Source organism: Trichosurus vulpecula, chromosome 3 (assembly GCF_011100635.1).
Source record: "Trichosurus vulpecula isolate mTriVul1 chromosome 3, mTriVul1.pri, whole genome shotgun sequence".
Lineage (NCBI taxonomy): Eukaryota > Metazoa > Chordata > Mammalia > Diprotodontia > Phalangeridae > Trichosurus > Trichosurus vulpecula.
Genome location: NC_050575.1, coordinates 355,068,829 through 355,357,186, shown reverse-complemented (window position 1 = coordinate 355,357,186; position 288,358 = coordinate 355,068,829). Strand labels below are relative to the sequence as shown.

General features: G+C 39.6%; 3 protein-coding genes and 1 pseudogene across 4 annotated transcripts; 1 reads left to right on the top strand and 3 right to left on the bottom strand.

The window, feature by feature from the left end:
* The first annotated feature begins 62,072 nt into the window (after positions 1-62,072).
* Positions 62,073-140,062, top strand: TMEM178A (transmembrane protein 178A). Its single transcript, XM_036751070.1, has 4 exons — positions 62,073-62,619; positions 125,099-125,212; positions 128,110-128,247; positions 139,037-140,062. Exons 1-4 carry the CDS (start codon positions 62,106-62,108, stop codon positions 139,276-139,278), a joined length of 1,008 nt encoding a protein of 335 aa, XP_036606965.1. The 5' UTR covers positions 62,073-62,105; the 3' UTR covers positions 139,279-140,062.
* A 22,028-nt stretch (positions 140,063-162,090) lies between these two features.
* On the bottom strand, positions 162,091-215,905 carry THUMPD2 (THUMP domain containing 2). Of its 2 annotated transcripts, XM_036752318.1 has the most exons (10): positions 215,688-215,905; positions 207,097-207,232; positions 196,843-197,240; positions 194,203-194,280; positions 192,018-192,070; positions 184,521-184,620; positions 182,475-182,546; positions 179,393-179,507; positions 165,313-165,421; positions 162,091-163,722 (listed from the first exon to the last, which is right to left on the bottom strand). In XM_036752318.1, exons 1-10 carry the CDS (start codon positions 215,835-215,837, stop codon positions 163,398-163,400), a joined length of 1,536 nt encoding a protein of 511 aa, XP_036608213.1. In that variant the 5' UTR covers positions 215,838-215,905; the 3' UTR covers positions 162,091-163,397. The 2 variants fall into 2 exon arrangements, with proteins under 2 accessions (XP_036608213.1, XP_036608214.1); XM_036752319.1 differs by lacking the exons at positions 207,097-207,232; positions 215,688-215,905 and adding an exon at positions 203,134-203,189.
* LOC118844429 (nuclear receptor-binding factor 2-like) lies at positions 186,009-186,936 on the bottom strand. The gene is given in 1 exon segment (XM_036752320.1): positions 186,009-186,936. A coding segment is annotated over 1 exon segment (846 nt). The 5' UTR covers positions 186,886-186,936; the 3' UTR covers positions 186,009-186,039.
* Positions 215,906-227,977: 12,072 nt separating the features above from the next.
* Positions 227,978-249,151, bottom strand: LOC118842595 (annotated as a pseudogene).
* Between the last annotated feature and the right edge of the window lie 39,207 nt (positions 249,152-288,358).

Sequence of the window (288,358 nt, the reverse complement as noted above, 5' to 3'; positions counted from 1 at the left end):
TCTAATCCCTGACCATAACTGGGACTCCCAATGCCAGCTAGCTTTTCTTACACATTTATGTAATTGATCAGTCACAAGGGGAATTGGAGAGTCACATGAATGGGTCAGCGCAAAGCCCTTCTGCCATTGGAAGAAACAATCCAAATGGAGCGATCATCTTTGTGTGGCAGCACATTTGGGTAAGGGAGGGAGAGAGAATAAAGTTAATAGTGCTGACCCAGATTCCAGAAGGGAAGTTACAATAGGGCTTCATCCACTGCCTCTCATATATCTGTGTGTGATAAAATCAAAGTGGGTGCCTCCAGGCACTTGCTTTCAGTTTCCAAGGGGGAAGAATATTTTATCTTTAGGATAGTAACAGAGGAGAAACCGTAATTTTCTGTTAACTCTCCCGCTAGTAAATCAATTGACAGGAAGAGGACTAACTTAGAAAAGTGAGTTAATAGTAGCAATTTGCATTATAGGTATAATAATGCTACCTCTGCTAAGTCACCACTCTTATGTAAAGAGTGGCTGTTCTTTAACCTACACAAGAATGGATAACGACAACAAGAGTAACAGTACCTAGCATTTACATAGGGTTTTCAGGTTTGCAAAGTGCATTATGTATGTTAACTCATTGGATCCTCTTTTGACCCTGATGATGTAGCAGGGGGAGGGATTAACAGGGTCCCCTCATCAATTGAGTCCCTAGCTCACTTAGTGAGACTGTGAAGGTAAGGGCGGTAAATAGACTATGAAGTGTTAAGATTACCCTATTCAGAATTAGAAAATCCTAACTGCATTTTAAAGGGTATGCCATTTTTAAATTTTGAGTGGATGATTTTGTATCCTACAAAGAGTTTCAAGCCTTTAGTTGCTCACACCAGGGGCTGCTAGTAAATGTTTAACAACCAGTTCTCTGGGGGGTGGGGGTGGTGGGGAATATACTCATGGACACCCTTTAAAGTTTATTCTGAATTATTAACATTTTCTCTATAGCTTTTTAAAGTCTAGACATAGATAATCAAGACAACAAATCAAGCCCTTATCTGTTATTTTACTGATTTCCAGAGTATAAATACCCACACTGAAAACTGAACAATATACAGCTTGGTTTTAGCACATGGCTGGCTCACACCCGTGGAGTGGCCTATTCCAGGATTGTAAAGGATTCAAAATTGGGAGTGGCCTATTCACAGCTTGAAAAGGAAAGGTAAGTATCTACCCTTCTCAAGTCAATGAGCATTTATTAAGTGCTTATTATAGACCAGGAACTGTGTTGAGCCTCAGGCATACAAATAGAACCAAAAAGAAAGATATCTGTGCCCGTGAGAAGTCTATTTTATATATAAAATATGTACAATATATAAAAGGAAAATAAAAAATGGGAGAGAGGAGGAGAAAGAGAGAAACCCTTGTGGGAGTGGGGTAAAGAAAGAAATCCAGTTTGTAGCCAGGCCCAGAGAAGAATGAAGGAGTAAATATAAAATGGAGGAGGGGAGGGGGGCTTCTTTAAAATGGAAGTTTCATGAGGAAACGATCAGGGGAAAAAGCTACTTGAATGGAATCATCTTCCAAAAGGAGAAGGTTACTGGAGCATGGTAGCCATGGCAGCTTCTAGGGTGGGAAGGGTGAAGAGACAGGAGGCCCAGAGAGAAATGAAGGAATGCTTCATTATGTACTTCATTTACTGACATCTTTGTTCCTTTTGGAAGTGTGATGAAGCTTGTCCATCAAGAGGTTTAGGATGTCAAAGATTTTTAGGCACAGGCAGGTTAATGACATGGGAATGTCTTCTTTGTTATGTTTTTCCTTTTTAATTTTTTTTGATTTATAAGATAAAACAAGCATTTCCATAACCTAAGATAATAAAAATGATTGCACAAGAAACTGCAAATCTATTATTTACAACTTTCTATTCCTTTTAAATATATGATAGTTATCCTGTAAATTTCTTTTTCCTCCTTTTACCCTTTTTCTTCATGCCACTCCCCGCCCCCCTCCATGGCTACCATTAGACACAAATAAGTGCGTGCGTGTGTGTGTGTGTGTGTGTGTGTGTGTGTGTGTGTGTGTGTGTGTAAATTCATTCTACACCTACTGCTATTTATCAGTTCTTTGGATGCAGATAGCATCTTTCTTTATAGATCCCTTACAGGTTATTTGGGTATTTATAATAGTCAAAATGACTTACTCATTCAAAGTTGTTCTTAAAACAATATTGCTGTTACTGTATACAATATTCTTTTGGTTCTGTTCATTTTGCTCTTCATTATTTCATGCCAGTCTTGCCATATTTTTCTAAGATCATCAAACTCATCATTTCTTATAGCACAGTAGTATTTCATCACAATCATACGCCAATGTTATATCTTTCCAATATCACCCTTAGAGCAGAATTGACTGAGACTAAGATTGGGTGTTGGATTAGATGACTTCTAAGGTAACTTTTAATTCTAAATATATGATTCTATCATCTTATGATGCAGATATATGGAAATGCAGGCCACGGGGCTTGAAGTTAGGAATGCTCTGGGTTCAATTGTGCCTCTGATACTAGTTATGCGACCATGGGGAAGTCACTTGTCCTTTCTGAGGCTCTGGTTACCTGTAGTATTTACCTCACAGGATCATCATAAGGAAAAAGTGAAATGTATATGTATACACACACACACACACACACACACACGCACATACACACACACACACATATATATAGTGCTTTGCAAACTTTAAAATACATTGTAACTATCCATTTTAATAATTATTCTCAATGATAACAACAATGAGCCTGAAGGGAGCCTGAAGACACATCTCTTCCCAAACCAACCCAGCCATTGTTGCTAAGTTTCATGCACTGGAAAAATATCTGATTACAGATTTTTTGAAGGCATTGAAAACTTTGAAACTGGACAGACATTGGTGGGGGGTGGGGCAAAGAAATGATTTCAGAGAGGAAGAGGACCAAATGACCAATACACCTTTGAACATTCTGCCTTTATGATTCTCTGCTTTTATAAATGGGATATAATAAACAAAATAAGAGTGTAACTGATATTAACACTGAGAATGAGAATAATAATGCAAACAATAGAAAAAAGAAACTTTAGGGGATAGTATAATGGGGATGTATGGAAGGTTTAAGGTTCTTCCTGTCCACAAGGATTTTCACAACATGCTGATGATATGATTTACAATGAGGAGCTGTCTCTGGCCAGTCATGGAGATTTCTCCCCTTAATCTTTAGCTCTTGGCAAAACTGCCCTTCTCTTACTTAATGACTTTTCTTCCTGGGTAGCTCCTCAGCATTATCTGTAGGGACATGCATGAGGTACTGCAACTATAATTGGAGAGAAGGTAGCAAAAAATAAAATAAAAAAAGATCTTTCAGAGGTATAAAAATCGTGGTTTGTCCAGCTATCACTACATGAGGAGGGAGAGGATGAGGGGGAAAGGAAGAAAAAGACAGAGAGAGGAGAGAGAAAAAATGAGAGGGGATGAGAGAAGAAGAGAGAAAAAGAAGTGAAAAATGTAAAAGGAAAAAGTGAAAAGGGAGGAGGGATAGTAGAGGGAGAGATGAGGAAGAGAGGAAAGAAGAGGAGAGAGGAAAAGAAAGAAAAGAAGAGAAAATAGAGGCAGAAGAAAGGTGAGAGAAAGAAAAAATATGGGGGAAGAAAAAAGTGAAGAGGGTGGGAGAGAGATAGTGGAAGGAGAGGGGGAAAGAGATGAGGCAAGGAGAAAGGAAAGAAGAGAAGAGAGGAAAGGAAAAGAAAGGAAAGAAGGGAAGACAGAAGGAGAAGAAAGGAGAGTGAGAGAGAGAGAGAGAGAGAGAGAGAGAGAGAGAGAGAGAGAGAGAGAGAGAAAGAGAGAGGGAAGGGGGGGGGGCGGTGTGCGTAGGTAATGAGTCAGAATGAAGAAAAAAGGAATGCAGAAAGATTATCCGTGCCTCACAAAGTCTTTGATTGTCCCCTTGGGCCTGATATAGTTTGAGAAATGGCCCTTCTCAGAGCAGTAACCCTTTGCAAAACTATTACAAGAAAGTAACACATAGATTTCCTAAATGTTCCGTGGCAGCAACACTGATGTTTATTTATCCAGAGAAATGGCTCTGAACCAATCCTAATCCTTTCACATGGCAAGGATGAGGAAGCAAAGGAGCACTTGCATTAGTGATGATAAAATGGTTGAGTCTGCCAGTCCATCCCAGGTCCGTCATGTCTCACATTGGAAATGCCTTTAAAGGAATCCAGTAAAACTCCCAGCAGACCATCTCCATAGATCCCCAGAAGCCCATAGAAGAATTTTATAGCAGGAAGGGAACATTTAGTTCAGTTCCTCATTTTCTGGAAAAGGAAATGTGCCTTTTTTTTTTAAATCTGGACCTGTGATTTTTATCAGCAAAGGGAACTCCTGATGTAGAAACATTTTTCTCTGGCACAGATTGGATTGCAATTTATAGCCTTAATGAGTTGTCTGAATCAGCAAGAGATTAAGTGACCTACCTATGTTTACCCAGCTAGTATGTATGGCTTTTTTTTGTTATTTTTTGGGGGGCAGGGCGATTGCGGTTAAGTGACTCGCCCAAGGTCACACAGCTAGTACATGTGTCAAGGATCTAAGGCCAGATTTGAACTTAGGTCATCCTGACTCACTGCACCACCTAGCTGCCCCACTAGTATGTATGTTAGAGAGGCAGAATTGGAACCAAGGTCTTCCTGACTTCATCTTGCTCTCAGGCCAGTACATCACATTGCATTCCGTTATACAGGAAGACCTTGACTGATCCTGACACAACTAACTGAATTGCTCAACTTTTTATTTTGTGTAATCTACTTTCAGCTTTTAAAAAAGGGCATGTTTAAGGGAAATAAGCCAGTTCCAAAGATTTAGCAAGAAACAAAAACAAAGCCAGAGACACATATCCTTCAACAATCCTAAAACTTAACAACATCCTCAGTATGCTCTGGAATCTGTAGAGATTTAGCCAAATTTCCCATATCTTCATACATCAACAATAAGAACTATGGTGCAAAATAAGGAGGTATTGTTATCCAGCAATGGAGTCCAATTGAATAAATATTAATTAAGTGCCTACTATGCACAAGGCACTCTGCTAAGCTCTGGGGAGCCAAAGAAAAAAAGAAAACAGTCCTTCCCTTCAAGGGTCTTACATTCTTGGAAAAGTTTTGACATATAAGACATTAACAGATTCCAAAGAAATTGGTGAGCATTGACAAAACAAACAAATGAACAAACAAACAAAAAAACAAAACATGATATGTTTAAGTTACCAAAACAAGAAAAAGATATCTTAATTCAACATCAGAAAAAGAAATGAAAAAGTAGGTTGGCAATAGAATGAATTGGCAATAGAATGAGTGGCAATAGAAAGAATTAATATTTTTTCTTAGCAGTAACAGGGAGCCACTGATGGTGTATTTTAAGAAGATGATTCTGGCAGCTATGTGGAAGATGGACCAGAGAGTAAATTGGAAACTAAGAGTACAATTAGGAAACTATTGCAGTAATTCAGATAAAAGGTGATTAAGGTCTGAAATAGGGTGATCTTCAAAGGCCTTCCAAATCATTATAAAACACTAAATAATATTTTGCATATATTATAGTACAAAAAGTGCATTAATAATAGGAATAAGGATGAGCTATGTGGTTTCATTGCTTCAGGGAACTCCTGGATAAGGGAACTCCTTTACCAATGCAGGTTTGTCACCTTCTCAGAAACTTACAGTCTTAGAGAGTTGCCTAGACCTGAGCATCCAGGTGATGTCACTGATACTCTTCAGGAACAAAGGATGAACAATGAATGAGCACTGAGAAACTAAATGATTTGCTTAAGGTCACACGGACTATATAGGTGTTAGTGGTAGTACTTGATTTCAGGTCTCCTGACTTTGAGGTCAGCACTCTGTTCTATGCCATGCTCTTCTAATAATAATACATTATTATTATTTTAAATGAATTTTTATTCTTATCTTTTGTTTTTTATATCACTGACATTTTACCTGCATCCCTCCTTCTTCCCCTCCCAAAGGACAATGCCATATAACAAAGAATTTTATTTTTAAAAATGAAGAAAAAATCAGCAAAATTGATCAATACATTGAGAAAATCTAATATGCAATGTCCCACGCCAGTGAACTCCCACCTCTGCAGAGGACTTTCTCACCTGGCTACTTTCCTGAACTTATTGATCTCCAGAAAATCATCATCCTGAAAGATGAAATCTATTCTAAAATTCTTGCCTCCTCAGATCATTTCCCAGTGTAGCTGTAAGACTTCACCATATACCCTTTCCCCTTTTTAGCTTCTTTTTATGTGTTGTCTCCTCTAATAGGTTGTGAGCTTCTTGAGGAGTGGGACTGGCTTTTTGCTTGTTTGTTTGTTTTTGTTTTTGCATCCTCAACATTTAACACAGTGCCTGGCACATAGTAGGTATTTAACAAATATTTATTGACTCAGTGTTTATTGACTGAGTAGGGTAGTAAATGTCTTCTTATAGCAATTCTTAGGGGCCAGCCTTGGTCTTTATAGTTTCACAACATTAATTTTCAATTGTTTCGTGGTGATTGTATCTTTCAATTTACAGCTAGACCTCAATTAGCAGGAATGAATCTGCCTGAAGTGGTCTTGTTATTTAAATTCACACAGCATATTTCCATTGAGCTGGAACCAATGATTATATTTTACATAATTATAATTTTGAATAGTACAAATTAGAATATACATGACCACTTCAAGAGATTCATTATTTGAACTAATTGGGACATTATAGTATTGTTTTAATCATTATATATAGCATTTTCTTCATTCCACTTTCTTCACTTCACATCAGTTCATTGAATCTTTCCATGCTTCTCTATAGTCATCATGTTCACTGTTTCTTACAGAACAGTAATATTACATTATGTTCATATACAATTTGTTTAGCCACTCCCTAATTGATGGATATATACTTTGTTTTCAGTTCTTTGCTACCACAAAAGTGCTGCTGTAAATATTTTTATGTACATGGAGACTTTTTTAAAAATCGATGACCTTGGAGTGTAATGTTTAGCAATGAAACCTCTGGGTCAAAGGACATGGACATTTTTGTTGCCTTCTTTGGATAATTCCAAGTTGCTTTCCAGGATAGTGGTGGCAATTCACAGCTGCACCAACAATGCATTAGTGTGTCTGTCTTTCCACACTCCACCAATATTGACTATTCCTACCTTTTTCATCTTTTCCAAAGAGAGAGGAGGGAAGGTAAGGGAAAAGAGTGGAGGAAAGGAGAGGGATGAAAAGGAGAGGTGCACAGAGAAAGAAAAAAATAGAGACAGGAGAGAAAATAGAGAATGAGGAAGATGGGGCAAAGATATATTACACAGGTGGAGTTGCTAGTGTTTGGCAATTGATTGGTTGTAGGTTGAAGGAAGGTAGTAGGAAGAGCAAAAAGTAACTCTAAAGTTTTGACCTTTAGCTACTGGAAGGATGGTGGTATTGGCAGCAGAAATAGAAAAGTTGAGAGAAGAGGAATATGGGAGAGTGGAGAATGGTGAAGTCATTTTTGGACATTTTGATTTGCTAGCAGGCATCTCATTGGCAACATTTGATGGAGGCTGTTGGAGGAATAGGACTGGAGTTCTAAGGATAGGGCAGGTATAGATATACAGTTTTGGGGACTGTCAGCATAGAAATGATCCTTAAAATTGTGGGAGCAGAGCAGATCACTAATGAAGACAATATAATAAGAGGAGAGAAAAGGTCTAGAGACAGAGTTTTAGAGGACTTTTGGGGACTAAAAAGAACAAAAAAAAGTGACAAAGAAGGAATGGTTAGAGAAGTCCATTACTATAGATAGAAAACATTTCATAAAAATGCAGTGTCAGGGAATTCTTGGCTTTCCTGAATTGACATAGTGTCTCAAAGCCAAGGATGGAGATATTATCAAGAAAGAGGAGGTACTTGACAATGTCAAATGCTTTGGAGAAGTCAAGGAAGACCGGAATTAAAAAGGTCATTGAATTTGCTGATAAGGAAATTATCATTGAGAGTAATTTCCATAGAGCAATGGGGACAAAAGCTAGATTGAAATTTAGTGGGCAGGGAGAAGAGACAGGATCACAGCTTGAGGCTGTTAACAAGGCCAAGGAAAAGGATTTTTAGGACAGGAGTGACCTGACTGTGTTTGTAGCTTGAAGAGAAAGAAGCCAATAGAACATGAAAAATTAAGGATATTTGAGAGAGACAAATGATGAAGCAAAGTCACTGTGGTAGATAAACTATCTTAAGCTCCCCTTACCCCTTTCCCATGCAAATTAGACTAGTTTTTCCTTAAAGGACATTGAGACTATCCTCATGTGTTGTTTGGCTCAGGGGATTAAATGTTGAGGCTATGGAAATAACTTCCTGGTCATATAAATACAGAGCAGCTGAAAGAAGCTCTAGGATCTGATGCTTGGTCAATGGATCACAATGGATAACTCAGGCAAGGAGTTTCACCCAGCTGAATCAACTCAAGGTATCTGCTGTGCCTATCCCTGTTGAATATTGTTCTTCTGCTATGACTAAAGGAACCTCTTTTTGTTAAGTTTTCATTGACTGACCTGCAAGGTAAGTGTCTCATTTTATTGCTATATTAAACCTAAGCTACCAGAGGTCTGGCCTCAATCAGGCCCAGTCAGAAAAGTCATGAAGGAGATTGAAGAGGATGGGATCAAGGAAATACATTAAGAGATTAGCCTTGACAAGGAAAGGGCCTGTCTTATCTTCTAAGATCAGAGGGAAGAAGGAGAGGATGAGTGAAGACATCATAGAAGATTAGAGGAATTATAGATAAATAGATAGATAGATAGGCAGACAGACAGACAGATAGGTAGATAGATAGAAAATCCAGGCACAGTACTAAGCTCTGAAGATACAAATACAAGCAAGCAAGGCAATTCCTGCCCTAAACAAGCTTACCTTCTAGTGGAAGAAAATCACATTAAGAGGAATTCGAAAATGGAAGATGGCAGAATATGGACCTGGCAGCATGGTGCAGAGATGGCTGGAAAGGGAAATGGGAAGCCTGGGTCCAAGCAAGATAAGGCAAATGCTCACAAATCAGAGCCCTAGGTGGCTTCAGGACCACAGTCCAAGGTTCTGACGGGGAGGAGGTGGAGATGATGGCTTGAATGGAGACAGTATAGCATGACTGGCCTTGATTTTGTTTATTGTAAGAGGTAAGATTACTTGTTGAGCATGGAGGAAGATAGCTGGTGGACCCAGGGGCAGATCTGATCACAGGCTGTGGTCAAGAGCCTTTTATGGAATGTAGCCATCAGGTTGGACTAGTCTTGGGGGAGCAGTGTGAATTGTAATAGCTTGGGTTTTAGTGAGGGGCCAGAAGAAAGCAAAGGGTTATTTGAGGCATAATTCACCACCTTTTCCCTATTCAATAAACTCCAGTGTCTATTACTTCTAGGATCAACATAAAATATTTTGGCTTTTAAAGCCCTTCATAACTTGACCCTTGTTTATTTTCCAGTATTCTTATACTTTATTTCCTTCTATGTACTCTGTGACTCAGTGGCACTGGCCTCCTCGCTGTTCCTTAAACAGGATTCTCCATTTCCCAACTCCTAGTGTTTTCACTGGCTGTCCCTCATGCCTGGAATACTTTGCCTCTGAGTCTCTACCTCCTGGCTTCCTTCACATCTCAGATAAAATCTCACCTTCTGTAAGAAGCCTTTCCCAGTCCTTCTTAATCTTATCACCTTCCCTCTGAGATGACTCTCAATCTATCTTTCATATATCTTGTTTGTACATAGTTATTTTCATGTGGTCCCACTAAACTGGAAGCTCTTTGAAAATGGATACTATTTTTTGCCTTTCTTTGTATTCCCAATACTTAGCACAGTGCCTGACATGTAGGAGGTGCTTAATAAATGCTACTTGATCAATTAAATAAGCAGACAACAGCCAGAGGAGAGTAACATGCCCAAGGTTCAGAATTATGGAAGGATAATATGGAAGCATTGGGACCCAAAGGATAAAATAGGGTATAGGGGTAGAGCGGAAGACTGGGCCGTGGGGAAGAGCCATTGAAAAAGGTGAGTGAATGTTCTGGAGGTCAATATATGGAAGTGACAAGGATAGGACAAGGAATGGTATAACCCAGAGATGATTGTATAATCAGTTGGCATGAACTTCAAAGAAGGAGAGGTTGTTGAGTTAAGGGGCTTCAGTTGGGGAGAAAATAAATACTCATTAATTGAATTTTTTAATTGGAATGGTCAGTAAGAAGAATACTCACTAAAACACTTGTCTGATTTTAAGGAATTAAAAATACCCTGGAGCCCAGAATTGTACATCTGGTCTATTGGTCATTGCCTAAGATGTTCTGATAAGAGAAGTTCAGCTCTGGAATAGAATAGCCTACAGACCAAAGCATTGAAAATAAGTCTAAGATTTTTTTTGATGTAATACTATTGTGAAAACCATACAATTTGGTGATTTGCATGTATAATGAACTTCACTTTCACATCCTTCCTTTCAGAGTACCCTTTGCAAGGCTAACTCACAATCTTTCATATACTTGGGCACTGATTTTTTCATTTTATAGATGGGAACAATGAAGCCAAAAGTGGCTAAATGGTTTGTGTGACACAACCAAGTGAACGATAATAGGTGGGGATAATAGGAACTACTATTCCTTACTTCCTGTAGCCCTCATTCTAGCAAGCCTACACATTGCCTTTCATGGCAGACAGAGATGCACCTAAAGAAAGAGGAAAATATGAATGTGGAGTTAATCATAGTGAATGAAGTGCTAGTTGTCCTACCATATTGGAGTGGGTGGGGGAGCAGCTACCAAATTAATCACTATCATCATAAATAATCTTATATATTTTAGAAAATATCTATGCAATAACCACTAATGTGTATTAGGAGGAAATCTGTAGACACAGGCAAAACACACACTTTTTTTTCTAACCACATGAACTAAAATGATGCCTATTTCATTTCTTTCTGTTCACTCAGGGATTAAATTGAGTTTAAATAGTGTGGAACAGCATGATGGTACCTCCTGTCAGCCATATACATGCCAGGTCTCCTGGGTCTGGGATGTGACACCCAATTTGTGAGGATGTCACCCTCCAGTTGGTTGCCTTGCTGTGTCCCTTTGCCCTTCATTCTTTCCTCTCTCCTTCATTTACCATCCCTATCTCTACCTGAGGCACAAGTGCCAACATTTCAGTCTTAGGATTCCTCCCTTTCTTGTGGACAAGGACACTTTGTTTGGACAGGTTGCTGGTAATGTCAGCCATTCAGAACACTCTGCTAGTGAGGCCAAAGTTATGGGTTTGATCCCTGGCCAGATTGCTTTGCTTTGCTTCTCCACGACTTATCTCCCTGAACCACAAATGAGAGCATAGATGGAGTGGCTTATAGTTATTACCACTGTTGGAGAAAGAGCTCAAAGGGTACCAATATCTTTGCAAGTAAATGAAAGTATTATTGTTTCATTCAGAATCTATAGTTTTGGTCACAAATTTATTTTTCACTCAGCAGTCATAACGGGCAGTTTGCTGGACAATATATCAATCATCAAATGGTCCATCTAATCTGGTCATCTTGAATCTATGAACAGACAAGGCTGTCCCAGCAGTTAAAATGACTGGATCCAATCAACTGCCTGCCATTCAGATATATTTTTTGGCAATCAACCTGTGAATGGTAGATCTGATTATAAATATACATAGGGCCTTTATCTGTCACTTTCTCTTTTTCTCCCCACTAGCCTTCTTTCTCTGGAAATAAAAGGGCAATTGACAGAGTGGGGAAAATACTCCCTCCTTACCTTGGACTAGTAAAACCAGACCTCTCCTAATATCTCCCTCCCATTCCCTCTAATGAACATTATTTACCTCTTGAAATAATTTTGCATCATTCTGTACATACTTTTTATTTACTTACCTTTATATATGTTGTATAGCTCCCAATAGAATATGAGCTTGAAGTTAGCGATTTATGTTCTTTTCATCTTTACATCCTCAGCACCTAGGACAGCATCTTATACATACCAGGTGCTTAATAAAGATTTGTCAAGTTTAATTGGAAATAAAAAGGGACATTATTCCTGCAAATACTATCAAATGGGACACATGTTTGTCTATGTGTATGTGTGTGTATATGCACAAATGTAGGCCTGCATTTTGTTTTGTGATATTACAAGACTAATCATCTGAGGATACATGCAGAGTCAGTTGTAAATAGTCTCTACTGGAAGGAAAATAGAATATATTGTCCTTACTATTCAAAGACCACACTATTGACAAACTGTCAGTGGGGCAAATACTTTGAATAATTTTCCTAGTAGCAGCTGAGACTTCAGCACAATGGCACATATTTCTGAAATGGCTGGCCAGTTAAGTAGTGGTATGTGACCAGGGAGTAGAATTTTTCCTCCTTGGAAAGCTACCTAGCCAGACACCTTTACCTCATTAGTAGTAACTGAGCTAAGCAATCCAGACAAACCAGAGAGGGAATAAGAATGTGGCTTATGGAGCACAAACACAATGTTACTCACGTGTTAGTGGACAACATCATCAGGGCATGATCTCTGGAAGTGTTTTTCCAGTAATGGATTTGCGAGGGTCCTGCTATATACTTTCATGTGGTTCCACATTTGATTCAGAACATATACTTTTATTGGTGTTGTTGTTGTTTGTTTTCTCTGAGAACCCGCATTTGTTCTTAAGTCTCTGATCTATGCTCAACTCTCAAGATTTTCCTGGGAAGTGTAATTGTGCAACTGACCTCTTTTATTATAGGCCTGGCACAAAGTGGGTAGCTTCAGCTCACAGCAATTCCATCCAACCAGTTGTAAAGGCAATCAGTAAATGAGAAGATCCCCCCCCCCCCATTTGAATAGTTTTCAGGTGGGGCTCCAGGTGGGGCCAAGGAAGGGAGGTCTTCGCTCCTAAGTAGGCCCCAAACCCCTAATTAATAGATGCTAAGCCAATGTGGGTATGAATCCCCCAGGGCTCTAAGGGAAATTGCTAAGACCAGAGCCAATGGTATGTGCCTAAGTTCTGGTCAATCAGATGACATTCTAGTCAATTCGATGACTGTCTAAGAACTGTATAAAAAGAGAGAACAGAGTTGTTTGTTTGTAGCTCTCAGTAATTGAAAGAGTGGCATGTGACTCTGGGCAAGCTGTTGTTAAGAGCTCCCTGGCTCATAAACCCAGATGTTGATGCTTCCTTGATAACTATGAATTGTGATTTGGTCTGTTTATATTGTGTATCTTTGTAATTTGTTTGTATTTGCTCTGGGGTTTGGCGTGCTGGTTTTCCCTCCTGAACTAGGTGAATGATATTTGTATGTTGGATTAAAGTAAGATTGTTAACCCCTTAACATTGCTTTCCTTAGTACAGCAGATAAAAAGAACCTGTGCTGGCAGCTCTTGTTGCTGGTCTTTTTGGGTCTTACACCCACAACAGCTGCTAGCCGGATTGTTGCTATACAAGTTCATCTCCATTGAGATTTAAGGAAAAATCCTCATTTCAATGGAGTATTAATGATCATAGTCCATTAAATGTTCCAAGTTCCTCTCAGTAAGTTGTCAGTGGCCCAATCAACATTTCTATAAGATACAGCTAAAGTCCCAAGGTCTCACCAACTCTATAATCTCATCAAGTAGATCCAGGGACTTTTTTGATCAGCCCTACTTTAAAAATGGTCAGCTAGGTGGCTCAGTGGATGGAATGCCAGTCTTGGAGTCAGAAAGACTTATTTTCCTGAGTTCAAATCTGGCCATAGACACTTACTAGCTGTGTGACTCTGGGCAAGTCACTTAACCTTGTTTGCCTCAGTTTTCTCATCTGTAAAATGAGCTGGGGAAGGAAATGGCAAACCACTCTAGTATCTTTGCCAAGAAAATCTCAAATGGGGTCATGAAGAATCAGACATGACCAAACAACACCAACTTTTCAAAGCACCATTTTTTTTTGTTTGGCCCAATTTCCTTTAGGTCAGGCAGGGAAGGGGAGGGATCCTCAGGATTGTGTTAATTTTCATTGTTGTTATGAGCTCAGATTTCTCTGTCATCATTTTTACCTACTTCACATTCTCAGCTCAAATAAGGTCAGGTTCCTTACATAGAATTCTGCAATTGGTGGTCTTCTTCCTCTTTAGAAAGGATTTTATTCAGAGGAATATTTGAAATAAACCCCAACTCTGGGGAAGCCTATAGATGTTATTGCAAAGATTTGCAAAAAAGAAAAGGGGGAAAAGTGATTAAGCTCCAGTCACTTCTGAATAGCACAAAGCTCCTGTAATATTTTCCTATTGTTTTACTTAACATTGAACTCCCCCAAATTAAATCATGGCAGACTGCAAATCTAATTCAAACTTTTATTAAATGTCAGAATATTGGATATTTGGATACATTTTACTTCTGGGCAGTTATCCAGTTTGGGGGCATATATTTAAGTGCTTCACTACTGTGATCATTGTACAGATTTACAATGGCAAATCAGATTACGCAGTGAGGAGAATTCAATTCCTGACAAATACCCTTGGGTGGGCACCTTTTGATCTGTAGTGTGCAGGCTTCAAATGCTACCCTTAGCTAGCAGATCTTCATCTGTCTTCCTAGCCTATTTCCTTTGCAATGCATGCTTTTTCACAGAGGTTTATCTGATAACCTGGGCCTGAGTTCCCCAAATGAAAACTTTAATTTTTTTCTTCTGTAAGCAAAATTCATGCCTACTATAAATGAGCACCACTTCCTGTCATATGAGTGGGGTAGGGGGATGGGGTGGAATGCTATCAGTCCTTGAAAGAGTTCATTAAGAAACACATCAGCATTTCCTGTTTAGTTTAGGAATGCCAAATGCAAAATATTTCCTTAGGTTCTTTTTTTTTTCCTCCCTAAAGGCTCTCCGGGATATACTTATTTTAGTGGGGAAAGAAAAGTACTCTCTCTTTCTTTCTGTCTCTGTCTCTCTCCCCAAAAGTAATCACTGGAGCTCACTTTGGGTAGCTTTTTCTTCCCTCTACCATACATACACGCTCCCATTTCAACATGAAATGAAAGTGAGCAAAGGCTGGAGGCAGGAGAATGGTGGTATATTTTAGAGGGCAAAGGGCAGTTGGAGCCACGGTTTAATGTGTACAGGCAAAGCCAAGCCAGTATAGCACACCTACCTGCTCGAGGAATACTGATGCCCCCATTTTTGTGTAAGTCTTATATCTGCAAGGCAATTTTAAGCCTTCCATGAACATCAATGTTGTCACAGCTGCACTAGGTACCAAAGGGAGATATAAAAGATATAGAAGACATTAGAGAGAGCAAGCATTTTTCATCCCCACCCACTTACTCTGCAAGCCAATGATGCTGGGCCTTTTTAATGTTCTTTGTCCAAGATGTTCATCTCGCAACTCTGGGCATTTATGTTGTCTCCCAGGATGGAATTCTCTCCCTCCTCATCTCTGGTACCTTTGGGTTGCTTCAAGTCCCGTCTAGAATCTCATCTACAAGAAACCTTTCCCGATCTCCTTTAGTGTTAGTGACTTCCTTCTGTGATTATCTCCAATGTATTCTGTATATGTGTACCATCTTTGTACTTGGTTGTTTGTATGTTTGTTTGTGTCTTTCCCATTAGACTATGAGTTCCTTGAGGGCAGGGACTGTGTTTTGCCTTTTCCCAGTGTACAGTGCCTGGGCATTTAATAAATAATGATGGCTGACATAACTTCTGCTTTCAATAGACCTTAAACTATAAACCGTGGGCATTCAGTGTCCAACATTTAGTTCAGTGCTTTGTATATAGTACATTTAATAAATGCTTTTCAAGTTGAACTGAAGTGAATCGACTTGAATTGTAGCCTAACTTTGATAGTAGGGAAGAGGCACCATAGCTAGAATATGTCTCCTTCTTATAAATTTGGCCACCAGAAACATTTAGGACATTTTGATTTGTTGAAAATCTCAGCATTATGGTTTGGTTTAGAATTTTGTCTCGTCCATTCTATTAAGCTTCCTTCTTTTCAGTAACCAACTTTTATTTTAAGCTCGATTATTAATCAGATTACCACATACCTGATAAAAAAGAAATGTGAAGACAACTGAAATAACAAGATAATAAAATTGTTGGCGTGGGTCTTTTGGGAGCTGTCATCTAGCAAAATGAAAGCAACCATGGGCCAATTTAATGAATTGCTTGGTAATCAGGTGAATTGACTGTATTTTAGTCCCTGTTAGGCAGCCATATTGAAATAGCTTGAAATCCAGCAGAACCATTTGACATGGCTTATTTTCTTTTAGTGATGTACATTTTCATTCTCCTTCTACCTAATGTCCTCTTGTTAAATAAAGCATGCCACCTCTCTAAATGTTCCTGCTGGTGAAAGATATACACTTATTTTTAAAAATACATTCTTAATTTCTGGTCCATAGGAATGAACTATGCCTCTGGGAAAGAAATGCATTGCATGCGTAGACTTTGTGAGGGAAAGCAAACAGAGGCATTCTGTTTTCTGTTAATTAATGGTATCTATGCCAAGTTTTTATAGGAAACCAATTTTGCTTTTGAGCACCAGGGAGATCTTTAAGCATAAGAAATGTTTCAATTTAGGGAAACTACAGCAGAGGAAAAATCTGACCATAATGGAGTTGAATTACAGTTGGGTTAGAAAATTGGATGCATTAGGAATAGTTTCATCAATGTACTGTAAATACAGCTGGGCTATTGCAAATATGTTAGCTATTCTGAAGGAAAACTCGGATGCTTTGGATTCATTCCAGCGCTTTCCCAAGAGTTGAAGTTCAGTTGCATAGGGTGGGAATGTGGGAGCTGGAATGTGTTGGAGATGTGAGAAGCCTACCAATGGAAGCATGTCTCAGGCTACACAAGGGCCTTCCTTGGCCACTGAAGGATGAGTACTTGCTGTCTCCAAAAATGAGACTAGAATGAGTTTAGTTATGATTCTGACCTTTCTTGGAGTAGCATTCTGGGCTCTTTTTTGTTCATTAAAAAGTTTTTTATGGATGTTCAGTCAACTGTGACATGACCTTTGTGGTATATTAAGATCAACCCTGAGCTGGTGTCAAAAATTCCATGGCATACAAGAATGTTGCTTGTTAGTGAGAAACATGAAAGTTTGACAAAGTGACTGTGAAATACTTCAAGACCTGACTCACCCCCTTAGAGCAAGCCAATTTGTCTATCCATGACTTAGGCAACTAGGTTCTATAGTGAGTTTTATTTCATATATGTGTGCTGCCCCTTATATCATTAAATCACAGAATCTCAAGGAAAAGGACTTCAGATGCTACCTAGCTCAGCATGGTCCTCTCTGTAAGAAGTGGTGGTCAAGTTTGGAACTGTGCCCAAAGGGTAATAACACTGTGCATATCCTTTGATCCAGCAATACCACTACTTGGTTTGTATCCCAAAGAGGTCATAAAAAGGGAAAAGGACCACATGAATAAAAATATTTATAGCAGCTGTTTTTGTAGTGGCAAAGAATTGGAAATTGAGAGGATGCCCAAGTTGTGCTGTATGAATGTAATGGAATACTATTGTTGCATAAAAAATGGTGAGCAGGCAGATTTCAGAAAAATCCAGAAAGGCTTACATGAACTGATGTGGAATGTAGTGAGCAGAACCAGGAAAACATTGTATACAGTAATGCATCAGTGCATTAGCATCAGTGATGCAATGATCTAAGATAATTCCAAAAGACTGATGATGGAAAATGCTATCCACATCCCAAGAAAGAATTATGGAGTCTAAATGTAGACTGAAGCATCCTATTTTCTCTCTCTTTTTTTCTTTCCTGTGATTTTCCGTTTTGTTCTGATTCTTCTTTTACAATATGACTAATGTGGATATATGTTCAATATGATTGTACATGTACAGCCTATATCAAATTGCATGCTGTCTTGGGGGGAGGGGAGGGGAGAGAGAGGGAAAATTTAGAACTCAAAGTCTTATAAAAGTGAATGTTGAAAACTAAAAATAAACTAATTAAAAAAGAAGTGGTTGCTGAGCCTCTGCTCGAAGACCTCTTGAGGTAGCAAAACTCCCTAATCTTGTAACTTCTACTCATTACTCTAGTTATGCCCTCTGGAGCCAAGCAAAATTAGTCTGATCCCTCTTCCATATTATAAATCTTTGAATACTTGAAGAAAGTGGTCCAGCTGCTCTTAATTCTTCTCTTCTCCAGGCTAAGCATTCCTAATTTTTTTAACCACTTACTGTATGGTGTGATCTCAAAGCCCTTTATCACACTGGACACCCTTCTCAGGACCTTCTCCATTTATCACTGTCCTTCCTAAAATGTGGTGTCCAGAACTAATCAATATGCTACAGACAAGTTCTGATAATGGGCAGAATACAGGGAAACCATTGCTTCCCTCATTCTGGACACCATGCGTCTCTTACTGCAGCCAAAGATCACACTTGGTTTTTGGCTGGCATGTTGAGCTAGCTCTCCAGGCTCCCCTATAATGGCACTGGGCTGGAACCAGCAGCCTTTCCAGCTGGGCAGGACTTTACAGAGCTTTTGCTTTTGACAGAAGTAGCTGTCAAGGACTCAGTGTCACTTCCATGACATAATCAGGCATCAGGGAAAGACTTTAATGGAGAACACTCCAAGTCTAACGCACCTTATTTATGCTGTACTTATGTGAAATAGAAAAAGATAGGAGTACAAACATTTATTAAGTACCTACTGTGTGGCAAGCACTGTTAGACCCCTTACAAATACTGTCATCCTTACAAAAACTCTTTTAAGAGGGATGCTATTGTTACACCCATTTTACATTTGAGGAAACTGAGGCAGACAGAAGTTAAGTGACCTGACCAGGATCATATAATTAATAAGGGTCTGAGGTGGGATTTAAAATGAAGTCTTCCAGATTCTAAGTCCTGTGCTATCTACTGCATTACCTAGCTGCCTATCACATAAGTGACATGTTCCACTATGCTGGAATATTCATTTGAAAGATAGGGATTGCCCCCTGAAAAGGACTACAGATTTTCGTAGTATCTTCCATCCCATATACACTATTGTCTCCTATAGGCTGTTGAGGGCTGATAGTCTGCCTCTCTGTGAATAATCCGTACCAATGACCACTGGTCACTGAGTTAGGTATGGATTCCTGGTCACTCACCATTGAGAAATGCTATAATTATTATAAAACTGCAGGATGAAATTGTCACTGAATGATAAGGACATGCTGCTGCGGATGTTGTCCACCCAAGCCAGCCTCTTACAATCTCCTCTGTCTTCCCTTCTTCTCAATGGAAGACTTTAAACTTTTTCTTTGACTCCTAGTCAGAGGTAGGGGGTTTAATCACTAGCTCCTAATTAGTCTCAGGCAGTTCTCATAATGTAGTTAATGCCTCCGCTTCATTCCTAGACTGTACTTTACATTTAATCAAGTTATTCACTGCATGTCCTAGAGGCTGTACATCGTTATCACAGGCAATAGGTAATGCCTCAAGCCAATGGTCTTCAATGAGATTTAAATCCTACCATGGAGCGCCCATCCTCTAGTGACTGAACTTTCATGGTAACTAAAAAATGCGGAGTATAACGACTGCTTCACAAGGTCACTCAACAGCAAACACTCAGAACATTGAACACATCATGGTATGATGGTCTTGGAAAAACTATTTTTCTGATCTATAGAAGAGAAGCGGCCAAGCGGTGGACTTGGAGTCAGGAAATTCTGAGTTTGAATCCAGCCTCAGACACTCACTAGATGTATGACCCTGAGCAAGTCACTTAATCTCTGTCTGCTTCAGCTTCCTCGTTTTTAAAACAGGGATCATAGTAACACCTACCTCACCTGGATATGTTGAGGATCAAATAAGATAGCATGTAAAGTACTTCGCAAACATTAAGCCACTATGTAAATGGCATATCTGTCATTGTTGATGCTGTTAGTATCAGTAGGCTTTTATCACATGACTTACCGCTCCATATGGCATGAAACAAAAATGAGTTTTCATCTTATACTCAACAAATTAAATATGAGGAAAGACGAAAACAATATTGGAGGGACTGAGGGAAGACAGATACTGTTGGTTGGACTGAGCTAGTCCAATGTTCTGGGAAAGCACTTTGAAATTAGGTGACAAAAGTCACAAAACTATTCCTGCTCTTTGACTCAGAGATCTATTGCTGGGCATACACCTTGAAGGAGGTCAAAGGCAGAAAGAAAGGTCCCGTAGATATCCAAGTTTTTACTGTAGCACCTTTGGTAGCAGCAAAAACACTGGAAATACAGTATCCATTGATTGGGAGAGAATTGCTGGACAAATTGTGCTATATGAGAGTTATAGAATGTTGTTATACCATAAAAATGACAAATGTGAGGAATCCTTTCTTTTAATTAAAATTTTTTATTTTTAGTTTACCACACTCAGTTGCACATGTTTTTGAGTTCCAGATTTTCTTCCCCTTCCTCCCCTCCCCTCTCCCCCCAAGATAGCATGGAATCCAATATATCTTCTACTTATACCTTCGTGTTAAACTTATTTACACAATAGTCAAGTTGTAAAGAAGAATTATGACTAATGGAATGAATCATGAGAAAGAAGAAACAGAACCAAAAAAAAGAGAAAAAAGAGAGCAAATAGTTTGCCTCAATCTGCATTCAGACTCCATAGTTCTTTCTCTGAATGTAGATAGCTCCTTCCATCATGAGTCCTTTGGAGTTGTCTTTGACTTGTATTTCTGAGAAAAGCCAAGTCTATCAAGGTTAGTCATCACAGAATCACTATCTCTGTGGCTGTGTATAATGTTCTCCTAGTTCTGCTCCCCTCACTCAGCTATCAATTCATATAAATCTTTCCAGGTTATTATGAAGTCTATATCTTCCCCATTTCTTATAGCGCAATAGTATTCCATTACATTCATATACCACAACTTGTTCAGCCATTCCCCAACTGATGGGCATCCCCCTGATTTCCAATTCTTTGCTACCACAAAAAGAGCTGCTATAAATATTTTTGTACATACAGGTCCTTTTCCCACTTGTGAGATCTCTTTCAGATACAGACCTAGAAGTGGTATTTCTGGGTCAAAGGGTATGCACATTTTTATAGCCCTTTGGGCATAGTTCCAAATTGCTCTCCAGAATGGCTGGATCAGTTCACAACTCCACCAACAATGTAACAGTGTTCCAATTTTCCCGTATCCTCTCCAGCATTTATGATTTTCCTGTTTTGTCATGTTAGCCAATCTGACAGGAGAGATGTGGTACCTAAGGGTTGTTTTGATTTGCATTTCTCTAATCAGTAGTGATTTAGAGCATTTTTTCATATGCCTATAGATATCTTTAATTTCTTCCTCTGAAAACTGCCTGCTCATATCCTTTGACAAATGTGAGGAATTCTGAGGAACAAGAGAAGACAAAAATGAACTGATGCAAAATGAAGAAGGAAGAAGAATATGCAAGGTGACTATAATAACGTTAATGACAAGATCATCAGAATGAAGCCAAACACTTCCTTCCTCCTTCTTTAGGAGATGTGGAGGGTTATGGGTACAGAAAGTTGCATATGCTGTTGGCTGCTTTTGTTTATCTGTTTTTCTTTGTTACAAAGGAAGCCTCATGGGATGTGAGTGGGGCAGATATCCAGAAATAATTCAATGTTGTGTCAAAAGACATCATTAAAACATTTTTAAAATTTAGTAGAAAACTATCTTCAATACTATCTCAACATGATAGAGCAAATAGGTCTAGCACTAGACCCAATAATTAAGCAGCCTTATTAAAAATGTTTTAAATCATGGACATGTGCCCATAAATGTAGCATTCTCTAGACCCCTCTCCCCCTGTCATAACTCCCTTGCAGCTATTCTCAGGTCATAGCATTTAAGGGGTAGTTATATATCTTAATCCACACATCATGAGTCCCCCTTTCTACTGAATGTCTCCTGACCAAGTCAGAATGAAACATGTGACACTGTAATGAGACAAAAGTCATTTACTTACAGGGTCATAGGATCATAGATTTTGTGTTAGAAGGGACCCTAGAGAATCACCTATTATAACTGTCTCATTTTACAGATGAAGAAACTGAGTCCCAGAGAAATTAAGCAACTTACTCAATGCTACACAATAAGTGGGAGAGTAAGGATTCAAACCCACTTCCTCTGACTCCAAATCTAGCAGTTATTCACTATCCTACACAGCCTACTTAAAATGATATGCAAGACAAACTTCAAGCTTAAATCAAACACAAATGCTCACAATCTACATTGTCCAAAATAACTTCCAAAACCTGTAGGAACTGAAGGTTGTGACTCCATTTATCTCTACTTCCCATGCTGTTTTTTTGACCATGCACAGTAGGCTATGGGCATACTAGAAATTTGTCTTTTGGATGAATGAATACTAAAGCCTGGAGGGTACAGTTTCCAGCCACATGCATGCCCCCTGCTGAGAAGTGCGAACCCCAGCCTGAGCTAGATGCCTCTGAAAGGAAATAATTCCCCACAGGCTCGACCTACACACCGTTCCTATTTTCTTCTCCATTTCTCTTTCTGGCATTTTCTTCCATAGCTCCCTTCTCATCCTCTAGCCTTCTGAAAGAGTTTTTCCCTAACATTTTTAAAGTTTCTTCCTGGGAATACTTGTCACCCAGCATCTTTGAACACTGAAAGACTTCAAACAAGCATCTGGGGAAAATAGTTTCTAAAGGTTTTATGCGTTAAGTATTTAAGTATTAAAAGTACACACAGTTATACTCATGCCCATTCTATATACTGACATCCTACAGATTTTTTCTATGACACTCGTAAGTGGCAGGGCTTATGTGGTTTTTTTCAGGCTGTTGCTATTATTTGATGTAGCTAGACCTGCAAACCCAATATAAAGGGCTTGGGATGAAAGGGGAGACAAAAGCAGGAGTACCCCAAGTTGGGATCATTTTATCTCTGTCTCTTGACATTGCTGGAGAAGAAAGTGTTTGCAATTCTGCAGGAGATAAGGAAGAACATCATGGTATTGGCACTTTGGGGTGAGGTAATTGTGTCAATGCCTGTATCCTGTTAAATGGACAATTGAATTTAATCAGGGCAATTTTCCTACTGAAGTTAATCTCTCTCCCCCACTAACAATTTCTTGCAGCTGCTTTCTGCAAGGTACAAAATGGCTGTACAGCCTTCTTAACCACTTCAAGTAGCTCATCGGGGACATTTTGTTGCTGTGTCTGTACTAGAAGCAAATGATTTGTTCTTGGGCTTTTCTGTTGCTTTCTGGTCCATTCAGAGTCTATAAAATGGAGACTTAAGTCATGTTCAAGCCCAGCCCTCTCCATAGTGTCTAATTTTCTTCCCAGTGGCCCTTCTGTTTCCCCAGGGCAGGCAGTGTGGCAGCTTTGGGAGGACTTAGCAAAGGTGAATGTTTTAGGAGTAGGGAGCTCTATGACTTTGGGAAGCTACCACAAGACCTTTGGTACCTTTACCTTGTTGCCAAAACATAGTTCTTTTTCAAGACCTCCAGAGTACAGACATTCAATAAATAATTAAATGATCATAAGTGACTTCATCTGCCATGAGATTTGGGGGCCAAATTTGCATAAATGAGAGAGGCAGTGGGATGTAGTGGATGGAAAGTAAGGAATACCTGGGTTCAAGTTCAGCTTCTGACACTTACTAGTTATGTGACCCTGGGCAAGTCATTTACTCAATCAATAAAGATTTATCAAGTGCCTTCTATGTTCCAGGCACTGTGCTAAGGCCAGGGATACAAAAAGAAACAAAAGACAGTCCTTGCCCTCAAGGAGCTTATAATCTAATTCAACTTTTCAGTGTTCTAGCCAGGGGTCAGCAAATTATGGCTCAAGTGCCAAATCTGGTCTACTGCCTGCTTCAGTACAGCCCATGAGCTCAGTTTTGGCCCTTCTGCTGTAGTCTGCTGACCCTTGCTAGGCAACTCTCTAAGACTCTCTCTATAAGTAGCAGAGAAGGTGCTAACCCTCACTGGTGGAAGGAGTTCCCTCACCTGGGAGTTCCCTATGCCAATGAAATCACAGGTCTGTCTCTATCCCTATGCTATTTTTATGAATATTATTCTAGAGTTTGTAAGGGCAGGTAAGTGGCTTAGTGGATAGAGCATTGGGCCTGGAGTCAGGAAGTCAGAAAGACCTGAGTTCAAAACTGGCCTTACATATTTACTAGCTGTTTGACCCTGGACAAGTCACTTAACCCTGCTTGCTTCAGTTTCCTCATCTGTAAAATGATCTGGAGAAGGAAATGGCAAACCTCTCCAGTATCTTTGCCAAGAAAACCCCAGACAGGGTCATGAAGAAGCAGACATGACTGAACAACAACAACCTTCTTCTAAGTGCTCAGAACTTTCTCTACCATGCCTAGCAGAGTTTCTCACCCCAGTAGAATATCCTAATATGAGAATGTTTCAGTCAATACTCTTAGGGAAAGGTGTCCTCCCTCTTGTGGCAGGGATTGGGATTTGGAGTTAAAAATATTTGGGTTCAAACCTGGAGTGTAACATTGACAAAATCACTCAGTCTCTCTCAATGAAGACCCTAGCCTGGATGACCATTGAGGCCCCAGAAAAACTATATGAGGTAATTCATGGTTGGTTTGGAAACCACAGATAGAATGCCTCTTCTGGTTTCAGCTTCAGCACCAAATAAAGATAGCAACTTCCAGCAGCTGAAGCTCAACCGGGCTTGTATCTGTCCCTCCATTCTCTCCTCTCTCTGTCTCTGTCTCTGTCTGTCTCTCTCTGTCTCTGTCTCTGTCTCTCCATTTACCATGAAATCTCTCTTCTGAGTGCACGCCCTTACTCTGCTGATCATCAAGTTTTGTCCAGAAAGTCTGATTCCCTTTTCTTGGGGCAGGATGAGTAGTCTTTCTAAGCACTAAATCTCTGCATATTATACCCACTCTAAGTTCCCCATCTCCATTTATAGCATATTTCTCTTCCCCCATGGAAGCATTCTTCAGTGAGATGCCCTTCTGCCACTGAAACAAGATTTCCTCCCCCTCCCCCATCTCAGCTTGTCCCTTTGCCTCCACACCCATTCTCCTGCAGACTCCCTCATTCCTGAGAGCCTACAGGAGTTATTTCCCTCCCTCCTTTTTAACCTTTCACTTGATAGAGTGCATCGCACCTTTTCCTCTATCTTCCCTTCTCTCCTTTTATGCACCGCCCCTTTCTGAAGTTTAATCTCACATACATTTTTCAAAATAAAACCTAACCCAAAACCACCACTTTACCTGTGTGTGTATGTGTGTGTGGGGGGAGCAGGTCTTGTAAGGTTTAGTCCACCATGTTTCAGGCCTGTTTCTCCACTGAATGATTTCTGTTTTCACCCTTGTCTCCTTGTGTACTTTTAGAAAGGACTCTTTTAATTATCTCTTTGTAGTTATTTTGTTTTAGTTTTCATCATTGGTAATCCCAGAGGTGTCTTTCTCTTTTTAGTTCTCCTCTTCCTTTTTGGGGAGGGGTGGGGTGTAATTCACTTTGTCACCTGGGCTTTTTCATCTTGATACTATCCTCACCCTGGTGCAGGCCCTCATCACCTCACTCCAACTACTGCAATAGTCTTTTAGCTGATCTCCCCGACTTAAGCCTCTCCCCATCACAGTCCACTCTCCATCTGGCTGGTCAAGCTAGTCTGCCTAAAGCATAGTTCTGACAATGACACTCCACCTGCCCTCCCCCACCCCATCCAGTAAAGTCCAGTGGCTCTCTGTCAATCCTCTGTTGGCATTCAAAGCCATTCATAGCCTGGCCCCTGTCTACCTTTCCAGGAAGCACACACATGCATATGTGTATATGTATAATTTACAATTCAATATAATAGATCTCTCTCTCTCTCTCTCTCTCTCTCCCTCTCTCTCTTTCTCTCTCTCTCTCTCTCTCTCTCTCTCTCTCTCTCTCTCTCTCTCTCTCTCTCTCTCTCTCTCTCTCCCTCTCTCTCTCTCTCTCTCTCTCTGTCTCTCTCTCTCTGCCAATATGTTTCAATACACAAAATGATTTTGGTATGATTTTGGGTGTAGGAAGGTTCTCTCACATAATATTTCTCTGGGTGTATGGGATGTTCATGGAGGACTAGCATCTCTGATGTGAGGGCTTGCTGAGCCATTTTCAGGGCTGCTCAGCCACTTGTCACCCAACTCTCATCTGTGTCTCTAGGAAGCTGTAGCATGGGCAGTAGCCACATCCAGGTAAAACCATCTTGATAAACAGGCTAGACCAGGTTGAGAGTAACCAATGGGTCTTAAACCTGTTGGTGAGTTAGGGGGATATCTACCCCAAGCATGTGAAGACGTCCCCTGGTGGAATGGGAGAATGAGAATAATTCATTCCAACAGCCATGAAGGCGGCTAGTAAGGTAAATGAAACAGTGCTGTGAAGCGCTTAGAGTTTGCTCAGACATCCAAGACACCAAAGGCATCCACTGCACTCTGAGCCATCTTTGACTTTTGCCTTGCCACTAGATTTTGATGACTCTGGAGGAGACAGTGAGGCTGATGACTTTGTGAAATTCTGCCTCACTTAAATCCAATTCACATGCAAGTCAAGATGTTGCCTGTGACATCACTGGCCCTCCTTGAAAAAAAAGGATGAAAAACAATAGTGACATCTTATTAGATTAAGTTCTCACTGAAGGAAACACTGGGAACATTTCTATCTGACTCATTTTACTCTTACCGAAAGGGTACTTAGCTCTATTGTCAGTACAGACTAACAGAACATTAAATATAACAAGACATTCAGTCCAACAAAAAATACAAGATAGATTCATATTCAAACCCCTTGATTATCAGGAAACTTTCCTTCCCTTTCCCAGAGGGCACCTAGCAATTTTTCTCTTTGGAGAAATTGTATTGTACCTTAGGAACTATGTAATCCACATAACTCACAGTACCAAGAAGGTATACATTCAGTTTTAGGGCACCTAGCTGGAAAAATGGATAGAGCTCTGGGCCTGGAGTCAGGAATACCCAAATTCAAATCCAGCCTCAGACATTTACTAGCTGTGTGATCTTGAGAAAGTCACTTAACCCTGTTTGCCTCAGTTTCTTCATGTGTAAAATAGGAGAAAAAAAATGGCAAATCACTCTGGTATCTTTGCCAAGAAAACCCCAAGTGAGGTCACAATGAGTTGGACATGACTGAAATGACTGAATAATACATTCAGCTGGTTAATTGGTATGCATGGCTTCCTATTGTATCAATCCTTCTAGTACTAGCAAGAACAAAATCTGTGGATCTGCTCCTTTCTACTGGGGTTCTTTCTCCATTTCAGTATCTTTGATGCCAGGTCCTCAGTTCAAGTGGTTTCCAAAAAGGGATCTCTATCTCCTTTTTTTCCTTCTCTGTCCATGATATAGACAAGAAAAAAAGATCCCCTCTTGTTTATGTGCCCACAGAGTCCTTTGTTAACAAGTTGGGAGGAGCTCATAGGCATGCCTACTACATATACACATATTCATGTCTTGTCCTCACAACTAAGTTGTAAGATCCTTGAAGCCATAGATACTACACTATACTTTATATTTGCCCCTCTCCCTCACATGTAGCATAATGCCTTGTTTGTTCAGGGTCACATGACTAGTGTCTGAGGCAGAACAAACATAACAGGTTCCTCAATCATAATTAGTGATTTATAATATAATAATTGGGCTGTTGACCTTGAACACAACTTGGGCAACAAAAGTCAGACCAATTTATCTGTTTGCAGAAATCAGTCTGTGAATAAAATAAAAATAATGCTTCAAGATTTCTGAGATCCATAACTTTGGGCAAGTGGGTATTTCCTCTGCTGACACAGCTCCCATGTCCTCTGTGACTTAGTAACTTCACTTGATGATAAAAAATAAATCTGCCTGTAGCTGGTCTTCTTGTGATGAGACTCCATAAGCTTAGGCAGCTCCTTGGAGAACAGACATAACAGTCCATCATTAGGTCTATGTCTGAAGCTCTGCCAGTTTACTAGGATTTTCTGGGGCTTGTGATCCACAGACATAGACTTCAATAACTCAGGGTTATGTCTTTGCCATGATGAAGCATTGGAGTGGGACTTCAGTGGAGAAAAGAGAAGAATCAAAGCCAAAGTTCAGAATAATTAGTTTCATTATAATCACCTTTCTGGCAATTCTCTTTAATTCAATAAGCATTTATTAAGCATCAACTACATAGAGAGCACTGAGGTACCTGAGATCCCAGGTGCTGGAGATGCTGAGGCAGGGGGAAGGAGGTGAGGAAAAGAGGAAGGGAAGAAGGGAGCAAGGGAGAGAGACAGGAAGGAAGGGAGAAAGGAAGGAAGGAAAGAAAGGAGGAAGGAAGGAAGGAAGGAAAGAAAAAAGGAAAGAAAGAAGGAAGGAAGAAAGGAGGAAGGAAGGAAGGGAGGAAGAAAAACAAGTATTTGTTATACTTACTATGTGCCAGGCTCTATGATGACAAAAATAATAGCAATAGCTAACACTTATACAATGTTTTAGGTTTGCAAAACCTTTACATAAGTTATCTCATTTGATCCTCACAACAGCCCTGTAAGGTAAGCACTATTTTCACCCCCATTTTACGGATAAGAAAATTGAACTTGAGAGGGGTTAAGTGACTTGTCCAGGATCGCACAGATAGTAAATATTTCAGGCAGGGTTTGAACTCAGGTCTTTCTGACCCCAAGATTCAGTGCACTGAGCCACCCAGCTGCCTCAACAATTTTAAAAATGAAACTATTCCTGCCCTCAGGGAATTTACATTCTACTGGGAGATGAGCATACAGTTGGATAAGTAAATGCAAAATACACACACAGTAAATCCAACCATGCAGATAGTCTAAAACTTGTGTGATGCTAGAAGCCTTTGCCTCCTTTTCTCTCCTTTTGCTACTGTTTACTGAAGAAGGAAAAAGGGGCCACACAGGACTGAAGGCCATTTTATATATTTTTGGGTTTGTTCTGCCAATTTTCATGGCCAGTGGATTCACCACCAGGTAGCTGGTCTACTGAGGAAGAGCCTCTTTGCACTTAGCTAGGCATGTCCTTGGAAAAGCAGACATCCTCAGTTGCTGGGAACCAGACTTGAAGCCTCTTCAGCTTGATAGAACCTGATGGAACCTGTGTTCCACTGGCATTGCCTTCAAGTACTCAAGATGACTTTCTAGGCACATTGGACTTGGGTAGGATAGTTGATTCCCTTATACTTGGACTAGGGCTAAATGTGCTTATGAGGCAGGTAGGTGGAGGAGGGAATAGAGTTCTAGACTTGGAGTCAGGAAGACCTGAGTTTGAAGCCTGCCTCAGACACTTACTAGTCACGTGACCCTGAACAAATCCTCTCTCTGCCTCAGTTTCCTTATCTGTAAAATGAGGATAATAACAGCATTTGCCTCATAGGGTCATTGTGAGGAACAAATGAAATACCATCTGTAAAATATTTGCAAACCTTAAAATGCTATATAATTGCTAGCTATTGTAGTTACAGAAGAGGTTGCCATCTCTGAAGAGAATGAAAATGGAGAAAGTAGCTGCATTAGACCAAATGTACATCACTCAAAGGGGAATGTTTGTCCTGGAGGTGATAAAATTCCAAGGACATTGATGGTCAATTGATGAGATATCTGAAGCTGGGAAAGTTACCAAAAGTGTGGAAGAAATCTTGGAGTTTATTAAAACCAAGAAAGGTTGACTAACAACCACTGACCTATTTGCCTACAGTTTTATATATAGAAAAATGTTATGAGAATAATCTATACACATTGAAGACATCCTTGGCGATGGTATTAAGGGACAGGGAGGCAGAAAATAAGCATTTATGAAGTACTTACTATGTGGAGGGGTGTATGGGGTGTTTAGGAGGACTAGCACCTCTGGTGTGAGGGCTCGCCAAGCCCTTTTCAGGGCTGCTCATCCACCTTTGGTGTCTACCACTCAACTCTCACCTGTGGCTCCTAGAAGCTGTAGCATGTGCAGCAGCCACACTCCACTAAACCATCTAGTCAGATGGTCTAGATCAAGTTGAGGGTGATGGACAGGCCTCAAACCCTTCGGTAAATTAGGGAGCTGTCTATCCCAAGCAAGTGAAGACTTCCTTTGGCAGAAGCAACAGATGAGAACAATCTGTTCCAACCGTCACATAGGTGGCTGAAGCAGGCACTGTGGAGTGCTTAGAAGATGCCAAGGTCATCCACTGCATTTGGGCCATCTCCAGTCATCTTGACTTTTGTCTTGCCACTGGACTTTGATGACTCTGGGAGAGAGAGTGAGGCCAATGACATTGTGTAGCTCTGATTCACTTAAATCCAATTCATGCACAAGTCAAGAGATCACCCCATGATGACACTGGTGCTTTTTGGAAATGAAGTGAAAACAACAGCTACGTGTGGAACACTGTGCTAAGTAGGCTTTCACAAGCAAAATTCCATTGCAGACCGCACTGTTACCATGCAACAATTAGCTGTAAACTGTAGAGTATAATGTCCAACTATACAATAACATTTATAAAAGTGTGTAGCCCGGTGCCTTCCACATAATAGATGCTATGTAAATGCTTTTTCTCTTCCCCTTTCTATCCCTTTGCTTATTATTTGTTTGTCATATATATATTTTTCATTTCATAAAGCAAAATGCCACCTTTAAAATTCCAGCAAAGCATCTCCCATGTCTCTGTCAAAATTATGCAAGATTGTTTGAAATATACATAAAAGAAAAACTTGTTTGACTCGTTCAGCCTCTGATCGTTAATACTGGGTGAGGCATAGAACAGTTAGTTAGAAGTTTGCCAAAGGTATTCATCACAGTCATGGAGGAGATCCAGATCCAAGCTGAAGAGTGCTTCCCTAAAGATGGTGACATCCTCTGTGTGCTCTCATTTGAGGACGACTGGGCTGGTTGTTTCAAGCCCTAAGACAGCAGAGTCTGCTGGATGACATGTATAATTACTCAAAAGAGCTTGGCCTAACCATCTAGAGAGGAAAAATCAAAGATGAAGAATCATACCTGTTGTCTAGACTAGGATATGCAGGTAGATGGGCAGCATGTAGAGCCTGTCCATCAATATATATTTTCCACAGATGCTTCAAATAGACAATGTGCCAGGCCTAGATTAATGCAGAAGGAGGGCAGGCTGGATTGCTTTTGAGAAATTTCAAAGTTCTTTTAATGACCCTAAGCTTTAAAAAGTCATTCAATTGCCAAGCATTTACTAAGCCCTTGATACCGCAGTATCTACGTGAGTATGCATATATGTATTGCCTATGGGGGTTTTGTGTGCCCACATTTGTCTGTCTAGATGTGGCACACTTGGAGGCATGAGTAAATATCTCTAGCCTCCTCTGCCCACTCTTCTCCAAGGGAAACTCAAATTCCTGCCAGGCAGGGGATAGGAGATTGATGCCACAAAGCTGGTTACTCTGCTTTCTTCAGAGAAGGGGTGCTGGGCTAGAATTATATCTATCAGGTCTCTAAATATTGTTAGACTAGAGGAAATAATTTTTAGGTTCAAGTTTCACTCCTGATTGCTTAACAGGGAAGGAGTGCCATAAGCTATCTGTCTAAGGCTTGACTCTCTCCCCACCAAATGCCATCTATACAAAGACTCCATATAGTGAATCTCAAATAAGTGCATTTATCCAAGTCAATAGTAAACAGAAATCTGAGAAGTTACATAGATGAGGATATACCAGATAACACATAGATGATGATATGCCAGAATGAGAATGAAGTCTCCTATTGGAAGCAAGACATCTCAGCTCAACCAAGAGAGAATTCCAGATCTTACCCAAGCAGAAATTCCCTGAAATCTCTAGTGGGGTAAGTTGGTGACAGGGACACGATTAAGGTGCGGACTTCTCTACGTGTTGGCTACTTCCTAGAGTTCTCTCTCTCCAGGGATCTCCTTAAAGAAAATCTGGAACCACATGTCCTCTCTCTTGAAGGCGTTAGCCAGAAGACAAAGATCCCTCCTCTCCCATGCTCTCAGCAACTCTACCTGGTCATGCAGACACGGAGTGCTGAGTAATCAGTCTCCCAACAAGAAGAGTTCATGGAAATGGCTTGAGCTCAGCTTATATTATGTACCAGCCTGTGTTAAACACTAGTGATACAAAGGAAAAAGCAGAAGTCCCTGCCCTAAAGGAACTTACATTTGATAAGACGTATGTTTTTGTGGTTGAGTTGTCTTCCATTTGTTTCACACTCTTTGTGACACCTTTTGGGGGTTTTCTTGGCAAAGATGCTGGAGTGGTTTGCCACTTCCTTCTCCAACTCATTTAACAGATGAGGAAACCGAGGCGAGCAAGATTGTGACTTGCCCAGGGTCACACAGCTAGTAAGTGTCTGAGGCCAAATTTGAACTCAGGTCTTCCTGACTCGAGGCCCAGCACTCTAGCCACTGTGCCACCTAGCATCTATAAGTATAGGCAGATTTTAGACATAAAAGGTTGTCATGAGGCAACTTTGAATGGGAAGATGCCAGCAACTTAGGATGGAGGATACGAAGATAGGGAGGCATGGTAGATAGGGTGCTGGACCTGGAGTCAGGAAGAGATCGGTTCAAATCCAGCCTCTGACACTTATTAGCTGTATGGTCCTGGGCAAGTCATTTAAACTCTGTCTACCTGGTGCCTCATCTGTAAAATGGGAATAACCAAAATAATAATAATAATATCTACCTCTCAGGGTTGTTGTGAGGATAAAATGCAATATATTTGTAGAATTCTTTGAAAACCTTAAAGCATTATATAAAAGTTAGGTATTATTATTGTTATGAAAGAGTCTTTATGGAAATTGTGAATTCCAATAGATAGAGGTGAGGAGGGATGGTCAGCGTAAAGACAGAGATGAGGTATCAGAGGCAAATGGAATCTTAGATACTGTAGAGTCCAACATCCTTTTTTTAACAGATGAGGAAACTGAGGCATATACTGAGTGGCTTGTCAGTATCTGAGACCACATTTGAATTCAGGAATATGAGACTTCCTGACTCCAGAACCAGCACTCTATACACTGAACCACCTAACTGCCCCAGTATAAGGAACCTAGGAAGTGCAAAGCATGCCAAACAGCAAACCTAACACACACACACACACACACACACACACACACACACACACACACACACACACGAAAGGCTCAGCTTGGAATCCTAGGCTTGGATTTGCTGTGGAAATGCAAGGCAAGGGCACCAGCTATTTCCATCATTCCCCTAGAACCCCTTACTTCTTTCCCTGTTTCTTTAGATGGCTCTTCAAAGCACAGGAAGTGAGGTTGAGGTGGGGCTATCCCACGGAACAAGGTCAGAATTGCCATGCTTGGCTTTGATCAACCACATGGAAGCTCTGAGGCCTAGTTTTGGCCATGTATGACTTAGGCTAAAAGGTTTGTAGTTTAAGATGATGAAGAATCTCTTTACTTATGGACTACTCAGTTGGAAGAGCTGATGACTTAGTAGCTGTATAAAAGGGAGTGACCTCCCCCCACTGCCTCTCTGTTCCTTTCTGATGGAGAATCATGTCAGAAATGCTTCAAGCTGTTTCTGGACAAGGGAGGAGCAGAAGGAGTTTACTCTCATGCTGGCTTCTGGGAGGCTGTGAGCACATGACAACTAAAACATTGGCTCTGCCTAGGAAAGCCTGAGTCTGGATTTTGGTCACTTCTTTGGTGTTTATTCTTTTCTCATCTTAGATGAGTTCCTGATCTTGTGAGTTTATGAAGTCTGGAGGTCCCAAGCCCAATTGGGTCCAAGTCCAATTGGACCTGAGCCTCCAAACCTGGACATACCCATTTTTTGATAGATAATACTCATTCACTTAAGGTCAAGAAAGAGCAAAAGCAAGAGCACACACCCAAACAGACAGAATTTGTGCTTTAGATGCTATGTGTTCGTGGCTGCATGGAGGCTGATTTGGGGGTTAAGGAAAGTCACCCTCCCCCTACCTTTTCTCGGGCAACAACCTGAAACAGTCTAAGTACAATTCAAGGTAAGAAAGGGAGAGAGAGGCTGAAGGAGCAGTTGCTTACTTCCACTGAACCGCCAGCTCTTCTAGCTCCAGGGCTGAATAGGAGGACTTTTGGTCATCTCATAGTATAAACCCCTTAGAGGCATCTGATGATGCAGTGGATAGAGCACTGGGCCTGGAGTCAGGAAGACCCGAATTCAATTCTTGCCTCAGACTCCAACTAGCTGTGTGACCCTGGGCAAGTCACTTAACAGCTCTGCCTCAGTTTCCTCAACTGAAAAAATGGAGATAATGACAGCGCTTATTTTATAGGGTTTTTGTGAAGATCAACTGAAATGATATTTGTAAAAAGCATTTAGCACCATGCTTGGCACATAGTAGGTACTGCATAAAAGCTTATTCCATTCTTTTCCCCTCCCCCTCTCCATCTTTAGCACTGAGTCACACAATTGGGAAGTGAGCCCAGAAGCTGTTGACTGGAACAAGGAATGGCAAGTCTGAGCATGCTCCATGGGATGTCCCCATAGGCCAACTCAATCTCTCTGTGCATACATTGATTAAAGTTTTGCCTATGATTGGAGTAAGCAGTGGTGGTACTTCAAAACCATAACTACCCTTTTTGTTTTATAGTCTCATTTAGTATTCCTCCTTCCCCTTTCCTCCACCTTCCCAGCCAGATCTCTGGGCTCTTCCAACATATTTTAGATCCTACCCAGAAATACCTTGGCTAGATTCTGGGGTCTCACTGTCAACATTCCAGCATCTTCTATTTTCAGGAGTAGGGATCTGGTAAGCAGCCACTGCCAGATATAACACAATAAATAGGCCTTTACAAAGCTGGTTAATATTACGGGGAATGATCCATTTCAACATCGTTCTTTTTGTAGAAAACGCTTCCAGGCTTCTTGGCAGGGAGGGCTGATGTGGAGAAAGATAAGTGGGAAAATAAGAATTATTTTTTTAAAGCATTGGAATACAACCCCTCTGAATTCAGGACTGAGAGAGCCACACATTTTACAGATGAAGGAACTGAGAAATCAAATCATTTGCTTTAGGCTGCCTGGAAAGTCACTACTGGAGTTAGGATTAAATGTCAGGGCTAAGAATGCTTCAAATTTCAGGGACCTCCCACAGCCATGGATGGCAATCCCTGAGAGAGAAACTTTGGTAATTTTTGGTCATAGTAAGACTAGAGCATCCATGTGACCACACAGTGGCCAGTATATGTTGTGTCATTCAAAGATAGGGGGAAATCTTCTTTCCTACCACCCTCTCCAGATATTCATACCATCTCTGTTGTAATGGAGATCACATACAAATTAAATATACTATATAAAGTAGGCAAATGGAAGCCATGCATCAAAGCTGTCTATATCTTTCTTCTGGGGTTTTTGCTTTTTTTCTCTCTCTCTATCTCTTTCTGTTTCTGTCTCTTTGTCTCATCTCTTTGTCTCTGTCTCTGTCTTTCCCTGTCTGTCTCTGTCTCTGTCTCTCCCTGTCTGTCTCTGTCTCTGTCTCTCTGTCTCTCTCTCTGTCTCTCTCTCTGTCTCTGTCTCTCTGTCTCTCTCTCTCTCTGTCTCTCTCTCTCTCTGTCTCTGTCTCTCTCTGTCTCTCTGTCTCTCTCTCTCTCTCTGTCTCTCTCTCTCTCTCTCTCTCTCTCTCTCTGTCTCTCTCTCTCTCTCTCTGTCTCTCTCTCTCTCTCTGTCTCTCTCTGTCTCTCTCTCTCTCTGTCTCTCTCTCTGTCTCTCTCTCTATCTCTGTCTCTCTGTCTCTCTCTCTCTCTGTCTCTGTCTCTCTGTCTCTCTGTCTCTCTCTCTTCTCCATCTCTCTATCTCTCTGTCTCTGTCTCTCTCTGTCTCTCTGTCTCTCTCTCTCTCTCTGTCTCTCTCTCTCTCTCTCTCTCTCTGTCTCTCTCTCTCTGTGTCTCTCTCTCTCTCTGTCTCTGTCTCTCTCTGTCTCTCTCTCTCTGTCTCTCTCTCTCTCTGTCTCTCTCTCTCTCTCTCTCTCTCTCTCTCTCTCTCTCTCTCTGTCTCTGTCTCTGTCTCTGTCTCTCTCTCTCTCTCTCTTTCTCTTTCTCTCTCACACACATCAGCCCCATAAATCTGACCCTGACAAAGTCTTGCCTTTTCATACTAATAGCCAGAGGTGAAATGGGTAATTTTTTTCTCTAGCTTTCATTTGCTTCCTCACTTGAATGACCCGTCACCGTCGTGTGGCACCCATCCATCAAAGGGGCCCAGGTGCAGCTCTATGGAGGTGTGCTGTGAATCCTGTCAAATTAGTTATCCCTTCCAAAAAGAACAGAATGGTTTTCCAAGCACCATGCACATCAGATGATTGCACTCAGCAGTGTCTGATAGATCCTGGCACAATGAGATCAGTAAAAGAATGCAACATATTTTCATGCATTCTTCTGATAGCTAGTTCAGAATAGCTGTGAAACACTGGTTAATGATTACAAAGAATCAATGTGATTTTTATGATATTTATTCAAGTTGCTCTACTAACATCCTATTCCAGTGCCTGATTATGATATGAAGGTGATCCTGGCTGGCTGTTCCCTAGGCCTAGAATATTCTCCCTCCTTATTTCTGCCTTGTGGTTTCCCAGGCTTCCTTCAAGATAAAACCCCATCTTCCATGAAATGTCTTTCCTGATCCTCCTTAATGCTAATGCCTTCCCCCTATTGATTATCCTCAATTTATCTTATGTGTAGCTTATTTGTACAGAGTTGGCTCTTTTTTTGCATGTTGTCTCCCTCATTAGACTGAGCTTTTTGAGCTTTTTTTTCTCTTGCCTTTCTTTGTATCTCCAGTACTTAACACAGTTCCAGCACACAATAGGTGCTTAATTAATGCTGACTGACTTGAAGGCTATGCCAACATTTTCTGAGACATTGTCCCAAGAAGGAAAGGATTTAAATCTAAGCCTGGTGATGGTCTGGGTTTCCATTGTCCAAGAACAGGCCTGGTTAAGTTCATACACAGAGGGCTGGCCATGATTTTCCTAAAACTCTGGTCTGACCATATCATCCCCATACTCAGTGAACTCCAATGGTTCCCTGTTGCCTCCAGAATCAAATACAAAATCCTCTATTTTGTATTCAAAATCCTTCATAACATAAACCACTCCAAATCTTTCCAGTCTTCTTATAACCTTATACCCCTTCCCCTCCTACACACTCTTTGAACTGGTGACACTGGCCTCCTTGCTGCCCTGCAAACAATAAATGTCTCAAGTGACGAAGCATCATCTCTTGGCTCTAAGTATTTTTTTCTGCCTGTTCCTTGTGCCTGGAATGCTCTCCATCCTTTCTACCTCCTGGCTTCCTCCAAGTCCTAGCTAAGATTACACTTTCTACAGGAAACCTTTCTCAAACCCTCTTCATTCTAATGCCTTCCCTTGGCGAACTATCTCCCATTTATTCTATAGATAGCTTGTTTGTACACATCTGTCTGCTTGCTGTCATCCCCATTCGATTGTGAGCAGCTCGAGGACAGGTCTTTTGGCTTTCTTTGTACCAACAACACTTAGCATAGGATCTGGCACTTAATGAATGTTTATTGACTTACTGATTAACTATGAAGTGATGAATATTTTCAGCTACAGAATCTCATCATGCCTGTTTATGAAGCTATGGAAGAATTATGATCTCTATCAGTGGCAGGAGTACCCAGATTGGAGAAATCATGAATCTTTTGAAGTGTTGAAATACTGCTCAAATCACAGATTTAATGAAACATTATGGGTTTTAAGCTGACTTTTATGTGATACTGTAAAGTTTGCTAAATACTTTCAATATATTATCTCATCTTCATAACAATACTGTGAGTTAAGCACTATCATTATATAATTTCCACATTATAAATAAGGAAACTGAGACTCAGAAATTTTAAGTGGTTTACTGAGGGAAACAGGTAGGTTAGTAAGAGTATGAAGTGAGATTTGAACCCATAATTCCAAGTCTAGCACTCCATCCATTATGCCACCTTGTACATGATGATGACCTTGCCTGCTAGGGTAGCCCTCAATGTTTTTCTTCATTAGACTACACAAGTCATAGAGATTAATCTCTGTTGTGAAGTAATGGAAAAAAATCTTAGATGGACAAGTTTTCTCTTGCTTATCATCAGGTTGCCTTATGGCCTCTAGCACCCATGCTTTGGTTATGGTCCCTTCAATCTTTCTTGAGCTCTTCCACACCAGGACTTCTTTCCCTACTGTCTAATTGGAAGAGGAATTCGACTTCTTGGTTGAGGGTTCTTAATTAGGGCCCATGGATAGATCTGCGAATTTGGATGGGAAAAAATACATCTTTGTTTTCGCTGACCTCTAACCAAAAATGATCATTTCTTTCAATTATGAAATTGACAATGAAAATGATTCTGAGACAAGGTCTATAGATTTTTCACGTTGTTTAAGTGGCCGTGGCACAAAAAAGGTTAAGACTCCTATTCTAGGCTATCACCACCATTCTTCCCTCTTTCATATCTGGTCACAACTGACTTTCATCCTTTGTGTCTTAGCTCTCGTGAGGGAACCACAGTTGGTTTTAGCCATCTTCTTGCTTGGAAACCTAGCTATTTTCCGTATTTCCCTGAAAACAGTTTAAATCTATGCAAATAGTCGATATAGAAGTGATCCCTCTTTGAATATGTCATAAAATTGTAGGGTTGGAAGGGACTTTTGAGAAGTTGTCTAGTCTATCATCAGGCAGGAAGTAAACTGCCTTAGACGGACAAACCCATCTGCCATATTTGGAAGATTTTTCATGAAGTGGAGATCCATTTTTGCCCTTTGGCAGCTTATTTCTGCTGTTTGCAAATCATCATTTACCCTTTGTTTGGTGCAAAGTGGAAGCAACTTGAGAAAGCTTTGCAGTTTCTCCTGCTGGGATTCAGTACGCCCTGCTTCTGCTTTTAAATTTCTCGTGCTAGAATACTTTCTTTGCATTCTTTCCCTCTTCTCATTCTTTCCTTTAGAATATAATGCCTGGGAGAGCATTATGTTTTATGTTCTATGTAGGATTCACACAGTAACAGGCTACTGTGGACACTGGACACTCATTAATGAATAGTAATAATACTTTGGAGAACCTTATGGAAATCTGTGAAAATGGCGGAGTGACAGGGCAAGTTTCAGGGCATAAGTGAAACACAGAAAAAAGCAGATCAGAGAATCATAAAATCTCAGAGCTGGAAGGAGATTTAGATGCCTTTAGGGGGCAGCTAGGTGATCCAGTGGCTAGAGGGCCGGTCCTGGAGTCAGGAAGACCTCAGTTCATATCCAGTTTGAGGTACTTACTCACTGAGTAACCCTAGGTGAGTTACTTCTGTTTGTCTCAGTTTCTTCATCTGTTAAATGGTGATAATAATAGTACCTACCTCCCAGGGTTATTGTGAGGATCAAATGAGATAATATTTGTAAAGTGCTTAGCACAGTGCCTGGCACATAGTAGGTGCTATATAAATGTTATCCATGGTGAGGATGATGATGATGATGATGATGATGATGTAGTCCAACCCGGGCATAAATAAAAAGCTCATTTCGAACATACCTGACAAGTGGTCATCCAGCTTTTGCTTGAAGATATGTAGTAACCTCTTCTTCCTCTGCCTTCTGGGGCAGTTGATTCCACTTTTGGACAGCTCTAATTATTAGGAAATTTTTGCCCCTTTGCAACCTCTACCCCCTTTGCCTTCTGGGGCCAAACAGAACAGATTGAACCTTCCTTTCATCTGACAACCCTTCAGCTTTTTGAAGAGTGGTATCATGGCTTCCCTTAAGTATTTTCTTCTTTAAACTGATCATTAATTTCCATATAGCACAATTTTAAGACTCTTCCCTTTCCTAGTTACTTTCCTTTGAACACTCTTTAACTTATTAGTGACTTTTCTAAGATGTGGAGCCTAGAACTCAATGCCATATTCCAGATGTGTTCTGACCAGGACAGAGTCCAGGATGATCATCTCCCTTGATGTGGGTTACTGAGGCTTAAGAGCACATAAGTTTGCTTTTGTTTCCATATCATTCTGATTATTGATATTGAGCTTGTAGCCCACAAAATCCTCCAGACGACATTCAAATGAATGGCTATATAGCCATATCTCCATGTCTTACAATTGTGAGGATGATTTTTTGTACCCAAGTAGAAAACTTTACATTTGTCCCTATTAAATTTTTTACTATTAGCTTCAACCCAGCATTCTAGCCCATCAGGATCTTTTTGGAATCCATCTCCATCCTCTGTGACAGCTATTCCTCCTGGCTTTGTGTCATATGCAATTGGCTAAGTATGCCATCTATCCCTTTGTGCAAGGTGCTGATAAAAATGTTAGTTGGTATCAGGTCAAGGGGACATTCCATTGTTAACCTTCTTCCAACATATCATCAAGCTCTTAATGATAGTTTTTGAGGCTTGGTTATCTAATCATTTTGGTATCTATCTCATTGTACTATTGTCTAGTCCACACCTTTATCTTTTCCACTAGAATAGCCGGAGAAACTTTGTCAAATGCTTTCCTAAATCAGGGTAAACTATATCTACAGTGTTCCCTTGATCCATCAGTTGAGTAATACTGTCAAGAAAGGAAATTGGGTTAGTCTGGCATGACTTCTTCTTAATGATGCCATGCTTTATCTTTGCAAATACTGATTCCTTCCATGTTCTAGAATTTTGCCAGGAATCAATCAAGTTCAATGGCATATAATTTCCAGACTTCATCCTTTTCCCATTACTGGAGATGAATAGGGATAATATCTGACCTCTATTCCTTTGGGACTTCTATTCTCCATAGTCTTTTGAATATCACTCATTTTGGCTCAACTATCACAGCTGCTCATGGTTTAGTGATTCACACTTATCAAATGTAGCTAGCTGCCCTCTTACAGCCTTTCTACTTATATTGGGCTCTGCTACTGACCGTTTATGGTCTATCTCTCTGAGGCCAAAGGCCATTCTCCTTGGCAGAGAAAACAGAAGCAAAATGAGAACCAAATAGCTCAGTCCTCTGTCTGCCATCTACCCTGAGTGTCTGGCCTATTCCTCTTTTTCCCAATATATCTTTAAAAATGTTCTTTGCATTGTCTTCAACTTTCCTAGCTAGCCTCAGCTCATCCTGAGCTTAGCATTCACTATATATATTCTTATGCATTCAGACTAAATTACTTGTCTTTGCTTCCATTTTCTGCATATCTTATTTTAAAAAAAAGATAATAGGATTTAGAGCTGGAAAGAACCCTAGAGGTCAACTAGTTCAACTTCATTATTTTATAGATAAAAAAATGAGGCTTAAGGAAATTAACTGACCTTTCCCAAGGTCACATAATAATAGCTAGCATTTATATAGTGCATTTGCAAACCTCTTTTCAAATATTATCTCATTTTATCTTCATAACGACCCTGTGCTATTGATGTCTCCATTTTACAGATGAGGAAACTGAGGCTGAAAAGTTACATCTCTAGTATCACACGGATAATAAATTTCTTAGGCTAGATCCAAATTCAGGTTTTCCTGACTCCAGGTCTGGTGCTCCAGCCACAACTTCACCTCATTGCCTGGGGAATAAATGGCCAAACTAAGATTTGAACCCAGATGTTCAGACTACAAATACAATGCTTTTGCCACTGTACCAAACTCTCTGTTCATTGAGGAATTCCTTGTTTCTCCACATTGGACTCTTTAGATAAATACCCCCTTTCAATAGGATCAGCACCTTGGCAGAGTGCTTGACACTTAGTAAATACTTCTAATAAAATGCTTGATGATTAATTAATTGATCATATCTTCTGCATCAGAATTAGCTCTTTTTTTGTCTTCAGAATTTTATTCTTGAAAGCCTTCTACTCTTTTTGCACTCTCCTTAATAATAATGGTGATGACGATGATAAGTGACATTTATATAGCCCTGTAGGATTCGTGAAGCACTTTACATATGTCATCTTATTTGATCCTCATCACAACCCTATAATGCAGGTGCTATAATTTTTACCCATTTTAAATATGAGGAAACTGAGTCTGACAAAAGTTAAGTGACTTGCCCTGGGTCACACAGCCAGTAAGTGTTTGAGACAGTGCCAGACCCAAAGTTCAGCACCACTTGGGTGCCTTAGTATCATTAGATTTGTAAGATCTTGGGAGGTTGTTTTTCATACTCTGGACACACGGTCCGGCAAGGAAGTAAACCTCTCTACTACTGTTTTGAGGTCGATAGACTATTTTCAGACATCAGGATCCTTTAGCAGGGGATCACCAATGACCATTCCTCATCCCTTCTGCATTTTGTTGGATGATCTCTCACCTGCTAAGACCTGTGGATCCCCATTATTGTTCCTTGGAGAATGTTAGTTCATCTTCTGGCTTTCCTCGTTCCCTTCAAATCCTAACTGAAATATGACACAAGAAGCCTTTCCTAGTCCCTTTTAATGCTAGTGCCTTCCTTCTGCAAAATGTCCAATTTATCTTGTGTGTATATGTGTGTGTGTGTGTGTGTGTGTGTGTATCTATGTAGCTTATACATAGCTGTCTATATCTCCTCCATTAGATGGTACCTCTTCGAAGGAAGATATACTTTTTTCCCCTCTCTTTGTATCCCCAGTGTTTAACACAGTGCCTATCAAATAGTCATTGCTGACTTGATTTGTTGGAGGACAGTAGCTGCTTCTTCCTCAAGGATCCATCCTTGAGGAAAAACCTCCTATTTTTTGATTAGCTTTAAGTATTCAGTATTCCTTCTTCCCTTTTTCCTCTATGTGACTGACATTCTTCCACCTTCCAACTTCCCAACACATGTTTTCCTTTCTGTCTCTTCAGATCTTTTTTCTTCTTAAATTCTTCTGCTTCCCCCTCTTAAGGAATGTTTCATTCTCTCAGATAATCTGGAAAATGGAGATGCAGTCTTCAAACCCTTTACTTTTTCTCCTGGGAGGGAGATCAGTTTACATTTAAGCAAAGATAACCATCCCTTGGCCAAAGCAGAAATATTAACATTGCATACTCTGTGTAAGTGACTGCAAAATTCTCTATGCTTTTTATATTCCCTGGCATATTTTCCAGTAGTCACAGAATTACTAAGAAATTGTCTGGTTATGCATGTTTATTCAGGATATTTAAATAGTACTATGGCTGAGGGTCATATTCTCAATGAAAAAATTACTTGCTTAAATCCAGGTCTATATGGCTTTAGCACATTCAAATTCACTATGAGATTAAGTCAATCCAATTCTCTGCTGCCTGCTGCACAGTCTGGATGGGGGAAGGGAAACACCTAGAAATACTCTTTCCACTATTCATTGGCCTATATTACTAAGTCACAGTAAATTGGACCGACTGAATCAGTTACATCCAATTTAACCAAGATTGCAGGGACATTTATAAATTCGTGGTAAGACTGAATATATCAAATATATCACATTAAAATGTACACATAGCATATTATATGACTGGAAGGCTCTGAATACTTCAATGTTGGCATCCTTTCTATAAATTAAATGAGGAGATTGGTGAAGGTGGGGAAAGGCAATGATGATAGTTATCTTTAAGTATCTGAAGGGCAGTCACATGGAAAAGGGATTAGACTTCAATACCGCCACCACTCTGGGGCAGCCCGTTATCACCTCACACCTGAATTATTTCAGTAGCCTGTTAACTGCACCAGCTTGTTGGCTGTCCTCCCTGTCTTAAGTCTCTCTCCACTCCAGTCCGCCTTCCTCTTTGCTGTCAAATTGATCTTCCAAGTGCAGGGCTGACCATGTCACATGCACACGCGCACACACACACACACACACACACACACACACACACACACTCTGTAAACTCCAGTGGGTCCTTATCACCTCTAAGATCCAATATAAAACCCTCTGTTTGGCTTTTAAAGCCTTTCATAACCTGATGACCACTTCCTACCTTTTCAGTCTTCTTACACCTTGCTCCCTACTATGTGCTCTGTGATACAGCAACATTGGTCTGCTTGCTGTTCCTCATACCCCAACAACTCTTTGAAATATATTGAAGTCTCTAATCAATATTTATTAAGCTTCTACTATGTGCTAGGCACTGTGCTAGGTGCTGGAGATAAAAATACAACGAACGGAGCATTCCCTATTGACAAAAATGCTTACATTCTAAGGGGGAAGATGAGAACATATATTCATTTATATGCAGAATGAATATAAAGAGAATAATTGCAAAATAAATGTGAAATGATAAAATACAAGATGGTTTTGGAGAGAGGGTATCAGCAATTTAAGTGATAAAGAAAGGCTATACATAAAAGGTGGCTCTTGAGATATGTCTTCAAGGAAGACAAGGGGCAATCTCCAGTTGTCCTGATCTGTATCTTGCCAGTGGACCCAGATGGTTCCAGAGGAGAGAGTGAGGCTGGTGCCTTTACACAGCCCTGCCTCATTTAAATCCAATTCACTCGTAAGTCATGACATCACCTTTCTGATGTCATGGTCCTTTTTGACAATGAAGAGAGTACAACAAAAACATGACCCTCTATCTCCTGATTCCAGGAATTTTCACCAGTGGTTCCCCTTGCCTGCAACTCTCTTCTTCATTTTTATTTTCTGGTTTCTTTCAAATCTCTGCTAAAATCCTACCTTCTGCAAGGAACCATTCTGGTCCTCCTTAATCTTAGAGCCTTTCCTCTATTGATTATCCCCAATTTATCCTGTTTATATTTTGTCTGTGCATAGTTGTTTGCAAGTTGCCTCCTCCATTAGACTGTGAACTCTTTGAGGGCAGGGATTGTCTTTTGCCTTTTTTTCTATCTTCAGCACTCAGCATAGTGAGACACACATGGGTACTTCACAATGGCTTGTTGACTTCACTTGTTCTTCTTGGTCCTGCAGGGCAGAATTAGGAGTAATGGGTGGAAGCTTTAAAGAGGATTCTTTTATGCTCAGGGAACTCTTTTCTATGTAGGAATAAGCCTGCTCCATACCTGGTATATATTTTTATATTGAGTACCATTTTTACTTTCCTAGAATGCTCTCCTTACTCACTCAGCTCCATTTCCTGGCTTCCTTGGCCTCCTTCCAATTTCATCTAAAGCCCTACCTTTTGCATGAAAGTTATTCCAGTCCTCTTTAATCTCAGTGCTTTTCCTCTGAGACTACTCCCAATTTATCCTGTACTTATCTTGTTTACACATGGTTGTTCCTTGACTCTAAGAATATACCCAATTCATCCTATATCTATCTTCTTTGTACATAGTTATTTGCATGCTGTATCTTCCCATTAGACTACACACCCTTGGATATCAGGACTGTTTATTTTTCCTTTTGTATCTCCAGCACTTACAGCAGTGCCTGGCACATAGTAGGTGCTTAAGAAATGCTTTTTGATTGAACAACTTTCTCCATTTAAATTTTTTTTGGAAGGGGAACCCTAGACTACAGCCCAAAGTGACATTACTACAATTAGCAATTTTTCTCAGGAAGCTGATATTGGGGTGATGAACTAATGAAAGCAAGAATTGGAGAGCCTACTTTTCCTACTGGAAAGTCAGGCTTCCTCCAGAGTTGAACCCTAGGTAAGAAAACATGAATTGGTATAGGTCATCAGCCCCTGCGCCCTCAGAGGTACCTAGCTAGACACAGTGCTAGACTTGTATTTCTGTAGAGAGACATTTTCATCAGCAGTGAGAGTGAGCTGCAATATTGTGTACTCAATCACGTCAGTGCCCAATGTCCTATATGAGGAAGTGCCAATTATATGGAAGATGAAGTAGGAAATAGCATATGGCTCTGACCAAATAACTATATCTGGAGGAAATCCATGCTGGAAGCAATATAATTTTAGAGGCACTGAGGGATTGATTTTCAAAATATCTTAAAGAGGGAATATTCCAAAAGAATTGAAGAGATAACAGACAGCATTGCCAAAAAGACACCATGTGGACATCAGTAACTTCTGACCTATAGGCTTACCTTTTTGCCTCTATAAAATGTTCCTGAGAATGGTCTTTGTATAAATTGAGGGTATTCCTTTAGAAAATGAGAGGGCAATAAGGCTGACTTCACAGGTGATTTTTCTCTAGCAGGCATCACCTTTACTATCAGTTAGTCAATAGACATTTATTAACCACCTACTATGTGCCAAACCCTATACTAAGTACTGGGGATACAAAAAAAATGTAGAAGGCAATCCTTGCTCTCAAGGAGCTCACAGTCTAATGGGCGAGACAATAGGCAAACAACTATGTATAAACAAGCTACTGGTGAGAAATTTTTGTCGTTCACTTGTTTCAGTTGTGTCCAACTGTTCGTAACCCCATTTGTGGTTTTCTTGACAAAGTGGTTTGCCATTTCCTTCTCCAGCTCATTTTACAGATGAAGAAATTGAGGCAAAAAGGGTTAAGTGACTTACCTAGGGTCACATAGCTATAAGTGTCTGAGGTCAGATTTGAACTCAGGAAAATGAGTCTTCCTGGCTCCAGACCTAGTGCTCCATCCACTGTGTCCGCTTGCTACCCTTTTCTGAGAAATACAAAGAAGAAAATATTCCCTTGAATCTTGTTTGTTAAGAAAAAGATACTTGGCTTGGTAGAATAACATTCTACTTAAATGATGTCTTCAACCAAGGTGCCTTCCATGTGTTGTGTTAAAATAATCACAATTTATGATTGAACTGACCGCAGACATAGTTTTGTTCATTGGTACACTGAATTGGGATAGGGACTGGACTTACTGTTTCATTGGTATAGACAACTCTGAAGGTGAGGTAGCTAGGTGGCGCCATAGTGCATAAAGCACCAGGCCTGGAGTCAGGAAAACTCCTCTTCCTGAGTTCCCCTGGGCAAGTCGCTTCACCTTGTTTACCTCAGTTTCCTCATCTGTAAAATAAGCTGGAGGAGGAAATGGCAAACCACTCCAGTATTTTTGCCAAGAAAACTCCTAATGGGGTTATAAAGAGTTGGACAAAACTGAAATGACTGAACAACAACATCGTAATGTGAAGAAAACCCTCTACCAATGTAGGTTGGCATCCTTTCTGCAATTTTCTGCCCAGGATACTGGGAAGTTATGTGAATTGCCCAGTTTCACGCAGCAGGTGTATGTCAGAGGCAGACTTGAATCCAAGTCTTCCTGGCTTTGAGGTCAGCCCTCTATTTTTTAATGCAACACTACCTCTTATACACTGAATATCAGCATGAAACAGTATAAAACAGGGAGCAATATGCCCACCCAAGCTGTTTCCTAGTGTTATAGCGGGTGTCCTGTATGGTGTCCAAATATAAGAGGGAGTCCTCATTTATGATGAGTTTCTCCATATGTCCCTGCTTGTGGATAACATTTTGCAGATTGCACCAAGCCCTGAAACACTATAAGCCCATTTCATTGAGAGTCATAATCATTTGAAAGAGACTAGCTTAGCCTCCTATCTACCAGAGAAGAACAAAATGGATTAAAAGCATTTATCACCTAAATTATGACACGTAGTTAGTTGTCCAAAGAATCTAACGAATTGATCCATCCCTCCATATTGAAAAGCTGCTGCAGATAGAGAGTAAGCTAGCTCTATAACTCAATCGGAAGAGTCTAGAGGTATCATGTTTCATTGGAAAGAACACTGGCTCTTAAGTGAGGGGATCTGGATTAAAATCCTACCTCTGACATTTATTACCTGTGCGACCATGGGCAAGTCACTTTACCTCGGTGGATCTCATTTGCCTGTTTCATTAAATGAGGAGATTGCATTGGATGGTCCCAGTTGGGGTGGGCCTCTGAGCTGTTTTGGATCATATTTGTGAAATTCTGCAACCATCCAAAGACTCCCATACTGGTCATTGATGGAAAAGTATCTTTTTAATATTGATATGTTGCCAGAGATGAATAACAAATGGTTAGTAACAAACAAGCGGTGAATAACAAACCACCACTACCACTATCTTAAAAGAATCAAAATTGTAGATGACCCAAAGGGCAATGAAAATATGCCTAGTGGGTATGTTAGCTACAGGGCATTACCAATGAAGAAATGACATGTGAAAAGTGATGTAAATGTCATCATCCAGGACACATGTGATTGGTAAAGGAGGTGGCTCAGTCATGTAGCATAAGCTTAGGATAGCCAATGGACAACTGGATGCTGTACTGGTAACCATGAGACACTAAAAGAAAGAGGAGAAGATCTCTAGTGCTTTGAGTACCTCCTCTGTGGTAAATTTACAGGAAGACATAGACAAGAATAACACAGGATGAGAAGGTGTGGAGGGGTGGGGTAAGGATGTGCAGGGGTGAAACCAGTACCACACTGATGAGATCATGACTGCATCAGAATACATGGATAGGACCCAAATCATGATTTATTTTCAGCTCTGGGCTCCTAAGCTGGTGTTCTAGTGCAAAGCTGAATGAGATCCCAGTCCTGTATAATACAGATCATCTGGGAAATGTGTGGAGATTAATTTGCCATCATCTGTTATAACATCACACATTGAAGGGGATCAATATGGCTGTGGGTTACTTTGAATGGTTTTCTTCACCATATGTGCATGAAGGTTCCCAAAAGGAAGTAGTTTCATCCAACATGTGAAAAAGACAAGGCATTTTGTGGAATGTTGATGAAATTGGAAGCAAAAAGAGACCAGCTATTTTTTGGGCCTGTGATATTTGAGTAAAGTCATGCTGCGAATCAGTATCACCAAGATGACTTAACACAGGAGTGGGCACTGTAGGTCACAGTAGTGAATTCTATATGTGACATCTATTTCTAGGTTTGTCCTAAATCAACTTTGCAGTGGTGGGGTGGGGAAGAGTCAGAAATGTGATGGCTTCAATAGAGGTACCGCAATTATTTATAAAAATGACAGATAATGGAAGAAATACTATTTTTTTTTAAAAAAAAACCTACCGCATTTGTGTAGAAAGTAGCATATTCTTTGGTAGTTTTAGGGCAAATGATATACTCTTCTTGAAAGTATATAGAAACATCCACCTGGTGGGCTTTGACAATCTATAAGGTTAAAATGTCTCAAAATTCAAGAATACTATCCTTGACCTAAATAATTGTTCTTTTTGGTCAGAGATGGCTGGGACTGCTGGGGAGTTCCCAGGAGATAGTAGGGCTAGGCAAAGTTAGACCATTAAGTGTGGTGGACCCATGGCTAACTTATACTGGCTCTTAGCCACCAGGTAGTTGAGAGCTAGGCTAACAGTGACTGGCTGTGTGGGAGATGTGAAGGATATCTAAAAGCAAGAAGAGTCTGATAGTGAGATAGGGATTCTGTATTAAAAGGTTCAAGCTAAGGTAGAGTGGGACAGAAACAAGAGCTGGACTGAGAATGAAGCAAAGAAGGAGCTTATCAAGAACTTTAGGTAGAACAGGTGAGCTCTAAGACGGGAAGTTTGGATGTGAATGGAGATGGGACAGGAATCAGCAGAAGTGGAGTTAGCAAATAAGTTAGAGGTGGATCCTGGGTATTCCAAAATCAATGTTGGAAGCCAGGAGCAAATAAAAACTGCAATTAGGTTCTCAGTCAGTCGAGTTATCACCTTACTCATGAGAACACCTTTTCTTTTCTTCTTTTTTGTTGTTGTGGGGGGTGGGGGGGAAGGCAGGGCAAGTAGGGGTTAAGTGACTTGCACAAGGTCACACAGCTAGTAAGTGTGTCAAGTGTCTGAGGCTGAATTTGAACTCAGGTCCTCCTGACTCCAGGGCCAGTGCTCTACACAGTGCACCACCTAGTTGCCCCAAGAGAACACCTTTTAAAGCATGAACATTAGTTAGTTGTCTGTAATCACTCTACCCAGTAGGGAGAAGGTAGTCTGTCCCTTAAAGAGGAAATTTCTGAATCAGAATGGGGGAGGGGAGAGGAGCAGAAGAACATTCTCCAAAGGGAAGGATTCAGTTTCCAAGAGGCTCACTTCATTTTGAAGGGAGGGCAATTAGGAATGTAGGAATGGAAGAATTACTTGAGGTCCTAATTGATTCTTCTGAATCAGAGTTAAGAGATGGGGCATGACAGAACATCCCTTGTGCTAATGGGTACAGCTTCTCAAAGACCTAGGTCATTCTGACACAAATGTGGGTATGAGGAGGGGTTATAAACAGGTGTTTGCCTGGTACCCTAATAGCGATGAGGTGGATGGAATAAAAATGTTTAGAACAATTAAGGTTTAGATATGTACAGAGTAGAGTACAGGGATGGGGAACATGTGGCCTTGAGGCCACATGTGGCCCTCTAGGTCCTCAAGTGCAGCCCTTTGACTGAATCCAAACTTCACAGCACAAATCCTCTTAATGAAAGGATTTGTTCTTTAAAATTTGAACTCAGTCAAAAGGCCGCACCGAAGGATCTAGAAGGCCATATGTGGTCTCAAGGCTGTAGGTTTCCCACCCCAGTGTTAGAATCATTGAAAACACTACTGCACGATTTTCCAAATGTGAGTTACCCTGCTTTCCTTTTCCTATTAAATTCTGGTCTCAGCCAACTGTCCACCTGCAGGGCTGGTAATACACGCACACACACACACACACACACACACACACACACACACACACTAATGAATTAATCAACAGACAGCCCATTCAACTCTGTGTCATGAGCAATATGCAATTTTCTTTTACTTACTTCTCCCTAAATGGATTACCGGATCAATCACTTTTAAGTGGCCATGGCTGTTATCAAAAACACTCTGTCCTGTTCTATGGCTTGATAAGCAATGCCATTTGCAAATAAAATCATTTAGAGATTCTCACCATCTGTAGTCAATCTCTCTTCTTCTTCTTTATGACATCCTCATGACAGTGGTAGATACCTTTGTTGTATCTACGTTTCTTTGTTTGTCACTCACATCAATACTTTGAGGGTCTGTGAATGTTGTCACTGGGAATTATTTCCTTCACCAATGCAAATCCCCCTACTCTATGACTTAGTAGATGTCAATATGACCCCCAAATCATCACTTTCTGGGCAACATGGTGATGAGGCCCTCCAGACTTAGCTATGTTCCTTCTTGGACAATAAACATAGAGTTCATCACCAGACCTGTCTTTGAAGGTTGTTTTAACCTGGTTTTTCAACTGACATAGCCTTTGATGACCAAGGGTCATCTCAATGCTGTGAGGAGACATTAAGGACAGTTTATGGTAGAGGACTCTATGTTTTATTCCTCAGTTAATACCAACTGTCAGATGATCATTGAAGAAAACTGTTGTGGAAGCTGTGTGTTTCAATGGATCTTGTATAATCTTACTATGCTTAACCAGTTAACAAAGATTTATTAAGCACCTACTATGTGCCAGGCACTTGTGTGAAGTGCTAGAAATTCAAACACACGCAGGCCGAAAGATAGTCCCTGAATGTATGATATTCCAGGGCAGAAGTGAGCTTCAGGATGAAGAGATTTCCCAGGAATGGTAGAGGAAGTTTTGGAGTGTAGTCTGGAGATGAATATTCATACAAAATACCTTATTAAAGAAAAGTCTTTGAGTGGTGTTTCTCTTGATAGCATATAAAAAACACAATTAAATTAATAAATTAATTAAATTAATAAAGCCACAAACAATGAGTTCTTACATTCTCTATAACTGTCTTTGAATCTTGTTACTATAAAGATATGGTTTATGGTAGAGAATGATCCCCAACAGCCTTGCTATTCCCTTCTTATATTTTCTTCTATGATACCTTTTAAGGAGATTAGCAAGTACAAATATAAGTTGGTAATCACTTATGCCTTCTTTATCACCTCTTTTTAGCATTAACACTCTTGTCATATCTTCCATTCTTTTGGAATCTTCTCCTTTAAAGTATGTTGGAAATTGATCCTTCAATACTTCTAAAATTGTGCTACTGCCAGCATGGACTTCCTCCCATATCTATTTGGACCTGTTCAACTTCTTTTTCTTTTGTCATTTTCTTGAGTGCCTTCCCACTTCCTCATATAACATTAAGTACTGACGCATCATTAAGAGCCCAGATGTGGTGGTTCTGTAGTTACCAATGAGGAAAATGGATTACAAGGGCAACTCTGAAAGTTCTGTTCCATTTCATATTTATTTGTTGTATTTATTTATCCTTCCAGTTTTATGTATAAATTCTCTTATGATTACATAGCTTAGTTGGGTCTCACAAAATGTTTTCTTCATACTCATCATCCGCTTCTTTGCTTTTATCTGTTTCGAGAGGTTATACTGATTGTAATTTTCAGTCCTTCTCCAAAATATTTTGTAAATGATAAAATATGCAAAACCAGTATTGCCCTTGGCTGCTATGTATCTTTGCTTGCAAAGCGTGGCAAGTATTTGCTGTCTGAGGCAGTTTCGGGACACTTTTAGCCTCCTGATTATGGAAATTTTTTATATCTGTTAAATGTCTTTAAGAAATGATGATAGAATCAATGCTTGTACTTTGTGAATCCTTTTGGGATTGGCAGGGGGAGGGAATTCCCAATTACTTTGGGAAAAAAATCAATTTCCTCCTTGTCAGAGTCAACATCTCATTTAAATAGGTCAAGTTGTAGCTATCATTATTGCTTGTGGTATCGGTTCTCTGTCCTTTCTTCTAATTTGGTACCAGTTTTGATGGGTAGCCACTCACTCTCACTTCATTAGGCAGCTGGTTCTGGAGTGATCCCATTACTTTTAAGCAGTACTTGTCAAGATAGTCAATTTCATTTTTTGAGGGCATAATATCACTTGGGTCCAGGTCCTTCCGAATCTCTTCTTGAAGAAGGTATTCGTGACATATAAGACTGAGGCTCCTGAAGAATCTAAAAGTCTTTGGCTTGTTTAATTTCTAAATCGTGAATTACATTTTCTAGCATATACATCATTCTCTTCTTCTGTGCCCATCTTTGGCTTGGTTTGGAGACTCTTTTCCAGTTCTAGACAGAATTTCTCTGTCTCAGTCCTTTGCAACAAATGTTGACACAAATTGCCTTTATCGACGTGAGATAGTATCCTTCCCAATGCTCTTTACAAGCACTCTAAGTAAGACGATCAAACATGAAATGATGCTTATTGCTCTTGGGAACATCGTGAAACCAATTCCATCAACTTTATTTAGCTTTTCAAGGGCATCTTCTAGGTAATCCTTCCATTTCACTGCAACTTCTTGATGTCTTATGATATCATCTATAGTAAGGCTATTGGTATGAATATATTTCATTTCTTCTGGAAGTGTATCAACGTGGTCACTGGGCAAAGATCTTACATCATTTAAATGAATGTTTGTAGATGTTCTTAAAGCAATGTGCTTGTTAGCATCCTCTGCCCCCTTTTTCTGCCTCCTTACAATCAGTGCTGTCAAAGAAAGGAGAGAATATAGAAGACAAAGCTGTTTTGTATTTTTTATCCATGTCGTTGGTTTTCGTGACCAATGGCCTACCAGCCAATCTGCTATTAGGTGTTGAATCATTTTACAGGTAGCTAGGTTGGCTCTTGAGCAGGACACATGGTTTGTTGCCAGGACTCAAATCATAATAACTTTAATAAAGCCAGGCAAAGCTTGTGCACTGCCTTCAAGAATCCTAGGTCACCTTCATGCCCTAATAAAACATTGAAATAGCATTCATATACATTAAGCAATTAATAAATGCTTTATCATTCATACTGCAAGTATTCAGTTCAACTCAACATTTATTGAGCATCTTTTCTATTCAAGGCACTATTCTAGGATAACTGGGCCAATAGGGACCCAGTCCTTCAGACATGAGCAGTATGCTGTGCTTGCTACCAACATATTTATGGAGGATGGTGGGATCACCAAACTCCCACTTGGACTGGCAACAGGTAGTATACACTGCATATGTGCCAAAGACTGAACTACAATTGGCCAGTTCCACATTACACTAGAATCTAGGGATACACAGACAAAACTGGAGGGTCACTGACCTCCAGTAACTTACCCTCTACTGGAGGGATTCAACATGTAAGTAGGTTAGTACATGAAAATTATGCACAATAATATAAAGTAATTTCAAAGGGGAGAGAGCGCTAGTGGGGAGGGGTAAGGTCTCAAGATAGGTCTCATGAGTTGTGATTTGAATGTAGCTAAAAGGTAAAGAGGGAATGCATTCCAGATGCTGGTGACAGCCTGTGCAAAGGAATATAATAGTATTTATATAGTGCTTTAAGGTTTGCAATGCATCTTGAAAATTTTTTCTTTTTGTCCTCACAATAATCTTTGGAGGTAAACTACATTATTATTCCCATTTTTAGATAAGAAAACCAAGGCAGGGAGAAGTCAAATGTCTTGTCCATGGCCATATCTAATAAGTTTCCAGGGCAGGATCTGAACTCAGGTCTTCCTGACTCTAGGTCCAGTATACAATACACAGCACTACCAAGAGGAAGATGGAATATCATATAAACAGAAGAGCTATTATGTCAGTTTGATGATAATGAAGACTGTGTGAAGGGGAGGATTATCAAATAAAACCAGAAGGTGGAAAGATGATGTATGTAATTCGGGAGACCTTGCTCAGTATTAGGGGAGATGAAGGGAATATACATATATATAGACAGAGGGCACACGGTGAGTTCAGTATGAAGGGATGATATCTAAAAAAATAAAATAAAATTAAGGGATGAGAGAGGAATGTATTGAGAGAGAGAGAAAGAGGGAGATAGAATGGGGTAAATTATGTCCCATAAAAGTGGCAAGAAAAAGCAGTTCGTTGGAAGGGAAGGGGGGAGGGGAGGGGGAATGAGTGAATCTTGCTCTCATAGGATTTGATTTAAGGAGGGAATAACATACATACTCAATTGGGTATCTTACCCCACATGAAAGTAGGGGAAAGTGATAAAGAGGGGGGGACTATAGAAAGGAGGGCAGATAGGGGGAAGAAGTAATCAAAAGCAAACACTTCTGAAAAGGGACAGGGTCAAGGGAGAAAACTGAATAAAAGGGGACAGGATAGTATGGAGGGAAATATAATTAGTCTTTCATAATATGAGTATTGTAGAAGTGTTTTACATAATGATACATATATGGCCTATGTTGAATTGCTTGCCTTCTTAGGGAGGGTGGGTGGGGAGGGAAGAGGTGAGAGAATTTGGAATTCAAAGTTTTAAAAGCAGATGCTCAAAAAAAGTTGTTTTTGCATGCAACTGGAAATAAGATGTACAGGCAATGGGGCGAAGATATCTATCTTGCCCTACAAGAAAGTAAGGGCAAAGAGGATGGGGTGGGGAGGAGTGGGGTGACAGAAGGGAGGGCTGACTGGGGAATGGGGCAATCAGAATGTATGCCATCTTGGAGTGGGGGGAGGGTAGAAATAGGGAGAAAATTTGTAACTCAAAATCTTGTGGAAATCAATGCTGAAAACTAAAAAATATTAAATGATAAATATGGAATTAAAAAAAAATAAAACCAGAAAGTTAGGTTGCAATAAAAGCTTTAGATGACAGGCTGAGTAGTTTGTATTTTATTCTAGAATTAATAAGAAGGCACTGCAGATCTTAGAGTCAGGAGGTGACATGGTTACTTCTCTTCTTTAGGAATATCAGCTTGGCAGATACATCAGAGGACACATCAGAGAGGGGAAAGACTGGATTCAGGGAGACCAAATAGGAGGTTATTGCAATAGTCCAGGTAAGAGGTGTTGAAGACTTAAACTAGGTTGGCTGTTATGCAAGTAGAGAGAAAGGTGTGAGTCATATTATGAAGATAATATTAAGAAAACTGGACAACTGATTAGGTAGGGGGGTTGAGGGAAAGGGAAGAGTCAAAGATTATTTCTGGGGTTGGGAATCTGGGTGAATGGAACACAATGTCAGCAATATTCCTATTCTATTCTTCAAAGAGTTTTTATTCTAGTTGGGAAGAAAAACAAATATATTATAAAACAGTGAATAATACACGATAATATATAATTGAGCACCAAGTTATGGTGCAAATTTTATCAGCTAGAGAAGTTGAGAGGACATCAAGATTTCTGTAGTAAGATAACTTTATGGAGGACCATATTTGGGTTGATTTTTGAAACGTGAGTAGGATTTGGATAGATGAAATAGAGAAGGATGGGACATGCAACCAAGGGAAACAGCTTGAGTTAACACACAGATGCAGAAATGAGTGTAATTTATCTCTGGCACAAAGAAGAGACTGTTTTGCCTAGATTTAAGGGACCATGTATATAGTAGCAGGAAATACGTTTGGTTAGGTTGGAAAAGGACATATGATGGACTTCGAAAAGTGGTTGAAAGGATATGAGGAGTTAATGAAGATTTTTGAGTAATTAAGTGACATAACAAAGGTGACAAACATTAGTCTGACAGAACTATTTAGGATGTATGGGGCCATAGCAGCGCAGATGACAAACAATGAGACAGAAACAGACCTTGGGGTTAATAAAGTCAGTTAGGAAATCATTGCTGTAATCTAAGAATTTAGAAGGGTGACAAAAATAAGAATGGAAAAGGAAATATGTATATGAGACATTTTGAAGAAAAAATCACCAGGATTTGTTGATTAAATAGATATGAGAGATGATGAATTTTCTTCTATAAATTGGGAATAATATCACCATCTACCTCCAGGGGTTGTGAGAATAAATGAGATATTGTATTTTAAAACACTTTACAGACTTAAAGTACTAAATACATATCCTTCGCTACCACCACCATCATCATCATCCCACTCACCAACTCATTCTTTTCATTCTATGGATCAAGATTGAAATAGTCCTGGAACCAAATCCTCCTCCTCCTCCTCCTCCTCCTCCTCCTCCTCCTTCTCCTCCTCCTCCTCCTCCTCCTTCTCCTCCTCCTCCTTCTTCTCTACCTCCTTCTTCTTTCTTTCTTCCTCCTTCTCTTCTCTCTCTCCTCCTCCTTCCTTCTTATTTCTTTCTTTCTTTCTTTCTTTCTTTCTTTCTTTCCTTCCTTCCTTCCTTTCTCTCTCTCTTCCTTCCTTTCTTTCTTTCTCTCTCTTTCTTTTTTCTTTCTTTCTTCCTTTCTTTCTTTCTTTCTTTCTTTCTTTCTTTCTTTCTTTCTTTTTTCCTTCCTTCTTTCCTTCCTTCCTTCCTTCCTTCCTTCCTTCCTTCCTTCCTTCCTTCCTTTCTTTCTTTCTTTCTTTTTCTTTCTTTCCTTTCTCTCTCTCTCTCTCTCTCTCTCTCTCTCTCTTTCTTTCTCTCTCTCTCTCTCTCTCTCTCTCTCTTTCTTTCTTCTTCATTTTCCTCTTTCTATGAATGGATGTCATATCTTAGTGATCTCAGGCAACAGTTTAGTCTATGATGATGCCCAGGTTTCAGTATGGTTTTATTGGTTGGAGTTCTACAGGGTATTTTGAGGTCATCTGTTGACTAAAAGATAGTGAGCTTTTGATGTATAATTCTAGCTACCATGTTATGTTTTACTAGTTATGTGGAAGGTGTTGAATTTTTACATCTTTAGTGATGTGTTGCACAGTTTCTGGAACATTATCACATAATATATAATAATCATAGAGTTGGAGGTCCTTAAGAATAACCCTTCTATAATTTCTAATGACAATGACCCAATTGTGAATTGCTATCATACACTCCTCCATTTTCATAAGCAAATCCACATGACTCTGTCACTCATTTTATACTTTTCTGTGAACATATTATTGATTAAGCTTATGGGTCTTTTGATTCTGGCCTTGGATCATAGCTATTTCATAGGCTCCATCTGGAGGTAAACTATTTAGTTACATTTGGCAAATACAATGGCCTGTACAAGTAATCAGTTTTTACCATTGTTTGGTGAAACAATGTATTTTTATTCTAAAAGCATTAACCTATTTTTAACCTATTTTTACGTACTATAGGAATCCCTATCAATCTTTTTCTTCCTTTTTGTCCCCATTTTAAAAAAAAACTAATATTACACAAAATTTTGAGATGATACTTCCCTAGTCTGTTACAGTCTATTTTACAATTCCCATTAAGCTTTGATTTCAGGCTGCCAGTTAGTCTCTTAACATATTCATTCACAGCTTTCTCTTTAATAGCTTTATACTTGATATCTTTATACCTGATATCGTGTTTAGAAAAGACTACATTATTTGTATGTGTTGCCTTTTTCTGTTGGTTCAATGTAAATTTGTTTCAGGAGCAAAGTCTTTGGCATTATTATTATTGTTGGTTTTGTTGTTGCTGTTGTTGTTGATTTTGCATATGTGATGGTCCAAAATTTCAAACCTTACTGATTAAGATAATACTCTTTCTTAGAGCCTGGGAAATTGAGATTGAGGTCTGGTTTATGGGAGCAGAATGTGAGTTTGGCTTTTATCATGTCAAGTTTGACCAGACAGTAAGACATTAATGTAGAAATTCCCCACCTAGCTCATTATCACTTGTATAGGCCCTGGGAGTTCCACTGATATTATCTAAAATATGTTCTACTGAAACTAGAATGGTAGGGGGAAGGTTAACAGAGGTTAAAACTCTTAAAGTATCTAAGAAATAAGGGCACAGTACTGTCAAGAGTGAGATAAGGGATGGTGATGCAATTTAATTTGGTGTATCATAGACTCAGCTTTCTGTCTGACAAGGTGCTGTGATAGCCTTCTGTCTTCTGACCAGCCTCCTAATCTGCCTCATTTTTTCCATGATGTGTCTCCCATATTTAGTAAATGTTTAGTTTGTAGCTGAGCATTGAAATGTGTTGTCTTTGTTATCCAAAAATTACGAAACAAATATCTTACTGACAATACAGCTCAACACTGCAGCCTCTATTTTCTCAATGTAGCAATCAATAGCAAATGGAAACTTGGTATATTTGATTAATGGGTGATGTGATTTCCTATTTGGAAATATCCAAATAGATTTATTTTTTAAAAAAAAATGCAAGAGCATTGTTCTTTTTCTGTGGCAAAACAATTTATATTGTGGCCCCATTGATGCCTTTAATAATACATTGGCAGAGCTAGTCCTTTAATTATAACCAGCACTAGCTGGTCCGTATTTATAATAGGTGATATTTTTGTGAAATATTGTCAAAGGTAATCCATCAGATTATATGTTGAGACTGGTTTAAAACATAGACATAAGTGAAATTCAAGAGTAACACTATTTTCTAAGAAGGGCATGATCAAAGTGTTCTGTCTAGGGAAATGAGGGAGACTATTATGTTCTTTTAAATGTAACAGAAATGTCTGAAAAATAGAATACTTCAACTTCATTCTGTTTCTGGTGAGGGGGGAATGGCTTTTGTCGGAAGACTACTCACATGGCCAGGTAATGTAGCTGAGTATTAATCCTAGGTAGCGCATAGTGTTTGAGAAGGGGTTAGGACTGGTTGAGAGGTTAGAGGCTCTCAGGACATGCAAGATCTTGAATAATTTCATCTTAAAAGACATAAAAGGGCATATGCCACCCTGAATGAATTTTAGATAGTGATTGTTTGCTCACAGCTAAAGGTAGGCATCAGTAAAAATTGAAGATTATGCTATGATATATTAATAAAAGAGAGCTCTCCAGTCTTATCATCTTTGTGTAAGGACAGACAAGACTCCCATGGCAAGCTTAGCATTTCTTGCTAGGAAGCTTACAGGTGAGAGGAGCAATCTAAAATTACAATTCTTTATCTTCCTTAATTAGACTTGAGCTCACTGTAGATCTGGCTAAAGCTGTGAGAAAATTTGAGTGATAATTCATGTTATCAGGTTCCCAGAAAATGGGTATGGGGTCTGAGGAGACTAACAGATTTGCCTAAGTGATCTATCAATGCACAGAGCAGCCCATGAGAGGTCTATACTCTTCAGATGGAAAAATATGATACTGCCTTTATATATGTCATTTCAGAATGCAATTTAATTCACATTAATTTTTATGTGGGGCATCAATTAATAAGTGCCATTAAACAATGCGCTAATGACATCTAGCATTTAATGAATGCCTCATAACCTTTTGATCATTGAATATTTCATAAACTAAGGACCTAAGAAATGCCATATTGGTATATCTAATATTATATTCACCCTTTGTCACCAGTGCAAGGGCACTAAGTTTCTCTTTCAAAGACTGCTCAGTTTAATCAACTAGCCCTTTAGAAATACTGGGCACGTACACTTTCCTTAACTCTGAAAAACCTTCGTTTGTGCTTCATTCATATAATAATAATAATAAACAGCTAGTATTTATGTGGCACTTAATCCTTACAGCAACCCTGAGAGGTAGAGACTCCATTTTAAAGATGAGGAAACTGAAGCTGAACAACTTGCCTAGATTTTACATAGCTAGTAAGTATCTAAGGCTGGATTTGAACTCAGATAGTCCTACCTTCAGGAGTCAGCTAAGTGGCTCAATAGATAGATCACTGAGACTGGAGTCAGGAAGGCCTGAGTTCAAATCCATCCTCAGATACCAGCTGTGTAACCCTGGGCAAGTCACTTAACTTCTGTTTGCCTTAATCTACTCAAGAAGGGAATGGCAAACCACTCCAATATCTTTGTCAAGAAAACCCCATGGGCAGTATCCATGGGGTCACGAAGAGTTGGACACTACTAAACAACAACAAATTCCTGATTTCAGGCCCAGTGCTCTATCTACTGTGCCATCTGGCTGCCTCCTAACAAAGTTAACATTAATAACTACATGAGAGAGGGATCCTGGCATAGTGGGTGGAAGGCAGGTTTTAGAAGTAGGAAAAACCAGGTTCAAGATTTGCTTTTGATACATACTGCATAACTTTAGGCAAGTCACTTAACTTCTCAGAGTCCCAGGCAACCCTCTAAGAGGGTAAGTTATAGACCAATTGTGAATGGTAATTTTGAAGGGAGTCTCCACACTGGGAGCTTCTCCAAATCTGTAGTATCACAAGTCTTGACCTCAGCATGCACCACCACCCACCTAAACCTGTGTGATCCAAGTGTAAAGACTTGAGCCTAGCTATGTTCATTGTGTATGGCGCTACTCTGACTGCCTCATGTAAAGTGTACATATGGAAACTCACTCTGAAGAAAATTATTGCTTTGATTTATTACTAGAAGCTTTCTTCATTCTCTGGTAATAATCACTTTGCAGAGCAGATGCCCGTTGCATGTGTTCACTGAGCCTATGGACTCATCTATAAATTCCTGTAGAAAGCTCACTCAAGCAAGAGAAGGAGGTGACTGACCAGTGTTGGAGGCGGTGGGAAGCCTGCCCCAAATTGTCTTGAATGAAGAACAAAGAGATGTCTCTGACCAAAGCCTTTGTAAAGTCTCCAGGGACACTCTTAAAGATCTTAGTGACTTTTCTTCCAGAAGAGCAGCTGAAACAGAATGAGGGAGGGTTTAGCGGGACAAGTGCTCTTTCTCTGAAGAGGGAAAGAGATATCATGACAGAGCAAGCACTCAAAATGCTCACTAGGCAACAGATCGAAGCCGGAGATACAAGAACCTGGCCACATGGCACATAGTGCACTGAAGCATTAAATATTTTGCAGACCCAGTTTGCTGGGGCTTTAATACTGGATGCATCCTGGAAGCCACTGGGGGCAGTGATCAAAATCGACTTGGACAAGTGGCAAGACTGAGTCTGATGTTGGTGGATTTGTTCTGAGGTAGTTTTCTGAGGTGAAGACTAGAGGTCACGAGGGAAAGATGGGAACTTTAATGACAGACTGAGGAAGGGGAGAAAGGAGACAAGGAGGCAGTAAACGGAGAGGTAACAAGGCAAGGGAGAGGGGAAAAGAATAGGAGAGGAGAAAGGGAGAGTGGAAGATAAGCATGAGGGATAGGACTTGGGGAGAAAAGATTTGAAGGAGAAAGAAAAGTGAAGAGATGAGGAATTAAAAGGGAGGGACGAAGAGGCAGACTAGCTGAAGGAGGGAGGTGGAGAAGAAATGGTAGAAATGGGAAAAGGGAAAGGGGGAGAAAGTGGGAGAGGAGAGGAGGGGAGATTGGATTTGGGGAAATGAGGAGGGGTGGGGAGTGAGGTTGGGAAGAGAGATAAGGAAGAGGGGGAGAGGGAGGGAGAGAGGAGCGAAGAGAAGGGAGGGAGACCGTGGGAGCGAGATTGGGGGCGGGTGGGGAACGAGGGAGAGAAGAAGAGGGAGGGAGAGAGAGAGAGAGAGAGGCGAGAGGGAAGCAAAGTGCATTGTGTCTAACTGCAGCGGCGGCGGCGGCGGCGGCGCCGGAGCCCAGCCCGTCGGTCGGCGCGGCGGCTGCAGCGGCTGCAGCCCCAGCCCCGGCCCGGACCCCGCCGCGGACGCTAGGGGAGGCAAGGCACGAGAGGCAGGCAGGCAGGCAGGCAGGCAGGCGAGGAGAGCGATGGAGCCGCGGGCGCTCATCACGGCGCTCAGCTTGTGCCTGAGCCTCTGCTCTCTGGGGCTGCTCGTCACGGCCATCTTCACCGACCACTGGTACGAGACGGACCCCCGGCGGCACAAGGAGAGCTGCGAGCGGAGCCGCGCGGGCGCCGACCCCCCGGACCAGAAGAACCGGCTCATGCCCTTGTCCCACCTGCCGCTGCGGGACTCGTCCCCGCACGGTCGCAAGCTGCTCCCGGGCTGGCGCAGCCCCGCGGCCCCTGAGGCGGCGGCGGCCGGAGGAGGAGGCGCAGGCGGCCCCGGCGGCCCCGGCGGCGGGGAGAGCGGCGGCGGCAGCCGCGGCGCCGGGCGGCCGGAGGACGAGTTGCTGCTGTTGGAGCACTGGCGGTCGCTGCTGGGGCTCGGCGTGCTGGAGTCCGAGTGCGGCCGCCCGCTCTTCGCTACCTACTCCGGCCTCTGGAGGAAGTGCTACTTCCTGGGCATCGATAGGGACATTGACAACCTGATCCTCAAAGGTGAGGGGGCAGCGTCCAGGGGGAGGGGGCTGCTCTAGGTGCCCTCTGCCTCCAGGGGCAGGAGGGAAGCCCAAGGCTCGAGGATGGCCCTTTGGACAGCTCCCCCGACAACGCGCACACTCGGCGTCGGACCTCCAGGTCTGGACAGGGGCAGAGCATGTGCAGGCGGGACGTGGCCCCAGCTCGCCTTGGCACGGCATTAAGTCATGATCATCTTCACCATCCCTTTCTCCCACTCTTTTCTCCTTGGAATTCTTTCCACTTGTCCTCCCCTTTCTCGCTTCTTTCCCTCCCCTTCTTTACTCTTCGGCTCCTTGTCTCTTTCTTCCCGTTTCCCCTCTTTTTTTCTTCCCTCATATCCCTCTCTCTGCTTTTGCCTCCCAAATCCTCTTTTTCTTCCCTGTTTTTGCTGCCTGTCCCTTCTTTTTCATCCTCCTCTTCCATATCTGTCTTTGTGTGCCTGTCTTGGTATGCGTGTGTACGCCTTGTCTGTCTACCTCTCTACTCCATTAGTGACCGTCAAAAAGCCCCTTCCAACTAGGCTTCTTCCACAACTTGTGCTTTGCTTCCGAATGCTTTTAGAGTATAGGTTTTCTCTTGGATGAAAAGTGGTGCAAACCCCGGAGGGGACAAACCGGCATTCTCTTGGTCTGCGTGCTGTATTGAGCTCCGACTGAACTGATGCACTCATTGCAGCCAGCAAGCTAATGGAGAGCTGTAATACAAAAGAAACAGAGGTTAGGGCTGCCAACGTAAAAGATGCAAGGAATTTGCAGCTTAGACCCAAAGTGCCTGTAATTCATTGGTTGCAGGCAAGCTATAGCAGCCCATATGGCAGATACTAACACCTACTTTTCTAAGGCTTTCTGATGAATCACCCGGCCAACTGCAGTGCCTAGGCACACCAGGGTGAGCTAAAGATAGAGTAGCAGCCATAACCCTTTCAAGGTAGAACTTTAGCACTTTAAATACTGACACATTCTCTCTGTTCAGAACATGCTTCTCTTTGATCATATGCCACCGATGTATTAAATTTTGTTTTTGTTTTTGTAGAGGCCACTCACTTAAATAGTAGCAGTAAGCTCGTTTAAAAATCTTCAAAACACCTACTTAGATGCCTGAAGCTGTCGGTGTACTTTAAAAGTTTCCACAGCAATCACATTCCTGTAAACATTTTGTTTTAGTAGGTGTGTATTCCCTGTATTTTTAGAATATCACATTTAATATTGAAACATTTTCCTGAGCTTTTGGAAATAAAAAAGCCCATTTCTTGTTGGTACACTATTAAGGGAGTAGAAACACTCAGAAATCGGTTCATTTTAATGTTCCAGCCCCCTTCTCTAACTTATAAACAACTGAACAGATTTATATCCAGTTATTGCTTGAAATGAAATTGGATAGAAAGGAGGAGTTAATAATGTGTTGGCCTTCAGAGTGATGCAAGTTGCCACATTTCTCATTTCTCAAACATGTCAACTTCCCCTTTCCCAGAGCTAACTCAGCTGGATACTGCCATCAGAATCTGGTGGTTCATGGAAAGACTCCAACTCTTTTCATGAAGGTCTGAGACAATAACCGCCTCTGGGAAGTATACCTTTTTTATCCTTCTCACTAGCATCCACATATGATTTCATCTAATGAAGAGGCTGCATAATTCATTCTGACCAGAGCATAGGACATGAAAAAAAATAGTTTGGAGTATTTGTCCACTCAGCTATAGAACATCATTGAGACAAAGCAGTTGCAAGAGCTAAGCAGTGTAGTCTTTCTCTAGAGATGACAGTGCTGCTTTTCCTTATACTTCCCACCCCCCTTCCATCCTGCTCCAGACTGTGTGTGTGTATGTGGGGGGGGGGCAAGTTATATCCTCACTAATATATGAATAATAATAGGGCAGTGTTCAGATTCGAATAGAACATCCCCAGGATCATTATGCCTCCCCTACTCCCCACCAACGGACTTTACAAAGTATTGTGTGTATTCAGATACAAAGCCAGTTGGAATTTATTGGCCATTTTCTCCTTTCCTATTGTCTTCTATTGACTTATTTGTATGTTATATTCACCCAGCAGAATGTAAACTTCTTCAGGGGGAGGGAGTTGTTTTCACCTTCACGTCTCTAGTCTTGCACATAGTAGGTACTGAATGGATCCTTGCAGAATTGAATTGGATTAGCACACTGGGATCATAGGGTTTTAGAAGGGAACTCAAAGCTTATCTAATCCAATTTACAGCAGGAATCCCATCTACTAACATCACCGACAGATGGTCATCCATCTTTCAGTGATGGAAAGCTCAATGGTCTTACAAAGCAGTACACTCATGCTAGCAAAAGCACCCAGAGTTTTCCAGACATGAATCCATTTGATATGACTGGATACATTTAGATTGTTTGTGAGTCAAAATTATGTAGGCTCTATTATATTGATGGTATCCAAATAATTCTGTATGCTGTGTGGGAAGTATAGAGATGAGAGTTGGCTCTGGCATCAACTTACTTTGAGTTTGGTCAAATCACTTAATCTTTCTGGGTCTCAGCTTCCTCATCTGTGAAGTGAGATAATTGCAGTAGATCAGATCTATAGTCCCTTGCTGGATTAACATTTGATGCCTTGTATAATTGTATTTTTGTGATGCTAGTTTCAATGGAAGCTGTTGTGGTAGAGGAGGAGGAGGCCAAGGTGTTAGTGGTACCCACTGAGTAACAAACCCTCTGCTGGGGGCTAGAGATAAAAAGTCCAAACTGAGAGTTCTGGGCCCCAAGGATGTTATGTTCTGCATGGGTAGGGATGTTTAGCCTGTATAAAGATAAATTAATTCAAGGCAGTTTGAGGAGGAAGAGATCATTAACAACTGGTAGGATCAGGAGAGCCTTCAAAAAAAGAGATAACAGCCTCAGAGGAAGATAATTCTGGGAGGCAGAGACAAGGATGACTATTCAAAGCATCAGAGACAGCATGAAAAAATGTGCAGAGATAAGAAAAAAAAACATTGAGTTCAAGTGATAACTACTAGTCCAGTTTGGCTGTAACACAGAGTATACAAAGGGGAATATATATGAATGGCATAAAGCTCTACAGTTGGTTTGGAATTTGATTATGGAGTGTGATAAATATATGTCCAAAGAATTTGTATTTTATTCTATAAGTAATAGGGAGTCATTAGTAGAATAATATTGTCAGACCTAAGCTTCATTAAAAAAGGAATGAATTTGAGTCCTCCTGACTCCAAATCCAGTCTCAGGTACTTACTAGCTATGTGACCCTATGTGACCTTAATTGTCTTCCCCCCTTCCCCCACCTAAAATAAAGGAATGGAAACTTTGGGGGCAAGAAAAGAATCTGGTATGATCTTCCCAGCTCAGTTCTGTCATAAATCAAATGAGTGACCTTGGATAAGTCAACTAAACTCTTTGGGCTTGAGTAGCCACATCTTCTAGAAAAGAGGGTTAAATGAGATAATGGATAAAATACATTTTAGCTTTAAAGTTCAAAGAATAATTTGGATTCGATGTATTTTGTTTAGGCTGAGGCCTTTTGCACTAATATAAGGTAAGGACTTTCACTTTTCATTTTTGCTGTTTGACATTAGCTTTCTTTCTTTCTTCCTCTCTCTTCCTTCCTTCCTTCCTTCCTTCCTTCCTTCCTTCCTTCCTTCCTTCCTTCCTTCCTTTCTTTCCTAAATTAATGATGGGAGAAAAATGTGGACCTGTCACTTCAATGGTGTGTGGAACTCACACCTGTAACTACTTCCTCTGCTCATATAGGTTAGCAACTCATTTGTAAAATACGGTGCTAGATTGTTTCCTAGGATGAGAGATTAAAAGCCTTGACTGTGGTTATATACACAGTATGTACCAGAAGCAAGACTTCCTAACTCCACTGCTGTTCTTCTATCTACTATTTCCCATTGACTTTAATCTTATATGCCTTAGTAAGTCATATTAAAAATAAAAAAGATTGCTATAATGGCTGAAGAACTAGTTTGGTTACCTGAACTCTTAGAATCTTTCCTTACCTTTACTTGTAACATTTCTTGCTAATTGGCAAGTGGCGTAAGATTCTGTTTCCATTTATGTGTGTTAAATGTGGGTGGTGGTAGGCATCTACTTCATAAAAATCACATATGGAAGGATCCCAAAGTACCCACCTCACCTGGGGAAATCTGGCACAGAATAATCCTAGAAAGTCTGTTCAGGAACTGAAATTCTCCTCAAATGATGAACTCTCAATGTGAATGCATCTTGGTAGTTTCTGGGAATCTGGACTCATCCTAAAGACGAGGATTAGCAGAGCATACCAGACTGGCCTTAGTGTGCATGTGGACTTCCAAGTAAATTATAAATATTAGTTCAAACATGTCAGATATCCTGTGTTTTGGAGTGGATTAGAATCAAGAATATGGCTGGAGTCTTGCAGGTGATGATCTTCAATCCATGACCTGGGGAATATTGGGATCAATGATGATTCTGTGTGATACAAGAACTCCTGGGTCTGTTCCAAAACAGGTATGCACAGAATGAGCTAGGCCTTCAACAGATTACTCTTTGGGAAGGATGAATCAAAGGGACATTATGTTGCACAATGTGTCTCAGGAAGCTAATGAAAAGAAAACAATGAACATGAACACTTTTGCAAACATATTCTTTGTAGTATACAGAAAGAAAGCAGTAACAAATTTCTCAAAATTCTAGAGAGTCTATGTTTTTTAAAAAAAGAAGAGGAATTTAGTAATTCCTGGGTCTCTTTCCAGAGGCTTATTGTATGCTGTCTTCTATGTTCTCTAAACATATATATATATATATCTTTATATATATACAAACACATATTAATTATACTATATATTTATATATTATATAATTATATACAAAACATTCTTAACCTACAATAGTAAATTATTGAAAGTACTGAACTTTTATTAACAGAAATAAAAAAGCAGCTAGGCAGTGTCGTGGTTGGAGTACTGAGCCTGGAGTCAGGTAGACCTGAGTTCAAATCCAGTCTCAAACACTTGCTAACTTTGTGACCCTGGGCAAGTCATCCAACTTCTATTTGCCTCAGTGTCCTCCACTGTAAAACAGGGATGATAATAGGTACCTGCCTCCCAGGGTTGTTGTGAAGATCAAATGAGGAAAATTTGTAAAGTGCTTAGCACAATGTTTGGCACATAGTAATTCATGATTGAAATTAAGGTAAACTGAGGCACAAAATTCCAAGCACATTCAATTTATTGGTAGGGCTAGCAGTCACCAATCAAATGGGTCTCTCAGCTCCCCAGCAAGCCAAAGACCCAGAAATAGGGCAGGCAAATCATTTTTTTTTACAGACAAAAGATGGAACATCCAAGAAAGACAGAAAAAAAGAAGGCAGCAGCATAGATGGGGAAAACAATATGATTTGTTACAAAGCTTGTAGCCTCATAGGAATAAGGAACAGTATGATTGGCTGGAAATTGCGAATGAGAGACTAGCAACAATCTCTCCTCCTTCCATCCTGTTGCTAAGAAATGTTCACTGAGTCCACCTACAAGGACAGTTTAGCAATAGTGGACCAGACTATCTTGGATAACAGGCCAGACTCCCTGGCATCCACCTGCATCCTTCAAGGATAACAAATTTCCTTGAGGCAAGAATAGAACAGTGATTAGCAAACTTCTAAACTTAACTCAGAGACAACGAATGATTTACAAGAAAGCGGAATTTCCAAACTTAACCCTGAGACAAATGAAAGATGACTTAGATGGTTACAAAAATGTCACCAGTGATACAGAATGAAATTCATAACAAAATAGAATCAATTACAAAAATGCAGACAATATCAATTTGGTTTTCTTAGTAGGCACTTAATAACTGTTTGTTTCCTTCCTTCCTAGACATACAGAATCTTAGCATTAGATAGGATTGGGGATTTTAGTTCAACTTACTACTCAGTGATGAAGAAATGCCTTCTCCAACATCTGCAGCAGATGGTACATATATTCTCTTCTTGTAACTCTAAATAATGAGGAAATCGCTGTTTTGATTTTGGACAACTCTTGATATCTGAAAGTTCTTTGTTATGTGGAGTTGATATGATATTCTAAACAAACCTCTGTTGTTATTTTTGTTTATTTTATTTGTTCATTTTTTGTTTTATTTGTTTTCATTCATTTTTGGTTTTGCCTCCCCATAATCCATAAGGCTTACCTGTCACATGTTACCTCTGCCCTGTATGCCCTTCCTTTTACTATCTAACACCCCTGTCTGTCCCTTTTACTGGGAATGTCTCTATCTGGAGACCTCAATGCTGGAAGTTTCTGTGACCTGTGCTGTGCTCAAGCAGACCTTACCAACTAGTTCTTAGCATCTCTCTGCTTTTGACATGCTCAATAGAAAACAAATTAGATGTGCCCAAGTGAGACCCTTACTGTCCCTATAAAAGCCATTGCAGCCCTGGTAGCTGGGTTGCCCCAGTTTATGGATAACTGTTGTAAGTGAAATTGTCTTGGGAACTATTGGAGTGTCATGTCAGCCTACATTACTGAGGTACCCTGGTATAGAGGATGAAGTACTAAGGTATCTTGCCCATAGAACTAGGAAGAATCACAAGAGGTTTTCATGACCTGGATGTGCCAAGTCTGGATGACAGCTTTCTATAGGACCATCCTTTATCCTCCCCCTGTCATGGCCTGAAGATCCCGACATCTCAGACCCATTGCCCTTCTTGGTCATATCTTTGCCTGCCTTTTCCATTCCTTTCCCTGCTTCCAGGGGCATCCCTGATTGTTTATCCTTACTCCTCTCCTTTCAAGGGAGCCTCACATCCATTCAGACATGCCTGCACTAAAGGCTTCTTGCTTTCATCAGGCAAATCTGCTTTTTGAGAAGATCTCTAGTTCCTAGAGTAGATGCAACAGTCTGGGACAGTCCGAATCCAATCCCTTATCATTTTTAATTTTGCCTTTGAAAGCAAAGCTTCTTAACCTGGGATAGGAGTCCATGGATAGATTAGATGGAAACAAAATAGCATCTTTATTTCAATATAATTGATTTCCTTTGTAATCTTATGCATTAAAAATTCTTTTGAGAAGGGTTTCAGAGCCTTCCCCAGATTGTCATCAAAGAGGTCCATGACACAATGCATGTGAGAACCCCTAATCTGGAGCAACATGGACTAAGTCTATTTTCTCTTCGTTGGGACATACTTTCAGATACTTGAAGATATCTCTCCCCATGGTCTCCCTCAGGCTGAAGGACCCCAGTTCCTTTCATGATTTTCCATATGACAGGGTTTCCAATTGGTTTTGTGCTCTCCTTCTAGTAGTGAGAATGTGGACAAACTGCACAGGATGAAAAGGCATGGATGGGTTGCAATATCTACTGATGAGATCATTGAAGTGACAAAGATGTATGGCTTCTAAAGCTCTCACCATCCAAGTGGCCCTTCTCTGGACACATTTTAGTTCATCAATGCCTCTCTTAAAACATCCTGCCCAAAACTGAACAAAAAGCAATGGGCTAGCCTAGAGAGCAACGGAACCAGTCTTTGTAGTAATTCAGTTCAAATTCTTCGGAAAAAAAAGCATTTTCTTTTTTACAGCAATAGCTGGTACATTTTGTTCAGTGTCCCAGGCACTATAGGTACTGACTAGACACTGGGTTTTTATTATCCAAAGCCAGGGTTTGTTTCTCCAATACATATTCCTAGTCTCCTTGCATGGATTGATGGTGAATTTGAGGGTGACTCATGATTTGAACCTGAATTGCTAGGACTTAGTGCAAAACTGGCAGCTCAAAGTCTCCAATCACCTTGCTTTGAGTCTGTTGTTGAGATTGCAATGCTCTTCATGGGGATCTTAATTAAAGTTTGTAAGATGGGATAGCAAGGAAGTTTGGGGAATACAAGTGAAATTCTTTCAGGGAGATTGTCATATGGCCAAAGTAAGTGTGGGGATGTCGGGGAAGGACAGTTGCTGATTAAGGCTTTCTCTCAGGAGTGGGGCTTTTAAAAATAAAGGTGAATGGTGAGGTTGATTTATGAAGTATAAAAATACTGGTTCTTGTTGAGGAGTGGGCAGTCCATAGTCCAATAACCTATTAATTTCAATCAAATTAATGTACAGACAGGTGGACAATTATAGATAAATTCATTTAAGAAAATAATATGTTGATAACGCTTCTTTCGGTCACTGGAGGTATTATGTTTGGCAAATCAACACTGATAGCATTTTAAAATATATTACTAAGAACAAAAGGTTAAAGACTTTTAAAAGGAAAAATCTGGAGAGGAAATTGAATCATTGAAATTATGATAAAATTACTTCTTTCTTAACTTTAATTTCTTACATTTAATTTAAAATAAAAAAGTATAGTCTAGCAACACTTACATACATATATGTAGATATATACATATATGTAGACATACATATATACATATACTATCTCTGTATATTATATATATATATGTGTGTGTGTGTGAGTAATATATATATGCTCACACACAAACACCCACATCCTATTTATACAAACCAAAATGTGATGCTATTTAGTATACCTGGTAAGCTAAAGGAAAATCAGTGTTCTGTTTTTTGTCCTGCTGATGTATATGTAATATCAGAAATGAAAGCTTGAAATACTGAATAGGTAATCTATAACTGTGTAAATTATTTGTGTTTGAATGTTTTACTCAAATACTTATAATGCTAGTGGTTTCACAACTATTTTGTTGTGATAAATCTCTAAATGATAGGATATATAAACCTTTAAAAGCTCTGTTGTTTTTATATAAGGGGGTGGAGGGGAGAGAGATTTGCAAGAGTTCACAAGCTTTTCTCTTCATTCTGCTAATGATTTATCTGTTTCCCCTGCTGTTTATTCCCTATGAAATTAATAGTCTGTGCAGGACAGCCAGACTTAGTCTTGACACATAAATAAATGTCAAAAATCATACAAGAGTCCTTGAAAGATGTAACAACAGAGGGAACTTTGTTCGATGACACATTGATTATTCTATGAAGTGAGGCATAAAATAGGGAGACAGATGTTCACCTAAGGTGTTCACCACTGTCATGGAAGTCCAGAATGGAGCCCAAATCAAAAAGGGATTCCCTATAGATGGTGAAATCCTTCAGATGCTTGTGTCTGCTGATGACATTGTGCTGCTGGCATCAAGCCCTGGAACATTGCAGAACCTCCTAAATTAGATCTATAATCACTCAAATGAATTTGGCTTGATTATCATCAAAGGAAAAATCAAGTGTACGAGAATGCTTGCTGTACAGACTTTAATATGCGATTGGATGGACAGACCTGAAAGCTTGTCTGGGGGTATATACATCTTGGATAAAGAGAGCAATTGGACAATGAGCTCGGCCCAGAATTGAACAGGAAGAGGAGAGCATGTGCCTTTGGGAAATGCTACAAGACTTTTAATGAGCTTTTTCCTGATGCAAAGGCTCTCATTTAATCAATATTTTACTGATTTTTTTAAAAAAGAAAACACATAATGTAAACAGGGAGTTGATTACATGGGGGACTCAGGCAAACCTCATCCTATGGACCTTTAGTTCATATCCAAAAGGATAATGTTTGTCTACTGGCCTAAAATCCCCAAGTAATCAACCCACTCCTACTTTTAAACATAGTTGTCACTTTCAATGATGCTCCCCTCCCCTAACTTGAATTCTCTGTTAGATCAAAGAAGTATAATAAGAAAAACAAACCAATGTATTGGTCATGTCTCACAACACTTACCTCATTCTGTGTCTGGTATAACCAACCAACTCTCTGTTGAGAGGGAAATATGCTTCATTGAAAGTTACAAAAGACTCATTTAAAAAATCATTCTTTCCATGATTTTGTGGAACTGTAGGCCAAGAAATACAACAATATCCAAAGAAATGAAGATGATGGTCATTCAAGGGCATTGAAGAAGCACAAGAAGGATGTGAGTAGGCTACCATAGAGTCTGTTTTTTTTTTAAATTCAATTTTATTTTCAGTTCTGAATTCCCTTTCTTTTCCCTTCCCTGTTCCCACCCATTAAGAAGGCCCCAAACCCAATATGTATAGACATGCAAAACAGATTTCTGAATTAGCCATTTCCCCCTAAAAAAACAAATAAAAGAAAATAAGCTTCAATCTGCACTCCAAATCTATCAGTCCTCTATTTGGAGGTAGGCAGTGTGTTTCATCATAAATCCTTTATAATTATGGTTGGTCATTGTGTTAATCAGAGTTATTAAGTCTTTTAACATTGATTATCTTTACAATTTTACTGTTATTATATAAATTGTTCTTTGGTTCTGCTCACTTCACTTTGCACCCATTCATATGAGTCTTCCTAGGTTTCAATGGAATTATCTTCATCATTTCTTGTAGCACACTAGTATTCTATCTCATTCATTTGCAATAACTTCAGTCAGTCATTCTCTAATGGATGAGAATCCCTCAATTCTTTGCCACCACAAAAGAGCTGTTATAAATATTTTCGTACAGATGAGTTCCTTTCTTCTTTCTTTGAACTTTTTTCCTCTTTCTTTGACAGCTTTCATACATCCTAAATGAAGAGGAGAAACAGGATAAAGAATGTCATTAGAGGAATGTATAGCCATAAAAAAAACAAAAAAAGGTGGGCTATACATGTAGCAAGAGCTAGAGATAAATAATAGATAGCCTCCTATGGTGTGTAGACAATGTGAAGATAATGTGAGGAAGGTCCCACCATGCTGTGTGGATATCTTATGGGGACAGATTTCTGAGTGGACATGGAAAAGAGTTGCTCAGAATTGGGGTACGTATAGGTTATATTGTGCATTGTTGGTAAGTCTATCCATAGCAAGGAGACCACAGATCCATTAGAGTATCCCAGTACTGATTTGGCAGATGTCATTGAATGCCAGAATCAGATCCAATATATCTTAGCTAGGTAAAAAGTTAGACTTAATCCTTGTAACCCAACCAGATGAACTGATTAAAGACCAAATAATAAAATCATGGATATACCTAATAGAGAATGTACTAGAAACTGAAAAAGAGGAGAACAGCACAAATTACATTTTAGGTTCAGTTATCAGTAAATTAAAACATAGTAGAGATAAATGTAAAGTCTAACACTAGGGCTCAAAAAAATCACCTTCACCAGGGCAAGATAGTAGAGGCATAACTAGATAACAAGTCATCTGAAAAAGATCTTGGGGGTTTTATGGACTGCAATTCAATACAATTCAGCACAGTAACATGAAAACCCTAAAAGCTACTGTGATCTTAGACTCCTTTAAGAAAAGTACAGTGGCCAGGGCTAGGAAGGTAGCAATTGTCTTCCTATCTTCTGCCATGATGAAGTTCCATCTGGATTATTGTGCTTGGTTCTGAGTGCCACATTTTAGGAAAGATACTGATAAGCCTGCCATGTCTAACTGAACTTACTACTTTTTCATCTGTCACCTCTGTCCCCTTTTTCCATTCACAGAGCTCCTACCTTGATTCAGGCCCTATTTCTTCTCAACAGAGCTATTGGAAGTAGTCTATTTTGGTCTTCCTACACATATAGGTTGGATGTAAGGGAAAATTGCCAAACAGACCTATTTAAGAGTGGAAAGGATTGCCTTGGCAAATAATGGACTCTCTCTCTTTGGAGGTCTTCAAATACAGACTAGATAATTACTTGTTAGGTGTGTTACTGAGGGGATTCTCACTCAAGTATGGCTTAAGACTAGGTGGTGTCCATAGTACATTACATCTCTAAGATTCTATGACTCAGTGAGACTCAGCTACACTAATTTCTCCATTTCTGACATTACATGAAGTATTGAAACTAAGCGTTTTTTCACTGAACATTTGATAATTTATATGACATAGATTCTTTTGACTAAAACATATCTTACCCAGGTGTGTAGTTTCATCTGAACTGCTTTTAGTTGAGGCTGAAAAGACACACAATTTTGAGTTTTAATAAATTTGTGAAGTTAAGAAAGTAAAGAATTTCTTATTTACTAAATTATCTTGAACATCAGTCAATTGATCACTATTTATTAAGCACCAACTGTGTGCCAGGCACTGTTCTGAGTGTTAGGCACACTGTGCATGAAATAAGCACAATTCAAATGTTTCTTCAGTTCTTATTTTCACAGAGGAATTGAAATTTCAAATTAGGCTTTAAACACACACAAAAAAATAGAAATTGCTTCAAGTGATTGTGTAATCGTAGTCACCAGAATCACTGACATTTCATTCTTTTTACTTTGTGGATAACATTTAGCTTTGAGGGAAAAAAGTGTTTCCTACGTCATAGATTGATTTGATTCATATAGTTTTTCTTAGCTACTGATTTTGGCTTTTTCGCAGCTCAAAATATCTTAAATCCATGAGATTTCACAGCTCAAAATATCTTAAATCCCATAAGACAGACTATAATTTCAGGTAGTCTTTATCATAGTAGGAGATAAACTTTGGAGGGGCAGAAACTTTTCAAATTACAGTCGACTCCTATTTAAAATAATGGATATATAGACAGGTGGCATAGAGTTGTGGATAGCAGGGCATTCTTTGAATAAAGAAGACTTGGGCTTGAGGCAGCTAAGTGGAGGGGTGGCTAGAATGCTGGACTTTGAGTCCAAAAGATCTGAGTTCAAATCTAGCTTCAACCAATTACTAGCTGTGTGACAATGCCATTTAATCCCTCTAAGGCTCAGTTTTTCATTCATAAAATAAGGATGAGGAAATCACCTATTTCATAGGGTTGTGAGCATCAGAGGAGATAACATGTACAAAGCACTTTGTAAACTTTAAGGCTCTTTAAATTCTAGCAATTATTATTATCATCGATGGTGAACTAACTGTGTGACTAATCTCTGAGTGTTCCAAGGAACTACCCAAGACTGTAGGAGTTAAATGAGTTAATAATTTTTAAGGACTTAGCACCGTCCCTGGCATATAGTAACCACTACGTAAATACCCTTATAATTACTGTTGCTATTATTTAAGTTGCTAACCTGTAACAGAGAGAGATGAATGGAATCAACCATACAGACAGAATAAAAAGGCAGATTTCCATTATCAAAAGTGAAATAGAAGCCTGGCAGTGAACTTGGCAAAGGAAGCAATGTGTATGTCAAGTCTGACTCATTTGGACCCAAACTTCTTTTCCCCTTCTCCATTATTCCAGTAATTCCGGGAATGTAACTGTGGCTGGGTAAACTAGGTTTCTTTTCCTGTTTCTCTCCCATTAGCTGAAGAAACCCACCACAACTATTCTCTAATGCTTTGCCCTCCTGGTTGTAATGATTCTTATAACAGAGGCATTTGTATTGAGAAATTGATTATCTTCCCCAAACTGGCAACTTGTGAGTCCAGCTCTCCTTTGTTTTCACCTGGCAAATTCCCATGCTTGAAAATGATTGTGATCATTAATCTGCTTTAATGCAGGATTTTAACTGAACTTCTTGGAGCATGAGAGGCTGAGGCTGTCTAAAGCTGACAGGCTTTGTTTCCTGCTGAGTATCAGGAATCTACTCACTGTGCTCCCTCTTCCTTGTAACCCAGCCAGATGAGCTGATTGCAGACCAAACAATAGTGTTATGAAAAAGAGGACAATAGTACAAACTGAATTTTAGGGTCGGTTATCAGGAATTACTCAGAACAGATTGGATTTATCTGTGTAAATGTATTGAGTATTTCCCGATATTACTGAGAGTTCTTTACATTTTGCCTGTAGAAACAACCAGTCAGTTCAAATTATTCCCTAGTGACCCAAAGGGACATTATTAATATCTTCTAAGTACAAAAAGAGTATGACCTGCCCTTCTGTCTTCCTCCTATGCCCCATATGAGAGGCAGCAGAAAGGTCAACCTTTGAGTCATGAAGACTTGGGTTCAAGTTCTATTTCTGATGCTTACTGACTTTTAAAAAATTTATTTAGCATTTACTTTTCCCCTATTTACATATAAACAACAATTCTCAGCATTTGTTTTTAAAACTTTGAGTTCCAAATTCTCTCCCCTCCTCCCAAGCCCCTCATTGAGAAGGCAAGCAATTCCATATAGGTTATATATGTGTAGTTGTCTCAGGCACCTTTTTAAGACTACAAGTTACAGAGGAAGTTCCCACACTGGGAGTTCCCCTCATCAAAAAAAATTATAGGTCTGTGCCACTCCTAAAGGAAAAAAGAGGGAGAGGGGAAGAAATTCTAGTAACATACTTGGGAAACTGCATATAAAATTTATGCTGTTGTTTTTATATCTAATATTAGGTGATTATATTATTTTTGTTGTTCAGTTATGTCCAACTTTTCATGACCTCATTTGGGGTTTTCTTGACAAAGATAGTGGAGCATGGTTTGCCATTTCCTTCTCCAGATCATTTTACAGATGATGAAACTGAGGCAAACAGGGTTAAGTGACTTGCCCAGGGTCACACAACTAGGAAGTGTCTAAGGCTAGATTTGAACTCACAAAGATGAATCTTCCTGATTCCAAGCCCAGGGCTCTATCCATTGCACCACCTAGTTGTCCATATGTGACTGTGGTACAAGGCAACAATGCAGCTACAAATTGGTTACGAAACTAAGAACACATATAGGGGCAAAAGTATCAGGAAAACCAGCCCTAGTTCTATTTTCTTCTATTCTTCTTTCTGTTCCCTTTTTCTTTAATTTTTAATTGGATGATTACCTTTTGTGGCCTTTCTTTATATCTCTAGTGCTTCGCACAGTGTGGGGCAACATAGTAAGTAGGTGTTTGATAAATGCTGACTGACCGATAGGCACAAAAGTACATACTCCAAGTATGAATTCATTTTAATTTAGTGATATTTCGGCCAGAAAATTTGTAGGTATGAGAAGCAGAACAAGAGACTGTTATTAGTAAATATAGATAATACCAACATGTATTTTCTGGGTTGAGTACAATTTCTGTAGGCCTTACAATCCCAGAAAATACTTGCTCTAAACTGTGACATGACTATGGTCTTTTGATGCCCATTACAACACTCACTGAATGTTCTCCTCATTGCTAAAACAAGAGAATCGATCAAATGTCATGTAGTTTTCAAAGTGTGAAAAAGCTTTCCCAGTGAAGTTGTGTCTTGCAGAAGACAAATGACAATAAAAACATAATTGTAAGTCCTGCGGTAATAGAGTGTGAGTGAAATTGGAAGGTGGTTTGTGTACCCGGGGCCCCTGGTACCTGAGAAAGGCTCATTTCGAGTGGTTTAGCCCTCTTTTACTCCTGCCATCAGTGTCTACTGACTGGTACTGCGTTGTGCCTACTCAAGTGCCTACACTCGACTTGACTGTCAGACAAAGGGAGAAGATTTGAAAGCAGATAAACTAACATATGTTGAAAAGCTAAAATGAAAAATTGAACTTAAGAGAGGGAAATAAAAGTGGTGAAGACTAAAGTGAAGCTTCTGGGAACACATTGGTTTTTCTCCTCTGGGGGGAAAAATTGGAAAAAAAATACAACCATGCAAACAAACAGGAAAAAATACCACCTTTTGACTATTTATCAGTAGCCATTATTGTGATGTTGTGAGTTTTGATAGTGTTCCTGACATTGTGGAAAAACAAATACAAAAAAATCCAGCAGAGATGTCAGCTCCAGGAGGGTTTAAGTCAAATATTTCTTTCTTCTTGCCTCTTAGGAGCTAACTCCCTTTCTGAAAGAAAACTCAAATGGTAAGGAGGAAGATAAAAAATGTTTTTTCAGAAAAAGTGAGTTTTTAGAAAAATGGGGTAGGGAATCATGATGTGAGACTGGGGAGATTTTCTAAATTATGATAAAATAGGAAATGGGGAGAGAAGAAAAAAACAAGGGTGGTGACAGATTGTCCAAAGAGAAGAGAGTGATAAGAGGGACGAGATTAGGGGCTATACATAATTTCCAGAGTGAGGACAGGGCGGTGGAATTTAATAGAATAAGCATAAGTGAGTCATTGGAACAAATTAACTATAGTAGTATGCTATATGTTCTCAACAGTAAGAAAAAATAGGGTAGTATGGGAAAAGATTGAAATTAAGTGATCTTGGATTATTTTTTGATTTTAGGGTAGAGGCTAATAGTAATAACAATGAAAGCCTAGATTATAGTCATGCTCTGACACTAGTTAATTGGTGGTCAGGATTTGATAGGAGTTAAAATCAGAAATGAGTCTAAATCTTGGATGTGCTACAACTACTTGTGTGACCTTAGGTAGGTCACTTGAATTTTCTAAATCTTGGTTTCATCATCTGGAAAATGAGGGGTATAGACCTCTCAAGGGCAACAAGGTAGCTCATAGAATGCCAGACCTAGAGTTAGGAAGATCTGAGTTCAAATCTGGCCTTAGACACTATGTGACCCTGAGCAAGTCACTTAACCCTGTTTGCCTCAGTTTCCTTATCTGTAAAATGAGCAGGAGAAAGAAATGGTGAATTACTCCAGTATCTTTGCCAAGAAAACACCAAAAGGGATCAGGAAGAGTTGGACATGACTGAAAATTACTAAGCAACAACAAAAGATCTCTCAAGTCTTTTCTAGTTCTGAACCTATGATTTCTATAATTTAGGAATAATTTAAAAATTGGTTTTGGGGAAGACCAAGTGTTTCCTACTTATGATCCCTTGATTTAAATTTTGGGAAATCAGTGGTGTGGCTTTGGTATTCTTCAGAAATGGTTTTATTCATGGAGCCTCCATTGCTTGGAAAAGAGAGTTCTCAAGTCATTTATTCAAAGAATGGTCAACTGTTGAAAACAGTTATCACATCTCCCTCCCTGTCCTCATATCCCCATCAAGTCTTCTCCTCATCTGCCTACACATACCCAGCTTCCCAAAATAATTTTCATGCAGCATAACCTTGGGGTTCTTCACCATACTAACTGCCTTCCTCTGAGCACTCCCCAGTTTTTTAATGTCCATCCTAAAATGTGGTGCCCAGTACTGAGCATAATCCTCCAATTGTTGGCTGATAAAGGCAGAGTAGAGTAGAACAATCACTTTCCTGGTTTTGGACACTGTTCTTCTCTTAAGGATGCCTAAGATGACACTTACATTTTTTGCCTTCTGTATAATACTGTAGACATGAAACCCTTCAGATCTTTTTTCAGACAAACTGCTGTTTGTCTCTCCCATCTTGTGCTTGTGAAGTCTTTTTTTAAAACCTAGTACAAAACTTTACATTTATTCCTATTATATTTCATCTTATCAGATCTGACTCAGTGGTCTAGACTCTCAAGATATATTTGGATCTTGATTACCATCCAAAATGTTAGCTATCACTCTTGGCATCGGGCCTTCTGGAAATTTGACCAGTATGCTAACTGTGTTATATGATTGCTTTGGCCTCACTCTCTAAAGGCCAGGCCTGCTAAGATTTTAACTACTCTTCCCCATTCTCTACTACCCTGAAGAGGTTGTCAGGGGGTGGGGGTGGGGGGTGAGTCTCCTCTACCATCAGCTCTAGTCCTGACCAGGTGATCTACCATTTTAGGGGCCCAATGACTAGTACACCAGTCCCATTTAGTCATTTAACATTGGATTAGCTTTTACCAAGGGATATTTGCTTCAAAGATGAAGCAAGAACAACCGTACAAACATTTCTGTCTCACCACTAAACACTGGGACATGACCACTAATCCCACCTCTATCCCAGTAGTGGGGGGTAGTGGTAGGGATCAGGCTCACAGCTTAGCTCAGTTCCTATATAGCACTAGTCCCGCTAGGTTCAGGTTTAAAGGTGACAATGTCAGCTTCTTCTGGGCTTGTATTCTCAGCCCATGCTCCTCAGGATGTCACTGCAAGGCTGGCTGCAACATCAGTCCTGGATTTCTGGACTTCCAGACTCCCGTGGCTTGTGTTGCCAGGACAGATCAGTGACTCCACTCCTTGCATCTAGAATGGAAAGAATGAACGAAGCGTCAAAGACCTAGGCCCATATCTTAGAGCCACATGGACAGAGGCAAAGGGGAAGGAGTAGGTCCTTACTCTTCTGTCTCACCCTTATACCTCACAAGCTGTGAATAAACCCTTTTAATCCTCACATATGAATGCAGCAAAAACCTCAGTGTCTGAGGATGCATTTGAACTGAGGTCTTCTTGATTCCAGGCCTGGCACTCTATCCACTGTGCCAACTACCTGCCCCCTACCATGCACAACATAATAGGTCAATGTAGAATATGCACACATGTTTGAGTCCTCCAGTTTCCTGGAAATAGGTCCCCAGTGTCTTCCATGTGTACAAAACCATCTTAGCAACACTGATAGAGTTTACACATATTCCTGACCCCCACTATATGTGCCTTTATTAATTCACCATACCATGAAAACTCAGGGTTGGAAGGAACTTCATTATTATGTGAGATAACCATATATTGTAAGAGGTATCAATCATACCTATCTTCACTCCTGGCTCTGTGTCAAAACAATGGAGGTGACTGAAAAATCAGGCAATTGGTCAGGATAGTAGACATGTGAAAGTTCTGGAATCATAGGACTTTAGACTTGGAAGGGACCTTGGACATCATTTAATTCACCATGGATAGATAGACAAATAGACAGATGATAATTAGGTAGATAAATAGGTAGATAGATGATGAGAAGGGAGGAAGGGAGGGAGAGAGGAAGGAAGGGAGGCATGGAGGAAGGAGGAAGGACATGTAATAAGTGCCTATATATATAATAACTATGTGCCATGTACTAGTCTAAGTGCTGGAGAAACAAATACAAGCAAGCAAGACAGTCTCTGCCCTCAATGAGCTCACAGTCTAATGGGGGAAGGCAACATATAAAGGGATGCTAGAAATCACACTCACAGTGTGAGTGCACTCTGGACATGACCCAGAGATGGCTCAGAAGTGAAGTGAATGCTTGGATTTAGGCAAGTTGAGATGAAAGTACACCTCTTAGAACCAGGGCAGTTCTAGAGTTGGAGTCCAAGTTCTCAGTGGGGAGGAGGTGGGATTTAAAGTTAGGGTGGAGGTGGCATGGTCTGAAGATGGCTGGAAAGTGAGATGAGGACTTGGATCTCGACATAAACCTGAATAAAAATCAATCTAGATGGTTGCTACCCTATCTACCACCATTCTTAGATTTGGGAAAAAGAAAAACAGGGGATCAGAAATTAGGCTACTATTCAGGATACTAGACTTGTAAAGATCTGTTGTCATAAGATCTGAGATTTGGAAGAGGTGTCAGCGGTCATTCAAAAAGTAGAAGCTGTACCTTAATAGGAAATCCACTGATGATATCACTAACAAGTTGTAATCCATCTTTTTCTTAAAGATCTCCAGCAGTCCATTCTACTTTTGAATGATTCTATTTGTTAGGAAGTTTTTCCTTACACTATCCTGGAATGTGTTGCTTTATAATAAATTCTTCGCTCTTAGTTCTATCTCTTGGGTCAAAAAGAACACATTTTCTTCTTCTTCCACATGGCACTCTTCATATATCTTGTAAGGAAATTCTCTTCTTTTCTTAATGAAGCATCTTCAGTTATGTTAACTAACATACTATGACATTGTCTCAAGTCCTCTCATCAACTTGATGTCTTTGCTTTAGATGTGTCTCAGTTTCTCAATGGCCATCCTAAAATGTAGGAAGTAGTCCTCATGTTGAACAAAACACTTCTGACTAGACAGAGCATTGACTTTTGCCTTGTCAATGGACTTCAATGACTCTGGAAGAGAGAGTGAGGCTGATGGCTTTGTGCAACTCTGCCTCACTTATATCCAATTCACACCCAAGTCAAGGTATCACTCCATGAAGTCATTGGTCTTCTTTGAAAATGAAGGATGAAAACAACAACCTCTATGAAGGTAGGCTAAGATGGCTTTTGTTTTTTTTTATGGCTACCATGCCATACTATGATCTTTTGATTTTGTGGACCACTAAAATCCCATATTTTTTCCATATAAACTTTTATCTAGCCCTGCCTACTCCATCTCATAATTTCGAAGCTGATTTTTTGAACCCAAGTGTAGGACTTTATATTTATTTCTATTCTATTTTTATTTAATTTCAGCTTGTTCAATTTGCTTTATTGCTCTAGCTTATTGAGAGCTTTTGGATTCTGATTCTGACACCCAACATGTTAAGCAATTCCTCTCAGCTTTGTGTCATCTGCCCATTTGATAAGCACCCTATCTCTGTTTTCATCCAAATCAATGATAAACAGGCTATTATCACAGGACCAAGGGTAGGTAAGGAACACAGTGGATAGAGCACTGGGCTTGAAATGGGGAAGACTAATCTTTATGAGTTCAAATCTAGCCTCAGACTATCTGTGTGACTCTAGCAAGTTACTTCATCATGTTTGCCTCAGTTTCTTCATTTGTAAAATGATCTGGAGAAGGAAATGGCAAACCACTCCAGTATCTTTGCCAAGAAAATCCCAAATGGGGTCACGAAGACTCAGATATGACTGACAATGACTGGTCAAGAACAAGGGCACATGCCTGGGCCACTTGCAGGGTCAGTCCTCTGATGAGCTCTGAATTCACCCAACTAGCCTACCTCTTTCCATATTGTCTACAGGGATATCATGAGAGACTCTGTCAAATGCTTCCCTGAAACCTAGATATACTTTATCTACAACATTTCCCTGATCTATCAGATTAATTAACCTGACAAAAAAGGAAATGAGATTAGTCTGGCATGACTTAAAGAATCCATGTTGGCATTCAATAGTCACCACTTTCTTTTCCAAATGTTCACAGATCACCCCATTAATAATATGTTCTACAATTTTGATGGGTACCAAAGTCAAGCTCAATAGCTTACTGTTTGAAACATACTTCCTCTTTCTTAATTTTTTTTTGAAAATCAGAATAATCTTTGTCAGTCTCCAGTCCTGCAGCACATCTTCCAGTCTCCCTAATTATTCAAAGATGATAGATTTATAGGTATAGCACTGGGAGAGACATTGGAAGCTGCCTAGTAAATTCCCCTCAATATGCAAATAAGGAATATGACACCCAGTGAGGTTGTGACTTGCCCAAGATTACCCAACACATAAGTGACAGAACAGAGATTTAAATTTAGGTCCAAAACCAAAACCCTTTCCACTGTACACCACCACCTCCATCACTGACAGTGGCTTGGTAATTATATGAAGAGTTTTTTTTTCAGTACCTGAAACCTTAATTCATCAGGATTTGATGACTTGAACCCCTTGAAAGAAGCTAATAGCTGCTGTCTTACCATCTCAGTATCCTGTCTAGGATTTCAATTCCCGGTTGATTGTTGTTGTTGTTGTTTTAAATCCCACTCATTCTGAAAATTGTTCTTGGTGAAGAAAACAGAAGCAAAAGAAGAGGTACACAGCTTGCCTTCTGTCCATTGTCTGTGTTCATTGGCCCATCTAACCAAGTGGCAGTGCTTTCTCTCTTTTGATCTTAATTTTGACTGATTTCATAAAGATTCAATGAGAATTTACTAGATATATACAAGGTCCTGTGCCAGGCACCCTCGGGGAGACAAAGAAGAATGATACAGATCATAGTCTCCTGGAGTTTACATTCCAAGAGAGATAAAACATCTACACATTTAGTTATAATACAAGCACAAAACAATCCTTTCTACTTCTCTAATTGACTCACTAGCCCCCTAACCACAAGAGGTTTTTCCAAACCTTTTCATCCCTCTTTACATATCCTATAGTTCCTCTTCCCTCTACCCTTGAAGCTGAGAAACTTCCTTATATTTTTTGAATAACACTTGATTTTTTTCCCAATTACATGTAAAAACAATTTTTAACATTTGTTTTTAAAAAGTTTGAGTTCCAAATTTTCTCCCTCCCTTCCTTCTCTCCCTGCTCCCTGAGATGGTAAGCAATTTAATATAGGTTATGCTAAATTTCCTTATATTTTACAGAAAAAACCTAAGGCCATTCATTGGGAGCTTTCTCTTCTCCCTTCCTCCTCACCTCACTTCTTTCTCCCAGGTGCTTTCTGCCATTCTCTCCACCTTCAACCCACATCATGAGGAAGCTCTTCTCTTTACCAAGATCACTTTGTATGTACAAGTAATCATATTCTCCTTCCCTCTGCACACACAAGTAATCTTTCTCCCATTTATCCTATTTTCTCCAGCAGATTACCCCCTCTATCATCCCCACCCTTTCACTTAACTTCAACCTGGCTGCTTCTGTACTGCCTACAAACACATTCATGTCTTCTCTAGTCTCAAAAGACTCTCGCTTATCCACTCATCCCCACCAGCAATAGTTGCATATCTCTCCTTCCTTTTGAGGCTAAACTCTTTGAGAATTTGATTAAATTCCATGGAGAAGTCTGCCTATATTTCCTTTCCTCTCATTCTTTAATTTTTTATAGTCTGAATTTTGATTTCACCATTCATCTGAAACAGCTCTTTCCAAAGTTACCAATGCTCTCTTAGTCTCCAAATCTAAGGGTCTTTTCTTAGTCCTCATCCTTCTTAACCTCTCTGGAGCTTTTGACACTGTGACCACCCTTTTCTCCTTGATATCTTCTTCCTTTTAGGCTTTCATGACAATGTTCTCTCTTGGTTCTTCTGCTGACAACTCCTCAGTCTCCTTTACTGGATCCTCATCCAGATCATGCCCAAGGTTCTGTCCTGGGTCTTCTTTTCTTTCTATATATAGTATTTCACTCATTTCATCAACTCCCTAGGATTCAATTATCATCTCATTACTGATCTAGATGTCCCACAGACATCTTAAAGGCAACATGTCCAAAACCAAACTCATTATCTCTTCCCCAAAACCTTCCCTTCTTTGTAACTTTTCAATAACTGTTGAGGCTACCACAATCCTCCCACTCATCTAGGATCACAACTAAAGTGTTATCCTCAATTCCTCACTCTTTCTCATATCCAGCCTCTTATATATGCTCCCTTTTCTTTTCAAACACTACCACTACCCTGATGTAGACTCTTATCACCTTATGCCTGATGGTTGGTCTCACTGACATAAGTCTCTCTACATTACAGTCGATCCTTTAAGTTTATCTTCCTGAAGTATGGATCTGACCATGGCACACAGGCATATGTGTGCATGTGTGCACACACACACACACACATACACACACATAATCCAGTAAACTTCAGTGATTCCCTATCACTTCCACAATCAAAATAGAATCCTCTCTTTGGCACTCAAAGCCCTTTAAACCCACCCTCCCTCTCACCTTTTTGGTCTTCTTATGCCTTTCCTCTTCCCCAACTCCACCACTCCATATACTCTATGAACCAGTGACACTGGCTTCCTAGTTGTTCCTCAAACAAGACATTCCATCTCCCAACCCTGGGCATTTTCATCAACTGAACTCATGCCTGGAATGTTGTTCTTCCTCTTCTCCCTCTTCTTGTTTCACTGGCATCCTTCAAGTACCAGCTAAAAACCCATCTTCTATAGAAAGCTTTTCTGATTCACTCTTCATTCTAAGACCTTCCCACTGTTGATTATCTCCAATTTATCCTGTCTATAGCTTGTACATACATAGTTGTTTGCATGTCATCCCCTCTGGTTAGACTATGAGTTCCTCGAAAGCTAGGATTGTCTTTTGTCTTTCTTTGTATACCTGATGCCCAGAGTAGGTACTTAATAAATGATAATTTATTGATAAATAAATTTTTATTGTCTTAGTGGCACACAAAGTAAGGGCCTCTTTTATCTTGTCCCAGTAACCCTCAAAATGTATCACTCTGTTGGAATCCTTGATTTCTCCAACAGGTAATAGGATTTTTACATTTTGTGTAATTTTATCATTTGGTATGTGTGCCTTTAGGGCTCAGTCAGTAGGTACAATTTTCATAAATTTAATTAATAAAACACTTGACAGCTATTCATAGTTACCGTACTCTGGATAGTTTTGTGAAATATTCATCAGAAGAGTGAATAAGCAAGCATTTAACTGGCAGTCATATAGTTTGTGTGACAGCCCCAGGAATAGGATAGAGGGTTCTCTGCAAGCTATTCTGGGGTGGGAAACTGGGGATGGATTCAATGACCCACCCTTTTCTCCTAGTCTTCAGTTTTAAAGAGATGCAATTATTTTTTCCCAAGTCTAATCCCTCTACCTATATTCTTCCATTCCTTTCTGACACTTAACTGAGTTTCATTAAACCAGTCCTATCCAATAAACATTTATTAAGCCCACAAGGAGAAGTGTCAGGAACTCTACTAAGGGCTGGGGATACAATCAATAAAAAGAAAGAACAGTTCCTACTCTCAATGAGCTTACTATCTAAAGGGAGAGACAACATACAAGGAACCTCAGTGTGAGGAGTGGGTGGGAAGGGACATCAAGGGAATACCTGGTATGGTGGCTTCTTGTTCTGTGGAGTTGAAACCAGTCAGGGCAGCAGATGCAAAGTAGAATGATCTGAGAGTCCAGGTTCTGCCCTCTATAAAGGAAGGCATTGGGAGGAGTTTGGTACTTCATTCTCCAGCCCTCCAGAGGGGAGAGAAGGCTGAGTGACAGGGAATCAATCAAGGCTTGAGTAAAATGAGATGAGCTTATCTTAGGAGGGGAACCTTGTTGTCTAGAGCTGAACCCAGCAGGGCAGCAGACACAAAGGCTAAGTGAAAGGCATTCTTCCCATACCTTCCCAGGTTCCATAGCCTTTTTGTCATTTGTCCTTTGGGATTTTTCTTTAGCAATTCTGCTCCCCACCTTTACCCCCACTATGCATTTGCATCATCTTTCTCTTCACCAGTTCCTTCTCCTTTGTCTATGAACATATTGGAATCTACCCTTTATGAAAACATAAAACAAAAAAGCAAAACAAAAACAGGTAATAAAACAACCAGATTTTTCCTTTACCAGAAAAAGTTATTTAAAAAGCCAAGTCAAGGGGTTCTTCCCTCCACTTTGTTGCCTCCTTGGGTGGCTCGTCTCTTTTAAAACTTTACTTACTGACTCTGGTTCCACAGTAACCACTCAGTCCTTAACACCTTGCAATGTGGCTTCCATTTCTACCACTCTTCTGAAGCTGCTATTGTGAAGATGATTATTGCAACTGATAGACTGCATTTATAAAAAAGGATGGTTGGATGATTATTTGGTCTGGGATTCTTGGGATCTCAGTAACTTGGTGAAGTCACCATAGATCCAGGGTATGGTCCTCAGCATACCTAGAAGTGATAAGTTTATTGTTCAGTTGTTTTTTTCAGTTGTGCCTGACTCCAAATGACCCAATTTGGGGTTTTCTGGGCAAAGATACTAGACTGATTTGCTATTTTCTTCTCCAGCTCTTTTTACAGATAAGGAAACTGAAGTAAATAAGGTTGAGTGACTTGCCCAAGGTCACATGGCTAGTAAGTTTCTGAGGCCATATTTGAACTTATGAAGTTCTTCATCTTCCTGACTTCAGGCCCAGCCCTTGATTCAGTGCCCCACCTAGCTGTCCCAATGAGGTTATAAGAAATTCATTTATTCATTCAACAAGTAGCTATTAAGTGCCTCTGACTATGTTCAGAGAACCCTATTGGGTGCTAGAGGAGATGCAAAGTTTATATGAGTCATTTTCCCTACAATTGTGGAGCACAGACTCCAGTAAGGACTTAATGAAGATTCATACTACATAAATGCACATGAAACACTGACGAACTAAAACGCTAATCTGTCCAAAGATCACAGGCCCTTGATGGGCTTCAGAGCTGGGAGGGACAATTCAGATTCTCTACATCCTCCTCCAAAACCCCTTCATTTTACAGATAATGGAAGTGAAGCCCAGAGTTCAGTGCCATGCCCAAGGTCACACAGGCGCCACGTGTCAAAGGCCACGTTATGAGTCAAGCCCACTGATGCTCATGCTGACTGATGAGAACGGCGGTTTTCTTAGTAGCAGTCTACTTCAAAGCACAAATTAATACCAGGCTGCCTAATAGGATAGAATGAGAATAGATGAGGTGTTATCTTACTCCTCCAAACCATGACAGCCTGGTGTAGCCATTTGTACTATAAGGATTTGCCTCTCAGATTAAATGGGTACTTGTGTTGACTGCTTAGGGTGCCCTCTCCCTATATTGACAAATATTGACAAATTCTTACCACTACGTACAAATTGCTGGTCCATTCCTGCTTTCAAATATTCCTTATCAGCAACCATATACCTCTGTTTTGTACTATCCCTAGGACAGACAATGAAACTTCCCCGATTGCAGCATCTTATATCATTGTTGTTCGGTTGTTCAGTCATGTCCAACTCTACGTGATCACTTCCTAGCTGTGTAACCCTGGGCAAGTCACTAACCTCTGTTTGCCTCAGTTTCCTCAATGGCATTCCTCATAATACCATTACCTAAAAACGTCATATACTAACTTGCCTTTCTGCCTTTTCTGTTGCTGTTTATTCCACTTGGAATTCCTTCCCTCCCATCTCCATCTTTTGAAATCATACCTACACATTAATGCCCAATTCAAATGTCACATCTTCTATAAATTCTTCTCTGATGCTTCCAATCAAAAGAAATTCCTACATTTTCTCTTTTCTTGGGCCTTTTAGTACTTTTCTTATCAATTTACCCCATTCTACCTAATAATTCAGTTTTTGATACATATTATCTCTCCTATAATACTTTAAGCTCCTTGAGGGCTGAGACTTTATCATGTATTTTTGAATATTTCTCAGGGCCTTGGCACATTGTCTTTGCATACAGTAAATACAAAAAAGTTTGTTGAATCAATGAACCTAATTCAGATGGAGATCGTTTGGGACCTGCTTATTTTCTATTTTACTGCATGTACCATTTACAATTGATTTTAAGATATTCAAAATTATGCATTTCAAGAGGGTTTTGTTGCAATATGCATACTGAACACTAGACAAGAAGGATCAATGTTTGGAACATTCTCATCTGCGTACCTTTCAGTGTCTGCAGTGTCTACATGAGTTCAATGAGCCTCAAGTTCAAGATGTACCACATATAGGTCAGTGTTTACCTTAGGACACTATTAATTCCACCCTTAGTAAATCATACTCTGTAAATACTTTCCCAAATCCAGTGCTCTTCGTATCTGTACAAACAATGGTATGATTTGGTATTCTTTAGGGTGAAAACCACACTGAGTTCTGTTCTCCTGGATGATAGCTATGTTGGTTATCACCATTGCAACCAAAGATGTTTAGTATAAAGAAGAGAGGACTTAAAAAACTTCGAAAAGGGATTAGACTGTCTCTTCTTGGTCTATGAGTATAGGGAAACTGCACGGAGGTAAATTTAGGTTCTATTTAAGAGGGGGAAAAGCTGCCTAACAACTGAAAAGTCTAATTGACTGCCTCAGGATATAGTGAGAGATACTCTGCAGCAGAGATCTTCAAAAATGACTGGATGACCATTTGTCAAAGATGTTTTAGAGATGATTTTTGTTCAGGTATGGGTTGTACTAGATGGCCGCAGAGGTCCCCTTTTAATTCTGAAATTCTGTGACTTTAAGTCCCAACTTTTCTGAGGGAGATTTATTCCCTATTTATAACTTTGTATAAGCGTATTGATGCTGGATTTTTTTTTTAAGTTCAAAACTCATAATTGTTCAGAAATCAATATTGACACTGGGTAATGATTAAGACCAAGAGGGAAAAATGCCAAGTTTGATGTTGCCTATATTGGAACTAGGTTGTTCTTGGAGTTATTGTGAAGAATGTAATCTCCTATGAACAAACTAGTCTTAGGTGATGAGAAGATATCTGCCAGAAAGGGATAGAACTGGAGGAACCCTCAGCGTCCTGGCTTTACTTCTTCTGATGGAATGTCTGTTCTCATAGTCGAACTGGAAGGTACTTTACAGGCTGTCTAGTTCAACTCCTTCACATTCTTTTGGGGTCTCTTTGTTTAGAGTAACAGGCCTCTTTAATGGATTACCACCACCTATGCTAGTGGGCAAAAAAAGACAAATTCTTTGGAACGAAGGGCCAGCACAATTTTATCGTGGATTCCTTAGAAGATTAAGCTAGGTTGCATATGCACATATTAGCCTATAATACTGTCTTCCAATTTAATGGGCAGGTTAGAAAATCTTTAAAATAGCAAATATTTGATATATGGGGAGCAGGGGGTGTCACAACTTCCTTAAAATGGTTAATCCTTAAATCCTTAAAATGCTGGGAGATATATTATACTTTTACCTGCTCTCTCCTTTCCACATCTCTCCCTTGATGTTTTCTTCTGACATTGAACTGCATGAAATAAATGATCAAATAAATATATTATTGGGGCAGCTAGGTGGTACAGTGAATAGAGAGCCAGCCCTGGAGTCAGGAAGACGTGAGTTCAAATCCTGCTTCAGACACTTACCAGCTTTGTGATCCTAGACAAGTCATTTAACCTTATTTGCCTCAGTTTCCTCATCTCTACAATGAACTGGAGAAGTAAATGGCAAACCACTTCAGTGTCTTTGCCAAGAAAACCTCAGATGGGTCACAAAAAGTTGGACACGACTAAAAATGATGGAACAACAGTAACACAAATTGAAGGGAAGGTATCAGTGTGCATTGGTGGATGGCTTGCTTTATCTGGGAAAGTTCTGTAACAATGAAATCACAGGTCCATATCAGACTGTCTATCATTTATATTTCTATACAGGGCATTTCTTATTCCATCCCTCAGCTCCATCACTTGGTTGTATTTACATAGTCTCACATTCTTTGTTCTAAATTTTTTCTCATGTTTTCATGCCTTGTTTCCGCATCAAAGTTATTAACTTGTTGAGGGCAAGAATTACATCTTACCTTTCTTTGTATCTTTTGAATCAAGCATAGTTCCAAGCATGAGGTAGGTGATCAAAGAATATTTGTTGCTTGACCAAATTCCATCCATATATTCCTTTTTATAATTTCTTTTCCCTAAAATAAAAAGGCTAGATTGCTTTTAGTCAATTGCAAAGTTATTTTAATGACCTCAAGTTTCTCCCTGAAACAAAATATTCATATTTTAATAAAATGTAGCAAATGAAATTGCATACTTTCTTCTAGAGGGAAAGCAGAACAGATAAGAAAGAATTAATTATTATGAGAAATCCAAGAATAGTCTCCATGGCAATAAAGAACCCGACTTGTCCCTGGGCAGTCTTATGGCTATTATCAAATGAGATATTGTTTTGAAGCATTTAGCACAGTGCCTGGCACATAGTAGGGGCTTATTAAATGCTTGTTATCTACTTCCCCCCCCCCCACACCCCCATCATATCAAGGAAGTGATGCCTTACAAAGTTCTTTGTAAACCTTCAAGCACAATGGAAATGTCAGTTATTTTTATAATTATAACTGCAAAAACCTGATAGTTGAGGAGGAAATCTGGTTTTCCCTGGCTCATCAGAACCAACTATCTAGGTAGACGAAAGCTTTTCTAACATTCTGAAATGTTAATTTATTTTAGGGAGTAATTTACAGTTGTTGGGGATAATATAAAGAATGCCAAGAGAACATCAGCTTAATTAACTCAGCAAAATGTAAATATGCAATAAAGTCAAATTTCCCTAGGAGTAGTAAAGGTTCAGAGCAGCCATAGTTAGAGGGCATTTTTTTCTATATTTAAGTAATGCATTGACTTGTTTTTCTCTGCTTTTTCAACTGTGGCATGTTTTCTTATTACTTATTCCCTTTTTAGTACACAAGTTTCCTGAGGTTATCAATGAAGAAGTAAATACTTTAGATATGGTTGGAGGAAATCTGTTCCGCAGGGACAATGATTGTTATGTAGGTTGATGGATTCTGTTCTGGGATTTGACAATCTTTTCTTTTTAGATGACTTAAGAGAACAATTGATGCTAGGTCACACATAACTTTATAGGAATAGGCAACAGAATTCAGAGAATCTTAAGCCTGACAGGAAGCTGTGATATGCTAGTGATTCTAGACTTCAGTTATCCAGACATAGCTACAGCTTTCTTTTTCTCTGCCCAAAGAAGAAAAGCTAATCATTTCTTGACTTTTCTTAACAATTTCATCCTTGAAAAGGTGGAAGAATCAACACAAGGGAATACTGTTTTGTCTATTTCTCACTGATAGGGAACTAATGAAAAGCATTTATTAAGCACTTACTGCCTGTGAAGCACTGGAATAAGAACTGAGATACAAATAGAAAAGTAAGATAGTCTCTGCTTCCCAAAGAACTCACATTCTAAAAGGAGAGACAATATTCAGAGAAGATTTTAGATCAAAGGTTTCATGATCTTTAGGGTGCAGTAGAAAAACCAATGGTAATAATATGTTATCTTTATGGGTAACTACATGGCACAACTGATAGAGGGCCAGGCCTGGAACCGGGAAGACTTGGGTTCAAATCCAATTTCAGACATTTACTAGTTGTGTGACCCTAGGCAAGTCACTTAACCTTATTTGACTCAGTTTCCTCATCTGTAAAACGAACTAGAAAAGGAAATGGCAAACCATTCCAGTATCTCTGCCAAGAAAAACACACATGGGGTCATGAAAAAGTGGACATGACTTAAATATGACTTAAGAATAACAACCAATGCATAACTAGAACATAATTTTCACTGATAAAGCCGCATCAGCTTCTGATGTTGAGCCATTTTGTTTCCTTGCTATTCCACAGCAGAGTGACAAGGACCTTCTTGTCTGGGTTCTAACTAGCTGTGGCTTCAGGACTCACAGATGCAGTTGCTAGGCCACATTGCCGTGGGGATTGCTTCTCAGGATGATGTCTGGGAGGACTTGTCTAGAAGCAGGACCAATGGTCTGGGGATGCCACCACTCCCAGGGTTCTTCAGCTTATTGGCCCACTGCTGATCAGCAGTTAGCACTGGGTGTGGTGAGGGAGGTGGGTCCATTTTCCATGGTGCTTCCCCACCCTAGTGATGGCCACAGGGCCCAAGGTTGGAAACAGAGCTGGTAGTTTGGAAGGCACTGGTATTCCCAGAACCCTTGGTTCAGGGTCTTGAGCTGTCTCCATCAGGGTCTAATGGAAGGTGGTGATCAGGGTGATGGTGGCATCACCTGGGACAAGTTGTCTCCTGTCTCTCTTTCAAAGTGCCTCACTGCTTCAGCTAGATTGTCCAGTCTGCCCCATAAGTGACAGCTGGTCAGTAGTTGGGGAGGATGTCTGGCTCTTATTTCCCCAAATTATGTCTGCAGAAGTTGGGCTAAAAGCAAATAAGGACTAGTGTTCTGGACAACATTGCCATTCCTTACCAGGGGTGGGCAACCTGCTACCTTGAGGTCACATGTGGTCTGCTAGGTCCTTAAGAGGGGTCCTTTGACTGAATCCAAACTTCACAGAACAAACCCCCTGAATAAAAGCATTTGTTCTGTAAAACTTGGACTCAGTCAAAAGGCCACGCCCAAGGACCAAGAAGACCACATGTGGCCTTGAGGCTGCAAGTTCCCCACCCCCTGCCTAGGCTCTTGGCTTCAGGGTCCAGAATCGTTTCCCTCCGTATCTCTGGGAGATGGTGGTTGAGGTGATGATGGCGGTTTGATTTTCTTGGCACAAGCTGCCTCTTGTTTCTTCCTCAGGGTGCTATGCTGCTACAGGGAGGGAATGGTTGCAGAGATAGAAATGATGAGAAATTTGAAGTGAGGTAGTCCTTATATCTTAGTTTGTTACAGAAGACAGAAAAGGCAGGCACGGTCTGACACGCACCTTAGATTTTTAGAGAGCAAATTTAACCAGTTCAGAGCAAATGTGTAGGTTTCATGTCCCTCTTCTCTTCTCTAAGCCAAGTAGCCAAGTTCTTTCAACTGATCCTCATCTGGTGCCATCTCAGGGTCATTTACCATTCTAGCCACCCTCCTCTGGGCAAACATCCAGTTTCTTAATATGCTTCCTAAAATAAGGAGCCCACAACTAACCACCACCAACAACAACCCACAACTGACACTGTGCCTCTATTAATGAAGGCTAGGATAAAATAACATTTTTCATTTTAGTTGTCATGTCATGCTGTTGTCCCATATATTATTAAGCTTCCACTGAGCTATTATCTAGCCTTGGCTTTCCTATCCTGTGCTTATGTAGTTGAATTTTAAACCTAAGGGTAGGACTTTATCGTTTTTCATGTTAAATTTACTCATTAAAAAAATCTATTGCCAGGGTGGTGCCAGCCAAAGAATTCATTATCTAGTGGCCAAGCTGCCACTCTCTGTACTGAACGGGGCTCATCTTGAGATAGCAGTCAATTTGTCACTGAGACTGTAATGGAAGACTTTTCCACGGTGGTAGAACCTACCTAAGCTTATGCTTTGAGGATGCAGGATCTAGCCCAGGGATGGGGAACCTGCTGCCTCAGGGCCACATGTGCCTTCTAGATCGTTGGGTATAGCCTTTTGATGAGTCTAAGTTTTATAGATCAAATCCTTTTATTAAGGAGATTTGTTTTGTGAAGTTTGGATTCAGTCAAAGCACTGCACGTGAGGACCTAGAGGGCCACAGTTTCCCCACCTCTGATCTAGCCTAAGACATTTACTAGCTACGTGGCTCTGAGCAAACTATTTAACCCCTGTTTGCTTGTGTTTCTTCATCTGTAAAATGGGGGTAATGATGGCACTTACCTCCCAGGATTATTGTGGGGATCAAATGAGATATTTCTTAAGTGCTTTGCAAACTTTAAAGTGCCATAGAAATGCTAGTTATCATCAGCAGCAGCATTAAGACACTGAAGTAAGACCCCTGTAGATAAAAGTATGAGATGACCCTTAGCCCTTTGAAGTTCCTGTGCTTCTGCAGGAATGGTGGAAGTGTGGCAGGGACGGAGACGGATGGAGCCAAGAGCCACACCACTTTTACATTTACAAACAATTCTTTAAACATAAGTATCCCAAATGTGAGATCCTTGTCCAACAACCTACATCCACAACTAGAATAACAGGGACCACATCCACCTCAACATTTTCATGATAAACTAAAACAGAAGACCAAGGAGTCAGAGGTAAATGGAAGGATAGATAATAGATTCTTCTCAGAGGGGCAAAAAATGCAGCTGATGAACATAGTTTCCTCACGTGTCAAAGACAGCAAAGAATATGTCATGAGATGGTCATCTGTAGTTACAGTGGACATGATGAGTCCAAGTCAAAACACCATCAGGAAGATAGTTGCTGCTTGAGGACCAAGATCTATTCCAGAAGATGAAATAGGAAGATTCGACAAAGAACTTGACCCGATCCTACGAACCAAGTTGATGCATATATTTAAAAATAATTATTTTTTCTTCAATTTCCTCAATTTCACATGTAAAAACAAATTTTAGCATTCATTTTTTAAAGTTTTGGGTTCCAAGTTCTATCCTTCCCTCTCTCCTATCCTCCCTCCCTGAGACTTTACCGACACACACTTTAATGCTGTATGTGCAATTACTTTGATGTGAAAGTGGGCACAAGTATTGGAAAATCCTATCTGGCATTAAAATGGCCAAAGGCTTGTAGTTTACCCGGAAGCCTCAGGTCTATATGTAATAGATTCTTTAGTAGAGAATCAGAAGGCACTGTATGTGGTGGGCACGGAGTAGCATCCCAAAAAAAATGAAATTGACAATATCAAGAGTAGTGAGTTGTTGCTGATAGGGGAGTTGGTCTGGAACCTTTGCAGCTAGATCATTGACTTGATGGAAGAAAGGACGAATCAGCCAGAATAAAGACTAGAGAGGACAATAAGATGTCGCTGACAATTATATTTAAATAAGTTATTGATTCTGAAAAGCGGGAAGTGGATAATTGTCAAGCAATTGACTCATTATCACTGTTTCTCAGAGAAGTTTAACTGATGTGAAGCAGTTTCCACAAGGAGGACAAAAGAGTCTAAGGCAGCAGTCCCCAGCAGGCAGAGAGACATAATAACCAAATGAGCACTGCAATTGAACATCCACTTGCAAAACATGGAAAAGGATGACGTAAGATTGTAAGCACCAGCACCTCGCAAAATAGTAAAAGCAGGGAAGGGGGGGGAAAGAAGTCTATGGAAAGCCTATAGAAATCTGAAAACAAATTTTCTCACCAGTAACAGAGGATTAATCTTAATGACCTAAGGTACCCTCCAGCTCTAAATTCAGTGGTGCTATGATCTACTTGGTGTTTACTGTCAAGATTTATCAATAAATATTCCCAGCTAGTTAAGTGTCGGAGGCCAGATTTGAACTCAGGAGGCTTCGAGAAGTGACGTGATAGCCCAAGGTCACACAGATAGCAAAGGGAAGATTCAAATTCCCGTCCTCTGATTCCCAATTCAGCATGCATTTGACTCTAGTAAGATGCCTTTCTCGGTTTGTTTCTCTCTGAAGGTTGGAAGGCAGGGACCATTTCATTTTCATCCTAGTTCTGTCTTTGTCTCTCTAAGCATGCATGGTAGGCATATGCAATACATATTATTGAGTTGGTGATGTGGTAGTGGTGGTGGCAGGGTGATGAGTTTATTTTCTTTCGCTAACTTAGAGTCATTCCTCCTGATGCTTCCAGCTCTGTAGCCCTGCCAACTCATCTACCAGTCTTTTGGTCAAGGACAAATCTTATTCTTCTGTGCCGTCTCCCTGAGCAAGATGAAGGCGAAATCCTCCAGAGTCACAGAATCCCCATCCTTCTTGTCTATGCAGTTGCCTTTGTCATCCCTACTGCAGGTCCTACCTCTTCTTCAGTCTAGGTCAGTTATCAGACCCACCCATCACCCAAGCTCTGGGGTAGATTCTTCATTCTCCTCTGTGACTCAAGGAGGGAGAGAGTATTCTGACACTCAATGTCACTTGCTTTCTCTCCTTTAAAAAAATCTTTCTAACAATGGTCTATGCATGGAGTAAAGGAATCTTGGATCAAAATCCAAGAAGGGGATAATCAATTTTTCTTTAACATGATTTTCTTCAACAGTATACACCTTCACAATACCACAATCAATTGACAAATGAAAAGAATACAAGATCCGCACTATTTAGTGTTTTCTTTGTTATTGTTGATTTGTTTGTTACAAAGATGTTTGACTCTTTAGAAGACTCTACGAGACTCTTCCAACCAGGTTCATTCCATGCATGTGTTCAAATCATACCAGATTGTTTCATAGACACAATCACAGAGACAACTGTCGATCTATCCTCTGATTATTAATATAAATCAGAGCACAAAATAGGGATACATGATCAGCAAAGATATTTGCCAGTTGAGATATGTCTTGGGCACCATCCAGATGACAGATATATCCCTAGAAATGGTGAGATCTTCAAGATGCTGCTGTTTGCAGATGACATTGTGTTGATTACATCTAACACTAGAATATTATAGAGCTTCCTCAGTGAGATCTATGGTTATTCAACAATCTACACATAAAAAAAAACACTGAAGTGGATGAAGGTGTCATATTGTGTGATTTATGACATATGGCGGGTGTACAGCCTCTTGACTTCACCTGTCAGTACATGCTATTTTAGAAGGACTTCTCATTTAGGTGCAGTTTGACTAGATGGTCTTTTAGGTACCTTCCAAATCTGAGGCTCAAAAAAAACCTATGTAAAAATGTGCTTAAAAATATTTAACCTCTACTTACCTCAGTTTCCTCATTTGTAAAATAGGGATAGCACCTACTTCCCAGGGTTATTCTGAGTATCAGATGAGATAATATTTGTAAAGCAAAACCTTAAACCTTAAAGCACTACATAAGTACTAACTCAGTGGTTGGTATTATTATTATTAATATATGTATTGTGGCCTCAAACACTAGCTGTGTGATGCTTGGCAGGTCACTTAACCCTGTTTGCCTCAGTTTCCTCATCTGTAAAATGAGCTGGAGAAGGCAATGGCAAACCACTCCAGTATCTTTGTCAAGAAAATCCCAAAAGGGGTCATGAAGACTTGGATGCAACTGAATAACAAGGACAAAAATTTTAATAGCTTAAAACTATACTAAGACTTTTGGGACATCCTGTACAGGGATCACCCAGGATGCAATAGTATGGAAAAGTTGTCATTTGCATAGCTGGAGGGTGATCCAATGACACAATTGATCCATCAAAGTACTAAAGTAAGTAAATTTCATCCTTTTCCATTTGGTATATTTTAGCCTGTTGAGATCCTGGTTTTGTTGTTCAAACGCTTAGTTTTCTCTGCCACCTGCTATAATGTGGAGAATAAAAAGAATACTCTTTTGGGATGACATATACTAAAGTTCAGATTTTGCCTAAATCCTGGATCTAGAGCTACAAGAGGCCTCAGAGGTTATCTAGTTCAGCCCTTTCACTTTGTGGATGAAGGGCCTGAGGCTCTGAGAATTGACTTCCCTAAGGTCACAAGGGTAATCCCTTGGTCCAAGCCTAGATAGGACCCATGTCCTCCTCCTGCCAGAACAAAACCATTGTGCTTTGGAATACTCCTTGCTCTATTCCTCTGGTTTCCAGTTTTGTCTTGCTTGTTTTCAATTTTCTGTCGCATACATACCTTGAAAAGACCTTGATGAGAAAAAAGTGCCTCCTATGTTTACATGGGAACTGCTCTAAAAAATGATAGATTTATTCTCTTTATGCATCAGGAGAACCACTTATATACATAATCCATGCCTACGCACAATGAAATCCACAACCTCCATTACTGGAACCTTTTGTCCTAGGTAAATAAAAAGGTGCTTTCTGAATTTAATGAGCAACTGTGTTAAATACCTAGCACTTTTATTTGTTCATTCACATTTAACTCACACGATGAATTCTGATTATTCATTTCAGCCTCTTCTTTTTGTTCGATGATATTTCTCATTGGCTTGCCACATACTGTAACCAGCACAATAGCTTATTTTGCTGAAAGCCTTATTCAAAGACTCTGAACAAGAAATGAATTTTTTTGACCCCTCATTTACTCCTTTATGCATATGAAAGGGCCTCCAGGAGGTAACCTTTTAAGTCACACACCCCAATGATCTGTTGATCAGCCTCCTGTGAAGGATGGAAGCAGATGCCTTTACTCAAATCCATTCACTCAAACAGTGATTACATCAAGGGACACCAAGACTGGAATCATTCCTGTCGGTATTTGGGTTCATGTTGCCATAGCCAGGGTACAATTTTCAAGGAGCTTATATTCTCACATCAAGGAAATGTCAGAATAACTTGGTTTAACAAAGTGAATTCTAGCCACTCACCACCCACCCCCAACCCCGACTCCCAACTTTGTCCTTAATACCAGCTCTTTGGTTGTTTGAAAAATAAGATTTTGTTCAAAGGATAAGCCCAAGAGAAGGAAAGGAAACCTGCCTATGAAATACTCAGTTACTTCATTGAACTAGAATGAAACAGATGAGTGGGGGAAAAAAGACAGGGCAAAGGAGAAAAAGAAGAAGATGTTATCAGATAATGAGGCTCATGAACTCTCAACTTAAGTCACTTGATTTGGAAACATGTTTCTTAGAAAAGAATTTCTTAATGAAAAGTTTTTAATCATCCAGGGGATTTTTTTTTTCCCTTGCTAGGAATAGAAATAGTAGGCAGGGCTCTTACTCCATATGGTGAGAAATAAAGCTCCCACACAGCCCAGAGGGATGTAGCCACTCATGGCTCCACCTTGAAGTTATATTGCGACTCTTTTCCAAAGGAGATCAGAGAAATTTGGGGAAGAAAAAAATGACAAATAGAAGTTAATCATGTACAACAGATGAGGAGTATGTTGGAACTGCTGGTGATCATCATTTACTTTTATCAGGAGAATGATGATCATAGCAATATTTCATTCATCTTCAGGGTTACCCATAAGTGAGTTTTCTGGATTACTGAAGCTTAAGTGTTTTAAGTGACCAAGTTTTTGACTCTTCAAATTTGGCCACTATACGTCGGCTGACTGCTAACCCTGAAAGATCCCTTGGCACTTTTAGCTCCCTTCTGCCATTGGGGGTTCTTTCTAGAATTGCCTTTTTGGAGAAAGGGTTCAGAACGGCCATCCTTCACTTCTCTCTCAGCTCTACTTCTGACTCTCTGGACTTTGTGCCATGTCCCAGTATGAGGCTTTCCCTTCTCTACCCCACCCCCACTTTTCAGCTCCCTCTTTATGTGTTGGTTTCCCCCATTTGAATGTAAGCTTCTTGAGGGCAGTGACTTTTTCTTTTTGCTTGTATTTGCATTCCCAGTGTTTAGCACGGCGTTTGGTGAGGTCGAAGTGTTTAATAAATTCTTATTGACTTTACTTTAAAAAATTAGTTTTAACCATAGTATATGGAAATATTTTTGAAATGCATTATCTACTTCCGGGTCTTCTTTTAATTTTTTTTGATGACTCAAGTTTACATCATTATGAATATTATGCCTTCTGTAGTATCTCCAGAGACTACTAATGTATGTACAGATTTTTGCTCCTACACTTAAGTGGCTCCAGACTTCTATTCCTTTTGAATTCTTATATTGTTGGTATTTTAAAAATACTTTTCCCCCAGCCCCCACTCTTCCCAGCCCCTTTCCTCCAACTCCCTTCACTATGAATGAGGTTGTCATATGTCACCTCTTACTGAGTTCATCGTGCTGGCCTACCTATAACTTCTCAACTCTTCTCTTATTTCTAGTCTGCTGTGTGTTGGTAAATGATAATTAAACCAGCTAAAACTGCAGTGAACAAGTGAACAAACTTCAAGGGCCAGAGGAGATCGCTTATGAGTAAATTATATTGACTTCACACATATACATATATACATATATATACTTGTACACATATATTATATATATATATAACTTAGTGAATTTTAAAATGTTTATTTACTTCTGGCTTTGGGGCTATGTTCCAGATCAGGGGTTCTGAATTTTTTTGTGTAACAGACCCCTTTGATAGTCCAGTGAAGTCTATAGAGTTCTTCTCAATGATATTTTTAAATATATAAAATAAAATACATAGTATTACAAAAAATCAATTATATAGAAATATAGTTATCAAATTATTAAAAAGGAAAAAGTTAGTAGACCACAGATTAAGAACCCCCTCTTCTAGATAGATGACGTTGCCACAAGTGGCTTCTCATATACCGCTATGGGGGGTTATATTTGGGGGAAACCAACACGTAAAAAGGAAGTTGAAAAGTGGGGGAGGGAAAGCCCCCATATTGGGGCATGGCACACAGTCCAGACAGCCAGAAGCAGAGCTGAAAGAGAAATGAAAGATGGATGTATTTCCTTAAAATGGCAGTTCCAGAAGGAACTCACCAATGGGAGAATGGAGCTAAAAGGGCCAGGAGATATGCGTAATTGACTGTTACATAGTGTTCTAAAATTTACAAAGCCCTTTACATGCATTATCTCATGTGAGTTAACAACAACCCAGTAAGACAGGTAGGATGGGTATTATTAATTCCACTTTACGGATGAGGAAATTGAGATCCATAGAAGTTAAATTATTTGTCAGAGTTCACATAGCTAGTTAATGTGAGACGAGGGATTTGATCTCAGACATTCCTGACTCCACACCCAGCACCCTATCTCGTAAGCTGATGGCGTCAATCAAACTCATATAGAAACAGGGCCACTAAACCGTACATAAGGATCCCTGATGGCCATCCATATATTGACTTAGAAAACCACATATTACCATTACCTATGTTCTATCATATTTTTATTCATTTTGTTAAATATTTCCTAATTACATTTTAATCTGAGTCAGGCCACCCTCGAGAGTGTTGGGGCCTCAGAGTACATGTGTTTGATGTCTCTACCCTAAGTCATGCTACTTCTATGTAAGATGTGGCAGCATTGGCATTTTTTGATGCAGTACTAACATCTTTTTTTTTTTTTCTGAAGCAGCTAGGTAGAGTATTGAGCTTGGAGTCAAGAAGACCCAAGTTCAAATCCTGCCTTTAGTGCTAGCTGTGTGTCCTGGGACAAGTCACTTAATTTCCCTCAGCTTTAATTTCCTCATCTGTAAAATTGGGATGATAATAATGATACTTACCTCACCAGGGCTGTTGTATTAAATGAGATAAAATGTAGAAAGTGCTTCACAAGCTTTAGAGTGATATCTAAATACCAGCTATTATGATGCTATTATTTTCAGAGTGTGCTAAAGATAGTGATCAGTCCTCCTTTTAAAAAACAGGACAGGGACAGCTAGGTGGTGCAGTGAATAGAGCACCGGCCCTGGAATCAGGAGGATCTGAGTTCAAAACCAGCCTCAGACACTTGACACTTACTAGCTGTGTGACCTTGGGAAAGTCATGTAACTCCAATTGCCTTGCCTTCCCCCCTCCAAAAACATGGAATGAAGAGATTTCATAAAAGACTATATAGAGGATTCAGAGATTTAGATCTTTTACTAAGAGGTGTATATATGTGTGTTTGTGAATCATATGTATTGTATATGTGTTATAGTATTCATATTATATAGGTTAGTAATATTATATATATTATATAGAAGTTGGCCAGAAGAGAAGAGCAAAATCTCATTTGCGAGGCATCCCACATAGTCGTCCTATTCAGAGTCTTTGCTTTATGAGATATTCTTCACAAAAATAGCTTCTCACCCCCACCCCCATAAGATGAATAAAGTATAGTGGGGAGGTCAGTGACTGAAGTCTGAGCTTTGATCACAATTCTATTGATCCTCATGGCTTCCTTCAATTGATTAAGAAAAGGTAAATGGGATACACATTCTCTCTGTATTTACAAGGAAATAATATCCCTTCATTAGCTACCAAAATAAATCTAGTCTATTTCAGCACAAATTGGGACACTGACTATTGATCTCCACTAATTTATGTTTGGGAAATCAGCAAACATGGCAATTTTTTTAGAAATCTTTCTTTCCTTATAGCTCCACCTTACTTTCTCAGTGGAGCTGAAAATTGTCTTTCATGAAATGGAGGCAATGTTAAAAATAATTCCTGTGTTTTTCTTACCTGTAATGTACTCCTTCCTCCCTTCTATAGCTTAGAATCCTGCATAAAGCCTTTATCCATTTCCCCAGCTACTAGTGTCCCTTTGCTACTACCTCAAGCCTATTTTGTATAGTTTTGTCTATATGTGAACATATTTATTTGCCCTAATAGAATGTGAACTCCAGGACTAGGTACATTGTAAATGCTTATTGATTGGCTATTTTTTCTAAAATTTCAAAAATAAATGATTTGGTTCAATATCATTCATTTTCAAATATAGGCCAAACCAGGGGTAAGGTGGCCTTGAGGCCCTCAAGGCCACAAGTTCCCCACCCTTGGACCAAACTCTATCTATTATTGAAATAATATCAGAGTTGGAACTCCAGGACCTGAAAGGGTGGCAGAAGCAACAAAAAAGAACCGTTGGTAAATTCACAGACACAGGGGAAAAAAGAAGAGGAAGGAGAGGTGGGGTTAGGGGAGAACCAACTACAAATGCTACATTTGAGCCAATTTTCTCCCGAAGGTGGCTAGAGGTCTGATTATAGGTTGTAGTCAGGTTTTGTACAAGGATTTTTTTAGAAGTGCTAATTATTGTATTTTAATGAATAAGGAAATTTAAAATAAATATCATTCGTTAAAATAACTGCCCAAGTCTCACAATGGACCTCACTTTGCTCAATTTTCTTGGCATACTGGGAAGAAAAAAAGACTAACAAGAAAAATGTAACCAGGATTGGAATATCCATTTGAATGATGGGATGTGCCAGGCCATGTGCCTTTTAAATGTACTAGAGGATCATGAACAGAAGTAGCCAATGGTTATAATGAAGATTTTCTCTACTAATGAAGAATTTCCTTTTAAAGGAAAATATTTTTTAAAAAGCCTCTGATTTCACAACTATGGGGAGTATATGGGTTTATGCCAAAGTTGGTTAGGAATGAGAGATTGCAGAGTCTCGTTGCAGACATTGCATGAGACTGAAGCCCTTGGCTGTAGCAAAAGTGGAGTTGGGTACAGTTCTGCTGCTTCAGCCTGCTCCTTGCCTCTTTCAATGGAGCCGGGTGGTTGTGTGTGGATGTGCAAGGGTCTAATATAAAGGCAGCTCATTTTCCCACCAGTCCATTCAGGAGTGTTTGTTACTCCTCAACTCTGATGACTGTCCTAAGTGAATGAAGGACTGTGAACTAGCTGAGGATGAGTGTTTTTTAAGTCATGGAGATTCATGGTGAGCTTTTTCTTAGACATGACTTTGGATTGGTGGTTTTTGAATTCATTTAGGCTGATCATGTAATCAGCTGGGGTATTTTAATTGTCTTAATGATTGAAGTAGATGCAATTCAGCACCGACAGTTTCTTAGCAGTTGGCCTTTCTGACTTCAAAAAAATGAAACAAATAAGGATTTGAACCAATCTCAGAACTCATCTGTATAATTTCTTTCTATATTTGCTTCCAGTTCATTGCATCATGTGAAATGAAAAATTTTGCTTTGGTATATTTCATTTTCCTGTTTGAGTAAATGACGATGCCTATATTTGCTTTTTGGATTCATTTCAAAAGCTATTTAGGTTCACCAGAGAAATAAAAGTGGTTACAGCCGTTTAACAGAACCACATGGGCTTACTTCATGTTGTAATCTACTAGATTTTAAGCTACTTGAAGGCAAGAACTGTGGCTTATTTATCTTTGTTCCTTCCTCAGTATCTGGAACAAAAGTAGTGGCTAATATTTATACATAGCACTTTAAGGTTTTCAAAGGGCATATATATATGTTACCTCATTTTATCCCAAAACAGCCCTGTGAGGGAGATGCTATTAGTAATCAATCAATAAACATTTATTAACTGCCTGCCACGTCCCAGGCATTGCGCTAAGCACTGGGGATACAAAAAGAGGCAAAATACAGTCTCTGCCCTCAAAGAGCTTACAGTCTAATGGAGGAGACAACATGCAAACAAATATATAAAAAGCAAACTGTATACAGGGCAAGCAAGAAACAGTTAAAAGAGGGAAAGTGATGAAATTAAGAGAGGCTGGGGAAAGCTTCCTGCAGAATGTGGGAAGCCAGAGAGGCCAGTAGTTGGGTGGAGGGGAAGGCATGGCAGGCAGCTAGAGAAAATGCACAGAGCAGAAAGATGGGAGTGTCTTGTTTGTGGAACAGCCAGGAGACCAGTGTCATTGGATCAGACAAGTACATATTGGGGAGTAAGGTGTAAGAAGAATGGACATGTAAGAGTAGGGTAGGTAATAAAAGGCTTTGAATGCCAAGCAGAGTATTTTATATTTGATCCTGGAGGCAATAGGGAACCACTTGAAGTTTATTAAGTGGGGTGGGGGTGACATGGTTAGATCTGTGTTTTAGTAAAATCACTTTAGTAGCTGAATGGAAGATGCATCAGAGTAGGGAGGGACTTGAGGCAAGCAGACCAATCAGCAGTCTAGATAGTAGTAGCAAGCTCTTTTTTGGACATTTTTGAGTTTAAGATGCTTGAAAGCCAATTGGAGAGGTGGGATTGGAGGTTTAGATTTGAGAATCATCTGCATAGAGATGGTAATTAAATCCATGGGAGGTGATGGGATCACCAAGTGAAGCTGGTATTTGTCTTTTGTTTTTGAAGAGAACGGATGACATCATGCAGTGATGTCTTGACTTCTGTATGAATTGGATTTAAGTGAGGCAGAGTTGCACAAAGTAGTCAGTCTCACTCTCATCCAGAGTCATTGAAGTCCAGCAGCAAGACAAAAGTCAGGATGACTGGTGATCTCCCAGAATGCAGTGGATGACCTTGGCATCTTCCATGACTGACCAAGCTCTAAGTGCTCCATAGTTTTGGCTTCAGCTGCCTTCATGGCTATTGGAACAAATTGTTCTCATTCATCCATTCCACTGGAGAAGTCTTCACATGTTTGGGGTAGACAAACCACCACACTCTCCCAAGTCATTGATGGATCTGAAGCCTGTTGGTTACCCCTTAACTTTGTTTAGCCCATCTGTAGAGATGATTTTATTTACCAGGGTGTGGTTGCTATGCATGCTACAGCTTCTTGGCATCATAGGTGAGAGTTGGGTGACTGGTTGGACATCAAAGGTGAATGAGCAGCCCTGAAAAGGACTCTGCAAGTTCTCACACTAGAAGTGCTAGTCCTCCTTTAACACTCCATATACCACCCATGATCAGTGAAGTAGTATAGAGGGAGAAGAGAAAAGGTCCCAGGACAAAAGCCTAAGAGACATCTACAGTTAGAGAGCCTGATTTGGAGACAGATCCAGCAAAGGAGACAGAGAAGAAAGGGTCAGATCAGTAGGAGGAAACCAGGAGAGAGCCATGTCCTAAAAACCTAGAGAGAAGAGATTACAACAGAGGAGAGAGTGATCAGTTGTTCCAAAGGCTGCAGAGAGGTCAAGGAGACTGAGGATTGAGAAAAGCCCACTGGATTTAGCAACAAAGAGATCAGTAGTAACTTTGGAGAGAACAATTTTGGTGGAATGATAAAGCTCGAAGCTGGATTGTAAGAAGTTAGGAGAAAGAGAGGAGAGAAAGTAAAGGCATCTATTGCAGATGACCTTTTTGAGGAGTTTAGCCACAAAGGACAGAAGAAATATAGGGCAATAGTTAGCAGGGATGGAAGAATCAAAGGAAGGTTTTTCAGGATGGGGGGCATGAGCATGTGCGTAGGCAATAGGGAAGGAGAGATTGAAAATAAATGAGAGTGGAGATGACAGAGGGGGCATTCTGTTGGAGGACCCGGGATAGAATGGAGTTAACTTTGGTAAGAAGTAGTTAAGTGACCCGAGTCACACAGCTCTAAGTGTCTGAGACAGTATTTGAATTTAAGTCTTTCTGACTCCAAGTCCAACAGATTTATTCATCCTGCCATTTTGCTGCCTATTGCCTACAATGAATTGCAAATAGTAGGCAGGTAATAAACAATAAATGAAAAACTAGTCTTTTATTTTGAGGGGAAGGGCCATGATGGTCAATATTTGTTCCTCCTTCTTAAAGAATCATAAAAGGGGAGGAGGGGAGTGGAATTAGGTCAAATTTCTTCCAATATGGTAGGTTATAATTGATTTATAACTTTTAACTTATAGTTGTAACTTATAGCCTTACAGAGTTGCCTGAGGCGAAATTCTTTTATAGAAATTATCTCTCTGTGCATTTGTCAGTTTGCTCACACACAGACTGAGGCTGGAGGTCCTACGCTGAGATGTTGAACATGCCCAAATTACCTTTAGATTGTCTGGTGAGCCTACTCCCTGCAGTGTGTAAATGCAGTTGTAAAATGGCTAGACAGAGTTACATGTGTTAATTAAATTGGTTTTTCAATGGAAGCATTTATATACCAAATAAAATAGCATAGCAACAATTAAAAGAAGGTGAAATCTTCGGGTAACAAGTTTGGCCTCTTAAACCTCCAAGTACTTGCTCTTCATCTGTTACCAGGCTCTGCTTATGGGAGTAGCTTTGGGACTCTACAGCCGGGAACAATTAGTGTGTGCATGAGTCAGGCGTTTTTTATCCCTCTGTGCTGAAAGATAATCATTTGTTAGTTGATGTGAAATTTTTCACTTTTATCATGTGTCATTATATTTATTATGTGTTATTATATGTTTATTATATAGTTATTTATACATTTATTATAAGTGGCCATATATTTGTTATTATAAGTGCCCAAAAAGCAGATCAGAATCTAGGTCCTTCCTTGTTGGGAAAATAAAGGACTTGTGAAATTTAAACATGTGGAAGTATGTTTAATTTAAATTTAAATGCGTGGAAATTCAAAGATTTTGTTAAAAAAAAAACCAGTGTAGGTCTTGCTTTAAATTATTTTTCTGTAGCCCAAAGCCCTTGAATTTGCCTTATCTCTAATTCTGTTTTAATTTATTTGCTATCAAACTCTAGCCTCCATGAGGCCTTTTAGGCCATCCCTGGGAGGTTTCCCTTATTAAGGTTAGTTTAGCTCCATAGGGGAACTTGTGGTCCTCATAGGACCTGGGGCTAAGCTTCTTCATAAAGTATAGTTTAGGGTCAGCAGATTAACCTTTCCTTTCAAGATAAAATATTCCATCACTTTTGTCTGTACACTTTGGATACCACTTTTTTTTTTTGAGAGAGAGAAAGAGAGAGAGAGTAAGAGAGAGAGTATTACTTCAGAGAAACTGAGATTCCAGTTTCTCTTTTCAAACATTGGAGAGTATACTGGCATGCATTGCTTATTGTAATTGTAATTGGTTATACAAAAATTCTATGTTAGGCAAAAAAGAACAGAATGGGGGTGGGAGGTGGGGGAGTTAATCTCAAAGAAAAAAATGTCACAAATATAAGCAACTTTCTTGGATGATCAAAATTCATACTCTAAAAGTTTAAAAGAAAATTTCCCAAGACTTGAGAATAGTAAATTATTAACCATAGCACCGAAGTTGAATGAAACAAGGAGGTAAGGGAAGTCGGGTAAAGGAGCTGGAACTATCAGTACCTTCTTGGAGGAAGTCACGGAGACTTGGAGGACCCAGGCCTACTAAGGTGAAAGGAAGTGTCTGACTTTTTTTTTGAGATGGGGAAGGAAGGGTTCCTTTAACTTGGAAGGCAAGCAAGCTCCCCACGTAGTTGCAGAGGGCTACCGGAGCAAGTGTAGTCAAGAGATTTTTGGAACCCCTGGAGTCGGGGAACTTGGGGAACAGTATTGAAAGGAAAAGAAGGACGAGGAGACCTTGGGTGTTTGACTATTAAGATTCAACTTTGGGTTCAGAGAATGAGAGAAACCTCTATACTAATGAACTTCTCACTGTTTCTAATCTAGCTAAAATCATTATTTTTTGGAAAGTGCCCTTCTAATGTATGTGTTGAGCCATCAGCCAAAGTACAAGATCTCAAACTCCCTAATTTTATTTTAATTTTTATTTCTTTCATGTGTGTGTGTGGGGGCAGAGGGAATATCTAACCACTTAACAATTTACCACTCTGTGGAAGTCAATCAAATTCTTGCCTGGTTTTTTTTTTTGGGTGCTTTCCATCTGAAATATTCCAAAAGTCCAGTGATTTCCTGCCTTAAGCCCTTCATATGTCCCTTCTGACACATGACCTATTATCTTTCCAAGAATGGAATGAATTGGTTTGGTTTGGTTCAGTTCAAGGTCAGTATGACATTTTGTCTTTCTTCCAAGATTACTTCGAGATCTCTCTCTCTCTCTCTCCCTCTCTCTCTCTCTCTCTCTCCCTCCTTCCCTCTCTCTCTCTCTCTCTCTCTCTCTCTCTCTCTCTCTCTCTCTCTCTCTCTCTCTCATATACTAGAAGCCAGATGGTTTTATCTGGCTGTCCTGGCCAACAGCCCACCTCTTGGCAGTCTTCTGAGTTCATGGTTTCTCCTTTGATTACACTTAATATATACATTCTTTGTGTTGAATTCACATTGCATAATTATTTCAAATCCTGAGAAATTACTTCTTTAATTTGCTTTTATAATTCTCTGGTCCATGCGCCAACTTTGTTCAGCACTGAGGATACTTACTTATAGATCTATTAACTAGCTGCAGGAGAGTAGATATTGTAAACTAGCATCTCCAGATGTTAATAACTTATTTAAATACTTGTACTCAATTACCTGAATTTTTCTGTACATAATCAAGATGAAATTTGGGGGGGCAGATTTGCATTACTCTTATTAGTGATTTGGAGAACTCTTTCATATGGTTGTTCATAGTTAACACTTCTTTTGAGAACTTTGTTTTTATATCTTTTGACTAATTATCTATTGGAGAATGACTTTTGTTCATATATATGCATATATATGTGGTAGATATATAGCCACATATATGTGTATATATGTTTATTTATATAGCTTGAATACCAAACCCTTGTCAGAGAAATTTGATACAAATAATTTTTCCCATTCAACCGTTGCCCTTTGTTGGTGCATTAATTTTGTTTGTGTAGAAGATTTGTAGCTTCTTGTAATGAAAGGGTCTTTTTTGGGGAGGGGCAGTGTATTAGTTTGTATTTTGTCTTTTGTAATTGCCTCTATGCCTCATTTGGTAAAAATATATCTCCTACTCACAGCTATGAGAGGTATAGAATCTGTTTCTCTTCTAATTTTTAAAAATAGTATGATCTTTAATATTAAAGTCTTGCATAATTTTAGAATGTATTGTGGTATATGGCTTAAGGTGTTGCTCTAAGCCAGGAGTGGGGAACCTGCAGACTCAAGGTCACATGTGCTCTTCTAGGTCCTCAAGTGCGGCCCTTTGACTGAATCCAAACTTCACAGAACAAATTCCCTTAATAAAAGGATTTGTTCTGTAGAACTTGGACCCAGTTAAAAGGCCAGACCCAAGGATCTAGAAGACCACATGTGGCCTCAAGGCCACAGGTTCCCCACCCCTGCTCTAAGCCTAGTATCTGCCAGACTGTGTTAAAGTTTGCCAGGCAGTTTTTTGAAATCCAATGAGTTCTTTCCTAAGTAATTTACATTTTTCTGGTTTGTAGAACACTGGTTAATTGGATTTCATTGTTTCTGATTCTCCCTTGTGTGGCCTAGATGATTTCTAAGGCTCCTTAGCCTTGAGATTCTATGACTGGACCATCTTGGAGAGTTCTCTAGTTGCCAGTTTTTGTGTAGCTCTAGCCACTAAAATCTCAAGTGTGTTGGCTTCTACAAGTGGTCAGTTTTGGCGACACAATTTGGATATTCAGCATCTAGACACAAACGAGCATTACATGTGAAAACAGAAGAAAGCTCCTCATAAACACCTTCAGGATCTGTGGTACCATTTTTTAATCCCAGGAGTCAGTTCTAAGAGCTGCTCAGGTATTCTTCATTGTTTTATATTCTTCTGCCCTTGGAAACAAACCGAGAAGCAGAATGTAAGCCTTCTGGTAAACAAATAATAATCCATAAAAGGATGCTGCCAGAAGGCTTTTCAGAATTCTCTTAAATTAGGTTTTTCTTTTAATTATCTAGTTACCCTTTAGAAGTCTGGAGCAGTCCCATTTCTTTATCAGGATGTCCCTTGTCAGTTACAACTAGGCCTAGCCTCATGGTTCTAGGGTGTTAAATACAAGGCAGCTAGAATTCTCACCTCCTCCCTTTCCTCCCCCATCCCCACCACAGTTTCCAAGGAGAATGATTAAGAATGTTAATGCATGCAGCTTTGGCTTGTCATTGGTGGCTGAGCTGGAGAAAAATAATTGAATGTTTTCAGATAGAATGACTTCATATTTTTTATTTATTTTATTCTGAACTTAAGAAATAAAACAAGCATTTCCATAACATAGAATAGAAAAAAAAAGATGATTGATAGGATTCCATGTGCACCAAGGTTAGAGTGTGTATGCTGTAATCCCATGGGATGACTTGGATGGTGCCACATGGATAGGTACATGAAATGCCTAGTTTATAAATACTGCAGAAGATCAATCATGTTAATAGATGGGATCCTTTCCACTGATGCATGAGCAACCCCTCTATACCTTGGCAAACAAATTCACCAGTTACTGAAATTAAACAATATTGGTCACCTGGTGGACACCCTGCTGGTGAAAAGCTTTTCTAAATTTCACTAGGTCTCCGATGGCAGAGAGGATTTGTCCCTGGATCTATCCTCAAAGCTTTCAGCTAGGGAAAACCTGTCAGAAGTTGCATTCCACTGGCATGGCCCTAGATGCCTCAATGAGACTTTAGAGTAAGACTACCGTAGAGATTCCATTAAGTCAATCCAACCAATTAATTGAGTACCTACTGTGTGAAAGGTCATTAGGTCAAACGTGGGATGGATATTAATATTGTTAAGCAAAAAATGCAGCTGGTCTAATTACCGTATCCCCAAAGTGTTGATTAGTGGATTGGTTTTAACTTGCAAGGAGGTTTGCAGAACAGTGCCACTCATTTTAATTCTTAGCCTTATATTGTTTAATATCATTGTCAGATCAGCGCTTTCCTCATTGAGTCACTCTACCAATATAAGTGAGAATACTTATTATTATTGGGGCAGCTGGGTGGCACAATGGATAGAGTGCTGGAATCAGGAAGATCTGAGTTCATATCTGTCTCCAGGCACTTAGTAGCTGTGTGACCCGAGTCAAGTCACTTAACCCTGTTTGCCTCAGTTTCCTCATCTGTAAAATGAGAAGGAAATGGCAAACTACTCTTGTATCTTTGCCAAGAAAACCCCAAATGGGGTCATAAAGAGTTGGACAATTGAACACAACAACAGCAAAATTTATCTAGTACTTACTATGTGCCAGGTACTGTGCTAAGTGCGTTGCAGATATATCATTTGATCTTCCCAACAATCCTGGGAGGTATTATTATTCCTATTTGTACAGATGAAGAAACTGAGGCAAACAGAGGTTAAGTGACTTGCCCAGGGTTACACAGTGTCTGAGGATGGATTTGAACTCAGGTAGTAGTATTTTTGCATTTCTTGTTATCTTAGAACCATCTTGACTTCCTTAAAAATCTACTTACCTAGTCACAGTCATATTTCTTGTCTTAGAAATGCCTGCAATCTTGAGTGGGAGTAGAGTGGGGAGGAGAGCAGGAGTATGAGCATAAAGCTGACTTCTAACGGACCAGAGGCAGATATATGCAGCACTGATTCCTTCCTGGGGCTTCACCAGCAGCTTTAGAAACACAGACTTCCCAAAACACAGACTTCCTTCTACAGTAAGACGCTAGCCACTGAGAAACAGGTCACCCCCAACTTTGAGGCATCCTGCAATCAGACTGTGAGTCCGATAATGATGATGTAATGGATAGAATGCCAAACCTGGAGTCAGGAAGGCTTGGGATCAAAATCTGCCTCATTCAGGTATTAGCTGTACGACCATTGACAAGTGACTCAAATTCTGTTTTCACATCAATAAAACGAGACTGATAGACTAGAGGGCCTCTGAAATACCTTTCAGTTTTAAATATAAGATTCTAAATTGGTCCATCATATAACTCCTTGGCTTCCATCCTGCTTATGTCTTCTCAAACACCTTTTTCATTTATCTGTCTATCACCTATCTATCCATCATTTATTCTTTCATTTATTTATTAATTTATTTTGTAACACATTGCTATAACCCAACATATGCATTCGGAAAAATCGTCATACTATACAAAATCACTCAAGTAAAAACCAAGGTCTTGTGGGGAAAATGAGATTAGGGGCACAATACTCAAAAATTTCCTTGGTGACATAAAGCAAGTAACCTATTAAAAGTGGTAGCATAGTTTTATATCTGTTAAACGTTTAAGAAATACATAAATGCTACAGTAAATAGTAGGGGCATCCTCAGCCTTGGACTGCTGTTCAGCCTGTGACCTAGTTCCCACAGGCCCCTGGGGCTACAAAAGGGAGGCCTCTGTGAGTCACGAACCTGGGTATGGATTGAGGACCCTGGCCATGGCAGAAGATGGCGGAATGTGGGTGGAGTGTGTGGGTTTGGACCAGCCCTCCTTCACCCACTGCACCAAAAGATAGACGACAAGTATAACAATTTGCCTTGAAAACGACCTGAAGTTTGCTTGTGGAAACGGGTGTCATAAGGGTTACAGCTTGTGAGTTTGTATCCCAAGACACAAAGACAAAAAGAAAACAGTCCCTGATTTCAGAGAGCTTGAATTCTATTGGGCGAGACAACATATATACATGTATCAGGCTATAATAAGCAAGGATATAGATACCTCTACAAATAGATAGAAAGTAATTGGGAAGAGTGTGAAAGAAGAGGAAATTCTGAAAGAATGGAAAAACCCCCAAACTTCTACCGTCATCTCTGCTACTTGGCTGACTGCTTTTCCACCTTCATCTTCTTAAATAACCCTTTAGTTACAGGACTGGAGAAACTGGTGGCTTTAACCCCTTAGGATGGGCAGGGGTGGTTAAGGGAAATTAAATTTGAACCAATTCATGTTCCTACTGATGAAAGCTTACTCAGAAAAGAAGGTTAAGAGAAAAGTGAATCTTTAAAAAAAATCCAAAAAACAGATTTTAGGTCCTTTGTCTTATCTCCATAGCCTTATTAAATACGAGTAGATGAACTACGTAGCCTTTGAGACCTAAAGACTGCTTTAAAATAAAGTCAGGTTTACATCTGTCTGAGAAATGCTTCTAGTGAAGGATGTGGGACAAGACAACCAACAATGGCAAGTAGGGGAAGAAAAAAAGAAATTAGAGCCTAAGCCTCTTTCCCTTGCCTTTATTTTTGTAAATTAGCAATACTGAGCCTTCCTTTCCTTATCTCCATATACAGTAGTTAGCCAATTCAGTGTGATCAAGACTTCATTTCCATAAAGAAATAAACCTCTGAAGCAGTTGTTTCAATTAAGAGGAATGTAGCAAAAGGCCTAGGAGGGACAACCAATAAAGTGTTTTTAAAGAATGCTAGCAACCCAGCCAACTCAGTTAGAAACATGTAGCCTATTTTCCCAATACGGCACATTTCCACGAATGATTAAGAATTCACCAAAACAATATTTATAAGACATTTATACAGCAAGGAATGCTCAGTGAAACATTGTTCTCTTACTTTTTGACAGCTAGTTTAGTTTCTCTTATAGTAATTGCTTGCGATTGTGTCTGGGGTTAGGAAGCAAGGCAAGGTGATTTGATTTGTTGGATACTATTATTCGATGCAATAAAATGGTGAGGCTTTCCCTCCCCCCAAACAAAAGGCAGTGACACTTGGTCATTTATTTTGTGTTAATAATAATTAATAATGGCAAACACATAGTGCTTTTAAATTTGTTCTTTATGTGTATCATCTCATTGGATCAAGGGTTCTTCAACTGGAATCTGTGACTTATTAAAATTAATTTTTAAAAAACCATTTTCACATAATTGGTTTCCATTCTAATGCCTTGCCTCTTATTTTATGCATTTAAAAACATTGTTCTGAGGAGGGGTCCATGGGCTTCACCATACTGTTAAAGGAGCGCATGAAAAAGAAATTAAAAGATCCTACATTATATCCTCACAACCCTGAGAGGTAGGTGTGCTATTATTATTCGCATTTGACAGACGAGGAAACCGAAGCAGAGGATAAGTGACTTGCTAGTAACTGTCTGAGGCAGAATTCAAACAGGTCTTCCTTACTCCAAAATCTAGCACAGTATTCACTACTCAATGTTTTTCTGTGAGATGAAGGTGAAATTTAAAGAGGCCCAACCCATAGAGATGAGTCTGCATGATGTGAAGAGCTTCAGCATGTCAGAAACTTACATAGATCTAGTCATACATGTATTCCTATATACACGAATACATAGGTTTATGTAGGTACATGTAATGCAGCCACGGAGAACGTTCTAAATAGTCTCCTATATTTTGGAAAAGAGATGACCATATGTCAAGGATATTATAGGTCTGTAGGTAGGTAATAAGAACTTATTAAACAATTATTATGTGCCTCCCATGGGGTTAAATGGTAAGGGTACAAATACAACCAAAAAGAAAGACAGCCCCGGCCCCCAAGGAGCTTACCAAAAGGGAGCTGAAAAGGGAAGTGGAGAATGTGATGGTGAAGTACTGAGTCTGAAGCACAGTTTGAAGGGGAATGCTGGGTGGCTGGTACTTCCCCCAAAGGAGGCCCCCGGAAGGAACTCATTTCTTTTCCCACCAGGCTGTGCTCTGGATTTCTCCATCATTCCCCAGGAACCTCTGAATCATAGAAGATGGAACTCACCTCATCAGTTCCAGCTGCCCCTGGGACCCCTCCCTTTTATTGGATATTGGGGAGCTCCTCCCAGCCCCTCCATTTAAGGAGGGCACCCAGGAAAACCATCTTTTTATTTCCCATCCAGCTGTACTTCCCTGGACTTTTTCCTCATGCTCCCTTCCTGGGAACTTCTTCTACCCCCTCTTTTCAGTTTCATTTTGTGTATTGTCTCCCCCATTAGAATATAAGCTTCTTGAGGGCAGGAATCATCATCTTTTTGCTTTTCTTTGTGTTCCCCAGTGTTTAGCCATGTCTCTGATGACACATAATAGGAGCTTAATAAATGTTTATTGACTGACAGTGGGAAAAGAGGGCATGAGTGGAGAGGCATCCCAGCTTGAGAAGGTCCCAGGAGCTAAGGGAAGTTTCAGGGTGAGAAAGCAGCTAAGGCATGGTGGTGAGTTAAGGGGATGCTTTCATTGAGTAAAAGCCTAAAAGTGATGTTTCATCAAATGGCTCCATTGGGCCTTCACAAATGTAAACACAATTTCATTTCATTCACTAGTATTTACATGAAAGGAAAACTATTTCTTACTAGAAGAAGGGGGAAGCTTAGTTTTCCAAGGTCCTTTAGCAGCCGTTTTGGGATTCTACCCTCCTATCCAGCATGATTTTAAACCCAGATGTGTAGGAATAACGATCACCTGCTTGACAGCCACTGCCAGGCACCTCTTCTCTAGAGCTGGAGTTCAGCTTGGCTGCTCTAGCTTGGATCTGATGACAGCTTTCATTATCACTTACTCGTCCTAATCTGATACATGTTGAGTATATGCTCAGGCACAGCAGGAACCCAAATACAATAGCTGCCTCAATCAGACCTTTCCCCTATATTCATTCTGCTCATTTTTTCCAGACTTACTTTCTGACTCTCATAGGCATGCTCACTCACCACAAGTCAAGGGGTGTTTACTGAGCTCATGCTATATACCCACATGATGCTAGATGACATGGGGATAGAAAAGATATTGAAGGTTTCCTGTGTTTTATAACTACTAGAAAGAAAAGAAGAGAGAAAGGAAGGAAGAAAAAAAGGAAGGAAAGAAGGAAGGAAGAAAGGAAGGAAGAAAAGGTAGAAAGAAAGAAGAGAGAAGGAGATGGAAGAAAGGAAGGAAGAAAGAAATAAAAAGGAAGAAAGGAAGGGAGGGAGAAAGAAAAAAGAAAGGAAGAAAAGGTAGAAAGAGAAAGAAGAAAGAGATGGAAGGAAGGAAGGAAGGAAGAGAGAAAGAAAGGAAGAGAGAAAGAGAGAAAGAAAGAAAAAAAGGAAGGAAGAAAGGAAAAAAGAAAAAAGGAAGGAAAGATGAGAGAAATAAGGAAGGAAGAAAGAAAAGCATATAATTAAGTTTTGAATTATATGACATAAAGGTCAACACTAATTCAAAGATGGGAACAATTGATTTGGCCTGAACGTTTAAAGTAGGTTTCTTGGAAGATTAGGTCGTGAGTTTGGTTTTGAAGGATGAATAGGTTCTGGATTGTGAGAAACAAGTGGGGAGGATATTCCAAGTAGAGAAAACAATGTGGTGAATATCAAGGAGGCTGGAATGAGTTTGACATTTATGATAGAGTCAGGTGATCTGCCTGACTAGAGTGTGGCTTAGTTCATTTAAGTAATACAAGGACAGATGACAGGCTGAAGAGTCCGGATTCAATAGGTAGGCAACAGAGAACCATTGTAGTTCATGAATAGGAGGGTATAACATTGAATAATAGGCTAGAATCATAAAACTTAGAGTAGGAAGGAATAAGAAGAGATAATCTGGTGTATACTGTTGCCTCAAGTAAGGTAAAACATCACCTGCATTTTGTAGATAAGGAAGTTCCTAAAGGTTAAGATCATCCAGAAAATTGGTATTTTAAGAAGGTTATTATGGTAGTATTACGAAGGATGGCTTGAAAGTGGAATATAATATCTATATGGATACCTAATCACTTAATCTCTCTGGGCCTCAGTTTCCTCAGCTGTAAAATGAGTGATTTGGATCTGATGGTCTCCAAGGTCCCTTCTAGTTCAAAATCTGTGATCTTGTGACCCCTTGGGATGCTATTTTCAGTAGTTCAGATGTGAGGGCATGAGAGTCTGAACTAAACTGATCGGGGGTAGCAGAGGAAGGGACAGATTTGAGAGAAAAGGCATGTCTAGAGATACTGATATGTCCATTTGTCCCTCTCTATTTGCAACAGAAAATCATTAATACTAAATTTCATATTAACTGCCTCTAGCTCTTAATCATCCTAGCAATGTCAGAATTCCAGTAATGTCCTTGCATTAAGATAGTGTCAATTAGGTTGAGCTGAGCGACACATTAAGTCCAAACCCCAGAACCTTTTCTTGCAAACAAAGCCAGCTTGAGTCAGGCAGCACCCCCTGATGTCCTTACTCCCTCCTTTGGGATTCATGGCATGAAGGGCAAAACAGCCAGAATGAAGTGGTTTTCCTTGCTCAGATTGCTGGGGGGGCTGGCATCTCATGACCAGGCCTTGTTACCTCATACTCCTCTTCCTCCTCTCCTCCTAAAAATATAAAAACTTTCTTCATGAGTCTCCAGATAGGGATATCCATTTTGCTCTGCACTCATGAGACATCCCCCAGGCTGGCAGGTTTGCTACCTTGTTATCTCAATTAAACCTGCTTTATTTCTCAACTCAGGACTTTGATTTATTTCAGAACTTGACATTTGTTTTGTGTGAATTCTTCTTGTTCATTTTAGAGTGGACACAACATGGTACTATACACCTTGTGAGCACATGACCAGTGCTTTCCATGCTTTAACTCAGGGGCCTGTGGTACATCTCAGCCCTTGAAACAACCAACATATCATCATCACGTATGTTCTTTACCATCCCTCCTAAGTCCTACTACGCCTCACGGTATCTTAGACAGTCTTGTGTCATCTCATAACTGGCTCCACCTGGCCCTTTAAGAGTCTAATTAATCACTAAATATAGTCCATAAGTTGCTCTTTGCAACCCCTGCAAGTATCTTCTCCCCCTCTCCCCCACCCCACTGTGTGATGCCATCTGGTGCTGTAAACTCAGCCTCTGTGTTCCCTTTCAAAGAGCCAGATTCAGTGCATTCTAAATCAAGAATGTTGTGTAATTTCATAGCTTCTGGGACTAAGAAAAGATTTGAATCTAATGCCTCCTTGTGGATTGTTTCAGCATAACTATAGCCTGATATGCCATTTCTTCCCTCAACTGACCTCTTAGTTTTTCTCTATTTCAAAAATTCTTCCCCTCCCCCCAAAGTAAAGGGATCTAAGTAAGCCCCTACCAACAACTGGTTCTTTCCCTGTCTATATTTTTGTCTCATGTGCTTTTCTCAGTCCTATTGATATACTGTAGGAAACCCAAACTTAATATGCTTTCCTCTCTCATTCTGGTTGAATTTATGTTATGGTACTAAAGCAACTGTTCAGGAATAAGGGAATAAAAGGGCCAGAGATGGTGCTCTGACTCTAGCATTTCTTTTGCCTCCCCTCATATCTCACTAACTAATTCAGTCTTGAGACACTAATCTTCTGTGGGAGCAGAACACATTGGTGCCTGGAGGCATTTCAGCACAAAGCCTCCCCATGGGCAGCCAGATCTCCATTGGATCTCAGGTCCCTGCAATCCTTGGGCATCTTGGGGTAAGGGAATGAATATTGCCAGATGAAGTGCGTGGCACCCTTCTGTGTGTCTTTTCCTAAATATATGACTCTTCTTTCCTATTTTCAGTATTCTTGGCTGTTGGCACTTAGATCATCAGCCCGATAAGAAAGGGAAGGCAATTTGTGATCTGCCTATTGCCTACCTCATCACTGGCATGCATCATTCTCCCCTGTGGATTTCAGGAAGTATTTACAGGAAAGCTCATTACCTGCCTGACCATCCTCTGCTCTTTTCCTTGTCTATCATGGTGATACCATTCTGTAGAAGGGAGGGGTGGGGGAGGGGAAGGAGAGAGGAACAGAGGACAGTTAGGATTACATGACAGTGATCATAATTTCCTAGGTAGAGAAAATTATCCCTCAATTTAGCTGTTGCAGTTATGTTTATTATCTCTACTTCAGAATTCAACAATCATTTATTAAGTGGCAACTCTGCAGAGAGCTCCCAAGGCACCATATAACTTGTATGTGTCTTACCCAGACAAGGCTATCTGAGGTTCATCATACTCTGTATAACTATATCTGGTCAAAACCATATCTTACCACATCCTACAACACTGATGCATTTACTTTTACAAGTCAACTGAAGGACAAACTTAGTTCAAAGCAAAAATATTCAGTGAAATAATGTGGTAAGAAAGCAACAATTAAATATCTCTCCCATGAATTTGGGCTTCTCCCTTATGAATACCTACACTATTGGTGGGAAGAATAGACACCCCTACTGAATATATATGGCCATGGCATAGGTATAGAGGGTAACATGTAGGGAAAATGTGTGGCCAGGGTGCATGCATCAAAGGGCACACAGGAGAGAATACTTATGGTCAAGGCACATATGTTGGAGGGGCAACTCTGGAGTCTAACCCTGCACTGTTGTTCTTGTATCTGACTCTTCATGACCCCATTGGGGGTTTTCTTGGCAAAGATACTGGAGTGGTTTGATATTTCCTTCTCCAGCTCATTTTACAGATGAGGAAACTGAGGCAAGCAGGGTTAAGGGACTTGTTCAGTGGCAGCTAGTAAGTGTCTGAGTCCAGATTTGAACTCGGGAAGGTAAATCTTCTTGACCTCTGGTCTGGCACTCTACTTAATGTGCCTCCTAGATGCCCCCAATACTGCCTATCCACCAGTAGTTGTCAGTATATTGCATTCTTCCCAGTAGGTTTGTTCTTTGCTGATCTTGCCTGGTGTACAATCTCTGCATAGTGCTCGGTATCTGCTTAGCATGTGGCTGTGATAGGTAGTCTTTAGATAGGATGCTACTCCCTTTTACTCTTGTGTGACTGCTTAATATTATTCCATTGGTCCCAGGGTTCTGCCAGGCACAGCTGTACTCGTTTTGAGTTTAGGGTTAGAAATTTTTTCCTGATTCCTGCTTAATTTCTAGTTGCTAAAGTATACCCAATGAATATCAGTTTAGAAGCTGCCCTTGCAACAAGCTTAAAAGACTGAGTTTTTGCTACTCAGTTTAGAAAACCCATTTCTTGTTATTTCACACAAATGAATGGGAGGAAGAAAATACACCAAACAAAAATAAGATTGGGGGATAAAGTCCTTTTCTTATTCTTACCTTTAATGTGTATATGTGGTAGCCATAACAAGCTACATTACATTTACAAGGCATTGTGCTTAGCTTTGGGGATACAAAGATAGAATGAACTTATCCTTCCTGTCAAGGACTACACATTCTATAAGGGTATTTTAAATATATATGTGTGTGTGTGTGTGTGTGTGTGTGCGTGTGCGCATGTGTGCGTGCGTGCGCACACGCGCGCACATGCGTGTGTGTGTGTGTGTGTACATATATATATATACACACAGATTTTGACAAAGTAGCATGAGTAGGAAGAGAACACTAACAACTAAGGGTAGAAGTAAAGGATTCACAGAGGACATTGTACTTTAGATGAGTTGCGAAGGAAGAGAAGGCTTCTGAGAGGAAGAGACAAGAAGGGAGTATGTATTCCAGGCATGGACTGTCCCAAATCCTATTAACATTGATCAGTCGGGTCCAGGAGTCCCCTTAGGGCTCTAAGAATACTACTGAGGAGTTGCAGGAGTGGGTTTTTAATGCTATAGCTCATGAGCCCCCCAAAGAAGGGCTACCTGCCACAATTATCAGTTGATATAATTTAGCCAGCTAGACTCAAATGACTTTTAGAAAGGGGAATTTACAAAGGTAATATGGTAAGAGTAGTTGGTATAAAATATGCCCCGAATTCCCTGCCCTGCCTCCCACCAAAACAAAAAAGTTTGTGACACGGTCTTCCATAGGTACATATAAAATCCAGGGGAAATTGTGCTCAAGCTTAAAGAGCACATGTCACAAAAGGGTAACTTACAGTTCTTGGGAATCCTTTTGCTGGAGCCCTCAAGATGATCTCCATAGATATGGCATGACTTTTCTGATGGATTCTTTGTGGAAGTTCAAAATATTCCTCCCATCAAGGCAGTTGTAGGGGAGGAGATCTGAGGTTTTTCTTTCTCGGGAGTTTAGCTAGAATGTGCTTTCCTCGCCACTTGCTTGAATCTCTGAAGCCTAACATTTTCTTGATATTCTGCAGACCCATCGGATGTGACCAATTTTCCTCAGTCAATCTGAATACATCCCTTGTGTATTCAGTTTATCAATGCCAGTTGATCAGGGACTTTTTGCACTGTTAGTCTGAAGCCTATGATTGATTTATTCCATAGAGAAATATTCTCACCTAGTTAAGCTATCAGGGCTTTAGATCTTGACATTTTTGATGGTTGAGGATAACTTGATATGCTCAATTAATCCTTGCCCTTACACTTATATATGTACTTGGTATCACTGCTATTAGAAAATAAGCTCCTTGCCAGCAGGGATTGGTTCATTCATTGTATTTATAATCCTAACACTTAACACAGTGTCTGGCACATGATAAATGCTTAATAAATTCTTGTGAATTGATTGATCCTAGAGGCAATAAAGAGACATTTAAAATTTTTGAACAGGAGAGTAACATGGTTCAGTCAGCTGTGCAGTGTGGCCAAATTCAAAATCAGAAACATTTATTGTTATAAATGTTGCAGGGAAAATGCCCTTAAGTAAAGGCACAGACTTGATCCTCTCATTGTCTCTCCTACTCTCTCTTCTTTCCTCCTCTTTCAAATGGTTATATGCAACATCTGCACTAAACTTCTATGCCCCGTTAATGTCAAATGAACAATCTCTTTGTACAAAGGCACAGTACAGCAACGTCAGCGATCAAATCTTTGGGCACATTTAAAGTAGCCTCAGGACATTTGCCTGGGAAGTCCTCACACTGATGAAATCACAGGCCCTTGGAGAAGATATCTGTCTTCTTTCTATACCAGCAGTAATGAAAGGATTGAAAGAGGCAGGATGATGTGAAAAGAACATCTGTTGCTAGGGATGGTGGCACACACCTGTAATCCCAGCTACCAGAGAGGCTGAGACGAGCAGATAGCTTGAGCTCAGGAATTCTGAGCTGCAGGAGGCTAAAGCCAACTAGGTGTCCAGACTAAGACTGCCACTAATATGGAAAGTCCTGGGAAGGGGGTAAATGAGGGAAGAAGGGACTGTTTTACGAGAGGCAAATTGGTCCAGGTTGGAAATGGAATAGGGCAAAGCTCCTCTGGCAATCAAAAATGGGATTGGGTCCATGAGTAGTCACTGCATTTCCAGGCTGGGCAAGATAGGGAGTGAAAGAAATTAAGAAAGAAAAAAAGAATGGAGGGAGGGAGAGAAAGGAAGGAAGAAGGAGAGAGAGAAAGGAAGGAAGGGAGAAAGAGAGAGAAAAAGAAAGAAGAAAGGGAGAAAGAAAGGAGGGAGGAAAGTAAAGAATGAAGAAAGAAAGAAAGAAAGGAAGGAAGGAAGAAAGGAAGGAAGGAAGAAAGGAAGGAAGGAAGGAAGGAAGAAAGGAAGGAAGAAAGGAAGGAAGAAAGGAAGGAAGAAAGAAAGAAAAAGGAAGAAAGGAGGAGAGAAGGAAGGAATGAAGGAAGGAAAGAAGCAAGGAAAGAAAGGAGGTAAGGAAGGAAGGAGGGAGGGAAGGAAAAGAAAGGAAGGAAAGAAGGAAAGAAGAAAAAGTAAGAAAGAAAGAGAAAGAAAGAAAAGAGAAAGGAAAGAAGGAAGAAAGAAAAGAGAAAGAAAGGAAGGAAGGAAGGAAGGAAGAAAAAGAAAGAAAACTCTTTGACTTCCATGCCTTTGCCTAGGCTGTTCCCCATGCCTGGAATGCTTTAATCATCTTTACCTCTTGAAACTTCAAATTGACTTCAAGGTTCAGCTCAGGCTGCCTACTTTTCTGATTTTCCCAATTATTACCACCTCCCCCCAGCCCTATTACTTTGTCCATATTGTGTATTTACAAGTTGTCCTCCTCTACCTCAGTAGAACCTAAGTATCTGAGGGCAGGGCTGTTTCATTTCTGTCTCTGTGTCCCCAGTGCCTAGTACAGTGCCTGGTATTTAGTAGGTACTTAATAATGGCTTGCTGAGTTGAACTGAAATAAAACAGTATGTGGACTCAAGAGCCTAGGCTTCTTGGCCCAGCCATAAACCCAGTGGATATATCTCCAATACAATCTCTTTTTAGAAATTATTATGGTCCTTTGAAGAAAATGGTCATATAAACTTCATTTAAAAATTCTGTAAAGTACAACCAAACTTGGGATAAAAATGATTAAAGGAGTTAGAGTACAGAATGTCACAACTCAGTGTGGAATGTATATCCCTCTAGAAAACCTTTAGGAAAACCAGGATCCAAGTCCATTGTTTCATACAGACCCCTCTCAAGTAGGCTTGGACAGAAGTTGTTCTCAATTTTCTTCATTAAGTTAATTTATGATTTAGCTGTGTCGAAATAACTTATCTGTTTGGGGTCTCAGTTTCCTTCTTCATGAAATGGGGCCAGTCTACCTCTTAAAATTATGAGAATTTAATGAAATTAGAAATTGAAAATATGTTATCTAAAAACAGGATATTATTCCAAGGTAGAGGCAAATTTACTTATACTTATTTCACATTGGCATTGGATTCTTCATTGCTAGCCCTAGCTAGCCAATTCTCAATTATACTCATGTAGATTGCTTGAGACAAATTTTAAATTTCAGGTTGACTTTATGTAGCCATGTAGTATTCTCCTGGCCCATTTCCTTCTGACCGAACATCCTTCAGATATTGATGGAAACCCATTTTAATATTCACGTACAGAAACATGGAGGAGGGAGGGAAGTAGAGGGGTATTTAAAGAAAATTATTTGCTACTTCGAATTATCTGAGCAAAGGGATCTCTCCATTAACGAGGATAATCAACAGATGACTAATGAATCTTTTTTTCCCTTCTTCAGCAATTTTTGTGAATCTATCATTCCTTCTCACACTACTTCTTTAGTAAATTGGCTATTAAAACAAACTTTATATTTTCTTATTTTCTTCAAGGTATTGCCCAGAGATGCACAGCTATCAAGTATCACTTTTCTCAGCCAATCCGTTTGCGAAACATTCCCTTTAATTTAACCAAGACAATCCAGCAAGATGAATGGCACCTGCTTCGTAAGTATCTACCCCAAGGAAGGTGTCCAAGAGGAAACAGAGACTTCCTGTGTGACACTTTGTTCTTACCAGAGTCCATGCTGGCTTCCACCTAGAAACAACACCAGAGTAGGTGTTGGCATTAGGAGATGGTGTAGTGTGTGTCTGCCCTTGGGACCCAATCACACCTAGTAAGAAGCTGATGAAACTAATTCAGTGTAAAGAGGATTTGACTTGTTTACCAGTTGAGGCTGTGCATATGTGTGTATACATATATATGTGTGTATATGTGTGTGTGCATGTGTATGTGTCTGTGTGTATATATATATGTATATGGAGAGACAGAGATAGAGACAGAGAGTGAGAGAGAGACACACACAGAGAGAGATGAAAGGGAGTGAGAGAGAGAGAGGGGAGAGAGAGAGTGAGACAGAGGAGGGAGGGGAAAGAGAGAGAGTGAGAGAGGAGAAAGAGAGACACAGAGAGAGAGGGAGGAAAGAGAGTGAGAAAGATGGGAGGTGAGAGAGGGGGGGCAGTGAGAGAAATAGAGGGAGGTGTGAGAGAGAGGGGGAGAGAGAGGACAGGAGAGGAGAGGGAGAGCGAGAGCGACAGAGAGACAGAGAGAGACAGAGAGAAAGAGAGCAACATGCTTGCCCCCAAGTGCAAGGCAATGTTTAATTTCATTGCTGGAGTTTTGTTTCTTTGTTTTGTTTTTATAAACCAAGTTTGAGGCATTGAGTGAGAAGAAATAATCACCCAAATCTAAACCAGTAGTTACTCATGCTTTTTATTTTGGTTATACAATTTTTCTTCCATCTCCGCTCTCTCTCCCAGGTCTTTGTACATCTGCTCAAATGTCCCTGTGAATGTATGTCAGTAATTTTCTGGGGAGGAGCGGTAGGTACCTGGGTGTCTCTAAGGCAGCAATTATCTTTTTCCTCATCAGGAAAACAGATTAGAACACCAGAAATAATCCCATCACACTTAGGAAGCTGAATGAGGTAGAAAATCCTCCATGATGACAGCTATCAGGTAGCAGTAGTAGATTAGATGACTTTTTAAGAAAATATTTAAAGCAAACACAAGACTTATACAGTTTACTAATGAGCATAACTACAGGGACAAGTCTTGTTTGTTGTTGTTGTTAGTCAGTAAACATTTATTAAGTTCTGACTGTGTGCCAGGCACTGTGCTAAACCCTGAAGATACAAAGAAAGGAAAAGCCATTATACAAAAACAAATCATATGGAAATCTTGAATCAGAACAGTGCTAAGGAATAGCTTTGTGTTTTTTTTCCATGCCACTCCAGTGGGTGGAACCAAAACTTAAATCAGAATATTGAATTGTCTTACACTTACACATATTATATCTAAAATCTTTAATCATTAGCAATTTGAAGTCATCAGAATAGGAATAAAATGTAGTCTATTTCTTAGTAGTAAGACTTCCTGAAAATTCCTCATGATGGCTGACTTTTAATCATGTTTTCTCAGCAAATCAAAGTGAATACTTATCTAAGTTGTTTTTATTCTCGTCTTAATTCTTTAGGAACAGATTAATGAGTTGCCTTGATAATTTTACCATGGAATCATGCAGACACCAAGCATGATCCTAAGAGAGGTAGACTGAGACAGATTCCTTATGAGGAAATTACCTACGAATTCTGAGATCTTCCCCTTTAGCCCAAAGTGACATTCTTGGAGTTTTACTGTTGTTGGTCAGTCCTTTAGTCGTGTCTGACCCTGTAGCAGGGTTTTCTTTGCAAGGACACTGGAGCAGTTTGCTATTTCTTTCTCCAGCTCATTTTACAAGTGAGGAAACCAAGGCAAACAGGGTTAAGTGACTTGCCCAGGGTCACATAGCTAGTGTCTGAATTCGTATTTGAACTCAGGTCTTCCTGACTCCAGGTCCAGAGCTCCATTGAACCACTTAGCTGCCTACATTTTTGGAGTATTTTCCTGTAACTGTGTAGATTGAAAATTTTTGTTCCTATTGAAAAAAAGGTTTTAGGAAAGCCCTTTCCTTGAAGATGAGTCTCTCTCGGATGCCATCTGGGATAGCGCTGACAAACTTTAAAGCATAAATCACTGCTTTTGTATTAGTAGCCCTGATGCGAGAGACAGCATGGCCTAGTAAGCAGATAGAAGAGTCAGCCTCTGAGACAGGAAGAACTGGGTTCAAGACCCTCCTCTGATTCCTATTGGCTTTGTGGCTTTGGGTAACTCAGTTAATCTTTTGGTGTAGAAAATTACTAACATGCATTCACTGTCTATATTCACTGTTCTGACAGACTCTAAGGTTATAAGGTGAAAAATACTTGCCAGTCTACATTACTAAATTTTAATCACTGAGAGTTCCTGCACCAATTAAACCACAAGTTCAGATTGAAGCATGTTTCAGGTTAACCTACTCTTCCTACAAGCCCAGCTTTCCATGAGACTCTTCTCCTGTCTTTACCTATGCATCTGGGGCCATCTCCAGTTATCCTGATCTATATCTTGCCTGCACCCAGGAGAGAGTGAGGCGGATGACTTTGAACAGCCCTGCCTCACTTTAATTCAAATCACTTGCAAGTCAAGACATCACCTTCCTGATGTCGTTGGTTCTCTTTGAGGAAGAAGGATGAACAACAACAGCAAAATGGTGTGCGTAGTCAAGAGAGCTCGTGGGCATACCTCCACCATGTACTCCCCTCTGGACATCTGTCCATTCCCCTTCTTCTGGTCTTTGGAAGTACTCAGAACCCAGGCTTTCCAACCTTCCCTTGCCCCAGGGCCTACAAATCCTAAAGTCATCCCCTAGGGAGTCAATGATATAGTCCCCTTCAATATCCATATTAAGCTCTTTCTTATTTCATTCCTGTATTCCCGTAGTCCACAGTTGCATTAACAACTCTTTTCTTCTCTTCTGGCACCAGACTTACGAAGAATCACAGCAGGCTTCCTGGGAATGGCTGCAGCCGTGCTCCTCTGTGGCTGCATTGTGGCCACTGTCAGTTTCTTTTGGGAGGAAAGTCTTACCCAGCATGTTGCAGGACTGCTCTTCCTTATGACAGGTATGGTGAAAATATCCTCTCTCCCCTACCCATGAAAGGTGGACCACAGATTTCTCTTGACTCCTCCAGCAGCCACTGTCTAAGCAACAACCTTTGTTTTGCAGTTTCCCAATTATAGGCATTGGATTAAAATATAGTAAGAGATGTCTGTTGTCAAGCATAGAAAACCAAAAGGCCAGAAAATAAACTCTATTCTTTTCCTTTGTGGCTAGAGTGCTTAGTTTGACTAGATGGTTAGAAGATGCTACTAATCATGCTATAAATGTAAGGTGTTTGGATTGTTCTGGTCCATTCCCATAGATGATACCCCAGCCCTATCCTGTACTCTTATAAATATGTGCCTTTGGTCATAAAAGGACACTAAGGCAGAGACTTATAGCTACAGCTGCACAGGTCACCCTCATTAATGGAAAATCCATTCAAAATCCATGTCCTACTGAGTGTCAGTTATTACCGCCATCATCCTTTATATAGAATGCATTTTTGGGTTAAAATAATTAATAATATGTTACTTTTGTCTAACACTTTTCAGTAACTAAGTGCTTTCACATAATTTATTTCACCTGATCCTTACCATAGTTCTACGCCTTAGGTAAGGAAGTTTTCATCCTTAAAAGAGAGAACAAAGACTTGACAAGATTAAATGACTTACTTGGCAATTAGCCAAGTCTGAACTTGAACCCAAGACTTTAAGCTCTACACATTGTACCTTTACTGTCTTTTATTACAGGACCTAGTTATTCTTGTGCTTGAATACAGAGAATATTGTTGAGATATAGAATTAACCCTCAATTACCTGCATTTGTGTATAGAGGTATTAGAATGAATACTATCAAATGATAGTCTCCTTGGGCATTTTTCCCCCCACTGATACAGCAGTATATGAGTTTTGAGATTAGATCGGATTGTCATAAAGGCAGAGAGCATGGAGTTAATTGCTGTGGAGTCCAGGGTTCCTCTGAGAGAATTTTCACGTCTTTCTGGATCCCTCTGGATTTTAGATGACCTCTTTTTGGTTCCTTGTCTTATATGACAGGGAAGAGAAACCATCTTCTTTGGCTAATCTAAGGAAGGCAGTTTGGCATGAAAGGAGAAGTGTTTGGCTAGCTCGGCTACTTCTCCACTCCCAACTCCTCCCCACTTGTGTAGGTCATATGAAAAAAAAATTATTGTCGTATGAGCCAGCTCCTGCCATTGCTAGGTGACCAAAATGGTCTGTTCTGACATTAGTGAAGGATATGTGCTTTCCTTTACAGTGTTTCATGTGATGGTTGATGCCTTAGTGAAGCACTTTTAGTGAATAGACCAATTAATAGTTCCATAAAATATATCTAACATCAGAACTTAATTACATTTGCCACAGACATGTAATCATTTAGAATAAGCTTGTTTCAACTTCCCTAGAGTTCCAGTATTTCAGCTACTCCTACTGTAGAGTGTGTGTGTACGTGTGTGTGAGTGTGTGTGTGTGTGTGTGTGTGTGTGCATATTTTCCTCCAAACAAAGCCAAGGAATGGAATTTCTCACGTGGTTCGTAGTGTGCTACAGAACTCCTAGGTCATTTAATAACAAGTCTTTAGTTGTTAAGGAGTAACCCAGAGGCTTTCTTAGCTAAAAGCTGCTTGGTCACCCTTGGCTGCCCCAGGCCAGGAGCTAATCCGCAGCTGAGCTGTTCCCAGTCTCCAGGGCTGATGGTAGTCATGGCTAACTCAGAGGTGGCTCTTCCGTCATTGGACTGGTGCTGCACCCAAAATAGTATTTAGTAAACCTTCATAGCCATCTTCTCTGCTCCTGTCTGTTCCCTCCCCCTGGAATGGTACTACAGCAGGCTGGCACTCTGTAGCACCAGGGGGTTCACATGAAAAGTGTCACCCAACACAGAAATAGCTTGAACCAACCTCACAAGGAAAGGAGGAAAAAAGCTGTTAGCAGGGATAGTTTCAGTGAGTAGCCTCCATGCCCACAATGGGCAGCACTGGGGGTGAAGGGATGATATCTACCATCTCATCAAAGACTCCCCCCAGACCCTTGGGTCTTCAACCTTATATGCCATTTGAAACAAAGAGCCAGTATGATACCAGTGGGAGATTATCTTTTATCTATAGGACCAGTAAAATGAAGACATTTTCTGAATTATCAGATAAAGGGGTTGGAATGCAGAGCAGGGAAGTAGGAATGAAGAATAAGGAAGTAAGAAAGTTAACCCTAATAGTATCATTCCAGCATGAGCTGAAAATAGGGGGATGGGCTGTTCCGGCTTTATTTTGTTTTTTTGTTCCCCAGATCAGTGCTGAAATATGTTGATAACAAAGGAAGAAGCATAAGGAAGCTAACTAGTGTTCTAGCTTCCAGGGTTTGGGCTAGGGGGAAGAGGGTTCGGCTTATGGAATCTGTCAAGCAGGCTACTTCCCAGGATATTCACTTCAAATCCAATGTTTGAGAGGAACTGGCAACTTCAGTAACCCAGATCCAAAGGGGTTCTGTGCCCCTGGGGTTCTTACTTGTAAAGAAAAAAGATAGCATCAATTTCTTCATCTGTAAAATGGAGATAATAGTAGTACCTACTTCCCTAGGTGGTTGTGAGAGGTAAGTGAGATAGCCTATGTGAATGCTTTGCAAACCTTTAAGCACTATATACATGCTAACTATTATTATATCCAATTTTCTTATTATGTAGGATTATATATTTAGATCTAGAAAGGATCATTTAACCCATCTTACCAAGCCCTCTTGTTTTAAAGATGAGAAAACTAATTTCCAAGGAAGATGTGACTTGGAAAAAAGTCGCAGAAGCCATCTCAGGGGCAAGACTTTGAACCCTGGATTTCTGACTAATTTCCCCATTTCATGGACCATTCTCCCTATATTAACTCAAAAGAGAGGGGAGGGAGGGAGAGAGAGAGAGAGAGAGAGAGAGAGAGAGAGAGAGAGAGAGAGAGAGAGAGAGACAGAGAGAGACAGAGAGAGAGACAGAGAGAGACAGAGAGACAGATAGACAGACAGAGACAGAGAGAGAGAATCTGAAATCTTGCTGGATGAAGCCCCTAAATGTGATTGTCAGGAACTGAACAAATTATGGCACTAGCAGTCACCACCCAATAGAGTACATTTAAAATAAATCTTTTAATGTGGCTAATGAATGGATATTCTAAGACCTTTGGCAGCAGTAAAATCGGCCAAAGCACCATAGAAACCAGGAGTCCTGAGTGTCTCAGGAGAAAGTAGGGCAGACAGATTCAGTTTGAAATAAAAGTTATTTGGAAACAGCAAAACTCAGAAACCAGATGTTTAGTTGAGTGTTAGGATGGGCCAGGTCAGTATCCTTCCCTTTCTAGTATGCTCTTCCTCTGCCTTTAATTCTACTTTTTAACATTGGGACTAGAAACAAAAGAAGAGGCCCAGGAACTCACTTTTTTGGGGGAGGGTGTAACTTTCATTTTGATGATTCTCTTCCTCCTCTCATCAGAATTTAGACTTTGCCCCTGGGTCCCTGGGCTCCGATTGGTGAGTTTTCATCTTATTTTCCCTGGAACCTGGCCACTTCGGTTTTCCAGTCCTTTTCAAATTTGTTGTTCATTTCCAAATTAAGCCACCTGCACTCTAGCCATCTTCCTCATCCCGCTCCCATTGGAGCTCAGTCTGCTCACCCCCCCAACCCCCCATGGACCCGGGGCTCTGAGAGTTGAGTTTTCATTTTATTATACCTGAATCCAGGCCACCACACTCCAGGCATTTTTGAGCCATGATGCAGTATGTAAACAAACCGCACCCCTCCTTCTGGTACCCCTTTGTATGTTATCACCCCCCACTAACTTATGTAAACATCTTGAAGGCAGGGAATGTCCAGCTTGCTTGTATTTCTATTCTAAGCACTTAGCACAGTGCCTGACACACATCAAAATGTTCGTTCCTTCCTTCCTTCATTTCAATACATAGTTTGGCAAACCAACAGAGGTATAGGTTATTGTTCTTTCAAATGTTGAGTTGTCCTCTTCTTTGTCCACCTCCATTACCCCAGGTGAGATTTTCCACTGCCCAGCTGCCCTTCTCAGAATCTGGTCCCTAAGGCCCACTTTCAAAACCTGACTTACTGAGATAATTCCACTCCTGGGAGAAAATAATATACACGTTCAACACATTCGGTGTACGTATTTGGTGTTGACTGTACACATTTAGTAATGGAAAATATGAGTGAAATGGGGGGGGCGGTAAGGAGATCGATTTGACTTAAGCAGAAAAGTTAAGTAAAAGAATGTCACCAGCAGCTTAAATCAGCCTGACACCCACAAATCATGAATGCTAAACTTAGCTGCTTTTAGATAGAGGGTCTCGATTTTCATTCCGTATCTGTTTATTAGTAGAGTCTTCAGTGGAAGAATGTCAGTGTTATGTCAGTATGCTATGTTAAAATGGAAAGGTTTTTTTAAGTGTGTCACATTTTTATTCTTCTGTCTTATTCTTTACAGACAGCTCCTAATTACTCAGATGCGGAGCAGGTAGTCTGCAGAGTGTCTGTGCACGCTTGGGAACATTCCCCAGGCTCTCCTCTCCCTTCCTTACTCCAGCTGCCCATTTCTCTCCCAGTGAGGAATCCCACTGACCAGATTTAGATCCCTTTCCCCTCATAGCAGGACGTCTGAGCTTCCATGGCCACTTTGGAGGGGTACTTGAGAAAACTCAGCTGACTACTGTGACCCTGGCCAATGGGCAGAGGGATCAAGAGAGGAGAAACAGAGGGAAACTAATCAGTACCTAATAGAATTCCTCTCTTCCATACATCTGTAGGTAGCAGAATCTATAACATTTAGAAATATCACCTGTAACATCTTGCTAGGAAATTATTATGGCAGCAAGTCATTAGCATAAAAAACATGCCCTAGCCTAATTCATTCATTAATGCCCTCATGCATACATTAAACAAGCACTTATTTAGCACCTAGTATGCTCTGATAGGTACCAGAGGTACAAAGGAAATTTCATCCCTGCCCTCAAGAAACTTACTGGGGAAAACAACACATACACCTTTAAGTTATTACAAAATATACACAATTTTTTTTGGCGGGGGGGGGGGAAGAGAATAGGCAAGCAGTTTAAATCTTCCCTTCCTTCCTTCCTTCCTTCCTTCCTTCCTTCCTTCCTTCCTTCCTTCCTTCCTTCCTTCCTTTCTTCCTTCCTTCCTTGCCAGACCCTTTATAAAGTGCCTTACAAATATCATCTCATTTAATGCTCTCAACAACCCTAGGAGACAGGTGCTATTATTAGCCTCATTTTGCAGCTGAGGAAACTGAGGCAGGCATTAGGTACGTGATTTGCCCAGGGTCACAGCGCTAGGAAGTGTCTGGGGCTGCATTTGAACTCGGGTTTTTCTGACTCATGACCCAACATTGTATTCACTGTGCCACCTAGAGGCCGCAAGGGCACTAGCAATTAGCAGCATCAGAAAAGATCTCTGGTAGGAGGTGCTGCTGGAGTTCAGGTTGGAAGGGCTTTACAGATTCCATGAAGTGGGAGGGGGGAGGGCAGGGCAGCTCAGAGGCAGAGATGGAACATAGTGCACCAGGAATAGCAAATAAGTTAGTTTGACTGTAACCTGGGTGAGGGGGCGACAAGAAATTAATCTGAAAAAGAGACTGGGGATTGACTATGAAGGGTTTTAAATGTCAACAATAAGAGTTTGCATTTGATTCTAGAGTTTCACTGAATTTTCTTGAACAGAAGAGTGACCTGGTCACTGTCCTTGCAGTACTACATGTCAGCTGTGGCAAGGACCCAGTCAAGGCGAGGAGAGGTGGTATGCAAGGAGACTAATTAGAAGGCTATAGCAAAAGTCCAGGTGAGAGGTGACAAGATCCTAAATTAGGCTGGGGGCAGTTCCAGTGGAGGGGGAAAGGATATGAGCGGTTGTTGTTGTGTTTGTCCTTCGTTCTCGAAGAGGACCATGACATCAGAGAAATGATGACATGATTTGCAGTTGACTTCGATTTGAGTGAGGGAGGGCTGTGCAAGATTGGAGTTTGGGATACCTCTAAGATAGCCAGATGAAGCCATCCAATAGGCAGCTGGTTATGTGGGACAAATGCTCAGGACAGAGATGAGCTCTAGATATATGTAGAGTTGGGAGTCATGTATAAAAATGATAATTGAACTGATGGGACCTATTGAGATCACTCCAAAAGAGTTCAGGGAGAGAAGAAAAGGGGGCCCTGTGCAGACCCTCGGGATACTCCCATCAATCAATCAACAAGCTTTTATTAAGCATCTGCTGTCTGCCAGCCACTGTGCTGGGTGCAAGAAATAGAGACAAAAAGGGAAGAAATGTCTATTCTAGAGAAAATTTATCATATAGATGATAATCCAGCCAAAGAACAGTCAGGTAGGAGAATAGCCAGAAGGGAGCAGACCCAGGGAGGAAAGGGTATCCAGAGGAGGGAGGTAGTCAATTGTGTCCAGAGCTGCAGAGAGGTCAAGAAGGATGAAGTCTGAGAAGAGACCATCAGATGTAGCAATTAAGAGATCATTAGTAACCTTGGAGAGAGCAGTTTCAGTTGAGTGATGGGGTCCTATGGCACATTAGAACAGGGAAAACAATGAGAGGAAAGGAAACAGAGACCATAAACACAGATGGCTGGCTCTTTCCAAGAGTTTGGCTGTGAAAGGGAAGGGAGGAGAGATAGAGGATGATAGCTTGAGGGATGCTATGATCAAATGAAGGGTATTTTTTTTAAGGACAGGGAAGATCTAGGTATGTTTATAGGCAGCAGGAAAGGAGCTTGTGGATAGGGAAAAGCTGAAGATGAGCAACAAAGGGGTGGGGGGAAGTGATTAAGGGGACAAATTGGTGAATAACACGGAATAAACGGCACAAGTAGAGAGATTCATCTTGCCAAGGAGAAGGGCCATCTCCTTGTCAGAGACTGGAGCAAAGGAGGAAAGATTAGGTGGAGGAATTGTATGGGGACACAGGTAAGAACAGGCAGTCCTTCCTTTTTGCCATAAGGCATTTCTAGGAATGGATCATACTTTCCATAGACAAAGTGTTATTACTGAGGGTTGTGTTTCTGACCTATGACTTGGTATCAAATAAATGATGCAGTGATTCTGTGAAATCATAGCTGTAACCCATAGTATGTCATAAAAACAAAGAAACAACACAGACTTTTATAGTAGTTAAAATAATAAAATAAATTTAGGTTTTATAAAATAGTCAGAAATTTACTGTAAACACTGATTATACCAGGGCCCCGGAGAGTGTTACAAAGTGTTCATAAAAGTACAGTGGAAAAATGTAAATGCTACCGTATCATAAATTAGACCTATCTGAAATTAATATAACAGCTACATTAAATATTGAACATTTCATAGAATCATTAAATTTAGGAGTTCAAAGAGACCCTGGTGGCCATCTAGTCTAACACACACCAGAAACAGGATTTTCTTTGCAATGTACCTAGCCACCTAGAGATGTAGGAAAAAAAAAGAGTGTAGGGACCTAGAGTTAGGAAGATGAGAGTTCAAATCTGGCCTCAGTTTCCTCTTATATGACCCTGGGCAATTCCCTTAACCTCTGTCGGCCTCAATTTCTTCTTCTCTAAATTGGGGATAATAATAACACCTACTTCAGGGTTGTTGTGCGGATAAAATGAGATAATACTTGTAATGTGTTTTACAAACCTTAAATCACCATATAAATGCTAACTCTTTTTTTTCCTCCTCCTCCTTCTGACTTCATAATGAGGAAGGATTTGAGCTGGGTCACAAAGTAGGAGTAGAATTTGTATTGTCAGAAAGAAAGGGATGCAGGGGAAGGGCTTTGTAGGTGGCCACTGTTGACCTCCACTTGATGGCAAGCCAAATCAACTAGCATTTATTAAGTGCATGTTGTGTTCCAGACACTGTGCTAAGCTTTAAAAATACAAATCCAAGCCAAAGGAACGGTTGTCCTCGCCCTTGAAGAACTTACATTTTAATGGGAGAGATAAGGAGGGAAAAAGCCTCTGGAGGCATGGTGGAGAAAGTAGACATGAAATAGATAAATGACATGAATGAACTCTAAAACAATTTGTTGTTGTTCAGTCATGTGTGACTTTTTGTGATCCCATCTGGCCTTGTCTTGGCAAAGATATAGGACTGGTTTGTCATTGCCTTCTCCAGTGGTTAAGGCAAACAGATGTTAAGTAACTTGCCCAAGGTCACACAACTAGTGTCTGGAGACTAGATTTGGTCAGATCTTCCTGACACCAACGCCCAGCACTCTATTCACCGAGCCACCTAGGGTACCTCCAAAACAATTTGCACAAAGTATTATTATGATTTCCAAGTGAAAAATGCATGTAAATAATTTTGCAAATCTTAAAGCATTATTTTAATGCTAGTTATTATCATTTTTAAAGAAATGAAGCCACAATATCCCATTGTCTCTGAGATATGATATAGCATTTCCTGAATTATCCTGAAATTAATTATCCTGAAAAAATACATGCTAAATTTTGGGAAAATGTCCTTTCCCAAGCAAGCCTCAGTTTCCAGAAGATGCTTAAAGCACTAAGCTTAATATAAGCTTTCAAAATATTATATTTTTGTGATTCTGAAATGTTTTTGTTTATTCTTCTGTGTATAACTGATGACAAAGAACAGCTCTTTTCCTTGAACAGGTCATAGCTTTATTATATCCTGCTTGTTAATACCCTGGAGATCAATTTTTCAAACTACTTTATTGTTCCATTACCAGCATTCATTAAAAGGCCCTTGTAAACATACAGTGTTTTGTTTGGGTTTAGCTTAAATGGTCATATAGGAATAAGAATGCTTTTCACAGTGTTTAAAGGAAAATTCCTTTTTGAAGATATTTCCTTAAGAAAAATATTTTAATCCTGATCTTTCCCCTCCCTGAGTTGCTCAAAGTAACATGTTTATTTTTGTAGTCTAGGATAAGAAGGAGTGAACTAATGCTTTGGTAACTCTCTTCCTCTGCCTTCCACCCCCAAAAAGGAAAGAAAATATCAAAGGATCTCAGCACTTCTTTTCAACATTTTAGATCTTATATTTTTGTACATGTGCTTTAAGGGAAAAGGTGCCCCAGGAATGTGTGATAACTTAGTTTGATGGGGAATATGAGTCAGCATTTAACAGATCACCTTTAATGATTTAAAAAAAAAATCCCTTAAAATTTCTACCTCCTCTGGGTTCTTCTGAAATTACACTAATCCTTGAAGTTCTCAAATGATGAGTCTCCTCCTTAACCTTACAACTTCTACTCCCAGTTTCCAAGTCTTTCTCATTATCTCTTTTAGTAGTGGTATATCCCTAAGGAGCCCAAAGGAACTCTCAAACTGAAGGCACCTTTATCACACACGTGCATTAAACAAAACAACAATAAACCAACAAAATGAAATCGTGGAAAGGCCTGGCTTTCTTGGAGTCCTATAGTCAGTGGAAAAACAAGGAATGGAATCTGGAAATTCTGATGTGCAGCCTAATGGGCCATGTTGGGTTTTCATGACCTCTTTCCTCCCTCCCCAAACTTTCTTTTTTAGTTAAGCACCTGGGCCTCATTGTCATCCTGTGCCAATCAAAAGTGAGAATCCTCAGAAGGTCATTGCTATGTAATGGAAACATTCACATCACTGGGGCATAGTTACAGTTGCTAAAAATCCTCAGCTCTCAGCTGGTGGTTTAGCCTCTGAGCATTGAGGCTCACCATTTTATCCCAGACCTGATTTTTAATGGCCAGGCTGTTGGAGATCATTACAAATGTATGTGTTGGTAGAAAATGGATGCTAAAAGCCAATGGGTTTAATTTGGATTGTGGCCACTCTGATCATGTCTCTTAATTTGTTGGCATTCTGAATGAGTTCGAAAATATAATCTCTTATTGCAGTCATCTTTCAACCCCTCCAAGTCCCTGGGAAGAATGAATGGATTAAAATAATTATTAAATGATGCAAATACCTATGGAAATTCTTTGGAAACATGAGCTAGAGGAAACAGTATGTTATCTAGATAAGTAAGAATCATTAAGGGTGCCTGTAATATAGTTTGAATGCTGCTTAAGAACAATTAGCATGTGTATGTCACTTTAAGGTTTGTAAAGCCCTTTACATATAGTGTTTCATTTGATCCTTTAACAATCCTGGGAGACTGGTACTAATGCTATCTCAGTGAAGTGACTGAAGCTGAGAAAGGTTAAGTGGTTTGCTCAGGGTCATATAACTAATAAATATGTAAGGCAGGATTTGAAGTCATGTCTTCCTGACTCACTATGCCTCCTAGGAAAGATATCGTGTCTCTTCCCCTAAAGTGACAATTGTTATGCTGTTATCATAGTATCCTAAAACTATTGAGCTCGAAGTGACCTTAGATTTCATCTAATTATTATTAATAATAATAAATAATCATAATAATCACTGGCATTTATATATCACTTTAGAGTTTGCCAAGTGTTTTATATACGTTATCTCATTTAAGTCACAACAATTCTGTGAGGAAGTAAGTACCACATGTATTATTTGCATCTCCATTTTGTAGATGAGGAACCTGAGGCAAAGTGAGTTGAAGTACCCAACATCACACAGCTAGTAAGTGTCCGAGACAGGACTGGGACCCCAAGTCTTCTGGACTCCAAATCTAGCTCTCTTTGATTATCTTTAGAGATGAGACCCTAACAGTTGTGACTTGCCCCAAACCACATGAGTCATGGTTAACATGAATGGAACCAAATCCAGGTTGACATTAACCTACCAGCAGATGAGACTTTAACTGATCTCTGTGTCCTGTTTGTGTTTTTTTTTAGGGATATTTTGCACTATTTCTCTGTGCACTTATGCTGCCAGTATCTCCTATGATTTGAACCGGCTCCCGAAATTAATTTATAGCCTTCCTGATGACGTGGACCATGGCTATAGCTGGTCTATGTTTTGTGCTTGGTGCAGCTTAGGCTTTATTGTGGCAGCCGGAGGTCTTTGCACTGCCTACCCATTTGTTAGCCGGACCAAGATTGCACACCTAAAGTCTGCCAGGGACTCCACAGTCTGACTGTTTCCATTCAAATTCAGTGCTCACCAGCCTGTTTTTGGCTCGGAGGACTTCTGAAGAGAGTTGAGTTGAAGCTCAAGTATGGAATCCAAGCACAAGTGGATCCTTTACATTCCAGCATGTCTTCTGCCAGCCAAGAGGGAGGCAAGAGGGATGCTACTGGCCTGCCTGGGTGACTGGCATCAAAGAGAAAGCCCACAGCCATTCTAAGGACATGAATACTGTGGAATCAAGTGCTTTAAAGAATTACGTATGCAGTTTTCTGTAACGTTTGGATGTGTCTCATGGGGACAGCACCTGTGGAACATTCCTTGGGCCAATAAAGGGGGGAAAACCTCTTGCGGGGAGAAAAAGTGGATGATTTGCATTTGTTTAAGAAAGTTTGTACATAGCCATTGCCCAAGGGAGTGATTTCTATTTGCAAAATGATTCTTAGCAAAGCAAACCTACTTTGTTGTCATTTACTGTATGCCTGCTAAGTTTTAATGCAGCATCTCCTGAACTCAAAGCTGACTGTCCTGATGGTGTCTTGTGTCATCACCAAATATCTATGTATTCTTTGTGAATATTCTTTGTCTAGGGAAGATTCTTGCTCAGTTGGCTTTTATTGAAGTCCCTTCTATGTCTTTTTACTGGACCCAAAACGATGTATGAAAAACAAAATCGACGATGTAAGAGATAGTAAGTGACTCTATGCAGTATTGTTTGAAGTCATGTCTTGCTGTGCAATTTCAGTCTCTTTATGTTAATTGGATTTCAGTATTAAATGACTCCCCCCTTGTTAGTCTGTGTGTATTTTTCTATAGATAGCCTTCTATATATAGTGTGATACAGCATCCCAACTGTAAAATGGATACAAATGTCGATGCATCAGCAAAACCTTCACAAGCTTCATTTTAATGAAGTCATTTTAATGGGCATAGCTATTATTGTTTAATTAAAACAGAATCATCTACGTACTTCACAGAAAGCCGTGCCAATTACTGACAAAAGTCATATTTCCCATTTACCCTTTAAAAATTACATATATATCTTACCTTACAAATAAACAACAAACCACCAAACCCATTGCTACCCAAACAGTCCAGAAGCCCAGGATCTCTAGGCAGGTCCTCTAACCCTAATTCCACCTCCAGTGTTCTTTCCACTATGGTAGCTGACATGTACTAGATATCTTCTCTCTCTCTCTCTCTCAAAAAAAAAAAAGGTCTCAGGGCAAGTGACTCTTGAAATTTAGAGCATAATAATAATAATAATTAATATTTATATCATGTTTTAAAATTTTCCAATATGATTTATACATAATAATAATAGGTAGGTACTACAGATAAGGACTGATAAGGAAAGTAAGGCTGAGTGAGGTTAAGAGACTGTCCCATGATCACTCAGCTATTAAGTGTTTGAGGCTGGATTTGAATTCGAATCTCCCTGACTCTTTGAAGTCCAGCACCCTGTGCTTATGTATAATCCTCTTTTGGGGTAGGCACTAGCATAGAGACCGGATCTGTGATTTAGTTATTTTAGGGAACTTTGGGGTGAGTAAACTCCTCTTATCACTGAAGAACACTCTTCCTGCAACTCACAGTCTTAGGAGAGTTGTCCAGAGCCCTGAAATTATAGATGATTCGTCCAGCATCAAATAGCCAGTGTGTGTCAGAGGCAGGATTCGAATTCAGAGCTCCCTCAATCCAAGGTCAGTTCTCTATTCTGCTTCCTTGCAGCTTGGTGATACCGGGGGTTGAGCACTGGATCTGGAGTCAGGAAGACCAGAGTTCAAATCTTGCCTCAGATATATCTCCTAGCCGTATGATCTCGGGCGAGTCGCTTAAGCTTTGGCTGCCTGTGTTTTCTCATCTGTAAAATAGGGGTGATAATAGTACCTACCTCCTGGGATTGTTGTGAGGATCAAGTGAAATAATGTTTGTAAAGTACTTTGCAAACCTTAAAGTGCTATATAATTGCCATACATTTGTATAGTGCTCACTATAGGCCAGGCATTGCGTTCGGTACTTTACAATGATTATTTTCTTCGGTCCTCACAGTTGAGGAAGCTGAAGCAAGCAGGGTTAAGTGACTTGCCCAGGGCTGAGCAGCTAGTCTGAAGATGGGTTTGAATTCAAGTCTTCTTAGCTCCAGGCCCAAATGCTCCACTACTGTGCTACCTTGCAGCCAAGGCTTTTGTTAGCGGTACAACAGGGCATAGAGCGTTGATGAATTTGGTGCAGTGATCCTGGAGAGTCTGTTGAAAAGGAAGCCCTAGGACCCTGCCTCATCTCTGCTGTTTGCAGCACACCCACCACTCAAAGATAGTTTGGAGATGGTAGTGACGGAAAAAAGACCAACCTCAAATAAAGAGGACTATACAACAATGAGGGCCTTTAATTGAGGCAAGGGGATTGCAATTTGGGACACCATATAGCACATAAATACTGGAGTGCCCCGGAAGGGGCGGAGGGAGTGGGGTTTAAATATGCTTCAACGGGGAGCAAGTCTCATGGGAGGTATAACTTCTCAAAGCTGTTATATAAGTAGCTTTTCATAAGAACTAAAAGTCCATAGAGAAGGCTGGGGATGATGGGGTGCTTGGGTGCTGGTGCTTGGACCCCAGTTCCAAAATCACATTTCTCCCTAGCTTCAAAACACTATCCCTGACAGTTTTCTCCCCAGCCCAAGGACATGGGCCCCAGTAAGGCAAATTATCTTTCCCCGTCACAAGAACAAGCTGACCTCTGAAGAAATTCTCTTGTAAAGACAGCACTATCTTGTAACCATGGAATTATCATGTATTGATGCCCCAAATGATTATAGTCAATCCAGAGGGCAAGCTATGGACATCAACTCTCAAAGCTATCTTGCTACAGACCAAAAATACACCCCTGAGAAACCCCTTCCCCTGGTTTCCAGTAGTGAATGACGCCTGTGACCAAGGTTGTAAGTCATCATCTAGTTAGCACATCTGCCAGATAATCCACTACTTTCCCTATATAAGCTTTAGCATCATTCCCGTTAAGTGGCAAGTTCCTTAAGGAGCTCTGCCTACCACATTGGTGTAATAACAAACCTTTGCCACTTGGACTTAAAGAATGCTTGAATCCATGAATTCATTTCAGACAACCCTCTCCTGTACTTCAGTCCTTGAGGGGTCCCTGAACCTCTTAAACCGCAATAGGGAGAGTCTGGGAGTGGTGACATCTGGTCTGAAGGGCAGGCTCCAGGTTGGAAATGGGGAATTTCTAGAGATATCACAGGACCGGCTCCAACTGGTTCAAACCTATTCCAACCCTGGGGTCAGCTGGGTCACGGTCAGGTAGCCCTTTTTCTTGACTGCATTCAGCAAGAGAGAGAACAGAAGGTACAAAGGCTCATACACCAAGAAAGATACAAATAAAAGCCAAGGTCATCCACTCAGAACTGAAGTGACTGCCGACAAGGCCCAAGACATAATAGCCTTCCCAGCCAAAGTGAGTTGTGAAATAAATGGCCATCCGCTCAAGGTCACCTGCTTTCTATCTGCTGTCATAGAAACATGATCCAGATGCATGCCAAAACCAGACAGCTGGTCAAGAGGACACAAGAGGACTTGCATCCCTCTTAGGAAGATTTATGTTATTGGTTTCATTATGAATAGGGATTAAAAGGATTGCACAGTACCATAGAGAACATTTTTTAGGGAAAACTTTTTGGCAAGAATTATCTCTCACTATCCCCTTCAGCGTTGTATTTTTCCCCTGAATTGCACAAGGTTCTTGTTTTTCTTTTTCTTTCCATTTTCAGTGTCAAAACTGACAACTGATTGCAGTTGTCAATCTCATTTTCCACTCAGCTCCCAAGAATACTCCATAGGAAGTACTACTGCCTTCTATTTCTTTACCATTTATAAGTAAATGCAAGCTTAGAGGGATGTAGAATACCTAAGACACTGGATCCTGGAGGGAGGCCCCACGGGGCTAATCAAGGCACAGTAAAAGAAGCTGGATGGGATGCAGTTAAAGACTCCTAAACAGGATTCTCTGAGTCATCCTCAACTACTCAGTTTCCTTCACTTTTTGTGGTTGTTGTTGATTAGTTTCAGTAATGCCCTACTCTTTGTGACTCAGTTGGGGTTTTCTTGGCAGAAATATTGGAATGGTTTGCCATTTCCTTCTTCAGCTTATTTTACAGATGAGGCAAACAGGGTTAAGTGACTTGCCCAGGGTCACACAGCTAGTAGGTATCTGAGACTAGATTTGAACTCAGGATTCTAGGCTTGCCTTGCTGCCCCCTGTAAGGGGATAGAAGTGGGGTTAGACTTGTTCTATTTCATCCCAGAGGACAGAAGTAGGAACAATTGTTGGAATGTACAATTCAGGCTTGATAACAGGAGGAACTTAACAACTAGAACTAAAAAAGAAGTGAGAAGTCTTAGGAAGCTGTAGGTCCCCCTGCTTACTAGAAGTTTTCAAGCAGAGCCCGTTGGATTATCACACTGGAAATGCTATAGAGCAGGAGGTCTTAACCTGGGGGCTGTGAACTTGTTTTTAAAATATTTTGATTACTATATTTCAACAGAACTGATTTATTTTATGCATTTAAAACATAATAGATTTTATTCATTTAAACATAATGCATTTATTTTATGCATTCAAAAATATATTCTGAGAGGGGGAAAATAGGCTTCTCCAGATACTGCCTGAAGGGTCCATAACAAAAAAGGTTAAGACTTTCTTCTGTAGAGGGATTCCTATGGCAGTCATGCTATCTAACTTCGGAGGTGCCTTCCAACCCTGAGATACTACAGTCCTTCCCTATTGTTTGCATTGCCTACAAAACATAAGGAAGCCGCTAGGGAATGTAAGGAAACATCTGGAGACCTTCTAAGCTCCACTGGACAATGGAACTGCCCAGAATAGACAGCACTGGTTTCCTTGAAACACACAGGAAGGTACATACCATTATGTGATGAGGTTAAATAGAAAGAGGGTGTTAGTGCTGTTGGCTGACCCCATCAAGATAATTAGAAGGACCATTAACTCAAATTAACCCAGAAATAACTGGTGATGCCCTGTGAACTAAAGACTATGCAAAATTTATTTTCCATCCTAAACAGCGCTAGCCTCCATATGGTTCTGCATCACAATTTGCAGCCTTACCTTTTACGTGTTTTTTAAGGCCTCTGATGAGGACTAGGAAAGCAATGGTTTGGAAATCTCTTTCTTGCAGGCACCTGTTTCAGCTAACAGAAAGCCTGCAAGGTCTATCTGCATACGTGTTTCTCCAGGGGCCCTATTTTCAGAAAGGAAGCGGCCTGTTATTTCCTTCCTTGCTGCATCCACAAAGGGTTCAGCTCAAGACAACTACTTGATCCTGCTATATGCTGTGAATATAGATGTTTGACCCTGTATCTAATGCTGTGACCTGAATTTCAGAGACTTCTCAAGCATGACTTCAAAGTATACCTGTACATTAACTGTACATTTTACTTATAAGGATCTGTCAAGAATGAAAAGTGAAAAAGAAAGTTAACTGTATAGGCAGTAGAAAAAAGAGATCTATTCTTGGTTATACTTTGTCTTCCTTAACAATCAAGCAAACAACAAGCATTTATTAACTATGTACTATGGGCCAGATTCTGTACTAAATGCTGGAATGCTGGAGATGAGAGAAAGAAAGAAAGAAGGAAAGAAAGAAAGAAAGGGAGGGAGGGAGGGAGGGAGGAAGGAAGGAACAAAGAAAGAAAGAAAGAAAGGAAGAAAGAAAGAAAGAAAGGAAGGAAGAAACAAAGAAAGAAAAAAAGAAGGAAGGAAGGAGGGAAGGAAGGAAGGAAGGAAGGAAGAAAAAAGAAAGGAAGGAAGGGAGAAAAAGAGAGAGAGAAAAAGAAGGAAGAAGAAACAAAGAAAGTATCCCTGACCCCCAGAGGACTTATATTTTATCGAGGCAACCAAGGCCTACGTATACCATATATATATAAAATACATAAAAAAGAGAGATTAGGAAGAAGGGAGGGCACTAAGAGCTGGGTGCCTTATCATGCTGCCTTTCATTTTATGTCTCTGAGAATCACAGATCTGGCACTGGAAGTCCAATCCTATTTTGTGGAAACCTTCAGATAATTCTACATTGTAACTTGAAGCTATCTATACCTTTTAGAAGCTCTTCAGCATCATCATAATAGATGCCATTTTAAGGTCTGCAAAGATTTTACATACAATAGCTCAAGTGATTCTCCCAATAACCCCGTGCTGTTATTAGTCCCCATTTTGAGGAGGAAGAAAAAGTTCAGAGCAGGCAGCCTTAATTGATTTTTAGAAAGAGTATTTACTAAGGTGATAGGATAACACAGAACAATTGGTACAAGCATTCTGCCTATACTCTCCCTCAAGCACAAACAGTCCATACAGGAATAGGGGCTGAAGCTTTGTGGCCATAAATATGTGGCCAAACAATAATTCACAGCTCCTGGAAGTCCTTTGCTAGAGTCTCAACATGTGCCTCTTAGGAAATTTACAGACCACCGAATGGAAGATCTGTTCACATCAAGCTCTTTGACACTAGACATGGACACTAGATATAGATCATGACCCCATGATCTGCATGGTCATCGACTTCCCCTATGGACTGTCAAGGCAGAGGAGATGAACTGACTGGCCAACCCATCTTCGAGTCCATGCTTTAAGATCATACAGTGAATAGTGCCTGGACCTGAGAGCCAGTTTGCCTCATTTCCCAGCCAATAATTTTAGGCCATGCTTGTGACCTAGGAGAGTTTTCCTTAATGTGCAAATGTTTAATAACATGACACCTCAGAATAACAGCAGCAGCAGCAGCAACATAGGATTTGGAGCCCTCAGAGGCCATCCAGTCCATCTCCCTCATTTTACAAATGAAGCAGCTAAGGCTTAGGCGAGAGAAGTGACTCACCCACAGTCTCACTGGAAGTATGCCACAGAGCTGGGCTTGTAAAATCATCATACAGTTCCCAACCCAAAGGTTCTTAGCTATTGAAAGATCATAGGATAGGGTCCTTAGGCATGAATAGTGAAGTTCATACAATAGAGAACCTCCATTGTGTCAGAGAATTCAATATCTTTATTAACCCTGACAAAAAGTTCCCCTATTAGCTGAATGACTGTGTATCAGACCTTGGGAAAGGTCTTTATGATAGACTACGGTCACAGTCGGATCTCTGGCACAGAACATGTTATTCTTAAAGGGCAAAACCAATTCTTTTCTACCTTTGTCACCTTAGGATGGTGTGAAGCCTAGTCAGATGATACCTGGTAGACAGTACTTGGGACACAAAAGGGAGGGTGGGGATGATGTGGACAGGAGGGTTGCTATAGAAAAAATAGCACTGATTTCACTGTTTTATTATTCTTTAGTGTGTTTAGTAGAATTTAAACTCATTTCCTGCTCTTTAATAAATATAAAATCTCATCTCATTGGTTAAGTTGGTAGAGCTCAGGATGTTAGTTAAACCAAAGACTTTAGTAATGTTAGAGTCTCTGGTCCTTTTGGGGTTATTAGTGACGATCCACGCTTCAAACCAAAGCCCTGGGTCAGCCAAGGTCCTAACTGTCATGGTAAAACACCAATAGGAAAAAACTGTAAACAGAAGTTGTAAAAAATGTGGAATCATTAACTTGAAATCAGAAAGGATTTCAGAGGTCATCTAGCCCAGCCAGCCTGTGAGTAGCCCTTTACAATCACCTCAACAAGTTATTCTCTAAAACTTCTGCTTGAACACCTCCAGGTAACATGTAGTGGAAAGATTACTTGATTTGGGGTTAGAGGCCCTGAATTCAAATCCTGACTCTGATACTGAGTGCCACCAATGTGACCTTAAGAAAGACAGTTAGTTTTCTAATGTATAAAATGATGAGGGTTGTATTAGGACAAAGGTTCTAGTAGCTAGGTGGTGCTGAGCTCAGAGCCAGGAGTCAGGAAGACTCATCTTCGTGAGTTCAAATCTGGACTCAGACACCTACGAAAGACCATTGAAGACTTTTGAGCAGTCATGACATGTGACCTGAGCTACGCATGAGGAAGATCATTCTAAAAAAATGGAGAGAGATTAGAGACTAGAACACCTAGAATACAGTTGCTGCAATATGAGAGTTGGGATTGGTGATGTGGGGCTGTACTAGGGTGGTAAAAGTGGTACTAGAGAGAAAGGGTGGATGCCAGAGAGGCTTACACTGATCAGATTTGGTAACTGACCCAGGATAAGAGGTGTTGGCATGACCAGATTTCAAGGACACCTCAAAAATTACAGTAGTCCAAGGGTGTGACAGTTATTTTTAATGGTCTTTTTTGGTATTCCAAAGAAGATTCCTTATTCAGGAATAAGTCCATTGGACTAAGATGGATAGAGACAGAGACTAGACCTATGATTTTGTTGATATAGGCAACTCCTGGATGAGGAATCTCCTTCTACCGAAGCGGTTTGGTATCCTCTTTGTAACTCTGAGGCTTATAGAGTTGCCTAGAATAATAAAGGATTCAATGACTTGCCCAGGGTGTCATAGTCTATATGGCTCAGAGGCAGGACTCAGACCCAGATTTTCTGGGCTCTGAGGCCAGTTCTCTAACCACTGTGCCAGGCACCTTCTCACTAAGAAGACACAAACATTGTTATTCAAGAGGATGTCTTTCTTCCTTTGTTTTGTGTTGGGCATCACAGAAAAGCACTCCAGATTACTTTTCTTTATTCTTTTTTTTTTTGAAAAAAAGTTTTTTTTTACCTTGAACTTAATCATCCATAAGCATAAACATACCAATATTCAAAGAAAAAAGGAGGATTGCACATGAAACTACAAACTTCTCTTAAGTATTGTTAAAAAAAGTAATAATCACATTGTCTTGTTTGTGCCTCCTTTTGAATTTCTTTTTGTTTTCTGTGTATTTTCTTTTGGTTTCTTCTTTTATCTCTCTCACTTCCCACTAACTCGCCCTTTCTTCCCCTACTCGCCCCCCAAAAATAGAAGACCTCCTTTGTAACAAATAAGTTTAGACAAGCGGGGGAAAAAATCAACACTTTGTCTGAAAATGTATGTCTCATTCTGTGCCTCTAGTGACTAGAGTCTGGTCCATTACCTCTCCATTCAGAGCCAGGAGGCATGCTTCATCCTGGTGACTTTTCTTAATTTGCAGTAACAATTGTTGTAAAAGGAGGTCAGATTAGAGTTCAGGATCAGGAACTCAGAAACTTTCGAACTGCAGTCTTGATGGACATGCAGTGACTCTGAAAGGAGCTTATCTATTCTGAAGGGCACCCTGTGGTGTGGGGCTGGGGAGCTCTCCAGACTCCCTGGAATCTTAAAAAACAAGGGCATGTTTCAAGCACTCTAAACACCTGTGCAGCCTTTTACTCGCTTCATTCAAAGTGAATTTAAAGCAAGGCATTTTTCAAAATGCACAACAAATAAGGTACAAACAGTAAAATAAAGCCATCTGATGTTGGATCAATAAAAGGATACTTTCCAAGTCTTTGGAAAAATCATAATGATAATCTTGGGGATTAGGGAATCCCTTTCTCTGACAAAGTTTTATTTGTTTAGAGTAGCAGTTCCCAAAATTTTTGGTCTCAGGATGCTTAAAAAATTATTGAGGACCCTCTCCCTGCCAAAAAAAAATTGTTAATGTGGGCTATATCCTGTGGTGTACTGTTAAATATTTAACAACCTATACAACTGATTTGTACAATATTTCTCTCTCCCTCTCTCTCTCTCTCTCTCTCTCCCCCCCTCCTTCCCCCTCTCGTGTTTGTGTGTGTGTGTGTGTGTGTGTGTGTGTGTGTGTGTGTGTCTATCCCTGCTTCCTTCTTTGTCTCCCTCTTTGTCTCTCTGTCTCCTTCTCTGTCTCTTTCCCTTTCCCCCATTCCCTTACCCTGCATCCTTGTCTGTGTCTACCTGATGAGATCAGCCTTTCTTTAAAGACCTTTGGTGAAGGAGACGCTTCTCCCTCTTGAAACTGCCTACTTCCAATTCTAAATATTAGGAAGTCCTCTACGCAAGCGTCAGGATCCCTATGCCAGGACAACCCCTCTCTTTCTTCTCCTCTCTTTTTACTATTAGGAGACACCTGGTTTTCCAGAGCTAAGGCCCAGCAAGCAAGCTATGCCCTGAGCTTGGCATAACAACATTCCTTTGGGGCTCACCCTCTGGATGAGCTCAGCTACAGCACAATCCCAGAACTGTTTCACACCAGCATCAGGTGGTCTGTGAGCTTGGACAAGCACCTGGAGTACCTGTGTTCTGGTCATGAAGGCCTGCTATGAATCTAACTTGTCTCATCGTTGCTGTTACCCCTCATTGTCAGGGCTACAGCTCACTTGGTGTAAGTAGTGAGATTTGTCCACCTTAAAGTGGGTCTCCTAGTGGGGGGTGGGCCAGCACATATATATGTCTAGTTTCCCTCCTCCAATGGAATAAAGAAAGCTTTTTGCTTATAATCACTGTTAGCTCTTCGGTTTTATTTTATTTCATTTTTAGAATTTTTTTTTATTTTTCATTTTTAGAATGATAACCTATGTGAGCTCTCCAGTGTTTTAGAGTTAACAGAAGTTACAGACCTGCTGTGGTTCTTTGGTCATTTGGTCAGGATTGACACAAGTTTCACCTCTCGCTTCAAGTTCAGACTCCTGGAGCTAAAAAGATAAAGTCAAATCCCCCTTCCAGGTGATAGACCTTCAACTACTTGAAGACAGTTATCATATTCCTCCTAAGTCTTCTCTTCTCCAGACTGTGTGCGCAGTTCCTCTAACAGATACTTATGGCGAGAATTTAAGGTTCTTCACCGCCCTGGTTGCCTTTCAGAGGTTCTTAACCTGGGGCACATGAACACTTACAAAAATATTTTGATAACTGTATTTCTATTGTGATGTTTAAAAAGGTCATAAGACATAGCTTCTGGGTAATAATCGTTTTATTAATAATGCTAGTATGTTACCAATAAAATGGGTCAGTAACATCCATGAATGCTAAAGACAAATCATGGTAGTGGGCTCACAGTTTATGTGCCCTTGGAAGAGCAGATGTTCCTGAGGGTGGCAATCAACTCTGATGTAATTAATGAGAGATGGACTTACTCCACTGTGTATCTTGAGGTATGTGACACTGAGCACCCAAATCTTGGCCAAAGAGATTTATCAATTTCCACATCACCTGTCTGACAAAGGGAAGAGTCCACATTTTCCCAGACCTGTCTGAGTAGAGACAGTGAGCGGGAATCCACCCATTCGCCTAAACTTAGAATTTCTTTACTGTCTTTGATTAGATCTTAGCTTTCCTAGCAGGGTAACACTTTGAGCAAGATTTCCTACACTGATCAATTCCTGGATGAGGTAGTAGAAAAAGGGAAAAAATCTTGGTCCTAATTGAATAAGTAGCTATTCAACACAATAGAGAAATAATAATTTCTCTCACTATATGACTGGGGTTTTTTTTTTGGTAATCCTATGAATTTTATTTTATACACTTAAGAACATTATTCTCAGGAGTTCACAGGCTTCACCAGACTGCCAAAGGAGTCAAGGACACAAAAATAATTAAGAACCCCTCTTCTGGATTCTCTTCTAAGTACCAATGTGCATATTTCCATTTTGAAAATGAGAAACAAAGGCTCAGGGCTGCCGGGTGATTTGCCTAAGGTCGCCCAGCGTCAGAGCCGGCACTTAAACTCAGGTCTTCGTGACTTTGAGTCCAGTGGATTTTTTCCTTTCTGATATAACACCACACATTCTTGGGCAGTTGATAAAGCCTGGTTATTATTTTCATTTTTAAAATGAGGACATTGAGGTCATTTGGCATTTACCTGAGATTACAAAAGGAGCCATTATCAGGGAATGTGATCCAAGCGGTCCAATTCCTCAGCTAGGGTATGTGGACTTTGTAGACCAAGGCTGTCCCCTTGACCCCCTCATGCTCTTGCAAGCACATTTATGGAATATCAATCACCTTTTTATATGCTACCCGTAAGCTTCCAGTAAATTACTATTGTGCCAACAGGTGACTCCAATAAAAAAGGCTAAAGAATTGAAATTATCCAACTGTGAAAGGTAATTGAGGGCAGATAACAATGTGGTTAATGTGATATGGATGCAACGGACTGGCTAGATTTTAAATAAAGAACATTCCAGACAGAGTCAGGACATAAAGAGGGGCAAAGCGCAGAGAAACTAGGACCCTTCTGAAGAAAAATAGGCTAGGAGAGAGGGAAGCACAGGACAAGTGGGGGTTAACCTGGGGAGCTAGGTCAGCCATATGGCCTGGAAGTGAACAATTAATACCCTCTGTCAGTTCCTCTTTTCCTATTTCCTGCTAAAGAAAACCAAAATCACTGCTGGGGGGAGGCCAAAGCTTTCATCTTACAGAGAGCACATTTTTTTGGTTATTTTTTGAAAAATCCTGAATATAACTAATAACAATCATCCCCAGTGTGGGTCTGTGGAACGCCTACAGAACCAAAGAAGGTGTCAAAGAAAATGTCAAGCTCGTACCCAGTAACGATTGAGCAGCTGGTTCTGTGCTGGATAATTACATGCCTGAAGACTTGTACACAACATAACAAAGAAAGAACGAAAAGTGAAATCTTTAGAAGTGTGTTCATCAGGCTCACCATGGAACGACATGTGAGCATTCTGAGCAGTTCTGACTCTAGAGGATGTCAGCTGTGTAGGACAGCAAAAAGCGGTTGGGTCTCGAAGTCCCTGCCCTGAGGCTCAACGCGGTACCCTGGTCATCACTTAACTTCTACAAGCCTCAGCTTGCTTATCTTTAAAGTGGGAGTACTAACATTTATACAGTTATCCATTCCATTTTGTGGGGGTTAAGGTTGCAGTGCCTCTGCAATCTGGAAAATCCATGTAAAATGTTTTGGCCCTCCCAAAAGAAGGTGTGCCAGAGAAGAAGTCTGAATTTTTTCTTTTTCTTTTATGGAGTGTTTACAGTTCCTTATTGTAAATTTTGGTTTGATATTATATAATACTGTACATATATTTTATGCATTTCTGAGTTTCTAAACTTTTTCTGTGTCATCTGTTGACTTTCACGTGCCCCAAAACTCCCCCCAAATTCCCATTTAATTTCTTTTGCCGACCCGCGATACATCGAAACTGAAATGTCAGATGTGGAAGGGATAACTGTACTACCAACTACAGAGGATTGTTGTGAGAAAACCTCAAAGGTGCTATGTAAAGATGCACTGTTATTATTAGAAGGTAGTAATGAGGAATAATTAAGAGACTGGTGATGGGACAGGATGAAAGCAAGCACAGTCCTATAGATAAACATATCAAATGGAGTAAAGAGCATGGTTCCATTGTGAAAAACTGAACCCTTATTTTCTTGGATCAGAGCTGCTGCTGTATAGTTTCTTTATTTTCTAAAGTTAAGCTATGATCAGAAGAGGATGTAGGCCATATCTGTAGCCAGATAGAGGTATAACTACTAGGCATCCCCAATACAGTACTGGGGAATTTGGGGGGGAAGGAACAAGAATTTATTAAACACCTAATATATGCCTGGAACTTCTTTTTTTACAAACATTATCTTATTCAATCCCCACAATAACCCTGTGAGGCAGAAGCAATTATTATCTCCATCTTACAGCTGAGGAAACTGAGGCATAGAGAGATTAAGTGACTTGCCCAGGGTCACACAGTTAATGAGTGTCTGAGATGAGATTTGAACTCAGGGCTACCTGACTCCAGGCCCAGCACTCTAACGACAATGTCACCAGCTGCCTCTGTGCCTAGTCCTAGAGATAGGTCAGGGGCAAGAAGGGACCTGCTTAAACAGGATGAGACAGGGTTATTGAAGATCATGACATCTTTTTATATTTGACAGACTTGAGTTTCTGTGTCTTAATCGGCTTCATTTTACTATCCCCTTGATTCTCTAGGGATGTTATCTAATACTTAGTCTATCTCTGTTGAATTCGGGGAAGGAGGCATTTTTATCCATGCCTGGCCAAAGGGCCTGGTCACTTGTTGTTTGGGCCTAGACAAGTCATTAGCTTTTCTCATATTCAGTTTCCTCATTTATAAACCACCATTATATAATGGCTGTGAGGCTCAAATGAGATATTTGTAATATATTTGCAAGCCTTAAAGTGTGATGTCAATGCTAACTATTATATTATTATTATTATAGATTACCTGGTGCTGATCCAGGGCTCAGAGGAAGAGAAGAGGGCCAGTCCCATGCATTCTACCTCATTCAATACGACTAGGAAAGTTTATTAACTTATTACTTGGATAAGAGGCTCAGGAGTGTTTTTACTTTTTGATTTAATGTATATATATTTTTAAATTTTTATCATCATCTCTTCCTCCCCCATCACAAGAGTGGAGAGAGAGACAACTTGAATATGGGGGGCAGGAGAGGGAAGAATTTGCCCCAATTTCCTATACTTTGGGTTGTTGTTGTTTGTCTTTCCTTCTTGAAGAGGACCATGACATCAGGGAGACAAGCCATGATATGCAAGTGACTTGGATTTAAGTGAGGGAGGGCTGTGCAAAGTCACCAGCCTCGCTTCCTCCTCCAGAGCCATCTGGGTCCAGTGTCAAGATATAGATCAGGACGACTGGAGATGCCCTTGGATGCAGTGGGAAACCTTGGCCTCTTCAAGCTAAGGTCTTTAACAGGTCTCAGACTGAGGCCATACCCATTCAGTGATCAAGGCTAGCTAAGAAATGAGGCAGAGAATGGCTATACTTTGGGAAAACTCTACTGACTGAGGGAGCTTAAAGAAAAACAAACAAATAACACTCTTAAGCAATAATAATTTGGGATTGTGAGTTTGGACCCATGATTTTATTGGTGTGAGGGACTCTCTGGTATGGAAAATCTTTCCACTGTCACAAATTGGCCAACTATCTGATTGATCTTCTTAGATATTTGTAGGGAGAAGAAACATGGTTTCCCCAAAGTCACATGCCAGTATTCATCACAAGCAGCCCTTGAATTCTGGTCTTCTTAACTCCAAGGCTGGTCCTCTGATCACCGTACTATAATAACCCTTCAAAAATAATAAGAACTGACAATAATATAGCAAATTTTTAATTTGTTGATTTTTACAACAATTTAATGAGACATTCTAGGTATTACTATCCCCATTTTATGCATAAGGAAACTGAAGCTCGGAGATGTTCAAGTGACTCCTCATGGTCTTACCCCTAATGAGTGTGGGAGGTAAGATTTAAACCCAGTTTCCTGACTTTATCCACTTTGTCTGTTTGAAATGCTCAGATGGCAAAAATAGATTCCAGAATTTCTGAATTTCCTAAGGGTAATGAATTTCTGGAATCTTAATTTAAAAAATTCTTCACATAACAAAGTAACAAGAAGTACTTTGAAAGTTCAAACTGTTTGTTTTTTTTTTTTGAACATTGGCCACTCATCAGTTGTTCTAACTGCTGGTTTCCATGGACTACACTTGACTCCTCTTCTCAATCCTTCTCTTTTGCCCCACCCCGTCCTGATTTTCAGAGTTCAGAGTGTGCCTTTCCTGTATCATTTGCCTTATATAACAGCATGGGTAGTTTTCCGATACCAGCAAAGGACCTGAGATCTGTCTTTGGGCTTCTTGTCTTTCCTTGCCTGTTTCTCCCAAATACTTCCTTCTACTAGGTTATCATAATAATAACACAGGTTCAGATTGTCCTGAGTGCATTAAGAACTGCTCTATCACAGGTGGAAAGGACAAATTAAACTACAATATATAGAAAATTATGGCCATGGTACACTGAGTTTAGTTTTGTCTAGCTTGGGAGATAGGAGTTTTTAATTTCCCCAGTCTGGATATATTTGTCTAGTGTCCTTCAACTAATTTATCATCACCTTATGGGGTTTTAGAGTTGCATTCAAGCTTAGAGAAAACCTAGTCTAATTACCTAATTTTGCAGCTGAGAAAACCAAGGAGAAATGACTTGCCTATGGTCACAAAGGTAGTAAGTGGCAGAGGCAGGATTCAAATTCAGGTCTCTCGAATTGGATGAAAAACAGGGTAAATTATGTATCCTAATGCAAGCAGGCAAATTTGAGTTTGCAGGCATCACTGAGACTTGGTAGAATTAGACCCATACTGGAATATGGCTCTGGAAGAGTATGTATATATACGTATATATACATAGATATATGCATATATATCTATGTGTGTGTGTGTGTGTGTATATATATATGTATATATATATATATATGTATATTTATGCCTCATTCAAAAGGAACAAGATAACTAAAAGCTGGGAAAGAGTAGCACTGTATAGCAAGATAATATTTTCCTAGGAAGAATCTAAGAACTCAAAGGAGGAAAGCATAATGGAGAGAATATAGGTGAAGATAAAGGAAGGCAGAAAAAGAATCAGTATTGTCATCTGAGTTTACTATAGACCACCTGAAAAGAAAGAGGATATAGATAATGAATTTGGGAAATAGTTCATAAATCTAACTCTGAGGTGACATGTAGTATTAATAAGGAGTTTTAATAGAGTAGACACTTGCTAGATCTCTTTCATCTCAAAGCAAGTTAGCTAACAATTTCTTAACTTTGAATAAAGGATTATTTTATCCTTCAAAATATGGAAGAACTGTGGAAGGAAATGCTATTTTTTTCTAACAGCGAAGATCTTGTTGCTGGGATGGAAGTGATGGGAACCTTGAGGGTAAGGGTCCATTTCATCTTAGAATCTGTAATAGATACTAGGAAAGTTGAGCATTGTTTGACATGAACCCTAGATTGGGGAGAGCAGATTTCAGAGAGTTCAGAGAAAGGATAACTTGGATTTCTTGGCCTAAAATTCTATATGGAAAGTCAGCCAAGGAGGGATTAGAAGCATTTTGAAGGTGAGGAGGAAGAAGAAAAATAGGAATTTTTGGAAGAGTAACTGATGTGGATGCAGAGGAAATTCACAAATCAACTTAGCTTTTTAAAAAACATATATACTGTATACAGAACAAGGAAGCAAGAGCAGGTGTAATAGGACTAGATTTCTCTTCCCACCCCACCCCTTCACCTGGTTGGCCATGGACTCCTTTGACAAAGCTTTCTGATTTCCAAAGTCTCATCCAAATGGAGTTCAAGAGGGACCCTCTAATTTGATGGATGTCTGAAGACCATGTTGGTCACTATACCCTCTCCTGCTGACCACCTTATGGAGATGAAGGGGCACATGTCTACATAAGCTAAGTGCCACTGCATCCTTGTTGAATACCTTTGGTCTATTAGGGCAAAATAAACCTCCTTTTGTTAACTGTTCAATGATTTTTGAGTGGCTCATTTCACCCCTAAATAAAACCTGAATTAAACAGAGTACTAGCATCAGGCCCAACCTTAACACCTTAATAGCAGATAATGGAGGAATTGCTCGAAATGAGGCAAGGTTAGCAAGGAGGGCAGCTAAGGATAACAAGATTTTTTTAAAAGCCATATTAGAAAAAAAAAACCAGGAGAATGATGAATCATAGATTTAAAGCTGGAGGAGACCTTGGAGCAATCAATCAGTAAGTCAATACTTCAACAAACATTAAGTCCTACTATGTGCCAGGCACTATGCTAGGCACTTGGGCTACAAAATAAAAAAAAAAAGAACAGTCCCTGCCCTTAAGGAGTTTGCATTCCACCAGGAGAGACACACGTATACAAAGATATACAGAATAAATACAAAGCAAATACAAGAGAGCTTTGGGAAAGAGGGCACTAACAAATGAGGGCAGGAGGAGGGTCGAGAAAATTTAATATAGAAAATAAAGCTTAAGCTGAGTCTTGAAGGAAGCAAAGGATTCTATATGTCAGAGAGGAGGAGGGAGGGCATTTTGGGACATTGAGCAAGGATCATGCTTATGGAATAGCAAGAAGGTCACTTTGGCTGGACAGTAGAATGCGGGAAGTACAGTAACTACATAATAAAGCTAAGAAGGTAGGTTGGGGCCAGTTTATAAAAGACTTTAAAACCTAAGTGGAGGAGTTTATAACTTATCCTTGAGACAGAGGTATTTGCAGGAGTTTATTGGGTAAGAGGGTGAATTTGTAATAAAAATGGCCAGCCAGTCATGTAGCAAGAGGGAAAGTAAGATAGTCCAAGTCTTGCACTGGTAACATATGAAATAGAAAAAAAAAAGTCCCAGAGGAAGGAATCTAGCACATTGGGTGAACAAGGACAAGAATTAATCAGGAGGATGCATGGATAGATTGTCCCACTAATGGTAAGAAATATCCATATCGATGAGACCATATCCACTGAAATGTGGTAGCAGATAGCCTTGTGCATACAAGATACATACAGTGTGAATGGGAAGTAACTTTAGAGGGAAGGCACTACCAATGGGAGGGACTGGGACAGGGGTCCTTCAGAAGGTGAGATTTGAGCTGAGTCAAGCCAGGGAAGCTGGGAGTTGGAGATGAAGAGAGAGAGAGAGGGAGAGAGATTGAGAGAGAAAGAGATTGAGCATTCCAGGCATGGGGGACAGAGTCAAGAGATAGCTGTACATAACAAAGTGCATTATGAGGTCTGAGGGGAAGGTCATTACTGACCAGGGTGATTAGAAAGGTAGTATAGGTGGCATTTGAGCTGGGCTTTAAAGGGTGGATAGGAATCCAAAAGGGAAAAGAAGGAAGTCCTTACGGGAACAGGGAACAATGTAAGAACATGGAGGCAAGAAAGCATAGGGTGTATTCAGAAGACAGACAGACTAGCTCTGCTTGGCTGGAACATGGAGGGAGTGGAAAGGGATGAATAATGAGATAAGGCTGGAGAGGCAGAGCAGGGGCAGATTGTGGAGGGTCTCAAGTGCCAGGCAACGATGCTTTTGAGATTCTTCTGAAGCTTCCTGAGAAGCTCTTGAGGACCACTTATGAGGTAGTAGCTCTTGAATCCCACCTAATCTAAAATGCAAAGTCTTTTGTCCCACGATGACCTACTGCACGCTAGAATGAATATGTGATCAAGGCCTTGCCTTTGTCTAAATTGCCATAACAGAGGCAGCTAGGTGGCGCAGTGAGTAGAGTGCCGGCTCTGGAGTCAGGAGGACCCGAGTTTAAATCCGGCCTCAGACACTGACACATGTACTAGCTGTGTGACATCGGTTAAGTCACTCAACCCGATTGCCCTGCCAAAAACACACATGCAAAAACAAAACAAATTGCCATAATATTTTCAGATTCCTGATGTCTTTTCTCTTTTAATATTTTGGGATCATTGTTTGTGTAGGTGATCATTTATTATCTGCCAGTCTTGTTACACAAATTTATTCAGTCTTTTTTCACTCCAACCCTCTGTTATCCCTGACCTGTACAATGCTTCCATGGCTCTGCTGTCCAACAGAGAGGTTTTGTATGTTGTTCTTTGCTAGCCAGGGGACACTGAATTTTTGTTGTGGAGCAATACTCCCATGCATACCTCACTGTGGGCATACCCGTGGAGTGAAACGTTTTTGCCCTGATTCTTACAGGCACCAGAAGCTTTTATGCTTTTGTCCAGGCTTCTCTCCCCCGTCTATGCACCTAAAAATTCTGTGTCTCCTACTAACTGACTTTTATGCAGGGCTTCACAAGGGTTTGATGATTCCAAAAGATTCTAGGGTTTTAAACATTCTCATTAATTAATTAAAAAAAAAACCACTGATTAATTTCCTACTATATTCAATAGACTGTCATATGCTGAAGGATATACAAGGCTTGCCTTTAAGCTTGTATTACTTTGATCTCCCTATGGCCCCTGGGAGGGAAGTAGTGCATTATCTCCCCCATTTTGCAGATGAAGAAATAGGACTTAAATCCAGATCTCCTGATTCTTGAGTCCATTTCTTTTCTGCTTCTACTCCTGGTCTGGGGGGAGGGAGGGCTCCCAGTTGATTTCACCAGGAAGACAAGGCCTTCCCTGTTGGACAGGTTCTACTGAATACACACACACACACACACACACACACACACACACACACACACACCCACCTATATCTATATCTATACATCTATATCTCTGTTCTATAGCTCTCACCCACAGAGCTGTTAGGTTTGCTTTTGACTTATTGTTACTGTATTTTCAGACCCAGAACCTTTTGGTTCCTGCTGGAGGAGCCAAAGAAGCACCTTCAATTTATTTGTTAACCTTCACAATTTATCACCCTATTGTCAAATATTGCATCTTCACAAGGGTTCAGCTCAATTATTACTAAGACGTTACAGTTTGGGCCCACGTGATAGCAGAAAATTAATCACAGTATGGGATAGAACTATTGTCAACTGCCCACCCCAACCCCCACCCCAAATCACCTACAATAAGTTATTTATTTTAAAAGTACATGTTTATGTAAGGCTGATTAAAAAAAAATAAATGGACCTTCCAGTTATTTTAAATGAATGTAAAATATTGTTTCTTTATGTCAGGCTTGTGTACTACATAAAAACGTATGCTGTACCTATTTAAGTGTGAGTATACGTGAGAAAACCAGTCAAAACCACAAAGGCAAAGGTAAGAAATCTGAAAATATATGTGTACTTTTCATTTCGAAGTCCATGCTGCGTGTATAATTCTGAAAGGTGAAAATGGGACACCAGCTTATAATTCTGAAATACTACAAAAAATCTAAAAAAATTCTTCATCGTATGATTCAATAATATTTAAGATACAAGATGTCCCATTTCTGCGAAGTTTCAAAAGCACTTCTCATTCATTGCATGGACAAATGTTAGCAGAAACTAAAAATGGGGCATTAGATGACAGAAGTCTATTAAGATCCCTGGGACTGCTATGTTGGCTCTTGTAATTTACACTGATGCTAGCCAAGTCAGTGAAAAACACATTTTTCTACCTGCTGTTTGCTGCAACTTGGTTACACCCACACAGATGTCCACCCACACAAAATCGTTCCCCTAAAAATCAGGCCTAGGAACAAGTAAATTGGAAAGAAAAGGATAGGACATATTGTCCAAAGTCTTTGGTTTGGGGTGGGTTTTTTTCTAAGTGACTAAAATTTGCAATTACAAAATGGGATAGAGTAAAAAATATAAATGACATGGGATGCCAGATCAGAGCAGGTATATATACCAGGGACGTTGTGAGGAGAGTGCTTTGTAAATTGTAAAGGTTTAATGCAGCCAGGATTTTACTGGTGCGGGTATGCCCTCTGCTGATCACAGCCCATTTTTCCCTTAGTAGATGGTCAGACCATGACTGAAGAACTTATCAATCTTGCAGCCCACCTGGAGACTCAATTAAGCTGTCAGGCAGGCCTACAGACTGTCAGTGGGTTGTTATAACTTTGAGAGGACCTGCTAGAATTTTTGCTTTGTTTGGATAACATTTAAGAAGAAAGGGCCATTTTTTATGCCATGATGAGGCATCGGAGTAGAATTTTGTTGAAGTAAATTATATGTATGTGTACGTATATATGTGTGTACATATGTATATTAATGTATGTATACGTATAGACACACACATATATATTGTTGTTCATCCTTTGTTTTCAAAGAGGAGCAATGACATTACAGTGATGTCTTGACTTGCGTATGAGGTAGATTTAAGTGAGGTAGTTGAGTAAAGTTGTCAGCCTCACCCTCTCTTCCAGAGTAATCAAAGCCCAGTGACAAGACAAAAGTCAGGATGACCCAAGATGGATGCAGTGAATGACCTTGGCATCTTCGATGTCTGACCAAGCTCTAAGCCCTCCACAGCACCTGCTTCAGCCGCCTTCATGGCCACTGGAACAAATTGTTCTCATCTGCCCATTCTGCCGGGGGAAGTCTTCACATGCTTGGCCAAGATAGACGTTCCCCTAACTCACTGACGGCTGGAGGCCCGTTGGTTACTGGCTAACCCACCTGCTGAGATGGTTTTTACTGAAGTGTGGCTGCTTTGCATGTCACAGCTTCTCGAAGCCACAGGCAAGAGTTGGATGAAAAGTGGACGTTGAAGGTGGATGAGGAGGCCTGAAAAGCACTCTGGCAAGCCTTCATGCTAGTCCTTTCTGAATGCCCCATACAGCCGGGTGGTGCGGTGCATAGAGAACTGAGTTTGGAGTCAGGAAGATCAGTGTGCAAATCCAGCCTAGTTGTGTGACCCTGGGAAAGTCAACTAATCTGTTTGCCTCAGTTTCCTCATCTCTAAAGTGGGGATGGTGTAAGGATCAAACGAGATGACTGTAAAGCACTTAGAATAGTGCCTAGCGCGTAGTAGGTGCTTATAAAAGGTTACCTATTATACATATAATATATACACACACATATATGTATGTATACATATATGCACATAGATACATATATGTATTTACTTCTGGCAGCTAGGTGGCAGAGTGCAGGGCCTGGAGTTAGGAAGACTCATCTTCCTGAGTTCAAATCCAGCCTCAGACACGTATGAACTGTGTGATCCTGGGCAAGTCACTTAACCCTGTTTGCCTCAGTTTCCTCATCTGTAAAATAAGCCGAAGAAGGAAATGGCAAATCATCTCAGCCAAGATAACCTCCAACAGGGTCACAGAGTTAGACACGATTGAAAATGACTAAACAACGTTTACTTACACACACACACACACACACACACACACACACACACGAACTATTATTCTTTAACCTTAACTTCCTACATACAGGTAAGCAAGTATGATTACTCGTGTCAAACCTTAAAATGCTATTGCTGTTACTTGCACCACAACAGGGAAGGAAGAATTTATCATTCTGCTACATATATTCATGAATCAGGGAAGATTATTATCACTAAAAGTAAAATTTCCTCATTTCTCATAATTCCAGATCTCCCCTGAAATGATGGGAAAGTGAGGAAATGGAGGTCTTTACATAAAAGTGACAATAGCACAACACTTTAAAAATAAGTTGTATTTTTTATTATCATAAATATGTTGGTACTGCTGACATTTGCACGATCAATTCACTGACATTATCCTTAATATGGGTGACACAATATACTGAAAATGAAAATAATTCTCATTCTTACAAAGAAGAAAAGCACAGGATGTATAAAACTCTAGATTCATATCAAAACAGCTTCACAGAATATTCTTCCATTTAAGAAAATAAGAATCTATTTATAAAATGAGCTATAATATAAAGCATCCATTCTGTGCTATATCATACTTGCTTGCAATATACTTAATTTGAACTACTAAAAATATCAAAAATCTTTATTTTTTTTGATGAAATGCCTGCCTAGTAAACAGTGTTTAGGGGAGCCGTACCTCATATTTTGAGAGAGCACCAGTGCCAGTTCTTTAAATTCTATCATTTATAATACCATTTTCAAGATGTTTTAGTTAATACAAAACACTCAATCTCTTTAATAAGCAAAGCACTATGAAAGCAGACATTTTAAAGAGAGGATCTATGAATGAATGAAATGAATGAGAAAGCATTTATCAAACATTTACTATGTGACACTCAGTGTGTTAATCATGGGTGAATCATATGCAAAAGTGAGATTGTCCTTGCTCTCAAAGAGCTCCCACTCTAGTTGGGGAGGTGACAATGCCTAAAAGAAAGGTGCAGTGAGGATGGGAAGGTCTGGAAATCCTAAGAGGCATCAACAGGGCAGATGGCCAGGCCCAGCTGGTCCTTAAGTTCCATTAACAGGTCAGATACAGTGGGGGTGGTGTCAGGAGGGTATAGATGCAAACAAGAGGGAAGATGGGATGGGAGGGGAGAGAATAAGGCCTATTAAGCACCTACTATGTGCCAGGCACCTGTGGTAAGTGCTTTACAAATATAACCATAGGAGGTACTGGTAGAGCAGATTGTAAGGCCTGGTTAGTGGTCCTCTAATTCATCAGAAAGAACAGAATTGTGACTCCCATCTCAATGAAGTCATGTGAGCATTAATGTACTCTCAATAGATTCTGGGTGACTCTAACCGGGGAGGGGCTCAGGGAAAGCAAAGAGTAAAGATGCCCCAGTGGTCATGTTTTCCTGGCTGACTGGCCATTTGGCTAAGTTCATGGAAGCTGTGGCAGAGGCAAGGAGTGAAGAGAAGAGGAGAAGGTTAGTTTCAGTGGTGGCAGGTCTTTCCACTGCTCATTTATGGAATAATTTTAATGGAATTTACTTACGTGGACTGTGGTATAAAGATCACTGGTCTTCTACCAATGTACACCTAAAACTAAACTGCTAAACTTATAACCTGAAACAAATTAAGAAGGCTGTTATAGTCCAGAAGCATGAATTTTCTTATATTTTGATATGAATGCCTCGGTTCTTCCAAGGCTAACTTTGTGGCATTCCATCTGTACCAAGGTGCCAAAAAGTGGCCTTTTGTCCAAACAGTCTTGTCTATGGTCTTGGAACAAAGATGAAACATTCTCTTCAATTCCATGTTTTTCTTCAGCATTCACATACTTTACAATTTTGAATTCATTTGTGTTGTCCTTACTAGAATTCCATATGATGTTACTTTCCTTTAAATCTTGTAGGTTCCTGTGGAGGTCTTCACTAAGCAATAATACAGTAGTCCCTCCAACACAAAGTACTCTGTAATAAGAAGATATAATTGGTATGAACAGTTCATTCTTATTTGGATACATAAAACCCAGATTACTATATTTAAAGGATTATATAGTACTTTCAAGTTAAAATTTAATTTTATCAACTTAAATCCTAGGATGTAGCTAATTAGTTAGGATCTTCTGTACCAAATTCACCAGTATGAAATTCATTTTAATTATCTATTTCTACTCTATAGAAAAGACAAGCCAAATAATTAACTTCTATTCCAATTAATGCATGTGCAAAGTACAAGGTAATTCATGTGATTTTAAAATACTATGCAGGAATAAAACTGAAAGATTATGGATGAAGGGGATAGGATAGTACCATTAACAACTCTTTCTACAATCTGGCTTCCAACTGAATCACTCAATTGAAATTGCTCTCTCCAAAGTTACCAGTGATCTCTTAATTGTGAAATCTAATGGCCTTGTCTCAGTTCTCCTGCTCACTGACCTCTCTTCAGCCTCAGACACTGTTGGTGCTGGCGATACCCTCCTCACTCTCCCTCACCCTACATATCCAATCAGTTGGCAAATCTTTGTTTCTACCTCGAATATCTTTTTGCTTCTGACTCCTTTTCTCTGCTCACACAGAGAAAGCTAATTTGAGCCCTTTTCACTTCGCCTAGATTACTGCAATAGCCTCCTGATTGGTTTTCCTGACTCAATTTTCTCACCACTCCACAATGTGGCCAAAGTGATTTTCCTTCAGAGCAGAGCTTACCCCTGTGCCTCTGGAGGCTCCCCATTCCCTGGAGCATCAAGTATAAAGTGCGCTGGCTAGCTGTTAGTTCTTTTGCTGCATAGCCCTTTACAACCTGGCCCCACTGGACATGACCCTGGCCTTCTCTCTAATTCTCCCAGCTCCTGTCTTGGGGTCTTTGTGCTGGCTGCCCCCATGCCTGGAATGTGCTCCCCTACAACTCCACTTCAGAGAATCCCTTCAAAGATAACTCTGGAGAACTATCTTCTACGTGAAACCATTCCTGATTCCCTCTTCTCTGCCCTTGGGCTTCTAGTGTACCCTCTAATCTACCTCATATTTAACTACTTTGTATTTTTTTTAATATTTATTCAGTACATACATAACTTGTTATCTTCCCCATTAGAACGTAAGATCCTTGTTTCATTCATTGTATTTATATTCTGGCACAGTGCCCAGCACATTTCTTGTTTAGTTGTTCAGTCATGTCTGACTCTACATGAATCCACATACATTACTATCCATAGAGTTTTCTTTTCCTCCAGTGGATGAAGGCAAACAGAGGTTAAGTGACTTGTTCAGGGTCACACAGCTACTAAGTGTCTAAGGCTGAATTTGAACTCAGATCTTCCTGACTCCAGGTTCAGTGCTCTATCCACTGAGCCATCTAGCTTTAATTAGGTCATATTTAACTTTGAAATTCTAGAAAATGGCTATGGCAGACTCAAACTCAACCCATGACAAATAAGGAGACTGTAGAATGAGATATCATTTTGCTTAATCTTGTTAAATGATACATATTAAAATGACCATAAAGTCTAAACAGTGTCTGCAAACATAACACAAATAGTGAAAATATATTATACTTGCCTTTCCATTTCATGAAGAATGCTTTTTATGTCTTTTCCTAATTTAAATTTTTTTCCAAATGGGACATCAGAAATAATAACATCAACACTTTCAGAAAGTAATGGCAATTCTGTGAAGCAGAAATCAAAAGAATTAATTTATAAGACATTGCTGCTTATTTAGATTCAGACAAAAATGAAATTCAAAGGTACATTTTTTTTTCTCCTGAACCCTATACAATGAAAATTGGTGTTCATGACTTTGTGGAAGGGAACGATTCTTAAATGACTCCAGAATCATCAAAGAAAGATGATTTTTGTATATGATTTTCTATGAAATCTGTATAGTTTCTGGTAGAAATGATATGAATCTTGGGCGGAGAGGGGGAAGTAATTATGTCATGTTGGAATATACAAGACAGGGGAGAGGAAAGGCATACTCTGGCATGTATCTCTCACCTTTCATAGGTCTAGAATATTGCATTTACTGCCTGGAAGTAATATAACATAATATAAAAACAAAAGGCACCAACAAAATAAGACAACAAAATTTAAAAATATAATGTCAGAAGTGCCAAAGTTTAGAATGAATTAAGACTGAGGGATAAAGTTGAGGGCACTAAAGAGTTTTTTTTTTTGTTTTGTTTGCTTTTTAATCTATATTAGGGAAGAACAGAGAATCAAAGAAAGGACAGGATTGTTGCTTGGGGAAGATAAAATGATGAAAATGGATGAATGAGCAAGAAGATGATGATCAATTGTAATTTTGCTTTTGTTTTCTCTGCCAAGGAGAATGCACAATGGCCTAGAAAGGACAGAACAAATATGATTAATGGGAAGGTGATATCTGAGACAAGTAAGAGACACCCTTGCTGCACAGGATAAATTCAATGACCAAATCCAGTTAAAGAAGTAGTATATAAAATTATGATTGTTGAGCTGTTGCCAGTGATCTCTGAAAGACTGTAAAAAACAGAAATACCATAGGACTGGAAAAAAACAAATATTTCAATTTTCTGAGAAAGGATGTATTCAAAATGTGGGCCAGTAACCGTGATTTTGATTACTGGCAAAATTCTATAGCATATCACTAAAGGGGTGGTTAGTGTTTGCCTTTTTATCCCCAAAGTCTAGCATAGCACTTGACATACATAGCATTTAATAATTGCTTTCTGACTGATTGATCAGCAAAATGTGTGAAGGGTTTTCAGGTGGAAGAGGGATTACATTGGTTCTATTTGATTCTAGAGAGCAGATCTAAGAGTCAATGGGTAGAAGTTTCAGAGGGGCAGATTTCAGCTTAATATAAGAACAAAAAAACCTTTCTAACAACTAGAATAATTTAAAAATGCATGAGGATGTGCCCTTCAAAGGAAGGCTGGATAGTCACATTTGTGAGTTCTACAGTGGGGATTCTTGGTCAAATTCAGGTTGGACTACATGGCCTCTGAAGCTCTTTCCAACTCAGATTTTGTGATTTTGGTTCAGCAAGGCAAAAGGTTCCACAGAGAAAGAATTTTAAGACATGCCATATTAGCTTCTAAAGTATGAACACTAGGTTTCTATTGTATTACTCTTTCCCATACCATAATGTCCTACTTTGATCAGATGAGTATAACTTCTTTCTAAACACAATCTTGGTGACTCTTCGATCTCATTCTATTAAACTCAACAAAACTGAATAAGAAAGGAGAATTTAAACCTGTTTTTATTTCCTACTTAAAATTCTAGATGGCCAAGTCAGAAATCTGAGTAAAAGGAAAAATAACAGGTTCAGTGATTGGTGCTCAGGTAAGTCCATCAAAGTTTATCTTAGTAGAACTGAATGAGGTTGTTACTTTATTCAACAACTGTTTAAGTCTCTGAGCACCTGAAACCATAGAGTTCAGAGCATAAAGAAATCTCTCAAAACAAAATTGCTTCGACTATGAGGTCATAAATCACCTGTACTGAATAATACAAAGTTTGCTCGTAACTAAGGAGATATAATCTTTAAACAGAAACACAGAGCCCAATATATAAACTAGCAGATAAGTAAGAAGCATAAGCTGAGTGCATTAAACTGCTGAGACGCAACAGGATCTATAAACTGTGAAATGTCAAACAACTAAGTAAAAAATGTCCTCTCTTTTCCATGACTGCAGGATGATTCAGAGACAGGAAAAACATTTACATTTCAGAACCATGACACATGGGGTGTGGGGGAAAGTACTTCATTCTTCTCCCTCTCTTGAAGGAAAAATGAGGAGCCTAAAAGCTTCATATTAAGGCTTCTGATGAATGTCCTGATTCATCTTTATTCATTCAACATTCAAAATTCAACAAACATATATGAAGCACCATCATGTGCACCACGTGATGAAGAATGGAGGGAAAGCACTTATGAGTCTTCAAAAGCTTGCTATCTAATTGGGAAAATAAGGCACATACAAATTTAACACAAACAGAACCTAAACCGAAGAGAGTTACAACGTGCTCCTAGAGTTCAGATGAAGAAAAAAAGAACTGGATGGGGGAGGGAGATCAGGGGAGGTTTCATTGGCAGTAACAGAATGACAGAATCTCAGAACTGAAGGCATATCAGAGGTCATTTTTGGAAGATCTCTAGGAAGGAAGGCGGGGAGGCAATTACCTAATTATCTCCTAAGACTTTTCCTTAGATAAAAGTCTTGGGACATTTCTTTTCCCTTATAATGAGCTTGAATTCTGCCTTACTGAAACTTCCAGTCACTGACATGCAATGGCTTTCTAACTGATTTCTCTGCCTCAAGTCTCTCACCAACCCAGTCCATCTTACTCAGCAAACCGGCAAATGAAAAAATGGGTCATTAGTATGTTTTATTATAAATTCTCTGAAATAGTGCTTGGTCTCTCAGCTGATCAGCGCTTAAGTCTTTCAAAGTTGTTTGTTTTTATAATATTGTTGTTATTGTATGAACTGTTCTCCTGGTGCTGTTTACTCTGCCTCAGTTGATACAACTCTTAAAAGGTTTCTCTAAAACTACCCCTTCATCATTTCTTATAGTACATACAGTATGCCATTAATTTCATACACCATAACTTGTTTAGCTATTTCCCATTTGATGAGTATGCTTCAGTTTCCAATTCTTTGCTACAGCAAAAAACCAAACAACTGTATGTTGTATATATTTATATATGAGGTTGTTACCTTCCCCATTAGAATGCAAGCTCCTTCAGAGTAACGATTGTTTCATTCTCTAGATCACCAGCACCTAACACATTGCTAGGCACACACTGGGCACTTAACAAATGTTTGTTTGTTGAATGAATCACTGATTATTCCTAGTTTGTCTTCTGGCGGCAAGTAGAGGTAAGAAAAGTAGAACAGAGATAAACTAAAGGTTATAACATAGGAGGCTGAGTGAACTGTGGTGTAGCAGACAGAAATAATAAAATCAGTAGGAAGAGCAGGTTTAGCAGGAAAGATAATGAGTTCATCTGAGAATCCTCGATTTTGATGTGCAGGAGGAATGGCCACACGAGTGGAGTGAACTGCCAGAAATGCAGGTCTGGAATGTCTAAGAGGTCAGGGTTAAGGATTGAGTTTTGGAAGCCATCTGCTGAGAAGCAGTAATTTATGTAGTGGGAATAAACTGGCAAATTAGCGAGTATAATGAGAGAAGAGATAAGACAGCCAAGGACAGACCCTTGGGGAACAAACCCATTAATTAACCCAGCTCCATGAGCTGGTAAAGAAAAAAGAGGAAGAAGTTGTCAGTAACAACTCATCTAGGCCACAGAGGATGACAGGTAAAATCTCAAAAGGCAAAGATGGGTTTGGGGGGAAGGGAAGAAGGAGAGAATGGAACAAGGCAGTTAAGGTGTGAGGAACAGAAAAAAATGAAGGTCTGTTATTTGGAATTAATAATAGCATTTATATAGCACTTTAAGATTTACAAATCTCTTTAATCCTCATTTGATTTTCACAACAATCTTATGAGGTAGATGGTATTATTATCCTTATTTTAGAGATAAGGAAACTGAGGCTTCGGGAGTCTAAGTGATTTGTCCAGGGTCATGCAGTTGGTTTTTGAGGCAAGACTGGAACTCAGTTCTGCCTAGATCCAAGTCCAGTGCTGTATTCACTGTGCCACCTAGCCGCTTTTCTGGAGTATGGCTGGGGGACAACAGACATTTGGTATCTGAAACCAACACCAATAATACTCAGTCAGTCTTTAAAAGATGACACCTGCTTTTTCCCCCAATATGTTTGCAAACTAATTTTTGCAAATGTTTTTGCAATGCTTGCAAAATTAATTTTTTTCATTATCACTGAAATATCCTATAGTTGTAGAAGGAAGAGGAATCGTTTGAGTTTTTAAAATAAATTTAATACCTAATAATTAATAAATAATACCTAATAAATAATAAATTTAATACCTAAACCTTAGGTATCCCCAGTAAAATTAGGTTAGTGTTACCTATATCTCTAGTTAATGAGTAAGCTGAAGTAGATTGCAATATAGATCACGTGAGGGGAAGTATTGTGAGATAAAAGCTGGAAAAGCAGCCTAAGGTGATGTTGCAGAGAAATTTACTAAGGAATTTGCAATCTTAGGATTTTTAGAGCTGGAAGAAGGACATTAGGGATAAATTTGAACAAGCAGTTTCAGGTCTCTGGACCAAAGGTCCCTCCATCTGTAAAATCTACCTCTAATGCCCTTTCTAGCTCTAAAAATCCCCAGTACACAAATTCCTTAGTAAAGCTCTCTATAATTCAGCCTTACTCCACTTTTTGAAGGGAACAGCTAGGGCTCAAACCTACATCATTTTACATGGCTGCCTCCATCCAGGGCTTCTTCCACATCGCAGTAAGCCTCAGGTATTTGGGTTTTATCCCTTTCCAAAAGACTTTCCCTTGACAGAGGAGGTTATACTCGAAGCCAATCCAAGCCACCAAGAGCCCTGGTCTTTCCTATTTACTTATTTAACTCAAAATACAGGTAGCCCTAATCACTCTACTTTCACTGAGGGTCACCTAAGGTTTAGAATCTATAATCATTTAAATCTTGAATCTGTTAAACATCAAGAAATATAGCAGTAAAAAGCCTTCCTCTCCTTTTCATAATAAAAGGATAATTCAGTGATAGAAAAACATTGTAAATTTTGAAAACTTGTTGCATCTTGGGGAAAAAAAAGCCAATCTAATTTTTCAATAACTAATTCAATAATAATCCAGGTGTCAATTTCAAATGCCAAATTTTAGATACATATATTAGATGTGGATTTAAACTTTCTTCAGTTCATCTCATATTTTCTTAAAAAAAAGTAGTACATCAAATCATCTGTGATACTACATAAACTTGAAGGCAGATCTAGCTCTTTCAATCACTCAATTAGGATTTATCAAGGAGGTTGAAAGTGGAGTTTGTGGAGAACATAACTGACTCTTATTTTGTCCTGTATTTGTAATTTTTCTTTTTCTTTCTGGGTGATGCCACTTTGACACAAATGTCTCCTTCAACACCTCCCAAGAATATAACAACAACAACAAAAAAAAAAACCTCAGAGGATCTCAATAGTTCAAGGAAGTCATTCCTTTTCTTTATCCTCTCTAATAAGGCCCTACATGTAGCAGGCCCTTAACAAATGCTTATTGACTAAGAAGGTACAATTTTCTTTGGTCTGCTGTAAATGGCTGTGCTAACAAGGCAACATTTTTTCCTCAGTAACAATTTAAGTTTCCTCTTAAAGTTTTAATATGTACCTTCTCATGTCTACATGCCCAGTCTGATCCTACCAACTGCTTTGTAAGAAATAGGTCTCTTTTGCTACTCTCTATTTGGGTGTGTAGCTCAGGAGGAGAGAATACAGACACACCTCTATCACCTACTGATGATGTATGGGCATCTCACGTAGTTTACCCATCTGTCTAAAGTCAATGTTGGCTTATTTGGGCAGTAGAAGGCAAGGACTCTGAACATTCTTGTGACAAGCACTCGCTCTGTGCCAAGGATTCAAAGACAAAGGTGAAACATTCATTTTTGCTGTAGTTGACTTGTTTGAGAATTGTTTTCGTAGCTTTCATTTTTTTCCTTATGTTGTGGGAGGAGCTCTCATGGGATTATCTTTAGTACCTTCCCAGAGTAGCCAAAATGTTTGGGTTTTTTTGGTACTTTCCAAGAAACTAAACGGTCTTCTCAGAGGCACAGGATGGACTTAGCTAGAATTTAAAGTTTGAGTTTTATGTAATCAAACACTGACAAGTCTCTCTATTCTAGGCAGCAATGCTTGTGATTTAGAACAGGAAAAGATCAATTAATATGCATTTTGGAGATAATAATGATAGGGATATATTGTTTTGCACAAAAAAACAGATAATGCCAATGAAAGACATTTTGCTGAATTAAATCACTAGCTCATATTGAGTTTTCTGATACGGACAATTTGGTTCAGGCTTTAGAATAAGAAACATCACAGACTACTTATAAGGTTCCTCTTACACATGGAAATATAGGCATATTGTATTTATATGCATATATAGCCAACATACACATATATATGTATGTACACACACTATATTTATATGTATATGTGTGCATATATACAGGGTGTTCCTAAAGTCTGGACACATAGGCAAAAATGCATATTTTCAAGAAATGAAATGAATGAAATTTTCAACAACATTTTATTTAATTGGAATATTAACAAATAACATCTTCAATATGATTTCCATCATTTGTGATGCAAAGGTTGATGCACTTTGCAAGATTCATGTGAGCTTGATGCAATAACTCCACATTGTCATCAATTTTAGCACATTCATTCTTTATGCATTCAATCAAGTGTGTTACATCTGTGATTTTCATTGAGTACACCTTCTCCTTTAGCATACCCCAGAAAAAGAAGTCAAGGGGGCTAAGGTCTGTTAATATTCCAAATATTTCAAAATATGCATTTTTGCCCATGTGTCCAGACTTTAGGGACACCCTGTACATATACATACACATATATCTCTGTATATATACACATTTCCATATGTGGGAGTGCTATGGTGTCTGGCCTATAGTAGACACTTAACACATGTTGATTTGATTTACCCATCTTTTTATAATTTTCCATAGTGAGCCTGCCCAACTAACTGTGAAGGCAGTCTGTTGGTTCTTTTTTATATTTTCTGGCTATTTATTTTGAAACAGTCTAACGGTTTATTCCTTCTAATTTAAACTACTCTATGGCTTTCCAATGCTATTTGAGTCAGGTGATTATATCTGGTTTATTCTTTCTAATTGCTGGATTTTCTTTTCTTCAGGATAACAATATATTTATATACACAGGGTGTCCCAAAAGTTTTAGTGCAGTTTTAAGTGTATGCAAACATGTATGTATACAATGCATGTGTCCCAAAACCTTAGTGCAGTTTTAAGTAGATTGTGTTAAGTCTTTGGGACACCCTGAATATATGTATAAATGTATGATTAGTCTGGGAAAAAAATGCAAGGGTTTGAAAGAGAAGACCTGGTATTATTAACTGTCTCAAATGGCAATGGAAAGCCACAGAGTAGATTTAAGCAGAATAGGTGATAAAAGATAAACAGGCTGATTAAGTGTCCAGAAAATATAAAAAAGAACCAGCAGACAACCTTCACAGGCAACTAGGCAGAACTTCTATGGAAGAATGTAAAAAGATAAATAGGTCAAATCAACAAGCATTAATTGTATCCTATGTGCCATGAATTGTGCTAAGCACTGGGGATACCAAGAAAAGCAAAAGACAGTCTCTGCTCTAAAGGAGCTTACAGTCTAATGGGGGTAGATAACATACAAACTACCATGTACAAACAAGGTCTATACAGGATAACCTGTAGATAATCTCAGGGGAAGGGCACCAGCATTAAGGGGGTCAGGGAAAGGCTTCTTACAGAACGTGGGATTTTAGCTGAGACTTGAAGGAAGCCAGAGACGCCAGAAGGTGGAGATGTGGAAGAGCATTCTGGGCATGGGGACAGTCAGAGAAAATGCACAGGTGAGAAAGTTGCAGGGACACAATCTGTGCAAGCAGACAAAACAGAGAAGATCTATTTTATGTTGATGAGAACAGGAATCCATCCAAACAGTGAAGTGATTAAATAAATCTTGAATGTATTTCTGTGCTAATATACTGCAATTCTCATTCTGGTACACATTGTGCCACTAGGAACTTCTTTGTTTTGTAGATTCAGAGAAGGCAGAACTGAAGTCAATGAACAGAAATCACAGAGAGGTCCCATGTCACCAACTCTGCTGGAGAGCTCCATCTGGAGGATGGGAGCTCTTAAAATAATAACAAAAACCCAATAGTCTGAGGTGTTCATAAGTGGAAAGTATTATTTTGTGGATCAAAGAACTATTTGAGGGTGGAGCCAAGATGGCAGCTGGAAAGCAGGGACTTGCCTAAAGCTCTCCCCCAGAACCCTCCAAACACCTATAAAAATGGCTCTGAACAAATTCTAGAACTGCAGAACCCATGGAATAGCAGAGGGAAGCAGGGCTTCAGCCCAGGACAGCCTGGATGGTCTCTGGGTAAGGTCTATCGCACTGTGCTGGGAGCAGAGTGGAGCAGAGCCCAGCAAGGACCTTGCCCGGGTCAACCAGACCCAGGAGCCAGGTGGAACAGGCCACAGTGCCCTGAATCAGTGAGCTGTGGCAGTTACCAGACTTCTCAACCCACAAACACCAAAGACAACAGAGAAGGTTAGTGGGAAAAACTGCAGGGATGGAGTGAAAGGAGTTCGCGGTTAGGCCACCACCCTGGGGGCAGCAGAGGTGGTGCAGCTCTGAGGCTGCTTCCAGAACTACAGTTGCAGTTGCTTCTGGCCCCAGGCCCACCTGGTGGGAGGAATTAAGTGGAAGATCAGAGCAGGAGTGCAGAGCCTGGTTAGATCTGAGTCAGGGTCTGAGTTGACAGTTCTTTGGGGAGGAGGAGCGCTGATGTGGCAGAGCTTGCTGTGTAGAAACAGCTCTGAAAAGAACAGCACAGCACCCCAAGCTTGGGACAAAGTACTCTCTACTCTACAAACTGTCATACCCCGACCAAAAGCTCAAGGGTCAAGCAGTTGGCTGGGAATATGGCCAGGCAGTGAAAATGGACTCAGATTCAGATTCAGACTTTGGAATCTTTCTTTGGTGACAAAGAAGATCAAAGCATACAGCCATAAGAAGTCAACAAAGTCAAAGAGCCTACATCAAAAGCCTCCAAGAAAAAAATGAACTGGTCTCAGGCCATAGAAGAGCTCAAAAAGGAGTTGGAAAAGCAAGTTAGAGAAGTAGAAGAAAAATTGGGAAGAGAAATGAGAAGGATGCGAGAAAACCATGAAAAGGGGTGGAGCCAAGATGGTGGCTAGAAAGCAGGGACTTGCGTGAGCTCCCCACCACGTCCCTCCAAAAACCTATAAAAACGGCTCTGAACAAATTCTGGAACTGCAGAACCCACAAAATAGCAGAGGGAAGCAGGGATCCAGCCTAGGACAGCCTGGATGGTCGCTGGATAAGGTCTATCGAGCATGGAGTGGAGGGGAACGGAGCTCAGCGTGGGAGGTAGCAGGACCAGGCAGATCAGGAGCCGGGCAGAACAGGCCCTAGCACCCTGAATCAGTGAGCTGTGGCAGCTACCAGACTTCTCAACCCACAAACACCAAAGACAACAGAGAAGGTTAGTGGGAAAAGCTGTGGGGGACAGAGTTCGCGGTTCGGCCACTGCCCCAGGGGCAGCAGGGGAGGTGCAGCTACAGAACCACAGCTGCAGTTAGTTCTGGCCCCAGGACCACGTGGTGGGAGGAATTAAGTGGCAGATCAGAGCAGGAGTGAAGAGCCTGCTGAAGATTTGTGTCAGGTCCGGGTTGGTGGTTCTTGAGGAAGGAGAAGTGCTGGGGTGGCAGAGCTGGCTATATAGAAATAGCTCTGAAATCAAGGCGCATCCCCTCAAGCTTGGAACAAAGTACTCTTTACTCTACAAGCAGTCATACCCCAACGAAAAACTCAAAGGTCAAGTAAGTTGGCTGGGAACATGGCCAGGCAGCGAAAACGCACTCAGATTCAGTCTCATACTTTGGAATCTTTCTTTGGTGACAAAGAAGACCAAAACATACAGCCAGAAGAAGTCAACAAAGTCAAAGAGCCTACAACAAAAGCCTCCAAGAAAAACATGAACTGGTCTCAGGCCATGGAAGAGCTGAAAAAGGAGTTGGAAAAGCAAGTTAGAGAAGTAGAGGAAAAATTGGTAAGAGAAATGAGAAGGATGTGAGAAAACCATGAAAAACAAGTCAATGACTTGCTAAAGGAGACCCAAAAAAATACTGAAAAATATACTGAAGAAAACAACACTTTAAAAAATAGACTAACTCAAATGGCAAAAGAGCTCCAAAAAGCCAATGAGGAGAAGAATGCCTTGAAAGGCAGAATTAGCCAAATGGAAAAGGAGGTCCAAAAAACCACTGAAGAAAATACTACTTTAAAAATTAGACTGCAGCAAGTGGAAGCTAGTGACTTTATGAGAAATCAAGATATCAAACAGAACTAAAGGAATGAAAAAATGGAAGACAATGTGAAATATCTCATTGTAAAAACCACTGACCTGGAAAATGGATCCAAGAGAGATAATTTTAAAATTATTGGACTACCTGAAAGCCATGATCCAAAAAAAGAGCCTAGATGTCATCTTTCAAGAAATTATCAAGGAGAACTTCCCTGATATTCTAGAGCCAGAGGGTAAAACAGAAATGCAAAGAATCCACCAATTGCCTCCTGAAAAAGATCCCAAAAAGAAAACTCCTAAGAATATTGTCGTCAAATTCCAGAGCTCCCAAATCAAGGAGAAAATACTGCAAGCAGCCAGAAAGAAACAATTGAGTATTGTGGAAACACAATCAGGATAACACAAGATCTAGCAGCTTCTACATTAAGGGATCGAAGGGCTTGGAATATGATATTCCAGAGGTCAATGGAGCTAGGATTAAAACAAGAATCACCTACCCAGCAAAACTGAGTATAATGCTCCAAGGCAAAATATGGATTTTCAATAAAATAGAAGACTTTCAAGCTTTCTCAGTGAAAAGACCAGAGCTGAATAGAAAATTTGACTTTCAAACACAAGAATCAAGAGAAGCTTGAAAAGGTAAACAAGAAAGAGAAATCATAAGGGACTTACTAAAGTTGAACTGTTTTGTTTACATTCCTACGTGGAAAGATGACATGTATAATTCATGAGACCTCAGTATCTGGGTAGCTGAAGAGAATATACATATATACATCTATATCTATATCTATATCTATATCTATATCTATATCTATATCTATATCTATATCTATCTATCTATCTATCTATCTATCTATATATACAGAGAGAGAGAGAGAGAGAGAGAGAGAGAGAGAGAGACAGAGGGCACAGGGTGAGCTGAATATGAAGGGATGATATCTAAAAAAATATAATCAAATTAAGGGATGACAGAGGAATATATTGAGAGAGGGAGAAAGGGAGAGATAGAATGGGGTAAATTATCTCACATAAAAGTGGCAAGAAAAAGCAGTTCACTGGAAGGGAAGAGGGGCCAGGTGAGGGGGAATGAGTGTATCTTTGATGTCATCGGATTTGACCTGAGGAGGGAATAACATACACACTCAATTGGGTATCTTACCCCACGGGAAAGGAGGAAGGGGATAAAAAAGGGGGGATGATAGAAGGGAGGGCAGATGGGGGAGGAGGTAATCAAAAGCAAACACTTTCAAATAGAGACAGGGTCAAAGGAGAAAATGGAATAAAGCGGGGTAGGATAGGAAGGAGCAAAATATAGTTAGTCTTTCACAACAGGAGTATTGTGGAAGGATTTTGCATAATGATACACATGCACCCTATGTTGAATTGCTTGCCTTCTTAGGGAGGATGGGTGGGGAGGGAAGAGGGGAGAGAATTTGGAACTCTAAGTTTTAAAAGCAGATGTTCAAAAAAAAGTTTTTGTATGCAACTAGGAAATAAGATATATAGGCAAGGGGGCATAGAAATCTATCTTGCCCTACAAGAAAGTAAGGGAAAAGGGGATGGGAGGGGAGTGGGGTGACAGAAGGGAGGGATGACTGGGGAATGAGGCAATCAGAATACATGCCATTTTGGAGTTGGGGGGAGGGTAGAAATGGGGAGAAAATTTGTAATTCAAACTCTTGTGGAAATCAATGCTGAAAACAAAAAATATTAAATAAATAAATAATAATTAAGAAAAAGAATTTGACTGAGTCTCTTCATAAAGGAACAACAAACAAAAAAGAACTGAGGCTCCTCAAGTCGGAGAATGTATCCAAAGCATGAATTTTGTCTAAAAGATCCCTGAGAAGCGGTTGTTTAGCTTTTTTGCTTGAAGACCTCCAATTTTGGAAAATTCACTAATCCTGGAGGAATCTCATTTCATTTTTGACAGCTCTTAAAATAATAATAAGAAGAATGATAGCAATAACAATCAGTATTTATATAGAACTTTGAGATTTGTAAACTATTTTAATAATATTATTTCATTTTATCCTCACAACAACCACAGGAAGTAGATGCTATTATCTTTGACAGAAGAAGGAACTGAGACTGAGTTTAAGTGATTTGCCCTCAGTCATACAGCTAGTAAGTGTGTGAGGCAGGATTTGAAATCAGTTCTCCGATTCCAGGTCCAGCATAGTACCTACTGCACCATCTAGTTGTCTCTAATTTCTGTGACATTTTCCCTTATATTGAATCAAAATCTACTTTCCTGTAATTTCCATTTACTGGTCCCAGTTCACTTTATTGGGGTTTAATAGAATAAGTTTAATGACTTTTCTACACGAAAACCCTTCAACTATTTGAAGACAGCTATCATGTCCTTTTTAAATCTTTTCTTCCCTTTTAATAAATGATTCTCAAATTAACATCCCTAGTTTCCTACACTAATCTCTGTATTGCTTATTTCTGAGTCCCCTCAGCACCCTAAGCATCTGCCTCTCCATGGGGTCTAGCTCATCAATTTCTCCTTTAACAATGTGGTGCCCAGAACTAGACATAATACTTGCAATGTAGTCTGACCGGGGCAAATTACCCTAGGACTATCAAATTAACATTTGTTTGGCTGTAACATCACAATGACTCATACTGAGCTTACAGATCACTAAAAGCCCTATTTTTTTTCCACATAAATTCAACCAAACTATTCTCTTCCTATCTTGTACTGGTATAGCTGATTTAAAAGATTTAAGCACAGAACTTTGCAGTTATACCTATTAAATTTCATCGTTGCTTTCCAACCTTTCACGATGTTTATGGATCATGACTTCATCATCTAGTGTATTAGCTATCCCTCTTTGCTTTGTGTCATCTACAAAATTAAAAAGCACGCATATGATCTGTAGCTTTATCCAAGGCACTCAAAAGAGAAGGGCGAGGTAGTGAAATCTCCATTATTGGAACTGTTAGAGCTGAGGCTTATAGAAAATCAGTCAGGGACATTGCTGAGGAGAGGTCTGACACTGGGTTGTGAGGCTGGAACAGGTAACCTCTACAGGCCCTTTCACCACTAAAATTCTATGAAACCTCATTTTAAGTTCTGCTACTGTCAAGTACTTTTTTATTTATATGCCTGAATATGCAACTGGTTTGGTAATTTCTTTTTACCATAGAACCACTGTGAGAGGAGAAAAAAGATTAAATACACAAAATATCCTAAAGTTATTGAAAAACATTCAATGAATTTTTGGTCTTTTTTTTTCCTTCTATATCCATTCTAAGTGCTATGTAATTATAAAAAAATTTTCAAATCCATTAAATGCATTTTAAAACAGGGTTAGACATATCTATGGGACCTCAGAATGCTCTTCTGAATAAGTATGTAGGAAAAACTGCTGATTATTCAAATGATACTTCCCAAAAACAATCATCTGAAGAATATTATAATCTCTTTTCTTTTAATAACTACAATCAATACTGAGGTGAATTAAATGTAAATTCCACTAATAAACTCCTTTTGATTCCTTAAGAAACATGCTTTTCTAATTATATATAGAAAATCAATTTTGCTTTACAATGTCCTGACACTAAACTTGTACTAAGCCATATTCTAATTTTGATTACATTTGTATTTTGAATAGCTTACCTGTTACGGAGAACTTAAGTAATTCTATTCTGTCCACGAGACCAGCAGATTTCAGATTGTCATAAGCACCCAGTAACTGTGAGTCACTTACATCAGCACCCAGATAATAGGCGTTCTGTGAAGGAAAACAGATTTTTGAAGAATAAGTAAAATTATGAAATATTTTGCTTATCTAAGCAAGTCTATGTCCATTTTCTTAAACAATGAAAGAGGAAAACACATGTTTAGCCAAATTTGGCATGATTAAAAAAACCTAATGTTAATGTAAAGAAAAAAATTTCATTTTGATCTGTTAATGCTGCTGTGTTAACAATATATTATAAAAATCTTCATTGGTCAAGTAGGATATCTAGAAAAAGAAGCCATAGTCACAAAGGGCATCATGGCATCACCTTCAAGAACAGATCATGCCACAATAATCTCCTTTCCTTTCTTAATAGGGTTATTAGAATGGTAGATAGAGGTGTTGAATATGAAGCAGAGAGAGACCTAAACCAGATTAAAGTTATTATGTGGTTTTATAAGACAACATGCAGCTGCAGGGATCTTTATGCAGGGTTTAGTGGCCCTGATTATATTTGAATTTGATACCACCTCTGTAGATAATAGTCCACCTAGACTTAGCAAATTATCAGACAAAATCTTTCATTATGTTCTTGTGACAGATAACAATAGATTTGGCATAAGACTGGTATAATTAAGTAGATTCAGAACTAGTTGAATGGCCAGACCCAAAGAACAGTCATAAATAGTTCAGTTTCAACAAAGGAGGTTTTTAATAGACTGCTCTAGTGACAGGGGCTTGGCTGGAGGGTAAATGGCATTTTTATCAATTATTTGGGTAAAGACAAAGAGAGAATGCTCATTAAATTTGCACATGAAACATGGCTGGGACAGATATATACCAAACTGCATGACAGAGTCAGGGTTCAAAAGTATGACAGGTTAGAATATTAGGCTGAATCAAAAAGTAGCAGTTTGTCTGAAAAAGACTGGAAGGTTTTGGTGGAGAGGCCATATCGTGTTGTGAGGAAAATGCTCTGAAGTCAGAGGGGTCCTGGGTTCCCATTTTCACTCTGCTACTTACTACCTGGGTGACTTTGGCTAAGTCATTTTCCCTCTCTTGGGCTTCAGGTTTCTCATCAGGCAAAAAAAGAGGCTGGACTAAATCAGGGATTCCTCATCTGGGGTCTGTGAACTAGGTTTTAAAAAAAATCTGTTTCAATATAATTGGTCTCCTTTGTAATCCTATGTGTTTAACTATTTTAAAACATTTTTCTGAGGAGTGGTCCATAGGTTTCACCAGACTGTTGCCAAGGGGGTCTGTGACATAAAAGAGGTTAAGAACCCCTGGTAGATGGACCTTCTTTCCTTTTCAGCTCAAACTCTGAAATCCTATGGTTCTCAGGATGAGCCAGCAGTGTGATGTGGTAGCTAAAAAGCAAATATGATGTTAATCTGTGTTAAGAGAGTCACTCTGCCAAAGGCAAGGTGGGTTCGTAGACTGGCTGTGTTCTCATCTGGGCAGACCTCATCTGTGGTACTGTGTTCAGTTCTGGTCACCACATTTTAGGAAGGATAGGAGGTCAAGGAGGGTGAAAAGCTTTGAGATAATGTTACTGGTTGAAGCAATCAATGTTTAGCCTAGAAAAGACAACTCGATTCATCTTCCACTAAACTGCCAGTGATATTCTTAAAGCACAGGTATGACCCTATCACTTGCCTGCTCAGTAAACTCCAATGGCTCCTTATTCCCTTTAATACCAAATTTGAATTCCACTATTGGATACTTAAATCCCTTCATGACCTGGTTCCAACTTACTTTTCCAGTCTTGTGACATCACTCCCTTTCTCACAATCATTATTCTAGCCAAACTAGTATTCTTCCTGTGCCGTACACAACAACCTATCTCTTGCTTGCAGTCTTTGCACTAATTGTCCCATGCCTAGAATACACACTCTTCTCCTCTCTACCTCAGAATATTCAGTTTATTTCACAACTCAATTCTGATGCCATCTCCTCTGAGGCACTACTACGCCTCCTCTTTAGAGTGCCTTGCAGTTATTTTGGGGCATGTTACTTCCCCTTCTGGCCATGTAAAAATGCCGACTGACTGATCAACATGATAGTTGTCTTTGAGTCCTGTCATGTGGAAGGAAAAGCACATTAATGCTACCATTGTATCTTATCCTATAACACTATAAACTCCTTGAGGTAAGGAACATATGTACCCCACTCCCTAGAAGAGCAGTACTTTTCACACGAGTGCTTAACAAAGGTTTGCTGAGATGAACTTGTGAAACATTTTTAGATTTTTCTAAAATGGTAAAAGAACCAGATAATCCAATCATTTATTGGTTTTGGAATGCATTATATTTGTGCCTTGCTTCCATAAGAACTCATTACCTCCTATTGCACTTAATAGGTCCAATGAAAGGTACAAGAGAAGTAAAATACAGTACCTTCCTGATATACTTATAACCGAATTACAGATAAGCTATACATGTGCAAAGCAACCAAAGAAGAATTATAAAGTAACATACACGTAAGCTTATAATAATATGGCACGTAATTATTTTCCTACAGTAAATTTATCTATTAGTTTATTTACAGATAATATTCACTTTAGTTTGCATTCTACTGCAGGGAAGGGGAGGTATCTTAGGAATGACAAGTATGCTATAGCCAAGAGTCATGGATTTGGAGTAGAGCTGGGTTCAATTCCTGCACTCTTATATACACATACGCAAGCCAGGGAACCTCTTTGGTGTAAAGCTTTCTCATCTGTACAGTGAAGGTGTTGGACTAAATGACCTCTAAAAACCTTACTCTAAAGTCCTATAATTAAAAAAAAGAAGAGTAATTTACCTATAAATAAATGAGGACTAACTGCATAGAATCATATATGTGTATAATATCCTTGGTGTAATGGACAGAGAGCAGGCCTCAGAGTTAGTCAGGCCTGGGTTTGAGAACTGCCTCTGACGTACATGCTGTGTGACCCTGAGCCAGTCATTTAACTTCTCAGTAGCCCAAGTGGCTCTAGCTCTAGTCAAAACCCTGCTTAGCTTTAGAACTTACAGGCCATTCCTTGGCAGCTTCCAACAGGATTGTTCCAAGTCCACACATTGGATCCAAAACAACTGCACCTACCTACAGAAAGAAAAAGTGATTTGTGACTGTCTTAACTCACGTTTGTGCCTCTTGTGGCAGGACGCAGATAAACAGAAAGTAACTTTGGGCACAAGCACTAGCAATGAGAGGCATCAGAAAAGGTTTCAACTGGGTAAGGGGTACTTTAAGCTTTGAAGGGAGTCAGGCATTTCAATAGTAGAAGTATGTGTGTGTGTGTGTGTGGGGGGGGCGTTCCAGGCATAGGGAACAGCCTACGCAAAAGCACTGAGTGGGGAGATGGAATGCATATAGAATAGCCAGTGGGCCAGTTTGACTACAATGCAGCTCATGTATGCTTTTCTGGGTGTGTGCAGTAAAGTGAAATAAGTCCATAAACAGGCTAGAGGAGGCAGCAAGGCAGAGCAACGGATAGAGCACTGGGCCTAGAGTCTGGAAGACCTGAGTTCAAATATGGCCTCAAATACTTCCTAGCTGTGTGACCCCGGGCAAGTCACTTAAGTTCTGCCTGCCTCTTTCCTCATCTGTATGATGGGGATAATAACAGCACCTACCTTCCAAGGTTGTAGTGAGGATCAAATAAAATAATAATTATAAAGCACATGGCACAGTGCCTGGTACGTAGAAGGTACTATGTAAATGCTAGCTGGTATTGATTTTGGCGGCTGTGTAGAAGATGGGTAGGAGAGGGTAGAGGATAAAGGCAGACAGTCTAACTAGGCGGCTGTCACTCACAGTAGTCTAGGGAAGAGATGATGAGAGTCTGAACCAGAGAGAAGCCTCTGCACTGGCAGTCAGTGCTCCGTCACCCAGCCTCCTCACTGGCAGCAGTTAGTGCTCCGTCAGCCAGCCTCTGCACTGGCAGTCAGTGCTCCGTCACCCAGCCTCCTCAGCTTCCTCTGGGAGTACTGACTCCGCCTTCTGCAGGAGGTTTTCCAGCGTCCTCCTGCTGACCGGCCTCTGCCGGGCTCCCCTCCGAGACCACCTCCCACTCACACTGTGTTCATTTGCAAGCACAGAGCTGTTTGCACATTGTCTCCGCCATTAGTGTAGGAGCCCTCTGAAGCAGGGGCATAGTCTCTGCCCTTGTTTGTCTGATACAGAGCACGGAATATGATGTGACTGACTGACTTAGCAGCTACCCGGAGATGGGGAGGGAGAAAGATAAGGGTAGAAGGTTTCATGCACTAGCTAGGAGGTGCAGTGACAGAGTGTTGGACCTGGAGTCAGGAAGACCCGAGTTCAGATCCCTCCTCAGACACTTACTGCCTGTGTGACGCTGGGCAAGTCCCTTCACAGCTGCCTGCCTTAAGTTTCCTCAAATGTAAATGGGGAGAATAATAGTACCCACATAGCAGGGTTGCTGTGAGGACTAACGAGCTAATGTTTGTAAAGCACTTAGCGCAGTGTACAGCACACAGTAGGTACTAGATAAACGCTATTACATTTGAGGAAACTAAGGCAGACAGAGGTTAAGTGAGTTAATCAAGGAAGTATAAAAGGATTACCATGTGGCAATGAAGGCCCAGTTGAGATTAGGAAATAAATTTGTAGCGGACCCAGTCAGCATCATAGAATGATTTCTTCTGAGGGTGTTCAGTTGCATAAGGAATAGAGAAGAGAGATGGAGGAAGGGATGGGATAGGGAGGGAAATGATCTAGAATTGGTTAGTGTAAAGGAGGGTATTTCTTTTTATATCAGGAAAGTAAAAGAACAAAATAGAGTATATAATTTCAGATACTAAATATTCATGTTTTTCAGAAATACTAGATGACATGAGAAAGTCTGAAATTATCTTTACTCTTGTCTGTAACAGAAATGAATATTTTAAGTGTTTCCTAAAATCTACAACCTAAATAGCTTTTAGTGAGGGGACAGAAATGAGGACCAGTGTGGTGAATTTTATTTACCCATTAATTATCCCCATTATCTTATGCCCATCTTTGAAATTTAAAATTTTCAAATCAAGAGTAATTCCCATATACAACAATTACATTTTTCCTTACACTGATTTCAGCAAGAGATGCCATTGTCCAAGCTATGGTAGAACGAAGTCCTGCCACTTTGATGTAAGCTCTGCTTGCCAAAGGAAGCCTACAAAAAATTTTGGTCATAGTGGGTCAACCAGACTGGATGCCAAATTAATACACATTAATGAAAATGTGAAGTAAGGAAAAATGACGTGTTCTCATATATTCACCAACATGCAATAAAATATTTAGGACAGTACATTGTTTTTAACTTCATAATATAAACACATTTGTTACCTGGCAGAGTCAGTCTTGAGGTATTCTAGATAAGTAAGTTTTCTAGGCAATTGAAATTAATTAGGTAGGCAGTATGGAAGAGTGGAAAGAATACTGAACTGGAGTCAGTAGACCTGGTTTCTTGTTCCAGAACAACCACTTAAAAGCCACAGAACCCTGGGCATTCACTTGCCTTTTCGGCAGATAAGTTTCCAAGGTTGTTTTGAGAATCACAGAATCTTAAAGTCTGTAGGGCCATCTGAAACCACCTACTCCAGCACCCACACATATGAACAGAAATCCCCTGTTCATATAACATAAAGGTGCTTTATAAAGACTTTGCTTGAAAACTTCCAACAAGGCTCAGAGAAGCATAGACTGAGAGCTGAAAGGAACCCTGGAGATTTTCTAATCTAAGTCTTTCATTTTTTTTCTTCAATAAAACACAATTATTTTATTGATTTCTTGCAATCAAATACTGCCAACTAGCATTACTTCCATTCATGCACCATTCAAAACAAAGGGATAATTCCTTGGGTGCTTTTTTAAATGATGCATAACATTTTAATACAGCAAACAGAAAGTTAAAACTTATGATGCACCCTGATTAATTATGTAAACTGATAATTTAAAAAAAAAGCAGAACTAATAATTTGGTTCCTTTCTTCATAAAGTGGAAATTTAAACATTTCTCCTGATAATCTTGAGGTTATCATCATGTTAGGAGTAGTGAAAAATGTGGCACATATGGGATCATTTAGGAAGGCATGTAACTGACACACCTCATTAGAATTAATAAATTGTGCATAACAAAATGCATGCAGTCAATGCATGATAGAAAGCATCTTTCCAATACAAGGCCACCCTTGGGCTCCTGTATTAATTCGATTCTGCATTATCCTTTATGGCATTATAGATTAATTATTACAGATAGCATAACCCTGAAGTTAAGAGAAGGAAATAACTGCTGCTTGAAGAAAGTGATTCCGGGTCGCCATTTGGTTTGAGTTGGTAGAGAGACCCTCAAGAAGTGAGCGACTGCCATCTCCAGCTTCCTGAGCCCCGGCCAATCCCGAGGCTGTGCTGGGTGCTTCACAGTGATCGTTCTCCATGGCGTGGCCAGGGCTCTTCTCCTACCCTGGTCCGGCCGGTGATCCTCCACCTGGACCAGACCGTCTCTAGCCTCATGGTTTTCCCTTTTTGCTGTTTTCACTGTATGATTTCCTTTACCTTACCACCACCGTTTTAGCCCCTTGTGACCTTCCATTTAACTGTTCATAAGTCCTTTCAGAATATCTTCAGGGAGCTCCAGAAGTGGGAGCTCTGGGGATGGAAAGTCCAATGGAGGCAGATTGGGGATGGGAATGTCCTTGGCTTTCCCTGTGTTGGCTGCAAATTCCTGCCAGGGAGAAGAGGCTGAAGCAGTCTCTGCAGGGGGAGGCAGGCTCCATAATTCAGATTTTTCTACAAAGTCAGTATCTACATCCAATTCCTTTTCGAGTGGAGTCTTCTGGAGCCTGGCCTTTTCAGCTCAGAGTTGCTTGTTTTCTCTCCTCAACCTTTCCTTGTCGGCCATGAGAAACTCCACATGTCGCTTCAGATCAGCGATCTTGGTTGCCTGCTCTTCTATTGTTGTTTTGTCATCTTTTGGGACTTTGCTGCCAGGACACGGTTCTGTTGGGTCTTTCCTCTTCTGAAGGAGGAAAAGAAGAGTGTCTGGGTCCCTGTCGAGGACCCCTGGAACTGTGGCGGGACTGAACTGCTGAGACCTGGGTACACTCGGGCCCTCAGACCCATCCTCCACCAGCGGCCTGCTCGACATCAGAAGATTAGGGGCTCCATCAGGAGTCTGCGGGGCTTTCCACTTTTCCTCCCTCTTTGCCCTTTTCCACCTCTCCTGAATAAGCAAGAGCTGTTTCATGTGGCTATCCCTTTGTAATTCCAGTGATAACTGAGCCTGCTCAGACTGTGTCAGCTTCATGGCTTCAGAAAGATATGCAGCCGCCTTTTGGTGACACAAAATGGCCTCTTCGTATTTTCCTGCAGCTAATGACCGGTCTGCTTTCCTGCTCTGCTGATGAGCCAGGTTGAGGAGCCCGTCCATCACTTCCATAGACGCCGGGGCGGGAGGCGGTGGCGGCGGCGCCCCGGCTCATGGAGGGCCGGGGGAGGGCAGCGCTCGGACTGGCTCGGGAGCCAGGTCGGCGCCGCTGCCTGATCAACACAGCTGCCACCGCCGCTTCCTCCTCCCCTAAGTCTTTCATTTTTAAGAAGAAACCTGAGTCTAAAAAGGTTAAGAGACTTGCCTAAGGGCATACAGTGTCTCAAGAGCTAGGATTTGAATCCACGCCTCTGACTCCAAATACAGAACTCTTCCTATTATACCACAGCAAGGGAGACCCTTGTAAGACTGTGCCCTGTACATCTAATAGCACTAATCATCAGAAAATCTTTCCTTCTATCAAGCCTGATTTTGCCTCTGAAAATTCAATTCACAATTCCTACTTCAGCCCCTGAGGACCAAGCAGAACATGTCTAAACCCTCTTCCATGGGATAGCCCCATAAATACTTGAAGTCAGTTACGGTGTCTTCCACTAAGTCTATTCTCTAGGCTAACATCCTATGATTACTATCTGGGTTCAGCCATTGGACCAATTTCAAATCTTCCCAACTGTACCATCATCTCTCTCACATCTGTCCACTTTTCCCTCTAGGATGCAGTTCCCCTGGTCTTCTCTTAGGGTTCCTCTGATGCTCTCCCTCCTCACCTCTGTGCCTCTTAGACTCCCTCGTTTCCATCACAGCCTGGTTCAAGTGCTGCCTTCTAAATGAAGACTTTCCCAATCTCCCAAGCTTTGCCTTCACTTCAACAATGACCTTTTAGTTATTTTGGATGAATGTCTCAATGTTCATGTTGTTCCACTGATAGAATGTAAGCTTTCTGAGGGCAGTGGTAGTTTCATTTCTGTCTCTGTATCTTGAGGGTCTAGCACAGTGCCTGGCACATAGCAGCTATTTAATAATGCTTTTCTCTTGATTGACTTATTCTTGACAAAGCCATTCTGGCTCTCTTTAGTCACCATTTCCTCTTCTAGATTTTCACTAACTAATCCTTTAATAATGAATTCTGGAGTATTGTCAGGTATAAAATGCTTAATCACAGAGTTATTATTATTATCATAATTTTAAAATAAAGTCTGAGGCAGAATCTAAATTCAGGCTTTCCTGATTCCAAGTCCAGCACTCTATTCACTGTGCCACCAAGCTGCAAAACACTCATAGAGAGTGACACAGCAATAACGTCACTAGACGTAACACTGACTGTGATATACTACCTTATAAAGTCCTGCACAAATCTAAGACACTATTATTATTTTTTCTTTCAATAAACTCTATTTTTAAAATGTAAAAGTTTTTTTGGAGGAAATCCTTCTAGAATTATATATCTTCCTGTCTTCCTATGCAGGACCTACTGCACTTAATTTGACATTTTCTGGATAACTTGGTATAATAATTGTGAACATATGACACTGTCCCATCCCACAGATGAACTGGGACATCTGTATGAATAAGCACTGAATTCTAGGATTTGCTTTGAAACTTGTTTCCTTGAAAACATGCTAGGTGCATCAACTTGTTTATATTTTTATCATAAAGACAAATGAAGGCTATGGAGCTGTGTGGCTTTAAGGTGTAACATGGATTTCTGCAAAATAAATTCATGAACCTAGGGACATGAAGTAATCCAAATGAAGTTCTCATTGCCCAGAAAATTCATCGTTTTCCCCTCTCCTTCTCATTGTTATCAGTATCTGCTGGTTTACCAGATTTAAAACCTGACCTATTCTTTTTGCATCGCCAAGATGAAAGACCAACAGTATCTGCTTGTCAGTTGTAATTCATTCTTCTGTCACTTACGGTAAGTTTGCTGATTTGATGTAAAGAAATAATCCTCACCATTCCAGCAATTTGTTTAAGACTGTTTTCAGTGTCCATTAGTTCTTCATTAGAAGAAAAAAATAATTCTGTAAATACAGACACTGGGACACAACTTGCTCCAAGCTTTTCTTAATGTTAGGATTCAAAAAAGGGAAGAAATTAGATTACATAAACTGTAGACCAATGATTTGATATTTACCCATGGCAAAGTTGTAGAATAAATTAGTAAATGACTGGCCTGGGAACTTTTATAAAAGGAAATGATCACCCCTGGGAGTAGCATTTTTTAACAAGTTATGCCATCTCTTTCCTCTTTTAAATGGGTTGTTACAAGATTGATACTGATAATATCCTTTATTGATTTAAATACAGGTTACAATTGAACATGGGCTCCACTCCCCCAAATGAGATATTTTAGAGGAAAATATATATAGCAATAAATGATAATCATACAAAATTAGCAAATAAAAATCACATATTTACTATGAAAATATAAAATTGATGAAGGGAACAGGAGCTCCATGCATGACTTGAAACTTTCCAAACTGGGCCCAAGGCAGGGAGGAGGGTGTCCTGGCATCTCAGTTGGCAGGAAGCAGGTATTGCTGGCAAATGCAGAGACCCTCATTGAGGTGAGAAATATTTTTTAAAAAGACTTGCTGCTATTGTTCAATTGTGTCCAACTCTTTGTCACTCCCTTTTTTGGGGGGGATTTCCTGGCAAAGATACTGGGGTGCTTTGCCACTTCCTTGTCCAGTAGATTAGGCAAACAGAGATTAAGTGATTTGCCCAGTTTCACATACCTAGTAAGTGCCTGAGGCTGAATTTGAATTCAGATCTTCCTGATTCCAGGCCCAGTGCTCTATCCACTGAGCTACCTAACTGCCTCTAAGGCAGAGATTAAGTGACTTGCCCAGGGTCATGCAGCTAGTGTCTGAGACCACATTTGAACCCTGGTCTTCTTGACTGTATGTCCAGTGCTCTATCCACTGGGCCATTTAGCTACCTCTTTTAAAATATTAATAGGGACTAAATGAAATTGCAAATTTCTTGAAGGCAAGAACTCGGTAACTAAAAAAAAACTTACGTGCCTAGCATCTGCATGAACTGCAGGCAGTAACTGATAAATAAATATTTGCTGAATTGAACTAAATTAATTCTACACACAATCTCTCTCTTTTAGCACAACAAACTATGGACAGGGAAGACAAAAACACAACTGGAGCATAACTATAAATTGTTCTCAGGTTATCTATAAATTTGATTTGGGAGAAAACGTGAGGCTTATATTAAGACCAATGAAGCAATATACCTACACCGAATTAAAAATATCTGGGAACTCTGCATGACTATTTGCTGTAGATACTACAGACAGACTTCATCCGCCAGGAAGGAGACTGAACTAGGTCACTAGTCTCAAACTTTACTCTGACCTGAGGTCTACTACGTGGCCCAGTTTTTCTGATCTGATGAAGACATATTTGAATGAACAAACCCTTGTGAAGAGAAACGATGATTTAGAGAGCCAAAGTAAAAATAGACGAGCTCTATAAACTGAAGCCAAACATGAAATGCAAGCTGGGGAACGTTGCATTTCATGCAATTGTTGAAAAGAACCTCAGAAACAGAAGAGACCTTAGAAGGCATTAAGTCCAACACAACAAAACCCCTCTATAATATACTCAGCAAGACATAATTTGGCTTGATCCTGTTTGGTTAGAAGGAACTCAGTACCCGTTTGATTCTTAAAAGGTTCTAATTTTGGGAAATTCTTCTAAAGACTAGGTCTCCTGTGAACTTCTATCTCAGGGGTGGGGAACCTGCTGCCTCGAGGCCACATGTGGCCCTCTAGGTCCTCAAGGGTAGCCCTTTGAATCCAAACTTCACAGAACAAATCCTCTTCATAAAAGGATTTCTTCTGTAACACTTGGACTCAGTCAGAAGGCCACACTCAGGGACCTAGAAGGCCACATGTGGCCTCGAAGCCGTGGGTTCCCTACCCCTGTTCTATCCATTGATCTTATTTCTCCTCCAGTGCCATAGAAAATAAATCTAATACTTACTCCCACATGACAGCCTTTAGACATACTGAAGACAGCCATAACTTTCTTCCAAGTTTTCTCCCCAGTTAATTTAATCAATCGCATATGACATGGTTTAGGAATCTCCTCATTATTATGGTCACATTTCTTTGGAAAAAAACACCCTCTGTTAACATCCTAAAAAGTGATGCCTCAAACAGAATCCAATACTCCTCATGACAATCTGGCAAGTACACTTAGGTGACCACCTTTCTGGTTCCAAACATTATTTCTATTAATATAGCTGAAGATTACAGTGACTTTTTTTTGGCAGTTAAGGCACACAGCTAAGTGTAGGAAGAAGCAAAATTTAAAAATGCATCTTTGATGTTATAAGATTGTTCTGTATGGTGCCTATGAAACCAAATTTTTTACTAAATCATTTCTGTAACAATATGGTATATTCTGTATAACACTTTAATCCACAAGTTGAATCAATGAGTCACAGTGGGAAGCAAGGCAAAAATATTCTTCTATACTAGTTCCACTTCCCCTGGATGAATTCTACAGTTGTCCAACAACAGAATGGTTGTGCCCTCTTGAAGAAAGCCTTAGTTTCTGCAGCTGCAGAGATGGGGCACCACTACTTACATCCACTCCTGACTTTACTCTAGTGGTGTCACATATAGTACAGTACGAATAACTTGAAGAATTCTCCAGATAATTGTAGCAGGAATTATTATTATCCTCATTTACACTTATAGTAACATGACAGTGTTCTACTGTATGATGAGAGAAACATTATATTTCGATTTTCTAAAGGTCTGGAAAAATTTTCTCCAGACTTTTCCAAAGAATTACAATGCATCAAATTTGGCAATGGGCATTAAGGGCCCCAAGAATTGCACTGTATGTTCAATTTTAATAAATGCTTGCTATTTCTCTCAGTTTAGGTATATATAGATTTCTTATGTAGCCTGAGTCTATAATTTTCTAAATTAATGAATAATTTAAAATACTTTAGATTCTAGTTATACTTTATCAATGTCATCAATGTAATTCATAGCTTTCTATTATCCAAATTTTTATACTCTAAAATAACGGATAAAATAAAAACTACATGTTACCAGAGTATTTTAAAGACATATACAAAATATGAAATAGCAAGCTGTAAGTTCCATCTAATCAGTCTTCTTTGCTACAAACAAAACACATAGAGTTGTTGACTTTAAAAATGTTAGTCAACTTACAAAAATCCTGAAGCACAAAAGTACAAGCATTTACCTGAAAACAGGAATCCCCACCACGGAGTAAACATCATTTAGATGTATAAATATCTGAAAGAGCAAACACAGAAATTAGACTGAGAAACAAAACTCCACTATTAGGGCTTCTGGGTGGCAACTTGAATGCTTTAGTTTTGTGCCCAAGAGACCTACATTTTAAGAGGAAGGTCTCAGGTCTTCACGGGTATACAGTATAACGAAACATCTTGTTCACAATTTTTTTCTTAAGCAAAAGTTTCAGTTACATTATACATTCATTTTATAGGGAAAAAATGTATGCTGTTAGAAATTTATATATCAGTGTAGGTAGGAGCAATTCATTATAACAAACATTTAAAAGGCACCTACTGAATGCTAGCTACCTGGGACCTAAAGAAAAATATGGCATAGATGTAGTTCTTAAGGAGTTTTCTATTGGAGTAGGGGGATACACACAGAAAGCTCTCTCCTTCCCTTGTAGTGTAGTTAAGTGCAAAGTGGAGGTCTAGGCAAATGCTATGAGGAATCAGTGAAGGGAGACATCACAGTAAACCGGATCAGCAAAGGCTTCATAGACAAGACAGCAATTATGTTGGGCCTTAATGGGAATGCCAAATGAAACTGAGAAAAGTCAAGTCCATTCTAGATGAGGGGTGGAGGAGAGAAACAGCATGAGCAAAAACATAGACACAGAAGAAGATAAGGTGAGAAAAAGGAAAGGAGCTCCATTTCATTTAGGTGGAACAGGGTATGTGAAGGTGAACTGCATGAGATAAAGCTGGGAAGGCAGGCTGGAATTCAGATTACGCAGAAAGAGTCTTAAATGCCAGGATCAGCAACTTCAACCTCTTTGGTAGGCAGTGCAGAACCACTGAAGGTAACTTAGTAAAGGAATGATATGATCAGGTTATGTGAGTTATATACTGTGGTACTGGAAAAATCAGTTATTGCTAAGGAGACCCCTGAGAAACCCCAGTTTGCATAATAAAGAATGGACTCAGACCTTTCGGCATTTAGCGAATGTCCCTGGGGCTCCATGACTCCACCAAGGAATGTCAATAAGACTATCCCACTTATAGATAACCTGTCAGAATCCTTGATCTGTCCCTGTGCCACTCCCCACCCTGTGACCCGGCCTGTAAGTTCCAAGAGATAATTAACCTCTGTACCCTGTATTTTCTATTTAAGCTGCTCCTCCACCCCAACTCGGGGCCATTTTGATTTGGGTAAAACACCCCGAATGGTCACTGGCTAATAAATTCTCCATTTAAAACTTATACTCTGTGGTGTGTCTCACTCGCTTTTGGTACAACAATACATAGTGTGAAGTTATATGCACACCCAAGTCTCAATAAATGTTTAGTGAATGAATGTGGGGTGCTTGGGGGCTCAGGAGTGATATACCTTGAGGGGATCTCTGCATAACTCAGACAGACAGTCCTAAATAAGAGGTCCTGCAAGTCTATGGGCTAAAGTGGCTTCTCAGTGCCTGACATAGGCTCTGTGTAAATCCCCAGGCCATTATGAGGTTTCTCCATACCTCCTGGATAATCAACAATCTATTTGAATCTCAATGGGTACAACATTCTTTTCAATCCGTCAGCTTCCCTTTATCCTTACCCTGTTCTTGGCATACTCTGTTTAGGGTCCATTTCTGGGCTGAAGTGGATAATTTGCTCATCTCTCTAGTCCTTACATTCTTTCCTTCCAAATGTCACCAAACAGGATCACCTACACCCTGGCTTGGTCCAAAGAATAAGTTTTAAGTTGGGTGAGACATCACTCCATTTTAAGCCGGATGCATCAAATAAATAACCCTTTGGATTAATGCAACATAATGAAACACAAAAATTTGCCATTTTATTTGATGATGTCACAACAACGCTAAAAGGTTTTTCTTATAGCTAGCATTTCTTAATGTCTATTGGGGGTGATGAGTGCTCCAAATGTACTCTATTGCTATAGTACCAGTCCCCAACTGTGAATCAAGTCCATATCTTGTTGAGAAAATTTTACAATGAAAACCACCAAGATTAACAACATTCTCTGTGCTAATGAAAAAAAACAACTTTTTGCTTCTGTATAGTTGTGCTTTTAAAAAAAAAATCCTAAAATACAGAAAATAAAATTATGAAACTACCCACCAGTGTCAGTTTAAAAATAAAATTTAAAATGTAGCAAAAATTTTTTTAAATGTTAATTACCTCTATACTGGGGTTTCTCAAATCTGCCTTCCAGCCAAGCTGTTTTATAAGAGCAATTCCAATTATTCTTCCCACCTCCTAGAAAAGTAGTAGTTAAGAAAAGATTAAACTTTTAAGAATGAAGATATTAGCTTAAAGATATATAATGAGATGTGTAAGAATGTGTAAGAAAGGTTGGAATATGTGATGAAAATATATCCTACCAAAACATTTCCTATCCGAAATAAGAGTTGCATAAAAACACACACACACACAGACACACACAAACACACGTGTAACTGCTATATCTAACAAACCATAATCAAAACTAATTTTGTTCACCTAACAAATTAATCATTTGATAAATTCATCAGCAGCTTTTACAATTCCTTCAAGAAATGATTTTAAAAGGGGTACTTCCTTTGCACCAGCACAGAAATGCAAATCCTTACAAATCTGTTTATTTTGATGCAAGAGCCTTGTCTTTTGGCTGGGTAGAAAGCCATGCCCACAAGGCAGCACAGTTCACACAAAGAAAACTTTTTCACAGATCAGAAATCTTAAGGTTTTGAGCTTTAAAGGACCTGGAAGTCATCTAGTCTATCTCCTTCATTTGATATATTAGGAAACTGAGGCCCTAACAGTACCATAAGGGGCCAAGACTGCACAGGGAGTAACAGAAGCTGAATTCTAATCCAGGTCCCCTGACTGCAAATCTCATCCTCCTTCCATTACAGAACATTGAAGAGGAACTGTGAATTTACTTAGTGAAGAAATGACGGTGGTAGCATGCAGCAGGGATGGAATGAGAACTGTAGTAGTTAGAGAACATGAGTTCCAATCCTAGCGTGGCCATTTACTACTTGGATAACCGGGGGAGATCATTTAAGCTCTTGGGGTCGCAACGAGAGAGTTGAACCAGGTAGGTGATCTCCAAGGCTTGTTCCAGTGCTAAATCTATGGTCTTTTCCTTACTGGCAATTTGCTTCTGAATACATTAAAGACCAAATCGTAGTATGGCAGATCAGATTAATTCTGGATGTCTAAAAAATTGATGGGAATTGCCACACGCCTGGTTCAGCTCCAATAATTGGTTCTACCATGAATGTGGTTAAAGGATTGGCTTGGTGGTACCACTGATCCAATCTGGCAGTCATAACCATATCACATTCTCTGGTTGCCTACTAGGCCCCAAACTCTGCCCTCTTTCCCACTGACTCTTGTAAGGACCCAAGGTATGCAGAGGTGACCCTACTTGGTCTCTTCTCAGTAGTCCTAGTGTTAGGCGGCAAATATGAACATCTGGCATGTCATTTAGCTTTAAGTCTTAGATAGCACGGCATCACTGACCAGGTGGTTTCAGGCCTCTCACAACACAACACCAGTGTACACACTGCACTCTAATTAGAATACCTGGCAAAAATGTCAAAAAGGCCTTCAAAAGATCACAATTAATAGGAGGAAACGAGTTCATTAAAAAGATCATACAAGGTGCTTTCCCCATCATCAGTGTAATAAGAGCCAGCATGCATATAGTGTTTTAAGTTTGCAAAGCATTTTTCATGTTACACCTCATTTTATCCTCACAACAACCCTGCTATCCCATTTTACAGATGAGGAAACTGAGGTTGAGAGAGGTTAAGTAACTTGCCTAGGGTCAGATAGCAAAGAAGCATCTGAGGCAGGATTTGAATTCAGATTATCCTGACTCTAAGTCCATTGCTCTATCCACTGTGCCATCCAGCTGGTAACTTATTTTGTAAATAATTTATGTGTTGTGTAAATAATACGTACAACTTTCCAGCAGAAAATTGCTAGTAGTAATTAAGACTGCATGTTTTATTGTAAAGAAGGTAATTAGAATGGAGGTTTGGGGGGAGCATACCAAAGGAGAAGAATTGATAGAAAAGCTGTATGGTCCAGAGGGTACTACTGGGGGGAAAATCTGAGTATCTCAGGATGTAGAAAAGTCGCCTAGACTGTGAGGTGCTTGTGCTATTAAGAGTTGTTAAATACAATCTGAAATGGTGCCTGTCTGTCAGAGATCTTGGTCCTGTCTCTGAGGATATAGAAGGTGTAACACCTACTTAGCTATTTCCTCCCTAGCCTTGCAAAAAGATGGGAGGCAATGACTTGGAAGACTTAATCCTTTCAGCTCTGGAACTGAGGTCCTTGGGCACTGGGAGGCTGCTACGCTGACTGCTGAGTGCTTTGAGTGGCTCATTCCATCAGGTCAGGGCAGCTCCAGCCACGCTTCCATCTCCTCATTGAAACTACATGAAGTTAAACTATTCATTAATTCACTAAACTATATGAAGCTGAGCTTCTAAAAATCAAGATTCTCAAATACTAAGAAGGATATCCTTGAATTAAAGGTAGGTAACCCAGGCTTTGAAAAAAAATAGTTTACTTAACATTTTATAACTTTCTCTCCCCTTAAACAAGGGGGAGAAAAGCAAAGTAATTTAATGCAAATAATTAAATATATGTATATAAATATATATGCATATACATATAAATTTTGTTTTTATTCATACACATGTATGTACATACACATAGAGGTATATATTTAACCTTATCTTAAAATCTAATTTAGCTTTTTCCTCAAAAAGGAAACTTCCTGGAGAGAAGGGGAGAGGAAGGGAGGAAAGGAAGACCTACCTCTGTGGTAAATGCTTTTGCAATTGTTCCACTACAGCGGCAAGAAACTCTGAAAGTGAATTTTCCCTGGTAATGTTCAATTTCTTTCTTCCCATGATTTTCAGACTGTTCTTGAAAGTTTTCGTTTTCAGGTGTCAGATCTTTACGCTCCTCTATCTTGTCATTTTTTTGCTTTTCCAGCTGACATTCTGTATCCCCTGGTATTGCTAGTGTTTGTTCTATCTTTAACTTCTTGGTAATGATGTTTTCATTTTCTCCTGTTTTCCTTTTGGAGGGTATGGACACTTCAGGTAGAGGTTTTTCTTCCAATTCAAGAAGACTTCTCCAAATTGAAATAGCACGTACCCAACACATGGGATCCCCAGTTACAAGTCTTTGAAGTTCATTACATATTTTTCCTAAATAAATACAAATATCTTATTTTAACTCATATTCACACTTTAAAGATAGCACATAACATTGGCAAACATGGTACAAATCAATTTCTTAAAGCCAGATATACTACTGTAGTATCTTATTTTTCTCTAGGATTCATGCTTCACCATTAGGACATAGTACGGGATCAAGATCAGCAGATACTATGATCTGAAAAATCTAAAGTGCTGTTATCTTTTGGGATGTGTAACTCAGGTTAAATGACCAGATTCTCTGAAATTAGTTCACTCATGAATTAGGTTCTGTATGACATAAAAAGCATTGACATTTTTTGAAAGTTCAAATATTTAGATTCTACAGCACAAGCTGATTACATTAAACTATTTTAAGAATAATAAATGAGCTCAGGAACTCTACGGCTATACTAGGGATCTTTCACTTCAAACAATCCAATGGAGTGAAGGCTTTCATAAAAATACAGAGAAAAATCTAGAGAACATGTGTGAAGCTTTAAAATATTGACAGTACCACAACACACCAGGAGAATAATTTATTCTTGTTAAAATTTTTTATTTTCAGTTCCAAATTCTCTCCCTCTCTTCACTTCCTCTCACCCATTGAGAAGGCAAGAAATACAATACCAATTGTACACATGAAGGCATGCAAAACGTATTTCTGAATTTTTTAAAAGAAAAATAAAGGAAAAAAATATGCTTCAATCTGTACTCAGAACCCATCAGTTCTCTATTTGGAAGTGGATGGCATTTTCTATCAGGAGTCCTTTGGAATTTTGGTGGATCGTTGTATCGATTAGAGTTACTAAGTCTTTCACAGTTGATTGCTGGTACGATATTGCTATTACTACATAGAATGTTCTGCTGGTTTAGCTCACTTGACTTTGTATCAGTTCATGTAAGCCTTCCTCAGTTTTATGAAACCATATCCTTCATCATTTCTACATACAGCACAATGGTATTTCATCACATTTATACACCCAAATTTGTTTGTTTAGCCATTCTCCAACTGATGGGTATCCCCTTAGCTTCTGATTCTTTGCCACCACAAAAAGAACTGCTATAAATATTTTTGTACACATGGGTCTTTTTCCTTTTTTTTTTTAAATCTCCTTGGGGTATAGACTTAATATCAATACTGATGAGTCAAAGTATATACAATTTTATAGACTTTGGGGCATAGTTCTCAATTTTTCTCCAGAATGGTTGGACTAGTTCACAACTCCAACAAGAATGCATTTGTGCCTTTTTCCCCACATGCCCTCCAGTAGGTTATTTTCTTTTTTCTGTCATCTTAGCCAATCTGATGGGTATGAGATAGTACTAGAGGTCCCCTACTAGTATAGTTTTACTACTTCCTCTTGTAACTCATTTAACTTTCCCTTCAGGTATTTTGATGGTATGCTATTTATTCCATATATGTTCAATACTGAAATTAATTCATTGTCCCATCTACCTTTTAGCAAAACGTTGTTTCCCTGATTATCTTCAATTAGGTGTTTTTTCTTTTGCTTTACCTGAGATCATGATTGTTACCCCTGCCTTTTTTTTTTAACTTTAGTTTAAACATATTAGATTCTGTACCAGCACCTTATTTTGAATGTCCTTTTTTGAGTGTGTCTCTTATAAATGACATGTTGGAGTCTAGCTTCCAATCCATTCTGCTTCCTTTTCCATTTCAGGGGTGAGCTCATGCCATTTATATACATAGTTATGATTTCTGTTTATTTCCTTCCATTCTATTGTCTTTCATTTATCTACCTTTTTCACCCTGATCCTCCCTCAAAAGTCTGTTTTACTTCTGACCAATCCCTCACAATCTACCCTCCCTCTTATTACTAGCCCCTTTCTCTTCCCTTTTCCCTCCTACTTCCCTGTTAAGTAAGATGAATTTTTGTACCCAACTGTGTGTAATATATATTCTTCCCTCTTTGAACCAGTTCCAATGAGACTAAGGTTCAAGTGCTGCACATTTCTCCTCCATTGTAAAAATTCTTCCTTACACATTTCTTTTATGTTAGGTAATTTCCCCTATTCTTCCTCTCCCTTCCTCCTACTTCCAGTGCACTCCTCTTTCTCAATCTCCCACTTTTCCTATCTCAACATAATAGGCTTACTTATACTGATGTCCTCTAAGCAGATACCTTAAAACTTCCCTAATGATGATAAAGTTCCCAGAAATTACACGTATCATCTCCTCGTACAGAAATATAAAGAGTTTAATCTTATTAAGTCCTTTATGATTTCTCACTCATGTTTACCTTTTTATGCTTCTTGAGTGTTGTGTTTGAATCTCAAATTTTCTATTCAGCTCTGGACTTTTCCTCAAGAATGCGAGAAAGTCCTTTTCTTCATTAAATATCCATTTTGCCCTCCTGTAGGATTATAATCAGTTTTTCTGGGTAGGTTATTCTTGCTTGTGATCCTAGCTCCTTTGTCTTCCAGACTAAGCCCTCTGCTCCTTTAATGTGGAAGATGCTAAAGCTTTTGTTAAATTGATTGTGACTCCATGACATTTGAATTATTTCTTTCTGGCTGCTTGAAGTATTCTTCCTTTACCTGGGAACACTGGAATTTGGCTATAATATTCCTGGGAGTTTTCATTTTGGGATCTCTTTCAGGAAGTGATTAATAGGTTCTTTCTATTTCTCTTTTACCCTCTGGATCTAAGATATCAGAGCAGTTTTCCTTGATAATTTCTTGAAATATAATGTCTAGGCTCTCTTTTTTTCTATGATTTTCAGGTAGTCCAATAATTCTTAAGTTATCTCTCTGTGATCTACTTTCCATATCAGTTATTTTTCCTATGAGATATTGCACATTTTCTTCTATTTTTTTCAGGCTTTTGACTTTGTTTTATTGGTTTTTGATATCTCATGGAGTCATTAGTTTCCACTTGACCAATTCTAATTTTTAAACAGTTACTTTCTGCAGTGAGCTTTTACACCTTTTTAAAAAATTATTTGGCCAATTCTTATTTTTAAGGACTTATTTTCTTCAGCATTTTTTTTTTACTAATTTCACAAACTTTTAAATAGCTTTTGCCAAGCTAGTTTCATGATTTCAATTCAAACTCAATTCTATTTTCTTAATTTTCTCATATTGCTCTCATTTCTTTCCCCAATTTTTCTTCTACCATGCTTATTTGCTTTAAAAAAAAATTTGTTTTTTTTTTCCTCTTTAAATTTTTTTTTCTTTTATACTAGGTGGTGCACTGGATAGAATGCCAGATGAGGAGTTCAAATCTGGCCTCAGATACTTGCTTGCCTCAATTTTCTCATCTGTAAAATGAGCTGAAAAAGAAAATGGTAAGCCACTCACTCCAGTGTCTTTGCCAAGAAAACCCAAAATGGGGTCACAAAGAATTAGATACAATTAAAATGAATGAATAACAAAAATTGTTTTCTTCAGCTCTTCTAGGAATTCTTGTTGGGCTTGTGTTCAATTTGCATTTTTCTTTGAGGCTTTGTTTGCAGATGTTTTCAAGTCATTGTCTCATCTGAGTCTGTCACCACAGTAGATTTTTATGGTCAGAGTCTTTTTTTGTTGTTTCCTCATTTTTCCAGCCTATTTCTAGACTTTGGACTTTATGTTAGAGTTGGGCTCTCCTTACATCTGGGTTAGGGGAGATGTGTGGCCTGATCTCCTGACTTTTATGTCCTGTTGCTCTTACAGTTAAATCTTGGGAGTTTTAAGTTTTTGCTGCTTTCAAGGCGGTATGAATTTGGGTAGAGTTCCGGTCACTGCTCTCTTGGTTTGCATTCTGGTCTTTACCCAGGTAGACTAAAGACTCACAACTCATGTCACTTCTGCCATGCCACATTCCTGGCCAGACCCCACCCCATTATCTAAGACCTCTTTCTTCCTGTCTTCCTAAGTTCTCCTGGACTGGAAAAATGATTCATTGTGACTTTTGTTGGTTTTCCCACTCAGAATTTGGTTTGCTAGGCTTTTAAAAGTTGTTTAGAGGAATGTGAATAGCTGAGCAAAAATACTCACTTTACTCCACCACGTTGGCTTTACTCTCCAAGATAACTTATTCTTAATGTTAAAAAAGAACTCCCACTCTCACCCAGAGTGGTCCTAAGTTTCCCAGAGAAGGTATTTATCTGTCTTTACAAAGAGATGCTGATGAGTTCTGCACAGGTAAAGAGATATATGCAGCAGGATTCAATTTTATAAATACTGGAAATTTTTCCCATTATTAAAATTAACATCCAGATTGAATAATAAAACTATCCCAGCACCTTTATATTGGAGTTTTATTTTCCTGGATGGTGGTGGGGAAGAGGTTCTAGACAAGTGAAGGTTAATGTTTCAAGGGTTCAAACTTTTTATTTTAACCCTTTTTGTTAGCTCACATTTCCCTACTTTTGAAAACAGATTTCTTTAACTTGGAGGTGACTATACATATGAATGTTAATTGCTATCAGAACCCTGGACAACTAGTGCTTTTTCTTAACACAACCTCTGGGGTTTAATTTTTTTTCCTTTCAATTAACAAGCACTTATTTTTCTTTCCCTCCAATCTCCTCCTCTCCCACATGCCCCTAAAAAAAACCAAATCAAAAAACAGAACAAAACAAAAACCTTTTACCAAACATGCATATTAAAGCACAGCAAATTCCTGCACTTGTGATGCTTGGAGTTGCCATGAGAATTCCTTATACTAAGCCTTGTCCCTGATCCTCTTGCCTGATTCAAGGCTCAGGCCTTGAAGAATCAAACGTAAAGAATGTTAATAGAGTGAGAAGTAAGAAGATCTGGAACTGAACCACTGGCTAGAGTGACCCTGGGGAAGTCATAACCTCTCTGGGTTTACCTCCTCATCTATTGAAATGGGATAATAATATACTCTCTATACCTCACAAGGGGTTATGAAGAGCCAATGAGATCAAGTATAAAGTGATTTTGTAAATTTTAAAGTGATATAAGTATAGGCTATTATTATGGATTAATAGGCTAGAAAATCTAACCATCTAGAATCATGTTTCTATGGGAAAATATGCCAGGAATTCCAAACAACTGCTTTACAAACAAACTTTGCAAATGGAACTATTCATAAACTACTGTTAAAGTTAACAATCCTGAGGGAAGGCAAATAACTCTGCAGGGAGGATACCATGTTCCTTCAAGGGTCAGTAAATGTTAATTATTCTTTAGCTGGTTAAATTCAATTCTTTCTTTTAATGCTGATCATCAAGCCCTGGTATTATCAGTACCTGGTCCCTGGGTATATTTGGGAACAGGTTTGGAGAAGAGTTTGAGTGGATGGAGTGGAAGAGAAGGACTAGAGAGAAAAAAAGAGAATATGGATCAGTTCATGACCAAAAAGAGAGAAAGAGGGTATATAATGTGTGAAACATAGAAGTCTGGGCACCCCTAGAGGAGGGCACTTGAATGGGAATTTGTGGTAGTGTGGGAAAAGTGAGTTTTGGGACTAACAGAGCCTGGGCGCAGACCTCATAGAGCTCTGGGTTCTGTTGTCCTTCCTTGCAGGGGTATTAGCATCTGGGGAAGCAGAGGAGACAGCTCCGGCAGATGTAGCTAACTCACTGCCTGGAAGTAATCTTCAGACTCGAAGTCTGGATGTGAGAGGGTACAAGTATCACTCTTTGCCAGCTGGTGGGCTATCTGGATATGAAACATAATTTCAGTTTTCTTGATGACTTGGGGTAACCATTATGATCAATGGAGGGAAGTACAGTACAATGGAAAGAATGTGGAATTGGAAGCAAAGGACCTGTGTTCAAATCCCAGAATTACCACTTTATACCTTATGACCTTGGATTAGGTTGCAGCTTCCTCATCTGTAAAATGAGGGAGGTTAGACTACATGACCTCTAAGGTCCATTCCAGGTCTAAATCTAGGATCCTATTGTTTGGGGCTGAAAATACTTACGCTGAGGTTCCCTGAAACTTGATTGTACATCTTTCACAGCTTTATTTCTTGTCATCTGAATCATTCTCAACATAGTCAAGTAAACTTATTAGCTTTGTGAATGAGTAAGTCACTTACTTTCTGGGTCTCAGGTACCTTACCTGCAAAACAGGGAAGATAATAATGCATGTATTACTTCTCTCACAGGGTTGTTAAGAGGATCAAGTGAGATAAAGTATGTGAAATGATTGGTAATTAGAGAATGGAGTTAATACAATGTTAAGCACAATTAATTACTGAGTTAAAAGAGTCTTGGAAGTAATTTTCTCATACCTTGAATTAAAAAAGCCTGTATTTTTAAGAATATTTATTAATGTCCTTTTACTTTCTAAAAATATGATATTCAAATTTTTTTCTTATTTCAGCAGTATTAACCACTTCAGCCTCCTACTTGGCTTCACCCCACTTTTAGCTTTCTTCTTTTAACTTTATGGAGGGTTTTGAGGGAGAAACCATATAATTTTAAGTACTTTGAGGAGACTTCGTTTAAATTGTATTTTGTAAGTACTAGCTTAAGTGAGACTTTATTGTGGTTATCCATTTACCTTTAGATCACTATGGCTTTAATTACTTGAGAGCATCAGCCTTCTGTGTGTTGTTCATCCATTGTTTTCAAAGAGGACCAATGACATCATGGATGATGCCTTGACTTGCTGCGAACTGGACTTAATGAGGCAGGCACAAGTCAATCTCTTTCTTCCACAGTCATCAAAGTCCAGTGACAAGACAAAAGTCAGGATGACTGTCGATGGCCTGGGCTCAGCGGATGGTTTCTTCAATATCTGACCAAGCTCTAAGTGTTCCACAGTCATGCTTCAGCTGCCAGACTTCTGGATACCAGATAACGGAAGTTTACTGTCCTGCATTTTACTCAGTTATTTCATTCACCAATTAAAATTTGCTCAGCTGATTTTAATGGGACTGTTCTAGAAACTATGTTAATAGGATTTAGAGCAGGAAGGACCCTTAGGGGATCATCTAATCCATTCACCTCATTTTACAGATGAAGGAACTAAGACTCAGAGAGCTAAGTGAGGTCATAGAGGTGAGAAAGTCAGAATTTGAATAAAGTCTTCTGACTCCAAATCCAATGTTCTTTTCATTTCACCCCAGGCCAGCAGTTTTAGGGTATAAAATACAATACACTTCTAAATAAAGTCAGGTGACCATATATACTTTTAAAGCAGTGGTTCTCAAAATGTGATCCAGGAAGCCTTGGTGATTCCCAAGATCCTTTCAGGGACTCAGTAAGATCAAAACTATTTTTATAATAACACAAAGACATCATAATTTCTAACACAGGAAATATTGATAGACAAAACCTACATGAATAAAAAGCTCTTTGGGGGTACCCCCAAATTTTAAGAGTATAAAGGGGTCCTGTGACCAAAAAGTTTGAGAACCACTGCCTTAGAGAATATCAGATTTTAATACAAATGATCACAATTTCATAATACGGAATGAGACACGGGTCAATCTTCGAGGGCAGATAGGCAATACAGTGCAAAAGGAAGATGCAAACTAACAATAATTAGGTTAAAACTTATAGATACTAAATTCATGATTAATATACCCGCAGAAATAAACTCATGGATCTTAAAAATATAGGGAAAAACATATTTGACATTTTGTCTGTTAATAAACTATCTCCAGAAATGCATTTTGTAGTAGGTATTTAAAAATGGACTATCTTTTAATACTTCAAAGATCTATGATTTTGTTGGTATGCATTTCTCTGAAGAAGAGTATAACAGCTCCACACAGCAGATGACTTTCAAGACTTGCTATGGCCAAAAACCACATTGCACTGCTTCCAAACTGGTGATAATTCTCTCTAAAATGAGATACGTCATGAAGAATAGAATATGTAGGGGAAAAAGTCTTTGGGAATGACAGATGTTTTTAAGCAATTCATCACCCTCTTGCCTAGACTATCTCAACAGCCTCCTAACTCATCTCCTAGCACAAGACTCTCCCCTCTTCCAATCCATCACCCACATAACTGCCACAGTAATATTCATAAAGCACAGGTCTGATCGTGTCACTCCACTCAGTGCTTGGCATATGCCAGACACTTAATAAACGTTTATTGACTGACTGACTTTCAATGAACTCCAGTGGCTTCCTATTTCCCCTAGAATCAAATGCAAATTCTCTGTTTGACATTTAAAGACCTTCACAATCTGATTCCAATCTGACTTTCAGGATTGTTATATACTACCCTTCAGTCATATACGCAATATTATGCTGATAAACTAGCTATGAGAAAGGAAATTAAATTAGGCTGGTATGACTTTTACTCCTTTTCATGTCTTCTCTGGTCCAACCAAACTAGCCTTTCTTGCTATTCTTCACTACATTTCCATTGCTGGTGCCTGTAGCACTAGATGGATCCACATGCCTGCAATGCTCTCCCTCCTCATCCCTCCTCTTAGACTCCCTAGTTTGTTCCCCTCAAACTCGGCTCACATGCCACTTCCTATGTTATGCCTTTCCTCATCTCCCTGAGTCGCTAATGCTTCTCCCACCCAATTACGCTGTATTTGTTTTTTGTATAGTTCATATATACTTATATAATCAACATTTATTATATGAGAGTGACTGTCCTAAATGTTGTATGTATACATGCTGCCTCCCTTAATGAAATGTAATATTCTTGAGGGTGGAGACAGTTTCATTTTGGCCTTTGTATTCTTAGTACCTAGTACACTGCCTGGCACACAGTAGGCACTTAATAAATGCCTATTGATTGATCAAAAAGCTTTCAGCTAAAGGAAGGATCAGAATTTTATCAGCTTTGTTCTAGAGAGAAGCACCAGGAACCATGTGTAGAACTTGAAGAGAAGAATGCAGTCTTTAGGCAAGTTATGTGAAAGAAAAAAGTTACCAACAATTAAAGCTGCTGCAAAGTAGAAATGGCTGCCTTGGGAGGGAATAGGTTCTTTCTTTTGAATAGAGGTCTTGAAGCAAAGGAGAGTGACTCTTTGTTGACTTATGTAGCAGAGAGAATTCTTTACTGAGGCATGGATTGGACTAGATGGACTCCAAGGCTCCTGTGAACTCATATTCAGTGATTTCACAATTCTGAAAACACCTGACCCCAAACTTAGGTCACCTGTGAGACCACTACTCCAAATGAAGCCTCCTCTATACTAGTGCCACACTAGCTCTTAGGCAGAGGTCTATTGGCACCCATCTCTTGTGCCCTTTCTTCCATCCTTAATATACTTGCTGCTCAACCTGTACAGGCCAAATCAGTTAGAAAACTTTCGGCAACTAGATGGACCCCTCTGCTCCATGACTTATGGATGAGGTCTAGTATTTACAAAAGAACAGTGAGGAAAGCACTCCTGTCTGTATTCTGTGGAGTGAAAATGGATAGTGGAGCCTGTGCCTGACCCAGAGGTTTCTGACCACCTGCTTCTGTAAAAATAAATTTGGTCATAAATCTCAGTGACAAAAATGACTGGGTTATCTGGGCAAGGCCTCCTAGGATTACAGGGATAGCTCCCCACCTTCTCCTTCCACCCCCTAATCCTCCCAATAATGTCTGAAGAGGTCTCAGAGTCATAGAATCTAAAAGCTGGGACTTCAGAGGGCACTGAGGTGAACTCACACCTGCCCAAGAATTCCCTCAACAATACATCCACACAAGACCTTTCGGGAAGGGGGATCCACTCCTGGGGTTCCGAACTCTCAATCCCCAGGGGCCTGGGTAGGGTAAAAGGGAGGATGAGTGTACAGGTATAGACCTGCTATAACAAACAGCTTCACAGGGTCACTATGGGAAAAAGAGCTTCGCAAACAACAAAAGTTAGCATTCACAAATCAGAGGAGTTATACATCTGAAGTGGGGGCTCGTTTTAAGACAAAAATCCTCAAGCACAGTAGATATTAGAAGATAAAAGTCTAAATGTTTCATACCTTTACTTCCAGAAGAAATGATAAGTGGAGGTTGCCTTTTAACTAGCAAGAATAGTCTTTCTGCAGATTTTAGTTGTTTCAGCATTGTTAAACCAGAATTGGTAGAGAAAAAAACCTTCCCTGAAATATACTCAACCTAATGAGAGAGAAAAATACAGATGCTATTACTCTGGGGCTTGGAATTTTGCATTTTTCTTAAGTATGTACAAATATAGAATTTATAGGAAAAATTACTGACAGATAAATAATATATTTTAAGACATAAAAATAATATGTAATTCACCTTTATATAGTGTTTTAAGTTTTGTAAAGCACTTTCCTCACAATAATCCTGCCAAATAAGCTGGTTGATTGTTGTCCTTCTTTCTTGAAGAGAACCAAAGTGACATTGCTATACTTGAGTCAAGATTCAATGTGTCTGACTGTGGCTGATCAGACCAATGCGAGTTTGGAATGCTCTTCCACAGGTCCGGCACAAACAGTCCGTGTGAACATTGGGGGTGGATACTCCAAACTTGTGCATCCTGCATTTCTTTTGAGCTGTTTCAATTCTACCTTGCTCATAGAGAACAGCACCTTCTTTGATGAGGGGACGCCATGCTGAGTTGTCCTGTGCCAGTGTTTCCCGTGTCACACAATCAATTCCAAAGTTCTTGAGAGAGACCCTGAGAATGTCCTTGTATCGCTTCTTCTGACCACAGTGTGAATGCTTGCCTGGTGTGAGTTCTCCATAAAATAGTCTTCTTGGCAAGTGTACGTTTTATATTCAAACAACATGGCCAGCCCATCAGAGCTGTGCTTTCTGAAGCAGAGCTTAGATCCTTGGCAGTTTAGTTCGAGTAAGGACCTCAGTGTCTCGTACCTTATCCTGCCAGGTGATCTTCAGAATCTTCCTAAGACAATTCAAATGGAAGAGATTCAGTTTCCTGGCATGGCACTAGTAGACTGTCCTGGTTTCACAGGCATACAACAATGAAGTCAGCACTATACCTCTATAGACCTTCAGTTTGGTAATCAGTCTAATACCTCTTCTCTCCCTCACTTTCCTTTGGAGCCTCCCACTGAGCTAGCTCTGGCAATGCATGCGTCAAGCTCATTATCAATGTGTATATCCCTGGAAAGTATACACTACCAAGGTAAGTGAACTTATCCACAGCATTCAAAACGTCTCCATTTGCTGTAACTGATGGTTCCATGTATGGACGGTGTGGTGGTGGCTGATGGAGCACCTGTGTTTTCTTGGTGCTAATTGTTAGGCCAAAATTAGCACAAGTAGCAGAGAAGTGATTCATACTTTGTTGCATCTCAACTTCAGAGGCTGCACTGAATGCACAATAATCCACAAACAACATCATGCACTAACACTCCCTCCACTTTAGTCTTGGCTTGTAGCCTTTTCAAGTTGAAGAATTTACCATCAGTGCGTTAGCTGACCTTGATGCCTGTTGCAACAATTTGGCTAGCAGCTGCTGTGGGGGTGTAAAACCAACAACAACCAGCACACAGAAAGCTGTAAGACCAGGTTCTTTTGATCTGCTTTACTAAGGAAAGCAATGTTAAGGGGTTAACAATCTTACTTTAATCCAGCATACAAATATCATTCACTTAGTTCAGGGGGAAAAGCCAGCACGCTGAACTTCTGAGCAAATACAAATTACAAACATACATTTCTAAACAGACCAAATACAATTCATAGTTACCAACATCTGAGTTCAGCTGGGAGCTTGACAACCCACGTGACCTAAAATTATCACAAAAATGCAACTTAAACCCATGTGGTCTAAAAGCCCCTGATGTCACAAACATGTCACTCAAACCCCGTAAACTAGGCCTTCCCTTGAGGCAAGGAGGTCACCAAAGACTCCTAATTTAATCAAGGAAACAAAGGCCAAACACTTCAGGGGAATTTGGTTGAGTAAGTGCTAAGAGCCCATCTTGATTCCCAATACAACGTTGTGTTCATCCTCACTGAAAGCACTGGATAACATGGCTAAAAACATCATGCTAAAAAGCATGGGAGCTAGCACACAGCCTTATTTCATTCCACTGGTGACTAGGAAAGCATGACAGCATTATCCATTATCCAAACCCTGGGCAAGCACGCTGTCATGAAATTGAGGTACAATGCTGATGAACTTCTCTGGACAACCATATTTTGACATAATTTTCCATAAGCCCTCACGACTAAAAGTATCAAAGGCCTTGGTCAGATTTATAAACGTTGCGTACAGACCTCTGTTCTGCTCCTGGCATTTCTCCTGGAGTTGTTGGGCAGCAAACACCGTATGGACTGTTCCTCAGCCCTTTCTGAAGCCATGCTGGCTCTCAGGTAGATGACCATCTTCAAGGTGAAGGATGGGCTTATTAAGGAGGACTCTGGCAAGAATCTTGCCAGTAATGACTAACAGAGAGAGCCCCCTGTAATTGTCACAGGATAACCTATTTCCTTTACCTTTCTAGAGATGGACAATGGAGGCATCCTTGAACTCCTGGGGGATGACCTCCTCTTGCCACAAAACTTGGAAAACTTCAGTCAGTTTTTGTATGAGCAGTGGACCCCCTACTTTGTAAATCTCAGCTGGAATAGAATCAGCACCAGGGACTTTGCCTGGAGCCTAATGGCATTCAAAACCTCTTCTTCAGTTGGAGCTTCAGCTAGGGAGGGACTCACTTCAACCTGAGGTAAGCAGTCAATGGCCTCAGCATTGATTGATGATGGTCTGTTGAGAGCACTATGGAAGTGTTCAGCCCATCTCTCCAGGATCTTCTGCCAAACAAGTAGTACCAATATCATTATCCCCATTTCAAACATAAGGAAACGGAGGCTTTGAAAGTTTAAGAGGCATATAGTGATGTGGACAGCATTCACATAGTGCTTTGAAGTTTGCAAAGCGATTTACAAATCTCTCTTCTTATCCTCACAACCTTTGCAGGCACTGTTATCGTGGTTCAGTCGTTTTTTCTGTCATGGGCGACTCCTCCTGATCCCATTTGAGGTTTTCTTGGCAAAGATACTAGGGTGGTTTGCCATTTCTTTCTCCAGTTCCATTTTACAAATGAGAAAACTGCCAAATTACACAGCTTGCTCAAGGTCACAAAGTCAATATGAGTCAGAGGCAGGGCCTACACTGTAAGGCAAGTCCTCTATTGCTTTCAAAGTTTCATAAATTAAAAGATACAATTGGTCTTAAGAGGTTTGATATGGAAATGTTTTATATGATTGCACATATATAACCTATATCAAATTGCTTATCATCTTGGGTGGGGGTAAAGGAGGATGGGAGAAAATTTGGAACTCAAAATTTAAAAAAAAAATGAATGTTAAAAATTGTCTTTACGTGTAATTGAAAAAAATAAAATGCTATTAAAAATAACCGTTTTCCTAACTGTTAGATGACCTGGGTGCTAAGAAACAGGACTGATGTATTTATTTCAGTACAACTCAGTGCTGAAAATTCAAAACCACTTTTTTTCCCCCTGTCGTGGCTCTATGTTGAAATTAGTCAACTTAAAAAAGAAAAAAAGAATATAATCCACTAGGACTCAGGAGTGAGTAAATGAGTAAATGAGTAAACTGACTCCAAGTCCTGCTCTATGCACTATGGTGCCACTTAGTGGCCTCAAAATACGTACCCCACCCCCATACTTGTAGTCAGAAAGAGCAAATTACAAATCTGCCTTCTCCACTGAACTCTCTCTGTGACTTTGGGCACTTAAGTTCGGGGAGCATTAGTTTCCTCTTCTGTAAAGTAAGTGTTTTAACATCCATAGCCCAGTGAGGGATCATGTGAGAAAAGAGACATGAAATATTTTACAAACTATGAAGTGCTATGGAAGTCAGTTATTACTCATTAACAGCTTTCAACCTCATGACATATATTGTCAATTTAAAAATATTCGGAGGGGCCATATTAAATATTTTACTAGAAATGAGCTGATTAAAGATTTACTGGTTCTATAAAACACCTACTTTGTTAGTTAATATATTTAATTACACAAAATTCTGAAACATTTTTATTTATTCTAAAAGAAACTCATATCACCAAAACAGCATTTATATAGTACTTTAAGGTTTGTACTTTACGTGATATTTCTTTTGATCCTCATGTTATTAATATCTCCATTTTACAGATGAAGAAACTGAGGCAGGCAGCAATTAAGTGACTTGCCCAGGATCACACGGCTAGTGTCTAAAGTTTCAAACTCAAGAGTTTCTGACTCCAAGGCAAGAACATTTACAAATATTTTCTCATTCGATCTTCACTACCACCCTGCGAGGCAGATGCTATTATTATCCCCATTTATATTATAGCTGAGGAAGCTAAGGCAGACAAAGAATAAGTGACATGCCCAGGGCCATATACCTAGTAAGTGCTTTAGGTGGGACTTGAACTCAGATCATCCTGACAATAGGCCCAGCAGCTTCCTCAAAGCGTTTCTCAGATGGAAGAAGAGCAATGTCACTCCAGAAGTCCTTAAAGCCCCTCAAAGGGTTTGTTTAGAAGAAATAGATAAAGGTTCCAAAATGAAAAGAACAATATGAGAATAGACTTAGAAATGTTGAATACATTCTAAAAAAAAACAAACCCCAAATGCCACAAAATGACTTCCTTCAGTCAATGTCAAGTCTAAGGTCTGACCCTGTCCTCTTCTGAGGCAGAAAGAGCTAAAGCAAGTACTGGGAGGAATGCACCGATGGCAACAGAAACCAGCTGCTCAGCTTAAAGCTTCCTGACTGATCATTTATTTTTAGTCACAAGACTCAAGTAAAAGGTACCAGTTCAGTGTATTTTCATTGTAATATTTGCTGCTTGAAAATTTATTTATATAGATAGAATTTGTTTTCCTCCATTTGGGAATACAGCCAATACCCAACAAAGCCCAAGCCAAGCTGCTTTTATGTCTAGCACTTCCAAAGCTGATACAACAATGCTGTTATCCAAGTGCTGACACTCTGAGGCAGCTGGCATTTTTGCTTTTATCCTGAATCACAGATTCAAGTCCGACACAGAAAATCCAATGGAGATCCAAGTCAAAAAGTACAATTTGGGGTACCAGGTACCAAATCCACGCAGGACTTGTGGCTTCATAGGTGTGATGAACTCTGGTGTCAAAAGTGCTTCCATTAATGCAGAAATGAAGCATGTTTTTCACTGAATGTCTTAGAGAGATGACTGGGGTGCCAAATTACACAGCTTGCTCAAGGTCACAAAGTCAATATGAGTCAGAGGCAGGGCCTACACTGTAAGGCAAGTCCTCTATTGCTTTCAAAGTTTCATAAATTAAAAGATACAATTGGTCTTAAGAGGTTTAATATGGAAATGTTTTATATGATTGCACATATATAACCTATATCAAATTGCTTATCATCTTAGGTGGGGGAAAAGGAGGATGGGAGAAAATTTGGAACTCAAAATTTAAAAAAAAATGAATGTTAAAAATTGTCTTTACATGTAATTGAAAAAAATAAAATGCTATTAAAAATAACCTTTTTCCTAACTGTTAGATGACCTGGGTGCTAAGAAACAGGATTGATGTATTTATTTCAGTACAACTCAGTGCTGAAAATTCAAAACCACTTTTTTTTTCCCCCTGTCGTGGCTTTATGTTGAAATTAGTCAACTTAAAAAAGAAAAAAAGAATATAATCCACTAGGACTCAGGAGTGAGTAATCTTTGGCTTCAAGGCCACATGCAGCCTTTTAGGTCCATGAGTGCGGCCTTTTGACTGAGTACAAGTTTTGCAGAACAGATCCTTTTGTTAAGGGGACTTGTTTGTTCTGTGAAGTTTGGATTCAAAGGGCCACACTTGAGGATCTAGAAGGCCACATGTGGGCTTGAAGCCACAGGTTCCCCACCCTTGCACCAGGTTTTACGGAAATTAATCACATAGAAAACTAAATAATCAGCCTGATTCAACTGTCCCAATGACAAATCCCTGGTTTTCAAGTATTTTCCAGAGCTTACCTTGATGCCTTCCATATCATCAATGCTCAATAAATACTAAATAAATGAATGAATGAGAGAAAACAATTTGTTTATTTCTTATAATAATCCTTTATGTACTCCTAGGCTAAGTCAATCCATAACATTTTGTTTTCTGGGTTAAATAATTCCAACTGCTTTGACATCTTTATTCTTTAATCATTTTTGTTACATTTCTTTGAGCCCTCTAAAATTTTCCCACATACATGCTTCTTAAAATTCAGTAGCCAAACAACGTACTAGTATAAACTATGTACCAGTCTAATGAGGCTTTCATCAGTGCCACCGAATAATGGCTATCTTTCTAGCAGCACAAGTTTATATTCCAGAAACACAAATAACTTTCTCTCATGATGTCCTTACCAACCCTACTCATGGACTTCAGAACTATCTTCAATTTTATGGCTCCTCAAAAGAGGAGTTTTTTAAGGGTTAGGTAGCTACATACATATGTGCCTAGTTTTAAAGTAATAGCAACACATAGTTCATATAGTGAGGTTACGTTTCACAATGATGTGTGGAACTTTTGATATTTGCTGACTTGTTTTTTTCTCCTCAAAGAGATGTGGTTGGACATAAGCTATTTTTACATAACCAGACAACCTCTGACAAGTTTTAATTAGTCTGTCTATCCCTCCATTATCCATCCTTTACACCACTGTCAGGTTAGTTTTCCAAATAGTTCTAATATGTCATTTTTACTCAAAAAATTATCAGTGGCTCCCTACTGCCTAGTAGATAAAACATAAATTACTGATTCTGGCACTCAAAGCACCTTCCTCCCTTCCAATTTAACCTTCCAGTCATATCACATGCTATTCTTCTCCACGTACTCTATATTTAGTAAGCCCAGACTGGACTTTACCCTCTTTTGTCTGTGCCTGTGCTCATGTTGTCCCTCATGCCTGAAATCTGCCATCTCATCCCCACCCCCAAATCTAATTTATTAAGTTTTGAGGCCCAATTCAGATACCATCTGTTTCATGAATCTATCCCTGCCTTCTCTGACCCGCCTGGCAAAAGGGGGATCTCAGATTTCTTGTGGTCCCTGGGGACTTTCCACTACACTATGATTATCTGTGTAGCCTTCCTCTAGGACTGGACTGAAAACTCCACAAACAAGGGATTGAGGTGATAAAGGCTTTGTACCCCCAGGGCCTTACACTATATATGTGAGTAAGGTTTGCTGGATTAATGAATAAAGAATTCAATGGGCAAGCAGCTGCTTCTGTCCATCTGCCATGAAGCCACCACAGTGATTTTCTTAAAAAGCAAGTCTGACCATTGATCAAATCACTCCATTACTCAATGAACTCCAGTGACTCCCGACTGCTTCTATGATCAAATACAACATGCTTTGTTTGGCCTTCAAAGACCTTAACAATGCAGCTGTCTCCCACCTCTCCAGGATGCTTACACCTTACTCCCAATAAGAACTCTTCCATTCGGTAACACTGACCACCTTTCTTTTCCAGGAACAAGACACTCTATCTCTTGGCTCCAGGACTTTTCTCTGGCTGGAATCCCATGCTCCACTCCCATTGCTGACCTCCCTGGCTTCCTTTAAGTCCCAACTAAAATTCTACATTATACAGAAAACCTTCCATAGCCCTCTTAATTCTATTGCCCTTCCCTCTGTTAACTATTTCCTATTTATCCTGCTTGCATAGCAGATATTTATTTTCTTTTCTTTTCCCCCATTAGACTGTAAGCTTCTTGAGGGCAAGGGCTGTCTTTTGTCTCTCTTTAAATCCTTGGCGTTTTGCAGAATGCCTGGCACATAGTAGGCGCTTGATAAATGTTGACCGATTGGATTATAAGCCGTGGTCCCGCTAGAAAACTGGAGGGTTGCCTTGGTGCAATATCAAGTCCTCTGAATTTTGAGTCATAAGACCTGGATTGAAGTCCTATGTGACTTTAGGCAAGTCACTGAACCTCGCTGGGCTGGAGTTTTCTTATCTATAAAAGGAGGGAGTTGGCTTCCCATGCCTAAATCTACTAAGTGGAGTGTTAGATGTGGAGTCAGGAGGATCACAGTTCCAATCCATCCTGACACCTGTAAACTGGGACGCTGCGGCAATCTCTCAACCTTCCTTTCTCCATCTGTTGAATGGGGATAATAACAGCGCCTACCTCCCAAGGTTGTTGTAAGAATTAAATGAGCTAAAAGTGCTTTGCAAACCTTGAAGAGCTATAAAAATGCAAGGCGTTATTAATATTATTATGATGTCCAAGGCCACTGGAGTTTCTTTAATAGGCAGGCAAGGGCTTGTTTTAATTCTTTGCCTTCTATTAGACTGTAAGCTCCTGTGCTTGCTTCTCCATCCTCAGCACTTAGCATAGCGCTAGGCACATGGCAGGTGCTTCATGAACGCTCCTCCCTCCCTCCATCTCAACGAGCCGAGATGCGTCACGAGTCCAATCGGCTCTGGGTCCTCCACTGTGAACCAGGAGGAAGCCGGCCTGGCGCTCAGACCAGGCGAGACGGGGAGTTCCGGCTCACGCGCCGAGGCCCCGCCCCCAGCGCAGAGCGCCTACTCAGAGGCCGGAGGGGGCGGGGCCTCGCCGGGATCCGGACCCCTGGTCCCAGGGAAGGAGGGAACTCACCTCCGTTGCTGCCAGGCGGGCTCGAACCTCTCGCGTGAGGAAGGGCTCCAGGCCGCGGCCGACAGTACAGAAGTACCGAGCCCCAGCCCGAAGCGGCGATGGGGGTTCTCCCGGGGATGGCGACCTCTCCTCGGGCGCCAGGTCCGACATGACTCCGCGCGGAGACGCGGCCCGGGGCGCCGGGCGGAGGGAGGGAGAGAAAGAGGAGGCCCGCTCGACTCCGGTGCTCCCGGGTCACGTGGCGCTCTGAGCGCGCGCCGGAAGAAAGGAGGGAGGGATAAATGAGGGAGGGGGGAGGAGGGGAAGGGGAATGGAAGACCGCTAGGAGAGAAGGGAGAGCGCGGAGGTGCTCTAGGAGCTAGAGTTGAGAGAAAGAAGGCTAAGGGAATCTCCGTAGTAGTATTTTCAATCTATAGTAAAATTAAATGAACACCAAGTATGCAAATCGGTATCCTGGGCTCCAGGGATGCAAAGGTCCTTACCCTCAGGCAGATTACGTTCCACCGTGGGGCGGGGATGGGGAGAGATACAGACGGACACACGCATAATATAAAATAAGGCTTGAAAATGCGAAAGAAGAATCCAGACCACGAACTCCAGAAAAATCTGAGGAGGGGGACACTTCCAGCTGGGCAAAACAAGGGTAGATGGCACCTGAGCTGAGCCTGGAAGGAAGAGAAGGATGCTGGGCGCAGACACGCAAATACATTCATTTCCCGTTATGCGCTAGTGCCCATGAATGTCAAGTGTTGGGGAAAACCAGTGGTTCAGTTTGGCTGGAAGGCAGCGTGATTACAGGAATTACAGGAAGTAATTGGAAAGGACAAGTATAATGGGACGTGATTGTGAGTTCAATTTTAGATAGGTTGAATTTGAGGTGTGAACAGGGAGTTTTCCTTGACCCGAATTCCTTGCCTAGAATTCAGGACGTAAACTAGAGAACGTAGAGGTCAATTAGTCTACCTCTCTTCTACCTCCAGTTTTATAGATGGAGAAACTGAGGCCCATAGATGTTAAGTGACACCCAGAGATGTACAGGTAGTAAGTTACATGTTGCCTACAAATCCAACGGTGTGTGTGTGTGTGTCCACACATTATATTTACAGTACGTATATTGTATAGAAATGGAAACAAGTTATGTAGGTGTATATGCACACATACAAATGCAAGGCATTATTAATATTGTGCCCAAGGCCACTTGAGTTTCTTCAATAGGAGGACAAGGGTTTGTTTTAATTCTTCAGTTCTGCAATGTTCCCCTCTGTGTGTTGCCTTCTATTAGAATGTAAGCTCCTCCTCCCACATTTGCCGTGTGTCTATATATATTTGGAAGTTATCTGTGTAGAAATGGGAATAAATGAAAAATCACTGTGACATTATAGAAAAACAGAACAGGATGGTACAGGACAGATGCCTTGGAAGAAACCTATCCTTACTGAGGGACTGATAGAAGATGGACCAGCAAAGGAAACTGAGAAGGAGTAGATGTCTCCTCAGTACCTGTGTTGTCTCTCCTGGAAGGTGGAGCAATAAATTCCTCCCAAAGCTTCCCTCTAGAGAGGACTCAGATTTTTCCAGTTAACTTCATTTTCCATCAGTTGCCCTGCTTGGTTTTGACTCTACTAGCACCATGTCTCTCCCACTCCCCACCCTTCTGCCCAGCTCTCTTGTGTATTACCTTCCCCTTTAGATTGTAAGATTCTGGAAGGCAGGGACTATCTTTTCCTTATTTGTGTTCTCGATGCTTTACACTGTGCCTTGCACACTAAATAAATATTTACCGACTATGAGAGGATGATGTCAGAGTATACAGGAGGAGGAGGTGGTCAACAATGTTGGAAGCTACAGAAAAGCTATGGGAGATGGAGACTTCATAGGATTTAGCAATGAATGACATCACTGGCAACTTTAGAGAAAGCAAAATTAGCTAGACTGATGTGTTCAGAGTATAGTTTCCAAGGGACGAAGAGTAAGTAGATGAGAAAATGGAGGCCACAAGTGTAGATAACTAAGGTTTTAGCCATGAAAAGGAGAAGTGTAGGACATTAGAGGGCAGGGTTAAGGGAAGGTTTGTTAAGAATGGGAGAAGTCTATCTACCATATAAGATTGTGGGGATCAAATGAGATAATATTTGTAAAGTGCTTAGCGTAGTGCTTGACACATAGTATTCTGTAAATTGTTACTATATATTATTATTTCTGTGCTTATTTGTAGGCAGGAGGAAAAAAGCCAGTGGAAAGGGAGAAATTCAAGATGAAAGAGGGAGAGAGGATGATTGATGGATCAAGGTTCCAAAGGAGAATGGAAGGGAAAGGACAAAGGAGACAGAGAAGAATTAGCCTTGGCAAAGAAAAAGGCTATTGATTCTCTGAGACGACAGCAAAGAAAGAAAAGATCGAAGAAGACGTGTAGAGGTTTTGAGGTGTATAGTAAGAGATGAGGGAGCCTGCAATGTGTGGCCTGGATTTTCTTGGTAAAGTAGGATGTGAGATCAGCTGCTGAGAGAGAGAGGAGGCTTAGAACAAAGCTAGGACCAGCTTTCCCTACTTTGACATGGAAAACCAGTGTTAGCTTTTAAGAGTTAAGTAATTTTTGCAACTTTATTGTTATTTTAAACTTGTGTTTTTTCATGTTGTGTTAGCAGTAAAAGTTCTTCTAAAGCCTAAAGAAAGCCTCTTTGTTGATTTCAGGGAGCAAAAAAGGAAGTATTAAAAACTGTTCCATTACTCATAGAAGTGGGAAGAATAATGATAGCTCATATTCATGTCAGAGGTACGAGGACAGACCAGTGCCTGGTTTTAGCAGCTGTCAGGACCTAGGCATGTGGCTGTCACCCAGCATCATCCATTATGTATACCACTCAATACCAAAGGGTATGATGGGCTATTTGCCAAGCTGTCTGTGCCTTTTTCAGACCCCTGGAATAGCTGGCTGCCATTCAGCCAGCCCTGAGCTCTCCTCTTTTATAAGCACTGTCAACAAACTTCCATTAGTCTAGGTTTTGGTTCTGCATCGTCTAATCGAACACCAGGGCTTGAGCCTTCAGCCTGCTTAGAAAAACTCCCTTTCGTCTGGTCCATAATACATGTCATGGAAGGTCATTTAAAAGATTTTGTTGTTCCAGATAGGTGATTTCATCAGCATAGGGAACTTTTAGTGAGGAAACGCTGTTTACCAAGACAGGTAGTCAACTGTTTGCAGCTTAAAGGTATTAGAGAATTTCTCGGAATCTTGAAAATTTAAATAACTTGCCCAGGGTCTCTCACACTGTCCTAATATATCAGAAGCAGGATTTGAAACCACATTTTCCTGGCTCTAGGGTTAGCTCTCTATTCACTTTGCCACATTGCTTCCCAAGACATTTTGTAACATAATTGAATCAGATTAGCAGTAAATCAATGAAAAGGATGTGTTTCCCAAGCCTGCGACAAATCCCTAGTTGTAGGAAGGGCAAAATCCTAGAAGTTAGACGTCTTGTTCTAGGCCTGAGGGGTTAAAGGTAAACAAACAAGCCAGGCTTTTTCACTTACAAACCTACTGTAGACCCTATCTTCATCCCCAATTTGGGAATTCAGCTTCATGGTCATACCTGGAGAGACTCAGAGTCTCTACTTCTCTCCTGATTTAGCATGTTTTATACATGCAGGACAGCATCTGGCATTAGCTTTGTTTCCAGACAGCCAGATTTCCAATCTCTGATCTCCAGCTCTCCTTTCCGTCTAAGAGGTGAGTATATCTAATTAAGTTTCTGTCCCTTTGACAGAAACTTGACAGTCTAAGGAGGTTTCCTCCACCAGAAGATACAAACTGTATGGCTCCCACAGTCCTGTCATTGGAAAAGCATGAGTTCCTGCTACTATTTAATAGCATGGGGCTGCTCTTTTCTCTTCTCTTCCCTCAGTTCAAGATCAGACCCTTTTGAAATTTCTTGCTTTCTACATCCTGCATATGGTGGCCACAGGTACCTTCTCATCTATAATCCAACCCTAGAGCTCTGTATGAATCAGTGAAAGGGCCACAATGGCACTGCTTTATGATTTACAAATAATAATAACTACCATTTATATAGTACTTTAAAGCGTGCAAAGTGAACCTCACAACCACCCTGGGAGCTGGGTGCTATTTATTATCCCCATTTTCTGGTTGAAGAAACTGAAGCAGACTAAGGTTGTGATTTGCCCAGAGTCACACTATCTGGGCATAAGGCAGGATGATGAATTCTGGTCTTGCTGACTCCAAGGCCAGCTCTGTATATACTGTGCCACCTCATTGCCCAAGCATACAGATCACTTTATATATGGTATATTTTTCCATTTGATCTTCATGACACTCTGTGAGATAATTATCTCCATTTTACAGATGAGGAAATTGTAGAGGTCAAGTGACTTGTCACATTGTTGTAAAGGTGGCTTCATCAGGTAGGAACCTCAGTGTGGGGAAACATGACCAACTAGCAGGATGCAGCAAACTAAACTAAGAAAATAGGAAAGAAAAGTGGGAAATGGGAACAGTGAATCCCAATGGCAACCGGGGCTCAAAACCCTGGATGTACAAGACCCATACATATTCAGTGTCCTTGGTTGTGAAAACTTAAAGACTTAGTGTCTTTTTTATTTTTTAAAATTACTTGCTGAGGAATTAATTAACTTCATTAATTAATTAAAGTCAGCATTGACTGTTCACAGGGGCCTTGAGGCCAGGAGTAGGTGACCTGAACCTTCAGGTGGCTATTTAGTCAAGAGCCCCTCCAAAGTAAGGTGCCAGATACTGCTTCTTAAACATTTTCATCAGTTTCTACTATGAATTCTACTCTCAATTAATCACCAAAATTATTAACTGCTTTCTGTCTCCCAGGCCCTCTGCTAGGCACTGGGGATACAGGTTCAAAGAATATACTAATAGCCACTCTTAATGAGCTTATATCTTAATGAAAGAGACAAGTATGTATAAAAATACATACAGCACAAACATAAAATTAAAACAATTAGAAAGTACTTAAATAGTCAGTATTCAGGTCTTCTGAGTGTTTTTAGCTCTGGTAAAGTTAGCTTTATTGTCTGTCCTCCCTCTCCCAAGTACTTCCACTGTAAGCTATGGCTGCCTCTTCTATACCTAGTATTCTGTTTCTGTGTGTGCATATCTCAGCTGGCACAGTGGAGACAGAGATGGATAGATTTGGAGTTAGGAAATCCTGAGACACCAGTTGTGCCCCTGGGAAAGTCACTTAATCTCTATCTACCTCAGTTCCCTCATCTGTAAAATTGGGGATAATTACAGCATCTATCTCCCAGGTTGATCCAGGTGAGGATCAAATGTGATAATATTTGTAAAGTGTTTTGAAAACTTCAGAGTGCCATATGAAGAGCTATTATTATTAATAACAGTTGTTATTTTCCTGCTATTGAATCTTAGCCCTATTCATCTCCCTTTTGTTTATGTGCATTATCTGCCTGTTGGTAGTATCTGTGTGATTTCATATCAGAAGTGGCCAAAGCTAAGTTCCTAATGCAGAGTAGTTACCTGATTGAGCACATTCTCATTTTGATGAATAATGATTTGTATAATTCTTTAAACTTAAATTTCTACAGTATGAGCACTATATATTTTATGTCTTTGCACTTAGTATATTTACACTCCTGTTTTAAGAGAAAGACCTGTACAAGTGAGAGTTGTTGGATACAACATATACCAAGATTCAATATCACCAGAGCTTAGAAGCCTCTTGGAATATGTGTAAAAGAAGCACATGTTCTCAGAGGAGTCTTGCTAATATGAGTCCCAGTCTTCTCTTCATTTCACTTACACCACACTGCTTCCAGAATAACGGAGTACTGCAGGGAGCCTACACAAATGATGCGGCATTGTTATAGACTGCTGGGCAACCAGAAAAGCAGACAAACAAATCCATCGTTCGAACACAGCAGAACAAAGGAATTATACAGACTGTGAAATTAAGAATCAGAATTGCTCATTGCTCTTGGCCGCCTCTACAAAAACATTACGGCAGACAAGTGGCTCTGTTCAACCAATTTGTACCTGTAGCAATCACAAGACCAACTTTGAATACAAATTCAGTTCAATGAATGCTTATTGAGTGTTTCCTGTGTGAGGCACTATAATGAGAGATCATTGTTAAAACATTCCTTTTCTCAGTGCTTATCCTTCATGAATTTTCTGTAGCTTTTGACACTGTTGACCACTTTTTCTTCCTGGATGCCGTCTCCTTTCTTAGCTTCCGTGATACTACTGTTCTCTCTTTTCCTCCTATATGATTGACCACTCCTCTCGGTCACTCTGGATCATCATCCATGTGTTACTCCTGAATCTTGGATATCCCCCAAAGCTCACTCCTAGACCCTCTTCTTTCCTACATATTTTCTCCTAGTGAGTTCATCAGCTCCCATGGATTCAATTATCATCACTGTGGAAAGGATTTCCAAATACATGTATGTGTGTGATACATGTATAAGTGTATATTAAATATGTATGCATTTATGTATATATTTATATATACACATGTGTATATATACATACACGTTTATTGTGTGTGTGTCTATATTTCCAAATTTCTCTCTGAGCTCTAGCCCCACATTACCAACTGCCTATTAGTAATCTCTGTCTGGATGTGCCTCAGTCATTCACAAGCTCAACCTGTCCAAAATGAACTTGTTATCTTCTCTCCTAAGCACTATCCTCCTCCAGATTTCCCTGTTTCTATGGAGGACACCACCATGCTTTCAAACAGCCAGATCTGTTCCTTCAGATTCATTCTTGATTCTTCAGTTTTCCTTCCCCTTCTTCCTAACTGACAACAGTTGCCAAATCTTGTCAAGTCTGATTCCACATTTTTCGGTCTGCTTCTTCTCCCTCCGGGTACATCGCTGCCACCCTAGTTCAGGGTCTCATCTTCTTTAATTTATTGTGATAACCTCATAATTTTGTCTTCCTACTCCCTACTCCTTTCAATCCATCCTCCCCAGTTATGAAAATCATCTTCCTAGAGTACAAGTTTGACCCAATTTTAAAGTGAATTACATTCATAAGATTTCTACTATTAACTGATGGTTAGGCATGTGTTTGTACTCAACCCCTGCTCAAGAATTTTTAGTACCAATGTGGAAATATAGTTTGCATGACTGCATGTGTATAACCTATATCAAATTGCTTGCCTTCTCAAGGAGGGGGGAGGGATAGAGAGAAAGAATTTGGAATTCAAAATTTAGAAAATGAATATTAAACATTTTTTCCATGTAACTGTGAAAAAAATAAAATATTAAACCATACCAGAAAAAAAGAATTTTAAGTACCTTCCTGTTTCCTCTAGTTTAAAATACATGCTTATCAGCTTGGTATTTAAACTCTCTACCATCTGACTTCTGCCTCCTTTCCTAGACTTATTTCATATTACCCTCTTCATAAACACTTCATTTTGGTCAGTAGCTTCCTTTTTGTTCCCTGAACTCAGAATTCCAACTATGACATGTCTTCATGCCTTTGCATAGGCTGTCTCCTATGTTTGCACTTCAAACCCACCTCTATCTCTTTAGAGTCCTTAACTTAATTCATGGATCAGGAAGCCTTTCTCCATTCTCCTAGTTGTTATGTACTTAAAAATCCTCTTGCATTTTCTTATCTGTGTTCAATCCTCTCAGTGGAATATAAGTTCCATGAGGGTAGGGGCATTTTTTTTTTGTTTTCTCTTTTATGTCTAGGACCTAGCATTGTCCCTTTCATGTAGAATGTGGTTAATATATGTTTTTTTCTCCTCCTCCTCCTTCTTCTTTGACATAGTTCCCAAGCTTAAGGGCTTTTTAGTCTTGTAGGGTGAATAAGAAAAATATACAAATAATTGTAATATGGGGCAGAACAACATAAATTCCGTGAGTCCCTGATTTAGCACAGAGAAAATGAAGCTGGTTCCCACAGGGGCTTGGGCATTTACTCTACTCTGTTCAGTACTTGACCATTGTGGTTCGGGGACTGTGTTCATTCATGAGGAAGTGTGACCTTTAACTCAGAAGGATAGGTTCCTTATTCTCACATTCTTCAGCTCAATAACAAACCTCCATCCAGGTGTACAGAGGACAATACTAATTACAGTAAAAGTCATCTCTAGGTTTCCCTAAGGAAGAAAGTAAGAGATATTGTGTACAATATGAATGAGGCATGCAACAGGACATCTGTTCCTATGGTATACAAGTAGGCATAGAAGATGTGCCCTTAATTTATCACTAAAGTTAACATCAGCTGGGAGTCTGATAGTTGTCTCATCAAGACACAAAACAGTTTGAAAGACTACTTCTTAGCCATTTTGCATTTTACTTCAGCACTGGCTGATTAGACAGTTAAGTTTGATCTTTATTCCATTGGTCTCTCCTCCTTTTGCACTAGGGGTCATGATCCCTGAATTTCTTTCCCTAGCTGATTTTCTGCATGTTTGTATGTCCTTGGTGTATCTTTCCACTTTTAGATGCTTCCCCTACTATCAGCCACTTCTGCTGCCACCACCACAGATTTCTAGATTTTAGAAACTCACAAGGTCACCACCAGTCCTAGACACATCAACCATGGGATATTTGTTTGGTTAAGATCAGGAAAGAACAAACACAAATAAACTGAAGCAACCATGTGTTTCTACAGCCTGCAGGAAGATTAGGTAAGAGATAGGGATGCTACCTCCCCTCCCTACTGAGCTCTTGGGACCAGGCCAAAATAGTCCAAAAACTATACAAGAGGAAAGCAAGAGAGACGTATATCTACTGAATTCTGGATCAGAAGCCAATTAGGGAATTCTCCATCATCATGGATTAAATGTTCCAAAGCACAAAGGACCAAGGCCAAGGCAGCAGGTTCCCCACCCCTGGAATGTGCTCAACCCAAGTTTCCAAGTGGTTACCAGGAATGGCAGCTGAGCTTGTTCCGGTGTAGATAAGGGTACCCACTATATTGAAAAAGTACTTTAGCAACTCAGGAAGAAGAGGACTCATGCTTCCTTGTGCATATCAAGAAAAGTTTGATGAATGAGGTAACATATGATATGATTTTTGGAAGGTAGACAGGATTTCAACAGGTGGAAATGATATGGGAATGTAAAAGAAAGCATTCCCTGAAACAGTAATAAATGAGTATGATTGCCACCTACCACTTGAGACAGGAAAACTTCAGAGCCAAGTGAGTAGACCTGAATAGCTCTGCAGATTAAAGATTTAGGGGCACTGTTTTGCTGAAAGAGTTTATGTTCCCTCAAAGCCCAGACACAGAAGAAGACTGGAGTATGTGCAGACTCCAGGCTTAGGGTCTTTGCTTTCACTAAAAGAACTTAACACAACTTCATTGGTCCAAGACTGTTAGCCAGCAGAAAAGTGGCTTCATCCATTAGGAAAGCAGAGAGTCCCAGAAGAGTGGTCCTATCTAAAAGATGAAGCATCCAACAGACTATTCCTTAAGGAAATCAGGGACATGAAGGCCTGATGTCCAGTGTTGTAGGGTTTCTCTATTTGTGGGCCTCCTTATTTTGTGCCCACTCTTCTCTAAAGACACTGTATGCATTGGTGGGATAGTGTAAACCAGGTTTATGGGTGAGCTGTTATGATTACTCTCACTTTTGTCTTCTTTTTTAGTACATTTTTCAGGATTGATTTAATATTGCACTGCCAAAAATGATGAAGTGCATAGTTTCAAATAAATCTTGGAAGACTTATATGAACTGATGCAAAGTAAAATGAGAAGAATCAGAAGAACAGTTTATACAGTAATGACAACAAACAACAAAAGACTTAAGAACTTTGATCAATGCAATGACTAATGATTCCAAAGGATGGATGAAGCATTTCTTGACAGATACTAAATGAGATACATTTTTGGATATGGCCACTCTGGATATTCACTTTGCCTGACCATATATATTTGTTACAATGGGTTTTTTTTTTCAGTTGAGTGGAGATGAGAAAAAATAAATGCTTGTTACTTGAAAACAAGTAAAAATTATATAAAAAGAGTTAATGGCTTAATTTTGGCTGATTTATTTGAATGGGAAGCATTCTGGTGGCAGCTCAGGAGCTACATTTGTGAGTGGTGTATAACTGCTCCATATCAGGGTTACTCTAGAACCTGGACAGTGAGTTGTAGCAAGACATATAAACTCTGGGGGAATCCCATCCTTATGTGGTGGGCACAGGTAAGGTGAACAAGCCAGCTCTAGTCAGAGAGAGAGGTGGTGGTGATGTGGTCTGGATGAGGGGTGGGGAACCTGCAGCCTCAAGGCCACATGTGGCCTTCTAGGTCCTTGGGTGCAGCCTTTTGACTGAGTCCAAGTTCTACAGAACAAATCCTTTTATTAAGGGGATTCGTTCTGTGAAGTTTGGATTCAAAGGACTACACTTGAGGACCTAGAGGGACACATGTGGCCTTGAGGCTACAGGTTCCCCACCCCTACTCTAGACCCATGCTATACTTATTTGTAGTGCCTTTTCTCCATAATGTGCTACTTAATTTTAAAACATTGGGCTATTCAGTATGTTTTATCTGCTTAAATATTAGTGTTCATCAGACTCTCTCTGTAGCGGATAAAATCTTATGAATTCCTCAACTGGAAGAGAACATGGAAGTAATTTTCTATAATTTATTTGCAATTTTCTTCTCTTTCTTGAATGCTTTACATTGCTTTAAATAATAAAGCAATTTTCAGGTTATAGTTATACTCATTTTTAGAATATTCTACCTCCATGAGATTATTTTTAAATATTCTATTTCTTTTGCATTTACAGTTATGATTATATGAGCATTCACTTAGAGGCTCTTGTACTTAAAATTTCTGAAATTGGCCTAGGATATTATATTGGTATTTTCTAATTTTCCTTTAGTCTTTTTGCTTTTTCAGTAGATTCTTATTTACAATATTTCTCCCTTCAATAAAAAAATTCTAATGGGCCATGCATTATTTGTAGGTACTCAGAATCATTTTGAAATGTAATACGATTATAGATTCTCCAATACTAAGTAAATGGAAAGATACTAACACATTAAAAAATCAATCAATGCACAGATTTTTTTTCTACAAAAGCAGATATATATATATATGTGTGTGTATATGTATATATATATATATATGTATACATATATATATATATATATATATATATATATATATATATATGTCCTGTGAATACACTCAGTGGAATTGTGTCTTGAAAGTTTATTGTATTTTTTTTTTTTACTTGACGACATAATCCTAGAAAGATGAGACCAGACCATTGGACAAAATAAATTTGCTTTAGTGGTTTTTTTTTTCACTTCCTTAACAAATTACTTTGAAGAGTGATAATTCTTTGCTAGTCATAATAATGCTACCAGGAAAACTCCCTGCAAACCACCCCTCCCTTTTTTTCTTTTTCATAAAGCAGATTTGGGTACTATTTATCAATCCAATGTGAAAGGAGTCATAGGGGTAAAGTGGAAAGGGCTCTGTCCCTGTGGCCACAGAATCTAAGTTCAAATCCTTCCCTAGGTACTGACTTTGGTCAAGTCCCTTAAACTCTCTGAACCTCAGTTATTGATTGTAATAACAATAGCATTTATATAGTGCTTTAAGGTTTACAAAGTACTTTACAAATATTATCTAATTTATCCTCCCAGCAACTCCGGGAGGTAGGTGCTTTTATTAACCTAATTTTGTAGATGGGCAAATGGAGGCATACCGAGTAGTTATATGACTTGCCCAGTTACTTACCCAGTAAGTATCTGAGGCCAAATCTGAATGATGAATGAATGAAAGAATGAATTTACTATATGCAAAGCACTATGCTAAGTGCTGGGGATACAAAGAAAAGGTAGACAGTCCTTGCTCTTATCTCACATTCTAACATGGGAGACAATATGGAATGTTTCAGCTGCGAGTTGCTTAGTGTAGTGCATAGAACAAAGTAGGTATTTAATGTTTATGGACTGATTGGTTGAAGTCAGATGGAAAAGTCCCATAGTCCTTAGGGTGGAACAGCAAGGCAGATGTTAATGCCTCTTCTTTAATGATAAAATTATATCAGTTTCTGATGTTGAACCACTTGACAATGCCAAGGACTTACATGGCAAGAATTTTCTGGTCATTCATTCAATAGCTGTGGTTGTAGCACCTTTGGGAGCACTTGCCAGGTTGTACCTCCATAGGTATTACAGAATCATGGCTGAAGGCACTGAGCTGGAAGCAGTGTTACTCTCAGGGTTCCTAGGTTTGGATCCTGGGCCATTTCCATCGAGGTCTGAGGGAAGATGGTGGTCAAGGTGGTGCTACTGGTTATACTTCCCTGGGACATGCTGCCTCTTTTTTCTCCCTCGACGTGTCAGCTAGGCTGGCTTCCCTACCCTCTGTGTAGCAGTGGGTTAACATTTGGTGGGCCTGGCTGGGCCCTTCGTAGCAGTTGCTGCTCTGGATGACGGATCTGATTACTAGGATGGAAGCAGGAGTGGTAGATCCGGTAGTGCTGGCACTACCAGGACTCCAGGGCTTATCTGCCTGTTGGTGGCAGTTGGTCAGCAGTTGTCGCTCATGTTGATGAAAAAGGCTGACCCCTTTTCCATAATCATTTCTCCTGTCAGCACAAGAGATTTGGACTTAGGTTTACTTGAAAATGGGAAGGTTGGACTAGGGGGCCTCTGGGTCCTTTCCTTATCTAAATCTATAATCTTCAAGGGTGTGCTGGAGCCAGTAGATTGTTAAATTTTCAGTATGATCATTTACTCCTTGGAAATTGGCAAATGCTACAAATCAGGACTTGATTTATTGTCTTGTGGATTGTATGGAGTTTAAAAAGTGCTGGAGAAGATAATAATGATGCAATAAGCTCAAAAGTATGTCATGCATATAATTTTTTTTGGGGGGGGGATCTGGTTGTCAAACACCAACACAACACTATTAGTGATCCTATTATTATGATACTGTTTATTCATATTCAACCAGTTTTCAAAAACTGTGAAATTTGATCCCCAAAAAAAGTTTATAAACTTACCAAGGGCATGGGCAAAAAATTGTTACTCTCTTAGTATCAGACCGGCCAGCTTTCCCATCTCAAATTATGTAATGCTGATGCAATGGGAAGATCTTTCCTATTCATTAATAGGCCTATGTGACCTGCTTTGAGCCCCTGAGTCACATGAGCCTGTGGTGGGAGGAGCTTACCAATGGGGTGGAGCAGGAAATGAGTGGGTGATGAGGTAGAGCAGTCAGAGCTGGGAGACAGAGAGCCGGCAGAGCGGTTGTGTGAGTGAGAGAGGGAGTCATTTTGCTTGAGGGAGCTTGTTTGTGGGGCGGCCTGACAGAGGGAAGACTTGGGGATGTTGGTGCCCCTTGCATTGGTAATGTGTATAGACCTCTTTATTACTATGGTGGATTTGGCTTTCTGGTGTTTGAATAAACGTCTTGGTTTCATCTTCAATGAAGAGAATCTTATATCTTGTGATTCAAACCTGGGAATACACTGGCATATTCATAGCAGCTGGTGTGGGTATCGCATTGGCAATATAAATTATGAAACAGTGTGCTCTTAGCTCAAAACGAAGATACTCTACATTTTCCAGCTTTTATTTGCCAATTACCAAATTTCTCTGACTATTGCAAAAGAGTGGACTTTTTTGAATTATCAACTATAAAATCAAAACATATATCTCACTTGCAAGAATATTATATAAACCCAATTTCTAATAGTAGGTGGAAATATTTATTGCCATGAGGATTAGAGTCCTCAGTCTTGGAGTACTACAGTAAGGGCTAACAAATGGAGCTCTTTCTCTGGCATGTGACTTTGGGGCTTGGATTATGGGCAGCTCAGGCTACAGGAGCCCCATAGGGGATTTTCAGGGGGAAATATACAGTGATGTGCTGGTAAATGTTTAACAACTCACTCTCAAAACACACATGTGCACATACGCACACGACACATGTTCAAGTTTAATCTGCACTATTAACATTTTCTCCATCACTTTTCCTAAGTCTAGACAATTAACAAAACAACAAATCAAACTCTGATTTGTAGCATTTGCAGATTTCCAAGGTGTAAATGTTCACACTGAAAATTTAACAATCAGCCCTCAGGAGCCAGTACAAGCTGGTTCCAGCAAATAAACTGAAACATATCAAATAAGGCAATATTTAACCAGTATCCTGTAATTTAACATTAGTTTCTAATTGGAAGTATCTTTGGGATCACTATGTTGCAAATACGTAAAACAGATCTGTTTTAAATTTAGTTCAGCAATTCCCATAGTTCCTGGAACATAGTAGGTGCTTAATAAGTGTTTAATGACTGAATAGCCTATTTGTCTCATCTAAACTTTTCATTTGCCCTAAATGCACAGTGCTCTGCATAGTGGGTGATTTTATGTATACCCACACACACGTATGTGTGTGTGTGTGTGTGTGTGTGTGTGTATATATATATACACACACACACATTATAAATGTATATATAATGGATATGCTTGACATTGTTCAGAATTTATTATGATATTAGGTCCAGTTTTAGATTTTAAAACATTTTTTGAGAGTATGACAAAGAGCAAACAACATTGTTTTTCAATGGAAAATAGATCTTAGGAGGAAAAAATTAAATAATTTGAAGTTATTTAACCTACAGATGAGAGGGTTAAGAAATGGCTCCCTCTAAGTAAATTGAACTCAATCAAATACATATTTATTAAGTGCCTATCATGCACAAGGCAATATGTTTGGGGCCAGAGATCTTTTTGGTTCTTTAGATTTGTCCTATGAGTTCATTGGTAATAGGTTTCTTCCAATGAGGAAACTCCCTCTGCAGGTACAGATCGGCACCTTCAATGACTGAGATGTTACATGAGTTTCCTTCCCTAGTCAGACCAAAAATAGTTTTTAGAGGCCCATCTTGAACCCATGTCTTTCTGATTGTAAGCCAGACTCTTTATCCCTTTTGCAGGATGTCCTCTAGAGACTGAAGATACAAAAATCAAAAAGAAAAAAAAATCTATATATCTATAATTTATATCTTCATCTATGTCTATGTTTATATCTATCTCTATGTCTATCTATATATCCTTTCTCTCAAAGGAGGAGCAAAAACCATAAACAGATTAGTAAATAAATTACAATTTGAGTAGTAGACAATCACTAACATTATTAGAGGGATCGAGAAAGGATTTCCCATGAACATTTCCTACCTTCTTGGCTAGTTTTGACTATTAAGGAAGAACAGTCAGTTAGATAAACTACTAAGGGAAGAATCCCTACCCCTAGATATCTTAAAAAATAGTTTCATCTTTGATTTCTGGTCCAAGTAGTCAGATAAAAACCGAGAATTATTTGATATACCACCTTCTAAATAGGCTTTTTGTCACTTTTTTTTCTAAATGAATATTAACTTTTTGCCAGCATGTTTCCTACAAAGTGTAAATGAGTTTGACTTTCAATAGCCAAAGTTAATTTGGAAAAGGATGACTCTTTATTATAGGCAATTGAGGTGGATGGCTTCAGGCAGAGGTCACTGCATGTCTGAAACCAAGAGACCTTTGGTCAATCTGTCTTTCTGTAAATCAACTCTTCAGCAGAATTTCCTGTTGGTTACAGGTACCTGTCTGTATATTGAACAGGTTATGCTATGAAATTAGTATACAATATTCTAATTTCTTTATGCTTTGTTGTTGCTTACAGACAACTTGAGGTATCCTGCATAATTTGCAATGACCACAATTTCTTCATGAAGGGAGGGGAGAATATAGGTTGGCTCAAAGCCTGGATGGCATATTCCTGGAAACATAAAATAAAAGCAGAAATTTGGTAGAAAAAATTGAGATGGAAGGTGTTACTTTGGTGTGGCCCCTTTTGGAGTTTTGTCCTTAACTTTTCAATTTCCCTTTCATTTGCTTACGAGACCTAAGAATCTTGGGAGAAGTGGAAAAATACACAAGGTCTGAAACCCACATAGCTCAGAAAGATTCTTTGGTAGAATGTCCCTTGTTGTTCATCCTTCATTTTGAAGGGGACCAATGACATCATGAGGGTGATATCTTTACTTGCAAGTGAATTGGATTTAGGTGAGGCAGGGCTATGTAAAGTCATCAGCCTCACTGTCTCCTCCAGAGTCATCTGAGTCCAATGGCAAAATGTCAGGATGACTAGAGATGACCCTGGATGCAGTGGGAGACCTTCGTCTTCCTAAACTAAGGTCTTTCCTAGGTCTCAGTTTGTCTGAGGCAACACTCATTCAGTGTTTTAAGGTCAGGTTAAGAGTTGAGGCAAAAGATGGCCTTGTTTGCCTACTCAAAAGAATCAATCTGGGAGGGGAAGACTCTCAGGGTTTCTAAATGAGACTTGCATGTGCATGATTAAGATGCTGAAATGAAAGAGAGTTACAAGGAATTTCTAACCCTAAAAGTGATAGGTGCTTGGAATAATGCATTACGATTCAGCTGCAAACATAATAGATTCAAAGACAGATGGATTGTAGGTGGACTCTAGTTGTCTAACTGTTCTGTGTTCTAAAAGAACTTGATTCCTGGAAGGTGAAAACATCTGAAGAGAAAAGCCACTTAGGGGAGCTGACTAGTTGTTTTCTTTCTTTGTAAGGAGAAATAAATAAGGAAGGAATTTTCTCCCCTGATCTTGTGTTGTGGATGTGAAAAATCTGCCTTTTACACTAAAAAAGTTTCAAGTTTAAGCCTCTGGGAAAGTTTTCTACTCTTTTTTTTTGGAGGGGGGAAATTGGAGTTAAGTGACTTGCCCAAGGTCACACAGCTAGTACGTGTGTCAAGTGTCTGAGGTCAAATTTGAACTCGGGTCCTCCTGACTCCAGGGCTGACGTTCTACTCATTGCACCACCTAGCTGCTCCAAAGTTTTCTACTCTTAAAGGGAAAAGGTTACTTGAAGCTAGAAGTTTGAAGCCTAAACTCTACATCCATGTTGCTGTTGTTGTTTGTCCTTTGTGCTCGAAGAGCACCAAAATGACATCTCTATGTTGGGGTCAGTGTACAGTGTGTTGGGCTGTGGCTGCAGATCGCACCAATGTGAATTTGGAACGCTCTACCACAGGTCAGGCACAAAGGATCTGTACGACCAGTTGGGAGGGAGACATCTCTAAATTTGTGCATCTCATGTTTGTTTCGAGCTATTGCATTTTGGCTTTTACCTATGTATACAGAAGGACTATGTCTAGCAGCAGCCATGATACCAGTGGGGAATGTCTAATCACTTACAGCTGGTTAGGAGACTGTTAGGCCAGGGAGAAACTTGCCTTCCAGTAACAGGACCTGTAGTGTCAAAAGGGTGAGCTAATTATCTGTGCAACACTAATACACACATACCTTTTATGTGTGCTCCTCCATGTTTTCACTTTTGTTATGTACTGGGTATTAAGCTATTAAAGCTTAAAACTGCCCTAAAACTTTTGGAACATTGTATATTTCACATGTGTAGGCTTTCTAGGTAGCTGCTCAATCCACACATTTTTGCAACATATGTCTTCTCTTCTTACTGATAGTGTATTTATTTTGGGAGAGTGGGCGTTTACTGCTACTTTTCTTACCATTATTTCTTTATGTAACAGTTATTCTCTGGTCCTGCCTGAGGTCCAGGTGTGTTCCCCCAGGCTCCTCCACTACCCTATGAGGGTTGGGGGGCAGGGTGATATCTTGTCTCTGCTATTGGCTGAAGCCCCCACTGATTGTGTTCTCCCAATTTTAGGGGGCCAAGTATCCTAATTCTATTTAATAGTCAAATGATCTTTTACAGAGGAATATTTAGTTTAGAGTTATAGAAGTAACAAACCTACAAACATTTCCTTCAATACCTCAGGGGCATTAACCCATATACCACTTTAGTCTCTGGGGAGGGAACAGGTTTAGGTTACCTCAAACTCAGTTCCTACATAGCATTATTCCCAAATTTAAGTCCAATATGATTATATTAATAAAACATCTTTCCATCACCATGTGTTAGTAGTTTTGTCTTCATAGATAATATTTTATTGGTGAAATTTTCTTCATTTTTAATATATTTTATGTTATTTATATGATTAATATGGTTAATTTTGATAATAATTTCCCCCATATAGAAACATGCTTATATTCTTGATGTGAAACCAACCTAGCCATTATCAATCATTTTTTGGATATATTGCTGTAATTTGTAAAACTGAAAAAATGTTTTATTTATGCTCTTTCTTATGTTACTGTAACTTCCCAGAGCCTCCCTCCCCACCCCTACTAGAACCCTCTCTTGCAACAAAAAATTAATCTAAGAAGAACAAATCTACACACTTACCACGTCTGACAACACATACATCATTTCCCTCTTGTTGGCTACTCTTTCTCCACCAGGAGGAAAAAAACATGCTTCCCCATCAGTTCATTGAAGTAATAATTGGTCACCCCATTGATTACCACATTAAGTAACAGCACTTTCAGTCTGTGGAATGCTGATTTGGGGTGGAGCAGGGGGCGGGGTGGGGGGCAGTGCATAACAATTTAGAAAATGTACTGGAAAGGATTGCTGTAAAACCCAAGATTCATAAAGTGAAAGTGCTCACCTGAACTGGGGATGCCAATATAATTCAGCCTGACTATGGTGTGGCAGCTTATGAATTTGTTTGAAGCTTTGTCTTGTTTTTTTCCCCCCTCTGGAGGGGGGAAGGCGTGGCACTTGGGGTTAAGTGACTTGCCCAAGGTCATACAGCTAGTAAATGTGTCAAGTGACTGAGGCCAGTTTTGAACTCAGGTCCTCTTGATTCCAGGGCCAGTGCTCTACTCACTTCAGCACCTGGCTGCCCCGTTTGAAGCTTTGGCAGTGGAATATTGGGTCAGGTGATATTTAATACATTCATCCTAGAAGAGCCATCATGCTAATATCAATTCAGACTCTCAGATCTGATCAGTGACATTTCAGCTCTGCCTCTTAATATGTGACCTTAGTCAAGTCATCCTTTCTGGACTCAGTTTCTTCATTTGTAAAATGAAGAGATCCTTTCTAGGTCTAAATCTGTGAAAATTTGGAAGTCTAGGAAACACCCAGTAGCTTGGAGAAAACACCTGCAGATTTGGCATTGATTCTCATCCTGCATAATGTCTGGTTTGTGGCTTTTCCCTATATCAATGACAAATAAATATTCAAGCCTAGGAGCTATGAATGGGGATAATAATTTAATCCCTTTTAGATACTGTGTATGCTTCTGTAACAACTTGGCCTCTTCCTACTCTGGTCTAATAAAAAAGAAACTTAAATCTTTGCTTTGACAGGGAATTAAAAAAAAAGAAATCTTGCTTCAAGGAGTGCTTTCATAACATCCCATGTGTTTTGCTATGCTATTCTTTATTATCATCCTCTCAAATATAACTTTTTAGTGTTTCCATGATTTGATCTTTGAGTCATTCATTTTTTGCCCAAACTTCATTTTTTCATTTTGAACTTAGCAAAAAAAAAGAGAGCATTTTCATGTATATAGCAGAACACAACAAAAGGATTGTATATGAAACCAATGATCTCAATTTCGTACTGCTTTTTCAAAAAAAAAGTCTATAACATCATTTTCAAAGCTGTCTTGCTTGATTGTGCTTCTTTCTAAATTTTTTTTCTGTTCTTGTGCACTAAAACAAAATGTCTTAGTGGCCTACTTTTTTTTTCCGGCAATTGTGTTGCTAACTCTCTCCCTTCCTCCACTCCCCTTCACCAAAAAATGCCTAGAGAAAAAAAAAAAACACCACGTTGTAACAACTAAGCACAGTCAAGAAAAGCAAATACACACAGAAGCTATGTCCATAAATGTATGCCCCTTTGAGTACCTTGAATCCATCACTTCTCGTTAGGAGATGACATGCTTTGTCATTGATCCACTGAAGACATAGTCGGTCATTGCATTGATCAGAGTTAAGTCTTTCCAAGTTGTTTTCTTCATAGTGGTGTATTTGTATATTGGTTCTCTTGGTTCTATTTGATTTACATTGCAGTTCATATTACCCAGGATTCTTTGCATTCATCTCTTTTGTCATTTCTTACAATGCAAGCAAAATTTATTCAGTTATTCTCCAATCAATGGAGAACCTAGCTCTTTTTTTTCCCTTTTAATCCACCCTTTAGGATCAGAAAGTTTATTATCATCCCTCTTCTTAATCTCCCCTATCCCACCTCCACCCCCCCCCATCCCCACTTATTTCCCTCTTGAGTTTGAGGTATGTCTACATCTAACTGTTTATGTTGAGTAGATGTGTTTATTTCAGATAAGAGTGAAACTCATCCGACACCTGCTGCCTCTATTCCTTTGTCCAAACGTGGATACTCTTCTCTTGGACTCCAATTTATAACAAAGAGAAAATACCATCCCCACTCTCACCCCTGCTTTCTTCCTCATTTGTAGAGTATCCCTTTTGCTTTCCTTTCTTTCTCCCTCTTCAGACTCTCAGAACAGAATCAATTCACCCCTAGGTCATCTGTTTTTCTTATTTAATTCCCTCGATATTTTTTTGAAAACATTAAAACATTAAGGTTCTGAAGGGACACTTGTTTCTCTCCCCCCTCCCCCTTTGGAATATTAGCAAGACATCATTATAAAGCCTCTTTGAGTTGTTCAAATAAATTTCCTTTTATATTTTTCTGGATTCTTGTGTTCACATATAGAAGTTCCTATTCAACTCTGGTCTTTTCATCAGAGATACTTGAAAGTCCTCCATTCCATTAAGGGGATAATTTTTATTCCATATAGTATCATACTCAATTTTGCAGAGTCGGTTAGTCTCGATTGTAAGCCTATATATTTTGCTTTTAGGAATATTGTATCCCAAGTTCTTCTCTAATTTAGAGTAGAATCTGCTAGGTTTTGTGTGATTCTGATTGTATATTCTTAGCATCAAAACTACTTATTTTTAGATGCTTTGCAATATTAATTTTCTTTGATCTGGGTGCTCTGTCTTTTTGGCTATGACACTTCTGGGACTTTTCCTTTTGAGATTTCTTCCAGGAGATAATCAGTGGATTCTTTCTATCTTAACTTTGTCTTGTGGGTCTAATAGATTTATGGAGTTTTTTTTATGATTTTTTGAAATACAGTGGCCAGACTATTTTTTTTAATATTGTTCCAGAGAGTCCAGTGATTAAAAATTACCTGTTAGGCAAAGGAGAGATAATTTACCTAAAATTCTGCTCAGAGAGTCCATTTGTTTTATTGACAATTTTCCACTCTCTTCTCTATGTTGTTAATTCTTGTGCTTATCTTCTTGAATTCTTCCTTAAGTAAACTTGCTTCTAATCTTGTAAATGACAGATTTACTTTATGTTTTTTATTTTGCTTTTAAGCCATTCAGGAGGCTCTTGCAGTATGTCTACTATCTCTTTGAGAAACGTAGGTCTTATTATATCAGTCTTTTTCTTTCCTTTTAGAGATTTATCTTTACTTACCTTTACCTAGAGTACTTGTCTAGTGTATTGGAACTTTATTTTTGTCTACTAATTTCTTTGTGTTTCTTTTAGGTTTCCTGTGAAATTCCTCCCATGAAGGTTTCTTTATTTTTTATTTTTTTTCATTGATGGTCTTATTTGGTGCAATTTCTACTCTTTTGAGTTGGAGCAGATTTGTAGGACCATAGACTATTCACTAAGCCATCTTTTCAGAATTGTAAAACAAATAAACCAAATTACACTACAATGTAAATTCCTTGAGCTCAGATACTGTTTGCATCTACAATGTCTTGCACTATGCCTGGCACATAATTTATGCTTAATAAAGGCTTATTGAATGGATGGATGGATGGGTGGATGGATGGATGAATAAGACCAGAGTAGAAGAAATCTAAGTGCTTAAAGATGGAACTTGCTTTTCTTTTCCTTTTTTGGGGGATTATAATAGACACTTGATTTTTAAAAAAAATTGGTAGTTCTTGAAGCTGAATAACAATAATTCATTTATTATCAACAGCTGAAAAGTTTCTTAGGGAAGATCTAGTAAAGAAAGAAAATGATTATTTTTAATTTATTTTTTCTTGAGGGGGTAGGCGATGTAATAGGGGTTAAGTGACTTGCCCAAGGTCATATAGCTAGTAAGTGTCAAGTATCTTAGGCCAGATTTGAGCTCAGATCCTTTTGACTCCAGGGCTGGTGCTCTATTCAATGTGCCACTTAGCAGCCCAAAGAAAATGATTATTAATCTCACAGGTTTTTCTTTACCAAAAAAGAGATTATTTTATATAGAATTTTAAAAATTTATTTTATTGAGAATGTAGATCAAGGGGAAGAAAAGCAAATAATGTAAATGAAGGAAAAAGATTTCATTCTGTGACAAAAAAATACATGAAGAAGGACGCAGTGTGAACCAAACTACTGCTCCAGTAAAGAAGAACATGTTCTCTTACAGGTAATCAGTGATAAGAGACTTTTTGTTCAGGACCAAAAAAAAGTGCAGATATAAAACAAAATAGGTTCAGGGTCTTCTAGAGAAGCAGTTGGGTCTCCAAGCAATATTTTTATAGCTAGGAAATTTTCATTTAGCTGTTTGAGCTGAGGAAAATGTTTTGCTTCTACCGTTGTCTTTTCTATTTTTCTCTCTGAGTTCCTGGGAGGGCCTTCTCATTTGAAGTTTCATGGCACAAAATGAAAAAAAAATATTTTTCCTATTCTTCAGTGCATAACAGAGGAAAATTATCTAAAACTCTCCCACCTCCAGTCTGTTGCCAAGAATCTCCTGATTTCACTTTTGCAACATTTCTTAAGTATTTCCCTTTTTCTCCTATGACACTGCCACTGCTCTGGTGCAGGCCCACATTGCCTCATGCCTGGATTATTGCAGTAGTCTACTGGTGTGTTTAATGTCTGCTCACTCCAATCTATCTTCCATTCTGTCACCAAAGTGATTTTCCTAAAGTGCAGATCCAACTATGTCACCCTGTACTCAATAAACTCCAGTAGTTTCCTGTTGTCTCCAGGATCAAATAAAAAAATCTTCTATTTGACATTCAAAGCCTTTCCAGTCTTCTCAAAACTTACTCCCAAGGTCTCTCTGAAGAACTTTGGAATCAATTGTGAGACTTGGGAGACACTGGCACAGGACCACCCAGCATGGCATGCCCATAGTAAAGAAGGTGCTGTGCTCTATGAGTGAAGCAGAATTGCAGTAGCTCAAAAGAAACATGAGATGAGCAAATTTAGAGATAGCTCTACCCCAAATGTTAATGTGGACTATTTGTGCCCAACCTGTGGTAGAGCCTATTGAACTGAACAGCCACAGTCTGCGCCTGGTACCTTGATCCCAACATTGTGATGTCATTTTGGTCCTGTTCAAGAAGGAAGTACAACAATCAATCAATAACTTACTCCCTAACCTTTTGATCCAGTGATACTGGCCTCTTGGCAGACCCCGATCTCACTCTGGATATTTTTCTCTGGCTGTCCCCCATACTTGGCACCCTCGCCCTCCTGGGTTTGACTACTGATACTGACCCCCCTGGCTTCCTTTAAGTGTCAACAAAAATTCTACCTTATTCAGGAAGCCTTCCGCAATTCCTCTTAATTGCTTCCCTTTCTCATTTCCTTTTTATCCTGTATATGGCTTGTTTGCATAAATTTGTCTACTTATTGTCTCCTCTATTAGATTGTAAACTCCTTGAAGGCAGGGCCTGTCTTTTGCTTCTTTTTGTATCCCCAGAATTTGCCACGTCATTTGACAAATAATAGACACTTAATGTATATCTATCTACTGACTGACTGACTAAAACTTTGGGCTGGATTCATTAAAAGAAACAAACATTTGCTAGGACAAAAACTGGAGTTCTCATGAGTTCTTATTTTAAAACAACTCTGAAGTCATAGGATTTTGAAATGGAGGTGACCTTAGTGGTTATATAACCTAACCCCTTCACTTTATGGATGAAAATAGACAAATAGATTAAAGAATTTGTACCACTTTACACAGATAGCAAGAAAATATCTGGAATTTGAACTCAGATCTTTAACTTTAAATCTAATCTTTCCACTGTACCAAGTCATATAAGGATTTTAAACATCCATATACTTCACTGCATTAGCACACTAATTGTTTATAGGAATGAGACCTTTAAATGATGTGACAAATATTTTCAAAACAGAACATTATGAACTTCCTAAACTGATACTAGCAGAACCTCATAAAGAAACCCACAGGGGTTGCTATACTTAAAATATGCAGCAAAGATGTATGCCATCCCTCATTTGCTAGGTAGGTAATGGGTGACCTTGAACATTTTATAATATATGCATTTGGAAGAGTTTTAATTTTAATAAAGCATTTTTCCTTTATATTAGTTGGGTTGAATTGGCTTGAATACCAGTCTCAATGCATATATTCTCAACAGTTGTCAAAAGTAGTAATCCATCATATTTTGGAGAGTTAATTTTTTTGATGGAGGTTAAATAATTGTGTGGGTTAAAATGATTTATTATGGTAATTATTAGAATAGGTTAAGTTGGCAGGCTGATCAAGATGCTTTCTAAACTAAATTAGAGTAAATTAAAAAAGATTCTGCCAAAAAAATACAGCTGTAGAAGATCTTAACATTTTGCAGAGGAGATTCCCACATGTTATATAGGAACAGGACCTGAGTGCATGCAGAAGGATCTTTTCAAAGGGAAGGGCTTGCTGTACCAATTACAAAGTAAAAACTTAACAGTATTCAATTGGATCAAATAGAAAATGGACCATTTTGTGTGAAATCATTTCAATCCTGTCTGTTTTTACCAGTGATTTTTATCCCCTCTAGTTAAAAAGATAAAAAATCCTATTTATTTAGAAGTTGAAAGTCAATATTAATACCCACTAAATGTTTCTTTTTAACCTCCCTCTATAGGAATTATCTTTCATCTCAAATTGAAATTCCAGTTAAATCATTTTCCTAAAAAATAGTTTCAAACTTCTCAAATGCAAATATTTAATTAATCATACATTCCACATCTTGGGTCCATTCTTTAAACTGTATCCTTCAATATGATCTGTACTTGTCCTCCTAGCTAAAACTAAGTGTTCAATATTGTTTTGGAAGTCATCTATTCAAAACCATGACTTGAGCCCTTACCAATACATCTCTATGCCAGACCATACCAAATGATACATTAATTGAAAAGCAAAAGGCATTTAATTAAAATAAATTAGTGAGATAATCTAGAATTAAGAAAATTAAATAGTACATGTGCCTGGAACTTCTGTGCAAATTGTTGTCATCTCTTGTGCCTCTAGGGGAGTGCTCACCGTTTGATCCTTCTGCATCTTCAAAACTTCAGGACAGAGACACAGCATTGAGACTTATAGTCTGAATTTGCTCTTCCTCATCAGCTTCCTCTTCAATGTTGGCATAGTAGGCTAGAATGTGGACTCTCAAGGGCTGTATAAGCACTGCAACCGTCTGCTGCATCTCTTGTAGCCATCATCATGGTCCACAGTCTAGAAGAGAGGTCATTGGTAAGGATAGCATGGCCAAGTCCATGCAGTTTGTCTTCTCTTTATATGGCTGCCCTTTCTTCTGCTCTCATCTCTGTTGCTGCCTACATCTCTGCTGCTTGTGCTAGACTTGCCTATGAAACATTTTGTAGCACTTTTTAATCTTCACACACTATGTAACATCCTCATCCAGTCAAAATCTGTGCTTAGTGATGTCCTCACATTGTGGTCCATGCACAGCCTTCTGGGAAATATAGTCCAGGGAATTTCCTTTAAAGATCAGGACTCAGCATTATGGGGGATGGAATTCAGAAACTTAGCCTCTGGAAATAATCTTGATCCTTTCCCTTCCTTTGGTTTCATTGTAGTGGCACATTAATCCCTAAAATTGTAATCCGGATTCTATTTTTCCTCTAACCCTAGGTCTTTGAATGTATCTATGAGTCAATCTTAGTGTTTACTATTAATTTTTTGTGCTAATCACTCATAATTGGCATCATGTGTAAGTTGGGGTGAACCCTGAAGAGAGAAGGTACATTACCCTGAGCCTGGAGGCTCATCACTATCTCAAATCTCCATGTTTCTTTCTCACCCACGAGAAGCTCTAGGCTACCCCTTGGTGACTATGCTATAGCAAAGAGCCCTGGATTTAGGCTTTTTTCCAACCCCAACTTTGTCACTAACATGATGTTCAGCAGTGTTTTCTTTTTTTGAAACCTAATTTTCTTTTCTATAAAATGATGGCCAATTCTTAAAGCCTTTTTAGCCCTGATCCTAAAAGAAACAACTTTTTAGTTAAGAACCTAAAGTACATCTCCAATTGATAAATGGTTAAAGGATATGAATAGGCAGTTTTCAGTTGATGAAATTAAAGCTATTTATTGGAAGAAGTGCTCTAAATCACTTTTGATTAGAGAAATAAAAATTAGTACAACTCTGAGGTATCACTTCACACCTATCAGATTGGCTAATATGATAAAAAAGGAAAACGATAAATGTTGGAGAGGATGTGGAAAAATTGGCACTCCAATGCACTATTGGTGGAGTTGTGAACTTATTCAACCATTCTGGAGAGCAATTTGGAATTATGCCCAAAGGGCAACCAAACTGTGCATACCCTTTAATCCAGCAATACCACTACTAGGTCTGTATCCCAGAGAGATAATAAATAAGGGGAAAGGACCTACATGTGAAAACATATTTAGAGCAGCTCTTTTCATGGTGGCAAAATATTGGAAATTGAGGGGTTGCCCATCAATTGAGGAGTGGCTGGACAAGTTTTGATATATAATGTAATGGAATACTATTGTGCAATAAGAAATGATGAGCAGGAAGATTTCAGAAAAACCTGGAAAAACTTGTGCAAACTGATGCAAAGTGAAATTAGCAGAATCAGGAAATCATTGTACATAGTAACAGCAATATTGTGTGATAATCAGCTATGAATGACTTATATCTTCTCAGCAAAACAATGATCTAAGACAATTATTACAAAGGACTCTTGATGGAAAATGCTATCCACATCCAGATAAAGAACCGATAGACTCTGAATGCAGGTCAAAGCATACTTTTTCATTTTATTTTTTTATGAATTTTTTTTAAGCGAAACAAAGTAAATTTATTATACAAACCTTGCAAGACTTGGGCACATCTCCATAAGGGAGGAGGCGAGGTAAAAGGGAACCTGCCTTAATTTATACTCTTAATGAAGAAGATTCCCACCCACCTCTATCCCTTCTCACCATTGGCTGGGGTGGGTGGGCTTACAGTCTAGGCGCGAAAACTACACAGAGGACCACAGATTGACCCGGTTCGTTCAGGTTTTTCCCTATCAGAACTCAACTGCCAGGGTGGCCTCTGAAAGTCTAGGAGGAGAAATGGGATGGGGGAAGGAGAGACCCTTCCCAGAGCAGAAAACAAATAACTCACAGGAAGTTCGTTATCTTCTAACATCTGAGAGAGAGAGGTAAGAGCATGCCTTCCCAAAATTACAAGGCCAAATCCCAAAACCTCTCCATTAGACATACCCTGTGAAGTCTTCACAATTATCCACCCCATACAGTCCCCCCTCTTCTTTATACTAATCTGAAGACTTCACACATCATTGCTGATATAAGTTGCATCCCCATTATCCTTTTCTAAAGTTTCCATTCCTCAAAATCTCCGATGCATTGATAAATCAAAGGGGGCAGTCCCCTTTGTAAATACAGATACAGAGACCCAAAGGAAAACAATGATGCAATTGTCCCTTTAAGATTCAAAAAGTCTTTTCCAGTATAGCTGTCCAGCAGGGAGCATCAAGTCTTTGGGACCTTGGCATTTGCTCTCAGCACAGCATCCCAGCACCTTCCTCTTGTCTTCTTATAGGAACCAGCTTTCTGTCCATTCTCCTACAAAAGTCACCTTAGCGCATTTTTAAGTTACCATTTCTAATCCTTATAACCCTAATCATTTTACAAATTCAAAATTGGAACCTTGACCCATTGTTCTGTTTAAGAAATTCACATCAGAACCCAGTTTCTTATATTTTACATTCACTCATTATTAATTTCCTCACCAAGGATGATATCTCCCTTAAGGAGTTATTTTGCTATTTGGTTAATATCAAGCTTGTCTAAAGCATTGTTACAATTAGTAATGTTAAAAGAAGAATGGCTTGTGGCTTATTCTGTAAATGCCATCAAAGAAACATGGCATGACAAAAGTTTATGATATTGTATGTACTGTGATAAAAATTGGTTATTTAATGTGTTTATGTATGTGCTGGAGTTCATTGCTAACTCCTTTGCCACCAAGAGAGTAGGGACTCAGAGTAAGGGGACCATATTTTCCCCAGCTTCCTATCAATTCCAGGCAGAAGTTATGTCAAACTACAAGCTGCATTGAGCCAGGCCTAGTCTGCCAGGCTTCAGTTAAGAAAATCAAGTCAAAAGGGTCCCACCTCAATATACCTCAGAACAGTTGCCCTCTCAACTTTTCCAAGAAATCATACCTGCAGCTTATGCTTGCCCTCTCACAGGGCTGCTGGCATCTTGGGTCAGCCTTCCTTGATACTCACACCTGGAGTTAGACTCAGAAAAACAGTCAGTTAATAGTCCCATAAAGTCTTTGAGTGGCAAGATTGAATGAATATAATCTCACATTGCTTCAGGAACATCCTTAAAACTAGCTTTAAATAGCTTGCATGCATTTCCTTCCTTATTCATAAAGTCTTCCTATTAAGATCATAAGTTTGTTTCTTCTTTCACAAGTGACTAATATGGAAATATGTCCTACATGATTTAAAAAAACTAATGTAGATGGCTTAGAAGACTAGGTTTTTTTAAACCACAAATCTCTTGCTTACTATTGCATCATTACATCCATTACAGTGGAATACCTGTCAATGATTTTAATAAGGTGTCAAAAAATTAAATGTAAGGGAACCATCAGGTCTGGGATTTTGAACTCCATTCTCTCCTTAGAAGAACACAGAGGAAATACAAAACTCCTTCTGCTCTTTCTTATTACCTTCTCTGCTAAATAAGTTTTATGAATATTTGTTGTTTTTATGTCACAGATATGTGACACAGCTAGGTGGTACAGTGGATAGAGTGCCCAGCCTGGAGTCAGGATGACTTATCTTCCTAAGTTCAAATCTGGTCTCAGACACTTACTGGCTGTGTAACCTGGGCAAGTTACTAAATCCTGTTTGCCTTAATTCCTCATCTCAAAATGAAATGGAGAAGCAAATGGCAAATCATTCTAGTATATTTGCCGAGAAACTCCCAATGGGTTAGCAGAGAGTTGGACATGACAGAAACTATTCAACAGCAAAAATTTCCTAATAGTAGACTATCAGTCACTTCTGGCAGTACTGGTTTTTCTGATTTTTCTAAGCTATGCCCACGTGATTGAACAGAATAGTAAGAGACAGGGTCAATTCAGTCATCCCGACAATCCTAATATTTGGTCCATGTTGCTATAGAATTGCTTTATTCACTGAAATCACTTTGTAGTAGTGACAATTAAATGTAGTAGTGATAATTAAAATGAATTGTCTCTTCATACTGCACTTTGGTTAGCATGTGACTTCTAGACACGGCCAGGAGACTTTCATAAAGTGTTTGAGAGAACAAATTCAGCTTTCATGGGCATAATCCTTAGGACCGTAGATTTAGGTATGGAAGAGACTTTTGAGCTCATCTAGTCTCCTCCCCTCATTTTATAAATGAGAAAACATGCCTGGAGAGGTTATGTGATTTTCCCAAAGTCACACTGTTATTAAGTGGAGAGGTGAGATTCAAGCCCAGGAACTAACTCTAAATCCAGTGCCTTCCCAGGTATCATCATGCTGCCTCCTTGATCTTCTAGCTCTGCACCCAGTTGACTTGACCAATTTTATTGACTTATTGTTACAGTCAAGTTCCTCCTGAAAATATGTTTCATCTCCAAGTTTAAAATTCGATTTCATTGTCATTGATTTGTATTTAGAGTCAAGGAGTTGACTCCTGCTCTGTAAATCCTGAATCGACACGTGACCCAGAGCTGTCAGCCCACACAAAGGAAGAGAAAGATTCCTTTTTGCCAACTTCATTATCATTCAAATTCATTCCCATGTAAGTCTTTCAAAGCAGGCATGTTTGAGGTATGATTTGTACAGTAGAGGGAGTATTCATGTAGATAAGATCACTGATTTATAGAACGAAGAGAGGTGAGATTAACATAAGACCATAACAGAACTTTTATCATTAGCCCATGTAAAATCAGAAATCGCTTCCAATAAAACAGAAATAAGCTTAAGTTGTATTATGAGGGATTTAGATTAGATTTAAGAAGAATTACTTTATAGTAAGGTAGTGCTGAATAGTGAAACTTAGTGAGATGAATTGAGAAATCTTTCTCTGGAAGCCTTTAAAATAGTATGATTTTTTATTTGTCTGGGATGGTCCAGGTATAGTTGTGATTGACACGGGGAGATAGAGTGAATGACTCCGTGAGCTTTGTTCCAGTTCTATGATTCTGCAAGAGAGATTGCTCCCATATGGAAGTTGAAAAATGCACCATAGTTCAGTGCTTTCCTCACCCGTGAGATATTTTATATGTGTCACATGGACTAATACTTGCACTTGTGGCTTTGTCAGTAAGTTTTAAGAATGTATTGAACTTTCAAAAATTTCTATTTGATGTGCAAAATTTATGTCACGTAAGCTATTGTTAGATAATCCTCCCTACCTCTCCATCATTTCCACTGTCATTTCTTGCCTTTCCTATTAGCAAACTAAGAGCACATATTTGTTTCCTGCAAATACCTTCAGAAATCCCCATAAACATAGATCCTTAAGCTTTCTTAAGTTTCACTTTGCTTCCCTTTAAAAATGATTTTGATGTAAAAATCCAATTCAGTTAAATAAGCATTTATTAGACTTAATAATGAAGAGAACACTTATCAAACTTTAAAGAAAATGAAGAGAATCTCATATATGCACATGCCAGTGTATTCATTCGGGTTGGGACCAGATCAGTAGGTATTTGCTGACTGCTTGATTGTCTGTAGAGAATCCCACATACCAGGTCTACCTGTCTTAATTTGTTGGTTTTGTAAAAACAACAACAACAGCATATGATACAACTACTAAGTTCCTTAACTGAAATGTGAATTCCTTGAGATCAGAGACCATGGCTCCTATTTCTTTGTAACCCCTTAGTACCCGGTAAAATGCCTTTCACATAGTAATTTTTCAATAAATATTTGTCAACTTGATTTTATATGACAAATATTTATTGGAAGCCTTTGTGTACTGTCTCATGATACCTGTCCCTAAACGTTTTTCTCTGATATAAAAATAAGTTTCTGAAGTAATTTGTAAGAGCCAGCCTGAAACACTGAAGGATAGTTGAAGATTCCTACGGATCATTTGTATTCTTGAAAGCCCAGGCTTCTGGAAGAGCACCATGAATTCCTGAATCCCACCCCTAGGCTGCACCCATCTCTGGTACTAAGGAGGCAATTCTCTGAGAGAGCTATGTGGAAAGGTGGCCCCTAGGAGCTCCAAACATCCAAAGGACACAGGTCTACTTTCAGGTGTTTAGTTTGTGATTAGCTTTCTCTGAATCTCCCTTTCCAGCTTGGGCAGATTAGCCTCTGCCCTTTCATCAGGATCTGAACTACTATCTCATATGATTTTGAATCCATGAAAGCCTGACCTTCACATTAGATTGGCCCCTCTATCATACCCTCTGTCTCTTTATCTTCACTTTCTATCTACTGTTTGTTTCCCTGCTGCCTACATACACACTCATGTCTCCCCTATATCTTTAAAAAAAAACTCACAAAATTCAACCATCCACCCCATCGACCATCTTACATATCTTCTCTCTTTTGCTAAACTCTTTGTGAAAGCTGTCTACATTAGGTACCTTCACTTTCTCTACTTATTCAATTTTAAACCCTCTGAAATTTGGCTTCTGACCTCATAATTCACTGGAAACTGCTCCCTCCAAAGTTACCAATAATCTCTGTCTCTGTCTCTGTCTGTCTGTCTCTCTCTCTCTTTGTCTCTGTCTATCTCCTGTCTCTCTGTCTCTGTGTCTCTGTCTCTGTCTCTCTTCCTCCCTCCTTCTCCTCCTTCTCTCTCTCTCTCTCTCTCTCTCTCTCTCTTTCTCTCTCTCTCTCTCTCTCTCCCTCCCTCCCTGCCTCCTTTTTTTTTGTAACTTTAGTGACAAATGTTTTTTAATTTTCATTTACTTAAAAGTGAGCAATTCACTTATCTAGGTAGAAATTAACCTATTATTTGTTCATATGAATTTTTCTATCAGTAGAAACAGCATAGTTTAGTGGATAGAGTCCTGGTCTTATAGTCAGGATGTGCATTGTAATCCCTTCTAACACTACCTGTGTGAGCCTGGGCAAGTTACAATTCCTTACATCTTAGACAGCATCTACTAAGTTGAGAGTGTCCAAAGTAGGGAAGGGAGACCCATTCATTCACTAGGAGTTCTAGCAAGGCTATATGTGTATATACAGGGTGTCCTAAAAGCCTTAGTGCAGTTTTAAGCCTTAATAGCTTTGGAAATATAAATGCGACAAACTTACAAAAAGCAGCATTTGAAAGATGGATTATTTCCATTAAAAATATTGATGTTTCTTGTTAAAATTCAACATAATCACTGTCGTGCTATTCATCACTCTAGTCTATTTATGAACTTTATAAAAAACTTTCATCAGTTTCTGCTCTGTTACTGAAAGGATTTCATTTGTAATCTTAGCCTTAAAGTTATCTAAAGGAGATTTTGATGTACACATGACAGATCTGATGTGATTCCCATGAAAAAAAATCTAGTGGAGATAGATCAGGTGACCAAAGTGGCCAAGCAATAGGACATCCTCTACCAATTAACTTATTTTATTTCTCATCCAGAAATAGTTGTACACATACTTAGCCAAGAAAAAGGAAACTAAGACAGATAAATATCTTTGGGATGGTGAGGCTTTAGCATACCCATTGTTTAGTCCCTTTACTTATTTCCAGAGATTGTCAACTTCTGAGAGTTTTTCATCATTTTCTAGTGCTTGCTGAAGTTTGGGGAGAGTACTAAGAGCTTGGAACTTCTTTTGCCTTAATTCCAGCTTATCTTCAACATTCTCTTTCGTACGAGAAAGGTGAAGTAATTCTTTCCCCCTAAGCATCTAGTTTCTTTAAAGTTTCATGCCTGTCTGGATGGTGCTATATCAGTTTGGCTAAAGGATCATACTCAGTTTTTTTCCTATTCATTTTGTTTGAATAATCTGCTTTTCACACTCAGCAATTTTTAAAAGGTGCTTTAGTTTTGCTATTTTCTATGTCTTTGGAAATTTGTGTCATACTTTCCCATTTATCTGAAATTCATATCACATACAAGCAGGTGTTTTCCCATTGAAAATTCATGCAGGTTCTTGTTATTTTTCTCCTACAGGTTCAGCATTGTACCATTTAAGAAAACTTTTCACTAACACATTAATTCTTCATTCAACATTAGCCCTAGAACTAGCAATTAAGAGCTGCTTCCTTATGCCATCATTGTTGATAACAGTTCCCATGGTGAGCCTGAGGTGGGGTCTTCCCAACGGGATGAGCATACAGAATTGTCACAAGGAAGAAGGGAAGAAAGCTGTGTTGTCCAACTGGCCAGTTACAGTTGGGTTCACAGTGGGGCAGTTCCTATATCTACTCCCAAATTCCCAAGGTGTAGCTAGGTAAACAGGCATGGAGGATGAAGAGGCTACCTCTGCTCCCATAATTAGCACTTGCTAATGATCTCTTAATTGTCAAATCTAATGGCTTTTTCCTCAGTCCTCATCCTGCATTAACTCTGTAGCCTTTGAGACTATTGGTCATTCTTCTCTACTGGATATTCTCTCCTTTCTCGATTTTCATGACACTGCTATGTCCTGGCCCTCCTCCTGTCTTATTGCTCCTCTGTCTTCTTTGCTGTTGATCCCCAATTTCCGTCCTTGACTTTCTTACGAGTTTTATTATCTCCATGTAAATGATTCCCAGATCTCTATATTCAACCCTAACCTCTCCAGTCTCAAATAACCAACTGCCTATTGGACATCTCACAATGGATATCCCATAGTTATCTCAAACTCAGTACATACAAAGCAGAATATTTTCTTTCCCCTAAGCCCTCCCTTCTTTTCAACTTCTCTGTTAGTGTTCAGGGACCACCACCCTCACAGTCAACCTCAGCATCACCCTTAACTCCTCACTCCTACTCATCCAACATATCTATTCTGTTGTCAAGTCTTGTCATTTCTATGATCATCATCATCACCACCATCATCGTATTCATCACTAGTATTTATCCCTTTTAAGGTCTGTAAAGCACTTTACAACTGTTATCTCATTTTGTCCTCACAACACTTCTGGGAGAAAGATGCTATTATTATCCGCATTTTGTGGATGAGGAAATGAAATCAAACAGAGATTAAATGACTTGCTCTGAATCCAACAGCTGGTGTCTCAGGTAAATTTGAACTCAAGTTTTCTTGACTACTAGTCCAGCATTCTGTCCGCTGTGCTGCCTAGCTCCCTACTTCTCCACTGAAACAGCCACTATCCCGGTGTAAGCCCTCATTACCTCACACCTAGACTATTTTTTTTGAATTTCTTTATTTATTTTTAGTTTACCACACACGGTTCTACATGGTTTTGAGTTCCAGTTTTTCTCCCCTCCCTCCCCCCTCCCTCCCCAAGATGGCATGGAATCTCGTATAACTGTCATGTATAACTTCGCATTGAATTAATTTATGCACTAGTCAAGTCGTGGAGAAGAATTTTGACCAACACCTAGACTATTTTAATTTGTTAATCACGGAACAGGCATCTAGAGAGAATAGAAGAAGGCTTGGGCAGACTGGGAGCAGAACCCTGAGTGAGTAGGGTTGATGTGTATGGGAATGAGGTAGCAGGTAGTCAGCATAGGGAAAGGGCGTTTCCATATCAGCAGATGGGAGGGTTCATAATCACTGGGATAGGAAGAGTATATAAGGGGGCAGGAGTATGCTAACTATTTAGGAATGAGTCCGTAGGATCATGCACCTTGATCTGGAAGGAGCTTCAGAAGCTATCTCATCCAACTCCCTCAGTTTACAGATGGGGAAACTGAGCTCCAGGGAGGCTAAGTGACTGTTCCAAGGTCACAAAAGTAGGCAGTACTTGAACGTGGGTCCCCTGACATGAGAGACAATATTCTTTCTATTAAACCCTGCTCCTCTAGCAAGATGCTATATTTTAAGTAAAGTAATTAGGTAGAGAGAGCTCTGTCAACACTTGCTATTTTCCCAACAATCTGTTGTTGGACTCTTCAAGTGATTAGAATTTGTTTATTAAATTCAGTATATTATTTATTATCCTTAAATTACTGTCTTTCTTAGGTTCATCCACATGGTTTAATACAGTAGGTCAGGAACGGTATTTTAGTTCTAAAGCTAAAATATTGCCTTGCGTTCATTAAATGACCCCAGGTTCATTGCCCCTTACTGCTATTTTCAGTGATACCAATAACCACTTAATTAGCAACCTGGGTGTGATTTTTATTAAGTGATTTGTGCCTTTGTTTAGTTTTTTCCTTCTGGTTGTGAATCCTCGTGGGTCTCTCTGGTAACGGTTCAAAAGGTGATGTATATAGGTACTCCTTATGGAACACATTTTATGGTTTTAGCACTTGAAAATTACCCATCATGTTTTAATTTAGTTTTAAGGATGAAATGACACCCCCACCTTCAATTTCAATTTCAAAACAGCAGAAACAGTTTCCAAATGTTGCAAATCAGTCATTTTCAGAACTTTATTAAAGCCGAGCAATATAAGTGTATTTTCAAATTATGAGAGTAAGAATTTGCCTTAGAGAAATGAAATTTTATTAGTTCCCAACAACCAAAGGGACCATGTCCAAATTGCTTGCTCTGAAATAATGATTTTGGATAAAGGTAAGCAATATGAAATGATCCTGTGCAATTGTTTCCCTCTCTGGTGAACAATAATTTCTGGCTTTCTTTTGCCAATGCATTTGATCTTGACTTTATAGGCATCTGTAACTGAATGCAGCATATGCTGTACTCATAAGTACAAATGAAATGGCCCATCAACAAGTAAATATCAAACGTCCACTACATATGTTTACATGAACTAAATTGCTTGGATACTTAAGCAACTATTCACGTTATTTTATTGCATTTGGCTAGTTAGAGGTTTACTTGGGAAATTTTGGGCTGGAAAAGGTCTAAATGTGTCCTGTGGATTTGCATAAAGATCTAAAGCAATCATGATCCAGACTTTTTGCCTGATCTAGAAGCTTGCCTTAAGAAATGGGAATTCTCTTTCAACTTTAATGTTAGTACATCCGAAAGGAGTCATATGACTATAATAAATCTACATAACATAGATGGATCTGGATAGAGATATTATTAGCTTGCTATTTCATTAGGTCAGGGTTTATTATTCTTCAAATTTACTTGAAATTGCATGATTTACCAATATGTATTCCATTAAAATACATTGAATATAAATAGAACTTGACATTAATGAGGCACCAAGTGCAGCACACCATCATCCAGTCTGTGAAAATTTGATATATACATAGAAGTACAGCGCAGTCTTTTAGGAGGAAGATGAGGGAAATAGAGATGTATACATAGAAGAGGCAGGGGTAGGTGATGGTGGAGATACAGCAGAACAGGTATGGAGATGAGAAAGGAAAGACAATGAAGAAGTAACAGAATCAGGGAGATGGACATAGGCAAGAAAAAGAATATGAAGATACATAAAGAGGAATAGGAGAAAAAGAAGAGGAAAAGGGGGGTTACAAGAAGGAGGAGAAGATGGAGATGAAAAAAGGAGAATAGAAGAGAGGAAGAAGGAAGAGGTCGAAGGAGAAAGAGATGGCCAGACACTTCTCTTTCTTCTACCCTCCTTTCCACACTGCAGATTTCTTTCTCAATACCAAGACTGGGGAAACACTAGATTTGAAGTCAGAAGACCCCAGATTTGAATCCCAGTTCTGCTACTAACTACTTTCTATGACCTTAGTCAAAGCCCTTCACCTCTCTGGGCCTTAGATCTAAAAAATGAGGTTGGGCTAGATGATCTCTAAGGGCCCTTCCTTCTCTGAATCCTATAAAACAATGGTCCTGCATATTGGTAAGGCTTGGAAATCAACCAATAGTTTAATAGTGAACAGACTGGGTAGCCCTGGGATGGGCAGTATAAACGCAATAAAACTTAGGGGGAAGTAAAAGGTTATTGAAAAGGCAATGTGGTATAGAGCATTTAAGTGGGAGTCAAAAGGCTTAATTTGTAATCTTAATTCTGCCATGAATTGGCTTTGTGACTTTGAGTAATTTGTCACATGTACTGACTTTAATTTCTTTACCTAAATGAAGTTTAAGGTCTCTTCCCATCTAACTATTCATCGGTATAAAAAGTCAAATTGCAAGGATCTTTCGCTGTTAGATAATTATAAATTTCAATTAATATTAAAATCATTTCACTGTATTTTGACTCATGAGTATGACTTCTATTTCTGTCAAAATTCTAAAATATATCACCTAAGGGATAGTACGTGAACATTTAGAGAGTGAAGTGGTGATTACTGAGATTGTATAATTTATTTTAGAAAAATGCTTTAAAAACAAGTCATGCTAGCCTAGTCTCATTTCTTTTGGTGAAAGGATTACTAGATCAGGGTAATTCTCTGGAATCAATACCTAGATGTAAGCAGAAAGTTGACAGTCTCTCATGCTATCCTTGTGGACAAGATGGTGAGATGTAGGCAAGTTCATGAATTCTTAATCTGGTGTCTGTGAACTTCTAAAATATTTTGATAACTATATTTCAACATAATTGGCTTCCTTTGTAGTCTTATCTATGTGTTTAATTTTTGTGCTTACAAAAACATTGTAATCCAATATAGTCTTTTAAGGAGGCAGTGGCTCAGTGGATAGAGCACTGGGCCCGGAGTTGGGAAGACCTGAGTTCAAATCCATCCTCAGACACCTTCTAGTTGTGTGACCATTGGCAAGCCACTTAGCCTCTATTTGTCTTAATCCACTGAAGGAGGAGATAGCAAACCACTGCTGTATCTTTGCCAAGAAAAACCCCATGGACAGTATGTTCCATGGCATCATGAAGAGTCAGACACAACTGAATGACTGAACATTAATGGCAAAATAATCTCTTAAGAAGGACAAGAGAGAAATAGCAATGTCAAAGTGGAAGAGGTGGTGATAGATGAGGGTGGAGATATAGGAGTATAGGCATGGGGATGAGAAAGGAAACATGGTGGAGAAGTAGTGGGAGAAGGGTGATGCATGTGAAAAAGAAAATGAAGAAGAGGGTCTATAGGCTCCACCTAACTTCCACAGGGGGCTATGACACAAAAAAGATGTAGCACTCCTAAAATAGATTGAATTAATATGCAGTTATTTGGATTTAGAACTAGGTGTATGCCTGAACATGAAAAGGAGCCTGATGTCATTGTAGAGGTGGGTGTCTGGAGGAATTCCCCATAAATCATCAGTTGCTTTTTAACATTTAAATCAGTGATTTGGATGAAGGCACATAAATATGCTTATCAAATTTGTAAATGGCAGAAAGCTTAAGAGGAATAGGCAATGTGTTGGATGAAAGTCTGAATCCTTATAGGTCTTTATATGACCTATTGACCTGTATGACCCGTCATTATACGACAGAACAGTGGGGCAAAATTGAAACATGAAATAGAATATTTAGCCCAGAGAAGAGAAGATTCAGTGGGGGACAGAGAGTGGGAACATGAAACTATCAAGTGTTTGAATAGCTGTCAGGTAGAAGTGGTATTATACTTGGCCTTCTTGGCTTCAGAGGGAAGAACTGGGAGTAACGGGTGGGAGCTTCAGTGATGCAAACTTTGTCTTCATATAAAGAAAAAATGTGAAAAAACTAGAGATGACAAAAGCAAAATGAGCTGTCACAGAAGGTAGTGAGCTCCCTTTATTGTAGACCTTAAAGTCAATCAATTCTACAACCCCCTCCAGGCTCACTCCCTAAAGCACTGGGATGCTGGATCTCCAAAGGGGTAGTTGCTACATGGTGCAGTGTATCGAGTGCCAGGCCTGGAGTCAGGAAAACCTGAGTTCAAATCCAGCCTCAGACACTTAATTATCTGTGTGACCCTGGGCAAGTCACTTAACCCTGTTTGCCTCAGTTCCTCATTTTTAAAATGAGCTGGAGAAGGAAATGGCAAATCATTCCACTGTCTTCGCTAAGAAAACCCCAAATGGGGTCACAGAGTGGGACATGATTGAAACAACTGAATGACAATAAAAAAGTTGCTAGCTTGGAATCTAAGGGGTAACTCTGTTAACATGATTCCCCACCAGTATACTTCCCACCAACAGTTAGCCAACTGATTCAATCAGCTCTTTAGAAAAAGCAGTTTTTCAAATGGCGTAGAAAGAACAAGTTGAAAAGCAGGTTCCCCACCCCCCCCAACAAACAAACAAACAAACAAACAACTGAGTCTCATTCTCCCACAAATACACAGAAATACACAGAGCCTAGTATTGAGGCTTGTATGTGTAGGGAATATACATAGCCAAGATAACTTATAGCTGTAAGAGCAGGACCCCATTGTCCTTCCTTTCTCTGGAAAGTCTTCATGAAAGTTACTGTGGAGTGGGACATAGGTGCTGGTAATAAATTCCTTTGTTAAGCTGGCCTGACTTCTTGTAGGGCATGGACTTTCTACTGGATGGAAGATTCAAATTTCTTGCTCCTTGCAGATCCACAGGTTGCCTGGCCCCAGACTAATCTTCGAGTCTTTCTACACTTACCCATGGATGGGCAGCTGCAATCATTACCACCTCTATTTTCTGCTTGGCTAGGTGTTACTGTGCTCTTTTGGTACAATAAGACCTTTAACCTAGGATTGGCAGAAGCTTCTCCTCTTCAGTTCTCTTAAGGTTGTGCTTCTGAGTTTTGTTACTTACAGATAGAAGATAGGAGAAATTTAGCTTTTCTTATTTAACAAATCTTAGTGGTTCAGAGCATGCTTCCCTCTGAAAGGGACCCCATTCTTACTTATGGTGATGAACTAGTTACATTTCCCAGATTCTTGCTGGGGTCTTATGCAGATGAGTGACTAGGGACCTTTAAAGATATGGAGGCAGTCTGTGCCTTGGGGCAAATTTATGGTCTTTACTGGCTTTTTCACATGCAGTTGAACTTTTAAAGCCTCAGACCTTTTCTAAGACTTAGAATGCTTCTTTTACCCCTGAAAGGGATTTCAGTGTCTCTGCCTTTGACACTTTCAACCTTCAGCTTTGCTAAAGTGTAACAGAGACATGCCCTTATATGATCAATCAACAGATATTGGTTAAATCCTTGTTATATTATAAGAAATATGATTGGCACTGCAGATACAGACAAAAACAAAACAGTCCCTGCCCACTTACATTCTTTTGGGTGAAACAATAATTACATGTGTAAGTACAATATACATTATACATATAATGTGTATATATACATACATATATTCACATATATACATATGTATTGAAGTTACTGTCCCTTTAAAGCTTTTTTCATATAAAGTAGTTTAGTTGGAAGGGGCAAAAGAATTACTTTTGGAAAAAGGAAATGATTTAAATCAACTATTAAAGGATGTAAGTTATTGCCACTTTTATAGATGCTCATTTTGATGCCTGAAAGGAGCAGGAAAATAAACTTGGTTTAATAAAATTGTTGAAATATGTGGATGAAGAATGTTTTGAGATAGGATTCAGGCAGTTTGGGAAGGAAGTAAAAATATAAATATTGAAATCCCCTTATTAAAGATATAGGATAATGCCTGATTTGTATGTGAGCAGTTTGAGTGAGTGATGAGTAGGGTAAATGTATTTTCCTTTAATAAGGTCTACCCTTGCAATCTGAGAAAAGTTGAATATAAACACATTGGAGGTGGGTGCCTTTTTCTGGGAAACTAAACCTGCCAGAATGACTGTAGGTGGGAAGGAGAGAGCTGACCCACAGAGGAAGTAGGTGTCCACAATGCCTAGGTGAGAGGTAGGAGGCTCCGGCTCGGCCCTCCCATGTCACCCACCTATGTTATAAAGCATATACAAAATAATTTCTGGAGAGTATAAGGATCTGAGGAGATCAGGGAAGGCCTCATGTTGGAGGTGTCTCTTGAACTGTGCTTTGAAGGAAGAGAGGGATTCCAAGAAGCAAAGGTTCTTACTTTTGCTCCTTAGAACAATATTCTCCACAGAGAACATTTCAGGGTTCAGGCAACAACATTTTGGAAAGACCTGAGGATTAGCAAGCAGGCCATTTTGTCTGGGAAGGAGACTGAATGAAGAGCGTAATTATCCTGAAAATGTAGGTTGGAGCCAGCAAAATCTTTCTCCTGTATTTTGGCTTGTATCCCAAATCTCAGACTCTCTGGCTAAATACTTGAGTAAGTCCTGTCTTATGGGAGAAGGAAGACTCGTCCCTTTCTAGATTTCACAGATTTCTCCCGTTTAGTCTAAAGTTGATCAGCAAGCATTGTTGCTACCGTGTGTCAGGTAGTAAACTAGGCTCTGGAGATACAAAGGCAAAAATGAAACAACCCCTGCCCTCAAGGAGCTTACAGTCTATCAAGGGAGACCATTTACATATATGACTATACTATACAAACACATGTGTGTGTTTGTGTGTAAATACAAGGCATTTTTTTGTGAGAGGTGGAAGAGGCACTAGAATCTAGGGATATCAGGAGACCTTAACAAATACCTCATGTAGCAGGTGGCTCTTTAAGGGGAAGGAAATAATCAAGTTCCTTCTATCCCAGGCACTGGGTTAGTCACTTTACAAATATTATTTTATTTGAGACTGACAACAATGCTGAGAAGTAGGTGCTATTATGCTCCCATTTTACAGTTAAGGAAACTGAGATAGGCAGAGTTTAAATGACTTGCTCAGAGTCATACAACTGGTAAGTGTCTGAGGCTGGATTTGAACTCAGGTCTTCCTGACTTCAGGTACAACACTGTCCATTGTGGTATCTGGATGTATCTTGTACTGTGTTACAAAAGGAAAGCAGGGATCCTAAGAAGCAGAAGTAAAGAGATTGTGAATTCCAGGCATGGGAACAGCTTTGCAGAGGCATGGAAGTGGGAAATGAGATGCAACATGAAGAATAAGAAGGCTATTGTCAGATGCATAAAACAGTTTGTGAAAGGGAATGTTGTGTAAAGCTGGAAAGGTAGGTTGGAATGAGGTTGCATAGGGTTTTAGAAAAGTCAGAGATGTTTATATCTCCTCCTAGAGGCAATAGGGAGTCACTGGAGTTTTTGAGCGGGGTTGGGGGGGTTTGGGGGGGGCGAGAGGGGTGGAGTAACACCTGTGCCTGAGTAATATTACTTTGCACCTTTGTGGAGAAGACTGGAACCTGAGAGACCAATTAGAAGAGTGTTGTGATTGAGCAGGCAAAAGGTATCAAGACTGGAGTTGCAGCCATGTGAGTGGAGGGAAGAGGATGGCTACAAGAGATGCAAGTGTAGATTTGATAAGACCCGGCAACTGGTTACACTGGTAAGAGAGAGTGAGGAGTGGAGGATGACTCCAGTTGGTAACTCAGGAGATGCAGTAACCTGGGTGACTGGACCTGTGACAGAAATGGGAAGTTTAAAAAGGGGTGAGGTTTTTTTCTTATTGGTAGGAGTGGGGATAGGATAGGGAAGATAAGTTTTGCTTTGTGTTTGAAATGTCCCAAGTGAAGCAATGAGTGGATGATTCTTTGTCAGCACTCCTATAAAAGTGAATCCTTTTAGGTAAAAGTTGGACTCAATGTCCAACTCTTATACTTTATGATTTGGTCCTTCATATGGGCCAGGACTGAGGCCTACGGAGAACTGTATCAGATTTAAGCTCCTTATAATTCTACAAAGCAGGACAATGAATAGGCCCGTAGTAAATCCTTTTTGAATTTTCTGCGGTGTGGTTTATCAATAACTTTTATATTTAAACACAAACACATATGTACATAATTATTCAGAACATTTTATAACTGGAGCCCTCTCAAGAGTCACATTTAAAATGCATTTTGAGGGGAAGTTAGACAGGAGTAAATTTATGATAAAAGCAGTCAGGCTGAACAAGCTTTGCTAGAAACTGCTTCGATTCCTTAAGACCTAAATGTCTTGCCCAAGTCTTTGGGTCCCCAAGAACTTGAAAACTAAACAAATTAACATTGAAGGAACCAAATGAAAAAGCATTATTTTCAATAATAATCGTGCTAACATAGAATTGTAGTGCTTTATATATAAAACTTTTCTCATAATAACTTTATGAGATTAGAAGTGAAAATATTATTATCATTTCATAGATGAAAAAATTGAAGCCAAGGGTGGTTGTATCTTTTCCATAAGATATGTAAACTGATCAGCAACAGATTAGGGATTCAACTCAGATTCCAAGTTTAGCATTCATGGTTCCAACCTAAGTAATTTATTTTATAAATAATAGAGAGAGAAAAATAAAGCCCCAATGAATTAGCATTTGTATATTGGAGAGTGGGGTAAAGGATGTGAATACATATGCATATATACACACACAGTGTACATATATGCATATGTACATACATGCATATGTATATATTTATATTGCAAATTACTTTCCTGTTTTTGAAATCATGCATGACTGTCCTCTTTCCAAATAGAATGGAAGTCCTGAAGACAGCCTTCAGTATTTCTGAATCCTGCTGGTAAATGGCCTTATGTTCATATCAAAATGTCCCATCTCTACACAGTAGGGTTTTGTATTAAGGAAGAACCATATGCTCTCATCCTCATTTTCTATTTCCATATCCTAAATTACATTCTGAGTTGCTGAAGCCTACAATTTTCAATACTATAAATACCTTACACTGACCACTAGAGCTGAATTAAATAAAATGTATTGACTTAGGTGGACAAAATGCGTGAAGGTCCCTCTTGACTAGCCTATTCCTGCTTAAATTGCTATGAAGGTGAATTTCACTGTCGTCTGGTTTCTAATCCCCTGATGGCAGGGTGTTCTAAGTGGGAACACCTAAATTTCAAATCATTTATTAAGTGCAAGCATTGTGTTAGAGATATAAAGACAAAAACATTACATAGTCCCTGCCCATGAAGAATTTACTATATTTTTCAAGTGGTATGGGGGAATACTGCATATATCCAGATAAATGAAATACAAAGTAGGGCATGATGAAGGAAAAGGAGAGATCTAGCCATACCTAGATCTAGAGATCACTTTTTTTCTTTTTTCTTGTTATTTTATTTTCCTCAGTTACATGTAAAAACTATTTACAACTTTTGTTTTCAAAACTTTGAATTCTAAATTCTCTCCCCTCCTCCTTCCCCAGCCCCACTCATTGAGAAGGCAAGCAATTCAACATAGGCAGTCTGTGCAGTCAACGTGCCGGCAATTCATGGGCAGTCATGCAAAACGTCTCCGTAACAGCCATATTGTGAAAGAAAACAGACAAAAAAACTCAAGAAAAATAAAGAAAAATTTTAAAAATATGCTTCAATCTATATTCAGGCACCATCAGTTCTTTCTCTGGGGATGCATAACATTTTTCATCGTAAGTCCTTTGGAGTTGTCTTGGATCATTGCATTGCCGAACTGATCATCTTAAAATATTACTGTTACTTTGTGCACGGTACATTTCACTTTGCGTCAGCCCATGAAAATCTTTCCAGGTTTCTTCTGAGAGCATTCTACTCATCATTTCTTATAGTACAATAGTATTCCATCATAATCACCCAACTTGTTCAGCCATTCCTCAATTGATGGGCATCTCCTCAATTTCTAATTAATTACCCTCAGAAAAGAGCTCTTATAAATATTTTTGTACATATAGGTCCTTTAATTTTTGTTTTTTTTTAATCTCTTTTGGGATACAGACCTAGTAGTGGTAGGTCAAAGGGTATGCATGGTTTTGTAGATCTTTGGGCATAGTTCCAAATTGCTCTAAAGAATCGTTGAATCAGTTCACAACTCCACCAAGACTTCATTAATGTCTCATCTTTCCTACGTCCCCTCCAACTTTTGTAATTTGCCTGTTCTATCCTATTAGCCAGTCTAATAGGTATGAGGTAGTAGCTTAGAATTGTTTTAATTTGCATTTCTCCAATCAATAGTGAATTAGAGTATTTTTTCATGTCTATAGATAGCTTTGATTACTTCATCTGAAAAATGATATTGATCATTTATCAATTGGGAAATGACTTATTTTTTATCAATTTGACTCAGTTCTTTATGTGTTTCAGAAATGAGGCCTTTATCAGAGAAATGTGCTTGAAATTTTTTTCACAGTTACTATTGTCAACTGTATTTCCCTCAATCCTATTCCCTACCCTCATATTATCCTATTCTCTCTCTCCTTTTACCCTGTCCCTCCTCAAAAGTGTTTTGCTTCTGAATCCCCTTCTATCATATCCGCCCCCTTCTTTTATCCCCTTCCCCTCCTCCTTTCCTGTAGGATAAGATAGATTTCCATACCCAATTGAGTGTATATGTTATTCCCTCTTTGAGCCAATTCTGATGAGAGTAGGGTTCAGGCACTCCCCCTTATTTCCCCCCTCTTCCCTAGAGGTCACTTTCAGAGAAGATCAGAGAAATAGTCACAAAGTGTCTAAATAAAACCTTGGAGGAAAAGAAAGATTCTGAAGACGGAGGTGAAGAGAGAGGATATTCTAGGCATATGATAGATAGAGGCTAGAGACAGCATGTTGAATTTTGGCGAAAGCCAGTTGTCCGATTTATCTGGAATGTAGACTACTTGAAGGAGGATAATATGAAATAAGAGTGGAAAGAACCTGGAGTTAGATTGTGATGGACTTTGTTGTTGTTGTTTGTCCTTTGTTCTTGAAGGACATGAGAGGAACGTGATGCCATGACGTGTAAGTGAATTGGGTTTAAGTGAGGGAGGGCTGTGCAAAGTCACCAGCCTTACTTTCTCCTCTGTAGCTGTTTGGGTCCAGTGGCAAGATAGAGATCAGGATGACTGGAGATGGCCCCCTGTGATGGACCTTAAATGCCAGGCTAAGGAGGTTTTTGTTATCTTGTAAATAGTATAAGAAGCCACTGAAAGCTCCCGTTTGAGCAGGACATAATAATGCATTAGGAAGATTATTTGGGTAGATGTTTGAAAAATGGATTGTATAATGAAGAGACCGGAGGCAGGGAGACATGTTAGAAGTGTAATGGGGAGACCAGTCACTGAGGGTCCAGTCCATGAAGCATGCACACTTATTTTCTGCCTGCTTCTAATACAGATATAAAGAAACTTTGGTAAGCTTACTTCTGGACATGAATGGCAAAAGGATTGGTACTGTGTAGTGAAAAAAAATCTAATTGACTATGGAAGACTGATAACACAAAACTAGCACTGAGTGTGCATACAAAATGGACAATCCACCTACCTCTCATCATCTTTCCTTTGTGACTATGAGTGAGGCAGAACTAATTGTGTCTAGTTCTAAGAGCCAAGGAGGGGAAGGGGTGGCTGCTTGTCTCCCAAACAGCAATGGCCCCCGTGAGCCTAGGGCCTTTTCTTTTATTGGCCACATTCTTACTGGCTTTAGTGGACTTTGCCACCTACCCTGGTTCATGGCGGAGCCTCTGATGGAACCTTTGGCTTTCCCAAGCTCAATGGGTCACTTGAGCACTCCCATTTTGCAATATTTGTTCATCTCCAATCAGGAAAGATTGAACACAGAATAAACAGGTTCTATGTGACCATGGACACATAGTGGGGCAGGTGGAAGAAAGAGCAACCACCTTTCCCCACATCAGTCCTCTTCAGTTGATGCTACCAAGGAAAGAAAGTGACAGATGAGTTGTCCCTTTTCTCTGCACATTCATTTCTGCCTCCTCACCTCCTGAATCACTGGTTCTTTAAGCTCCATAGTCTGTTTGTAAACTTTTCATCAACCTACATCACTAAACTCCCAGCCATTCATGACTGGAATAGGATTAGCAAAGTGTCCACATAGTTGGATTAGAAACAGGTAGAAAATAAATGAATGCATTTCAAGGACTGAGCTCTCATTAGCTACTTCCCCTCCCCCTGTTACATCTGTGTTGGAATTTTTGCCAGGAATCAAAAATTTAGCTCACTGGCCTACAAAACCAAAACTCCCAGAACTACCTTCTTTCTTTGGAAAAAAATTGTAACATTTGTCCAGTTATAGTACCCAAGCTATCTCCTGTTATATACGTGTATGTGTGTGTTATATACATATATATGTGTGTGTGTGGGGAGGGAGAGAGAGAGAGAGAGAGAGAGAGAGAGAGAGAGAGAGAGAGACAGAGAGAGAGAGACAGAGAGAGGGAGACAGAGAGAGAATGCATATTTTTCATTGTTACAAATAAAAGAAATGAAGTTAAGATTTTATACCACTCAGATTGGTTAAAATGATTGAAGGAGAAAGTGACAAATGTTGGAGGGGATGTGGAAAAACTGACATTAATTCACTGTTGGTAGAACTATGAAATGATGTAACCATTTGTACTGGGAATTAAGGTGGGACTTTATTACTGTTTTAGAATGCTAAATTAATTGTCTTTGATTGAGCCTGACTAGGTGCAAAGCCCTAGGCCCAAACCCCTATCTACTAGGTGCTAAGCCCATGTGGGTATGAAGCCCTCAGGGCCCTAAGAGGAGTTGCTAAGACCAGAGCCAATAGTATGCACCTAAGTTCTGGTCACTCAGATGATGTTTGATGATGTCCAAAGACTGTATAACAAGAGAAAACAGAGCTATTTGCTTGAGGCTCTCACCCCTGGAGGAGTGTTGGCTCGGGACTCTGGGCAGCATCTCTAAGAACCTCCATGATCACCCAGATGTTAATGGTTTCTTGGTAACTATGAATTGCATTTGGTCTGTTTATAATGTATGTTTGTAATTTGTTTGTATTTGTTCTGAAGTTCAGGGTGCTGGATTTTTCCCCTGAGCTAAGTTAATGATATTTGTATGTTGGATTGAAATAAGATTGTTAACCCCTTAACATTGCTTTCCTTAGTAAAGCAGATCAAAAGAACTTGTGCTGGCAGTGTTCTTGTTGAGCTTGTGTTGGTCTTTCACCCCCACAGCAGCTGCTAGCCAAATTGTTGCAACACCATTTTGGAGAGCAATCTGGAATTATGCCCAAAGAGTTATTAAACTGTCTATACCCTTTGACCCAGCAATGGCACTATTAGATCTGTTTCCTAAGATGATTAGGGAAAAAGGAAAAGAGCCTATATATTCTAATATATTTATAGCAGCTCTCTTTGTGGTGGCAAAGAATTGGAAATTGTGAGGATGCCTGTCAATTGGGGAATGACTGAGCAAGTTGTGGCATGTGATTGTAATGGAATACTAGTGTACTATAAGAAATGATGAGCTCAACATCTTAGAAAAACATGGAAAGACTTCCATAAAATAATAAAGAGTGAAATGAGCAGAACCAAGAGAACGTTATATACAATAAGAGCAACATTGTTTCAAGAACAACTTTGAGCAACTAAGTTATTTTTAGTGTTATAAATACTCAAATTAACTACAAAGGATTTAGATACTATCTGTATCCAAAGAAAGAACTGATAAATAGATGTATAGAATAATTTTATATCTATATACATATACACGTAATACATACTTCTTATATTATTATATATTCTATTATATATATTATATATGTACTATATATCTATATCTGCATATATATATAATATAATATAATATTGTATATATAATATAATATATATAATATAATATTATATATATATATATATATATTTTTTTATTTGGAATGGGGAGGTGAGACAATCTGGGTTCAGTGACTTGCCCAAGGTCACACAGCTAGTAAGTGTCAAGTGTCTGAGGCTGGGTTTGAACTCAAGTCCTCCTGACTTCAGGGCCGGTGCTCTGTTCACTGTACCACCTAGCTTCCCCATATATCTCTATGTTTTGATTCTTATCTCCTATAAATTTCTGTATATCTCTATTTCTCATCTTCCTACATTGTAACTACTCTCTATGGTATCTAGCATAGAAATGGTTTTCTCTCTGAACTTCCCTTTTCAGTTTACATCCTTTCATCTCAGACTTATACGACTCTAGACATATTTCTACCAGATTATCAGGTTATGAATATAAGTAAAGAAAGTACTGGGGACGATAGCAGCTACTTGGACCATCACTTTCTCTGTGTGTGGATCAGAAAATTATGTGAGATCTTTTTTTAAAAAATTCTAAATTTAATAAAGAAAAGAAGCATTTTTATAACTTAGTAGAAAAGAAGAAAAGATTGCATATAAACTACAAATCCATTATTTATAATAACAAGATGTGGTATGCTTGATTTATAAAGAAGCTAAAAAATGTGCTGATTAGCCCTCTGGTATCATTGACCAAGGCAGTGTCATAAAAGATAATGTCACTTCTCTACCTCCTTCTGAGGAAGAAGCTGTAGCAGCAACAGCAAATGACAACTATAGCATTTGCAGTAGCAGTTTGGTAAAGACGCATCAATTTGCTTCATTGAACCATTAAAGCTTTTAGTCTTTTTAAAAATTTGTTGGCACTGAGCCATATATTCTGACATATTTTCTAATTATTCTTCCCTATGGCTTCCTTCACATTGAAATCACCAGTATCCAGGGTTGTGTAGGCTTAGGGTCTGTTATCTTGCCAAGTTCTCCACAGAATTTTACCACTTATTTTATATAACAGATTTGGGTGCAGAAGCTGTAACTATCTTTGAAGTGGCCTATTTGGGAGGCTGATGGGGAGCATTTCAAAGCAAGATGACCAAATATCCCAGGAAATGTTTTTTGTTGCCTTTGAGCATACAATGAAGTTGACTCTGCTAACTTCTATCTTTCTGTTTTATTTAGCTACAATTTTTATTTTTCATTAAGAACAAAAATATCATCATAGTATTGTATTAAGGGTGGGAGGGAGTCCACACATGCCTCAATTAATAACAGAAGAATGTACACTTTGACTCAATCGATCAATTAAAAGTAAACTAGAAATAAATAAGTCCTTAATCAATTAGAAAGAATTATAGGGGCCTTGGAGATGCCACACAGGAAATAAGCTTATAAATGGTTAAAGATGATGCCACGTCTCTCAGGCTACACATAAAAGCAGCATGTTACTTTGGAGCCAATCAATTGAATAGGAGAGGACTTGATATGGAAGCTGACAATTTCAGGCCCTTGAGAGTGACTATTTTTTCTGTCTTCCCACTTTTCAAAGTTCTTATTCACAGTTCACCCGTAGTACTTACCATATCCCTGGAGGAGGTGAGAGTGACAATTTTTAGAATGAAGGATTCTCTTTCCTGCTTGGATTCTTAAAATACTTAACCTATGATTCTTCTATGCACTTAACAATTTTGTATTATAGTCATTTGGGTACATGTCATCTTCCCCATTAAATTGTAAACCCCTTAAGGCTGAGAAACTACTTTTTTTTTTCCTTTATAACCTAACTCAGTGTGTTAACAGGTACTTAATAAAGGCTGCTTAAACTGAATTGGTATAACAAGTTTTGTGTAGTTCACTTTTCTATTCCTTCACTCCATTTGATGCCAGTCATTTCCCCAGTTAGCCCAGTTACATGAATCTAATTTGATCTTTACAATAGCCATTTGAGCTAAGTTCTCATAGACACTTGACAGATCTGTGATTTAGTCCTTATGAGCCTCCACCATCTATGGAGATTGCATTTCCTCTCCTACTTAGTAGATGGTTTTCAAGAGTTGTTGTGACTAAAACTTGATTACCCTGAAACCAACCTGGTGATGAGTTTCTCTAAATGAGCTAGGCTGGTTCTCAGGCAAAACAAAACAAAAATAATATTTTACCAACCCCCTTCCATAAGACCCTGGTATAAATTCAATTGAGGTGAGCCCAAGGGACATATTTGGAGTCATACAGATTTCCAAAGTACATAGTTTAATGTGAGCATCGTAGCAACAGGGAAATTGGTTTTGTTTTGGAGAGTGTAGCAGGAGAAAAGAAGGATGTGTTGACTCTCCTCAGGGCAAGGCTAGAAACTGTTGATTTTCTTCTATGCTTAAAACGTTAGTTAGAGGACACATGATGCTTTATTAAATATTATGATATAATAAATTTATAATAAAAGCCATAGACAGATTTGGGTTTAGGACTCGAGGAACAGGTATGTAGTAGAATTATGCTATGGGGAGGGGTCATTCCACCTGCCTCATGCTTTTCATTTAGAGACAGAGAGGTTTAATATCTAGCATAGTGGAAATAGATAAAAATTTAGATTTTTTTATGGGGGAAGCTCTATGATTTCTTTATTGGGAGGAGCTACCTCCAATAATGCAGATTCAAAAAGTAGTCTCTGAATTATGGTCTTAGGCAATATATTGGGATATTGAGAAGTTATATGGCTTGCCCATAGTCACATAGCTACTATTTGCCAGAGGAAGGCCTTGAACCCTGAACCCAGGCCTTTTTGACTTCAAGGCCAACTTACTATTCAGTAAAACAGTTGTGTCAAACTCAAATGGAAATGGATCCCTGTGGACACCACACATTGACTTAGAAAACCACAAGTTAACATTATCTATGTTGCATTGTATTTTTTATTTATTTTTGTTTAATGTCATCCAATTACATTTTAATCTGGTACTCCGGCACTCAGGAGTTTTGCAGGTCCTTGTTGGGACTTTGATACCTCTATACTATGCCATACTGCCTCTCATTCTATAGAGTCAACTTCAAGAAAAACTTTTAAATGATTTCATGAGTGAGGATAGGAATTTTTGGTGTGAAGAATAAGGAGCAACAGTGCTTTCTATAAAAGGAGAACTGTGTAAATTTTGTAGTGAGGAAGCACACACTTTTATGACCTGAAAGCATGTTATAATGAAAGGGAGATAGGCATAGTTGCATCAGCTTCAAGGGTCTAGCATAAAAGAGGGCATGGAAAAAAGGAACCAGTGTCATCTGCTTCTATGGATAAAGGGAAGGCATTTGGAGTGGTTAGAGAACAGCAAGGTGGGAGGTCAAGGAATAGATGGAGGAAAATAAAGGAGATGGATTTCAGATGATGGTGAGGGGGAGAAAAGGCAAAGAAGAATGAATAAAAGTAGTTAAGGAAGAACAAAAGGTACAGCAAAGAAATAACAAGGTGAAGATTAGTTTAGACTAAGGAAAGGAAATACGGTGGGTTTGCCTCGAAAGAGACAGCTTTGGGGTCAACAGGAAAGGCAGGAAATGGAGCAAAGAGAGGAAACCGTACAGAAAGTGACATGATGCAGACAAAGAGCAAAGGGAGTGAAGATGATAGGCCCATCATCAACAGAATGCAAACTCCTTAAGGAGGAACAGAAGAGAAGAGAAGAAACAGAGCCACAGATGAGTGGAGGAAGACAGAGTTCAAAGAAGGCCTTGAAGTGCTAATTAAAATCTGACAGTTGAGGATCAAGACTTGAGAAGGTCTACACCAAACCTTTCCCCTGAATGCACGATAGCAAAAGACTTGCAGCCAGTCAGCTGTGATGATGGAAGGGAGGGAGACAGTGGGAAAACCTCAGCTATAAGGCAGGAGTTTGGGGCAGCTAATTTAAAGGGGGGGAAAAAAGAGCTTGATCTTAAGGATAAAGAATCTGAGCTAATAGCAACATGAAGATCAAATGGGATTATGTGGCTCTTTGGAAAGAAAAAAGCCACAAAACGCAAAATGCAGGATAATCATAGGTAAATTGGGCATTGGTTTTCCTCTTTTCACAGCCACATTAATAGCACTGTATTAGAAATTCCATCTTTTGCATGAAATTTTTCCTGATCCCCCTTAATACTACAGCTTTTCCTCTCAGGTGATTTCTACTTTATCCTGGATCTGTCTTGCTTGTACATGGTTGTTTGCATGTTGTCTCCCACTTCCCACCCTCCACCCCCTACCTGCATCAGACTGTGAGCTCTTTGAGGTCAGGGACTGTTTTTGCCTTTCTTTATTTTTCCAGAGTTTAACATGGTGCCTAGCACACAGTAGGAGCTTAATAAATACTCATTAACTTGAAATCGAATCCAGTCTAATCCAAACTCAACAAGCCTGCCAAGCATACAAAGAAAAAAACAAAACAAAAGACCCAGCAGCTTATCCACCACCACAAAACCATTCTTCCCTTCAAAGAGCTTACTTTCTATAGGAGGAATATAGGCAGGAAAGGACAGCTAGGTGGTATAATGGATAGAGTGCTAGGCCTGAAGTCAAGAAGACTTATCTTCCTGAGTTTAAATCTGGCCTCAGGCACTTACTAGCTGTGTGACCCTGGACAAGTCCCTTAACCCTCTTTGCCTCAGTTTTCTCATCTGTAAAATGAGCTGGAGAAAGAAGTGGCAAACCACTCCAGTATCTTTGCATAAGAAAAGCCCAAATGGGGTCACAGATTGTGGGAAATGACTGAACGGAATAGGCACGAAACTAAGAATGGTAATTTGAGGAGAGAGTACTAATAACTAGGGAGCTCTTGAAGGGCTCCCCTGAGGAAGTGGCATATGAGTTGAGCCTTGAAGAAAGCTAAGGATTCAAAAGTGAGGGAGGAGTATATTCCAGGCATTGGAGACAGCCAAGGCAAAAGCATGTAGGCAAGAAGTGGAATGCCAAAAGAGAAAAGCAAGTATGTCAGTCTGGCTGAATAAAAGAAAGAATGAATAAAAAACATTTCCTATATGCTTAGGTTTTTATGGCTCAACGTTATAGCCAGGCGATTATGGGCAACAATGTTGTTTGTGATAATGCTCTATTTCCAGTGCCATTTCTCTGTTGAATTCTTAAGGATATTTTCAGTTCTGCATTTGTAGTATGAGAACTTGTTGTCTTCAGGATTGTGAAAATGTCAAGCAATTGACTTATAATTATTATCACCTGGTTGTATCTTGCTAAACAATACACAGGGATCCCTGTGGGTTGCATATTGACTTAGAAAATCACATATTAACATTATCTATGTTTTATTGTATTTTTATTTATTTTGTTAAGTATTTGTCAAGTACGTTTTGATCTGGTTCAGTCTGTACTCAGAGTGTGGTGGACATATGCATTTTTGACAAGTCTGGATGACTTCATAAAATGCATGGAAAGGAATAAGCCTGAAAAGGTAAGACGACATCAATTTGTGAAAGACCTTGAGTACTAGAGTAAGAAATAATTTTAATTTTGTTTAGTATTTAGATTTGTATTTAGTGTGTGACAGGAAACCATTGAAGGATTTTGAGTAGAGACCTTATACATCTGACCACACTCAGGCCTGTGCAGTCATGTATGTGGCCCATGTGGTATGTTTTGAGAAGTTTAAGTATCTTGGGAAGATTCCCACACTTAAAAACATTTCCTACACTAGTCTGCTACAATCCCAAAATTCTTTTGTGAGAGACTCATTCTTTTTAAAATAGGAGATTGCATCTTAAGTCCCCTATTATTGATTAATCAGTCAATAAGATTTATTATAGTATCTACTATGTGTTTGATGCTGGAAATGCAGCGCATGGGTTTTATTCTCCCAACTTCTTCTTGATTACACAAACATAGAGAAGCCCTGTCCTTAAAGTGCTCATAAACCACTTGGCTGACATAGAAGAGCTGATATACAAGAAACAGTTTAGAAAATGATATAAGGCAAATAAAAATTATATGTTAAATTTTGTGGTATAAACTAAAAGTGAAATAGTTCAGAGAACAGGGAAGACAGTGCAGCTTGGATTTGAAGGTAGGTGCTATTTGACTAGGGGGAACAACATGGTGGAGAGCTTTACAAACAATCACAATAATATCTTCCGGGTAGCCAAACCAGCCTACATGATACAGCAACCTATGGGAAGGTAAATCCAAGAGCCCTAAGAGTGGCAGTACTCAAGTCCTACTTCTAATCAAACCCCTGTAACCATCATTCCAAGAAGCAATTCATGTGTGATGTGACCTAGCAACTGAGCTTCACAATAGCTACCAAAGATATGGAAAAGAGAATTCTTGCCACTAAAGTCCCAGATTTAACATCAGAAGCAGATATGATTATGTCCATGGAAATGACATTAAAAAGACATTTTTTTAATGCTTTGCAGCTGTACCATAGGACCTTTCTATCTTATTGTGCAGAAGAAATTTCCATGTATTCTTTTCCCACTTATAATATGAGCTCCTTGAAAGTAGAGATTTTCCTAGTTTTCATTCATTCATTCATTCGATGTGAGGGGAAGAAGGGGGAAATGTCCAAAACAGAACCAACTATGTGGTTTTTTTTACCTACTCCTCTAAACTCCCCAAATCCTGTTAAAGGCACCATTATCTTTGGAATCTTCCTTAATTTTTCTCTTTTCCTTCTCTCCACTCTGTGTTCAATCAGTTGCTATAGATTGTCAAGTCTACCTCCATGGCACCTGGCATTGATCTCAATCTCTCCTCACATTGCTTCCACTCTAGTTCAGGACCTTATTATTTCTCATCTGGGCTATTGTAGTGGCCTGAAAACTGGTTCTTCCTGCTTGCTTCCAGTAGCTCTTCTTTTCCAAATCATTTCAATTCATCCACCCAGCTGCCAGAATAGGCCTTCTCAGGTATAGGTCTGACTATAACACTCTCCTACTCAAAAACTTTTAGGTCTCACCACTGCTTATATCAGTTGTCTCCAAACCTCTTTTGATTGTTCACAATATCAGTAAGTTTTTTTTTTGCAAATGCACCTCTATTATGTATAAATTTTGTTGTTGTTGAATGGTTTCAGTCATGTCAGACCCTCTGTGACCCCGTTTGAGTTTTCTTGGCAAAGTTACTGGAGTGGTTTACCATTTCCTTCTCCAGCTCATTTTACAGATGAGGAATTGAGACACACGGGGTTAAGTGACTTACCCAGAGTCACACAGCTAGTAAGTGTCTGAGGCTGGATTTGAACTCAGGTCCTCCTGACTCCAAGGTGTATTTGTAAGGCAAGTGTCACAATTTCTATGGTGACCATGAATACGCCTGTATAGTTCTGTATTGCAGCATATAAGAGACACTCCACACAGAAAGCAGAAGTAGAACATTTATTCAGATACCAGAGGATCAAATCCCCAAACCAATAACTCCAATTTGACATAGCAGCAATTATATCCCCAAACCAGTAAGTCCACTTCATTATAACAGCAAAGAAATTAAAATACAATATTGAAGCAGGGAGCCAAGCCATCCTATAACCTTTCCCTCTGCTGGTACCTTCCCATAAACACTCATTCACAAATCCTATACACACATACATACATATGTGTGTGTATGTATGTATGTATATATATGTGTGTATATATATGCATAAATGTATATATGTGTATATATATGTGTATGTGTGTACACACACACACACATACATATATGTATATATGCCCTTTTTAGGGCCCCAGGGTTTCCTACTTCTGAAGACCTAATTAGCAAAAGGGTGTGGGCCTTCTTACAAGCAAGCCTCCCCTAATCAACCTTCCCTCAACTAGCTCCACCTGAGGCCTATTAAGGGGATTAATGAGTAGGGAAGATCGTTAATCACATCAATATCACACAAGGCCTGCACTCTGTCCACTGCACCACCTAGCTGTTCCATGTGTACATTTACTTATTTGTAAAATTATGTAATGTATATTAACAGATATGTACATCATAAAACTTAATTAACAGTAGAAATTTTAAAAGGATGGGGTGAATATGAAATAATCCTCAATCCTAGAGTCAGTAGGGAGCCATTGGAGTTTATTTAGTAGGGGAATGACATAGACAGATCTTTACTTTAGGAAAATTACTTTGCAGATGTGTGCAGGAGTGACTGGAATAAAGGAGAGAGTTAAGAGAGAGAGACTAATTAGTATGCTATTAGAATAGACCCTATAGGGGCTATATATGTGTGTATGTCTATCTATCTATCTATCTATCTATCTATCTATCTATATACACACATGTATATATACATATAAATAAACACACATGCACAGACATATATGTCTATGTGTATACATGTGTGTATATGTACATGTGTACATGTGTGTATTTATATATATACACATATATACACACATATGTACATATATATACATATTGTTGATGAAGGCCTGAACTCGGGTGGTGGCAGTGTCAGAGACAAAGAGACAGTGAGAGAGATGGAAGCAGAACCAACAAGATTTGGCAACCCATTGGATATGTGAAAGTGGGGTAAGGGAAGATGAGGAATCAAAGATAATCCTAAAGTGCAAACTTGGGGGGAAGGATCTATATGTGTAACAGGGACTTAAATTTTTCCCTCCCAGCACACTTCCTCCCTCCCATCCCCACTCCCTGCCCCCCCCCCCCAACTTCCTCTTGACATTTCTGGAAATTGTCCTGGATAATTTGAATACTGCTGACCAATTTCCCCAGAGGAAATTGTGGTGAATTGAAAAACAATTTAAGGGAGCAGAATGCTATCTTGAGCCTCTAGACGCGGGTGGAAGAGACCAGTGTGGGTGGAAAGTGTGTTGTCTGGGCTCTGAGAGAGAGAAGATATGAAATTGTGATGTCATCATGGGCCTACATGGGATGGGGTGGGGGTGAGATCTATTTGTAAGGCCCAATGAAATGTTGTTTTTCTAGATCCTTAGGAGCCTTTATATGAGTCAATCCAGGAGCTAAGGGAACAGAGAAACAAAAGAAAGAGTACAGAAATAGAATTGCATTTTAATTTATATCATAGGTAGAGAGGAGAGCTGATTGCCTGGGAAAGGGAATGACCACCATCTTCTGGAACTTAAGGAGAACTACAGGAAATATTGTCAGGCCAGCAGAGGAAGTAGAAAGGGATAGGTGATGGGAGAAACAAACAACAACCATATATTGATTGCATCTCAACTACAGGAAGCATGGACAGAGAAAGACAGAACAGTGAAAGTGGGTGATGATGGGACCAGTGAGTGGCAATGTCTGTAAGAGTGGCAGAAGGAGTCAGGAGCTCTGGAAAAGACTTATATGGAGGAACTCCTCATGGGAACCCTTGCTGGAGTCACAGCTATGACTACATTGGGACTATACAGGCAGCCGGAAGGGAGGTTGCTCACTGGTATACAATATTATTTTCAAGGGACTTTCATTTGTGTTGTTTATCCTAACTTGCAAATAAACCTGTTCATGCTTTCAGCCACATGAACCTGAATACTGGTAAGGGGAGCTGGTGTATATTCCCTAGCGGGGATATGTATGTTAGATCCAGCAATCCCAGATTGTTGTTGTTCGTCCTTCCTTCTTGAAGAGGACCAAAGACCATGTGAGTAGGGACAATGAGCCAGACACATGAGAAATCTTACAAAGCATTCTTAGGCTTTTCTTGTTAAGAGGCAGTCCTGACATAAGGGTCACATATAGAATGATTATTGCTCTTTACAGTAATTAGGCATAATTGATAAGTAAATCAGTTAAATGAGTATAATTAGCATTATTTTTGTAGGGTCATACTAGGAGTTTCTGAGGTCATCTGGGATGTGGAGGGAGGTGAGAAATAAGGCTTAAATTTATGAAGCCCTTCTGAATACTCTTAGAGATGCAACCTAGAGGACCAAGGAAGGTTCAGATTCCTAACTTCTATAGCAGGGTATGCATATAAGTTATGGTTATGAGTCTAAGAAAATTGGGGAAGCTATGGGAAATGGAGTTGAGGACAACTCCTTTTTTGAAAGGAGCTAAAGGGATTCCCTATGGGAAAAGGAGAACTCTTTGCTCTTCAAAATAGAATGCTGGGTCTGTGGATATTCTTTGCTAAAAAGAAGGGTTGACTATGCAGCCTATTTTAAATGAGAAAGGGAGTGAATATCCAAGAGTCTTTGGGAGAACTTAGAACAGCTCATTCTTCTCTTGCCTCTCCATAGCTAAAAGAAAGGGAACTAGAATCCATAAATTCTCTTTTACCTCACTTTCCCCTTTAGCTTCAGGTTTGGCCTTAGAGTAGATGGAGTAAGCTGAATATTTTGTGCTAAGGAGCACTCCTCTCCCAATTCCGCTAATTAGTATTATTTAGGTTTTTTAAAAAAAGCTCCCTTTCTGCTCATGGGAGGGTGAAGGGTTAAAATAAATTATTCACAACTTAGAGGCAATTAATTTAAATTGTTTTCCTTGCTGAAAGAGAAGAAAGGAGGGACAATTCTGATGGATTTACAGAGAGCAGAAGGAATGAGAAGTTAGGGAAGGCTAGACTTGGTAAGGTACTATTGTAATGTGGGATATTGGAAAGCCAGAGGGCAGCATGAAGGTGTTGTGTTCCTGGCAGATTGGGGAGGAGAGTGCTAAGAAATTCTAAAAGTGCAGGTATTCAGAAAGGTAGATGGGAGGTCAAAACGGTAGATTTCTCCCACTCCGAAAGCAGGGTCTGGCCCTGCTTAGGTCCTGGCCATTTTTTTTAATCAATTTTCAGCCTCTGACCATGGGCAAGATGCTTAACTTCTGTTTGCCTGGTTTCCTCATCTGGAAAATGGGGGGTAATCATAGCACCTACCTCTCAGCCTTAGGTAACTTTCTAAAATTTAGCTACTTCGTTACAAACAGGTTGCAATCTCTATCGGTATGGGAATGTTCCATCAACAAAATTTATTCGATCATGATCAAGCCTAGTTTATTATCTATTATCCCTGTACTGTACCATGAGAACCAGGTGACTTTGCTATGCCCTTGGCACTATTCTGAACAAACTGTGTGGGAAGGAACATGAAGTCACACTGTGACTTATCTGCCACTCTCAAACACAAAGAAAACACTACCCACATAAGCAGCATTCCGTTTGAACTCCATCCCTCAAAATTGACAATAACACCCTGACCCAATAAAAGCCATTCGAACTCCAGTACTTTGGCTGGATTCCATATCAAGTAAATGCCTTCTGTTCAGTTCCATTTCCTTTATAAGTCCAAGGAAACAGTTTTATTCTACACCCCTCCCCCACCTCCATCTACCCTCTTCTGCCCATTTAAAGGAGATTTCAATAGCTACTGTCCACTACAAAGAGAGTTAAAAAAAATCACCCTAGAATGATGATAATTACTATTTTGTACTCATAACAGCACCAGCGTGGAGACAAAATTTCCAGAAATATGAAAAGAAAGGCCCACACTGGCAAGCAAGCCCTGGGAGTCATGATGGCTGTTGTGCAGGAAAAGTACTGTTGGCATGGTTTGGCTGCCAAAGGCTGTTGGAAAAATCTCTGTCCAACCATTTTGCTCTCTCCCCTGAAGACGCTTTGTTCCCTAGGGAAATGTGTGTGTGTGTGTGCGTGTGTGTGTGTGTGTGTGTGTGACGTACATACATACATACATATATATATATATAATATACATATATAAATTTTTTTCTTTTTTAAAATAAAAGTTTATATATTTCCATTCAGAACGAGTATATTTTCATCTGCAAAAAAAGATTGTCCATAGAGGAGAAAGAAACAGCTTTACGGAAGCAGCATGTTTTTGTGCCACAAGATGCCACCCTCACCCGTAAAAGAAAATAATGGTAACCAAATAAAATGCACAGATTTTAGGAGATTCCTTCTCTTAAGGCATCATCGTCTGTTGGTAAGGAAACTAAACTCTCACAGCTCAAAGGGTTCCCTCCCACCTCATTTTCCCCCCAAAAAGCTCTATTAAGGTAGTTTCCCATCCAATTGTCAATGTTTTGAGATATCCTTGTGAGTACTTCTGTAAATTATCTGTGTCTTTGGGATTAGCATTATTATAGATTATTAGAAAGGGCTGTGAAACAATGATACTATTCCACTTAGTCTTTTTAAATGAGACCCTTACCTCCAGAGACCCAATACTACAAGTGATGTGGAATATTTGCATATATGTATACGTTCTCTATCTATATTCTCATTATCATTCTTGGTTGGTTGTTGTCCTTCATTCTTGAAGGAGACCAAAATGACCTCACTATGCTTGAGTCAAGATTCAGTGCGTCCAACTACATGTAATATGGAATATCTGCATATATGTATGTGTTCTCTATTTGTATTCTCATTATCATCGTACTTTAAGTTAGAGTACTCTCCCATGGGTGTGTGTATTTGTGGTAGAGTGTCTTCTGGGTTTGAGGGAAATGTTTTGCACTAAATATTCTTATTAAACACACATAATACATAAATGTATATATCTATCTTATATGTAAAATCCAGAGTCCCTTGGTTATTATGTGTGAGGCAGCTAGAGTGTATGATTTATCGAAAGTGTGATGGTAAGACAAGGGAAATTTATTTGTTTTTTTCTCTTGTAGCTCTGTCACTCGGTAGCTGTAAGCCCTGGAAAAAGATACTTAATGTTTCTGTGCTTCAGTTTTCTCAACTGTAAAATAAAGTGGTTGGATGAGGTGATGCCTAAAGCTCCTTCAATTCTAGCATTTATGTTTTCAGAAGATTTTTAGGAACCACCTGACCCTCAAATACCTGGTAACATATGGTGGTAAGCCTCCCACAAGGTTTTTGTGAAAGATTATTATTGTTGTTGGTTCTTTATTTTCTAAGAGGACCAATGACATCATGGATGGTGATGTCTTGGCTTGTACGTGAATTGGATTTAAGTGAGGCTGAGTTGTGCAAAGTCATCAGCCTCACTCTCTTAGTCTAGTGGCAAGGCAAAAGTCAGGATGACTGGTGATAGCCAGGATGCACCTTAGTGTCTTCGATGTCTGACTAAGCTCTAAGTGCTCCACAGCCCCTGCTTTAGCAACCTTCATGGACATTGGAACAAATTGTTCTCATCCACCCATTCTGCTGAGAGAAGTCTTCACATGCTTGGGGTAGACAGCCCCCAACTCACCAACGGGTTTGAGGCCTGTTGATTACCCTCAACCTGGTTTAGCCCTCTGCCAAGACAGTTTTAGTGGGGTGTGGCCACTGTGCACACTATAGCTTCTTGTAGTCACAGGTGAAAGTTAGATGACAATATTGTAAATTTGAGGAAAATTCTTGACATTCTTATAGCACTTGCTGGAAATTTTATAAAAATTACATGGAGCTAACATTTCCTTTCAATTCCCTGTACCACAGTTTGGCCCGTGACATCTGGCCAGTAGCATTGGCAATAATAGTAAGAATGTCCAGATTGTGCAACTACAAAAATGAAGCTTGTTTACAGATCCATGTTATTATTTTCAGCCAGCATGCTTGGAATGTATTGTATTTCTTCTGTCTCCATTTGTAAGCAGAATGGTACAAACTTTTGGATTCTTAGCTTTATATTTTTTGGTGCTTTATTTATTCTCATGTAGTCACATTCTGGTCTTTTTTTCTCATTCGGTGTTAAAAGGTTGTTAAAGAAGTGGTAGAAATTTTATGTGGAAAAGGGATGAAGGGAACAGCATGTGGGAATATAATTCTAGGGCTCGCCTATTTTGCAAACATAATTTATTTACCAAGAATAATTTAAGGTTCTGATTATATATCATTTCTATTCCCACTACTAGTAATAAAATAACAAGTATTATAATAGCTTAAAAAATAAAATTCAACATTAAGCATTTTAGTGGTCTGAAATTTTGATTGGTCACTCCCTTCTTAATAGAATTAAGCTGTTTACCTCCAGCAGTATAATTCTTAGCCCTGAACCGACATTTCTGAATCTAGAGTGTATGCATGAAATTACATTGCTATGTAGGAAACTACACTGTTTATCTTTTGAGCTGGGAAAGAGATTTGAGAAAGTACAAGGAAGTCCGCAGAAAGAGGGGGTCAGTGATTAGCACCTGTTATTACATTTAAATTAAATTAAACAGCTCTACCTTGAGAGTGAGGAGAATACAAGAGCAAAACAAGTCAAGTCTCTTTTCTAATGGGGCATATAAGATTAACGGGACAAAGAGGGATATATAGCTTGGGGTACTCCTTCTCTATTAAGGAGTAGTAATTAGGAGCTCAGCTTGAACTTAGAAATTGTTTCCCTGGATAAACAATATTTAAGGGAAACGATAGATTTAAATCTAGCATGGTAATCTTGTCTTTCTGAGGAGGGAAGAGTGACCAGCCTCTGCCCCCAACCTCCTGTTTCCCCTCCTAGCAGGAATCAATCTCCCTTGGAAAAGGGTGAGGAGAGGAGAGTCTGGAGAGATCTGTTCTTGTTTCTCTATGAGTCACAACTAGACAGACCTATGCGGACACACATGATCTACATGAGGAAAACACCACGTACTCACATATCCCTCACACACATATATAACTGAGGGATAAACATATTTATAATGTGTGCACATACACACATACTGTAATAGTAATTAAGGTGGGACTTTTTGCTTTTCTTCTCTTCAGTGCCTTTAATGGTTCTGGCCTTTGCTTGAATGGGGCTTTAGATAAAGTGGGATCTTTTTGTCTTGGAGTATTTCTCTGCACTGAGACAATTGGGAGTCATTGATTTGCATACGATGTGATCCTGGGGATGGAGAACTTTCCCAGACCCAGCCTGGGTGAGGTCAGAGCCCCCAGGGCTCCAAAATGGATATAATTGAGGAGAGCTTGGCATTTGATTTTTGGGGCACACTCATGGAAGGAGTGTTGAGACTCTGGGCAAGCTGCAAATTGCCCCCCAGCTTTGCAACCCAGTTGTTGGCACTGGTAACTATGTATTGTGATTTGAATCAGACAAGGTCTGCCTGTTGATGTTTGTAATTTCTGTTTGTATTTGCCTTGACGTTCAGGGGGCTGATCTTTTCCCCCTGAACTGTGAATGATATTTGTATGTTTGATTAAACTGAGATTGTGTGTTGGTAAACAAAATGGGCTCTTTGCACTCAGTTCAACCAAGTGCCCTCGAAGAGTTTGGCCTTTGTTTCCTTGATTAGATTTGGGAGTCCTTGTTGACTTCCTTGCCTCAGCCTAGTTTACACATGAGTTTGAGTGACATGTTTGGGGCATCAGAGGCTTTATTGCCTCTTTGTGATGATTCTAGGTCACGTGGGTGAGTTGCATGTGTGACTCACCTTTGACCCTGAAAAAGATATAAAACCAGGGGTTGGCTTTCTATTTTTCGGAGCTCTTACCCACAGCCATGGTGGCGAGTGTGACTCTGGGCCAGCCCTTGTTATGAGCTCCTGGGCTGAACCTAGATGTGGGTAACTATGAATTGTATTTAGTCTGTCTGTCAATGTTTGTAATTTGTTTGTAACTTGCTCTGAATTTCAGGGTGCTGACTTTTTCCCCTGAACTAAGTGAATGATGTCTGTATGCTGGATTAAAGTAAACTGGTCAACCCCTTAACATTGTTTTCCTTACTAAAGCAGATCAAAAGAACCTGGGCTTTGGCAGCATGCTTGTTGTTGGGCTTGTGTTGGTCTTTCAACCTGACAACAGCTGCTAGCCAGATTGTTGAAACAGATTGTTAACCCATTAAAGTTACTTTCCTTAGTAAAGCAGATCAAAGAACCTGTGTTGGCAGCTTTCTGGGTGCTGGTTGTTGGGGGCGGTCTTACACCCCTATAGCAGCTGCTAGCAAGATTGTTACTACACATGCACGCACATAGCTTTTTTTGTTATTTAGCCTTGTGATTTCACTGGTGTTGGGAGCTCCCAGTGAGAAAACCCTCTCTACTTGCCATAGATCAGGAACTCTTCTGCAGTTTATAGTATTAGAGTTTGGGAGTAGGAGACGGAGTGGACACTGAGATTTAATGTTTGGTCCACAGTCACATAGATAATAAGTGTGAAAGGTGAGGATTGAATCTAAATTGTCCTGCCTCTAATACTGTACATTCTGTCCATGTCATAACTGCCTGCCTTCCTCTCTTTGCCTCAGCCTCTGTGTCCCTCTCCTATTCTGACCACCTCCCTGCCCCACATCTGTCTCTCTGGCTGGTTGTCTCTCATATGTGAAGACTCAGGAGAGAAGTATCATAAGTTTTAAGAGGAGAAAGTGTCAAGAAAGAGCAAGATCAACAATACCAAATGGTGCAGAAGGGTCAAAGTGGATGAAGAAGGAAGGATAGAAAGAAGGAAGGAAAATAACATTTATTAAGTACCTACTATGTGCTGTGTACTGTGCCAAGCAACTTAACAAATATTATTTCATTTGATCCTTACAACAACTCTGGGAGGTGGGTGCTATTACCGTCCCCATTTTACAGTGGAGAAAATTGAGGCAGATGGACGTTAAATAATTTGTGCAGGGTCACACATCCAGTAAATGTCTGAGGCCAAATTTGAACTCAGATCCTCTTGACTCCAGGTGCTTTATCTACTGCCCCACTTGGCCAAGAACTATGCCTAGGAATTAAACATTTTGAAGGCAGAGACTGTGGTTTTTTTTAACTTTGTAGAGACTAGCTCATAGTAGATGCTAAATACACACATCTACAGAATTTAATTATCTCCTTGGGTATACAGCAAAACTAGAATATAAGGATGTTTGTTAGTTTTTGCTTCTTGGTCTCTCCTGAATGGATAGCCATTTATTTATGCCCTGATATTTGTATAGAATGACAAATGTACCTTTTGATTAAAGAATAATATTTTCATGTCCCTTTAAACAGTGCATAGAATCCAGAGTCTAGATGTGAAGAATAATCTTCACCCTGCTAGCTTATGTAGAGTTAGATACATCCCTGTGTCAGCTCAGAGTTATTTGGGAGCTAGCATTTGTCATGTCTGTCTCCTTGTACTTCATGGATGCAAGCTGATTGATGAGTTCAGTGCTACAGAGACAGCTTTATCTCTGCTGTGAAATTCATCACAGAGCCAAGAAAATAACAGCACCAAGGGAGGGAAGCTTAGACACATTGATCTCAACCTTAATTAAGTGTAATGCTAGGCCTGCACTCACCCATTCCTAAGACTATCCATCTTGAACATCGAAGGAGATCACCCTTATCTCATTCGTTAACTAAAGAGCTTCAGTAGTAACGTGGTGACTGCTCCCAAACTGAAGGAGATCTTTGAAAATTTTTTTAAACTATGTTTTTTCTCTATGACAGTTCTCCATTTCATTCCACTATAGTGATTTTCACCAGTAGCATTCTGGCTGTAGAATGTAATTGCTGTAGAGTAAATTTTTTAAAGTATTTAAATATTTTACAGGCTATACAATAAACAAGACATCTCCGTAAGCATAACACAGCTGTCAAATTTGGAATCAAAGATATATGTTAATTTGGAACCAGCAGCAAATTCCATTACCTGTATGTGGCATAATAGGAATTTAAATGTATCTTAGATTGAATGAGAAGCAGCATTAGCATAGAAGTGGTTAGGGAACTGGGTTTGGAGCCAGGAAAACCTGTATTCAAATCCTGCCTCTGACATATATTGTCTGTGACCTTGAGCGAGTCATGTGAATTTTCAGTGTTAATTCTTAGGTGTTATGTTGTTTGTTCTTCATTTTTGACTTGGACCAGTGACATCATAGATGATGTCTTGATTCATGCGTGAATTGGATTTAAATGAGACAGAATTGCACAAAGTTGTCAGCCTTATTCTTCCAAAATCATCAAAGTCTAGTGGCAAGACAAAAGTCAGGACTACTGGCGATGGTCTGGGATGCAATGGATGACTTCGGCTTCTTCAGTATCTGACCAAGCCTTCATGGCCATTGGAACTCATTCTGCCAGGGGAAGTCTTCACATGTTTGGGGTAGACACCCCCCAGTTCACTAATGGGTTTAGGCAGGTTGGGTTACCCTCAACAAGATTTAGCCTGTTTGCTGAGATGGTTTATCCGGGTGTAGCTGCTGCGCATGCTATAGCTTCTTGGGGCCACAAGTGAAAGCTGAATGAAAGGTAAATGCCAAATATGGATGAGCAGCCCTGAAAAGGTTTGGCAAGCCCTCACACCAGAGATGCCAGTCCTCTCAACACCCTCCTTCCTGAATAGGCAAATCTCCCCAGGGCTCTACTTTATGAAACGAAAGTGAACTGAGTGATAGAATAGTAAGGAAGTTCTTTTAACTTTCATCCATCATGCTTCCCTATTTTATACCAAGAGCAGTGGCTATGCTGTTTAGGGAAATCTGAAAATACTTGCAGAATTTGTTCTATTTGTCACAGAAACAATATCATGACCTCTATATCCCCTTTAATCTTTAGAACAACTCTGTTAGGTAGATCCTGCAAGCATTTTTATCCTTATTTTGTAACTAAAGCTCCCCTCAGAAGGCATGACCCACTTCACTTCACAGAGTAAGTGGAAGAATTGGGACAAGTGTAAATTTGGGTTTGAATAAGCTCCTCTATATTTTCACCCTGCCATTTTGAATGACCGAAAGTATGATAGTTCATTCCTATTATATAAATTGGGGGAAGGAGAATGGTGATTGTTAGAGTTGGGGTACTTGGTTAGGTAATCCCACTGGTGGACTTGGGAAATGAATTCAGAGAATCATCCCATGTCAGAGTTAGAAGGGACCTCAGAGATCATACAGTCCAACCCAGTACTTGCCTGAAAATTCCCTCTATGATATCTCCAACAAATAGCTGTCTAACTTTCACTTGAAGATTTCTGATGAGGAAGTCTTGAGGAAAGATGAGGAAGAATGAGGAAGAAACTTTTACCTTAAATAGTAGCCCATTTAGGGGCAGATAGGTCATGCAATGGATAGAGAACCCATGCTGGAGTTAGGAGGACCTGAGTTCAAATCCAGCCACAGATACTTAATAGCTGTGTGACCATGGACAATTCATTTGACCTCGATTGCTTCCCACCTCACCCCACAAAAGAAAAAAGTAGCCCATTCCACTTTTGGATAGTTCTAATTGTTAGGAATTTCCTCCCCCTACATTGGGCTGAAATCTGCCTCTTTGCAACTTTTCCACATCGTTCCCAGTGCTTCCCTCAGGGCCCAAACAGAACAGGTCTGATCCTTCTTCCACATGACAACCCTTCAAGATAGCTAGTGATAGTTGATAGTTCCCACCAAGTCTTCTCCAGGCTAAATATTCCAAATTATTGACCCTCATGTGACATCTTCACTTGCTCTGTGAATGATAAAGCTGAGTGCTTTGATCTTAGTAGATGTACAATAAATGATTTTTTAAGAAATGGATAATTCAGTAAGTCAATCAGGTCCTACCAAAGAAATGTATTTGCGGTGCCTATTTATGGGATGCTTTCAATGAACAACTTTCACTTATTCATTTATTTAACACATACGAATTACGTGCTTATTATATTTGAAGTTCTTGGGAGTCAAACATGCCTCCTGGTCATGATCCCTGGCCTCAAAGGGCTTACACAATGATAGTAGCAAAGTGCCATGTACAAACATCTATATTGCTTTTTCTCCCTATAGTCTTTCAGTGACATCATTAATGGTACAAATGGATTACTGAAAAGTATTATGAACTCAGGGGGAGGAGAATACTCAGGAGGAAATGTCAAATGCTACAGAGACCAAGAAAGACAAGAGCAAGAATGGGCTAGTATATTTAGTAGTTAAAGAATCATTGGTAACCTTGTTCTGTTTAGATAAATTCTGATGGAAGAAATCCAGGTAGGCTTTGTGGAGGAAGTGTTGTCTGATCTGGGCCTTAAAGAATGGGTCATGTTTTAATTTGGGAGTAGGGTCAGGGAAAAGGAGGAAGTACATTTTAAGCAGAAGGAACCACGTAGAGATTTTAACCTATTCTATAATTCTATAATTTATACCACTTTTTATTTTCGTAAATTATAATATAATTATAATTTAATTTAAAAATTTTAATTTATAATATAATTTAATCTATTCTATCTTGAGGGACAGAATCAAAACAAATGATAGATCTTATCTGAATTTTGTTCTACTTTGAGGAGAGTTTTATGCAAGCCCTTATCATACAGAGAGATGGAAAAAAAACTAATGAATTCCAAATGGAACCCTCTGTCCTCAATTCCTTCTAGGTGATTAGCAACCATCTTGCTTCTTGGTTAGGTGCTGTGTAATTCCTTCTGTGAAACCCATCAGCTACATCAGGGCTGTCCGAAATATGGCCCACAGGCTGCATGCAGCCCTGCAGTATGATTTTATGTGGCCTGCCTGTGGGTTTTAATTTTCACGAGGGAAAAATAAAATAATAATCTGCATGGAATGCGTATTAGATTTTTTAATTCCATTGCTAATAAATAATCTCATTGATGTTAATTTTCTTTGGTGTTTTAAAGCAGTATTATGGATGGAACATATTGCACAGAATTTTCAATCTGTGGGATGCTTTCCATCTGTATGATGCCAACTAGTCAGTATGCACCTACTTTTATACTGTTGTGTTGCCACTTTGTTGTTTTGTGTTTGCTTTCGCGCTTCGTGCCTTCACCTGCTGTACTGATGACGCGCATTCCTCCACTAGCTATTAGTGTATTGTATTTTTTATTCTGGGTGCAGCCCTCGAATAATTATTTTATTTTAATGTGGCCCTAAGATAACCTAAGGTTGGACAGCCCTGAGCTACATCTTTAGTGACAAGTTACAGTCATGGTGGTTATTATTGAGTTCACTAGAAAAATGGAACAAGGATACAATAAAACCATATTATGTCCTACTTTGCTATGTACGTAATAATACTAATAATAAAAATAATGATAGCACTTAAATAGTGCTTTAAGGTTTTCTACATATATCATCTCATTTGAACCTCACAACAATGCTATGGGGTGGGTATTTTTTTATATTACAACATTGTGATGTTATTTTATAGATGAGTTAACTGAGGCAGTAGAAGTTAAGTAATTTGTCTAGGATCACACAGCTAGGACATATATGATAGTATTTCAATTTATGTTTTTCTGATTCCAAGTCCAGTATTCTAACCCAACACTAAGCCGCAGAATAAGTCAAATGATATATCCCAGGTACATACTGACGTGTTTTGTTCTCTCTAATGCATAAACTATATAAAGGAAAAGTCATATACATTCCTTGGCAATTCTATAAGGTAAAAGTCATATTCATCCCTTGATACTCATATTATAATGGAATACTATTACATTTAAACCGAACTAACTTATTTTTCCATTCACTCACTCACCCACTCCACAACTCACCTACTCTCTGTTCCTCACAGTTCCTTTCTTCTCACAATATTGGGGTGTTTCTGCAGACATGAATCTAATACAATCCAACAAAATTTATTAAGTACCTACTGGAGTCAAGGCACTGCATTAGGCTTTGGAGATATAAAGACAAAAAGAAAAACAGCTATTGCCTTCCATGAGCTTACATTCCCTCCACCAGCAACAGACTTTCATTCCTCTCTCCCAGGTCTTCTTCCAACTAAGCCACCAGAGTTCACTAGCATTTTCCTCAAAGGTTGTGGCCTTCTCACCCAGGAACATTCTTCTACCCCTCTGGCTCCCTTCTCCTGTTGGTGAGGTCCTCCTGGGGACTCCATTTGGGGGTGGGGTCCAAACTGGCTCTACTGAATTCCTCTCCATACTGTGCTTGTGAATCTCTGGACTTTGCCACCATATCCCCATGTAGGTACTTTCCTCACTACCTCCCCACACATATCAGTTCCCTTTTATGTGTCATTTCCCCATGTTGGAATGTAAGCTCCCTGAAGCCAGGGGTTATTCTTCTTTTTGTTTATATTTCTATCTCCAGTGCTTAGTCTATAGTAAATATTTAATAAATACTTGTTGACTGACTGAGGGAATATGACATATAAATAAGTATATACATGATAGTTTGAGGAGGAAGGAGACAATGAACAATTAAGGGACCAGGAAAGGTTTCCCATAGGAGAAGATACATAAGTTCAGCTTTGAAGAAAGCTAGAATTTCTAGGGGATGGTGGCAAAGATAGAGTACATCTTAGACATGGCAGATAACCTGTGAAAAGGCATGGGGTTGGAATACGCATTGATAAACTTGGAGTATAGCAAGTAGGTTAATTTGGCCAGAATATATAGTGTAAGAAGGGGAATCATGTGAAATAAGCCTGAAAAAGGCTTGTGAAAGGTATTACATGGCAGGTTGAGGAGTTTGTGTTTTATGCTAGAGGCCATAGGGAGCATTTGGAGGTTCTTGAGCAGGGGAGTGACATGGTCAGACATGTTTTAGGAAGATTATTTTGACAGATGTAAGGAAGATGGATTAAAGAGGAAAAACTGGAATCTGGAAGTCCATTGAGTGAGTGTTGCCATAGTGAGGTGAGGTATGATGAGGATATGAACTAGATCATGTGAAATAAGAGAAGAGGATTGATTCAAGACATGTTGTAGATGTCGAATAAACAAGACTTTTCAGCTCATTGGATATGGAAGGTAATAGGGCAAGGAAGAGTCAAAGATGACACTGAACCTGGGTGCCTGGAAGGATAATGGTACCCTAAACAGAAATAGGGACTTTTGGAGGAAAGGTAGGTATGGGGAATGGGAGATAGAATCCCTTCTGTTTAGATAATGTTGAGTTTTAGATGCCTATGAGATAGCTGGGTGGAGATGTTCAGCAGGCAGACTGGTAACACTAGCACACCAGAGGGCTGCTAGCACAGGTTCACTCTTGACCTGGTCAGGCAGGAAGACAGCTTCAAAGGGGCTAATAATCTTACTTTATTCTAGTCTAGTCTTCTGAAAGGGGATGCTGATAATGGGCACACCAACTCCTACAGCATTCCCTAATCACTCTTCTCGAAACTACCCCTACGTCTCGATGGGGTCAGTCAAGACAGGCACAATTATACAGTCCCCTAAGTCCCCTCAAGCCTCAATGGGGGCTGGTTGAGGGAAGCACAGATTCCCCCCAAGCCTTGATGGGTGCCAATCAAGGCACACATAGCATTCTAGCTTGTGCGTTGAACCCTAAAGTTTCCCTACTCACTGACCAGTGCCCACCTGCTTTATAGGGCAACAGACAAAAAAGACGTATTGTCAACAATAGCCTCACAAGTTTTCATCACCTCATCCCTGTATCTCACTGCGCAGTCACAGTAGATATTTACAGTTTAAGCACAAATGTTTATATTATTTATCATTATATAATGCTATGCAAGTGTGGTGGAGATGCTTTGAGCCATAATTGTGAAAACTTATATCTAATACCTAGGAACAAGAGATTGTTATGGCTATGGATCCTGGGAAACTGAACTCTAAGAAATAATAACAAAAATCTGCTTCACACACACTGAAAATCCACCTTACTTACAGGCTCATAACCTTGGGGTGGGACATGGATAATGGCCTATCATATAAGTGTTCAGACAGATAAGAGGGGAACTAAGAGAAAAGTGTTATAAACCCAGGAGGAAAGGGTAGTTGACAATGTCAGATGCTACAGAAATCAAGAAAGACAAGACCAAGAATGGGCTAATAGATTTAGTAATTAAAGAAGCATTGGTAACCTCACAGAAAGCATTTTCACCTGAATAGATGTTAGATTCCAAGAGGTTCAGAAGTGAATGGGAGGAAAGAAAATGTAGGTAGGTAGAGTAGATAGGTGTTTCTAGGAGCCTGGCTATGAAAGGGAAGAGTGACATGGGATGATGGCTTCATAGGGGATCATAGGGTTGAGTGAAAGTTTTGTTGCTGTTTTGTATTTTAAGGGGGGTGAAACTGGACATGTTAATTGGTAGCTGAGAAGGAGCCAGTATATAGGGAGAATGATAATTAGAAAGGGGGGGTGATGTAGAGGAAAAGCCACAGAAGGAGACAGGAAGGGATGTGATCAAAGATAAAAGAAGAAGATTTTGCCTTCGTGAAGAGAAGGACCATGTCTTCCTCAGAGACTGGAGCAAATGAGGAGAGAGTGGGGGATGATTTTGAGAGGTTTGGAGGTATGAATTAGGGAAGAAGAGA

What these genes read in the sequence shown, in the direction of transcription:
- TMEM178A (XM_036751070.1), top strand. Translation starts at nt 62,106, where the DNA reads ATGGAGCCGCGGGCGCTCATCACGGCGCTCAGCTTGTGCCTGAGCCTC. An exon ending in AGATGAATGGCACCTGCTTC is followed by an intron (nt 125,213 to 128,109) that starts GTAAGTATCTAC and finishes TTCTGGCACCAG; the next exon opens with ACTTACGAAGAATCACAGCA. An exon ending in ACTGCTCTTCCTTATGACAG is followed by an intron (nt 128,248 to 139,036) that starts GTATGGTGAAAA and finishes GTTTTTTTTTAG; the next exon opens with GGATATTTTGCACTATTTCT.
- THUMPD2 (XM_036752318.1), bottom strand. Translation starts at nt 215,837, where the DNA reads ATGTCGGACCTGGCGCCCGAGGAGAGGTCGCCATCCCCGGGAGAACCC. An exon ending in CATTTCTTCTGGAAGTAAAG is followed by an intron (nt 197,241 to 207,096) that starts GTATGAAACATT and finishes GTATTTATTTAG; the next exon opens with GAAAAATATGTAATGAACTT. An exon ending in GTGGGGATTCCTGTTTTCAG is followed by an intron (nt 184,621 to 192,017) that starts GTAAATGCTTGT and finishes AATTTTTTGTAG; the next exon opens with GCTTCCTTTGGCAAGCAGAG.